This window comes from Tasmannia lanceolata, unplaced genomic scaffold (genome assembly GCF_043159265.1).
Source record: "Tasmannia lanceolata isolate RefF3 unplaced genomic scaffold, GAP_Taslan_0.1 ptg000019l, whole genome shotgun sequence".
In the NCBI taxonomy this organism is placed as follows: domain Eukaryota; kingdom Viridiplantae; phylum Streptophyta; class Magnoliopsida; order Canellales; family Winteraceae; genus Tasmannia; species Tasmannia lanceolata.
In genome coordinates, this window is record NW_027518696.1 from 27,714,718 (window position 1) to 28,003,075 (window position 288,358).

The 288,358-nt window shown below is 39.9% G+C and overlaps 3 protein-coding genes, 2 long non-coding RNA genes and 1 pseudogene across 8 annotated transcripts; 4 read left to right on the plus strand and 2 right to left on the minus strand.

Moving 5' to 3' along the window:
- Positions 1-9,076: 9,076 nt before the first annotated feature.
- Positions 9,077-110,727, plus strand: LOC143852200 (protein LONG AFTER FAR-RED 3-like). Of its 3 annotated transcripts, none has more exons than XR_013236738.1 (16): positions 9,077-9,269; positions 9,403-9,548; positions 10,813-10,914; positions 24,038-24,110; positions 46,902-47,008; positions 47,103-47,238; positions 51,204-51,398; positions 52,054-52,139; positions 63,841-63,948; positions 82,704-82,799; positions 82,888-82,986; positions 83,491-83,565; positions 106,748-106,879; positions 107,012-107,127; positions 107,866-108,046; positions 108,393-108,518. XR_013236738.1 is itself a non-coding variant. In XM_077361579.1 (16 exons), the coding sequence occupies exons 1-15, from the start codon at positions 9,176-9,178 to the stop codon at positions 108,565-108,567; spliced, it is 1,740 nt and encodes a 579-aa protein (XP_077217694.1). In that variant the 5' UTR covers positions 9,078-9,175; the 3' UTR covers positions 108,568-108,593; positions 110,467-110,727. The 3 variants fall into 3 exon arrangements, 2 of the variants coding, with proteins under 2 accessions (XP_077217694.1, XP_077217695.1); XM_077361579.1 differs by lacking the exon at positions 107,866-108,046 and adding an exon at positions 110,467-110,727 and having other exon boundaries at positions 9,078-9,269; positions 108,393-108,593; XM_077361580.1 differs by lacking the exon at positions 107,866-108,046 and adding an exon at positions 110,467-110,727 and having other exon boundaries at positions 9,078-9,269; positions 47,103-47,226; positions 108,393-108,593.
- On the plus strand, positions 76,458-76,549 carry LOC143853647 (U6 spliceosomal RNA; annotated as a pseudogene).
- Positions 110,728-112,684: 1,957 nt separating the features above from the next.
- LOC143853069 (uncharacterized) lies at positions 112,685-118,216 on the plus strand. Its single transcript, XR_013237000.1, has 2 exons — positions 112,685-112,959; positions 117,886-118,216. It is a non-coding gene; the product is annotated as an uncharacterized LOC143853069 (long non-coding RNA).
- Positions 118,217-126,744: 8,528 nt separating this feature from the next.
- On the plus strand, positions 126,745-127,246 carry LOC143853243 (uncharacterized). The gene is made up of 3 exons (XR_013237063.1): positions 126,745-126,888; positions 126,984-127,056; positions 127,130-127,246. It is a non-coding gene; the product is annotated as an uncharacterized LOC143853243 (long non-coding RNA).
- Positions 127,247-247,565: 120,319 nt separating this feature from the next.
- LOC143852642 (phosphatidylinositol 4-phosphate 5-kinase 6-like) lies at positions 247,566-253,755 on the minus strand. Of its 2 annotated transcripts, XR_013236821.1 has the most exons (9): positions 251,723-253,755; positions 249,918-250,085; positions 249,598-249,763; positions 249,397-249,513; positions 249,104-249,297; positions 248,796-248,926; positions 248,431-248,509; positions 247,806-248,324; positions 247,566-247,721 (listed from the first exon to the last, which is right to left on the minus strand). XR_013236821.1 is itself a non-coding variant. In XM_077362140.1 (8 exons), the coding sequence occupies exons 1-8, from the start codon at positions 252,973-252,975 to the stop codon at positions 248,036-248,038; spliced, it is 2,397 nt and encodes a 798-aa protein (XP_077218255.1). In that variant the 5' UTR covers positions 252,976-253,755; the 3' UTR covers positions 247,566-248,035. The 2 variants fall into 2 exon arrangements, 1 of the variants encoding a protein (XP_077218255.1); XM_077362140.1 differs by having other exon boundaries at positions 247,566-248,324.
- Positions 253,756-267,746: 13,991 nt separating this feature from the next.
- LOC143852461 (uncharacterized) lies at positions 267,747-285,333 on the minus strand. The gene is made up of 3 exons (XM_077361845.1): positions 285,277-285,333; positions 284,716-285,220; positions 267,747-267,835 (listed from the first exon to the last, which is right to left on the minus strand). The coding sequence occupies exons 1-3, from the start codon at positions 285,331-285,333 to the stop codon at positions 267,747-267,749; spliced, it is 651 nt and encodes a 216-aa protein (XP_077217960.1).
- Positions 285,334-288,358: the final 3,025 nt, after the last annotated feature.

Sequence of the window (288,358 nt, forward strand, 5' to 3'; positions counted from 1 at the left end):
ATTTCACACAGAAATAGAAAGGAGATGAATCAAAAGAACTTACTGGGGATTCTATTTTTCCTTCAAAACTCGGGTGCGGATGATGAAGTCAACCCAAATGGTTGGAACACAACGAATTTCTGGCATGAAATTGAGCATGATTCCGATGACATGTCTTTGCAATCTCAGCTTCTTCTTCTCTTTGCTAACCCCGAACCAGAGGTTTGCTCTTCTTCCAAAATAGAAAACGGACCTATGGGAGATCAGAAGTGGTGATTGCCAATGGATAAAGATAGTGGGGTTTTTGCCAAATTTGATAGATCTGAAACAAGAAACGGCTGTTAGAGCTCAGATCTGCAACTTTCTATCAAGCTTCAAGATGAGAATTATTCAGATCTGAGATCTATAATATCATCGGAGCACGGTCAGAGGATGATCGGAGAAAAGATTGCCGGAGAAGATGAAAAGAACATAGCAACAGAATGAGATCTATGTAAAATTGGGAGAAGAAAACAACTAAAATAGGGTCGGAATCTAACCGGAAATAGTCGGATTCCGATCGGAAAAGATGAAATAAAAGGAATTGAGATCTGGATTTTCTCTCCTCTCCCTTTTTCTCTCTGCTTCAGCGAGAATGAAATCCTCGTCCTCCCTCTCTTCTCAGATCTTGGAATCTAGCAATGATCGGCCGGCTTGGAGGAGGGAGAGATGGGGATTTGGGATGGAGAGGTGGTGGTGCAGTGCGATCGGAGCTCCGGCACCGTTGCCGGAGGAGAAGAAAACTCTCCCTCTCTGCAATCTCTCTCTCTCTCTCTCTCTCTCTCTCTCTCTCTCTCTCTCTCTGCTATTCTGGAACGAAAATGGATTATCCTCTCTTCTTTTTCTCAGATTTTTTTCAGAAAAATGAGCTCTCCTCCTCTCGTCTCTCTCCCTCTGGAAATTTTCTAGCGAAAATGAGAAACCCCCTCCCATCTGATTTTTCATCGGTGGTTTTTATACTCATACGATGGTTGTTGATAGCGGCACACCTCAAATTGATGGGCGCACAAAATCTGATTGGCGCGCCCGTCAATTTGTCCTATTATTGCTTGGGTTGGCCCGCTGCAGGATAAATCACCCCCCTTTTGGATTCGTACTACGCACACTGCCCTGGCTCGTTCACTGAGCAAATGCGCTCGGATCTCGACGAAATTTTATGGAGACCTATGGGGGACCTTAAGCTATGCTGGGGTTAAATTTGGGGCACCCATTCACTCTTTGGACGGGGTTTTGCACAATCAACATGAACTTGGGTCCGGTCAAAATGGGGTGTCTACATGCTTTCCGTTCTTTCTTTGGTCCGTGGGTTAATGTGAACATGGATGGTCTCTTTCAGGTGTTCCAGACAAAGAAAAGAAGAATGTCATCTGGTGAGGGAAGGAGGAAAAGGTTAGCTAAGGTCGATGCACCGGTAGATCTTCCATCCGTAAAGTCACGATGTTCCCCTAGTAAATTGCAAGATGGGGTAGTGGAGGCGAACCTTGGAGCGCCGGCCCAGGTTGTACTTAACAAAACCCCCTTTGCACACATGTTTACATTTTCTGATACCACTCTTCATAGGAGAGTAATGGCTACTATGCTTTCCCTGTGGGACAAAGAGACTAAGGCCTTTAAAGTAGGGGAGAGATATGTTCCATTCAACGCAGAAGATATTAGCGTAATATTAGGGTTAAGCAGCGTCGGAGAAGAAGTTTCTTTGGAGACCCAGATCGTGCAATATCCACTACATACCCGATTTTTTAGTAAGACTAAACACATAACTAGTGTAGATATATTGAAGTCAATAAAGAGTACGAGAGACCGTGAGCCAGAAATCGCGGCGAAGTTATTAATTTTATATCTGTTCTCATCGTTCCTTTTTCCCGACACAGCCTACGTTGTAAACCACAAATTCGTTAGATATGTGGATGATCTGACTACTATAGGTAACTGTGCATGGGGAAAGGTCGTGCATCAGTACATAATACGCAGCATTGATAGGATCTCCTGCAGTGGAGGATCCAAAAAGGAGGTTTACCTCCCTGACTGCACCTACTGTATGCAGGTAAGAGTGGAAACCATAGAGGTAAAATGCATATCTACTGTTATACCCTCTCCTTCACTTGTTTATTTCTTATTAAAAGGTCTGGCTATACCAGCACCTCACGACCTATACTAGTGCTAACAACAAATATCCCAGATTCATTAGATGGGAAGAAATAAAATTGCAAACCAGCCAATGTAGTGGAGATGGTGAGAGGGCTGCAGGATGACGAAGTATAATAATCAAACACTGTTATTTGTTATCTTATTTTCTTACGCGAGCTACATAATTTTGAGTACTGAGTAATTGTCTCTCTATTAGGTGCGACTAGAGATAGTTCTAGATGATTGTGAGTGCAGACACCTCATTTTGACTGTGCCCTAAACCTCTTTGTGTAAATAGAAAACCCTTCAAATCAAGGAATTAAGGCCCCAAATTTCACCCTGTGATAGGTTAGGGTCCTAGCTAGTTCCCTGTAAAATTTCATCGAAATCGAATGAGATTTGCCTAGTAAGACGAGCCGAATTAGAATTATAGTGCAAAAGGGGAGTGGAATATCCTGTAAGCCAGCCAATTTTTACACTAGAGCAGAAAGGGGGGTGCATTATCCCTGTAATGTCACCCATGAAGATTTTTATTCGAAAATACCCATCATTTAGTTAAAATACAACATATACATGAATATGGGGGTTGCCAAGGTAATTTAAGGGGCGAAAAGTTTCTTTTAGTTAATTTTTCATTAACCTTTTTTTCAAATGGCCACCTTTTTACAACCAAAATCAAAGCAAAATCTTTAAAAAGGGGTTGTCCTATAAACTAATGGGGGACAAAAATTAAGGAAAAACTTTGTAAATAGAACATTTGGACTCTCATTTGAAAAATTAGGGCTTTTAATCTAATTTTAGAGAGAAAGAGAGCTTTCCAGATGAAGAGAGGGCTTTCTAGAGAGAAAGAATGAAATCTAGAGAGAGAAAGAAAGAGATTTAGAGAGAGAAAGAAGGACATCTAGAGAGAGAAAGAAAGAGATTTAGAGAGAGAAAGAAGTTTTTAAGGAGAGATCCAAGAGAAGAGCACAATGTTAGTAGATTTTGAGTTTGATTTTGAGTTTTCTTTGAAAATCTAGCCTAAAATGGGAAATCTAAGTGGAAAATGTTTAAAATTAGTTAGATCTAGCAACCTACGGCTAAAATTAACCAAAATATGTTTAAAAACATGTCTCATATAAAGATTCAAAACAAATTACCTTAGATTTTGAGTTCTAGTTGAATTTCGATGTGAAAATGGCAAAATAAAGTGTTGTTCAGCTTCATTTTTACCATTTTCATCGATTTTTTGTTATAATTTGTAAAATTTTCTCACAAAAAGGTGTAGAGCTCGTTGAGATCTTCGATTTGGCATATAATGGCCTAAAATTGGCAAAAAAACGAAGAAGTTATGCCAATTTTAAGATTTCAGCTGAAAATTAGGGTTAAAATGATGAATTCTTGGATGATTTTTGTGAAAATCTTTAGATCTGATGTGTTAAGCTTTGTAATTCAAAAATTTATGTGTTAATATGTGTGTGATGTGAATATTTAGTGAAATCCATGATAAATCTAGGGTTTTAATGTGAAATTCTCTTTTAAGATGTTGAAAAACTTCAAAACTATATGTTGTCTAGATTTATTTTTTACATTTTTCACTAACATTTGGTTAGAACTGAGTATTGTATTTCACATAAGAGTTGTATAGCTTGTCGAGATCTTCGATTTGGCGTATAATGGCCCAAAATCGGTCAAGAAACGAAGAAGTTATGCCAATTTCAAGATTTCAGCTGAAATTATAGTTAAAATGGTGAATCTATGTGTGTTTTGTGAAAATTCCTTAAAGATCTTCGAAACTGAAACTAACATTGTTAAATCTAAGCCTAATCAACATGTATTATCATATATTTGTGTCAAATTCACATAGATTTTGTGTTTGAATGAAATTTTGATGTGAAATGCCATGAAATTGTGTTGAATTACATTTTATCCAGATTTTATTTTCAATCTTTCACTTAAATATGGTCAGATCTAGCAAAAGTGATACACATGGAAGTTGTATATTTTTTCGAGATCTTCGATTTGGCATCTTATGGGCTTCATAATGATGAAAAATGAAAAAGTTATACTATTTTTAAGATGTCAGCCAAAAGCACTACATTTCCATATTTGAATTTGCCCGAAGATGGTCGTTTGCCGGCCACTTCCGGCAAGATCCAGCCGCAATTATCAACAAAGAAAAGTTTATTTGATCAATTTACTAAAACGTTGTAGTTGAATACTTTTCTTGAAAATGTCTTTTTGATCCTTTGTCTTGCAAAACCAAATCAGAACTTTTGAAAAGCAAAACTGTATAAATGAATTCTGAAATCAGCCCAAAGATGGCCATTGTCCGGCCACTTCCGGCGAGAACCGGTTGAAGTACATAACTAATCAAATGTTCCCTGATGTGTCTCATACAACTTTGATGTGTATCACCTTTACTAGTTTTGTCATTTGGATAGTGTAATTCTAAATACAAATTTTCAGCTTCCATGTAGAATGCTAATGCGTGCTTTTGATGCTTGATTCATGTGGGCGATGAAGGCGATAGCCCAAGCCCATCTTTTAGGGGGGACTTACTTAGTCTCGGTAGTACCCCCTTCTTTCTTCGTCTCTCTATAAAGACTTGCCTCGTCTTTTAGACATTATTTTAGACACCATTAAACCATAGATCCTTCATTGAAGGGGCAATGAAGGAGTCATCCCAAGCCCATCCATTAGGGGACTTACCCAAGTCCTAGTAGCATTCCTCTCTTCTTCTATTTCATTTGGGGGACTTGTGTAGTCCCTGAAAGTATTCTAGTTATCTATCCCTTCTTTCATTGCAATGGCGATGAAGGCGTTGGCCCAAGTCCATCATTTTAGGGGACTTACCAAGTCCTAGTAGCACTCCCATCTTTTATTTAGTAGACTTGTTTAGTCTTTTAGACCTTCTTAGAATTTATCCTCTCATTGCAAGGGCAATGAAAAAGTCATCTAGAGACCCCACTAGGAGACATACTATGTCTCATTAAGGTGATTCTCCTTTGGAGACAAGCCCTGTTGTTTAGAGCTTATCCTTTAGGGAGTTTACTTTGGTCACATTAGAAAGCTACTCATAGGAGGCATGCTTGGCCTCATTTATAGAACCCTCTCTAAGTTGTGCCCCAACTTGCCCCCTACTAGTTGGAGACCAACTTGGTTTGTTAGTTACCTTAGCTCTACTTATTCATTGCACGAGCAATGATAAGGATACTTGGAACCCACCTTTGTGTCTAGGAGACTTGCCCAATCTCGCTAACACCTTTGTTCACTCCCTTTTCATAGAGAGTATTTGACTTATTTGTACCCATTTATAGAGTATCAGTCATATTTTGACTTATTTGCACCCCTTTATAGAGTGATAGTCATATTTTGGATATTTTGCACCCCCTCTTATAGAGTGGTGAGACATGCTTAGCTTATTTGCACCCCCTCCTTATCCTTTAAAGTTGTTGTGAATCCCCTTTATTAGATACTATCTCAGTCATATTATAGCTTTGCTTACTTGGAATATTTTCATTTTTACCTTAGGACACTAGTTTACTCGTTTTGGAATCATTTCACTTTTAGTGAGTTTGTTTGTTTGTTTAAGGGTTTCCCCTTTAGCCCTAGGGTTTGGCCCTAATGTGCTATTTATGTGTTCCCTTTTTAAGGGTTAAAATATTTTAAAATTCAAAAACACTTGAAATCATTTTAAAATCTAAAAACACTTGAAAACTTTAAAATTCAAAAAATATTAGAAATTTAAAACTCAAAAATATTTGAAAACTTTAAAAACATAAAAAACATTGGAATATCTGAAATGTCAAAAAGATTTTAGGAGCGTAGTAGGAGAGTTTGTTTTCCGAACTACGTTGGCTTGATCATCTTCCATTAGGTACAAAGGCAGTTTGGGATTTTTATCCCAAGTCCAGTCAAACTTTTGTAAAAAACATTTCAAACTTTGTAAATAAATCATTTAACCCTTTTAAAAATACCAAAAATCTTCCAAAATATTATTTTCGAAAAGATCTTCCTCTAGAGTTAGGACTATGTCCTAGATAGAGTGTTCTAGAGTTAGGAGTTTTTCTTTGATATGTTGTGTATTTTGTTTGTGTTTGTTTTAGAGTTAAGAGTTTGTCCTAGCTAGGAATGCCTCCGTCCGGTCAGTTGGCGATCCACATCGCCGACTGATATGATGCGTCTAGAATATGATGCTTTAGTCTGCCCACTAGTTTCCTTAGGACACACAGCCTAGCTAAACATAGGATATAGGAACCACCTGCATTAGCTTAGGGCTAAAACTTGCATTTAGTTAGGGCATGTAGGGTATCCTAAAATCCACAATTCACTTGAATTTAAATAAGCGTTAAATAAGCTTTAAAAATCAGTCTGGTCTTTTAGGTTGAGTCTGGTTTGTGGTCTAGATGTCTTAGGCATCACAGTTTGGAATAGGTGCGAAGAACTACGTTGCTCTGATTCTCGTGGAGGAGGGATACGTAGGCGGCTTTGGATGAATACCAGACCATCCAAAGAACTACGTTGCTCTGATTCAGTAAGTTCCCAAGTCTAAGGGCTTACCCATATATCGCCAATGCATATTTCAAATAATTTATCTCATTTAGCGTTCCACTATAAATCTCATTCCCTTGAAGGTCATAAATGTGTACGGTGATCTTTCCATGTTCAAGACAGCGGACAAACGATGCGTATGCCTCCCTACCTATGTCTCAGTAAGTTCTGCACTTGAACGCTTTATCATGCTTATGCGTTGCCCTTTAATTGCCATGGTTTTTAGGAGCTTGTGAAGCATGGTATGGACGATGCGACCATCATCAATTCCTTCCTAAGCAATATGAATGGGGTGACCGCAATAGGGGACGGGAAACATTGGATATTATTAATGGTTAGTATGAATGAAGGAAAATATATAATGTATGATTCACTAGCCAGAGCTCACAATAGGAATCTTGCAAGGGGAATGGTAGGTTTCCTACGTAGTGATATTCCATAGTTCAGTACATTTGGATGGATTTTCTCAATAATCTCTCTCGGCGTGCAGATTAATTTCTTTAGGAGGGTTCTAAAAAGATTTCAACCTGCGACGGATACGTGGGAAGATACCGTTGAAACAAGAAGACCAATGCAAGAAAACGCGTGAGTACTCCTATTGCATCGTTAAGACAGTATACTCTTCATCTATTTCCAGGTGCAGGTTACATAATATCAACTGCTACAATTTGTATTGGTAGGGTTGACTGTGGGGTGTTCGTCATCGAGTTCATAAAAGCCCTATGCCACTATAAACAATTCGAGTTAAAAAAGGTACTAATTCTTAGAAGCATTCAAAGAAATTACTCATTGGCCTAGTACTTATAGTTCTATCTTACGGCAGGAGAATATACATGGCCTACGCGTGGAGAGAACATTCGAGATGATTTGGGAATGCAGCCACATGTAGCTTCTCTTCTTCAGTACTGCAGATTCTGTGGGGATTATAAGATCTACGGAGTAGAGATGTTGATTACAAATGTTTGGAAGGCTGACTGTTAGAAGATGTGTAGAAGTAGATGACTGATTGTCCAAACCTGTTCTTGTATAAATAACTGATTAATCATATCATTCTTCTTTGTTTCGTTCCGTCAAGGCCAAATCCATTTGATATTATGTTCTGGTTACATCACATATTAAGTATCTTTCTCCCATCATAATACAATTTACTGGGTAAACTCCACCAAGTACCAAATTGGTTCTCTAGATAATTTAATGAGTAAAAAAACCAAAACAGATTCATTACCTGGATAAAGGCGGAAAGAAATCAGAAGATAGTGATTAACTGGGTAAATTTCACCCCAGCCGTCGAAACAACTTCTAAGCCGGCCTTTAGTAAGGGTACGCCACCTTATCATACTTGGTCCTCTGACGTTCTTATATTACGCTGGCATTTCTTATATTACGCCGGCGTGTATAGATACGCCGGCCTTAATTTAGGCTGGCTGTTGTACATAATGTGTACGCCAGCGTACATAATGGGTAAGCTGGCGTAAACATCATTTACGCCGGCGTGACTATTAAGTAAGCCGGCGTAACGTCTCTGGAGACCTCATCGAAATGTTTTGCTCATCACTATATAAGGGTTGGGACATAGGGACATAACGGCACAGGAAATTTTAGGCAACGGTTCAACTTGGCAATATTAGTAAAGGACGCCGCCGTTCCATTATATGTCCATGTGTCGTTGATTTGTCTGTCTATGCATATTAGCGACGGCCAAGATCTAAAGGAACCGAAGGGACTCTGGGTTCAAAAGGAGATTTCAAATCCAAACCAAACTAGCTATAAAAAAGGCGCCACCGTTTGAGAAAAGTTTATTGAGGACGTGTCAAGCATCCTTCCGTCTGCACTTATTGCCAACAGCCAGGATCCAAACGAACCCACGCTTCTGTCTGTTTAAATAAGTATTGAGACGAACCAAACGAAACCTCGTGCAGTGCGCCAAACGTAAATGAGGGTGAGATGCATTAAATACAAGGGGTTTCCCTAAGAAGAAACTAATAAAATAATGAAAAAGTGAATGATGAGGACCAATATACGAGGAGTCCGCTTGTTGTCAGAAGGGTACTGGGGCCTTTTTCCCACCCGATTTTGAAGCTTAGCCCTTTTTTAATTCTTGTTTTAAAAGGTGTCCGTCATTCGTATTTTCACTAAAAATCTGCACGCATTCCACACTTTTCTCATAAAATATTGTCCTGGCAACGAAAGGCGAGGCGGCTTCTGGCCCAACCTATCGCCTGAACCACTTGCACGTTTTCCTTAGGGCGATGATTTATTGGCACCCTCTGTAAGATAATTCGCACCGCTGTACGTTAAAGTCTGCCCACAATTCACGTTGCAAGTGGTGCGAATTATCCAAAAGGGGTCCGAATTTATCATCTACCTTTCCTTATTATCTACTATAATATTTAGAATGCGGGGGGAGAGAGAGAGAGAGAGAGAGAGAGGGTTTACTTGTTATTTGGGGAGCTCAAAGCTGCAACTGAAGCGAGTGCTTTCTTGTCTGAAGTGAGTCATGGAGTTCGGGAGGAATTTCTTCATCTTCATCTCAGCTATGGCTGCTGCAATCCTGGCAATCGTATTCCTCCCCGCCTTCAACACAATTCTAAGTATCAAATCTTTTCTTCCTCTACTTTTCTCAGTATTTACACTGGACTATTTTCTTCCTTGACTACTTCTAGAAGGAAAAAAAAAAAAAAAAAACTCAATCAAAACAATATAATGGGCTTCTTGTGATTGCAGGGTCCTCAATGAAATCATCTAGGGTTGCAGATTTGGTGGTGATGAATGCGACCATCTACACGAGCGATCCCTATTTCCCTTTTGCCCAAGCTATGGCTATTCGGGGCGGCAGAATTCTCGGACTTGGCAATTTTTCTTCCCTTCAGGTCCCTCCACATTGCTTTTTTTTTTTTTTTTCGTTGGGATTTTTACCTACAAACCCCTAATCTATAGACTATATGTTGAAGTATAAATAATTAAAAACACCAACTGTAACAGCTTAAGCTTTTAGAGAAATTGGTTGTTTCACATGCTATCAGAGCGATGGGATTTTTACCCAACTAACCCATAATCTATAGAATATATTTTGAAGTGTAAATGATTAAAAAACAAAAACACCAACTGTAATCATTCCACAAAAAAAAAAAAAAAAAAAAAACTGTAACAGCTTAAGCTTTTGGAGAAATTGGTTGTTTCACATGATATCAGAGCGATTGCCTCATGGCAGGTCCTGGATTCAAAAGCCAACAACTCCTTGATATTAAAAATCCACGTGGGGGCCAACCCAAAAGTGGGGCCACAAGTAAGGGGGAGTGTTGAAGTATAAATGATTAACTAACACCAACTCTAACAGCTTAAGCTTATGGAGAAATTGGTTGTCTCACAATATACTTCTATCAGCCATCCACAATCATGATTTAGTTGTGTTTGGTTACACTTTTTTTTGATGATCCAAACCGTTCATCTGTTTGGGCACTACGTAGATAGGTTCTGCCCCAAAAATCATTTCCATAGGATGATCCTAACCCTCCGATCTGTAGAAGATTCCATAAATGGTTTTTGGAAATCTCCATATTCAGATCAGTTCAGATTGGAGGGTTAGGATCATCCAATGGAAATGATTTTTGGGGCACAACTTATTTACGTTGTGCCCAAACAGATGAACGGTTTGGATCATAAAATAAAGTGGGCCGTACCTACTTTTTGAGACATCACGTGTTTTCACAGCCACCCATCATATAAATTCTCATATGAGTGAAGGAGAACATGGAGTTTAACATTGGATATTCATATATGAAAGTGTAAAGACCTTTAAGCTTTGGAAGCTTGAATTGAAGTGAAGACTCGGTGGATTCCATTTCTTCACCTTTTGATATTTTGTGGATAATATTAATGTAATTTTCAGTTAATATTGTGATTCCCATAATCCCCATCTATTTTCCTTTTGGTATTATTATACCCAAACTTGGGGGTTCCATATTGTAATCCATAAAATATCAAAAGGTGTTTTGTAATAATCTTCACTTCAACTTGGGGATTCCATATTTCCTCTGTTTACTTCATAGTCTGACCTTTCATTTTATGTCAATTTAAAATTTCATAACTACTAATATTGTGTTTTGTTCTCATGCATTCCTTATCGCAATGCAGGATTTAATAGGTCACGGGACTCAAGAGCTTAATCTTAATGGGAAGGTGGTTGTTCCAGGATTTATCGACTCCCATGTGCACTTGATTGTTGGAGGCTTGCAGGTTATAGGACTGCTATTTTATATAATATTTTTTCTCAAACATATTACTTTCTACATTATATTTATGTTGTTTAAGTTTATTCTGGTTTTAGGATACTACATTTGTACTTGCATTAGTTAATTTTACAGCCAGGGGTTTTCATTTCGAACTTTTTTTTTGGGTCGTATAGGAGTTTGTCATGTGAGTGCACTACTTTATTGTTTTTTAGATCAATTTTTTTTAAAAATTTATATGCATAATTCTAAAAGTCATATTTGGAAGATTCAATTGCATTCATCATTTTATTGAAATAGGTATGTTCATTTTTTTTTCGGCTGAAGATATTTTATTGAAAAAAGAAGGGAGAGACCGAGATGGTCAGATTACCATAAAGCAGGGATAAAACAAAGAAAAGGAACGATACATCGCAACAAATAGAGCAAAGCCAAAGACCAACAACGGTGAGGGAGAGAGGAGATAAAAAAGAGCTAGATCCTTGCGAGACACCCTGACCCTCCCTAATCGATCAGCATCCCCATTTGCTGATCTCCTGACGTGTCGAAACACAATATTTAGCACCCCTAGTCTGGTCCTGGATCTCATCAAAGAGAGGGCAAACCGCTAAGGGAAGGAATGAGACAGACCCCTGAAGCCAACCGATGACACTAAGAGCATCACCTTCGACCTCCACATTTGAAAGAGAACTAGAGTCAAGGAGTTTGATTCCTTGATGGACAGCTCACACCTCCACTTCAAAAGAATCAGACACACCCATGGGACCTGAGAAAGCCCAGTGAATCGCCCCCTCCGCATCCCCAAGAATACCACCTATCCCTATGTTTGTTTGAAATACAAGGTGACAACCCAAGAGGCGTGGGGCGGGGGGGGGGGGGGGATTGAGTAATTAAAAATTTGGAGCTTAATTAAGTGGATTATTAAAATCAATTTACCAATTAAGCCTTAACAAGTTTAACATTTTATCAATCGATAAATATAATGTAGGATAGGGATTAGATATTACTTTATGCTTATATACTCTAACCCTTGTTCAATGAAACATAAACACAAGTAAAGGGTAGAGATTACCAACCACCAAAGTGCAAAGAGAAGGAGAAGAGAAAGCATCCACAAGGCACAAGTTTTATAGTGGTTCGGTCACAACTTGATCTACTCCACTCTTCCAAGTTTTCCTCCTTGGGATTCTCCACTAAACCAATAAGATTCTTCAACGGGCGAATCTCAAAGCCGTACACCAACTTCTCCTTCAAAGTGATCACACCCTTTTTGCACGAAGCCTTGCGAGGGCACACTCCCTCTTACAATGATTCACCTTTCTTAGTGGGTTGAATCGGAGACCCTCACTGAAGAACAAATGAAAATGTAAATGAAACTCTCTCTTGCCTCTTGATAGGCTGATTACAACTTTGAAAGCTCACAAACTCTCCAAGGAAGATAAAATGTAAAGCCTATGGAGTTCCTCTTGAAAGAATGTACAAATACAAGTTCAAAGAGGTTTAACCTTTCATATAAAAGTTTAGGCTCAAGAAGATAGGATTTAGTCTTGAAAAAAATAATTTTGAAAGGTTTTGATAGTGTATATATAGCCCATAGCCCTTATCGGGCTCTCCATTTGAATTTCAAATTTCATACCGGCGTGGTCGACCGGCTCTATGGCGGTCGACCGGCGAAGGCAATCTGTTTGAATAGAAATTCGGCTCAAAAATACTGTCGCGGTCGACCGGACCTATGGCGGTCGACCTCGAAGCCCAACCTGAATGTTTTTTGGATTTCCAGAAAACATATCCGCGGTCGCCGGGCTTACCCCGGTCGACCGGCCCGATAAATTTCGAGATGCCCTGGAATTCTAGGTAGCATCCCGCGGTCGCCCGGCATATCCCGGTCGACCGGCCCTGAGTAAAATTCCATTTTTAACTTTAAAATCCAAGAGCTTTTGGCTTTGGTCTTTGGGCTTAAGTCCTTGGTTTTCAAACACATTTTTGAGTATGTGTATGGTTTCCAAAGATATCAAAATTTAAGTATGAAAACCATTTTGAAAACCTATTGACAGTGCATTTAAACATAAAATCAAGAGGACTCCAAACTATATTCTAAAGTGAATACCATTGAGTCTTCTTGGAATGTCTTTGCTCTTTGCACTTCCTTGGACTTCTTCAGCTTGAATGAACATCTTGAACTTTGTCTTGGCTCTTGTGACTTGACCTCCAATCTTCAATGCATGTTGAGGTACATGAGGTGTCACCATGGCATGTTCAACTCCAAGCTCCTTCTTGACACTTGCTGGGGAACTTGTGGGATCTTCATGTTGAGCTCCTTGACTTGATCATCTCCAAATGGTGATGACTCCAATGTAGGTGCAAGCTCTTTGTTCCTTGCTTTCTTGATCCATAAGCTATGTGTTGAGTTGAGTTGTGTAATGACGATTATGACATGAAATTCCTGAATATGACACAACACCTCAAGGCATCACATTAGTCCATAAAAGCTAATCAATTTAGTTTGCTAGCACCAAAACAAAAAGGTTAGGTGAATGATTAACCAATGGGAACCCTTGGGCTTACATTCTCCCCCTTTTGATGATGGCAAACAAATTGATTAGGGAGGAAGGAGATATAAAACAAATAGATTAGTATGCATGCTATGATATACATAATAGAGCATAGCTGCCCTCACTATATGCACAAATATAATTAATGACTGTAAAACATATGGTGCATATACAATTGGACTACCTAATCCAATTGGACTACCTAATCAATCCCAAAAAATCTCCCGCTTTTGGCAACAACAAAAGGTAGTGATCTACAAGTGAAAGTGCAAGTGGGGTGTCAAGATGATAGCTTGTTTAAGCTATGTGCCTTGTATATGATATACCAAGCTCTAGTAATGCTTATCAAAGAGAAAACAAAAGTGAAATGCTCGATAAGCCCCTTTTTTAATTTATTTTTATTTTAATCAAATGATTTGCAAGTTAAGCACAAGAATAGGGGCAATAGACCTTGTGAGCACATCACAATGATCTATAGAAGTATAAGATATAGCCATTTGGCTCTCCCCCTATGAATTTGTCATTGGCCCTAGGTGAAACCTATGTTGTAGGGCATGACAGGGTAGAATGATTTGAATACTTCGGCTTCATTTGCAACTTTTTGAAGCAAATAAGTATCTACCTGAGCAAAGATATTCTCAGATCTATAGCCTAACCTTTCAAGTTCACAAGTTGCATTATGTACGGGTTTCCTTGTCATAGGACAGACAAGTCTCTTCCTGAGCATGACATGCTCAGAACTATAAAATAGCTTTTGAGTTTAAGTTGTTTTGCCCTAGATAGTTATACATTTGCAAGTGAAAGCTCCCCCTGACTATGTGCATCTAGTCTAAACGTAAAAGATCCAAGCACATAGGCCCAGTGATTTGAACGTAATCACTTTTAAATCACTCAGTAGATGCTCCATTCACAATTTAATAATCACAACTTGAATGTGAATGGATGATTATTAGACAAAACACAATAATAATAGAGCATAATCTAATAACCACATGGATACAGAAGATTGAGAAACATAGGAGAACATATCTATGGCCAAAAGATCATGTATATATAAAGATAAGATAAGACCCTATATACATGAATAAACGATGGAAGAGACACACCCTCTTCACATCAAAACTTCATGAGAGAGATACACAAATAATGGGTGTGAGGAACAAGAACTCATCACCACTACAATGGTTGAAATCACATAATCTCTGAACATGACAAACAAAATGAACCATAAAGCATAATGCCCCTCTGGGCAAACATTTAAAATCATCCAAACGTATGCCAAACATGGCATATCCATCCACATCTACAAAATGAAAGCCCCTACTGGGCAAAAACGTCCATCAAGCATAAAACCCTTACTGGGCAACATTCATCACAACATAATAATAATATCCAAACGCTCATCTTGGGCAAGAAGAAATGGAGAAGGATATCCTAGCAGCATTATAGTATACCATTTCTGGTGTACCAACTACAGTCCATCTGCTATAAAAAAAAATGGTGAATCCATTACATCTTTGGAGGAGGCTGATCAAGGGGAGAAGTCGAGGAGAATGTGATCTTGATATAGCCTGTAATAGCTCATCATGCTCTCTCTCTCTCTCTCTTGTCAGTGGCTAAGGTATCCATTAGTTGCGAATGATCAGTGGCCCTCTGAATATTAGCCCTAGTAAGCTGTCCTATTTCTGCGCTCATCTGGTCAATCCGTCTAACAAAATGCTCATATGATTTCTGAGGCTCAGTAGTCTGTGCTTGCTCATCTTCAGCCTGCCCCCATGATACTCTACTAGAGCCAACTCTACTGCTACCTCCCCCTGTGGTATCTCTTACTCCCATTTGAATCAAGGTAGAAGAATTGATCACGGGATCAGGCAATGTGAAGTAGGCCTTTATCAAATCTACTCCGTTACAATTTAACAATTTAGTGATGAGCATCCCGTAGGGTAAACCTCATTTTCCCTTCTTAACTGCTTCATCTATGAATCCTAAAATAGTGGTACCGAGTTTCAGTTGAATCTTCTTAATAATGCAGTGAGTTAAGAATGCTTCAAATGGCTTGACTGCATCAAGATTGCCAGCTTGGAGTAAAATTGTGAATCACAACTTTATGGATTATTCTGGCCTGATGATTCATTTGATTAGACATGATATTCAATTTTTTACCTGTAGGGGGGAAAGATCCTAAAGTTTCGTAAACATCCTTCCTTGTGATGTGATGGTTCTCAATGTCATCTTTTCCCCAAAAGAAGATTCTCTTTCCCTTATTAGGGACATCAAAGATATTACAAATTTCCACAACATTCAACACACGCTGTGATCTGCAGTATCTATTCATCACTGCTCCTCCATGTGATATAAAAAGATTTGCATAAAAGAGCTTTACAAGCTTGGGGAAGATCAAGGAGTTAGATTCTAGAAATGTTACCCATCCTTGTACCGCAAAGAGATTGAAGAGATCAAACTCAATAAGGTAAGTAATCTTGACTTTCCTTCCCAAGATGATTGGCCTATCTTTGAGGAGCTCGTACCTTTCTTGTGCTTGTTGATTGAAGAAGTGTTCATTAGGAAATTTCTTTTCTTTTGATTCGGATCTTGGCCTCTTTTCTTTATGTGCAAGCATTTTCCTTCTTGAGGATTCCATTCTAGGGTTAGGGTTTTGTAAGAGGGTTAGAAAACGAGGTGAAAGATGAGGGATTAGGTGAAGGATGATGGAGGATGGAAGAAGAGAATGGAAAGAAAGATAAAATGAAAGATTTGAGGGAGATATGAGGAGAGAATGAGCTATGTAGTGATTTATGAAGAAAAACAAATGAGGGAGATGAAGAAATGAGAAATGAAGGAAGAAGAATGGATCAACCTTTTTAATACCTTTAATCTTCAAGATTCTTGACGGAAAATAGCTTGGGAGCGAAGAAGAGAGAAAACCCTAGGATAGGAAGAAACGACGGAAGTGAAAAAGTGATTTGCGGATATCACGACCCGAATCCGGATTTTTTGATTATTTATATGAAAAATTGCAGAATTCTTTGTGAACCGTCGGGTACTGTCTTATTCAATGTCCATTGCGGAAAATTCCCCACTGCTGCCTCCCGTAGGAGTCTGGGCCGTGTCTCAGTCCCAGTGTGGTTGATCATCCTCTCGCACCAGTCAACGGATTCGTTCGATCAGTTTCTTTTTTTATTTTTATCCAGGTTGCCTTTCGCGGTCGCCCTCCAAGTTCGGTCGACCGCCACACACCTGTTTTCAATTTCTTGATATTTTTAAGGGATTTTGTGGACAAATTGATTTTCTCCTATTTTTTGGCATTTATGGGATTCTAATGAACATGTATACTCGATCCCTAGGCTATGTGAGGACATCTAAAAATTCATTTATATTTTTCTAATATTTAGGCTCGAGAAAATGAATGGACATATGTTTTCAATGAAGTTCTTTGTGGATGTGTGTTTGATGGATTTCGCTAGAAACAAAATATAACACATGCTTGATCTATGTTTAACAAGGTTTGACATGTTAGCTCTTCTAGTTTGTGGATGCTAAGTGCACGTGTGTGTTTTTGCACGTAGATGGATTTTATTAAAAAATTTTCAATAAAGCACAACACATAGTCTAAAGAGGCAATTTCTTGTTTTTTTTATAGATTATAAGTGATATATGATGTGATCATGAAGCTCAATAGGCAAAGATACATTCTATTAAAAACATGACTAATGATATGTATCTATGCTTAATTATGAAATGATATATCATTAAAGCACAAGTGATCTAGATACATTGAATGCAACATTGAAGTAGTATCTAGAGAGAATTCATATGATATAGCAATTAAAGCACAACCCTATATATTCATAATTTCAAACAGTGAATTGAGTGGGGGATTTTGGAACCCAAATCACCTTGGTTCCAACCAAGTTTGTGTGTGGAAGTGAGTCTTTTCTTATCCACACAAACTTGTTTGGTTTCACAAATCTAAGTATGCACCTAGATTTGTGATGCCCTAATCTACCACAGTATGAACATGAATATGTATGCGTAAATGAGGAACAACTAGAACCACAAGAATACACACAAGAATACACACGAGAACATGTATCTTTATCTTTATCTTCTTGTAATCTTTGGTTCTTTTTAGAGAGTTATTTATTCATTAATTCAAACTCATTCATTTGATTCTTAAGATGATTTATTTGATGAGTAGAATTAATTTTTAAATGTTCTTCATTTTCACAAACAAGTTTATTTTTTTCATTTAAATTCTTGTTTGTATTTTCAAGGCTTTCATTTTCTTTTCCAAGAATAATGCACTTTTTAATTAAGTCATCATTTTTGTTTATCAAAATTTTGCTTACATGACTTAATTTTTCACACAAGGACACCATCATTCCACTCGAAGCAATCGCAAACAAAGGCCTCCCTATTAGAAGCCATGCTAAATAATCTCGGGAATCTACATTTAAAGGACACATCCCCTCACCACACATCATGCCAGAACAAAATTCTATCACCCCTATAGACTCTAAATCTAACCTCTGACATGAAAAGAAATGTCATTTTTAAGATATCTCTCCATATCGACAGCCCTTTTTTCGCAAACGAGTCCATGGATTCCCATCTCCCCCTATCGCACCCATACTTGCTACTAATGACCTTAACCCACCACCTATCATGCTCCTCCCCAAATCCCCATAACCATTTGCCCAAAAGCGCATGGTTGAATTCCTTTACTCTCCTGATGCCCAACCGGGCATCTTGATGGGGACACAAACATCTTCCCATTTGACCAAAGCAGTCCCTTTCCTTTCCTTATTCCCATCCCATAAGAATCTCCGCTGAATCTGTTCAATTCGCAGAGAGACACTCACAGGCTAGGAAGCACGGGTACTCTCCCGGGGTTCCCGTACTCGTACCCGACACGTATTGGGTGCGGGTACGTTTGGGTACGCCCTAGGTACGTCCTGGGTACGTACCCCAAATATAGAAATAAAAAAAAACCCAATTTTGGTTGTTGGGTGCGTGTCGGGTGCGTTTAGGGTGCGCACCCATGCGTACCCGACACATCCTGCTTGTCTCATTTGGTGTAAATCCTCATTCTCTGTCCTCTCCTGTACTTAGTATTTACATGTAAACCATTTAAGTAAATGTCCATTTACTTAAATGGTTTACATGTAAATAACGGAATGCCCCCCATTTGGATTTATTAAAAATAGTTTCAAGACCCAAATCTAAAAGGAAAAAAGTCAACTCTCCTGTTCTATTACAAAATTCGAAGAAAAAGGGTCGGGTCAAAATTTTAACTTTCGCAACTTCCAAACGGTGGGGTATTTTTCAAATTTTAAAATTTCATAAAATCTATCATGTCCAAACATTATTAAATCCCAAAAGTCCGGTGTAAAAAATCTCATAATTTGGTCTCTAAAAATTATTCATCCTGTCAGGCACTGATCAACACACTGGCTATAGACTTTTTGTAATGAATGATATATTGATGCGTCATGTTATGAAATATGGAACTTACTCACTTATGAAATGAAGAGTAATATTAGAATTTTCCATTTTGGTGATGTTATTGTTGATTGCTGTCCAATTATTTTTAAATTTTTTTATAAATATATAATAAAATATTAAAATGTATGATTATATTCGGCGTACCGGAACGTACCCGCACCCGGTTTTTTTGGAAAATCACGTACCTACGTACCCTTATCGTGTCGCACCCGCACCCATGCTTCATAGGGGCATTTAAGTAAAGACATGAAGTAAATAGGTATGTTGGACAATACAACCTTCACCAACACAAGCCTACCACCAGGAGATACTAGATTCATTTTCCATGAGCCCAATCTTCTCTCAATCCTCTCAACTATAGGATCCCACAAGTCTTTATTCGGTCTGCTTACCCCCAACGGAAGACCCAAATACGAGGAAGGGAGCGAATCCAACTGACATCCCAGGATCAAAGCTATCTCCTGAGCCCTCTCCTCAGAAATATTCAAGGCAAATATTTTAGACTTGTGGAAATTAGATTTCTGACCCGAAATGAGCTCATAACATCTCAGAATAGCTTTAAGTTCCGCACTTGACCAGACTCCGGCTCACAAAACAATAAAGTATCATCAACAAATTGCAAATGGGAGACCTCCACCTCATCCAGACCGATCCTAAAACCTCTAAAAAGATCAAGACCACCCCCCATCTCCAATGACCTACTAAGGATTTCCGCAACTATGACAAATAAGAAAGGGGATAATGGATCTCCCTGTCTAAGCCCTCGAGAGGACTTAAAGAATCCCTTTGGAGATCCATTTATGAGGATAGAAAACCAAGCAGAGGAAACACAACTCTTCATCCATGAACCAATCGGCTCACTTTATACCTATTAAGACGGGCCTGAAACCTGAGAAGCTAGCCGGTTTGGTATATCGATCAAATAGTTAAGTATCATGGTGTGCCCAAATCCATTGTATCCGATAGGGATATCCGCTTTATAGCTCAGTTTTGAAACAACTTACATTTAGCAAAGGGATCTTCACTTAAGTTCAGTACAACTTTCCATCCTCAGTCAGATGGGCAATCCGAGAGGACGATTCAAATTTTAGAATATGCTCAGGGCTTTTGTAATTGATTTGAAGGGAGCTGGGGATGATCACCTTCCCTTAATTGAATTCTCATATAATAATAGTTATCAGGCCAGTATTCAGATGGCACCTTTTGAGGCTTTATACGGAGGAGATGTAGATCACCTAATATGTTGGGACGATGTCGGTGAACGTAGACTCGTCGGTCCTGATTTGGTTTAGCAAGCGATTGACAAAGTTCAATTGATTAGAGCGTCTTCGCACCGTTCAAAGCCGGTAGAAGTGCTATGCGGATGTGAGACGAAGAGAGTTAGAATTTCAGGTAGGAGACAATGTGCTCTTGAAAGTGTCTCCCACCAAAGGAGTGATGCGATTTGGGATTAGAGGAAAACACAGTCTGAGGTTTGTGGGACCATATGAAATTTAGAAAGGGTGGAAAAAGTGGGTTACCGGCTAGCCTTACCCCTATCCTTATTCGGAGTACTCAATGTGTTTCATGTATCTATGCTACGGAAGTATATACCTGACCCGAATCATGTGATTGAATTGGAACCTTTGAAACTAAGAGAAGATCTGTCATTTGAAGAGCAGCATGTTCATATTGTCGATCGTAAAGAGCAGGTCCTGAGGCGAAGGACTATACCGTATGTGACAGTCCAGTGGCAGAACCACTTAGAACGTTAAGCCACTAAGGAACTAGAGGAGAAAATGAGAACGAAATATCCACTCCTATTTGATGACTCAAGTACACAATATGTTAAATTTTGAGGACGAAATTTTTGTGAGGGTAGGATGTAAATACCCGAAAATACCCCCCTTATCAAAATTTGCCCCCCTTAAGTGGGGCGCTTTTGTCTTTGAGAGATTGGTTTTGATTAGGGCTTCTTATGAGAGCATATAAATACATCTTTTGTGGAGCTAAAACAAACCCTAAACATTTTGTTCAGCCCCAAGAGAAGAGTTTCGTGGAGAAGGATAGAGAGATCGCGTTGTGAGATCAGAAAGCGCGAATCGACGTAAGAACTATGTTCTTAGTTGAAATTGTGTTCTTGGAAATCCTAAAACAAGGATTAGGAGATTTAAAAGATGTGATTGATGGTTGATATGACTTAGAATAAGAAGTCTTTGTCTGATCTTGGATTTCTTGGGGTTTGTGTTCTTTGATCCTCAACGAACCTAAGATCAGATCATTTTGGTCATAGAATTGAATTTTTGAAAGATTTTGACCTAAAAGTGAAAGTTGGGTTACGATAATTCTCTGTAACGATTCGGAGAATGAAATAGGGTTTGACGGATTCCTCGCATCATAAGGAATCCATCGGATCTGACCTCGCGCAATTTAGTGTCCAAACGAAGAAGATATGAATTTATGAAGTTTTGGAGAAATTGGGTAAAATCTGGAATTCTCGCGTTGAAACCCAACCTGCATTTCGGACGGCCGATTAAGGGTGTTTGAGCGCCCGAAGGGCTGTTTGGGCGTAACGTTTAGGAAACCAAAACCCGAGAGTTGGGTTTCTGTTCGGAAATTCTCAAAGAGATCCGAACTGTCTTCCCAAGGGGTTGTTCGGGTGTTCAAAGGTTCGGTTCGGGTGTCTGAACTGATTGGGAATTTCGAATTTGTTTTGGAATTTGCATTTCAGATTTCTGGTTTAGGGGTTACTTCCTAGGACCCTTATGTGATGTTATTACACTGTTCAGATTAAGACATTGAACCGTACGACGAGATTGGAGCGCGAAACATCCGTTACCGAGGCATGTAATAACGTACTACTTTGGGTGTTTCTTAAACCCTACAAATTCTGAACGAGCAATAGAGATCTTAAATCTGTATTGTGCTTGAATCTTTGAGAGGATCTATGGTCTAGCATGCCTAATGTTTACACTTTTTTTTACGATACCGTTACTACTCTGAACTCTTTGAAAATAATTGTTACGAACCTCTGTTTTGTTGTCTGGACCTTCGAGAATATTTGTTATGGACTTTGGATTTGTTATCTCGACACTCTTGTGGAGGCTTGGATTATTTCTGATTCTCGCCGTGGGGTTGTACATTGGACTTGGGGGTAGTACACTGGAACTTCTGGCCCGTCAGTGGGATAAAACGCTGGCCCTGCTGACTTGTATTTGAACTTTGAGGAACTAGTTCCGACACCGTGGACGGTCGGTGTAAGCAATAACGCGTCTTCTGGACCAGGTTGATAATCTTGAAGTGGACCTACACTTATTGACACCTTCAGACTTTGACCTTTGTTTGACTTTGGCTTTGATTACTGTTTTGATACCATTAGCTTTATTTCACATTGTTTATTACTCAGTATTTGTTATGCTACTGAGGCATCCTATGAGTTATTCAGTGTACAGTTTTGATCCCTTTGAATTGATCCTTTTGGAGCCTTGGCATGCTTAGACCTACACTTAAGTAGTGTTTTATTATGTACTGAGCTTTTCAGCTAACGGTGGTTTATAACATTTTCAGATTTTGATCCTTGTGAGGTGAGCGAGGAAGAGGAGGTGTAGATACAAGAGCATTTACTTGGAGATTAGTTAGTTATTTGATTTAGTTTCAATGAGTATTAAGAAATAATGTTTAAGACTACATTTATGTTTAATTTATTATGAGGGGAGAGCTGAGATTTGATTTTACAATATTAGATTCATATTATTGGGGATTTGTTTATTAATGAGTATGGAATTTGTATGTTTGGTTCTGTTATTGCTTTGTTGCCCTGTATGCTTGTGGGATTTATGTTGCAGGTGTATGGTGCTCTCTTGTCCTACGCCAGGGTGGGGTTTGGGGCATGACACCTACCTTAATGTTTGGGTTGTATATTGAATATATTGAATTAATTCCAACAAATGATGTTGGCCTCTTCCTTAATGAACGGTGACACAAGTGGACTTTGGGGGAAGTAAATGGACCGTCAAATGGCATTATGCCTTATTTTTTTATGACATAGGGTAACCCCACCCCAATTTTTAGGGTGGGACTATTCCCTACGGATGCGCGCAATCACCCATAAACCACGCACATCGGGTAAGTCTGGGGGGATTTAAACTCGCTTCAATGGGCAGCATACCCATGACTTTAAGCCAAAGAGCCACACCCGTACGGGTTGTGTTATGCCTTATTGTGCACTCAAGCATGTGATTTGGTGCTTTTGACATGCATTTATAGGATTGGTGCAACGTGATTATTCCACAATTGTAAATGCCGAGGTTTGATGGTTAATTTCTAGCTTGCTTCAAAGGGTTTATGTAGTTAATCGAGAGGCTAGCGAACTAGCGGTATGCATGGCTTTGATCTATAGGGCGGTCCTACTGTTTGATTTCATTGCTGGTTGTTGTAGCTATTCTTGGGTAAATGTACACGATTCTCAGGAGTGTGGGGGATATAATGTTGGACATCCAGGCGTGTCCTCTTTCATGCTGTCCTAGCCCACTTGCGCGTTAATGGGTGTATGGAGCCAGTGGGACATTTGTGGGATGATGCCTCTTTTTTCCTCCATGTGTACTACTTGGCCAACTTGACTTTAGCTATTTGATTTTTTATAGCTCCATGGTTCCTCTTGTGTGTGGCAAGAATATTGAAAATGCATGTAAAATTGTATTTATTGTACAACCTGATCTCTCGTTTCTGGTATCACTTGGTTATGCTTGCCTCATTTTTTCTTTTTCTCAGAAACATAATTTTTTTATACTATTATTTTGTTCCCCGATCAATTTTTGCTGAATTATCTGTAAGATTGTAGTGCCTGATCAATTTATGCTATATTATCTGTAAGATTGTAGCCCAGCTTATTTAATATTTTGTCATATTTTCTCTTTTTCTCACGAACATAATTTTTGTTATACTAGTACTTTGTTGCCTGATCAATTTATGCTAGATTATTTGTAAGATGTAGTCCATCTTATTTAATATTTCTAGACTCATGGAGTCACTTTTTCAGTTTTTCTTTAGATATAGCATGCAATAATTTGGCGTAAATTTGTTACTTAAAATCAGATGGAACGAGTGGACCTTCTAGATGTAAAAAGCCAAGATGAGTTTGTAAGAACGGTCAAAGAGGCAGTGAGAGGTGAACACTCTTTGCATCATGCCCATTTAGTTATTCTAATTTGACAATCTGTTTGCGTGTCACTTAGTGCATGACTCCGTGTAAGTTCATCAACGACCTCAATTTCTATTTCGGTGGTTCTAAGCTTTCAAAGAAGGAATAAGAGTAGTTATAAATAAAAAACAACTTCCTTACTCTCAATTTTTCTCCCAAAAAACAATAACGAGAAAAAGAACTAGAAAGAACAGTAGTTTTTACTTAACATCAGTCCTCTACAAAAGCAAAATTCACCTCAATCGGAACTTAACAATACTACTGGTTTTGTTCTTGGGTTTCTATTAGTAGATTATCTATAATATCCTTTTATATATCTTGTTTAGATTCATTGATATGGCATCTGCATCTGCATCTGGAAAACCTTGCATGATTTTTCTCCATTCGAAACGAGGAATGATAGCTGACGGGGACATCCGGAAGCCAATGGAGCTTGTGGAAACTCCAGGAAAGTTGAAGGGGCATCAAATGCCACTGGCATCAGTAGAGCCCATGCCACAAAGGAAGGACAAGGGAGGATGGAGAGAGGAGAAAATCTACCACTGGAGCATTGGAAGTTGAAGATGAATCCTTGCTGAGGAGCCTCTATGTTGTTGCTACCTTGGGGCAACTGGTGGGGCTCGTGGCCGTCTAGTACCTTTGAATTTCCAAATATCCATAGACTCCTTTATAAGCTTTTTCCCAAAGGAACCAAAAAAGCCTTTTTAGATTCTTCCCAAACAGTAGATTGAATTATGGATTTCAATTAGAAGACTCGTGATTGTGAGTTCCATAATCTATCCCTGCCAAAAATCCATGCCAACTTGAAAATACAGACCTCTACTTTTTCCCCGATGTCTTCGTCTTGGAAGCAATCTTCTCCACTAGAGAAAGCGGTATATATTAAGCAAATCCATTGTGCTACTAGTAGTATTGTTAAGTTCCGACCAAAATCCGAAATTTCGGGTTTCAGTGGAGATCGAAACTGAAATCATAAATAGTCAAAACTGTAATTTTTTTCGACCGAAATTTCAAAATTTCGGCCAAAATTTTAGGGATTTCACACAAAAATCTCGAATTTAGTTAATTATCTAATATTTTCCTGAAATATCGGTAATTTTGGCCGAAATTCTGTATGAGATAAAATATTATTTTATTGGATTTCGTTAGATTTCGTCCGCAATTTCGGCTAAAATTTTGCTTTCGGTGAGTACTGAAACGCATTCCAAAACCGAAATCTGAAACCATGCTACTATCTCATAAGAAAATCAAAGGGAGATTCCCGTAGTAAAACAACTGGCCATTGGAGATGAGGGATTAGCAAAGGTCAGAAGTGGCATTCAACCGAGAAAGATGACGTGGTGAACTGCGTATTCACCATCTTGAAAAAGATGGAAACACCAGTCTTCATTTCAAGAAAAATTGAGAAAGGACGAAAAAATGGTGGTTTAGTTTATTGCTTCATAAGAAGAGGATAGGAGGGGGTGATTGCCGAAGAAGATTGGAGAATTTGGAATTTTGGATCATTATTTTAGAAAAAAAGTACAAAATTTAAAAAGTATTGGTGGGGATCTCAGATATTTGTTGAACTACAGTTTCCCTTCATATGGGTATTTGTAAATAGGGAACATAACTGATGTATTTCAGAGTTTGAACAATGCAATAACTATAACAGTATATTGTTGCAAACAACGCCTCCTATTTTAGGAAACCTAGTATGGATAATTGCTATTAGGGAACATAATTGATGCATTTCGGACTTTGAACTTTGAACTATGCAATAATTACAACAATATATTGTTGAAATAATACCTCGTCCTATTTTAGGAAACAAAATTAATGCACATAGATAAATCATACCCTAAGCATGCGATTTGTGCAATAAAGGCATTTTGTACATCTTTACCACAATGCCCCTATGAAATGATAAATAGATTCATGAGTGTTTGAAATGATGATTGAGGAAGCTAGGGGGACATGGCTAAAGAAGGGAAAAGAAAGGAAATTTCTACTAATGATAAAGATGTTTTACTTGGTGGAGGGGAGGGGATATGAGAGGTAAGGGAGCAAGCAGGTATAGGGACACTGCCATAGAAGGGAAAGTAAACTTTTGCTAATGATAGAGGTTTTTTGACTTGGTTGGGGGAGGGGATTTGTTGACAGGTAAGTTAATAAATAGAGATGCTGCCAAAGAAGATAAAGTAAACTTTTGCTAATGATAGAGGCTGTTTGAATTGGTGGATGGGAGGGGGTCTAGGGGACATGGTGGTAAGTAAGAATGTGCAAAAATTTGAATTCTCCAAAAAGGAAATTAGTGGTGGAGTTGACCCGTGAATAAGGAAGAGAGAATGGGAAGCAATAATTTCCATTGGAGGAGCCAAAGTTTTGTGAAAAGATGACTCCTGACAAAAAGGAAGTTGCTAGTAGTGTAAGCAAGGTTTTAAATTTTGGTTTTGGTTTCGGTCGTCACGGAAATGGAAATGTTTCAGTTTCAGTTGGAAATTTTAGTGGAAATTCTGTAAGATCATGACAACATATGGAGACATACGAAACTGACGAATCTTCTGATAACATTTCATGAAATGCTTGAATAAGCACAAATACACACTTGGAAACCATCACATATGCAAGACAACTATCCATAATGGTTTAATAATCTTGAACGCCTTGTGACATGTCTGTTAATTTAGTACATACTACATTTCACATGCAATTTATATAATATTTATATATAATACATACGCTACATTTCACATGCAATTCATAACAATATAATTATGTAATATGTACTGATATAGTGTACCACTAATGCACTTACTATTTTTTTTTTGAAAATTGACATATCTATTGATAATAACAAATATACAGAAACTTTGGGACCAGTAGTCCCACCACATTACATCATAAAAAACCAAAGCAAAACAGCCCATATATGAACTACCCAACAAAAACAATCCAAGATATAAAAGACACAGATAAGGGAAGACTCGATACGTCAAAGACCAAGGTCTCTCAAGCACAAACACGAGTACGACATTAATCGGGCCCAAATCCGCCATTATATCTTAGGTCTTTCTTCCAAAAGAACCAGAGTGGAAAATTTAGCCATCCAAGACCAAAAACACTATATCCCCTTGGAGTGAAGGACCACGGTCCCTCAAGAACACTTCATAGTGTTCTTATACCATCCTTTTCCAATTAGTAAGAAAGAGCAAAACTTCCAAAAAAACACCAACTAGGACCACCATCTCTGTACTCTAAAAAAAATCATCACAAACTGTGCTTCCGAAGACACTGTCAATGCCTTTGGGCCAGAAAACACTTTTTCTGTTACGACCATTTTTTTTTATATCCCATCAGTGCAAACAATATACTTTGAAAGTATTCTTTTTCTGTACTTGTAACAACCATTTTTTATATATATATAAGTGTTGATAATTACACATTTATTAAGTTAATCTTTTTGATAATTACAACCTAGCCAATTAATTAGTGGGTCGTATGTAAACTCTACTTAATAAAAACACTAATTAAAGCTAGGGTTATATTAGTAAATTACAATCGAGAGAAGATAGCAAGTGATAAAGTTGAAGTTTTACAAACCCAAAACTCAACCTATATGGTTGCCGTACACACTCCCTATTTGGGTGAGTGCTCACGCACAGTGGCCCCACTATCTAGTTTAATAAATTTTAAGCCGTTTCCTATTAGAAAATAATGGACGTGAATACCCTCTTTTGTTATATATATATATAGAAGGACTTCTCTTTATAGAGTTAGGGTTAGTTTAGGTAAAGTAAATTAGAGTTTTACTTAAGTTAGAAATCAAGGGAATAAAGGAAACTATTGCAAAAAGGAAACAAATACAATCGTGGGTTTATAAAACCTACCATGTGGGGGTCTTGACAAACCCACTTCAGGCCTCCCTCGATTGAAACAGAGAGTGCGATAGAGAGAGGGAGAGTTAACAATATATATATATATATATATATATATATATATATATATATATATATAGAGAGAGAGAGAGAGAGAGAGAGAGAGAGAGAGAGAGAGAGAGAGAGAGAGAGAGAGAGAGAGAGAGGAGGAGGAGGAGGAGGAGAAGAAGATCAAGAAGAAAAGAGGATCTAGGGCTTATGAAATGCAAGTGTGACACCCAAGACGGGGGGGGGGGTGAATCAGCTAATTAAAAATTCTTCGCTTAATTAGATGTGGTGTTAAAAATTAATTCACTAATTAAGCAATGATTAATCTAACCCTTGTTACATTGAGCAAGATAATGAAAGTTAGGGTTTAGATATTACTTTATCCTTTATCTTCTCTAACCCTTGTTCAACATGTCGTTCGCCAGCTTATAAAGTCAACTTACTCGGGCTAATAAGGGCTAAGAGGGGCTAGCGCCATAAACTTATTAGGTTAGTACTTGCTGCTTGCCTCAAAACCCTTGAAACGCCATAAACGTAAGGGCTAATAGGGCAGGGCATCGCGCTCCTTACGTGAGAGGGGCCCTCTTAGCCCTTATTAGTACAGTATGCTTCAAAACGTAAGCTTGCGCGCTCCTTACGTGAGAGGGGCCCTCTTAGCCCTTATTAGTATGTCGTGCAAAGGCGTCACTTTACGTCGCCCCCCTAAACGTAGTCAGGCCTATCACGCCCTTCTGAGTCTTGAGTGAAGTTCGCTTGCTGGTTAGGCTTGGTTGACTTGGTCATGTAAACTAACTAATAGGCGGCGTTTATGCCCACTACAAGACTACGACTACAGAGGCATTCTGGTGGGAAGGCCGACGACTACACGGAGAGATCTCTATACCAAGTCATGAGCGATAGCGAAGCCAAGCCGCCGCCTATAGGCGAAGGGACGAAAGCCCGGCGAAGGTTAGACCTGAGAAAGTACGAAAAAAAATACGTTTAGGTTACGAAGTCACTTAGCCGAGCCGAGGCTAAGGTTGTGGAAGAACTTAGTCGAAGAAAGTGAGATGTTGGGTATGAAATAGCTTAGTTGGTTGAAGGTAAGTGAAACTAAGGAACACAAAACATAAATACAACTATGGGTAGAGATTACCAATCACTAATGTGCAAAGGAAAGGAGAAGAAGAAGCAACCACAAGGCACAAGATTTATAGTGGTTCGGTCTATCACAAGACCTACTCCACTCATCCAAGTTTTTCCTCCTTGGGGACTCCACTAAAAGATGAGATTCTTCAATGGCGAATCTCTAAGCCGTACACCACCTTTTTTTTTTTTTTTGAATGGTGAGCCGTACACCACCTTCTCCAATCTCCAAAGGGACAAACCCTTTCTGCATGAAGCCTTGCGAGGGGACACTCCCTCTTACAACGGATTCACCTTTGTTACCGGGCCGAATCGTAGACCCTCAATACAAATGAAGAACTAAAATAAAAACTCTCTCTTTGCCTCTTGATAGGCGGATTACAAACTCTTAAGCTCACAAACACTCCAAGGAATAGATAAATTGTAAAAGCCCTATGGAGTTCCTCTTAATAATTGTAGAATCACAAGTTCAAAGCGTAGAAGAGGATAAAACCTTTGATGTGAAAGTTTAGGCTCAAAAGGATAAGATTTTATCTTGCAAAAGGTTCTTTAGATAGGTTTTGATAGGGTATATATAGTGTATTTGAAAATATGACCGTTTGGGGGCAAATCCGTAATTTATTGTGTTGAAAAAGTCAAGCCGCAGAAGCCCCAACGGCTAGTTTGCCAGACAGTGGTGGTCAACCGGGCTACGGCGGTCGCCCGCCCTTATCGGGCGCACTTTTTTTTATTTTCAAATTTCTTACTGTCGTGGTCGACTGGCCCATGGCGGTCACCCGGCGAGGGCTACCTGTTTGATTAAAAATTTTGCTCAAAAACCTATCCGCGGTCGACCGATCCATGGCGGTCGCCCGCCTAAACCATGCTGGATTGTTTCTGTCGAAACAGAAACATATCCGCGGTCACCCGGCTTACCTCGGTCGACCGGCCCGCTATTGGAAGCCAAGTGCTGGATTTCCAGCCTTGCTTCCGCGGTCGCCCAGGACACCCCCGATCGACCGGCCCTGTTTAAAAATCCATTTTAACATTGAAAATTCAGGGTCTTGGGCCATGGTCTTTGGACTTTAGTCTTAGGTTTTCAAACACATTTTTGGGTGTGTTAATGGTTTCCAAAGATATAAAAAGTTAAGTATGAAAACCATTTCAAAACTTTTTGAAAGTGCATTTAACATAAAATCAAGAGGACTCCAAAATACATTCTAAAAGTGTATACCATTGAGTCTTCTTGGAATGTCTTGGCTTCTTGGCACTTTCTTGGACTCCTTCACTTGTGAGTAAACTTCTTGAACTTGGTTCTCCTCAAATCTTCAATGCATGTTGAAATGTACATGAGGTGTCACCATGTTGGTTCATCTCCAAGCTTCTTCTTGACACTTGCTAGGTAACTTGTGGGATCTTCAATTTGAGCTTTCTTGACTTGAACATCTTCAAAGGATGATGTCTTCACTGTGAGTGCAAGCTCTTGATCATTGTGTGTGTGGATCCGCAAGCATGTGTTGAGATGAGTTGTGTAATGGCGATATGACATATCAAATTCCTATATAGAGCACAACATCTCAAAGCAACACATTAGTCCATAAATCCTAATCAATTTGGGTTTGCTAGCATCAAAACAAGAAGGTAAGGTGAATGTTTGAACCCATGGGAACCCTTGGGCTTACAACTTACCTTTCAAGCAATACTTCAAGTATACCCTCTAATTTCAGATTTTGTATTTTTCTTTTTGACTTGGAACCCTAATTTCAATCCCAAACTCAGTTCTTAAAAGTTACAAACCCCCACATTATACCCTTTTTGAATTTCAGTTGTTCCATGCTAAATCTTCCATTGATTTTCCCCAATGTTTACAAACCCCAATTTTATAGATTTTGCTACAAACCTTTGATTTTATACAACCCAAAGTTCTTTTTCAATTGATTCTAACAGTCACAGTCAATAATGCCCTCGTTCCACCATCAAAGCTGCCATGAAATTTCAACGCAATCTCATGGCCTGAACTCGTGTTTTTGTCCACCTCCAGTTTTGTATAATCTGTAGAAACCCTCAAATTCAGTATATATGCATGAAATCTCCAATTTGTTGAATCTACCCATGTACCATAGCAACACCTAGAAGCCTCAAGTATCTGATCCCAAACCCATGCCCAGACCAGTCGAGCTTCTCTTGTGTTGAAAATTGCAAACACCTTGCAAGACACAAAATAAGAAGCAGGTAAATAAAAGAGATAATATGTTCATTTTTATTTTTCCCTAGGGGACACCCCCTTTGTATATTTATGTCTATTCTTTTACTCAACAAAGGCGGTGGCTTGGAAATAAAAGGGGTGGATATACACTTCCCCAAACAATCAAACAACGGCTACTGATGTTACATTACCTTGGGTTTTTGATAATGGCACTAAAGGGAAATAATATTACTGTTGCTGTGTGTTTTTAAAGAGAAATTGTTATCAGTACAACTAAGTTGATAATTGCACCAAATCATATTGTCTTCTCTGATTTTTGTTGTCAAACTGTTGATTCCAGCACAAACCATGTTTTTAATAACTGCACAAACTCAGTTCGTCTTTTCTTATGTAGTGTGTCAACAACTATCGATGTTAGCTCTCTAATGTTTTTGATAATTACACTTACTCAACTTGCCTGTGTATTTTTTTTTATATCTTGTGGGAGCTGTGATATCCATATGACAGCCCTATAGTTGCTAAAAGACAAAGGGGAGTGTAACGACCCGGCTTCCATTGCCTGAGGTCGCTACCAAAACCGCTGAACTTTTTATTTTGCATAAAAATACTTTTTTTTTTGAACAGATAACGCATAGCGGAAGCGATTAATTAAAACTAAATAAATTCAAACCTTCTCATCATTATTATTCTCGTGAACAACTCACAATAAAAAGAAAATGTCTCCAAATTTGAGACCCAATAACATAATTAAACCCAAAGTCCGAATAACCAAAATAATAAATCATAAATCCAATTAAACCAAAACCACGGAAGTGACCATGATGTCAATCTGCACTCTATGACTCTAGCACCCCAAATGCCCGCATTGGTCTCATCAAATGTCTTCATTAGCAAAAGCTCCCTCCTCTTCACCTACTATTCCTGCAGGATATGAGGGGTTAGAAGCAAGTAAAGGAAACTCTCAGAATAATGAAATTAAGCGACATGTATTTCACCATAATATTTTCTATAACAATGGAACAAAATAAAACATGAATTACAGCAGTCTTATTATCAACTTATAGCTAAAATAATTAATTGTAAAATGCAATGCATGAGTGAAACCTTAAATGAACTCTCCTTTTTCCCCAATGATCATGTGGCAGTTCCCATTGATTTTCTCCTCATGTACTGCGGTGGCTTTCTAGCCTGACCGGTGATCATTGACCATCAAGGACCCTCCGTTCCCTAATGGAACGTGATCCACTTTAGGATTTCGATTGGTTCACCACAAGGGTTCCTCCCAATGCATCGCCTACCAGCTGTCGTACGCCCTCGGACTGGTTGGCTTTTGGCTTTCCGCCCAAGGTTGGATCTAAGAGTTCTCCTTAGTCCTCCCTCCCATTACTCCCAATCCTAAGTATGTTTACAATTATTTTCCAATAAAACATTTTCTTTTACAATCCATATCTAAATTTTCCAATCATTATCCAATTCCAAGCATTAATTAATTGAAATCGGAAAACATGCAGAACAGTCCACTCTTATTACACATGCTAAATTATTCATTTCATTAATATGGAAAATAGAATAATGAAACCATATCAACATTAAAAACATTATAAAGCGAGTAACCAGAACTTGCCTTGACGTCAGAACTTGGAAAATTCGAAGCCGGTTCTAACCAGAATCAGATAAGCACAAATCCTGGGATCATGGAACCGCACACACAATTAAGCTTTTCATTAAATTGCTAAATCTCATCCTAAGTTAGGGTACACTTCCTAATTACACCTAGTTTTCATTACTCCAATATTCTTGATTTATTTGAATAAGTGATTACTTATATGCATGTTTATATAGATACTGTGCTAACTCGTAACACATAAGCACTTGATGTACATAAGGTATTGAAATTTCAGTTGAAAGCGTAGATATATATAAAAAAAGAAAATTATCAATAACATTTCGTTTGACATACTAATGTCGATTTCCAAAAATTTTACAGATTTATTTGACATTGGCAAGGTACAATTCTTGAAAGTAAAATCTTTGGCTCTTATCTAATATGTGTGCTCAAAAGTTTTTCTTAATTTCTTTTGAACATTAATTCATTTGCCATTTATCTGTATATAGTCTTGTTCCGAAAGAGAAAAATTATAACTCAAGGAGATGACGTAATTTAGATAAGATATGGGCTTTGCAAGAAGGTTTTAGAAATCCCATTATTTCATTTTATTTTTGTTACATAAGCCTAGTCAAAGAAAATAAATGATGAGTTCACTGAGCACTTACTTGTAGTCAATGAATCAAAATGAACTTCTCTTCTCCTTGTTCTTTTAATGGCCGAACACCTCTCTCTCTCTCTCTCTCTATTTCAAAGTTTTGATGGGAATAGCAAAGGATGAAATACACGATCCTAAGAGGGAGAGAAAGAGAGGAAGGCTTCCTAATTTATAAATTTGATTTCTCCCCAAGAAATCCCTATTTACATAAGTTTTCTATTTTTATGTACCATCCTTCCAATTTATCCACCAAGAACATTAAAAGGCTACCAAAAGAAGAATCCTTGATTGCAAGATTGAAGGTGGCCCACACAATATTTTAAAGGAGTATGGAAAGGCATAGTACACACGTCTCACTTCTTTCCCTCTTTAAATGATAAATTTAAAGCAAGATTCCAAAATCCCACCTTTTAAAGCAAGTGGTCTTCTCATTTTGTTAACACTGTGCGTTTTTCCTTCTAAGGAGAAACGTACAGTTGCTTTTCACAAAGAGAAAGAAGGCAATTCCCATTCATTTGTGATGCATGGGTATGTACATATACCATATGTATAAAAACAAGGCCCAAAAGTGGCGCCCCAACTAGGGGAGTATTAAATGTAATTTTCACCCAAATGGAAATAGCGTTACAAATTTTGGGAAGGATACCTACTGCTAAAAATATTTTTGATTTCTTGCTACATGGGAATACGTCCCAAAATTGTATGCCAAGAATGCCCCTCACACAAATGTCTAGTGTGATAATCTTGTTTGGGCAATTTTGCCACACCCACTTTAATTAAAACTTGGGGTGGAAATATCAATTTTTGTTTGTTTTACAATACATAATAAGAGGGTGGTTTAGAAAGGCTATGGTTTTCACGTTAAATTGTAGGGCCCCACCAAAATTGAAAATTAAAGGCCTCCATTGACTTTTTATAAAGTGCCAAAATATCCCTTGAAACCCTTTTTATGACACATTAATTTGGTTAATACACTCTGAATCTTAACTTTTTAGGGTGAAATTATCTTAAATAACAACCCAAAATTTCCAGTTGTTATAGGGAGTTAGTGTAGTTAATGAAATCTGGTACTATGAGTATTAGTACTATTATTTGGATAACAGCATCCTTCAAGTTTGATCAAAGCTTATGCACATTTTTGGTAAGGACACCCACTACAAGTTATCAATATAAAACTTAAGACAAATTTAGAAATGATATTATGTTTTAAAAAGAAAATTCTAGCGAGAAGCCCTACAATCGATTGATAGTGACACTCCTTTACATTCTTTCACTTGATGTACACAATACCCTAATATCCATTTGATATGCACACACCCCCTTCAAAATTGTTAACCACAAAATCTTCAACCAAAAACCCATCACACCTTGTTTTTAGATCCTTTTCGTGCCCAAATCCTTGTGATAAAACTTGCAAAATAGAGAAGGAAAGATGGTATAAACTATTAGAAATAAGGAAAGGATTTTCAAAGTAATACATTGACAACATTGGTATATATATTTTGGGGGGCACCTTTCTGTGACTCGTAGAGACCTATTAGCATTGTCCTTACACTAAAAAATCAAGGCAAGTGATAATGACTTTCATATTAATGGTTTCCATGAATGAAATTGTACTTATAATTATATTTTTTTGTGATTCTTGTTGCCTCTTACATATTATATTACATTGTTGAAATTGATAGCCTGCTCGTAATTTAAAGTGTTGAAAATAAATGGAAATTGTTAAAAACTAACCATGCAGGTACAAGAGAGGCAAAAAGCCCCCCATTGTAAAGAGGGAAAGATGTATGTATAAAAAAACATGTTTGCATGTATGGTAATATTAGGAGGGAGGCCCAAAAAGGGAGACCCCCTTGGAGCCAACTTTGGGCATAGTACCAAAAGCCACCCCGACTGAGAGCGTACGACCTCGGCCTGGCGATGCATCCCGGGTAGACCCTTATGGGATAACCCAAAGGAAATCCTACAAAAGAGCACACCCACAAGTGGGTGGAGGGTCCTTGATGGTCGGGAACCAACGGCCAGTATAAAGTATGATGAGATGGAATTTGAATAAGGAAAGTATTGGGAAATGCCATATGGTCCTGGCATAGTTGAGCATATGTGATTGCATCTTTTACTTTTCATGCACATGCATCTTTTCTTCTCTACATATTATTATTTTAGTTGTTTAATATGTTTCTTATTCAGATTTATTTTTCAGTTATTATTGTGCAATGCTTGTAATCATGAGAAAACTATTTAACACGACTCTTGTTTTTGGCGGACTCTTACTATGCGAGCCACTAGATGATTTTGGACAGCTTTTGTTGACCCTGTTTTTCTCTCACAGGGATCGAGGAAAACAAGGGAGGAGCTTTTGCAAACGAACAAACATAGATCAGAGACGTCTTCCGAGAAATCGGCGGCGTAACGACGCTAGTTGGATGATGTAGCTTCGAGTTCTCCGAAAATTCGGCAGAACAACGGTGCTATTCGGACGAAGGGGCTTCGGGTTTGCCGAAATTTAGGCAGAACAACGACGCTATTCAGACGAAAGGGCTTCGGGTTTGCCGGAATTTCTGCAGAACAACGACGCTATTCGGACGAAGTAACTTCGGGTTTGCCGGGATTTCGGCAGAACAATGGCACTATTCGGACGAAGGGGCTTCAGGCTTGCCAGGATTTCGGCAGAACATGGGCGCTATTCGGAGTTTGCCAGAATTTCGGCAGAACAACGACGCTATTCGGACGAAGGGGCTTCTTTTGCCGGAATTTCGGCAGAACAACGATGCTAGTTTGAAAGATGTCGCTTCGAGTCTTCGGAAATTTGGCAGAGTGCCGATGCCCAGTGTGAGCTACTTAAGAATTTCTCTACTTTCTCTCTTCTAAAGCAAAGAAACTAGAGTTTTTTGGACATAACCTTCTTTCAAGAGGGGTTTGAAAAGTAGAAAACTAGGATTTTTATAACTGAAAACCTAATTTAAAACTAGAAAAACTAGAAAGCTCTCTGAGGTAAATTCTCTCTGAATTCAGTAACTTATGAATTCTGATTTACTTCTACCCCCCTATATATAAGAATCCGGGCAAACAATTCGCAGAGTGCGAAAATATTTGCACTCTGCGAAATTGAAAATGTCCAATTTCTTTGCGAAATTGAACCTGACACATGGGTGTTAGTGTCAGGTCAGCAAGATTTTGAAAAATGTTATTTTTTGTCTTTTTGGGGGTTTATGGGGAGTTTCGGCGTGCCGTAACTCCTTCGTTTGGACTTCGAATCGCGCTCGGTCAGATCCGTTGGATTCCTCGTTGTGAGGCGATTCCAACGAGTCTAATATCGCTAGCTTTCGGAACGCAAAGTGTTTTTGGGTAAAAACGTATGTTTTCGACTCAAAGCTAACTTCTTGGTTGAAATGCCGTGTGAAAACGGGCTTTTTGGTTGTGCTGTAAAAGGTGGTTGCCGTGTAAAAATAGGCTTTTGTAGCACCTCTGGGATAAAATCATTTTTGGGAAGTATTTTCCTGTTTCAATAACCTGGAGAGAGAGATTGAGAGAAAGGAATAAGGGTCTGGGACTCGTCTTTAGACTCTTCCTCACGACAACCTATCATTAGTTCCACCTTGACAAAATTGGTTGTCTACAGGCCCACACAATTATGGGTAGGCGTGCGTATGTTCTCTCTTTGGTAGGGAAAAGTGAATTTCTTTTCTGGGCATAAATCTGATTACAGATTTTCCACGAATTTAATTCTTTTTCATGAAAAACAATTTCGGATAAATTTTTTGAAGTCCTTTATAGTTTTACAATAGATTAAATAAGAGCCTTAGATCAAAAGACAACCATAAAACTTGCCTAATAAGACAAATTCCTTCATAAAGCCATATCCTAATAGTAAATGGCCCATAACTTTGTCAAATCATGTCCAAATCGCAAAATCTTGGGTCCGTTGGATATATAATCGAAATACCCATCTAACGGAACCAAAATCAATTCGAACTGACAAGATTTGATGCCCAAAAAGTGAGCTATAAGAAAAGTGACAAAAATATAACATGAGCCATCGATTTTCCCAATTTCCTTAATCGCTTGCGGATCAAAGGATTCGGATGCTCAAGTGGTATGATTAGTTGTCCACTTGAGCTAGATCGACGATTGGAGGAATCCGGTGATTGATCCAACGGTCTGACAGGCTCTAAATCATAAATTTGTACAGATGATTACCGAACACTGAGATCTTTTCGATCAAGATTGTTGATTGGGTGATCTACTGCCTAAATTAATTATCAAAATTAGGCAATGTCGACCCTTAGTGAGGTCAGGCATTACAGGGTTTGTTAATCAATGGCTTCCGTATAGCAGGGAGTTCAAAACGAGTTTTTGAGACATGAATATTTAATATACCATTGATGATTAGGAGATCATTTGGTAGAGACTTCCATCTGGGTATCACTTCAGATATTGGTACACTAACCTCAGGCATGCAAAATATTTCGGTTTCGGTAGAAAATGAAATGAAATACACATTGTTTCGGAAAAGTACCAAACTTCGCCGAAACGTTTCCGAAATGTTTCGTTTCGGTGAAATTTTGGAAATTTCGGTGAAATGTTTCGGTGAAGTAATTTCACCCGAAATTTCGGAAATTTGGTGAAATATTTCTGAAATTTCGGTGAAATGTTTCAGAAATTTCTGTGAAACGTTTCGAAATTTTTTTACAAGATTTTGTCCGAAATTTCATACCGAAACCGAAACTGAGATTTAAAACCTTGACCTCAGGTGATAACATAGGTGTTAGAAGTATCTATATGTGCGTAAGGGAACTTTGGTCCTTATACTCTTTTCACCTTTATATAAATACATAAGTGAGGGGGAGTTATCCCTAACTCACACTTCTCCCATTCTCTTCTCTTCTCTCTTCTCCTCTCTCAACATGGTATTGGAGCACTAGGGTTTTGGTCTCCTAGGGACCACCATTGTTCCCCCTCCCTTCTTATTCTTCTCCCTTAACCTCCACACGACACCATCTCCTCCACGCCATCAGCCCACCATCTCCTCCACACCATCAGACCCTAAACTCTCATCTCGACATACAGACCCTCTACCCTAACCCCAAACCCTACCTTAAGCCACCACCCGCCGGAAACCCTCCCATTCCCCTCGCTTTCTTCATCCCCTCTCCACCACCCGTCGGAAAACCCTCCCTTCCACTCGCCCCCTTCATCCCCTCTCCACCATCCTTTCATCCGACCCCTAAACCCTAACCCAAAACCCCTGCCGACCCTAACCCTACCCCAAAACCTGCTGGAATCCTGACAATTCATAACCCGACAACCCTTCCCTATCCCTCTCGTCCTAAGCCTAACCCTAACATCCTAGCCCTCATCCTAATCTTCTAAATTTTCCAAATCCTAACTCTACTCTTCAAGCCCCTAGTATTCCTCTTCCAAATCCTTTTTAAGACCCGCTAGGGTTTCTTTCTTTAACTCCACTTCCAAGTCATGACCTAAGTCACCCTTGCTCACGTACGCGTTCCTGTTCCACTGCACACCCTATTTCGTCTGTTGTTTCTTATGATCGTCTCACCCTCTTGTTTCGTAGTTTTGTCTCCTCCTTGTCTTCTATTTCTTTGCCCAGGTTTGTCCACGAGGCTCTTGATAACTCTTGATCAGCCAGGTTCTTGAGTTGCTATGGATACTGAGATGGCCGCCCTTCAGGCTAATCATACTTGGGATTTAGTTCCTCTCCCTCATGGTGCTCAGCTTGTTGGCTGCCTTTGGGTATTTTCCATCAAATACTTGCGGGGCACTTTGGAGCGCCTTAAGGAGCGATTGATTGCTAAGAGATATTCCCAAACGTTTGGTGTTGACTACACAGAGACTTTTTCACTAGTTGCCAAAATCTCTTCTGTGTGAGTATTTATCTCTCTTGCTGTCAACTGAGGATGGCCTCTATATCAGTTGGATGTCACGAATGCTTTTCTATATGGAGACTTGACTGAGGAGGTCTATATGGAGCAACCTTCTAGGTATGTTGTTCGGGGGGAGATGTCCTCCATAGTGTGCAGACTTAAAAAATCATTATATAAGCTCAAACAATCTCTTAGAGCATGGTTTGGGAGATTCAGTCATGCTATCATGTGATTTGGCATGAAGCAATGTGCAGTTAACCACTTTGTTTTTAGTCGTCATTCTGATGCTGGGCATGTCCTTTTCATAGTCTATGTGGATGACATTATCATTACAGGGAGTGACATAGCTATCATACAGAGGTTGAGACTTTCCTTCAGAAAGAATTCTCCACAAAAGACTTTGGGCGTCTAAGATATTTCCTAGGGATTGAGGTGGCTTATTATGGTAGTAGTCTCTCCCTCTCACAGACGAAGTATGTGTTGGAGGAGACCAGTTCTTTGGGTGTGAAACCAACTGTTGTTCCCATGGACCCTAATAAAAAGCTGCTTCCAGAAGGGGAGACTTGTTGGATGATTCTGACAGGTATAGACGACTAGTTGGGAAACTTATCTACCTCACTATAACTCGCCCATATATTTCATACGCAGCGGAGGTTGTTAGCTAGTTCATAAGTGCTCCTCGTACCTCCCACTGAGCAACTGTGATTTAGATTCTCCGATACTTGAAAAGCGCTCCAGGAACAGGGCTGCTTTTCAAGAGACATGGGCATACGGAGTTAGAAGGTTTTTGTGATGCAGACTGAGCAATGAGTAAGGACACCAACAGATAGACGATCCATTACCGGATACTGTACCTTTGTTGGAGGTAACTTAGTATCATGGTGAAGCAAGAAATAAGACATAGTGGTAGAAGCCAAATACTGAGCCATGCCACATACTAGTGGTTAGCTTTTTTGGTGTGCTCCCTTCTATCTGAGATAGGATTCTCCTCATCATCCCCAGCTTAGCTGTATTGCGACAATAAGTTTGCTATTCACATTGCCACTAATCCTGTCTTTCATGAGCGCACCAAGCACATAGAGGTGGACTGTTATTTCATTCGCCAACGAATTCAGAAAGGGAGAAATACACACTATTGTCACTCGATCAGCGGATCAGCTAGCTGATGTTTTCACCAAGTCTTTGAGTAGTGCCAAGCTAAATGATATTTGTAACAAGCTAGGAATGTATGATATATACATTCCAGCTTGAGGGGGAGCGTTAGAAGTGTGTGTGCCTAAGGGCATATTAGTCATTGTACTCTTTTCCCCTTTATATAAATACACAAGTGAGGGGGAGTCATTGCCAACTCACTCTCTTTCACTCATTCTCTCCTCTTCTAACTCTCACAATGTTATACACAGACATTCAGCGTTGACTATATAGAGACCTTCTCCCCCATTGCCGAAATCCCCTCGGTTCGGGTGTTGATTTGACTAGCTGTCAATGGGGGTGGCCCTTTATATCAGCTTAATGTCAAAAATGCCTTTCTACATGGAGACCTAACTGAGGAGGTTTATATTGAGCAAACTCCTGGGTATGTTGCTCAGGGAGAGATGCCCTCCTCAGTTTGTAGACTTCACAAATCATTATATGGTCTCAAGCAATCTCCTAGAGCATGGTTTGGGAGATTTAGTGATGCTATTATGAGATGTGGCATGAAACAATGTGCGGTTGATCACTCTGTCTTTATCCATCAGTCTTATGCCGGACATGTTCTTCTCATAGTGTATGTGGATGATATTATCATTATAGGGAGTGATTTACTGGGTATACAGAAGTTGAAGACTTTCTTGCAGAAAGAGTTCTCCACCAAGGATTTGGGTCGCCTGAGATACTTTAGCTTATTATCGCAGGAGTCTTTCCCTTTCACAAAGAAAGTATGTATTGGACTTATTAGATAAGACATGCTGTCTTCGGGTAAAACCTAATGCCGTGCCTATGGACTTGAATGTAAAACTTCATCTAGATGAGGAGAGTCGTTAGATGATCCTAGGAGGTACGGGAGGCATGGTTTTAAATTTCGGCCGAAATCCGAAATTTCGGCTGAAATGTGTCGGTTTCGGTCATGTCCGACACCGAAAGTACATGAATTCGAAATATTACATTGTGTCGCCGAAATTTCAGCAAATTTCGGCCAAAATTTCGTTGAATCAGTAATTTCAACCGAAATGTAAATTTGGAGAGTACTGAAATGCAATCAATGCAGCCAATGAAGCCACAAAAGTCAACAAAATTAAAAAAATAGGCTGTTTTCCGTTAGTGATCTCTGCCCAAAGCGATTTGATATTTAAAATAAGGAAAAAAATGATTTACATCAGTCAATGCATGAAACAAAAGTCAGACAAAATTAAAAAATAGGCTGTTTTTCGTCAGATATCTCTGCCCAAAGCCATTTGATATTTAAAATAATGAAAAAATGATTTACATTATTCAATGCAAGCCACAAAAGTCAAAAAATCAAATACAAAGCTTGTGTTTTGTCAGAATTCTGCCCAAAGCCATGTGGCGTTGATCTTATTATATCTTAACTATAATGATTGTATCCACACCGTTTTAACTGGGATAGCCCCTTTACTTTAAAAGAGTGGTCATATATACATAAAAATGGGCTGTCCCAAGTTAAAAAAAAGGGGCGTACGTTTCTCTTAAAAGACACCTAATTTATTACTGTAACTGGGCCAACCCCCTTGTTTACTTGGGGCAGCCCCCTCTAGTGTATTTATTACTATTGTTTAACACTAGAAGGGGCTGTTCCAAGTAAAAAAAGGGGATGGGAAATGATAACACCACAACCATATGCCCCATTTTTTTACTTGGGAGTTGGGACCAAGGAAGCAGGATTCTTCCCTAGGAGCCTTCGATTCCCGCTCTGGCAACCTTGAGCAGGATTCTTCCCTGGGAGCCTTCGAATCCCGCTTTCGATTCCCGCTCTCGATTCCCGCTCTGGCAAACTTGGTTGGGACAGCCCCCCTCAAGTGTATTTATTACTATTGTTTTACAATAGAGGGGGTTGTCCCAAAAAAAAAAGGGGATGGGAAATGATATAGAAGTTGGTAAGTTATCATGGTATCAGAGCCAAAGGTCTCGAGTTCAAACCTCCCGGATAACAAAAATCCACATGCGATGGTTGGCCCAAAGTGAGACCACATGTGCCACGTGTTTGCCAAGTGGGCCACACGTGCGGGGAGTGTTAAAGTATTAAAGATAAATAACGCCTTTCTCCAACAGCTTAAGCTTTTGGAGAAGTTGGTAAGTTAACCACTGCAAGTGTTTTGTCCTTTCAACTGTTAAAACATGGTTGTGCTGATATGATTTCACTAAATGAAAAAACAAAAATTACCATTAAGTGTTATACCTGCCCTTGTTCTTTAATTGGGACAGCCCCCACTATTGTATTAATGACTTCTTCTACACTATAAGGGGCTGTCCAAGTAGAAAATAGGGGACTGTTTTTTAGGACATGAGCTCATCTCCCAAGATGTTCACATTCTTAAACAATTATGGATGCCATTTGCTTATGTGATGGTTTCTAAGTGTGTATTATGCTTATTTTAGCATTTTCTGAAGTTACATCTTAAAATTCCATCATTTGGATATATTTCCATGTATTTCCATGACTTTATAGGATTTCCACCGAAACCGAAATATTTCCATTTCCTTGAGGTCCGAAATTGAAACCAAAATTTAAAACCTTGACAGGAGGTTGGTTGGCAAACTTATATACCTTCCAGTCACTCGTCCAATTATTTCATTTGCTGTAGGGGTTGTCAATCAGTTTATGACCTCACCACATACCTCTCATTGGGCCGCAGTTCTTCAGATTATCAGGTACTTGAAAGGTGCTCCAGGGAAATGATTACTATTCAAGAAACATGGGCATGAGAAGTTAGAAGGATTTTGTGATGCAGATTGGGTAGGATCTCCAGCAGATAGGAGATTCACCACTGGCTATTGTACCCTTTTTGGGGGTAACTTAGTGTCATGTCGAAGTAAGAAACATGACGCCGTAGCCAAATCGAATGCAGAAGCAGAATATATAGCAATTTCACATACGAGTGGACAGCTTATTTGGTTTCGCTCTCTCCTATCCGAGATTGGTTTCTCTTCCTCATTCCATCTCAGCTATATTGCGACAACAAGACTGCTGTTTACATTGCTACCATTCCTTTCTTTCATGAGAGAACCAAGCACATAGAGGTGGACTGTCATTTTATACGCCAGAGAATCCAAAAGGGCGAGATATGCATTACCTTCAGTTGATATGTGCTAGCTGATTTTTTTACCAAGTCTTTGAGTAAAGCTAAGCTAAGTGCTACTTGTACCAAGCTAGGAATGCATGATGTATACATTCCAGCTTAAGGGGAGTGTTAGTATGTATATGTGCCTAAGGGCACTTTGATCCTTGTACTCTTTTCACCTTTATATAGTTACATAAGTGAGGGGAAGCTATCCCTAACTCACACTTATCCCAGTATCTTCTCTTCTCTCTTCTCGTTTCTCAACAATAGGGAGTTGATATCCGATCTCCTACAACTATAGTAGTTTCGTTGGAGGTGAGTCAGATAGAGCCTCATCCTCACACTAGTGGAGTGCCCGTCATTCATTAAAGAGTTTTGGAATTTAATTATTCTTGGATACATCTTCATTAAGAATAAGCAATGCTTATATAAACATTTACAGATAAGCATAGAAGATAATCCTAATCTATCTTAACAACCTAATCTAGCTTAGATGTCTAATCTAATCTTCTAATGATTTGTCATATCTGATTCGATTTATCCTAACATAACATGCCCCCTCAAACGTATGTGGATTGAAAATCAACGTACGTTTGATTGCAATAAAAATATCTCCAAATAATTATCACACTGTTGAATCTTGATGATCTGTCTGTTGAAGATGTCACTTGAATGTTGCCGATGTTGCTGAAGACAAAGATTTGTGTCTGGTGCCGGATGATTGATGTTGATTGCCAAAGATGATGTCGCTTGAAAAATGAGCTTGAATTGGCTTGATGGAACTCTAGCCTCGATGGGCGAGTTTTAATGGACCGATTTCAGATATCGATCATCAAAGATTGATCAATACTTATCTTCAAAGATTGACTGGTTTTAGATACCCATCTTCGTGGAATTTGACTCTCATGCACGAACTGTAAGGAATTGAGGCCCCTCAACTGAGTAGAGCGACTATTTCAGGCACGCACCTCGAAAGAGGTACATCAACTGAAATAGGCGAAAAAAATAGGAGGGAAAAAAAGGTGAAGAGAAGCAATGACGATTATCGGCAATGATGTTTAGGATTTGGACAATGCGTTTTGTCTTCAAATGGTCCAAATATCAATTTTGGGGTTACACTATTTTCGTAAAGACATAATGGGATGTTTGATAATGCATAAAAGGACGTGTTGTTTTTGGCTAAATATAGATATGGGAATCGGTGTGAAGCCTTTTGTTCAGAAGAGATGGGCGTAGAGATTAAAAAAGAGGGCTGTCATTACCAATAACAAAGGTAAGTATTTTATTTAAATAATCAATGCCCCTGTTTAGAATTTAGAATTGACAACTAGCATTGAGAACCATGAAAGGAAAATATCTCACGGATCTTGTTTGGCGAAGGAAAGGTCTTATGATGAAGAAAAGGGTACCATACGTTTTTGAGTAAAACAAAAAATGGTTTTGCAGATCTCTCTCCCTGACTCAGTCTTCCATCTCTGTTGATGTGGAGCATGATGGAGAGAGACTGATAGTGGCGCGGTAAGTGCAGAAACAAAGAGTTTTTGTTTTTTTTCAATGATCTTACATATGCACTCCTTCTTGCAACTTGGTGGCTGGTGTGGCAGCTATCTAATTCTAAACAGCAATGGCGATGGAGGGAGATTGGCAGGCTACGGACGGATCTCTTTCTTGGGGAAAATGATCCCCTGTTTGCGAATTCTGTGATGGAGAGGCAAGAGGGCAATGAAAATCCAGATGGTGATCCGTTGAGCGGGCGGAGGCTTGATTTGGGCCGGGGAAAAGGGTTTGGATTTACAGATGCAAGAAGATAGTGGACCGGCGGACGGCTAGATTAGCCTTCCGTCAGAGGACGAGCTCAGGGCCGTTGTGATGAAGGCACATCAGGATCAAACTGCTCTGATACCATAAAGAGTTTTGCAATTTGATTATTCTCGGATACATCTTCATTAACAATAAGCAAAGCTTATATAAGCATATACAGATAAGCATAGAAGATAATCCTAATCTATCTTAACAACCTAATCTAGCTTAGATGACTAATCTAATCTTCTAATGATATGTCAAATCTGATCCGATATATCCTAACAACATTCATGATCGGAGTTGACCTCTTGGGGGCGTTATAACATGAACACCTGATGTAGATTCTTGCAGATCTACTTAAGAAATTCCAGCAAGACTCAATAAAAAACTGATTAGAACAGTGAATTCAATGAAATTTTTTGCTCAAAACAGTCCAAAAACAGCAGGATGCAAATGAGAACAGACTGATCTATTTGCAAGAGTCCTTCCGGAGTACTCTTAAAATTGTATTTTTTTGACAAGTTTCCTCTCCTTCGCTGTTACCAATTGGTTAGATGGACTTGAACTTATATGCTTATTATTCAATTTTTGGAAATGATATCAGCACAACCACGTCTTAAATCTAATAATTGCACAAACTCAGCTTTTTTAAGTGCACAAACTCAGCTGCCAAAGGTTATTACAGTTCCGAAAAAGCTTGGACAAGCCAATCAAAAAAATACAGACAAGCTGAGTTTGTGCAATTATTAAAACATGGTTGTGCTGATATCATTTCCCTTAATTTTTCATTTTTTTAATTCTGACATTATTGCTGTGTTTTTTCTGTCATCTCCTTGATTTATTATCATAACATATATTTTTAGTCATTAACAATGTTCAGAATGTTAATTTTCTATTTTATTAATATTTACATCTAAATTTCGGATTGTTCTCCTTTGAAGTATATTAATGGGTCACTATTTTGATATTTTTATGTTTCACCCACCATATCCAATTGCTGTCTCTTCGTTTTAAGTTTGTAATAGATCCTCCAACATGCTTCTCCGTTTTTGTTTGGTACAGTTGAACTTGTTGTAGAAAGCATTCTTGTGGTTGTGAGTTAATTATCTGACTTTGTTTGTGTTTGGTACACTTGAACTTGTTGTAGAATGCATTCTTGCGATTGTGAGTTAATTATCTGACTTTGTCAATGTTTTGATGATTCCTGTAGCAAAATTAGGCATCAAGTTTTGATTTTCCTCCTCTTCATATGCTTTATGGACCCTACTAACTTGTTCCGACATGTTTGCATTTTGTGAAACTACTCAGGTAAAGACAAGGGTTCTTGGGTATTAGGTTTTGGGTGGAACAGTGAACTCTGGGGAGGGGACTTGCCAGCTGCTTCTTGGATTGACGATATTACACCTAACAATCCTGTGAGCAGTCATAACCTGATTGGTGGAAGCTAGCTCCATGAATTTTTAATAGCGATAATGACATCGATTACATTTGGGATATACTAATATGCAGGTTTGGTTCTTAAAAATGGATGGTCATATGGCACTAGCCAACACATTAGCATTAAAGATAGCTGGGGTTACAAATTACACAGAAGATCCAATTGGTGGAACTGTCATGAGAACCACTGGCGGAGGTGAACTTGGAGGTTACATGAGTTTTTGAGTTGTGCATGACATAAAATTTGTTTATATATGAATGCATATCTACCCTGTTTAGTATGTGATATCCATTTTTTACTATGATCAGTTCTTGTGTACTTCACATGCATACAAAATATAATACTGAAAATTTAACTGTCTTCTCCTTTTGCTAACTATGTGAATCTGTAATTTATATAATGCTTACAGAAAATCTGTATCATCGTTTGGTTCTGAATATTTTCTTTATTATAACTTGAAGTCAAAAGAAATTTAAGTTTTCCCTTTGACATCTGACGTTCATAGTGGAAAGTAATGTGGATGTTGATGTTTCTTTTCTACTTGTTTTATGCTGAAGTATTTTGTTCGCAGGTAAAAGTTAAACTGGAAATGGCGATTAAAGAATTTTCTTATCTTGAGAGAATGTAAAAATTTATCAGTTTTTCTTCAAAGAAGAGGTTTCTTTGTTTACTAGGTTAATGTCTTTCCCATTTCCTGCTTCACTACTAATTAGTTATCAAATAGGGGGCATTTTATGTTATTATGTGAAAAATCATACCATTAAAGATGCTTAGTTGTGAGAGGATTGACTCTCATGGTTCTTGCATGGTTTTATAACCTAAGAGAAGCTCTATATTGATCTTTCTCTTCACTTTGAACATTTGATGCAAAGGATTACAACAACAACAAATTTTTTTTGTCGTGCTTAAGGACCCTAGTTAGATCTTTGAAAAAAAGGACCCTAGTTGACCCCCCTTCATGACATTAACTATGTGGATGACTATTTCAACGCAAAATTTGTAATAATTTATAGATCTCATATCCTAATAGTTTGTGGTTCGTTTTTTACTTATTTTTTCTTTCTAGGTGTGTGTGGGTGTGGGTTGTGGGGGCCTGTGGGTAGTTTTAGTTCGAATAATGGGCCGTTAAAGAGATTTCCAACTTCAAAGGGATGAATTCCTAGATCTGTTGATAAATCAGAAGGATGTTCATGACATGTGATGTGGTCGTGGACCCACAGCCCTCAATGGGTACCAGCAGCAAAGCAAGCACAAGAACTTGATGTGATTTAGTCTCAGGCATATCGTAATAACTTGATGTGATTATTCTTAGACATATTTTCCGGAAACTTCTTGGATGAGAAGTTCGCTTCCACGGAAACTTGCTTTGGAATTAAGTTCTTCTCGCTTCCAAATTTAGGGGAAGCACGCTTTCCAAATGCTTCCTATGCGTTTCCTCTTAATTAAGAGTATGCTTCCTATTTAGGTGATTATTTTTTCTCAAAACAATATTTTCTATTTTTTATAATGTTGAAGGCGCATATTTCAAAAAACAGTGCATTTCATTTTTTTTTATCTTATGCTTCAAATTAAAATTATATGGATCTTCCAAAAACCTAACATTAAATTTACATGAATAAAACATGTGAAACTGTAAATTCGTAAAGCTTGTAATTCTAATTAATCAAGAAATCTTCTTTTCTACCTATAATTCATACCTATATTAATCGTTCCTCGTAACATACTTCAATCCTACTCTTTCTACATATTTCTTGTTTACTGCCAATGAGGCTTATGACATGCTTCATGTTGACTTCCAATGACGATTTTCTATACCCCTCGCTTCCCGCTTTTTCTTCCCGCATCGCTTCTCGCACTCACTTCCCATTTTGGCAACTTCGGTTTTAGGTTTAGGAATAGTTCATTGATGGACATGATTTTTTTAACATTTATAGGATTTTGGTTTAATTTTTAGTTGCATTTTTATAGTCTTAGATGTGGGGATGTCCATATCAAGCTATGGCTCACTATCGATTACCCAAAGCAAAAGATGTGGCAACCTTCGAAAGATTTCCAGAAAGGCGAGCTTGAGCCGGTGCATCTCGTCAATCTATCCATTCAAGAGTCCATTTGTGGAAGTCATTGCTTCCTCACCAAAAATCTGATCCCACCTTCCCCAGGACTCCCCTTTCTCTCAAAAGATTCAGACGTGCATTGGAATCACGCCCAAAAAACTCTCCTTTATACCAGCATTGCTTCAGCCATCACCACTCGACCGGATACCAACAGAGCTAGCCGGCTAGCGGTTCACTCCAGACCAACGTGGCAGTGTCCGCCCGACACTCCCCCGTAACCTGTGACTTCTGCTTTTCTCAGGGTGTCCACCCGGCCACACATGGGCGGTCGGACCCTTTTAGGAGAAGTCTATCTCTTGCGACCCTAGACTTTTGCCTTTTCTCTGAGCGTTCCGCCCGGTCACATGACGGGCCTGCCAGACACCCTTTGCTTTAGCAAGTGTGGACCCTCTTCGCTTCCGTCTCCTCTTTTATGGGAAAGAGCTAACCAACTTCGTGAAAAAACATGGAAGAGAGACTACACACGTGTCCAATTCGTCCGGTCCAAATTCTTTCTTTTCATTTAAAGCTCAAGTTTGTACTCCGTCAATAAAAGGAAGAGGAAAAGTGCAACAACAAAAGTGACCAATTTCTAGCGACCGCGCGTTTTCTTCCTCTTCTTGGACGCTATATTCTTGGTCTGCCCGGTTGATGTCACACAGTCCCACTATGGGCATCCTCCACACCCTCCCCAGCCATCCCTGAGCCCGCTGCTCCTTGCTCGTCACGGGACGGAGGTCACCCCTCTAAGATCCGGATCCGCTCCTCTACGTCGTGAATCCGTCCTTAAAGTACCCGCTTCGAAACCAGCCTTTGAGAGGTGCAAAAAAAGAGGGAATTCAGAAAAAAAGGCTAGTCTAAGGAGAACTCGTGAGCGAAAACAAAGTTCAAAAACTCATGTCTATCCGCTTGCCTGAGCAAACTTTGAAATTCCGGCAACCGATTGGAGGAGGGTCTCCCACCTGGGCGCGAGGAACCATTCAAGGAAAAAGAAGGAAACTCAGCAGTCCGTACATAAAAAGTACAAGCAGAATAGGATAAAAGACAATTTGCAAACTCAATCCCCCGTGGGATCTGCTGAACGTCGTCCGCATGAGGGCAAGGAATGTCCATCATTTGAACATTGCAACCCTCCGTCACATGAGGAGTCCACCTTGGTAGCGAGGAAAGGTGGGCAAACGATGAAACTGGTGTCTCTTGAGGATCCTGACCCGGAAAGAAACACAAGTTAGTCTCTGCGGCATTATGCTCCTGGCCACAAACGGAGGATAGGACATGCAGTGCCCGAGTTAGTTTAGTTTGAACTTTGTAGACAATGCGTAAGCAATGTGGAAGGTTATTGGCCTTGTTTATCTGGGTTGTTCCATGAATCTTTTTCATCATGGCTGGCCTTATTGTGTGATTGTATGAAGTGAATGTTTTTGGGTCTGTACCAAACATCTCTAAAACACTAAACCAATCAGCCCTTTTTTATATGTCTTTCTAGTTTCCAAATAGAACCATTGCCTGCAATGTTTCCAACGACGGAAACTGCTGGGTAGGAGTTCTGCTATAATAAATTATTCTCTGAATAAAAAATACCTGCTTTTTCTTCCTCTTTATAGCAAACTGAAGTAGGAATGGGTCACGCATAATGTTATGATGGCATCATCTGGACGTCACGAGTATGGCTCCCTTGTGGCCCATTTTTGGGCAATCTCTCATCTTCTCCCTTTACTTCGTTGGTGCCCTTTGGGACTGATTTTGAGTATAGATTTCACCTTTCTCAGTTTGAATCCACTACTTTTGTTTTATTTGTTTGGATTACTGCAACTACCACATTTTGTCGATATTATTCTCCAATTGTTTTCCTTGGACTTTTACATCCTTCATTTACTGGACATATTTGCTTTGTGCATTGTACATGCTTTATGAATCTTGGTAAGGTCATGGAAACTAGAGAAACATGACCTACTGAACAACTGGTTCTACAATTATTTGCTTTTCCAATGGCATATTACTCATAGTGTTTTTTTTTTTTTGAACGGTACTCATAGTCGTGGAGTATTTTTAACTATTTTAGTTCATTCATGTCTGCAGAACCCACTGGACTTCTGGTTGATTCTGCAATGAAGCTTCTACTCCCTTGGCTTCCTAAGGACTCAATTGATGATAAGAGGGATGCATTAGTAAGAGCAAGCAAGCTTGCACTGATGAATGGCGTGACAACAGTTGTTGATTTTGGGACATATTTCCCTGGTGCACCACCAGAACTGCTTTGGGAAGAATTTTCTGGTTTAATTTTCAACCTTTCTCTCCTCTATTCCTTAGTTTGTTGGATGTATTTGAATGGTGGTTGTTCTGTGTGAAACTACTAATTACTCCAAAAGCTTAAGCTATTGGAGAAGGGCAGTATTTAATCTTTTATACTTTAACACTCCCCCTCACATGTGGCCCACTTGGCAAACACATGGCACATGTGGTCCCACCTTGGGCCGACCATTGCATGTGGATTTTTTTTTGGATAGCGGGGAGGTTTGAACTCGAGGCTCTGATACCATGTTAGAAACTTACCGACTTCTCCAAAAGCTTAAGCTTTTGGAGTAACTGGTTGTTTCACATGGTGTCAGAGCCAAAGGTCCCGAGTTCAAAACCTCCCGGATAGCAAAATTCCACATGCAATGGCCAAACCCAGAAAGAGGGCCCACATGTGCCACGTGTAGGCCAACCCAAGAAAGAGGGGCCACACGTGAGGGGGAGTGTTAAAGTATAAAAGAATAACAACGCCTTTCTCCAACAGCTTAAGCTTTTGGAGAAGTCGGCAAGTTTCTAACATTCTCTAATTAGACAAAATAGATATTCTAAAATTTTACAGAATATATTGGTGCAGTTCATGGATTATGATATTAATCAAGCTTCTCACCCAACTCTTATTTCGTGATATTCACAGATGTTTTCCAATGGGCTGATTCTAATGGGAAAATGCTGATAAGAGTTTGCTTATTTTTTCCGATGCAGACATTGGCTCGTTTAGCTGTATGTATTTTTTTTCTATGACTACCATGTTAGAACTTTCCAGTATCTTAAGTTTATTTTCATTGCAAAGATTCCCGAACTTTTTGAATGAACCTGTCCTTTATGTGATAATATAAAAACCCTACATTAGGGTCAGTAGAAAAGATGAAAAATAGCGGATGTGGTTCGAGACAAAAAGGTTATTAATCATTTCTTTGTACCAAATTATTGAGATTAATTTGGTACCTTAAAACCATTCATTAAGAGACTATTTACATGATGAAAATTCTGCCCCTGAATCTTGCAACACTCAAACCTCCCTCACCTCCCATCCCCTCTCCCATTCTGCAGTGTAAGTGTAAAAACTCCCCAGCTTGAAAAGAATCTTGGAAGTCTTCCTTTGCCAACAAGCTTTATAATGAAATCTACAAGCTGATCTGACTTTTCTTATGGGGCTTATCTCTTTAGATGGAACCCTGTCCGTAATGAAGTGGCAGTCTACCAAATGTGTTTTATCCTTCATCGATATAGTGGATTTGAGGACTATGTGTAGGGTAGTGTCGTTTCACACTGAAACATCACGGGAAGTTTGACTTGATACATCAACTATGTCATAGAGTATTGGTCCATATAATTTTATCATGTGGCAGGAGCCATAGCTCGGTACACAATTTTGCTTTAGACCTCAACACAACGGATCGCTTCTTGTTTTTCTGTGTAACTAAATTCCCACCAACAAATTGCTATAACTAGATGCACATCATTTATCTAGTTTAGAGAGATGCCCCGTCAATATTGTAATCTTCCAAATGATGGTTTCTTGCAAGTAGAATACCTTTAATAGGAGCGGGCATATACCTCACACAATTGTATCTATTGCATCAAGATGAGTGTCTGCAGCTTATGCATAAATTTCTTGATTATACTAACACCCTATGATATGCAGGGACACATGATAATCAAATAAATAAGTTTCCCAACTATCTTTTGATACTTACGAATGCCATCTAGTACCTTTCTATTATCTTCATGAAGATGATTATCCTCCATGGGATTTTCAATAGGTTTTACTTTGCCAAATGGATGTTCCTTGACTCCACTGGATTACCCCATCCAAGGTTTTAAATTTTGGTTTCGGTTTCGATCGCCTGAAAATGAAAACATTTCAGTTTCAATTGGAAATTTCTGTGGAAATCTATGTTGCATGAATTCTAGATTCTTCTGAACCGATGAAGTACCCGTGTCAGACACGTGTTGGATTCCAATACTTTAGGATTCATTGTGACTTTTGTAGGTCTCTTTAATATATTTTTCGTCTAAATACTAAAAGAAAATTAACAATTACCATGTGTTTTGAGTTTTATCTATCCTAATAGTCTTTTTATATGGAAATAAAACATTATATCTACTTAACCTACCAAATTCGCACTAAATAACCGTATTATAATGTAAAAGAATTAAAATTTAACGAAGCCAAGAATCCGTTTTTTTTCCAAGGTTTGCCGTATTTGACACTTGATACCGTTGTTGGATTTTGACACTCGTATCTGTACTCATGCAACATGTGTGGAAATTTTGTAGAATCATGGAAACGCATGGAAACATCCGAGATGATAGAATTTTAAGATGGAACTTTAAGAAATGTTAGTGTAAGCATAATTTCACTCTTAGAGACTATCAGAAGCAACATAGCCATCCATAATTCTTTAACAATAGTGACCACCTAGTGGCCTGTGCTGTCACGGTTGTCTGATAATGCAGTATATACCACATTTCACATGTAATTCATATAAATATTTATACACAATGCATACACTACATTTCACATGCAATTTGTATAAATACAATTATGGAACAGATACTACTATACAATTTGCGCTCTAATAATTGATTCTCCATGCATTTATAATATCTTATATATTATTTCTTAAACCATGAACCACGACTTTTCCTATGATCTAAAAAAGAAACACTTTTCGTATGCCAATAATTTATACTCTTATTTTAGTATTGAATTCAAAATCTAGTGATATAAGACACAAGAGAGTACCTTCTTAGGAAACATTGTTCAAAGTTCATATAAGTGAACAATAATGTTGTTGAAAAGTACATACTATATGTAAGTTCATACTGTATATTGGTACATGGGAAATGTTCTTCAATCTCTTCAATGCAATCCCTTGTGGTGATCATAATACTCACAGCCTCTAGCGTGGCAGTGGCAGTGGCACCAATAGCAAATACAGGTAGCGCAACAACACTAGACTCCCACATTACAGTGATAGTAGGAAGTCGGCGAGTTTTCTTCTTGCGAGACAGACAGATATAAAGTCTTGTGCATCAGAATGGTAGGCAGGACAAGGAGAGTTCAACGAAGGAACTGCCATGTGGCCAGCGGTAAAGGGAGAGTAGGGGATTGGTGATGGACAACACCTATATAATAATTATTACTCTTTAATACCTTATATAAAATGCGACTATGAGCAATATTAAATATTAGAGCGCTGACCATAGTATTCCGTTGAATATACAAAGTCTCCACCTTCTCCGCCACCCTCTCATAGCCGAACCCCCCTTCCCTCTCGTCCCGAAACCCTAACCCCAAGTCCGGCCAAACTTTCATCTGAGGCACAACGGTACGCTGTCTTTTTCCTGCTGAGAAGGAGTCGTTTCCATTGACTGGACGGTATCAGCCCTCCCTCGACACCCCCCCCCCCCAAAAAAAAAAAAAAAAAAGAAAATATTTTCTGCCCAGACTGGAAATTTTTTTCCAGGAACGAGGATAAGCCCCCTACCCCAAGTTTTTCAACCCACATCATTTTTCCTCCTCTTCCTCTCATCCCTCGGTAACACCTAGAACTCTTTTCTCCCTCTTACTATGTGTTAGATCTTCATCTCCTATCCTACTTTGCTTCTTGTTTGTCTTTGCGGCTCCTCTATGTGCCCCATGTCTTCCTTCTTGTCAAGCTTCGTTGATGACCATCATTCTTGGAGCCGCGTCTAGCTTTCTTGGCCTGTCCTAGTTTGCCCACCTATTCAGTTATCTACTGTTATTCGTCTTGATTTGGCTGGTCTGTTTCTTTCTTGCTTGTTGTTATGGAGGAGGTGCTTGACAATCCTTCCACAGGAGTGACAATTCTTCGTTCGACACCTTCTTTGGCGTCTTCTTCGCCATCATCTCTCTCTGTGGATGGATCATTCCCACAGATCACTACTGTTAAGTTGGATGGGGCAAACTACGTTACTTGGAAAGTAGCCGTCGAGAAGTATCTTATTGCCCGTGGGAAAGCTCACGTCATTCGTCGTGATCCTCCTCCTACGACGGATCCCACCTTTGATCGATGGGAACAGGAGGATGCTCTTGTTTGTACCCTTCTGTGGCAGAGTATGGCCCCTCACGTCTCTGGGCCATTGGTGCTTCTGCCTACTGCGAAACGGATCTGAGATCAGGTTACTCTTCTTTACTCTGGCGTGGCAAACATTAGTTGGATCTGCTCTACCTATTCCGAGTGGGTGCGTTTCTGCCGTGGTGATCTCCCTCTTGCCACCCATTACAGCCACTTCGTTGGCCTATGTCAGCAGCTTGATGTTTACATGCCGCTTACCACGGATCTCACAGAGGCTGCCCGTCAGAGGGATCAAATCCGTGTTGTGCAGTACCTTGAGAGTTTGGGTCCAGAGTACATGCATCTTCCTCAGCAGATTATCGGCTCTGGCGATATTCCTTCCCTTACTGCAGTTTACTCCCGCGTCCAGCAGTGCTCTCCTGGTGATCCAGTGATATCTGTTCCTATTGATGGTTCTGCTCTCGCGACCTATGATGGCAGTACTCGTCCGCCTCATGGTGGGGCCTCCTCTGGTCGTGGCCGTGCCGGCCGTGGTGGTGGTCGTTCTGGTGCTGGCCGTGGCCGTTCTTTTTGCACTCACTGTCAGCGCGAGGGACATTATATTGACCATTGCTATACCCTGCATCTCGAGCTTTGTCAGGTACGCTCGGCTCACATGGGTGCTACTACTGCTTCTGCTTCAGATTCCGCTCCCTCTGCTTCTGTTCCTGCACCAGCGGATTCCGCCTATACATTATCCTGTGCCGATTATGAGGAGTTCTAGCGTCTGAGGCTCAGTTCTCGTCTTCCCTCTGCAGGTTTTGCCCAGCCAGGTAGTTCACCCACTACCCTTCTATCTAGCTCAGGATCATGGATCATTGACTCTGGCGCATCCAACCACCTGACTGGTAAATCTTCTCAGCTTCATTCTTTTCGCTCTTTCTCCTCTCCCTCTCAGTCTATCACCCTTGTTGATGGGTCCACTACACCTATCACTGGTGTTGATCATATCTCTCCTCATCCTGCTCTTACCTTATCTTTTGTTTTATGTGTACCAAAATCACCATTTAGTTTACTTTCAGTTAGCCAAATTATTAAACCTCTTCACTGTTCTGTCTCATTTTTCCCCTCTTACTGCTTGTTTCAGGATCTCTCGACTGGGAAGACGATTGGAACGGGTCGTGAGGTAGATGAACTCTATCATCTTGACTGCCGGTCGCCTACTGTCTTACATAGCTCTGTGGATACATTTCAGTGGCATTGTCGCCTGGGGCATCCTTCACTTCAGCGGCTGCAACAGACTTCTCTGGTTCCCAGACCTTTTTCTAGTTTTCAGTGCGAGTCCTGTGAACTCGGGAAACACCGCCGTGTGTCGTTTCCGTCCCGGGTCATTAGTCGAGTGTCTAGTCCATTTGAATTAGTCCATTCTGATGTATGGGGACCCTCTAGGGTTGCGTCTAGTACTGACTTTCGGTATTTTATTGTGTTTATTGATGACTTCTCACGCATGACCTGGTTATATTTACTGAAGAGTAGATTTGACGTGTTCTTTGCTTTTCACACATTTCATTCTGAAATTAAGAATCAATATAATTGCAATATTAAATGTCTTCGTACTGACAATGCTAGAGAATACTTTTCTGATACTACTGGATTTCATTCCTATCTCTCCCAACATGGGATTCTACATTAGTCTTCATGTGCGTACACCTCTCAATAGAATGGTGGTGCTGAGAGGAAACTTCGTTATTTGCTTGAAGTAGGTCGCACTCTTTTTTTTCAGATGAGTGTTCCTAAGGCATACTAGAGTGATGCCCTTCTCACGGCGTGTTTCTTAGTAAATTGCCTTCCTCTGTCTTAGAGGGTGCTTCTCCTTTTGAGATTTTATCTCCTGGTAAGGAACAGTTTCGTCTGACATATCGTGTATTTGGATGCGTTTGTTTTGTTCATAACCTTGGACCTGGCCATGACAAACTCGATCCCCAGTCTGAGCGTTATGTCTTTCTGGGGTATTCCCGTACGCAGAAAGGCTATCGTTGCTATAGCCCTCGTCTGCATCGCTGGTTTGTATCAGCCGATGTTATGTTCTTTGAGTTCGAGGCATTCTTCCAACATGGTGCGGCATCTTTCACCCCTTCTCTCGAGTCCGAGGTCTCGCTTCCCTTACCAGATCTACCTGCTTCTCTTTCGTCATCTCCTGTTTTCGTGCAGCCAGCTTTTGCAAATTCTACTTCTTCTGCCACGTTGGAGAAGCCAGCTCCACCTAAAACTACACAGCAGTATCAGCGGCGCCAAGTTACAGATAAGTCTCATCTACCTCCTGTTGCACAATCATCTTTTGAGCCGATGATCCCTCTCTCCCGCTCTCAGGTATCTTCTCTTCCGCCTTCTTCTGTTGTTTCTGATTCTCCTATTTCATCTCGTACGAGATCCCGTTCCACTGCACATCCTATTTCAAATTTTGTTTCTTATGATAAGCTCACCAGTACCTTCCAGAGCTTTGTTTCCTCCTTGTCTTCTATGTCTTTACCACAGTCAGTGGTTGAGGCTCTTGAACATCCTGGCTGGCGTGATGCTATGCACCTCGAAATGGGCGCTCTTCATAGTAATGATACATGGGATCTGGTTTCCCTACCCTGTAACGACCCGATTTCCATGACCGGATCGCTACAAGCAAACACCTGCCAAAATACCCATAATTTTTTTTTTCTTAAACCATATATGAAAATTAAATAGCCATTGCTATTATTCCATTTCCAAAATGTCTCCATACAATAACTTTAACTTAAAACCAATTTACTCAATTAAGTAAAGTCTCGAACTAGCCAATTTAAAATAAATTCAAAGTGTTGACGAAGGGTATCGTCTTCCTTAATTATTTGCTCCCATCTTCCTACGCTCCTAGACATCCTCGTGCGCAAACGCACCCTCATTAGAATTCTCTAATCCTGGGGAGAAAATCAGGTCAGCAGGATGATAGAAACTGAACCAGTATAAGAATTCAATTTTAAACAACATATCAAGATCCATATATTATAGATAAGACAATTGTAATTTTCCAAAATAATGGTTTACCAAAATCTTCTGCAACTGAATAGAAAAATCATTTAGGGTGAACAAATGTACTAATAACTGAAAGAGAATAATTCAATAACATTAAGAACAATTATAAATCTACCACATTCTTATCGTAACAATTTCATTTAAACCCAGGGCACTCCAGCTCCCACTAGCTTGTTACCCTTGCCGACACGGCCGACTCCGCGTGGACTTATTACGGTAGATCATACCGCCTAGGGACTCTTGGTCTCCGTAGGATTCCGACATCAACTAGGAGTTGTGCGGTTCTCCCAAGTTGTATACCTTTTATTTATGGGGATAACTCAATGGTTTCCCATCACCCTTTCCCATTTCCTCTTTGGATATTTCTTATGTTTCCATACGACTTCCAAGTTATTTCATGTGATAAACAATTAAACTGATAATTCTTTATTAGAAATCAGATTCCATTTTCAACGTATAATACAAGAGACAAATTTCATTTATCATAGAATGGTTTAGAAAACCATAAAAATTTAGATACTTCACCATTCTTATTGCATGAATTGAAAGCCATACGAGCAAAGTTAGCTATCACCTGCCTTAATCTTACAAACGCAGTAGGATGAGATGGCTCCTGTTAGAGAGTAGAGTGTAACGATCCTGAAGTCACATAGTTGAGTGTAGAGAATGGCAGTTTAGACTAGGATCAAGTTGCTAAAAATTTGTACACTAATTAATCTTGATCCTGTCCCGTAGTGGGACTCACGCATACTCTTAATTACACCATATTGCTGCCTTGTTCAAGCAAACCGTCACACTAAAAAACACTAATAGCTGCCTTGTTTAAGGGCATAAAACTCGTATATCAAAACATCATATTGCTGCCCAGTTTTGGGCGTAAAAACACCCATACTGAAACACTATACTGCTGTCCCGTTTTGGGACGGAAAGTACATATGTGAAAACATTAAGTTGCTGTCCCGTTTTGGGACGGAAAATACATACGCGAAAATATTAAATTGCTGTCCCGTTTTGGGACGGAAAACACATACGAGAAAACATTAAGTTGTTGTCCCGTTTTGGGACAGAAAATACATACGCGAAAACATTAAGTTGCTGTGGGACGGAAAATACATAAGCGAAAACATTAAGTTGCTGTCCCGTTTTGGGACGGAAAATACATACGCGAAAACATTAAGTTGCTGTCCCGTTTTGGGACGGAAAACACATACGAGAAAACATTAAGTTGCTGTCCCGTTTTGGGACGGAAAATACATACGCGAAAACATTAAGTTGCTGTCCCGTTTTGGGACGAAAAATACATATGCGAAAAAATTAAGTTGCTGTCCTGTTTTGGGACGGAGAATACATACGCGAAAACATTAAGTTGCTGTCCCGTTTTGGGACGGAAAATACATACGCGAAAATATTAAGTTGTTGTCCCGTTTTGGGATGGAAAATACATACGCGAAGACATTAAGTTGCTGTCCCGTTTTGGGACGGAAAATACATAAGCGAAAACATTAAGTTGTTGTCCTGTTTTGGGACGGAAAATACATACGCGAAGACATTAAGTTGCTGTCCTGTTTTTGGACGGAAAATACATATGGGAAAACATTAAGTTGCTGTCCCGTTTTGAGACGGAAAATACATACGCGAAGACATTAAGTTGCTGTCCCGTTTTGGGACCGAGAACAACATACAAAACAACGCTTAATTTGGTCCATTTTGGGACCAACAATAACACACAAAAGCAGGGTTAAATCTGGTCCGTTTCGGGACCAAGGAAAACTACTCATTACATCATTAAATCTGGTCCATTTTGGGACCAAGAGAAAACACAATAAGACAAGGAAGGTAATAAGGGTACTTACTTGTTTAGTCACGAAAAGTAGAAGAAGTGAATTCTTCTCTTAAGGATCTACAGGACTTCTCTTTCTTCTCCCTTTTTCTTTCTTCTCTTCTTTTCTTCCTATTGTTATTGTGTGCAAGGAGACTAAGGCAAGGACAAATATAGGCAATATATAAAGGAAGCAAGAGTGAGGTGTGGGTTTCTTTTTCTTTTTTTGGCATGATATGGGGAATCACCTATATTCCTTCCTTTTTGTTTAGCAATAAAGGTAAGTTGCCTAATCTTATAACTACAAGATCTTTTCCACAAAGTAATTTGCTACTAATTAGGGGATTTGAATTAAGTGAATCAATCTATCCCACCAAAAGAGTTTAGCAATAAAGGTAAGTTGCCAAATCTTATAACTAGAAGATCTTTTCCACAAAGTAATTTGCTATTAATTAGGGGATTTGAATTAAGTGAATCAATCTATCCCACCAAAAGAGTTTAGCAATAAAGGTAAGTTGCCAAATCTTATAACCACAAGATCTTTTCCATAAAGTAATTTGCTACTAATTAGGGAATTTGAATTTTAAGTGAATCAATATATCCCACCAAAAGAGGTGTTCAAGATCTCCCTCAAAAGTGGAGATCAAATCTCCAACCTATCTTATTTATCTCCTCCTTTCTTTATATTTTACTGGATTTTCATTTAATGAGGGTAGGTTTCCCCTAATATGAGTTACTTTCTTATTTAATATGTTTCAAATGATTTCTTATTCCGCGGAAAACTTAATCCCCAAGCTACCGAAACAAATATAGAATAGATTAACAAGAGCCATTGATCTCTGGACCGATTGATCTGAGTAGACCAAGGATGAATAAGAGATCCTATTTCGGGATCAAGGGTTGGTCTAAATTGGATCGATGATCTCGATCCTCGATATACGATCTAACGGTCTAAAATTCAAAATTTAAGGAATTGAGAGAAAGTGTCAAAAAGTGGTCGTTACATACCCTCTGGTGCCTGTCCTGTTGGTTGTCGGTGGGTTTTCTCCATCAAATACCTCCCTGATGGTACTGTCGAGCGCTTAAAAGCATGGTTAGTCGCGAAAGGATACACTCAGACTTTTGGTGTTGACTACACTGAGACCTTCAGTCTAGTTGCGAAAATTTCCTCTGTACGTGTGCTCCTGTCTCTTGTTGTTAATCATAGCTGGCCCCTTCATCAGCTGGATGTAAAGAATGCCTTCCTCCATGGCGATCTGACTGAGGAGGTGTATATGGAGCAACCACCAGGGTTTGTTGCTCAGGGGGAGACTTCCTCCTACGTGTGTCGCCTACGCAAGTCACTCTATGGCCTCAAACAATCTCCGCGTGCGTGGTTTGGGAGATTCAGTGAGGCAGTCATGCGCTTTGGCATGAAACATTGTGCAGTGGATCACTCAGTCTTCAATTATCACTCTTCAGCTGGGTGTATTTTGTTGATAGTTTATGTGGATGACATAATCATCACAGGGAGCAATTCACAAGGTATACAACGTTTGAAAACCTTCTTGCAAAAGGACTTCTCTACTAAGAATTTGGGTCAGCTCAGGTATTTCTTGGGGATAGAGGTTGCTCATTCTTCTAGAGGCTTGTTCCTATCACAGAGAAAGTATGTCTTGGACTTGCTAAAAGAAACAGGTAATCTTGGAGTTAAACCAGCTTCTGCACCCATGGATCCTAATGTGAAACTCGTTCCAGAAGAAGGAGAGTTGTTGGAGGATCCTGGTAGGTATCGCAGGCTTGTCGGTAAACTTATATATCTCACGGTTACTCGGCCAGATATTTCATATGCTGTTAGAGTTGTCAGTCAGTATATGAGCTCTCCACGTATTTCTCACTGGGCTGCGGTGATACAGATTCTCAAGTATTTGAAAGGGGCTCCAGGGAAGGGATTGATGTTCAAAAGACATGGCTATATGAAAGTTGAAGGCTTCTCTGATGCAGATTGGGCTGGATCCCCAGCAGATAGACGGTCCACCACTAGATATTGTACATTTGTAGGTGGCAATCTTGTTTCATGGAAGAGTAAGAAGCAGGAGGTTATTGCTAAGTCTAGTGTAGAGGCTGAATACAGGGCAATGGCACAGACAAGCACGGAACTTATTTGGCTACGTTCACTTCTCTCTGAAATTGGTTTCATTTCATCTTCTCCTTCGCAGCTTTATTGTGACAACAAAGCTGCAATAGACATTGCCAACAATCCAGTTTTCCATGAGCGCACCAAACATATTGAAGTGGATTGTCATTTTATCCGTCAAAGAATCCAGAAAAGAGAGATTTGTACTGTGTTTACTCAGTCAGGGGACCAATTAGCTGATATGTTTACAAAGTCCTTAAATAAGACAAAATTGAGTGACATATGTAACAAGCTAGGAATGTATGATATCTACATTCCAGCTTGAGGGGGAGTGTTGGAATATGTAACTTGCCTAAGGGCATTTAGGACTTTGTACTTTCCTTTATGTTTTAGTATAAAGATATGAGTCAGGGGGAGATTACCCTAACTCATTAATTTCTCTCTCTAAACTCTCGGTTAACAGTATAGATTATTATGAATGAAATGCATCATATCTCATAACAATTAGATTGGCATTAGACTAGACTTAATCAGATAAGGATTATCTTATAATGACTTTTTTCCATCTTTATCTTGTTTCCATTATCTCTCTTGTTCTCTTATGATTTTCTATTTAGACCTCTCACGACTCACGAGGCATTTTAGTTGAGTGCAGACTTATTATGAATAAACTATTTCTCTACAATTAGTATGGCATATTTTCTATTTAATTGTTAAGCGAGTCTTATACTAATTTCATATTGTAATACAAATCTAGTTAGGTTTTCTAATTTTTTGTTTGTATATGTCCTGTTTGTATTACATGGTATGGGATAAAAATATTCCTATTCATATATCAATTTTAGAAATTTGTTGAGACATATCTTCTCTCCCCATGTCCATATCTGTATTAGTATCTTGGTCCATAGATGGAATAATTTTCAAAAATATAATTAGTCGTCAAGTAGTTTCATACTAATAAATATCTATTTCTATACACAATTTTTTGTTTTGAATGATTTTTTCTATACACAATATTCTCCATTATTTCTCTGTGTTCCATATCACAGGGTAGATAGGATTTAGTGATCATGCTCCAATTGATACTAGAATTCATACTTCGTTCTTTTTGCTTACTGTGTGAACCTGATATTCAATACATAGCTCAGTCTGAATTCAGTGACCATGCTTTGATGGACCTAGGGTTAGTACTTTATAGATGTTTTTACTCCCTCCCTTATGTATGTGATTGTTACGAATACAGTAATCAAAACCTTGTTTCTGAGCTATATGTTTCTCAAAAGAATGCTTCTAATTTTATGGTGGTTTATGTACTTTAAAGTTTTGACATCATTACATAAAGGTTAGATTTTTCCTCGCTTTTCTACTTATTTTCGCTTTGACTCTTGATATTCTTAGGATCTATTCCAAGCGACAGGTCGGGTCTTCAGCCAGTGGATTTATCTTGGTGGTGTTAAAGCTTTTGCTGATGGGTATGTGGCTTCCAACAGTGCACTTTTCTACGAGGTAATATCATGCTTCGAATGATTATGTAATGATTGGCTGTTAAGTCCCGCAGAAACTCATCTATGTTTTCTTATAAATCATTTTCTTTTTTTTTTATAGTCACAAGTGTTGCTTTGTTGGTATACAATACATTAATTTGTGGATAGTTAGCATTTCTAGAGAATTAGCTTCTGTGATTTTCTTCTGGTATTTTGTAGCTATAAACCTAAATGGGTAGAATTTCTAGGAACAACACCGGTATCCCTGATGAGTTTGCGGCCATCACAAAAATTAGGATATATCAATCAAATTATTTTGATAGCATTTAGGATGATCCCTAAATATGAGTATTGGGAAGGAAAATACTCTCGTGCCAATTGTCTTGGTTCCTAGTTTAACTACAATTTAGTAGTGGGCTGTACTTTGTTCAAACAATAGGCAAGGTTTTAAATTTCGGTTTCGCTCTCTACGGAAATGGAAACGTTTCAGTTTCAGTTGGAGATTTCTTTGGAAATCTTGTAAAATTACAGAAACGTATGGAAACATGCATAGGTCAGAATTTTCGATGAAACTTCGGGAAATGCAAGAATAAGCACAAAGAATCAATATGTCACTACGGCATTAATGGGTAAAATTTTACTTAAATTGTTTTTCTTGGGGGTGATGACAGTATATCTGTGGGTGACAAAAAAGTTTTGTATTCATTTGAATCGTATCTTAGGTCCTAGGAATGATTAAAATGACAGAAAGAGGTGGAAGAAGGGGTTTTAGAGTCCTGATGCCTGCACCTTTTTCGAGACATGATAGGACATACTTCGCGTCGCGTAATGTGGCATATCAGGTAATTTGCTCTATACACTTCTGTTAAATGTACTCACGCGAAGGGCAGATTGGTCATTTTGTATATATATATATATATATATAAGTGAATCATGGGAGGGGAGTGTACAACTTTCTCCTCTCTCTCTCTCACGCATATTTCATCTTCTCTACTCTCATCTCCTCTTCCACACTCCACTTCACCATGTAGAAATCTAACATGGTATCAGAGCTAATGGTGGAAGTGATTCTCCCTCGCTCCATAAAGGTACCATATTCATAGCTTTTTTTTTTTTTTCTCCTCCTTTGTTTCTCTTAACCCTAGCCAAACTCCTTTGGGTTTTCCAATACAACCCTTAACCTCACCTTTCTCTCCAATCTTCTTCTTCCAAACTACTCTATACCCTTCCCTAATCCCAACCACCCCTCTCTCTTTCTTCCTAAACCTAGCCACCGAACCCTAAATTTGGGTTTTCATTTAAACCCTAGCTGACCGCTCTCCTCCAATCTTCCACCCTAATCGCACCCTTCTATGTGGCTCTTTCCGTAATGGTGCTAGCCTCCTCGGGTTTGTGATTGGCCTTTCTTATTGTTGGTGGTTGACGGCTGATTTATGACATTCCTCTAGTTAGTTGATTGATGGTGGGTTGATAGTGCTGCTTTCGCGTGTATTGGAGGTTGCTTGCTGTTAGTTGCTCTCGCCATTCTTGTTGTGTTGCCATTGTTGTCATGAATACTGTCAATTCATCTTCGCAGCAAATGGCCTCCCTTAAGATAGATGCGGTCCCTTCCTCCGTTACCGCTTCTACTTCTAGTTATTTCCACGTGGAGGGCCTTTTTTAGGTGACCTCCATAAAGCTTTATAGGCGAAATTAACCTCCTTCGTTGGGGTAAAGTTCATTTTATTAAGAGTGCCTCCCCAGCCACCACATATCCCTCTTATGCGAGATGAGAACAGGGGGATGCTGTGATTCGTTCTTTTCTGTGGAGTTGTATAAAACCCTAGGTGCTAATATGATGTATCTTGATTCCTCTAAGGAGGTTTGGGACCATGAGGTAAATTTGTACTCTGGCACCGATAACATCACACGAATGTGTGATCTTTTTTCTGATTGGCTTGGTTTTCATCGTGGGGAGATGACCACTGCAGATCATTACCGTTCTTATGTGGCTCTTTGTCAGCAGCTTGACCTGCTTATGCCGTTCATAGTAGATCATGTCGCTCTTACCAGACGTCGGGAGGACTTGCGTGTTGTTCGCTATCTTAACTCTTTGGGCCCTGACTATCTTCAGTTACGCTAGCAGATCGTCAGTTCTGGCTCTATTCCATCTCTTGTTGACACGCTATCTTGTGTACAGCGTATGAAGGCTGCTCCGGTCAGTGCACCACATATTGATGGGTCTGCACTTGCTACTTATACGGGTGGAGATCGAGGACGTGTTTTGGGCAGTTTGGCCGTGGTCGTGATGATGGTGGTCGTGGCTGTGGCTATGATTGTGGCGGCTGTGGTCGTGGTCGTGATTCAGGGGCAGGTCGTGGTCGTGGGTCTCGTTATTATGCCCATTGTCGTATGGATGGCCACAATATTGACTATTTCTTTTATCTACATACGGAGCTCCGCCGCCTCCGTACTTCTACTGCTTTGGTAGCTGCTTCTAATGATACCCACCCTCCCCACCTTGCTCCTGCTGCATTGCCTTCCAGTGACTTCATGGTGGTTAGTCGTGCTGACTATGAGAAACTCATGCGTATTCGTGATAAAGGCAAGCAGCCTATGGCCACATTTGCTCAACCAGATAGCTCGTCCTGTTTTCTTTCTAGTTCTACCTCTAGATCATGGCTCATTGATTCAGGGGCATCTCACCACATGAATGGTAATTCTCATATTGTTTCCTCTTTCTAGTCAAATATCTCTAGGATGCCTCTTACTGTTACATTAGCACATGGAACCAAATCCCCTGTCTCTGGGGTTGGTATGGTGACCACCTCTATTGACATTCATTTATCTTCGGGTTCGTATGTTCCTTCATTTCCTATAAATTTTTATTTGTGCATCAATTAATTGAATTTCTAAATTGTTCCGTTTCCTTCTTTCCATCTTATTATATTTTTCAGGATCTGAAGACTGGGACGAGGATTGGTTGGGGCCATGAGATTGGTGGCTTGTACTACCTTGATTCGATCACTGCTGGTGTTGCTCTTCGAACATCTACTAATGCCTACTAGTGGCACTGTCGCTTGGGTCATCCTCTTGCCGAAAAGCTTCGCAAATCACCTTTTTGGACTAGTTCCGTTGAGTTGTCGTCTTGTGAGTTGGGAAAACACTATCGCTTGTCCTTCCCTTTGCGTGGTAGTGGTAGGTTGTCGCGTCCATTTCAGCTCGTTCATTCTGATATTTGGGGCCCCTCTTGTACTATTTCATTATATGGTTTTCATTATTTTGTTATCTTTGTTGATGATTATTCTCGTGCTATATGGTTATTCCTACTAAAAGATAGATCTGAAATGTTTAATGCATTTAAAACTTTTTGCTTTGAAATTGCGAATCAATTTAAATGCTCCATATCTTTCGGTTTCATTGGAAAACGAAACGAAATCCACATTGAGTCGGAAAAGTACTAAACTTCGCCCGAAACATTTTGTTTCGGTGAAATTTCGGAAATTTCGGTAAAACGTTTCGGTGAAGTACAAATTTCACCAGAAACTTCAGAAATTTCGGTGAAACGTTTCGGAAATTTCGGTAAAACATTTCGGTGAAGTACAAAATTTCACCCGAAACTTCAGAAATTTCGGTGAAATGTTTCGGAAATTTCGATGAAATTTTTACAAGATTTCGTCTGAAATTTCGTACCGAAACCGAAACCGAAATTTAAAACCTTGCTCGAGCAGCGGACCAGCTTGCTGATGTGTTCACTAAACCATTAAGGCCTGCCAGACTAAAGGATGCTTGTAACAAGCTAGGAATGTATGATATATACATTCCAGCTTGAGGGGAGTGTTAAATGTACTCACGCCACTTAAGGGCAGATTGGTCATTTTGTATTCTATTAATATATATAAGTGAATCGTGGGAGGGGAGTGCGCAACTTTCTCTTCTCTCTCTTTCACACATATTTCACCTTCTCTCTTCTCTACTCTCTTTGCCTCTTGCACACTCCATTTCACCATGTAGAAATATAACAACTACAATGTTTGAGGCGATACACTAGATCATTGAAATGATGTTCAAATGTATCACACCTTTTTAATATCAATACATATCTAAACATACAATTTGTTGTTCGATGTATCTGAAGCTCCATGGAAGGAAAGAGAACAAAGAGAAGTAAGAGAGAAAGAGAGAGGAGAAAAGTGTGTTCTCCCCCTCACTAAATGTGTTATATATAAGCGTCATTAGGGTTACATGTAAAAAGACAAGAATACCCTTAATCAGGTATGTAATTGCACCGCTTCTTCTAACACTCCCCCTCAAACTGAAGTGTTTATGTCATGTAATCCCAGCTTGGTACACATATCATTCAACTTCTCTCTGCTTAGTGGTTTGGTCAATATATCAGCTACCTGGTCTCCTAATCTAGTGAAAATAGTACATCTTTTCCCTTTATGAATCTTCTCATGAATAAAATGGCAATCCAAGTCTACCATTCAGAAAAAAAAAAATGGCAATCCAAGTCAATTTCCTTCGTCCTCTCATGGAAAACTAGATTTGAAGAAATATGAACAGCCACCTTATTATCTCAATACAGTGAAGTTGGAGACAAGGAAGGTAAGCCAATCTTAGACAGAAAAGACCTCAAGCAAGTCAACTCACCACATGTATGACTGTACGAGCCATAACTCGATACTCTGCTTTAACATTAGATCTAGACACCACATCTGCTTCTTGCTCTTCCACGACACTAAGTTTCCTTCAACAAAAGTGCAATACCCTGTAGTCGACCTTCTATCTGTAAGGGATCCGGCCCTGTCTGCATCAATGAACCCTTGTAAGTTCATGTGATTATGTCTTTTGAAAAATAAGCCTTTACGGAGAGCCCTTTTCAAGTACCGAATTATCTGAAGAATTGCTTCCCAATGAGATGTACATGGAGAGCTCATGAATTGACTCACTACGCCTAATGCAAACGAAATATTCAGACGAGCTACGGTCAAGTAGATCAACTTACCCACTAATCTTCTATACCTGCCTATTTCCTCTAACAAATTCCCTTGATTAGGATAAAGCTTAACATTAGGGTCCATGGGAACGTCATCCGGTTTCACCCTCAAAGAACCTGTCTCTTTTAATATATCCAAGACATGTTTTCTTTGGGATCATGACAGTCCAACATGTGAGTAGGCTACCTCAACTCTGAAGAAGTATTTGAGGCAACCAAGGTCTTTGATATAGAATTCTTTCTGAAGGAAGTCCTTTAGCTTATGTATGCCTTCTCTATTACTCCTAGTGATAACGATATTGTCGTCATAAACTACCAGGAAAATGTATCCACCATCAGAGTACGAGCTGGAAATCAAGTGGTTTACTACACATTGCTTCATGCCCATGACTGCCTCACTGAATTTCCCAAATCAAGCTCTAGGAGTTTAAGCCCATATAGTGCTTTATGTAGATGGCATACATAGAGCTGCTTCTCCCCCTGAGCAACATACTTTGGAGGTTGCTCCATGTAGAGTTCCTCATTGAGGTCAGCATGGAAATACATTTTTAACATCCAATTGATATAGTGGCCAGCCCCCATATTCATAACCAAGGAGATCAACAATTGGACAAACCGGTTTTTTGCAAGCAGAGAAAAGTCTCAGTATTATAGTCACTAAAGGTTTGAGTGTATCTCTTGGCAACTAACCGTGCTTTCAGAAGTTCAACCATCCTGTGTGGCATGTATTTAACTAAAAATACCCAACGACATCAAGCAGGTTAAGCACCAGAATGAAGTGACACCAACTGCCAAGTACCATTGGAGTGCAGTGCAGTCATCTTAGCATTCATCGCGGCATGCCAACCTGGGTGAGCTAAGGCATTTGCAACAGATCTAGACATTGTAATATAAGACAAGGAAGATAAAATGTATGATAAACAGGAGAAATCTGACCATAGAAAACAGAGTCAGATGTCGGATGGGATACAATACATGATCGAGTGCAAGATGCAATGGGAGGGTCAACCTGAGTAGAAGGTAACTGATGGTCTAATAGGGATCTGCCCAACTGGGGATGCAGATGGTCGGGTGGAGGTATCGTATCATAATGAGTCTGCATGACTGCCGAGGGCCACAAGCGTACACGTAGAGGAGAAGAGGAATGATCCATGTGTATAGATGAAAGAGGAAGGAGCAGTCCGGTGTCTTGTAGGGTATCAGCTGCAGAATCAGAGAAGTAAGGAGCAGTCTTTAAGAAACTGACATTCATAGAAACATATATCTTCCTCAAGTGAGTGCTTTAGCACCTATACCCCTTCTGGGTACGAGAGTAACCATGGAACACACTTCTTAGCACGAGAATCTAATTTGTCCAAGCCAAGGGACAAATTATGAACAAAGCAGACACAACCAAATTCTCGTGGGAGAAGTGGAAATGGGTTTCCAAAGGGGTGTAAGATAGAGAATGGGGTCAGATTATAAAAGAGAGAAGACGGAAGGCGATTGACCAAGAAGCAGGTAGTGAGGACAACATCACCTTAGAAAGGCTTTTAGGCACCTTCATTTTGAACATGAGGGTGCGAGCCATGACAAGAAGGTATCTAAGTTTCCACTCGGCTGCACCATTTTGCTGGGAAGTGTAGGTACAAGAGGATTGATGAAGGATATCACGACTCTTCAAAAACGTTTGAATCCCATTACAGGATGAGAAATATTCCCGTGCATTATCAGTGCCCAAACAGCCAAGAGAACAGTGATACTAATTACAGATTTCAGAATAAAATATACAAAGGGCAGAAGTGTTTTTTGAATAATGGTACTGATTACAACCAAGAGAAGTGCGCAAACAACCAAGAGAACAATTGGTACTGATTACAGATTTAAGAATAAAATGTACAAAAAGCAGAAGTGTTTTTTGAACATTCTTTTATTAAAAATAGCAAAGTCAGCCTTGAATTATCATAAAAAAATACAATGAAATACTTAAAGCCAAACAAGGATGTAGTCCAACAAGGACTCCAAACATTTGAATGAACTAATTTAGCGACATGATTAACAATGCAAGAAGGAAATGACACCCGACGATGTTTATCTAATTGACAAGACTCACAGTGAAATTGACTAACTGGACTAGAAACAATGGCAAGATGGTGAAGCTTCTCCACTGAGGGTTCGTCCAGACAACAATGCCTCTGAAAACTGTCAATCAAACTCCACAGTGCTACACCAATGCTACCACGATCAAGATAATATAGGCCATCGACCTCACGACCTGAAACAATCCTCCCAGTTTGCAGATCCTGAAAAACGTAATAAGAAGGTAAAAAGATCACTAAACTATGGAAGATGTTGAGTAAGCTGGCTGATAGAAAGCAATTAAATGGAAACTAACAAAGTACAAAAGATAAAGAAAGACTTGGGTGAGGGGAAGCTACACACATGAAATTGACTAACTGGACTAGAAACAATGGAACAATGGTGAAGCTTCGTCACTGAGGGTTCGCCCAGGCGGCAATGCCAATGAAAACTGTTGTTAACTTACCAACTTCTCCAATAGCTTAAGCTGTTGGAGAAAGGCGTTATTTATCTTTATACTTTAACACCCCCCGCACGTGTGGCCCACTTGGCAAACACGTGGCACATGTGGTCCCACTTTGGGCCGACCATCGCATTTGGATTTTTTGCTATCGGGAGGTTTGAACTCGAGACCTTTGGCTCTGATACCATGTTAACTTACCAACTTCTCCAATAGCTTAAGCTGTTGGAGAAAGGCGTTATTTATCTTTTATACTTTAACAACTGTCAACTGAACTCCTCAATGCTGCACCAATGCTACCATGATCAAGAAAATATAGGCCATTGACCTCAAGTCCTAAACCAATCCTCTTCCCAGTTTGCAGATCTTGAAAACTGCAATAAGAAGGGAAAAAGATTACTAAACAATGAAGATTTTTAGTAAGCTGGCTGATAGAAAGCAAATTAAATGGAAAATGAGGGACACAAATTACAGAAGATAAATAAAGACTTGCATGAGGGGAAGCTACACCAACTCCTATAACCAGAGATGTAGTTCCATAAGCCAAGGTGACCATAGGACCTGAAGATGAATAGGACTGAAAGGACGAAAGCAACTAGTAAGGATTCAACTAGCCAAGAAGCACATCTATTAAGGAAACATGATGGAGTGCTACCTTGCTGAGCGAGAGTAGTAGTGGGTTGCTTGCCTTTGTCTGTAGGATCGCAAAAACGCATCATACTCGACATGAGAGATAAACAAGGAATTATTAGACTCGATTTGGGCAGAAGAGGAAGGGGTGGAACTCTATGCCACAGGAACAGAAGCATGGTTGGCATATTTGGACGGCCACAACTCTGGATGCAGATCGTAACAGAAATCGATCGAGAAACCCTCCAAACCACAATGAGTGCAAAAATGGGATCCACGACCTCTAGAACCATGGCCTGGTATGCTCAAAAGGAGACTCAGCTGAGATCCTAAACCAGCAATCTGTTGTCGAATCGGTAGGAATTCGGTCCTTAAGGCATCAAGTAACTGAACGATTCTCAAGTCCTCCTGACACTTGGCTGGGAATGTAGGATCCGTGGTAAACGGCAAATACATATCGAGCTGCTCGCACAATGCCACGAGCTGGGAGTACAAATTTAAGACCGACTTGTCGCCACTCTTCAAATGCAATGACTCCATGTAAACATTACAAATCAGGGTCATACTGTTGATGACAGAATAAAGAGTCTCAGCCCGTTGCAGATGTCCTTAGAGGACATGAGATACATCATCAGACCAGCCACTGTCGTCTGCATACTATTCCAGAGAAGTTTCCAGATCATTGCATCTTCTTTCCGCCACTTGGCATAGGACTTATCAACAGATGGTGGAGGATCGCACTCGATAAATTCAACCTTCCATCGTGCAACCAAGGAGTTTTCAACAGTCATCCGCCATGGCGGATAGTTGATCCATCCAGTTTAATAGAGGTCATTTGGACATACCTGCGGAGAGATCCATAAACACAAGGTACTAAAAAATCAACACCGCCAAACCAGACCACAGCAACGTCACCACAACGTACAAGTGATCAGAAGAACCACGGACTGAAAGAGGCGGAGACAAACTATGGTGCTAGCAGTAGCGTAGCACATAGCACCCCGAGTTCCATCGGCCGACCCAGCCGTCAACAAACAAAAAACTACCAGAGAGAGATCAACCACACATTGCGAATGGCGGGCTGGTACTAGACGGAGCAGCACACTAGTAGAAACCTACAAGGGAGGGAGGGGCGGCAATTAAAAAACCAAGGGGGGTTGGGAGACAAGCAAAGCAAAACAAAAGGGGGGAGGGGGTGGCAACCAAAAAACCTAAACTGAGTTTTCCGGGGGTTGAGGTGGGGTGGGGCCTAGGAAGATCCCAAAATGGATTTTTGGGTAGGGGGTGCGGCGCTGCCAAGGAAAAACCCAAAATGGGTTTTCAGATTAGGAAGGGGGATGGCCAAGGAAAAAGCCCAAGTGGGTTTTCGGGTGGGGGGCTGATGACGGTATCCGCAGAAGCATTCTTCGTGTTCTTGAGTTCTTGAATGTGTCTTCAAGCGAGGGGATGCGAGAGATCACTTCAAGTGCGTAAATCGGCGATGGATTCACTTTCATTCAACAAGAAAACTAAAGATTTGGGAAAAAAGATCAGTATTCTAATCTACAATTTCCAAATCCTAATGTAGAACAAAGAAGAAAAAGAGAAAAGAAAAACACTCTCTCAAAGTCTCTCCAAAAGAGAATTTCTACATTCTAAAATCAAGCAAAACTAAGCAAATGAGAGAGCAAGATGCTTCATATAGGTAGCCCGTAATACAAGGTAAAAATCCAAAAATACCACTACATATAAGCAATGAAGAAAACATAGAAAATCGACACTAAGCCTTCCGAACGCGAGCAAGCATGGGCTGATGTAAGGTGTCCAGGGGATGCTCATGCATCATACTCCCCTTCTTGAAAGAACTCGGCATCGAGTTCCCCACCAGCCTCATCGTCATAGTAGTCCGCCTGGTTGAACATATAAATAACCCACTTGCGAAGTAGGAGTAGAAGGCCATCGAAGTTCCCCATAAGAAAGACCATAAAAAATAGTCCATCCTGACAAGTACGGCTGAATGGTGAAGTGGTGACATGGATCTATCCAAACATCTATTGAAAATGGTAGAGATACAGTGGTTCGCCATACCAACTAATGAAATGAACATCAAAGATCTCATCTGTAGGCAATACCATCTTAATATGAACAATGTCTGCCAATGTTTCCTCTGTGACTGTAGGATCACCTGCAACATTTGTATTCACTTGTGTTTGATCTACACCAGCAGTAGCTATACTCTCTGGGTCTATACAATAGGCTCATCATCATTTGTATCACACTCGAGAATAACAATCTTCTCTACTGCATTCTGAAACTGACTGCCCATCATCTTCCATCCGATCCTCATCCTTTGGTACGTGCATTGGTTGAATTTGCTTAGGACATTCGTCCATATATTGGTCCAAATCACCATGCCCATAGTTGTTAATAGGTGAGTTAACAAAAGTAGAAATGATGGAGAACACCTGAGCTGGTCGTGGAAGTGGTGGAACAAACCTCGACTACTCATACATCCTAGGTTCGTACTGATACAACTTGTACTTGCGCCTCTCCCTTTCTTGCCACTCTAGCGTATCATCGAATTTTTTATTCATGCGTTGGAATGTAGTTAACAATTCTTCTTGTATCTTCCTCGGCCCTGCATGAATTGTGTAAGCAATTCATTGTAGTCTATGTTGCAGTCCAAAATTATCGAGTGTCTTGATCGGTCCTTCCTCCATGCGCTCTGGGATCAGAAGGGCTGGAAGGGATCATACATGCTAGGTTCATACCGATACCACTTGTATTTGCGCCTCTCCCCTTCTTGCAACTCCATATCATCGAATTTTTTATTCATGCGTTGGAATGTAGTTAACAATTCTTCTTGTATCTTCCTCGGCCCTGCATGAATTGTGTAAGCAATTCATTGTAGTCTATGTTGCAGTCCAAAGTTGTCGAGTGTCTTGATAGGTCCTTCCTCCTTGCACTCCGGGATCAGAAGGGCTACAAGGGACCTGCACTCACAGACAAAGGGTTAAGGCCATCCAGAGTTTAAGAACTCCAGGGGAACCCTTCGACACTCAAGTCAGTTCTGGGGTAAAATATAGAACTAAGCTTCAAATAAGAGCTCTAGCGTACCTTGGATTCAAGTTACCTTTTCCTCTCTCTCTCTCTCTCTCCCCTTCCTCCTCTGGTTGCTAGGTCTGGGTTCCCTTTTATGGATGAAGTCCCCTTGGGTTGTGAATTTGCCGTGTATTCTTGGCGAAGGATGGCATTGGTGCCTTTGGGCGGTGTTGCCGATCTGCTCAGCCTTTTCAGGGTGTCTCTGACCATGGACGAGACCTTTCTGGTGATGGCCATGATTGGCACTGTTGTGCCTATTTCCATGGTTGGCTGGTGGCCTTTGATTGGCTCGCTGGGGAGGTGCGTGGCCTGCTGAGGGTAGCATGACGGGGAAGATTGCAGAGGATTGGAATAGTGCCAAAAAAGGGGCGGCAATTTGAAAATTTCACTATTTTGTGGAAATTGCAATTGCTGTTGCAATTTCTGGATGATCTAGGGGAAATCAACAAATTTGAAAGTGAGCAACCAAGAGTAACCCGAATTTTCAACAAATAGTGGAAATTGTGAGTGAAATTAAAAAATTGTTGAAAAATTGAGGAGAAAATGGCACAAATTAAAGACTTCAAATTCACGTGGTAAAAGGAAATTTCCAGAGCAGTTGACGACTAGAAATGAAGAAAATCAAGACATGATTTCAGTCAAAATAGCAATCTAATGCAGATCACAATTGGAATTACGTAATTTCCAACAATGTAACGCCCCGACCATTCATGTAGATATTGTTCAGTTCTAGGCCGCAGCCTCCCCCGGTTTTGTTTTTCCCGCGGAAAACGCGTCTACATAGGGAATGGGGGTCTACACATATAACCCAGGAACTTTCTCTCTCCGCTTCCGATGTGGGACTATTATAATCCACCCCCCTTATCGTTGGCACATCGTACTAGAGGAGGTACGGCTCTGATACCATATTTGTAACGCCCCGACCATCCATGTAGATATTGTCCGGTTCTAGGCCGCAGCCCTCCCCGGTTTTGTTATTCTCGCAGAAATGCATCTACGTAGGGAATGGGGGTCTACACATATAACCCAGGAACTTTCTCTCTCCGCTTCCGATGTGGGACTATTATAATAGCCCAGTAACTTTTCCTCCCTTTCCGATGTGGGATCTCACAATCCACCCCCCTTGGGGCCTAGCGTCCTCACTGGCACACCGTACTGGATGGGAGGTACGGCTCTGATACTATATTTGTAACGCCCCGACCATCCATGTAGATATTGTCCGGTTCTAGGCCGCAGCCTTCCCCGGTTTTTTTTTTTCCCACAGAAAATGCGTCTACATGGGGAATGGGGGTCTACACATATAACCCAACAACTTTCTCTCTCCGCTTCGACATCTGATAAAATTGGAATGATATAGAGAAGATTAGCCTGGCCCCTGTGCAAGGCTGACATGCTAACGAGGAGATCTAGAATTAAAAGGGGTGTGCAAGGGCGATGATAGAATAATTGGTGTGGCCGTGTGGCCTTCGCGGCTATCCGTCTTATTCTTAGTTTGGTTCTTCTTTTTTTTTTTTTTTTGTCAAATCCTCTTGTTTGATCCTTTAGTAAACTTTTAACTGAGTTTTCAAATTAAAAAAAAAAATTGTTGTCTTTTGTTAACGGTCTGGTTTAGAGTTATCCAAAAATCTGGGTCGTTACAAACAAGAAATGAACAAAATGCACGAGATTTGTCCAAGATCGATGGAATGGAATATGAAGTCCTAATTTTGCTGTGATACCAAATCTGATGTAAAATTTTGGCAGATCTTCTTAGGGCTTTCAATTTTGACTTAGAATCAATCAGGGACAACAAATGAATGAAGAAATCTAACAAAGAAATCAGTCCAAAATTGTTCAAGAACATAATATAATCATGAAAGTGCTGCAATTGACTTGCAAGTGATGCAAATAGCTAGTAAAGATGAGCAAGAACTGAACTGAATTTTTACTTAAATCTTTGATAGAAAACAGGAAGAAGTACTTAGCTTAGCGATGAATTCCTTTTAAGAAGAAAAAGAGATGGAAGGCCTTCAATGTGCAGCAATTCCTCTCCAACTTCCTTTAAAGAACTTTTCATAATCTAGAATTTCTGTCTCCAAGCTATGGTTTACCATCTCTTTCTTCAAAATCATCTAAAATCGTCAAAAGTCCCCAAATGAAATACGCTCTACCTCATTTATAGGTGATTCTCTCACCTATTTATAGTTGATTCTCTCTCTTACATTCAGATGCCCGTCAATTACTCAATTAGTACAAGTATACCACTCCTACAGTACAACCTATAAAAGCATATAAATTGCAAATGATGCCACTTAGGTTTATTACAATTATAAGAAGGGATGACTTCCCAATTTGTCCATTAACCTAGGTCTATACCCCTTCTGTCAAGATGGAGCCAAGCTTGTGGGTAAGCTCCTTTCTGTGGGTGTGGGTGGGTGTTGTGGGGGGGTGGGGGGGGCGCGTAAGAGGGAAGGGGATGTAGACTGGGTCCTAGCCTAAGATGTGTTAATCTTTTATAAATTGTTTTGTTAATTTTCAATAAGATGTGTTAATAGATAGCAACGGAGCTCACTAATGTCCTTATGCTTTCACCCATAAATATTTCTCTCCTCTCTTCCATCACTTTACTTCTCTTTAGCACTATTGATTCCATCAAGAATCGAAACTTGTAAGTGTTGGCCTCTATCATTAGTCACCATTCAAAATAAAATCGTTAGTTTTTTAAACTTGTGAATAAACCTTATATAATGCTTCGTGAATAACTTGAAATCAAATCAATTGGACTTCCACTACCAGGTTACCTATTGTATCATGGTAACATTATATGTTAGAAAATAGTTAGTCATACATCACATTCTTAAAACACGTTATGCATTAAATTTATATTAAATATCTTTTAGGAACATGACATATTATACATACTTTTTCTTTGCCATCTCTTCCCAGTAATCTAAAATGAGAAGAATAAAATCGAAATACTTCAGGTTTTTATTCTAAAAACGACTTTTTCCATTCACAATGATACATCTCACATACTGTATACCACCGATATTGGGACTTCCAATTTTACCTGAGCTAAGTTGCGACATTTTTGTAGTAATCACTAGTTTTAGCCTTTGTGCAATGCACTTTTTGGTATAGCTGCATCTCATTTCAGTCTTATACAGCAATATTTGGTTTTGGTTTCTTTACATGGAATTGTTTTGTTGTTGCTTCCTTACCTATATCTTTAATTTAATGGAAAACATTCCAAGTCATTGGCATGACCAGAAATAAATAAGAAGCAACACAATCTGCGTTCATTTATGATTGGAAACTCAATCTTGGAAATTAAGTGAATATACTAATTCTTTTTCCAAAGAAAGTTTTGTTTTTATTGAAACTAAGATTTTACTGTATACAATCAAGAAATATGTGGAGCTTGTAAACTTTTCCTTGTGGTTTTAAATTTCCCCGAAAGAAAGTTTTGTTTTACTGAAACTAAGATTTTATTGTATACAATCAAGAAATATGTGGAGCTTGTAAACTTTTCCTTATGGTTTTAAATTTCCCCGAAATTTCTCCGAAACAACCGAAATGTCTCGATTTCCATCCCAGCTAACCAAAATCTACATGATTTCCTCTCACGTCATTATTTTCCCAAAATTTTAACTGAAATTCCCGAAATTTGACCGAAATGATTGGAACGACAGAAAAATGGAAAGATATTATTTGCATTTCATTTTATTTTATTTCATTAATGTAGAGAATGATATTTTGTAGGCAATATCATTGAATTGCACAACATAGTAACAGAGTAACCATATCTTACGCATGGGATGTTGTACCGGCGTGTGACCAATAACACCTCGTAACTTTGTGTTATTGACTATGAAGCACGGGTACGGGTACGGGGTGTGGGTACGACACGACACGGGTACGTGATTTTCCAAAAAACCAGGGTGCGGGTACGTTCGGGTGCGCCGAATATAATAATATATTTTAATATTTTATTATATATTTATAAAAATTTTAAAAATAATAATTGGAGGGCAATCAAATAACAATAACGTCACCAAAATGAAAAATTCTAATACTCTTCATTTCATAAGTGATTAAGTTCCATATTTCATAGCTTGAGGCATCAATACATCAGTCATTAGAAAAAAAGTCTGTCGCCAGTGTGTTGACCAGTGCCTGACAAGATGAATAATTTTTAGAGACCAAATTATGAGATTTTTTATATCGGACTTTTGGGATTTAATAATGTTTGGACATGATAGATTTTATGAATTTTTAAAATTTGAAAAATACCCCACCATTTGGAAGTTAAGAAAGTTAAAATTTTGACCCGACTCTTTTCCTTCTGATTTTGTATTAGAACAGGAGAATTGACTTTTTTTCCTTTTAGATTTGGGTCTTGAAACTATTTTTAATAAATCTAAATGGGAGGTATTCCGTTATTTACATGTAAATCTTAAGTAAATGGACATTTACTTAAATGGTTTACATGTAAATACTAAGTACAGGAGAGGACAGAGAAGAAGCACAGGAAGGATTTAAACTAGATAAGAGAAGCAGGAGGTGACAGAGAAGAAGCACATGAAGGATTTAAACCAGATAAGAGAAGCAGGAGGTGTCGGGTACGCGTGGCCTAAACGCACCCAGCAACCAGCGCACCCTAAACGCACCTGACATGCACCCAACAACCAAAATTGGGGTTTTTTTTTCAAAACAATTGGGGTACGTACCCAAGACGTACCCGGGGCGTACCCGAACATACCCGCACCCCATACGTGTCGGGTACGGGTACGGGAGCCCCGGGAGAGTACCCGTGCTTCCTAGGTTATTGACAAAGAATTGGGGTCTGTTAAATTTAGGATTTCACTAAACTTTGATGTATTACAAAGAAGTCAATCAGTGCTTATAAAGAGCACTTACATGATAAACATAGAATCAAATCTAATCAAATCTAGATAACTACGGAAAGATATTATTCCACCTCAATCTAGTTGCCTAATCTATCTAGATTACCCAAACTAACCAACTTGCCTAATCTACCTCCAAGATGATCCAATGGTTAGACTTTTCCCTATCAGATCTGACAAATCTTAACACGCCCCCTCAAACGTATATAGATTGAAAATCAATATACGTTTGCTTACAATAAAAATTCCCAAATTGATTACAATAAAATGTCCGCAACACATTTAGTGGGCATGATGCCAAATCTTCTTGTGTAATGCACACCACGCAGATGAACAAGGTCTTGATTGATGCTTCTTGCCAAATGTACGCCAATGCTGGTTGCCGAAAGGAAGCCACAATGGGCTAGATGTGACTCAAGGCCTCGATGGGCGAGTCTACATAAAACGGGTCACAATGGACCAATGCCGCAATGGGCAAAGAGATGGATTGACTTTTGGGAACGATCCACAAAGAAGTTGAAGACTCTCTCATGCACACACTTCATAGGTCCGAGGCATATTACCTCAATAGGACTGCAGTATCTCAATTGAGTAGAGTATCTACTATTTCAGGCACGCACCCCAAAGGTCCGAGGCATTTACCTCAATGGACCGAAGCACTTCAACTGAAATAGTTTGGAAAAAAAAAGAAGAATAAGAAGATAGAGAAGAAAGGCAACTAACGGCTTAATGACAATGATTATTGGCAAACATCAAAGATCATATGATTTTAAAGGCAAATCGGATAGTGTGTAAAAGAGAGGATACAGACAGAGGGGTGCAATGATCAATATGAGAAGATTGGTTTATTGCAAAAGACATAAGAGGGATGCATGATAAAATGGAAGGGCATTCAAGGCAATGGAAAAGTAGGATAATGTAAGGGGTGACATTATCAATACCTAAGACTGCATTATTTCCTAATAAAGGAAAGTGACTCTTAAAATTAAAAGGAGTGCCATTATCCATAGGTAGAGATGCATTTATGGCAATAGGACTTTTTAGAGTCAAATGCTAAATCATTGCTTTATGCAAACACACAGATACGTGTAGGATGAGGACGCCAAAAAAGAGAGACATAGTTTCTAGGGCTTTGTACTGTTGCACTAACGACGAAAGAATGAGGGTGGATGGAAAAAGAATAATATAAAATTTTCAACCTTTTCTTGCCTTTTTACAAACCCAAGAAAAACATCTTCTTAATGGCATTCTCTTTTGCCATTATTGCAGAACAATTCTCCAAAACTCATTGCCATCTCACCCCAGCTATGGTTGTGACAGGAAGAAAATGAAAAGATCTGAATGCCGACAAAGACGCATTTAAACCATTTTCTTACATTGGTTAGTTAAGCTTCTGACATGCAACTTGGGATTTTTCCATAGCTTGGTTTTTGGTGGAGAAGAAGAAAAATCAGCAGTATGAAACAACATCCATAGCCTAGCCAAAGGGAGAAGGATAGATCCGATGGCCATTGGAGGCGACGATGAAGAAGCTTCGGCAACCAAAGAGAAGGAGAAATGTAAATCCTTCTAAATCCTAACAGTGGCTGGTGGGGAGAAGAGCAAACAGGAAAACGAAGGAGAAATGTAAACCCTTCTAAATCCTAACAGTGGCTTGTGGGGGAGAAGAGCAAGTCGTGCAACAATGGCATTTTTTTTTTTAATTGCAGCGGCTGTGGAGATAGTGATGGAGATTGACGGTGGCCCGGCGGACGGCTATATTGGCCGTCCGCCGGAGAACAAAACTCCGTGCGTTGTGAGATCAAAGATCGGTCGGATCGAATTGCTCTGATACCATGTTAAATTTAGGATTTCACTAAACTTTGATATATTACAAAGAAGTCAATCGGTGCTTATAAAGAGCACTTACATGATAAACATAGAATCAAATCTAATCAAATCTAGATAACTACGGAAAGATATTATTCCACCTCAATCTAGTTGCCTAATCTATCTAGATTACCCAAACTAACCAACTTGCCTAATCTACCTCCAAGATGATCCAATGGTTAGACTTTCCCATATCAGATCTGACAAATCTTAACAGGGTCCATAGAGGGGAGACTGGTGGTTATACTTTCTTATACCACATTACATTGTGCTTCTTTATTGACTTTACAGTTCTAGGCATGCGCGGCAACGCATGTCACTAGGTGTTCGATGTGATTAAGCCATTATGTATGGTTTTGTTGCATATGTGATGGTTTGTACTTATTTTAGCATTTCCCAAAGTTTCATCTTAAAATTTCATCATTTGCATATTTTTTTAAAAGGTTAAAAAAATCCATCATTTGCATATCTTTCCATACATTCTATGGTTTTACAAGGTTTGCACTGAAATTTCTCCCGAAACCGAAATGTTTCTTTTACCGTGTTGACCAAAACCGATACGGAAATCGAAATTCAAAACCTTGGCTATTGTAAAATGGTACTTTACATCAAGAGTGATATTTTACTTTGTGGAGCATACTTTTACCGGTCGATTTCTTCATAACCCAAATTATATGTTTCTATTTTTTATATATTTGTTGTTTCGTTGAATTTGTGAAACATTTTATCTAACATATTTCTCATATCTTGTGCTCAAATATGATATTTTAAACAAATTAGTTGTCTAATAGAAGAGTTGTGATGCGTTTCTCTAGCCTTACATGGATGAACCCCACAATTATGGTTTACAAGTGATCGATCTGGATTGGTTTCACAACATGAGCATGGAATCAGATAAATCAGGAATTCAGGTACTGATTTGTAATAAATCTTGTAACCAGTCATTTTTCCTTAATATCTTTGTAATTAATAGTATAATTATTCTATGGAATCACCCAGGTTGCTGTTCATGCTATGGGAGATAAAGCAAATGATTTAATTCTAAATGCGTATGACTTAGTTGAATCTTCCAACGGAAAAAGAGACAGAAGGTTCAGGGTAAAGACATTTTTCCCAAATGTACTCGTTGTAAATGTTGAGTTTTTATATGGTGTAAGCCCTTATAGTCCCTTATTTTTCAAAAATTACTGTACGGACCACATCATAGGATGATCCAAACTGTCAATAAGATGGAACACAACGGAAGTAGGTTGGTTTTCAAAAATCAATTCCATAGGATGATCCTAGCCCTCCGATCTATAGAGGTTTCCATAACATGCAGTTCTCTATAGATCGAAGGGTTGGGATCATCCTATGGAAATGATTTTTGGGGAACAACCTATTTACGTTGTGTTCAATCTTATTGACGGTTTGGATCATCCTATGATGTGGTCCGTACAGTACTTTTTCAAAAATAAGGGACTATTAGGGCTTTAACCATATAAAATCTCGTAAATGTTAATATAATGTGATGCTAGCTTTACTGAAAACGAAAAGTTATATAACTTATGTTAATGAATATCTCAAACAAAATTTTCCATTAATGGAGTCAACTATTTTCAGATTGAGCACGCTCAGCATTTGGCACCTGGGGCCACAACTTGTTTTGGTCAGCAAGGGGTCATCGCTTCTGTACAGGTTAAATAATTTTGGACCTTTGACTTCTGTGATTAATCACTCTTTGTCCTTTTTTTTAACAGATAATTCATAATCTAATTAGGGAAAACAAAACATGAGGTGCAAAAGCCTTACAACAAGAATCCAAAAAGAAATAAGAAAAATTACGTCAATTACAAATCAGACATAATGCAAAACAACTGCTTCATAAGAGTCTCTTTGTTCTCCATGTTTATTCTTTCTCGAGCATTTTTATTAATATCGCAATCTCATTGTTTTTTAGTATCATTGCCATACAATACTTGTAGTTTTTTAAGTATCATTGTTTTTTTTTATTATCATTGTGTTTTTTCTTCTTGAAAATTTTCTAAAGGATTCATTAGCTGACCCCAACTAGTTTGGGACAAAGGCTTAGTCGAGTTGAGTTGAATATTGTTTTTTTTTTTAATCGCAATATCATTCTATTATGACAAGGATTTAAGAAATTGTAGTTTTCTTTTCCCCAGGGAAGCAAAATCCATACTCTTTTTTTTGAAAGTAAACTTATAAATTAAAAATCCTTACTCAATTGCTAGATTTCCTTATTTGTCCACTGGCCATTGGTTTAGGATCAATTTTTGCCCTTATATTGACTAAACAAATTGTAGTATCTTTAATGGCATTCCAATATAAAATAGAAAGTGAATTACATGTTGCTGTCCAAAAGCATTACCGATTACATCTTCCCTAATAGAAAAGTATCAATAAACTATGGAACTCGTAAAACTCAATCCCCAAATTGAACCCCGAAATATGAAATTAAAAACTACTAAACCTGACACCCCTTCTTGGAGCCACTACTTTGTCCGAAAAGGAGTACACATGTAGAATAAAAGTTAAGAGTGAGAACTCATCCGCAATGGAAACAAAACAACAAAACCATTGGTAAAAATATCGTAAAGTAAATGGATGTTACTGTATAAAATTCATCTTTAAATGAAACAAAGTAATGAAACTAGATTCTAAAATAACAGGAGACGAACTCCATACTGTAGAATGCACAACAACAATATAAATATCTATTTTATTACTACTTAAGGAAAAAGTGATTTTACAATGCCTCTAGGAAAGCCTAACAACGAAATCCAAACACTTTATTCAACTCAATTGTACGAGGAAAAATACAATGCAAACCTGCAAGAGGCACCGCAACATAACATGTCCAGTATTACCATCGTTAGTGATGGCTTCTAGTACTTGTAGCCCTAGCTTGGTGATCTATTGTTATAGGTTTCCATCAATCCAATATGATGCAGCGGCCTTAAGAGCCTTCCTAAGGCTGTGTCGAATAGCTTTGTCTATATCAATCAAAGACACATCTGGTCGCTGGAAGGTAAGAGATAAAATAAGCGAGGAGAATTTGAAAACAAAGAGAATAGAAGTCATGCGGTTCTCTCTTATGCGTGGAAACAACTCTCTTATTTGTACTCATTGTAGAAGAATTACAAAGACCTAGGTGAAAATCTAAAGAAATACATATATGGCATCACCAAAAGATATACACTGAGCTTATCTATACTGTATGTACTCTAATACTGCCCCTCAAGCTGATGAATAAATGTTGAGCACTCCCTACTTGGATAAAAGAGACTGATGTTGGTGCCAAGGAAGAGCTTTAATGAAGCTGGTTCCCTGAACGAATGTAGGGAGTACATATCTCCTTAGACTCCACCTTTTCTCTCATAAAGCGACTGTGGAAGAAACCGAAAAATACCTTCTCAACAGGGATCAACTATGATGTGCAACAAAACACCAAAAGAACGATGTAAATAAACACAATCACACAAGAAACACAAGATTTGCGTGGTTCGGCACTGCCTACATCCACGGGGGAAGATTTTCCACTATTTCGGTCTGGGGTTACGAATCTCTTCTTGGCCAAAGAAATCACAAAAGAAAAAAAACCTGATCCCGTAACCTTGTGGCTTATATATCAACACCACTACATGGAGAAATTTACCGAAATAACCTTTAGTGAAAAAACAAAAAATAAATTTTTTCTTATGGGGCGTTGCCCCCGGCACCCCAGCGAGCTAACCAGGTAGCTCGACCTGTGTGTGTGTCACACACATTAGTCCGTCTGGGCCCTATATAATGCCAGAATACAAGACATCTGCACAATAATCTCCACCTTGGCTTCAATTCTGCAACCACCTGAAGATCATACTCCGCTATGTGCTCTTTGAAACACAGCTCCGTACCTCACGCACATGAGGTGCTCATCCCACTCCATGGGGTGCCTTGCCAATCATCAACAATGCCTGATTTTAGTCAAGTCCAAGCAATGCTTGAACTTGGTTGCTGTTACTGACCTTGTCAACATATCTACTGCATGTCATCTTTATGTATTTTCTTCAAGTTGATGCTTCTATCCGTCACCCATTCTCTTATTTTATGGTGCCTCACATGTATATGCTTCGTCCTGCCATTATATACTTGATTCTTCCCCAAATATATTGCACTTTGACTGTCACAGTGTAACAAGACTTCTTCCTCCTTCTGCCTCATATCACGAACCAATCCGACCATCCAAATGGCCTCCTTACCAGCCTCACATGCTGCCATATATTCTGCCTCTGTCGTAGACAAGGCGATCGTCGACTGAAGAGAAGCCTTCCAAGAGACAGGCCCACCTGCCACTGTGAGCACATATCCTGTGGTGGATCTCCTCTCATCCAAGTCTCCTACATAGTCTGAGTCCACATATTCTGTCAACCCATATTCAATTTTGCCCATGCCATACACTAAGCCAAAATTCGTAGTGCCCCATAAGTACCTGAGAATCCACTTCAATGCATTCCAATGCTCTTTTCCTGGATTCGCCATGTATCTACTTACGCTCACTGCATGAGCCATATCTGGTCTCGTATAGACCATCGCATACATGAGACAACCAATGGCACTAGCATAAGGGATGGGCATAAGTGTACCCAGTTTGAAGTAGCCTGCTAAAGGAGTGCTAACTGATTTTTTCATTTTCCATGTTGAACCACTGCAACACCTGTTCAATGTACTTGGCTTGCGAAAGCCAAAGTACTCCCTTTTTCCTGTCTCATCTAATTTCCATCCCAAGGATCTTCTTAGCAGCACCTAGATCCTACATGTCAAATTCCTAGCTTAACATAAATTTCAACCTATCGGCTTCCTGCCTGGTGTTACCAGCAACTAGCATATCATCAACATACAGTAGCAGATATACGTATGAATTATCATCAATAGCACGATAATAAACACAACAATCATTGCTACCACGTGTGTACCCATTCCTCGTCATGAATGAATCGAACCGCAGGTGCCACTGCCTAGGTGACTGCTTCAAACCGTAGAGAGACTGTTTCAGCAAGCATACATGATCCTCTTTGCCCTTTTCGACAAAGCCCTCTGGATGCTCCATGTAAATTTGTTCCTCCAAGTCACCATGAAGGAACACCGTTTTAACATTCATATGGTCTAGCTCTAGATTACGCCCTACGACCAGACTCAACAACACACGAATTAAGGTGTGTCTTACCACAGGTGAGAATATCTCATTGTAATCCACGCCCTCTTTTTGGGTGTACCCCTTTGCAACTAGAGAGGCCTCGTACCTTTCTCCACCTGCATCAGAAGATGCTTCCTTCCTGTATATTTGCTTGCAGCCAATTGCTTTCTTTCCCTTGGGGAGCTTCATAAGGCCCCAAGTTTGATTTTGATGAAGTGACTCCATCTCATCTGTCATGGCCATAACCTACTTATGGCTTTCCCCGCCACTAATAGCATCATGAAAACACAGAGGTTCTCCACAAGCAGTAATTAATGCAAAGGAAACGAAGTCATCAAACCCATACTTGTATGGCTGCTTTTTATTCCGCTTTGGCTTTGACATTGCTATGTTATGCGGCTCTTCTTACTGCTCATCATGACTACACCTAATGGTTCTGCCCTAGAGGACCGTATCATGTCCTTCCCATTATCAAATACTCCTGAGTCATCTATATCAAACTGTGTTGCATCATGTTTTCATCAACATCTACATCATGTGACTCTTCTGTCGGCCCACCAGTTTTCAGCCTACTATTCTCATCGAAGATCACATCCCGGTTAACCACTATCTTTTTCGTAGTAGGATCCCATAGCTTATTCCTTTCACCCCTTCTCAAATCCGAGAAATACACACCACCTAGACTTAACATCTAGCCTGCTCCTCTGTGCACTCTAAATATGAACATAAGCTGGGCATCCAAATATAGAAAAATCAATTGACTTTTTAGTCCATACCTCTTCTGGAAGTTTGAAGTCAATTGTTGTAGATGGAGATCTGTTTATCACGTAGCATGCCATGTCCACCGCATCTGTCCAAAATATCTTTGATAAGTTTGCATTGAGCCTCATGGCCCTGGCTCTCTCAAGAAGGGTTTTGTTCATCCTTTCAGCCACTCCGTTTTGTTGTGGGGTACCGGATTAGTGAAGTGACGTTTGATTCCTCTGTCTTTGTAGAAGGTTAAGAAATCACTATTCCAACACTACTGAACCACTATTGAAATATAGTGCCATGATTACTCCCCCTATCTACTTATCATAGATATTAGATAATAAAAGTGAAATCTGCATGATAAGAACAATCAAACATAGAGATACAGGATGACAGTGTAAGACACTTTTATGTTTTTGGATGGGCAAAGGTGAAAGGTATATACTACAAACTACTCCTATGGCCCATGAAACTAGTGATGATATGACATTTAGGCTCATCTAATGCTTATCAAAAGATTTGCAAAGAAAAATCAAGCATAGTGCATGATAAGCAAATTTTTTTATATTTGATCTAAAGGATTTACATTTAAAGCACAACTAATGGGGTAATGGACAATGTGAGTACATCACTTTGGTACATATAAACACAAATATGAAACAATTTGGCTCTCCCCCTAAGTATTTGTCATTGGCCTTTGGTAAACCTATAAGGCAAGGCATGACAATACAAAATGGCTAAGGATATGACAGTGGGAGTACAGCCAAGGAAACTTATCATGGAGAATAATGTACTTAGCTTCAAACGCACATCATAAGACTGAGAATTCATAGGAAAAGAGATAATCAACTAGAGTACTATCCTATGAAGGAGAGTTCTAGAGAGTTTTCAAACTCTAGAACATGATACTTATCATTGAAAGAGATGATACCATATGAGTCCATCCTAGATAAGTCTAAAGCCTAAAATGATGTGATATTGAGGCTTAGGCTAAGGGAACTTGTCATAAATGAGAGATAGTCTCAAACTGAAAGCATAAGACAAGACCCGGCTATAACACAAATGGAGCAATGAGGCTCCAAATGAGTGTACTTATCATATGTAATGTAATAACCGTATTAACCAACATATGATAAGACAAAATGGACAGATATTACATATGTAGCTCCCCCTTTGTTAGTGACTGATACAGAGTTTGAATTCAAAGGGCTGTCCAACACAGAGTTACCAAGGGTTTGAGAGGTGAATAATTGAAAAACAACCCTTGGGCTACAACTACAGGTTTGCTAGAGATACTCAAATGATGTCAAGTGAGATGGTGAGACATCCTAGCAACACATGCTCCCCCTAATTATGTGCATAAAATATATATATATATATATATATATATATATAGAGAGAGAGAGAGAGAGAGAGAGAGAGAGAGAGAGAGAGAGAAGAGAAGGTACTCCTTGGAGTAGATAACTTATCTACTCCCTACCTTAAAATAACAGTTGAGGCCACATTATTTGGGTGATCCAAAGCATTCATTTGATGCACCCTCACATAGATAGGGCGTGCCCAAAAAATCAGCTCGATAGGATCATCCTAACCCTATGAACTGTGGAGGCAAAAATGGAAGTGTATAAGCTTGCACAAATCTGTCCATTTTTTGTCTCCACAGTTCATAGGGTTAGGATGATCCTATCGAGCTGATTTTTTGGGCACGCCCTATCTATGTGAGGGCGCATCAAATGAATGCTTTGGATCACCCAAATAATGTGGCCCTAACTGTTATTTTAAGGTAGGGAGTAGATAAGTTATCTACTCCAGGGAGTACCTTCTCTTTTCTCATATATATATATATATATATATATGCAAATAACAATTCAAGGCACATATGACTTATCATGGTTAAGATGTTGGCTAGAAGCCAAAGAGATTAGATGTTTTAATTAAAGTGATGGTACCGTTCCTTCAAAATAAGGCATGAGCACCTATTGAATAGTTTTTAACTTTACAGTTTAACATCTTTACCATATAGATAATATCACACAAGGGGAATATTACGCATATATATAGGGTGCTATAAATAAACAAACAAAAGCATACCAAGGATAGCAAAATCAAATAAGTTTGATAAGGCACACTATCCTAGGACAAGCAACACTATCATAGTGTGAAGGCAACTAGTTCTTTTAAGATTTCCTATAAAGGCACACTACTTTTCAACTTTAGGGAATGTTCATTTTCATTTTCATCTTCATGTTCCCTATTAGCTTATTAGATGTGTTTTGATGGATTAAGTCTAATTAAATAATTGAGTGTGATTATTAAAACACATTTCTTTTCCATTTTACTCTTTTAAAGCCAATTATATACATAATTCAATTTTTAAGCATACTTTTAGTTTTTTAGGTTTAATCTTATGATTTTGAAGATGTCCATAATCAATGAACTCATGAGATACAAGTTTGAGTGTATGATGAAAATGTTTTCAAATAACTCAAACTTATAGTGATGTAGCTTGGGAATCTTTCACTATGTTATAAATAGATCACATATATAGGCATGAAGTGTATGTATCTTTACTTTGGATCACATACCTCTAACTAAGTGGTTTCTGATGACTATTTAATGATTCCACTTTTGTTTTAAGTTCACAAGTCTAGAATGTTTCAAGTTTAATTACTTTATGAACATATCAATGTCATATGGATGATATAAATAGATGACCAAATATCAAATATATTCCATAATGACAATGTATTCCAATGTACACTCTTATGTAGATTTTAACTAGATTCTCAATTTTCTAGTGCACATAGATTTGTTGTGTAGGGATTAGGATAAACAAATTTTATTAGAACTTCACTTGTTTCAATCAAATTTCACTTGTTTGTTTATTTGAGGTTCAACTTAGAGTTCTTTTCAACAAATGATTCTCTCATATGGTTTGCATGTCAAAGATAAATGACAAGTCAAGGTTATGGATATGCTACATATGACTTAGTTCAATCATGATTCCTTCATTAAATAAGTTGCACTTGCAACTTCCCTTATCAAGAATGAGACATGTTCTTAAGGGCCAAGGATTGTTATGAATAATCATGGAAGAAAGAAACCGTGGGCAAATGCAATCATTTTCACTTATGAACTCCTTAAGATTTTAATTAAGGATATGGAGATTCGTTAATGTTAGAATATGTGGGATCCAACGGTTGGATTGGGATAAGATCTCACCGTTGGATCATCTTGCAGGTAGATTGGGTAAGTTAGCTAAATGAGGCACGTGGATATATTAGGCATGTGGATTAGAAGAGGCAACCAAAAGAGATTAGGAAAGTAGATTTGATTAGGATTATTTTCTTCTATACTTATCTTGATCTCCCTTCTATGTTTATCATTTGAGTGTTCTATAAAAACACTCCTTGTGTTTTATGTAAATTATTCAAGAATTAGTGAAATCTTCTCTCCAAAATTTATCATGGTATCAAAGCAATCGATCCCCTTGGCTTGAGCACAACCCTAGTGGCGAAGTACTCCAGAGGACGGCCGCTTTAGCCGTCCGTCCGGTCATAGCTAATCCTTAGATTTTTTTTCTATTGCTGTTTTCATCAATTTGCCCGATCTTCTTTGATCCCTTTGATTTTTTTCCTGTCATTCATGTTTCATTTCATCTTCCACCCCAAAACACTATCAACCCTCTTGCCCTCAACGATTCTTCTTTGAAACCCAAACCCAATAGAGCATGGCCACCAATTCTCTATGTTTATCAATGACTCTCTCTCGCCGATTAATGACGTGATATTGTTGCCGGAAAGTGACAGGCTAAGATTATCAACCAATGTTCTGAACTTGGTGTTGCGCTGGATAGATTTGGCTGCTTCCTGTTTTTTTTGGAGGGCTCGACTCTTGTTTTTCATTTGATGAAAGCAATTTTCATCTTGGAGATGGTATTTCCATGATGTTGGTATGGGCTTAATGATGTTGTTTTTGGTACTTGTGCAATGCCTGAAGCAAGCGGAAAAAAAAAAAAGTTAAGCGGACAAGAGGAGGAAAAGAGTGTTGGAAAATAGCATTCTCCATTTTAATAGCTACACCCTCCTTGGTCTTTGTAGCTTGTCAATCCATGACCTCATATCTTCTTAAATGCATACCCCATATTTGATATTTGCACCCCTCTTTTTATGTCCAAGGGCTTCTTATGATCTCTGTTGTTTGCCATCAATGTCATTAGCCATTGTTTTTGTCGCGCTTCTCAATTTCTTAATTTCTCTCTTCTTTTCCAAATCTTAAGTTCCTTTCTCATTTGATGTATTTCAATTGATGTACCTTATTTAGGTGCGTGCCTGAAATATTATCTCCTTTCAGTTGAGGTGCTTCATTTCTTTTGAAGTGCGTGCCTGAAAGAGAGTTCTCAATACCATGAGGATCTGTAAAACCGACCCATGTTGTCTTGCCCATTGAGGCCTTTTTTTGCCTATTCCGACATTGGTTCATAGTGACCCAATTCTTGCTCATTCCGGCATTGGTCCATAGCGACCCAATTCTTGCCCATTCCGGCTTGGTCCATAGTGACCCAATTCTTGCCCATTCCGGCTTTGGTCCATAGTGACCTATTTCTACTCGCCCATCAAGGCTTGAGTATCATCTAGTCCCATTGAGGATCTATTGGCTTTTAAGCCCTTTTCGTGACACATCAACAAGCGGCATCTTCTTCGGCAACAATCATAAATGATCATTAGCAGCAACATCAGTCTTCATCAAAGGATTTTCGCCATCGACTTTTGAAAGTGTGCATCAAATCGGTTGATTTTGATTACATTTGTAATTTGGGGAATTCTATTGTATTGGGGAACTTTTTTTATTGTTGTCAAACGTATATCGATTTTCAATCCATATACGTTTGAGGGGGCATGTTAGAATATGTGGGATCCAACGGTTGGATTGGGATAAGATCTCACCGTTGGATCATCTTTCACGTAGATTGGGTAAGTTAGATAAATGAGGCACGTGGATATATTAGGCATGTGGATTAGATGAGGCAACCAAAAGAGATTAGGAAAGTAGATTTGATTAGGATTATTTTCTTCTATACTTATCTTGATCTCCCTTCTATGTTTATCATTTGAGTGTTCTATAAAAACACTCCTTGTGTTTTATGTAAATTATTCAAGAATTAGTGAAATCTTCTCTCCAAAATTTATCAGTTAAGTTTTATGTTTTGACCCAACCTTGTTTGTTTGAAGAAGTCTAACGATTAATTTGCAATGATTTTACTTAGACCTAATGTTTGAACTGAATCTTCTTATTTTCTTTTATATTTTCAATTTTCTTTCAATTTCTTCTATGGTTGCTAGAATGGCATGATTAACAACTCTAAAATTGAAAGGCCTAGGAATAACAATATAATGCTTCGGAACCTAGCTTATACTGACTCAAGCTATTCCTATGGATCAAAAGAGGGTACTAAGTGGAAGAACAAGTTTCAAGAAGATACTAAACACTTAGACCAAACTACATGTTCATACCACAATAAGAGTGTGTAATTTATTATACCCAATAAGATGAGTTTATAGATATCAATACAATATATCATGTTATCACTGGTATGAGCACCTGAGTATATATATATATATATATATGAGGAAAATGATTGTGAGCTTGAAGCTCATATAGCTTATATGAGCTTGAGGGCCCAAACACATGTGAGCCCACATTGTTAGGATGATCCAAAACATTCATTTGAAAGGCCCTTACATAGATAGGGTGTGTACAAAAAATCAGCTCCATAGGATCATCCTAACACATCCAAAAGTGGAGGGCAAAATTGACAGACACCGTTTGCCACAAATCTGCCCATTTTTGCCCTTCGCTTTTGGAGTTGTTAGGATGATCCAATGGAGCTGATTTTTGGAACACACCCTATCTATGATGGGGTCTTGTAAATGAATGGTTTGGATCACCACAAAAAATGTGGGACCCATGTGTTTGGGCCCTCAAGCTCATATAAGCTATATGAGCTTCAAGCTCACAATCATTTTCCTCTCTCTCTCTCTCTCTCTCTCTATATATATATATATATATATATATATATATATATATATATATATATATACACACATTTTCAAAACGATGTAATCATTAACCACAAACATCTAGACATATGATATTCAATCATTACAACATGTCTAGAATGGAATTCAAATAATTTATCATTTTAGCACAAATATAAACTGGATATTAACATGGGACATCTAGGGAACCTTTTCCAATAGATATGACAATCAAGTGCACGTGAGATACAAAGTAATAAACTTCAAATACATGTATCTTCTTATTGTTTTTCAAAAGATTTTTCAATACAAGCACCACCCCTAAATCTAACATATTCAACGAATAGTTTGAGTAGGGGACTTTGGAACCCAAATTACTTTGGTTCCAATCAAGTTTGTTTTTGGGAGGGTATCTTTTCTTATCCAAACAAACTTGGAGCTTTTTACAAATCTAAGTCCACCTAGATTTGTAATGTCCATACCTACCATAATAATCACAAGATATGAGAGAATAGGTAGATGAACATGATGAACCACAAGAATGCTCACATGAATGTTTACCTTTTTCTTCTTGTAGCTTGTGGTTATTTAGGGCAAGTTCTTCATTTTTAATCTTCATCTCATTGATTTCTTTGTTTAGAACTTTTAATTCATGAGATGAGTTTATCTCAAGTTCTGTTAATTTCAATTCCTCTATTCCCTTTTCCAATTTCTTATTATTTTCGAATAACTCTTTTTCTTCATCTAATAGATCTTGATAATCTTTTTTGGATTCTAAGAGCTCATTAGAGATAGAGGTAAGAGATTGTTTAAGTTTTTAATTTTTAGAAACTTCAAGTTAAGATTATTTTTCAATTTTTCACACAACTCTAGAAGTTAATTAATGTTTGGAGGGTTGCAATCAACATTACTACTATCATTATTTTTCAAAGCCATCAAATATTTAACATTATAATTTTCTTCAAGCAAGCTCCATAATTCTCTAGCATTTTTACAAGTGGAGACTCTATCAAGCATGTTTGAGGATAATGCACAACATATAATGATCATAGCTTTAGAATTTGAACAAAATAGTCTTTTATTATTTTCATTTGTTCTCTTAGACAATGTAAAACCATTTTCAATTACCCTCAAGAGATCTGCATCTAGACTTTTAAAATAGGACTTCATACGGATCGACCAAGATCCATAATCCGTTCCATCAAAGCATGGAAGCTTAGATGCCATTAGGTTGCCAAAAAATCTTACCTCTTGTAGATTTTTCAATTAAAAATCTTTTTAAGAGCCTAAGCTTTGACAAATGAAATACAAGTAGGCAACCAAAGGAGGGGGGGGGGGGTGAATTGGCTAATTTAAAATTTTTGTCTTAATTAAATGTGATGTTAAAATTAATTTACAAATTAAGCAATTTATATCTAACTCTTGTTCAATTAATCAAGATAATAAAAAAAACTAGGGTTTAAATATTACCAATCACCATGTGCAAGGAGGCAAGCAAGAGAAGAAGAGACACAAAGATTTATAGTGGTTCGGTCTATTAACAAGGCCTACTCCAAAGTTTAGCTCCTTGGGTACTCCACTAAAGATGAGATTCCACAAATGGCCGAATCTCCTAGCCGTACAAACACCTTCTCCAACTTCAAGGGAACAAACCCTCTTCGCTCCGGATTCTCCTTTGTTTCCAGGCCGAATCGTATACTCTCTTACAATCAAGCTTCTCCTTTCTCAAGGGCCGAAGCGAAAAACCCTCTTCACAATCTTGATTCTCCTTTCTTACCGGGCCGAATCGAAGACCCTCTATTACAATGAAGAACTAATCAAAGAAGAACACTCTTAGCCTCTTGATAGGCGGATTACAAAGATGAAAGCTCTCAATCTCTCTAAAAGAATAGCTAAGTAAAAGCCCTATGGAGATCCTCTTGATGAATGTAAATTGCAAAATCAAAGCATTGAAGAGGAAAAACTAAAAACCTTAGATTTGAAAGTTTAAGGCTCAAATAGATTTGAAATGATTTGCCAAAAGGTTGTTTAGTTGATCATGGATAGAGTATAAATAGCCCATACAAAGATATGACCGTTTTGGGGCAAAACAGTAAATAACTGGCTAGAAGGAAACTAGCCGCTTGAGCCCCAACGGATACTTTTCGATATCTGCGCGGTCGACCGAGTTGTCGCGGTCGCCCGCCCTATCGTGCGCTCTCTATTTTATTTTGAAATTTCTTACGGCCGCGGTCGACCGAGCTTATCGCGGTTGCCTGCCAAGAGCAACCTGAACTTTTTATTTTTGTCCAGATCCTTATCCGCAGTTGGCCGGCCCTATGGCGGTCGACCGGCCCGACCATGCTGGATTGTTTCTGGATTTTCAAAAACACATCCGCGGTTGCTCGGGAGACCCTGGTCGACCGGCCCGCTAAATTTCGGCAGGAGCTGGAATTCCAGCCACCTTACCGCGGTCGCTCGGGCTACCCCAGTCGATCGACCCTATTTCAAATTTAAGTTTAATTATAAAAATTTCAGGGACTTGCGCCATGGTCTTTGGGCTTTTGTTTAAGGTTTTCAAACACATTTTGGGGAGTGTGGATGGTTTCCAAAGATATCAAAATTGTTTATGAAAACTATTTTGAAAACCTTTGAAAGTGCAAATACATTTAAAACAAGAGGACTCCAATACAATTTAAAAGTATGTAACCTTGAGTCTTCTTGGAATGTCTTCGATCCTTGGCACTTTCTTAGACATCTTCGACTTGAGAGAGAACTTTTCAACTTTCTTCGGGTCATGTGAGTTCCTCCATTTCTTGAACATCTTCAATGTTGCATGAGAAGGCCACCAATGCTAGTTCATCTCCAAGCTTTTTCTGACACTTGCTATGCATGCTTTTGGGATCTTTGACTTGAGCTCTTGACTTGAACATCTTCCAAGGATGATGTCTCCAATGTATGTGCAAGCTCCTTGGTTCATTGTGTATGTTGATCCACAAGCCATGTATTTAGTTGTATTGTGCTGTCTTTGGTTTGACATGTGAATTTCCTGTCTAAGGCATAACACTACAAAGTAACACATTAGTCCATAAAGACTAATCAATTTCGGTTTACTAGTATCAAAACAAGAAGGTAAAGGTGAATGATTGAACCCATGGGAACCCTTGGGCTTACATGGGGGTAGTGGATAAGCCGTGAGGCAGGGTACCTGGACGAAAATAAGTGAGAAAAAGAAAATGGGGGAAAAATGCCAGATGAGAAAATGGGGAAAAAATGCCCGATGCCCCCCACGCTACGACACTTATTTGTTTCTGCCGATGTCACATTCTTTGAGTCCATCTCCCACTTTACTGCTCCTACTGAGAGTAATCCCACTGTATCTGACCCTCAGGTTCCTCTTCTTGTTCTACCTGATCATATATGTTCACCCTCTGCACCATTGCTACTGCCTTGGGTTTCTCCTCCTCCTCCTTCAACTCCTATACATGTTTATTAGCGGCGACGACAGTCGCACGCCCCCCCACCCTCCTCCCGACGCATCATTTCTCAGCCAGCGATCTTGGCCCCTTCATCTCAGGTACCTCTTGTTCCCTCTCCTGATGTGGCTGTAGACTCCCCCTATTGCTTCACGGGCTCGTTCCCGTTCTACTGCCCATCCTATTTCTCACTTTGTCTCTTATGATCATCTCACTCCTACTTTCTGTGGTTTTGTGTATTCCTTGTCCTCTATTCCCTTACCCAGGTTTGTGCCCGAGGCCCTTGCTCATCCAGGCTGGCGTGCTGCTATGGATCTTGAGATGGCCGCTCTTCAGGCCAATCACACTTGCGACTTAGTTCCCATTCCTCGTGGTGCTCAAACCCTCAGACAGTGGGTTGTCGGTGGGTCTTTACCATCAAATATCTGCCAGATGAGACAGTTGAGCGCCTTAAGGTGTGCCTTGTTGCAAAGGGGTATACACAGACATTTGGGGTTGACTACACCGAGACTTTTTCCCGGTTGCCAATATCCATTCTGTCAGAGTGCTGATATCCCTCGCTATCAACCGAGGATGGCCCGTATTTCAACTTGACATCAAGAATGCCTTTCTCCATGACGACTTGACTGAGGAGGTGTATATGGAGCAACGTCCAGGGTATGTTGCTCAGGGGGAGGTATCCTCCTCAGTGTGCCGACTGCGCAAATCTTTATATGGGCTCAAACAATCTCCTAGAGCATGGTTTGGGAGATTCAGTGCTATTATGCGATTTGGTATGACACAGTGTGCAGTTGACTACTCTGTATTTAGTCAGCTGTGTGGATGACATTATCATTACAGGGAGTGACACAGATGGCATACAGAGGTTAAAGGAATTTCTTCAAAAAGAATTTTCTACCAAAGACCTTGGGCATATGATATACTTTTTGGGAATCGAGGTAGCTTATTCCGATAGCAGTCTCTCCCTCTCACAGAGGAAGTATGTACTAGATCTGTTAGATGAGACTGGTTCTATGGGTAGGAAGCCAGCTGTTGCCATCATGGACCCAAATACAAAGCTACATCCAGACAAGGGAGACTTGTTAGATGACCGTGGAAGATATAGACGACTAGTGGGGAAGCTGATTTGCCTCATCGTTACTCGTCAAGATATTTAATATTCAGTAAGGGTGGTTAGCCAGTTCATGAGTGCACCACGCACCTCCCACTGGGCTACTGTGGTTCAGATTCTTCACTACTTAAAAAGTGCGCCAGGCAGAGTCTTGCTATTCAAGAAGCATGGACATGAGAAGTTGGAAGGATTTTGTGATGCAGACTGAGCAGGGTCACCAACAAACAGGAGATCTACCACTGGATATTGTACCTTTTTTGGAGGTAACTTAGTGGCTTGGAAGAGTAAGAAACAAGACGTGGTAGGCAAGTCGAGTGCAGAGGAAGAATATCATGCCATGTCACAACAGGCGGAGAACTTATTCGGTTGCCCTCTCTTCTATCTGAGATCGGCTTCCCTTCATCATCTCCTGCTCAGATTTATTGTGATAATATAGCTGCTATTCACATTGCCACTTGTGGGACCCGATCCCGTGAGAGGAACGGAGCGACCCGCCTCCCTCTTTTGGTCTCTCATACTCACGCGGTTGGCGTGTGCCATTTATTATTGATTTAATTAATCTTTTCCGTGAACTTGGGATCATTAAAACAATCCGAATTTCACACAAAAGAGAATGACAGAGTCACCACCTAGATGAGAGATCTAGGACCCATAAGTAACTAGAAATCTAGATTCGTTATTTGATTACGAGAATGGAAGGTATGAGGAATTACCACCACATGCACTATTTTTGCCCGATAATCCGGTCTTCAATTTCAAAAGTTAACTCTCTTGAATTTCTTTTAAATGGCTCATTTAACTCTATTAATGTGCGAACTATGTGGCATGCATCATAAAATCTAATTTCAATGTAGTTCCTAAATATATCTTTCGATTCTTTTTATTCAATTTGATCTATGTGACAATTCTCCTAAGGAATCTAAGTTAAGGGAATCTTAGATAATTTATTTGATTTATTTTTGCCATTCACAGTTTATACTCATGCAGGCCAGGAGTTCAAGTCCTAAATGCCTAGCTAAGATACCTAATGCCTAGCATGAGTCCTATGTAGTTGACTGAGCTTGAGAATTGGATGTTGATTGAGATACTTGAAAGCTAATGAAAACTAATCTCTACATGCCTAGAATGTAGGTTCTATATGATCCTAGAACTAATGCAGGGAGTCCTAATAGCCTAAGCTAAGGGTTGGATTTGAGGTACAAGATTGGATGTCCTAGATTTCAGGGTTCCAAGTGAGGGGAATCGGGATAGGGTATCTAGGATAAGAGTTTTTAGGATAAGGGATCTTAGGGTAAGGGTCGGGGTTTGGATTCCGGTTCGGATTCGGGGTTTGGTTTGAGTTGATTCGGTTTAGGTCCGGATTGAACCGGGTGGACTCAAGTTACATTGGTTTAGGTTCGGGTTCAACTCGGGTTGAGTTCGTGTTGAGGTCTGGAATATGCCATCTTAGGTATCTAATTTGAGCTAAGTGCATATCGGGTGCATACCCTATTAGACACGGGGTGCACGTCTTAGGTATTGGGTGCACAAGATTTTGGCACTGGGTGAACATCTTAGGCACTAGACGCTCGTCTTAGGCACTGGGTGCATGAGATTTAGGCATTGGACGCACGTCTTAGGCATGGTTTAAAATTTTGGTTTCGGTAACCATTTCGGACCCCACCAAAAACCGAAATTTCGGTCCGAAATTTGGTAATTTGGTTCGAAATTCCAGACCGAATTTTCGAAATTTCGAACTGATTCCAAAATTTCGGACATAATTACACTTTTTTTTTAATAAATAATTGGCATTTAATCAAAATTTCGGGCGAAAAATGAAATTTCGATAAATTTCTTTTTCGGTCCCCACCGAAATCAATTTCGGATTTCGGTCGAAATTTAAAACCATGGTCTTAGGCACTAGATGTCTACGGTTTAGGCACTAAGTGCCTGCGTCTTAGGCACTGGGTGTGCGGCCTTGGGGTGCGGGTTAGGTGGGTTGAGGCTAGGTGAGGCTAGGGGATTTGGATTAGGCTGAGTAGGCCTGTGTGCTGTGGGCGAGGATTAGAAGGCTAGGTATTTGGGTCCACTAGAGTGTGGTTAAGGGGTTTTGGGGTCTTGGAGGCGCTATAGTGCGGCTAGGCCAAGTGACGCCCTATTGGGTTAGGCTTGATGAATTCGGGTCAACAACCCTATGGTTAACTCTTAAAAAAATATGCATGGGAGGGTATCATACGACCCTATGGGTTTCGTTCAAACAGTATGCACTGAGAATGTAACACATGATTATATGGATTTATCCAAGACATGCACATGATTCCTCTTGTTTTATTCTAGTAGTAAGCATGAGAGTAAAATACATGGTCATATGGGCTCCTTCCTTTTTAAAAAAAAATAACACATGAGATTTATAAAAAACTGGAGTTGGCATGGGGGTGGACACTTGTGAACACTGAAACGACACATGAAATTGGAATCATTAAAACCCAAAAGGAAAATATAAAGCTTTATGAAAACTGAAATTAGCATGGGAGTGCAGATATCAATTTCTTAAGTTGCTTCTCTTGATTAAAAATCTTCTTGCTTTTGAAAGTGATATTACCACCCCCTTTGTTGTTACCCGAGCAACCCCTCCGTGCCATGAAAAAGTGATAATTATAAATCCACTTGAGGGGTGTCCCAAGGGAAAAAGAAAGGCAGATATATCACTTCCTCTTATTTTCTTAATCACTCGTTTTTTAACTGGTATAAATCAGTTTTGAGTATAAAACGAGATGGGTTTGGTAAATTCAAACAAATTAGATTATACAGGTTATACAAATTGAATTTCCTGTTTTCCATGAATTGATTTTGGATTTGTCAAAAATTGGTTTGGCCCAAAAGAGATCTGCAGTATCTCAACTCTAGGATTCAAAGCTGTGTCCTATTTAGATCCTAACTATATTTCTCAATGTATTTTACTTAACATTCCAATTCATGAAACCATGTCTATAAGCACAAAACTGAAATTCAAAGTCACGAACGAAAACAATTTCCAATGCGAAATGATTGAAAAAACAGGAGCTGAGAACTTGCAATATGAAGAGCACTTACCTGGACTAAGTAATCTAACCACCGGAGAGAATATCAACGATAGTTTCAGCCAATAATAAGATAGAAAGGTCCGAGTTCTTCCTTGTGAAGGATGGGGACGAATTTCGAAGAACAGAACTGTTAGAGATGAGGTAGGGTTAGAGAGAAGAGAGGAAGAAGAAGAGGAGTGAAGGATGGAGAGTCTCCACTAGGGAGCTCCTCATGTAAATGATGTATATATAGGCCCAAATAGGGCAACCGTAGTACAATGACTACAATACCCTCTCTCTAACAAGTAATGACTAAACTACCCCTAATACATGTTATTCAACACTCCCCCTCAAGCTGGAGTGTATATACTTGGGAACTCCAGCTTGGTACAAAGGAGATTACAACCACAACTAAAAATAACAAAAAGTACAATAAGCCCATACACACATCCAGCTTGGTATAACACTCCTCAAGCTGGTGTGGTACATACATAATGAAAAGCATAAACAAAAGATAAAGGCCACCATGAACAACATCGAGATCTACAGAGTACGGCCATCAAAAAGAGCAGCTCCCCCTGAGGTAGCACAACGGCGAGAGTAGTCATAACCGGGTCTCCCCCTGAATGAGAACCCGGCAATAAGTCTAGAACCATGAAGGATCGAACTGTGCATCTCGGCAGGGGAATAACAACGATCCATCGATGGGGAAACCAACCAACCATGAAGTATCGAACTGTGCACCTCGCCTGAAGATAAGAAGAAGAGAACCAACCAACGATGGGGAAACCATCGTCTGGTGACAAGGTCGACAGCATGAACATCGTCGCCTGAAGATAAGAAGAAAATGAATGAGAAGATAACCAACCAACGATGGGGACACCATCGTCTGGAGACAAGGTCGACGGCATGAACATCGTTGCCTGAAGATAAGAAGAAAATGAATGAGAAGATAACCAACCAACGATGGGGACACCATCGTCTGGAGACAAGGTCGACGGCATGAACATCGTTGCCTGAAGATAAGAAGAAAATGAATGAGAAGATAACCAACCAACGATGGGGACACCATCGTCTGGAGACAAGGTCGACGGCATGAACATCGTCGCCTGAAAAGGAGTCGACCAACGATGGAGACACCATCGCCCGGAAAAAGAGAGGTCGACGGGAAAAGACCGTCGCTTGTAAGAGAGCCGACCAACGATGGATATGGAAACCATTGTCCGGAAAAGAGAGGATAAGGTATAAAGCCGAGAAGACATCAAGACTGACTAGGGAGAACAATAAACAAGAACATAAAGGAAGCACAACAATGTTCCCCCTCGGGTGAGATCCATGAGCCCGGAGATAACAACAAGACATGAGAAGAAAAGAAAACAACAAGGCAAGAAAGCAACATTCCTTAAAGAAAAGACAACATAAAGATGATACACCACGAAAAGGACAACCCTAAAACAATAAGAAGGAAAAGACAATGACAACAATAATAACACTCTCCCTCAAGAAAAGACAACAAAGAATTACATGAGAACACTCACCCTCAAGTTAAAGGCCAAATGCCTTCAACTTGCAACGAAAAGATGACAAGCAAGGCGCAACACCTCTTTTGGACATTTCACCAAACACTTGGTGTGCGCCTTGAATAATAACATAAAGAACATAGAAAAACACAAACAACACAAATGACATAGAAGACAATGGAAAGAAAGAAATAAGAGATGACAAGAAGACAACCATGAGCCAACAAAAGAAAATAAACAACACCAACAACTACAAAAGAAGACTTCCAAGGCACCATACCTCTGTCGAACATTTCAACGAACACTTGGTGTGCGCCTTGGATAACAGCCCAAAGGAAGAGAAAATAAAGAGGTTTGGAGGGAGTTTGGGTGTATTGGGAGCCATTTGGCTTCCCCAGGATGGTGGTGAGAAAATAGGATCTAAAAAGGGATTTGGGATTGTAAGTTGAGATTGGGATGTTTGAGTGAGGAGCCAAAGAGGCTAAAAAATATAGAAAAGAGAAAAATAAAGGGTTTATGAGGAATTCAAAAGTGAAATAAAGTTAAAGATTGGGAGTTGTAATGGAGATTTGTGATTGGAGGAGTATACATCATTTACATGAGGAGCTCCCTAGTGGAGACTCTCCATCCTTCACTCTTCTTCTTCCTCTCTTCTCTCTAACCCTACCTCATCTCTAACATGGTATCAAAGCCAATGGGCTGATCCTTCAAGAAGGGAAGAAGAAGAGGAGTGAAGGATGGAGAGTCTCCACTAGGGAGCTCCTCATGTAAATGATGTATATATAGGCCCAAATAGGGCAACCATAGTACAATGACTACAATACCCTCTCTCTAACAAGTAATGACTAAACTACCCCTAATACATGTTATTCAACAAGAACGAAGAAGCTATGTTTCTCGGATCCTCAAGAAATTTCTTACTGAAAAGAGGAGGGGAAGGGTGATTTTCTGTGTATCTGAGAAAAGAAGCGTTTGCTCCTTTTTTTTTTTCTCTTTTTTCGAATGATGAATATGGCTCTTATTTATAAAAGCATCCACACAATCCTACCCACATTCGGACTCCTTGGGAGAGCAATGACTTTGCCAACAAAAAGACTTCCTATTGGTTGGAAAAGGATGAAGATGGAGAGTCCTTATCACTCTCAATTTACCTTTGATCATTCATCTAATGGTTGTGAGGAGTGATCAGCTTAACCATGGATAGAAACAAATTATTTAGTGGGGTCCACCTAGGATGGACGAATTTTACAAAATAGGGAGATTCAACATTTTCTCAAAATTGCAAAATTGGGAGAGTTGCCTTCTTAATAAGGATTCCAAAGATTGGATCGAACTTTCTCCTCCCCCACCGAATAAGGAATTGGATTTTTATAGCAAGAAAACCACCCTACTCAAACAACTGTTAAGAGATTATAATAGAAAGAGAACTCTTTTGCAGCCCTTGATATTTGATCCAAGGATCAAAGAGAAAAGTCCCATTCAAACACTAACTTAGTTGGACTGCAAACGAAGGAAATCCAAAGACATTCGTTCCCAAGTAGGTCCCACCAATTTGTGAAAGAGAATTGAACGATTTTTGCTGAAATTCCAAAAGTGATGAGAGAGAGAGAGAGAGAGAGAGAGAGAGAGAGAGAGAGAGAGAGAGAGAGAGATGATCTTAGCCCTTTATTTGATTGCCTTCTTTTTGGATTTTATTATGAACACTTATTTAATTATTCCTTTTGGGGCCACATGGGGTATAAAACAAAGCCAAATGGATGGTTTGGATCTACCAATGGTAGAACCCATAACACTGTGATGAGGTGGCTTTTTTTTCATGAGATCTAAATGGGAGTGGGATTAACATTTTTGAGGGTGAGAAAAAGGATGGTGCAGCACCAAATTCGTGCAAGCCATTGAGGTTGGGAGTAACACTTTAGGGGGATGAAAAAAGAGAGGTGTCATATGGTATTCATCATATAATGAACCAAACCATCCAATTGATGAGCCATAATATAAAGTGGTTGCACCCCTCAAACCATTTCCGAAACTGTCCTATTGGTAGATCTTGGGATAAATGTGTTGTGCTCCTCGAATTATCTTCATAAGCTGATCCTAGCCGTCCATTTGATGGGCCATGGCACCAATGGGTGGCGCACCTAATCATTTCCATAGAATGATCCAAACTGGTCGTTTGGTGGGCCCTAGCGTGATTAGGTTTCTTGTTATAATCTTTTCGATAAGGCAATCCAAACCATTCATTGGATGGACCATAATGCAAATAGACCATGCCCAGCAAATCACCTCCTTGACCGAGAGAATTCTTTTTTATAATTATCACTATTAACTTACAAATGGGTCCCACATTCCTTCCTTTTTTGGATTCTTGTAAATAACCCTCTTCAACACTAGGCGGAAAAAGACAAAACATGGCAGAAATAACCGAAAAGATCGAGAAAATGTAAGAGACGGACACAGAGATGGAAACCACTGAAGAAATCGATGGAAAAACACTAACTTCTTTGTTGATTAAAGCGGAGCAAAATGGGGGTGTCTACACCACCAATCCTGTGTTTCATGAGCGAACCAAGCACATAGAGGTGGATTGTCATTTCATACGCCAAAGGATCCAAAAAGGAGAGATGCACTACTTTCGCTAGATCCGTAGATCAGCTAGCTGATGTATTTACCAAGCCCTTGAGTAAAGCCTAGATAAATGATATTTGTAACAAGCTAGGAATGTATCTACATTCCAGCTTGAGTGGAAGTATTAGTGTATATGTGCCTAAGGGCACTTTGGTCTTTGTACTTTTCACTTTATATAAATACATAAGTGAGGAGGAGCATCTCTCTATCTCACTCTTCTTCCTTATATAAGGCTAATTCTTTTTGCCCATTCATCCCTAGAGCACGTTTTGTACCATGATACTTGAATCTTAGATGAAATACTACATGTTGCAGATTTCTAAAACCTTTTTATGAAATCAACTTATCATAATGGATGATCTTGGGTGTTAACTCACCCGAAATTCCTTGTTTTAGTAAATGATTACCTTCTGGGCTATGTTAGCTCACGGCGATTATGGATTATCATTCTTGCAGACCATAAGGCATTGATAGTTGCTGCAATCATTCATTTTCGCTAGGACCGGAGTGGGAGGACAGGTTTTTAGTGTTTGCTAGTCAGGAGATATTTTACCTTTTGTCTTAGGCAGATCAAAACCTTCTTGGACTTGGGTCCTTGGTGTATTTTAGATTGCCGGGCTATGTTATTGTAGAAACTTGAATTTGAAATTATGAAATGTTATTTTCCTTGTGTTTTTTTTTTCGGATTTGCTGCATTCTATGATGAAACATGAAAAAAATATCGATTCCGCATCATGCCTCGACCTGTGGTGACCACTCGTACGTTGAAGCATGCGTATGAATGCTTCGGGGTTTGGGCTGGGGGCATCACAGTCCGTTTATAAGCTTGTTATTTTCTTCCATATACATGCTTTATGAGCCCCAAGATGGTACAGCCTTCATTTGAAAGGGAGTGTACATTTCTTTTTCGTACACATAAATGAGTTTTCTTGGAATTGGTTTGTTCATCCCACTCTTGGACTCCTTTTTTGTGAATTTGCATTTAAAGTATTATTGTTTTCCATGCTAAGGTATCTGACTTATGTGAATACATTATTTTGTGATTAGTTTAGTGTGTTCTACATGATCGTTTTATTTCATATGATTTTCACGGGAAGATCCATTGTGTTGGCATATTTGTATAAGAAGTTGAGTTTTTGACAGCCAGAGCACCTACTCTATAATGCTGATATTGCTACAAAGAAGCTTGGGGAGGATAGGGCTCAAAGGGGGTCATTTTTATTTCAATCTCTCTTATCCGGCAATGCCCATTTAACATTTGGTTCTGACTGGCCAGTAAGTATTTTATGTTTAATATTAACCAGCTACATTTATGCACATTTCTGACCATTGTAACTTCAATATTTTATGTGGGTGATGCTCATGCTCCTTTGGAAGTTTGTGATAAAAAAAATGTCATTATTTCAGCTGGCACATATTAACCCTTTAAAAGGGATCAACATTGCGATGAAGAGAATACTTCCTGGTTTGGAAGATGCGTGGATACCGTCTGAACGTGTGTTACTGAATGATGCTTTAAATGCGTACGGTTTCTACTTATCCTTTACTTTAACTTTTATCAATGTTGAGTATGTTACTTCCTCATTAGCTTGGTTGAATAGGTAGCATACAATTTTTTAGCCTTCACTATCTTGATCTCTTTGATTTTGTCAAATGATAAGATGAATATCTTTGACGACTTGGTTTAAATAATATAACTAATGTTTTGGCAATGTAATGTTGTGGAAGCCTTTTTCCACAATAGGTGTATTTCGGCTTGTCTTTCTCAGAGGATTTCATGCTGTCCTTATTTGCACCTATAGTAAGCTTCCCTCATGCCTTTAATTAGATATTAGTCCAGATCACTTACGCTTAGACGTAGCGACTCTGGGAGGATTTCCAGTGGCTCTCCTGCTTGCTTCTCCTTCTATATAGCTATACACTGTCTTTAAATGTGGTAGATGTTGAAATGGAGGGGTTTGTATGTAAGATAGATGCTATTATGTATGGGGAGTAAACTAGTAATTTCCTTTATCGTTACTTAATAGACTTGATTGCTCTATGTTGAAGTGGTTGGTGGCCCATCTAAGTTAGAATGGGTTTCCCCTCTCGTCTTAATAAGAAAAGGGTTGTGGGTTGAGGAGAGCAACCCCAAGACATGTTTACCCTTCTCTATCACAAATCTCTCCATCTCTCTCCTCTCCTCTTTTCTCTCTTCCTTCTACTTCCATTTTCTTCTTTTCAAAGATTAAATCTATATTTTCAACTTGTTTTCTGTGCAGGACGTCAAGTATTCCCCATCGTTTAAGGTTCTAATCTGGCCCGATTAAGACTTGGTGTTTTTTCGGCCCTGCCCCAAAAAAATTATAGGTAGTAGTAGTAGAGAACTGAGATTGGACTGGTGTTTGAGGTGTCTACTTATAACCATTGCGGCATATATAGGCTACACGACCTCTGATACTAGTAAGCTATTAAGAGTTACTAATAAGTTCGATTTTATAACTTAGGACAATCCTTTGTTACAGTTCTTAATGAGGCTCATATTCATTGGTCCAATGAAATGCTTCTACTTCCAGTGGTGTTTATGCTCTACAATTTCTCTTATTTTCTCTTGGCTTAAAAAGGTCTTAAATAACACTAAAACTAAATAAAACTCTGTTTAACATTAACGACGGGCCTTATCTTCTTAACTCTTTGATTTCCTGTGGCATCTTGGATGGGCCCCCTTCATTTACCTTTGTGTTTTTGGTAATAAATCTCTTGATTTAGTTTCAGGATCTACTTGTTGACATAGAATCTGGCATGGCAGGTATACTATTTCAGCTGCTTATTCAAGCTTCCTTGACAATGAGTTGGGGTCATTATCTCCGGGAAAGTTTGCAGATTTCGTGGTTTTGTCTGCTGATTCATGGGAGACCTTTGCAGAAGAAGTATCAGCTTCCGTCTTGGAAACATATGTTGGTGGTGTACGTGCATATCCCTAAACGTTAATTCAAGCTTGAAGGGGCAGGTGAGAAACAACTCACTACCATTCCGTTCGCTCTTCGCAAAAGTGTTTTGGGATGCAATGGCCAACTTTGGGCCTGAACCTGTCAAAGTCGACATGTTTTAATGTTCCGATGCCCCCAAGGATAGGGTGTGGCCCAAAAACAGCTCCATTGGATCATCCTTACTCTGCCATTTGTGGAGGGGAAAAATGGGCAGAAACATGGACACATAGTGTCTGTCCATTTCCCCCCCACCTTTGATTGGGTTAGGACAATCCAATGGGGCTGATTTTTGGGCCACACCTTATCCATGGAAGGGCCTTCCGAATGAATGGTTTTGATCCCCCAAAAAAAGTGGCCCCCACACTGTTTTTGCAAGCGTGTGCAGGTCTCTCTCTCTCTCTCTCTCTCTCTCTCTATATATATATATATATATATATATATATATATATATGAGAAAACGGTTCATACACATATGTGTAGAGAGTTCTCTACACACTAGCTTAAAAGACAGTGGGGGCCCACATTGTTTGGGTGATCCAAGCCATCAATTTTAAAGGCCCTCACATAGATAGGGTGTCTACAAAAAATCAGATCCATAGGATCATCCCAACCCTACGATTTGTGGAGGTAAAATGGATGTCTTTAAACCTTCACAAATTAGTCCAATTTTTGCCTCCACAGTTTGAATGGTTAGGATGATCCTATGGATCTGATTTTTTGTGGACACCCTATCTATGTGAGGGCCTTAAAAATGAATGGTTTGGATCACTCAAATAATGTGGCCCCCACTGTATTGTAAGCTAGTGTGTAGATAACTTATCTACACGTGTAGGAACCGTTTTCTCATATATATATATATATATATATATATATATATATATATATATATAGAGAGAGAGAGAGAGAGAGAGAGAGAGAGAGAGAGAGAGAAAAGTGTAGCTACACATACGTGTAGCTAACTTAGCTACACATACGCGTAGCTAACTTAGCTACACCGATGGCATAAAATACAGTGGGCCCCACATTGTTTGGGTGATGTAAACCATTCATTTGATAGGCCCTCACATAGATAGGGTGTGCCCAAAAAATCAGCTCCATAGGATCATCCCAACCCTACGATTTGTGGAGGCAAAAATGGACGTGTAAAAACCTTCACAAATCTGTCCATTTTTACCTCCATAGTTTGAAGGGTTGAGATCATCCAATGGAGCTGATCTTTTGGGGACACCCTATCAATGTGAGGTCCTATCAAATGAATGGTTTGGATCACCCAAATAATGTGGGCCCACTGTATTTAAGCCGTCGGTGTAGCTAAGTTAGCTACACGTATGTGTAGCTTCACTTAACTCATATATATATATATATATATATATATATATATATATATATATATAGAGGAAAGTGTCTCTAGTCTCTCCCCTAGATAAGCTTATCTACTCCTCCCTTTAAAAAAACACAGTGGGCCCATGCTGTTTGGATGATCCAAAGCATTCATTTGATAGGTCCTAACATAGATAGGGTGTGCCCAAAAAATCAGCACCAAAGGGTCATCCTAGAACTTCGTTTTGTGGTGCACATATAAACGTCCACGTTTATATGCGTCCATTTTGGACACGGTGTGCCCAACAAAATGAAGTTCTAGGATGACCCTTTGGTGCTGATTTTTTTGGCACACCCTATCTATGTTAGGACCTATCAAATGAATGCTTTGGATCATCCAAACAGCGTGGGCCCACTGTGTTTTTTTAAAGGGAGGAGTAGATAAGCTTATCTAGGGGAGAGACTAGAAACACTTTCCTCATATATATATATATATATATATATAGTCCATACTTCATAAACTTAGATGCATCATCATACTATGTATATTCATTAGAGACATGTATTTGACAGGATGGTGATCTTTCCCAGAATTACACGGAATAAAATGGTGTGGCAAATGTTTGAAAGATTCGTAAAATGTTTGGGAAAATCTTGTAATAAACTCAAGTTTTTTTCCTATTTAATACATGGGATTGTCTAGTTCATTAATTAATATGAGAGGTGGAATTTTCTCCTGGAAAAGAGGGACTGCAAAATTGTAATAAACTCATGTATAGCCAAGGCATCTATTCTTAGTCCTTTTACATCTGGCCATATATGCCTTTGCAGATTCATTAGGCTGTTGACTAAGGTAGCGATGTTAACAATGTTTACTTGGGCTCCCGAAAAACTGGGGACGAAATAGATAATCCATATCCTACCACGTTTCTACGTTGTTTGGTGGCAAACTGATGTACAAATTGAAGGACATTGGATACCTCATGTTTTTGTATTTGGATTTGGATTTGAGTTTTGGGTACAAAATACATCAGTCATCGTGATGCTCATGTTGTACGAGAGAGAGAGAGAGAGAGAGAGAGAGAGAGAGAGAGAGAGAGAGAGAGAGGCCCTGGCTGCTGCAGCAGGAAGGTCGAGCAGCGAGGGTGAAGGTAATTGCCACAAATATTAATTTCTAGATACGAAGATGATTCCCCCTGCCCCTCCCTCGGATTATGCGCCCTCTTTTTGCCTTCAAATCACTTCAAAAGGGGGGTGCATAATCCTACAGGGGGCGAAAAAGTCATCGCCTTTCCAAATAATGTCTTGCAGGACGGTTTTGAAAATTGGATTTTTTTCCCTGCTGTAGCTGATTTGGAAATCTAAGGATCTGATCCGCAATTGTGATAAATCCAAATCTAAATCTTGTGGGTATCCAAACGTGGCCTAAGAAAATTTGGGAACAATATGAATCTGTAAAACCCAGTTTTTGCTTCTCTGCAATCGATCGGCCTATCTGCTCAATATTGGATTGTCTATTTTTCCCAGAAAATAGAGTAAATTCAAGAACTTTGTATCCCCTAGGGTATGAAAAATGTTTGGCATACCACTCAGGATACGGTAATCTGTAAGCCGAGTTAATGTTGGATCATCCCTACAACTTGATCTTTGTTTAATCCAACATACTCCGGAGAGGTTGGGTTCTCATTTTGTCCAAAGGCAATTGTATCTTGCTGATTTGTCACTATGACACCACCAATTACTCCAAAAGCTTAAGATGTTAGAGTTGGCGGCAATAACTATGATACCATGTGCAATAAATTCAGTTCACTAATTGTGAAACGTGTGTAATTACTCGAATGTATAAAACAAATCATTTGAGTCTTTCGGTTAAAGATTCTAAACAAAACTATTTGTTAGGAACAATAAATATTTTGATTCTCAAATGATGTCAGAGGTTTTGGCGGTAATTGTGGAAATTCCATCCTCACTGCGATTGGCTCACTACGATTGGCATCTTGAAAAAGAAATAGCAAAATCTCATATATGATATATTCATTCAATATTTCTCCTTCTCGAGGGCAAATTTTCACATTTTAATCATGTCACTTCAACCATCATCGGTAGCCTTACATGTTTGACATGTATGTTAGACATGACATTGGTTTGAACCGTTGGGGTCAATGTCAAATTATACTCAGGCGCTCGATTTTGACTTCTCTCCAAGGATTGAAGAAGGGCCAATGTGTTGGCCTCTAGGCAATGATGTTGGCCTGATTAACTTGTAACTGGCGGAATCTTATGCTACTGCTTGACAGAGTGCTAGAACTGGAACCTATTGTTCAGGCATATGGGAATTGCTGGATCGGTTTGGTATTATGTCAGGCAAGAGGTTGAACTCGCATTATAGGTGCTATTATACCTGTAAGTAAACCAAATAATCTGTCCACTTGCTTGGAGAAATTTTCATTAGAAGACTTCAATGGTCTCAGTACAATTGAAATTCAAGGAGGTAATCAATGTATGCCCTAGGATTGGATTTCAGGGGGCTGAGAAGAAGAGATGAACGCCACTTCTTCCTTGGGCTCTTAATGTCATTAGAAACAAGGGACTTCAAATTAATTACCAAAATGAAGGCCTAAATATAGAGGAATTATAGGATTGCAAACAGCAACGTTGGAGTAAAGGGACATTTGATCAATTTAACAACATAAATGTTATATGGGTCCATCCCCATTATGTAGGCCCCACCCTACTCACGTCTCTTAAAACAGAGAGAGGCGTGAGGGGTGAGTTTAACGTATGTGAAACCAAAAAAAAACAGGAGAGAGAGAGAGAGAGAGAGAGAGAAGAAACACATGGCTCTTCTCTTATGCCATCTAGGGTATTGCTTTGGAGCAAAAATCCTAAAGAGGCTTTGTATACCTATTCCTTTGGAGATTGAAGTCTTTGAAGAAGGGAAAGAAAGAAGAGGGAAAAAGAAGCAAAAACCTAGGGTTTTGATGTGGTTCTTGGAAAAGAAGAAGAAGATCTCTCACACTTGGTTATTAGAGGCAGGAAATTATTCTCTTTCAAGGGGTTTATGAGGTAACCCGTATTTCCTTCAAGATTTTTATTGTTTTCCTTCTATTCTTGGTGTATGCCTCAAGCTTTGGAAAAACTTGAGAAGAAAGACTTTGTACTTTTGTTTTCTTAGTGGATTTCTTTTGATCGAAGGGTTTTCCACATTAAAATCGCGTGTTCTTGATTTGTGTGGTGGATTGCTATTTTGTACTTTGTGGTTTCTTGTTCGTGGCTAGTTTCTTGATTCACAGATAGAATTAGGAAATTTATCCACCACGGTGTATCCGTGTTTTCCCCAATAAAGTGGTATCAAAGCCTTGGTTGGTGGTTAATATTTATCTGTGAATCAAAGATGGAGGCAAGTACCTCATCAAGGATGAATAGCTAAAACGGAGGAAATTGGTTAATCTGGAAAGCCAAGATGGAAGATCTACTCTATTCAAGAGACATCTATTTGCCAATTGAAGGGATAGACAAGAAGCCATAATCCGTAACCGCTGATGATTGGAAAAAGTTGGATCGAAAAGCTATTGCTTGTATCTGACAATGGTTGGATGATGTTGTGTTCCACCACATAGCGACAGAGACTAGTGCAAGTTCCTTGTGAAAATAGTTACATGATTTGTATGAGAGAAAGACGGCTGGTAATAAGGCGTTCTTGATCAGAAAACTTGTGAACTTGAAGTTTAGAGAGAATGGGTCAGTTGCAGAGCACCTGAATGAGATGTAAAGTATCATGAATCAGCTTGCGGCTATGAAGATGGTGCTAGATGATAAACTCCAGGCATTGTTATTTCTAAGCTCCTTGCCTGACAGTTGGGAGAACCTTGTCATATCCCTTAGCAACTCGGCGCCGGATGGTATTGTCACCATGAACCAAGTTACAAGCAATTTGTTTAATGAAGAAGTTAAAAGAAAAATCTTCAGATTCCTCCCACTCCCAGGAATTAGTCACTGAAGAACGAGGGAGATCAAATGATAGGACAATTACAGCAGAAGCAAATTAAGAGGATGATCTAAGTCAAGAAGTGAATTGATTTGTTTTCATTGCACGAAGCCTAGATATATGAAGAAGAATTGCAGAAAATACAAAAGTGAGCAAAAGGAAGAAAAAAGTGGCCAAAGAAGTAGAGAAACTCAAGAAACCACTGCAATGGCATTGAGTGAAGTTGTGATCTTCTCGATATGTTGTGAAGGTTGTGTTAGCGCAACTTCTCGAATTGGGTAGTTGACTAAGGAGCCTCCTTCCATGCCACCTCACACAAAGATTTCTTTACCACATACAAGTCGGGCGACTTTGGTTAGGGAAAGATGGGAAATGATGGTGTATCAAAAATTGTTGGCATGGTTGCAAGTTGATACTCAAGGATGTGAGACATGTTCCTGACCTCAGATTGAATCTCATCTCAACGGGAAAGCTTGATGATGAAGGGTAGGTATCACAGTTTGGCAAGGGACTGTGGAAGTTGAGAAAATGCTCTCTTGTTGTGGCAAGAGGCAAGAAGTGTTGCTCCCCCTACAAGACAGAAGGTCAGTTATCTAAGGGCGAGTTAAATGCCCTTGAAGAATCTTAACCAGATTTATAGCATAAGCGACTTGGGCACTTGAGTGAGAAAGGTTTGGAGATTTTGGTGAAGAACAATTCTCTTCCAAAACTCAAAGGTGTGTCCTTAACCCCTTGTGATTATTGTTTAGTTGGAAAACAACACAGGGCTTATTTCTCGCATTCTAATGCTAACAAGAAAACTAACATCCTTGATTTAGTTTATTCTGATGTATGTGGCCCTATGACTGTGAAAACTCTTAGTGGTGCATTGTATTTTATTTTTTACTGACGATGCATCCACGAAAGTTTGGACCTATGCTATAAAGAGCAAAGATGAAATGTTTGAGATCTTTCAAAGATTTCATGTTATGGTTGAGAGGCAAGCGTCCAAGGTTTTGAAATGTCTCCGCTCGGATAATGGTGGAGAGTACACATCAAGAAAGTTCAAGGATTATTGTGTGAAGCATGGCATTAGACATAAGAAGACCATCCCTTATACGCCATAGCACAATGCCGTTGCAGAAAGAATGAACCGCACAATAGTGGAAAGAATTAGAAGCATGCTTTCATCGGCTGGGCTACCTAAGGAGTTTTGGGGTGAAGCCATGTGTCTAGCATGCTACCTGATAAATGATCTCCTTCATCGCCATTAGAAGGAGACTTGCCAGAAAGAATGTGGACAGGCAAAAATGTGTCCTACTCACATTTATGAGTGTTTGGATGCCAGGCATTCATGCATGTTCCTAAGAAAAATCGAAGCAAGCTTAATGACAAGGCAACCCAATGTGTATTTTTGGGTTATGGTGATGATGAATTTTGGGTACATCTTGTGGGATCCCAAGGCCAAGAAATTGCATAGAAGCCATGCTGTGGTTTTTCGCGAAAATAAGATGATTTCTGATTTTGGCAAGGAAGAAACACCAAAAGAGGTTTTAGTTGAGCTGCTAGAAGCTCAAGTCCCCTTACCCACATTTGATGATGATGAGCAACAAGCTGAAAATGATGAAGACCAAGCTTGGGGTAGTGAGGCCCCTCAAAGAGATGATGATGTTCATGAGTATGTGCATGGTGATACTGAGCAGGGGCAGCCGTTCTCTCAAGACAAACCATCTATGTTCAGAAGTTCAGAAAGATAAAGAAATGCCTCAACGAGATATCCATCATCAGAGTATGTGACCCTCACTGAAGGTGAACCAGAAAGCTTTAAAGAAGCTATGACACATAAGCATAAGGAACAATGGTAGAAGGCTATGCAAGAAGAGGTCAATTCCTTGCATAAGAACAAGACCTATGAGTTGGTTGAACTGCCAAAGGATCAAAAAGCTTTGAAGAACAAGTGGGTATTCAAAGTGAAGAATGAAGATGACAAGAAGAATATGAAGTACAAAGCAAGGCTAGTTGTAAAAGAATTTGGGCAGAAAAAAGGTATTGACTTTGATGAGATTTTTCCCCCCTGGTGAAGATGTCTTCTATTCTTACTATCCTAGGTCTAGCGCCTAGACTTAGAGGTTGAACAGCTAGATGTTAAGACAACTTTCTTGCATAGAGACTTAAATGAAGAAATCTACATGGAACAATAATAATGTTTTCATGTAAAGGGCAAAGAGCACATAGTTTGCAGGTTGAAGAAGAGTTTGTATGGGTTGAAGTGAGCTCCAAGACAGTGGTACAAAAAGTTCGATTCATTTATGGTGGGTCATGGGTACAAAAGAATAGCTGCAAATCACTATGTGTACGTTAGAAAGTTTCGATTGTAATTTCATTATTCTCTCGTTATATGTTTATGATATGCTTATTGCTAGTCAAGAGGCTAACATGATTGGCAGGTTAAAGAAAGAGTTGAACTAAGTCTTTGACATGAAAGACTTAGGGCATATAAAGCAGATTTTGGGTATGACAGTGAAGCGTGATAGAATGAATAAGAAGTTATGGCTATCACAAGAGAAGTACATTGAGAAAGTACTTGGAAGGTTCAACATGAAAAATGCCAAGCCCGTTAGTACTCCACTAGCTGGTCACTTCAAGCTGAGTAAGAAGTTGTCTCCAACCAGCAGTTAAGAGAAGAAAGAGATGGATAAGATTCTTTATGCATCAGCCGTAGGGAGCATAATATATGCTATGGTATGTACAAGGCCCGACATAGCATATGCGACCGGTGTTGTTAGCAGATATTTGGCAAATCTAGGAAAGCAACATTGCGAGGCTATAAAGTGGATTTTGAGATATTTAAGAGGCACTTCGAAGTAGTGCTTGTGTTTTGGAAATGCATCACCCAGGGTTGAAGGCTATACATATGTAGATATATGGCAGGAGATATAGATAGGAGGAAGTCTACTTCAGGGTACCTGTTTACTTTTACAGGGGGAGCCATCTCATGGCAATCGATGCTGCAAAAATATGTTGCATTGTCGACTACAGAGGCATAGTACATTGCTGCTACAGAAGCATGTAAGAAGATGCTATGGCTGAAGCGTTTTTTGTAGAGTTGGGTTTGGATCACAAGGAATATGCGGTCAGAATTGACAGTCATAGTGCCATTGATCTGAGCAAGAATGCCTCTTACCACTCCAGGACGAAGCACATTGATGTGTGATACCATTGGATTAGAGATGTTTTGGAAAATGAGTTGATGAAGATCAACAAGATTCACACCAATCGAAATCCGTCAGCCATGATGATGAATACAGTGCCAAAGGAGAAACATGAGTTAGGCAGAGCTTTGGCAAGCATGGGTGCCCTGTGAGCATCCAGTTCAGAGATCCTCCTTCATGGGGCTGGAGGGGGAGATTGTTAAATGGGTCCATCCACATTATGTAGGCCCCACCCTACTCACTTACGTCTCTTAAAATAGAGAGAGGCGTGAGGGGTGGGTTTAACTTATGTGAAATAAAAAAAACAGGGAGAGAGGAGAAAAGTGAGATGAAAAAAGGGCTCTTCACCCATCTAGGGTTTTGCTTTGGAGCAAAAGTCCTAAAGAGGGTTTGTAAGCCTATTCCTTTGGAGATTGAAGTATTTGAAGAAGGGAAAGAAAGAAGAGGGAAAAAGAAGCCAAAACTTATGGTTTTGAAGTGGTTCATGGAGAAGAAGAAGATCTCTCACACGTAGTTCTTTGAGGTGGGAAAACATTCTCTTGCAAGGGGTTTGTGAAGTAACCCATATTTCCTTCAAGATTTTTGTTGTTTCTCTTCTATTTTTGGTGTATGCCTCAAGTTTTGGGAAAACTTGAGAAGAAAGACTTTGTACTTCTCTTTTATTAGTGGATTTCTTTCGGAGTTTGTCCCGTGGTTTTTCCCTTCACATTGAAGGGTTTTCCACGTTAAAATCGCATGTTCTTGATTTGTGTGATGGATTGCTATTTATGTGTTTCGTGGTTTCTTATTCGTGGCTAGTTTCTTGATTCGCAGATAGCAAGGAGAAATTTATCCACCGCCATGTATCCGTGTTCTCCCCAACAATAAAAGCACAAACAAATGCCAGTGCTCACCAAAGTGTACGATTTCATTTCTTTCAGACTTTGTATTCTTTGGTAAAAACTACAAATAAGAAAAGTAAAAGTGAGGAAAAGTTTAATGTAATGTATTACACATTAAGACATTTTTAAAACTACAACTCAGAAATGTAATAGTGAGGTAAAAATAAATATAATGTATAATAAATTACGACATTTCTTGTGTTGGTTATGGGACTTCTTTCTTAGACACAATCATCTCCTTATATAGATGTTTATGGCAACCATCCATAATTGCCCCTGGCCTTTTTGAGGAAACTTGTCATAACTGTCAATTTCCCATTTTGAATTTCAAATTCTAATATGTTGAGAATAACTATCATCCCTATTCTTGGGGAAAGTGTCTGTTGGTAGATAACTGTCATAATTTCAAGGTTGATCTTCATTAATTTCAAAAAATGTGTGTAAACAAGGCCACCACGCACTCTATATGGTCACAACACTCTCCGTCGAGGTTCAGTGTATCCAGAGCATCATTTGTGGAGCATCCTGACTTGAATAAGGTCATTGAACCTAATAGCTACAAATTGGGAAGATGAGTAACAAGTAGCCAAAAGAATCCACTTCAGGGTGGACACCCTCAGAAATCTGTAGTTTTTCTTCAAAGAACTTTTTCTATCCATAACAGATTACATTACAGAGTTTAATACACAAGGAGGCAGTTACTTTAACCACCCTCCACTACTTGGACTCCTAAGACTAACGGACACCATACTTTAAAAGATAAACTACAACAGAACCATGATCAAATACCATTACATTGGATAATAGAAAATAAAAATAAAACAGATCCAAACCCTCCCACATTCTTTATATGCACATGTCTGCACGTATCAATTGCCCATCCTCTCGAAAGCAACCTTGTCCTCAAGGTTGAAAGTCTGGATATCTTTCGTGAATGGACTGCTAAGTCTCCCATGTAGCATCTTCAGGAGCCATGTTAGACCATTGAATGAGCACTTCTTTTACTGCACGGTTATGACATTTCACCATCCTATGATCAAGCACCGCCACTGGTTCAAACTTTATCTCGCCATCTTCCCCAACCAAAGGCAACTGTTGTGTGGGTGTCACATTCTCTCCTAGCTTCTTTTTAAGACAGGACACATGGAAAACTGGGTGGATTTTAGCTTCTGCAGGTAAATTCAGTTTATATGCCACGGGGCCAATTCGTTGAAGTACCTTGAAGGGTCCATAATACCGAGGTGCTAGTTTTGCTGCACTCCTCATGGCCACCGATGTCTGTCTATAAGGTTGTAAGCAAAGATAGACAAATCTCCAATGTTGAACTGCCTATCTGTGCGGTGTTGTATGTCTGCAGCTTCATACGTTGTTGAGCCCAATGAAGATTATGTTTAAGAGTCTTAATTATTTCCTCTCGAGTCTTCAATGTCCTATCCACTGCATCAACTCGAGTGCCCTCAGGTGTGTACAATGGTATGGATGGAGGGGGCTAGCCATAAACAGTCCCATATGGAGGCATCTTCGGTCGCACAAGCATTCATCAACAACATTTTCAAACTTCATGGCATGCCTGCTAGCATTGTAACTGATCGGGATCGGTATCAGTTCCTGAGATAGCACAAAGTTGTGCCACCACCCCATTTTCACCTCTTTGAACCATCTTATCAGTCTGGCTAGTATCAGCCAAACAAATCCACTTCAGGGTGGACACCCTCAGAAATCTGTACTTTTTCTTAAAAGAACTTTTTCTATCCATAACAGACTACATTACAGAGTTTAATACACAAGGAGGCAGTTACTTTAACCACCCTCCACTACTTGGACACCTAAGACTAACTGACACCATACTTTAAAAGATAAACTACAACAGAACCATGACCAAATACCATTACATTGGATAATAGAAAATAAAAATAAAACAGATCCAAACTCGGGAGGGTGTGGCTCTTTGGCGTAAAGTCATGGGTATGCTCCCCACTGACAAGCGTTCGAATCCCCCCTTGTTCAACTGATGTGCGTGGTCTACCGAGTGCCTGCGTGCATCCCTAGGGACTAGTCCCGCCCCACGAAGTGGGGTGGGGGTACCCTATGGCATCAAAAAAAAAAAATAAAACAGATCCAAACCCTCCTACGTTCTTTATATGCACATCTCTGCACGTATCAGACTTCCTGATAGCCAGCCACTTTCCTTCCATAGTAACAATTGTCGTCTTTCCGGTCCAACTTTTCTTCATCAGTTCTAATCTCTTGAGGCTTTTTATTGTCTTCCCGAAGATTGACATCTCCGTTTTTTAATCGCAACCTTATTCTTAGCCTTTATCCGCTCCATCTTTAGATCCATCTCCATGGGAATACAATTATAACTTTTTTCTAGAACAGCTCCCACTTAATAAAATAGAAGGATTTTTGTGTTGGGATGAGAATAGAAGGATTTTTTTTGTTGTTGTTGTGATGGGAGTCTAAGTCTGATTATATAAGTTGTTTGAAGTTAGTATTACTACCTTTGTTTTTTCTTTTTCTTTTTTGGAACATGAGAGATGAGAGGAAGTATACTTAGAAGTCTTTTCAATTAGAGTCTTACAACCTTTTTTTTTTTTGGAACATTAGATATCCTACACCCACGTTATTGCCTTTAAGAAACCTTGGGTATATTAGATACCCTGGGTGTCACAAATTCCACAAGAAGGGGCCATCATGTTTGTAGGATTGACTAGGGACCATCGCAGAATGTTAGATATTTGTGATTTTCAAAATCTTGTATTTTGGTAAAAATATAGTAATTTGGAAAATGTTTTCTAAAAGTATTTTGGAAAAGAAAAACTTTTATTTTGGAAAAAGTTACTTTTTACAAAAGAGTGTAGAAGTGTGGTGGGAAAATAGTCTCACATTGGATGTGGCAAAAGAAGAGTTGGATATATAAAGCTTTACATACCTCTTATTTGCTTTATTGCATTGGGTTTAGCTATGGGTAACACACCATCTGCGCACGCACGCGGTGTGGGTTGTAGGGCACTTTTTGGCGCACTTTGCACTTCAAAAACGCCCATTACCATGATACTTAAAAAACACATTGGCAAACCAAAATCTAGTAATTCCAAAGTCATTTCACACTTTCTTGTATCCCCTACAAGTTATTATTTCATGTTCTTAAGTTTTCTTCAAGTGTACTATTATTCTGCAGAAACAGATACTTGAGTCTCACATACTTACAAAATTCAAGGGTGATTTAGGTTTGGTGCTGTTTAGTGAAGAAAGTCATCAAGCACTTAGTTAGGAACCAGGCTTCACTGTGTCTTGGAGACGAGTTCGTAGTCCCCTTTGCACACTACTGGTAGGGGTGAATATCGTCTTAAGGAAAGCAATTACGTGCGTTGAAGCATCTCTATTCTACAAATCTCGACCACTTTTTCCCAACACCATGTATTTCACGGACCGCTTGTTGCATGCAAGAGCAGCCACCTCGGATGAATTTGGAGAAGGAAAGGTCAATGGTAAGGTGTGAATCATGATAAGTCATAATACCCGGGCTGCTAATGGTAAGCCGTTGTTTTCTTCTCCGTGATTTTAATTTATGCAAATCTATGAGGACTAGAGCTAATGATGTTGGATAAGATTTATAACCTTTTTTTAATCAGATGAAATATAAGAAACTTAATGATATTTGAGCATCTCCAATGGTATCGAACCTTGGATAGGAGAGAATGGAAGAAAATGATCTATGTAGACGAACCCAACTAGTGTCAGGATTAGACTTAGTCAATTTGAGCTGTGTAGATCCTTTCACATTCTTCATAAAATTTTCTAAAGGATTCATTAGCCGACCCCAACTAGTTTGGGACAAAGGCTTAGTTCAGTTGAGTTGTAATTGAATCGAGCCTCACTTTATTCTTTTCATGGATTTTTTTTGCTAGATTCGATTTTGGATCTTCTTTTTAATTTGTGAATTTTCAAAGAGATTGGATGATTGTATATTAGTTATTGAGATGTAATCTTACTATACAAAGTAGAAAAATAATTTTTGAAATAATTTAAAAAGGGAAATGATATTAGCACAACCATGTTATATTTGAACTAACTCATCATGTCTTCTATTATTTAAAGAGCTCTCAGAGGTTACTATAGTTACCAAAAAGATCTCACAAGTCAATTAAATGTGAAAAGATAAGATGGGTTTGTGCAATTATTGAAACATGGTTGTGCTGATATCATTTCCCTTTAAAAATTAAATACATTTTTGTAAAACTCTGCCCATTCTTGATTATTGTTTCCATGTGTCTCATCCCAATTGGGTGTATGTAGGGGCATAATTGTCATTTTCTACAGATAATGGTGAGCCATTACATCATATGTGATCAATTGGTCACAACCATGTCATGGATGGGTTCGATCCCGGTGCATCCAGTGGCTCATGGAAAGTGCTCAAGAGTGCCTATAGATGATCATAGGATACGGTGAGCCCTAAGACTGTATTAATGGTAGGTAGTTCCTCGCAACACCTACCATTAATACTGCCTTGACAAAATTGGGTGTCTACATTGTTCTATCGGACCGATCAATAGCATTCACATCCCTTTGTAGAACATTGACACGGTCAACATGAGCTTGCCCCTCTTTAATCCCATTTACTTCTCTCGCAAGCTCACTTTGCTTCCAATCGTATTCACGATATTGTGACTTAACTGTCTGTAGCTCTCCCTTCATCGCCAAAGTTTCTGCTTCGGCAGCTTTCCTTAGTAACCTCTCATGTAACAACTCTTGACGAAGGCAATACACAATGTCGCCCGCTGGTTCCTGTTGGATGAGACTATCATCAGCTTCATGCGTAATATCGCACCGTTCATGCTCAACGGAATCAAGGGTCATAGGATTTTGAAGGACCGGTATAAGCTTCGATTCATCCGCTTGGCCTTGGTTATCTTCAGGGACTCGTACAGTAGTGGTCTGTCACAATAACAAATGTGTGTTGAATATCTCGATGTACCGAATGATGAAATGTATACAATATCGATGACGATGATACATTACTCGGTCTATGGGATACATAAACGTAACCTCATCCCAATTCGGTGGTAGAACCCTGATGACCTAGACATTGATTGCAAACAACTGCTGAGAGCAAGTAAACATGCAGATTAAATTTAATAAGTACTGTAACCCCTCACCTGGGAGTCATTCAACTGCATATCCTTTACCAATTTAAACATTCGTTTATGCTCGGTCCTCCTGTTGTGTATAACACCTTTCCTTTTAAATATTCGTGGCATCGCTTCAGCGTAATTGCAACGCCATAGATTAGTATGCTCAAACAACCATACCTGAGGTAATGCGAATATTTGGTTTAAGGTTTCCATGTAAGATCTTACAATTGTACTGCTAGATTCGCCAGAATGTAATGGCTTACCTGAAGGACAATCGAGCATCCGGCCAGATGACCTTTGCCAGTTGCACTTTTATTTATAGATTGAAGAAGGTAGTCATAGACAGCATATGCTCATGCAAACTTTAATATGTTTTGAAGATTGTCTATGAAAGGGAAAAACGACGCATCCACCTTGTGGTCTGTCTGATTAAAGAGAAATGTACTGAATAGGAGTAAGAACATGAGTAACAACAGAAGTTTAACAACCAAATTAATACAGTCCTCCTTATTGCTGCCTACTAAACATTTTATTTTGGCACATATTTCGTCTGCTTTTACAGATGGTTTGCTAAACATCCACCCACGCACATTTGCACTGCGGCTCCATCTCATCGGTATTCTTTCGCCACTGATATTTAGGCCTAATACTAATGCAACATCCGATACATCAAACGGAACTAACTGACCATCTAATTTAATCGAATTGCTCTCACAATCCCACAAACCTAGTAGCATTGTCAGTATAGATTATGTAATACAAGGCCTTCGAGATTAAATAAATGTCCGAATGGAGTTCTATACAGCACATCATAGTGAACATCCCTAAGCTCTAATTGTAGAGACTTAAGATGAGACTAAAAATTCCTTGTAGAGCATCTAGTCATCACGCACTTAACTTTTCCTTTTCCCTGCAATATCAAAGTGGTACAAGAAAGTGTGGATTAGTATGGTTTCCATAAGATATATATTCTATATACAAAGAGGCAGCAATCCACCTGTACTCTTTTCCCGGTGGCTACATCGTCTGTCCGATTCCATTTCATAGTTTCACTCGGTTTTACCAGAAAGATGATCCTCAGCTCACCCCATTCGCAAAGAAAGAACAGGGAATGGTATCTTATAGCTTGAAGAACGCAATATTGGCTTCACGAATCCCATGCTTGGCCACTGGATAGCGTAGGATATGGTTTGGAAGATAGAACCCACAAACCTTCAAAGCCCTAAAGTGAGTTCGTGTCTTAAAGGAGGATAGTTTATGCCATCGTCATCACTTAAAACCCTAATGCCAACAATTTCAAATATACAAAACAGGCGCCACCGTTACAATTGGTACGCCATTGTTACAATAAGTACGCCACCGGAATCAGACCATTCGGAAATTTACCACCATAATGAATAAGTACGCCACCGGAAATAAATTCACGCCGCCGGAAGATGTATTTTTTTTATTTTTACTTTATGTACGCCACCAGAAAATTAGGTACGTCGGCATAACTTATGTAACGCCACCGGATGTTGGGAAGTTCAAAATTTTTACTTGAAACGCCACCGGAATCTGTATTTACGTCGCCGGATACATTACGTATGCCACCCAGAACTGTTACTTCTTAAGTTCGTAATTCAATTAACTAGCACCGTTATCAAATAGTCGAACCGTCGAGAGAGGGTTTAGAACCCGACTTTTTAAATATTCAAACCCTAATACTCCGCCGAGCCACGAGAAGCCAGAAATCCTAACACTCCTCCGACCCTGTTGGAGATCTCATTGTAGAGACAGAGAAAACTCCCTCTTTAGGTGCACCTTCATTGCTCTAAGACCTGCTTTCCTTTCATGCTTTCTGTTTTTTGTTTGGTCTGTGGAGCTCCATTGCAGATGATTCGGCCTCTTTTGCATTTCATTTAGAAGAACTCCGTAAGCAGAGGTTAATGTGAACTTGGATATTTGGTTTCAGGTGTTCCGAAGAAAGAAAAGAAGAATGTCATTTGCTCAGGGAAGGAGGGAAAGGTCAGCTGAGGTCGCTGCACCGGTAGATCTTCCCTCCGTAAAGTCACGATGCTCCACCAGTAAATTGCAAGATGTGGTAGAGGAGGCGAACCTTGCCGGCACAAAGGGGTTTTTGTTATGTACAACATCTGCCGGCGCAAAGGGGTTTTTGTTATGTACAACATCTGCCGGCGCTCCAAGATTCCTTTGCACCTGACAACCTCTACTATTATACCCTCTCTCTCATGTGTTTATTTCTTATTAAAAGGTCTGGCTATACGAGCACCTGACAACCTATACCAGTGCTAACAACAAATATCCCAGATTCCTGAGATGGGAAGAAATAAAATCTAAACGCAAACCAGCCAATCTACTGGAGATGGTGAGAGGGCTGCAAGATGATGAGGTATAATAATCAAACACTATTATTCTTTATGTTATTTCGTTCTGCCAGCTACGTACTTTCGAATTCTTAGTAATTGTCTCTCAATTAGGTGCGACTGGAGATCATTCTTGATGATTGTGAGCTCCATCTACTTACAACTCCAGCAGAGCAAGTAAGCATATCATGAAAGATCATATATGTTGTTCATTCTGTCGTCCGCTATTTAAGAAATGAAAATAAGAAAACACTTGCTTGATGGTGCAGCCAGATGCAGACTGCATTCCCGAGGAAAGGGAAGACGGCCAACAGTTGGTTAAGTTGCAGATGGATTCCCGAGGAAAGGGAAGACGACCAACAGTTGGTTGAGTTGGAGATGGAATTGTCGTAAGACGGCCAACATGTGGTTGTGCCGGAGATGGAAATGTCGGAAGACGACCAAGAGGCCGTTGAGTCACAAATGGAATCATCGGAAGAATGGGATGTCAGTACAAGATTTACGATCCAATACAGAACGTCGTGGACGGAGAGGAAACTGACATATGACCTACTCGATCCTCACATTCAGGAGAACGTTATCTGCGATTACTTCAGCAGCGAATCCGAGTATGTAATTTAGAACCATAACACAATTTCTTTACTCTGTTCTATAGTCCATACAATAAACACTGTGATTCTTTCTTCAGTAATACTCTACAAATTACTAGTAGAAGTCACAGCTCAAAGGAAGAGTTGAGGACACTGTATCATCCCCAGGGTCTAGTGCACAGCTCGGTAAGTTTAAGAGTCTAAGGACTTATATATATATATATATATATATATATATATATATCGTCGATGCATATTTCAAATAATTTTTCTCATGTTGTGTTCCACTATAAATCTCATTCCCTTGAAGATGATAAATATGTATGCCGATCTTTCCATATCCATGATAGCGGACAAACTCCCTACCTATGTCCTATGTCTCAGTAAATTCTGAACCTGAACGCTTTAGCATTGCCATAACCTCTGTTTTTATCCCATGCTTATGCGTTGCCCTTTAATTGCTATGGTTTTTAGGAGCTTGTGAATCATGGTAAGGAAGATGCGAGCATCATCGGTTCCTTCCTAAGCGACATGAATGGGGTGGACAGAATCCTGGTCCCAATAGGGGATGAGAAACACAGGATATTATTAATGGTCAGTATGAACGAATGAAAATATATAATGTATGATTCACTGGCCAGAGCTCATTGTAGGAAGCTTGCAAGGGGAATGGTAGGTTTCATGCCTAGTGATATTCCATAGTTCGGTACATTTGGATAGATTTTCTCAATAATTTCTGCATGCAGATTACTTTCTTTAGGAGGGTTCTAAAAAGATTTCAACCAGAAGCGGATACGTTGGAAGATATCATTGAAACAAGAAGACCAACGCAAGAAAACCCGTGAGTACTCGTCCTGTACCGTTAAGACAATATACTCTTCATCTTTTTCCAGGTGCAGGTTACATAATGTCAACTACTAAAATTTCAAATGCTAGGTTCGATTGTGGGGTATTCGTGATCGAGTTGATAAAAGCTCTATGCCAGTACAAACAAATCGACTTCACTAAGGTACTAATTGTTAGAAGCATACAAAGAAATTACTCATTCGTGATCGAATACTTACAGTTGTACCCTATGGCAGGAGGATATACAGTGCCGACGCGTGGAAAGAACATTCGAGATGATTTGGGAATGCAGGCATACGTAGTTTCTCTTCTTCACTACTGCAGTTTTAATGGGGATTATAAGATGTAGGGAGTAGAGATGTTCAATACAAATTTTTGAAAGGCTGACTGTTAGAAGATGTGTAGTACTAGATGACTGATTTTTCAAACTCGTGTATAGATGATTGATTAATCAATACCATTCTTGTTTCTTCTGTTCATGTCAAGGCCCAATCCATTTGATATGAACTTCTGGTTACATCACAATTGAAGTATCTGATACAAAATGTCCACGATTATTCAATGGAAGCTTACTCTCACCACAAGTTTTTCTGGGTAGACTCCACTTCGAACCAAATTGATTCATTGAATAATTTATTGGGTAGAAAAACAAACCAGATTCATTAGTTGGATAAAGGTAGGTAGAAATCAGAAGAAATTGATTAACTAGGTAAATTTTTGGTACGCCAACGTAAGTAATGGTACGCCACCGGAATTTCTGGTACGCTGATGTTAACTTGAGAACGCGGGCATAAATATTGGGTACGCGGCGTAAACGCTCTACACACCTCACCAAAATTATTTGTTCATCAATATGTAAGAGTTGGGATGTTGTCTTTGTATTTAGGGACAAAACGGCACCAGAAATTTAAGGCAAGGTTGAACAAATAGTAGAAATGAAATGAAAGAGTTCAAATGAAAAAAAATGGTGAATACAAAGAGATGGCGGTATCACTAAAAGATGCCACCGTTCCATATCGATGTCCATGTGTCGTGTATCCGACCTTCTATGCATATTGACGACGGCCAAGATTTAAACGAACCCAAGGGACTCTAGGTTCAAAGGGAAATTTTAAATCCAAACCAAACCAGCTGTGAATAAAGGCGCCACCGTTCGAAAAAGGTTTTTTTTATGACATGTCAAGTATCTTTCCATTTGCAGTTATTTTCGACAGCCAGGATCCAAACGAACCCAAGCTTCTGTCGGTTCAAATACACTTTCAGACGAACCAAAAGAAGCCTCGTGCAGTGTGCCAAATGTCAATGGAGGTGAGATGCATTAAATATAGGGGGTTTTCTCTCCAAAGAAAATAGTAAAATATTGAAAAGGTAAATGATGAAGGACCAACATACGAGGACTCCATCTTGGTCTTGATGATGTCAGAAGGGTACTAGGGTCTTTTTCCCACCCGATTTTGAAGAATCATCCGTGTTTCATGCTTGTTTTTAAAAAGTACCCGAAATCCTTCATTTCTCGAAACTTGTACCAACATTCTGTACTTTTCTCTCTATTTCACAGGAGTTTGATATGATGATTCAAGTAGCAGTTTGGTAGGATAAGGTCTGGAGTTTATCTACAATAGCAGTCCTACTTGATAGGAGTAGAATTTGGTAGGATAAGTGTGGAGTCGTATCATTTGATGGTAGTCGGTTAAGGTATGCAAATATTAAACCAAATTGTCATTGAGTTGGATTATGATGAATAAAATCCCCTTTTAAAATTCAAAACTATTGTAGAGGTATTCCCCCCGGATGTGGGAAATTATCTTGTGAATTCTTTTCCTCTTCTTCTACCTAAAGTCTTATCATTTGGCATCAGAGCCATTTGTTTCTTTGGCATGTGTAGTAAGTGATGGCTGATAGAACTAGAGGACAAGAAGCCAAGAAGCTCGAGGCAGAGATTGGCAAATTGAGGGAAAGTTCTTCCAAACAAGAAGCCGATCTCAAGGATATTAAGGAGCTCATCGCAGCAATGGATCTCAAGGCAATTAGGGAGTTGATTGCAGCATAGGATCTCAAATATGACCAGTTAGTTGCATCATTAGCAGGATCACGGCAAGAAACCAACAACTTAGCATAGTCCACGTCACACAAAGCGACATGCTCACAGGGACCTGTACTTACCAAATTTGCTAAGATCGAATTTCCTCGATTCGATGGTGAGGACCCTCTCGGTTGGATCTATCGAGTAGAGCATTTCTTTGACTGCAACTCTGTCACCGAAGAGCAGAAAGTCCCACTTGCATCAATCCACATGGAGAAGAAGGCCTTGCAGTGGTTTCGTTGGTTTGAAAATGCTCAAGAGAGGGTGAGTTGGAAAGAACTAGTCGATGCCCTGTGCACCAAATTCGGTCCAAATGCTCTCGAAGACTTCACTGGATCTTTGACAAAGCTGAGCCAAGAGTCCACAGTGACGGAATATCAGGACCGATTTGAAAAGCTGGCAGCACGCACCATAGGCCTTACCGATGATTTCTTCATCGGCCACTTTATTAGTGGCTTGAAGCAAGAGATTCGCACTGCCGTTCAGATGTTCAAGCCGACAACCATTAGCCAGGCTTTGGGATTGGCAAGGCTCTAGGAGGAAATTGCTGAAGCCTTGGCACGTTGTGGACGATCTAATTTCACCAAGCCAGAGCCGTTCAAGCCAGCTGCGATCGCAAAATCAATGACCAAAACAGACAGAGGCTCATGTACCTCTACATTCAAGAGTTTATCCCAAGCCGAGATGAACGAGCGTAGAGCCAAAGGGCTCTATTTCAACTGCGATGAACAATTTACACCGGGTCACAAATGTAAAAGAAAGTAACTCTTTCTTATCGAAGTTGGTGGATCTGATAGCGAGGGTGACGAGAAGCCAGAGATGGAACAAAAGACCACTGAGGAAAAACCACAAATCTCAATTTATGCTCTCACTGGCACGCTTGCTCCGAGAACTATGCGGGTGAAAGGATATATTAAGCGTAGACCGATTGTAATATTGATCCACTCGGGCAGTACACACAACTTTCTCGATCCTCAGGTGGCCAAACGAACCAGATGTCAAATTCAACAGACTCAACCCTCAAAGGTCATGGTGGGGGATGAACATTGAGTGATTAGCAGTGCAGAATGCAAGGACTTCTGTTGGGTCATGCAAGGTTCAGAATTCTCTACCGATGTTAAACTATTATCGTTGGGTGGATATGATTTTGTGTTGGGAATTCAATGGCTGACAACGCTCGGAGACATCATTTGGAACTTTGGAAAGCTACGAATGGAATTCTGGATCAATGGTAAGCGCTTTGTTTTGAGAGGAGCACAGAATGGAGATATTCATTCGGTGAACTGAGACAAAATGGAGAAGATCTTGAAGAAACAGAAGCAGGGGGCTCTAGCTTAGCTTTGTGCCATGACTGTGGATGATACCACCCCCGTCGAAGACCCAAGACTTGTTGAGCTAATGCATGAGTTTCAGGACATCTTTAAAGAACCCTCAACTCTTCCACCAAAACGATCACATGATTACCAGATTCCACTCGATTAATGTTAGACCCTACCGTTATCCTTACATGCAAAAAAATGAGATTGAGCGGTTAGTTCAGGAGATGTTACAAGCTGGCAGAGTACGACATAGTGCGGGCCCTTTCTCTTCCCCTGTTCCTCTGGTAAGGAAGAAGGACAATTCATCGGGGTTCTGTGTCGACTACCGAGCTTTAAACAGAGCCACTATTAAGGACAAGTTTCCGATCCTGGCAATTGACGAGTTGCTAGATGAGCTTCATGGTGCCAAACTATTTTCTAAATTGGACCTTAGATCTGGGTATCACCAAATCCGTGTACACTCGCCAGACGTTCACAAAACTGCATTTCGTACACATGAGGGGCACTACAAGTTCCTTGTCATGCCATTTGGCTTGACGAATGCTCCCTCTACATTCGAAGGTCTGATGAATGATGTTTTTAAACCATATTTACTGAAATTTTTATTGGTTTTCTTTGATGATATCCTCATGCATAGTCGGAATTGGTTAGACCATGTTCAGCACTTGTGTGTTACTTTTCAATTACTACAACAGCACCGGCTCTTCGTCAAGCGCTCAAAGTGCTTTCAGCCAAACACGGTTGCAATATCTCGGGCACATCATTTCCGTAGATGGGGTTGCTACTGACCCGTCAAAAATTGAGGATATGCTCAACTGGCCAAAATCTCAGACTCTTAAGGCTTTACGAGGATTCTTGGGTCTCACTGGGTACTATAGGAGATTTGTGAAAGATTATGGAAAGATACGTAAACCTCTCACCAATATGCTTAAGGAGGCGTTCTCATGGACTATTAGCTCCAAGGAAGCCTTTATTAAGCATAAGCAGGCTATGAGTTCAGCCCCAGCATTGGCGCTACCGGATTTTACACAGGATTTTACCATTTAAAGTGATGCTTCAGGAGTTGGTATTGGAGCGGCGCTGATGCAACATGGAAAGCCCATCGCCTTTACAAGCAAGGCGTTATCACCGAAGCATTTGGGATTGTCTACCTACGAAAAAGAAATGTTGGCCATCGTTCACGCCGTTCAAAAATGGCGACCATATATCATTGGAAGGCACTTTAAAATCAAAACAGATCATCATAGTCTCAAGTTCTTCTTGGAGCAACGAGTGAGCAATCCCATTCAGCAGCGCTAGTTAACCAAACTAGTTGGGTATGATTATGAAATTTCACACAAGAGTGGAGTGGAGAACAAAGTGGCTGATGCATTATCACGGCTACCTGAGAATACAAGTGAGCTTCATGCCATAACAGTGCCACAAACGGACTAGTTCCAACAAGTTAACGCTGAATGGGAGTCTGACGAGAAGCTCCAGGAGCTTATCCATCAGATACAAGAATGTTAGAGATTTTCAAAATGGTACTGGAAAATTAAATGAATTTTCACAAGTTATTTTTTAAATAGAAAAATAATTTTCAGACAGGGCCGGTCGACCGCGGATTGGTTACTAGAAATGTAAACGATTTCCAAAAAGGTGTGGTCAGTCGACCATGGTAGCCTCAGTCGACCGTGGTTCTTTTGATCGGAAAAAATAAAAAGTCCAGAAGCCTATCGGCGGTCTACCACGGTAGCGCCGGTCGACCGCAGCTGTTTGAAAATCTATCCGTTGGGAGAAAATAGACATGGCTTTTCACTTCCGTTTTCAAACTTCTTTCATGTCTTTTGCTTCCCAACAGTCATGGATGATTTTCAAACACAAGGGACACTTTGTGGATGATCCAAAATGGTTAAATCACAAAGAGTTGCGATCGAACGGCCATTATTCAAACCAATCCAAGAGATGTTTTGAAGGGATGCTTCTCTTAATGAATAGACATCAAATGCTCTATAAAAGGAGCATAAATTTGTCTTTTCAACACACAGAGAAACAATTATTGCTGTACTTTTTCTTTCTCTCTCTAGCATTCTCCTACTCTCTCGATTTTCAAGATATTTTGTTCATAAAACAGTGCACTATAGACTGTTTTCTGCAGAAACAGTTTTAGTGTTTTTCTCTAAGGCTTGAAGTTCTTTAAAGGTGTTTTGGGCTTGATTCCGCTTGTACAAAGCGTCATCAAACATTTGTAGGATCTTCCTATAAGGCTTCATTGTATCTTGGAGGCAATTTACGGATCCCCTTTGCACACAACTGGTGGGGGCAAAATTTGTCTCAAGGAAAGCGATTACGCACCTTGAAGCAATTCTACAGAATTCTATTTTCTCGACATTCCCACCAACAAAGAAGAACCCACAGCAGCAGCCAACTACACTTGGATTGCGGGTGAGTTACGACACAAAGGATGACTCGTTATCGCTAGCACTTCTCCTATGAAGACCTTATTATTATAGGAGGTGCATAGATCGTCCGTGGGTGGCCATGTGGGCTATCACAAGACCTTAAAGCCCCTTGCCCTCTCGGTGTATTGGAAGGGGATTCATTCTGATGTCCGTCGCTTGGTGGCTGAGTATGAAGAATGCCAACGCAATAAAGGGGAGAATATCGCTTCACCAGGGTTGTTGTAGCCTTTACAAGTTCCTACACGGGTCTGGACTGACATCTCTATGGACTTCATTAAAGGATTGCCTGTGTCGTTTGGGAAGAATGTAATATTTGTAGTTGTAGATCGATTCAGCAAATATGCCCACTTCATCGCTTTGAGCCATCCTTACACTGCTGTTGGAGTAGCCCAAGCCTTTTTGGACCATGTTTTCAAGCTACACGGAATGTCGATCTCCATCGTTAGCGATAGAGATCCCATCTTCATGAGTAATTTCTGGCAGGAACTCTTTAGACTCCAAGGTACCAAATTGTAAATGAGCTCAGCCTACCATCCTTAGACGGATGGGCAAACAGAGGTTGTTAATCGATGTTTAGAGACTTATCTAGGCTGCACTACAGGTGATCGGCCAAAAAATTGGGCTCGTTGGCTACCTTTAGCAAAGTGGTGGTATAACACTTCTTTCCACTTGGGTACTCAAACCTCTCCTTATGAAGTGGTTTATGGACAGACACCTCCAGCATTAATGGTGTACACACCAGGTGGAACAACAGTTGAAGCTGTCGACAGTCAGTTACGTGACAGAGATAGCTTCATACGGATTATTCATGAGAATTTGCAAAAGGCCAGCCACCGAATGAAACAACAAGCTGATGAGCATCGTACTGAGCGAGAATTCCAGGAGGGAGACATGGTTTTTCTCCGTCTACAACCTTATCGTCAAGCTACAATAGCGATGAGGAGAAATCAAAAGTTAGCACTACGATCTTATGGTCCATTTAAGGTGTTGTAATGCATTGGACTTGTGGGTTATAAGCTGGAATTACCTCCTACTTCCAAGATTCATCCTATGTTCCACGTCTCTTGCTTGAAGAAGAAGCTCGGACAACAAGTGTTACCTCAAACTCATTTACCAGAAATGAATGATGAAGGGCAGCTGTTGGTAGAACCCATCGCTATATTGGAGTGCCGAATTGTGAAGAAACATAACCGTGCTGTAACACAAGTCCTTGTTCAGTGGTCGAACTTGCCACTGGAGGATGCTACTTGGGAACCATTGCATCATTTGAAAGAGTGGTTTCCACAGTTTGAACCTTGAGGCCAAGGTTTATTCTAAGGGGAGTAGGATGTTACGTGCATTTTATTTACTTTTTGTTAATTGTTACTCTTGGGAGACCTATTTCACAGGAGTTTGTTATGATGATTCAAGTAGCAATTTGGTAGGATAAGGTCCGGAGTTTATCTACTATAGCAATCCTATTTGATAGGAGTAGAATCTGGTAGGATAAGTGTGAAGTCGTATCTGGTGATGGTAGTTGGTTAAGGGATGCAAATATTAAACCAGATTGTCGTTGAGTTGGATTATGATGAATAAAATCCCCTTTTAAAATTCAAAACTGTTGCAGAGGGCTTCCCCTCAGATGTGGGAAATTATTTTATGAATTATTTTCCTCTTCTTCTACCTAAAGTCTTATCACGAAGAGAAGTGAAAACCGTGAAGAGTAACAAGAAAAAGAAAACACAGAGGAAAGAAGAGAAATTGAAACAGAAAGAAAATCAGGGGTTTTTCTTAGTGGTTCTTCTAGGGTTTTTGCATGGAGCTAAAAATTAGAGTCCAATAAACATTAGAGATTAAAGTTTTGTAAAGAGTAAGAAAGAATAGGATAGAAGAATCCAAAAACTAGGATTTTGAGGGGGTTCCTGGAGAAGAAGAACCAGATCTTTCACACTTGGGTTCATCTATTCTTGTTGTATGCCTCAAGATTTGGGAAAACTTGAGAAGAAAGAAATTTATCCTTCTCATCTTTTTACTGGATTTCTCTCCAAGTTTCTCCCGTGTTTTTTCCCTTCACGTTGGAGGGTTTTTCAAGTTAAATCTCGTGTTCTTTATTATGCTTGGTGGATTGCTAATTTCTGCTTGTGGTTTGTTCTTCTTGGCCAGTTTCTTGACTCATAGATAGAAGGGGAAAGTTTTTCCATTGAGTTCCGTTCGTGTTTCCCCAACAGATTTTCCAATTGCACGCAGGGATCAATTAGAAATATGAATTTCAACATTAGGACCCAATTTTTGAATCTCTCGACGATTGCAATCGATCCGTACCAGTGGATTGCTTTGAATTGATGACAAATATCAGGAATTCTCTTCGATGTACATGATTACCTGATTACCGTTGAAACCAAGTAGCTCTCAAGCATCCAGTGTTGAGATGCTAAATTTAATGCATCAGGGCTTGATCATGAATTTATCGTAGCCTTTCATCAAATGTTGACGCTGAGATGGGTCTAGCGAATTATGCCAATTTTATGGAAATGATAAATGTGCCCCTTTTCATTACCTGGGGCACCCAGCCACAATGTATCTATGACTGCGAAATGGCTGATGTACTTCACATTTGAAGGAATGAAGTGACCTGATTGCCACGTACAATGCAGCTGGGTGTCCCAAGTGATGAAAAGAGACGCATTTATCATTTCCCCAACTTTTTTATGAATGAAAAAGTTTTTTTGTTGTTGGTAAGATGGGATTGAACCTCTTACCTCTGAGTGGAAGAACAAAGCATTAACCATTGTGCTAGAGGCTCAATCCCTAAAATGAAGAAATATTGATGTCTTTTTTCTTGCAATTAGTGAATGAAGAAGTATTGATGTCTCCTAGCTTGCAAATCATGAGTTTTTCAATTTTTACTTGCTCCCTGCTGTGATTGAATGAAGATGGATGAGAGGCTCGTGGGATTGATGTGAGAGTGTCTAGATGGCTATATTGGGTAGGTGCGAACTCCAAGCTAGTCCAACTTGTTCGTTCTTTGGTAGCTTGATTGGGGCATTAGGTGCTTGAATTTTATAAATCTGGTGGTCTATAAAGACAACTACATCGGTTTTAACACATTTGATATAGATGTAATTATCATTTGGTGTGAAATTTCTAGAGAAGCAGAGTCCATCGTTATATTTTCTATTAATTGAGTCTTTATCTCAGAAATTGGTTCGATCAGGTGCATTCGGTGGTCAATCAAAGTACTGGAGGTTGTTGTTTGATGATGTTTGGCTACAGTGAGCCGTTGGATGTGAACAAGTTATCAAAATCAGTGTTGCATTGATTGTACTTTCAAGCTTGTGATTAACCATGTGGGCCTATCGAAACCCTTATTGACGCCGAGTGTTCGAATGACCTACTTCTTGATGTCCTTGTCCATTCTTGGTGCTAGAATAGAAGCATTTCTTTTTTTAGGGCAAGTTGGGGTTAGGCGGACTCCTACCCGTATATTAAACAAAGAAAGATGATACAATGCCCAATCCTTAGGATCATGATACCCTTGAGTACAAACTCAAAACAGGCAAGAGAGAAGAAAATACATGAGCTAGATTTGTGCACTTGGTGGGGCTTGGGAGACACGTGATCCTTAGAGCAGGACCCCATACTCAGGCAAAGCCATGTTTACCGATCTTGGAGGTCTATCATCTTCTAGCTATACTTCCTTGTTCTCTTACTTTTCCTCAGTTCGTGGACCTTTGGGGGTTCTATTTTTATCTAATTACGGAGTTCTGTTTTCTTTTGAGGGGGTGCTCTTCTTCGCCAGCTTCCTGTTGACTCATTAACTTCACCCGAATGGAAGACAGCCCACTTGTCGGCGAAGATGGGAAGAAGAGGGAAGTAAGTTTTTCTTCTTTTTTTCCTTCTAACCTTTTGCCATGAGTCTTCTTCAGTGGGATTGCATTCCAGTTGGAAGGATGTTACTTCCATATTCCGGTTTTCTTCTTTAATGTGGGATGCCCCTTTGATGTAGGGGGCGTATAGCGGAGCAGTTTGTGCAGGGAAGAGTTTTGCAAAGGGTTTTGGGGTCGCTTATTTTTAGTAGTTCAGGGGTTGCTAGGGACTAGTTTTGATGGATGTTTGTGGCGTTACAAAGCAGGTGAAGGGCTACTTTCATGGAGGATAAAAACCTGCATTAAACAGATTAGATAAATCAAAGAGGAAGATAAGTTTTTACCGTGAAAAACTTGGACATTATTCTTCTTCTCAAAACATAAACACATAAACCTCAAGCACGTTGTGCAAGAGGGATAAAAAATGAATTTTATTCCATAACTCAAAGCCCGTTAATTGGGTTTACAATATATATATATATATATATATATATATATATATATATATATATATATATATATATAGAGAGAGAGAGAGAGAGAGAGAGAGAGAGAGAGAGAGAGATATATATATGAGAAAACGGTTCCTACACATATGTGTAGAGAGTTCTCTACACACTAGCTTAAAATACAGTGGGGGCCACATTATTTGGGTGATCCAAGCCATTCATTTTTAAGGCCCTCTGATAGATAGGGTGTCCACAAAAAATCAGATCCATAGGATCATCCTAACCATTCGAACTGTGGAGGCAAAAAATGGACTAATTTGTGAAGGTTTAAAGACATCCATTTTACCTCCACAAATCGTAGGGTTGGGATGATCCTATGGATCTGATTTTTTGTAGACACCCTATCTATATGAGGGCCTTAAGCTAGTGTGTAGATAACTTATCTACACATATGTGTAGGAACCGTTTCCTCATATATATATATATATATATACATATATATATATATATATAGAGAGAGAGAGAGAGAGAGAGAAAACGGTTTCTACACACAAGTGTAGATAAGTTATCTACACGCTACATTAAAATACAGTGGGGGCCCACATTGTTTGGGTATCCAAAGCATTCATTTGATGGGCCCTCACATAGATAGGGCGTGCCCAAAAAATCAGCTTCATAGGATCATCCTAACCCATCGAACCGTGTAGGCAAAAAATGGACAGATTTGTGCAGGTTTATACACATCCATTTTACCTCCACAAATCGCAGGGTTGGGATGATCCTATGGAGCTGATTTTTTGTGGACACCCTATCTATGTGAGGGCCAATCAAATGAATGGTTTGGATCACCCAAACAATATGCCCTCCACTGTATTTTAAGCTAGTGTGTAGATAACTTATCTACACTTGTGTGTAGAAACCGTTGTCTCATATATAATTGGTGAATGAGAAAAGTACAAACAAATTTCCTAATGACTCTCAAATTCATCCACTTTGATTTCCTAAAATTTCTCAACAAATTCCCAAATTCTACTTCCCCATGTTGGACTACCAACTCAAAATAACATTCTTCTAAAAGAAATCCTAATAAAACTAAAATTCTAATATTAATTAAAGAACATTTAATAAAACTAAAACTTTTAATGCTATGGGATAAACATGGGCTGCTGTGGACCCCGATCCAAGAGAGGCGGGGGACGAGCCCTGAAAAAATCTCTAGGTCATCCAAATGAAGGAGAGCTCGACCAAAGAACTCTCGAAAGAGTGCCCCTCACAGCATGAGTGGCGATGTAAAGTGAGATACCTCTCGATTCGGGGACTAGCTCGGATTCGGGACGTACCTTAAACAAAGAAAGAGTCGCAATCCAAGGAAGTAGGTCCTGGAACCCATACTATGCTCTGTCGCAACAGATAACCAGAGATACAAAAGGTCTGTGCCTGATGACGAATTGGGAAGGGGTTAGGCACCCCCAATTCGCCCAAGTGCAAGCACCTGGTCTCTTATGCCATTTATTTATTGATTTTGAAGAGTTTTGGGTGAAAATCATGTGAAATGGGAACGAATATCCCTGAGATAACATCTATCTAATCATGCATGTCTCGGAGATGAATAATAACCACACACAAAAAGAAATGAAAGACATGCCACCTAAGAATAGCTAAGTTATGAGTGTCATGCCTAATTGGTGTCTAAGTTTCGATGGGCAAACACATGCATGCTAAAGCTAAAGGTATAGGGTATGTACAGGAAAGTAAGAAAACACAGCAAAACACACGATATGACAAACCCTAGACTCTAATACGATACTTGACTCGGACTAAGATGGCCATCCATCCTAGCTGCTCTACGTATCCCGGCCTCGGGAAGAATCAGAGTCAACATAGTTCGGCGGCCTATTCTAAACTACGATGCCTAACCATCTAGGACCGCTATCCTAAACTCGATCAACTAGACTCGACTAGTTTTTAAAGCTTCTTGTGTGATTGCTTAAGTTCAAGTGAATTGTAATATTTAGGACTCCTTATATGCCCTAACTACTACAAGTTTTTAGCCTTAAACTAATGCAGGTGGTCCCTACATCCTATGTGTGACTAGGCTGTGTGTCCTAAGAAAAATAATGGGCTATCTAAGTGCGTCCTAGTCTAGCCATCGGCTCGACTAAGTGTCTAACCGACCACGACTTGAGGCCTCCTAACTCTAGGGACACTCACACGACAAGACACACAGAGCATCAAATCCAGGACAGACTCCTAACTCTAAGACACCCCAAATGCCTAGGACAAACTCCTAACTCTATGGGAAGAACTTTTTGAAAATGGTTTACAAGGTTATTTCGAAGAATTTTTATATTTTTGGAAGATTTGAAAGGTTTTGAAGTTAGGGAAGTTTTTGAAGTTGTAACTGGACTCAGGATACCAGCTGCAAGCCTGAGCTGCCTACGTACCCCTCAGCTAGGGATCAAGCCATCCGTAGTTCGGAACAGATTTTCCTAACTACTCTATGAAAGGACAAAATCCTAGATTTTATGAAGGGCAGGACGGAATCCTACGACTCTATGAAGGAAGGATAGAATCCTACGACTCTATGAAGGAATGACAGAATCCTAAACTTTAGTAGGTTAGGACATACTTCTAAACTTTATAGGGGTAGGACAGACTCCTAAACGCTATAAGGGTAGGATGGAATCCTATAGCTCTATGAAGGTTGGACAGACTCCTAAACTCTATAAGGGTAGGACAGACTCCCAAACTCTATGAAGGTTGGACAGACTCCTAACTCTATAGAGGATAGACAGACTCCTAACTCTATAAAGAGTAAGACAGACTCCTAAGCTCTATAGGGGTAGGACAGACTCCTAAACTCTATAGCGGATAGGACATACTCCAAAACTCTATAAGGGTAGGACAGACTCCTAAGCTCTATAAGGATAGGACAAACTCCTAAATTCTAAAAGGGGAGGACAGACTCCTAAACTCTAGGAAAGACCCCAAGAAAGGAAGAAATCCCTCAACCTGCGAAAACTCTAGGGCAGGAAGGGAAGAGGTGGGCTCAAGAAGCATTCCGTCATTGCCTCAACCAGACAAGAGGAAGGTGTACGGAAATTGATAGAATTCCTGCGTTCATACATATCTGATACTAAAACAAAGTTCGGGAGAGAATAAAAAGGACAATGACATGGAGTAAAGATTTAAAACAATCTCATGCGGACCAAATGAAAGAAGGATAGTTAGATGAAAAAATTCGGTTCTTGCAATTAAAGATAACAATTATAGACTATATCACTAATTGACATGCTAGAATACCCACATAATTGTTATCATGCTCTAACTATTTCATCAAAACCATTTCTTCACGATCTACCTTATATCAAGTTCTATTAGTGATCTTGAATTCTTTAACAGACCTACGCAATGGACTGATGGCTAGTAGTCTAAAGATTTCATATTAAACTCCCAAATAACCCCACACAAAGATGCAAGGGAGTACATTAGCATGACTTTAAAATTGAATACTTGCACTTTATTTCCAAAAGCCCACAACCCAGACAATGATATACGCAAGGTTTCAAAACTCAACAGATTAAATAGATACACCCAACATGTTACCAAAGCATGTAAATCTAGAGTAAACATCCTTTCCAAGCAAGTAGCCACAGACTTCAGTAGAATTATGCAAATGGCTCGAAGATTAATAATTTCTCATAGGCATTCTAACACCAATCCGATAAAGAGCCTTTTCTTAGTAATAGAATTTAACATGGCAGAATATATTGAACTATGCATTACCCATTTTAATAAAACTGCTCTAGATTCATCATGCTCTCTTTCTTTTTCTGTAGACTTTTCCTTCCTAAAACCATGGTCTTAAAAGTTACACTAACTCATCTTATCTCTTATTGCCGAGATGGCTTCCTAAGATTACGAAAGTTTCAATGAAAATTTTATTAATTTGAACAATATGGAAGAGACAAAGAACCATCCAGCTTATTCAAAACACTTTTATCAAATGGAAACCATCAAGATTATTTTGTATGACCATCAAGGCATAACTGGGTTGATATCAAAACAACGTACGAGAAACATCTTTAATACATCAGAATATGAGTAGTGCTAATTTCATATCCAACATAAAACAAACACATCAGGTACAGTGCCCAATTCATGGTAATACCAATAACAGGTTCAGTGCAGCAACCCATTCATAGTAATGCGAATATTAAATCTGGTATGGGATCAACACACTTAGCAAAATATCCAATTCAAGATAGTTCCAATGCCATATTTTCAACAACCAATTCAATGTAGCGCCAATACCAAATTTGTAATGAAATGAAGGATTACCTGAATTTGGGCAGAAAAATGAAGCAGAGGAACCTCGGATGGCGCAAGCGATGCCCGGAGAAGATGATCGGCACCGGCAAGACTTTTTGAAGAGGGACCCGAACCTCTCTCTTCCTCTCTCTATCTCTGATTTTGCAAAAAAAAGAAATAAAATGGAAGAGGGTTTGATGAAGGTAGCAGAAATGGTGAATAGGAGAAGGTGAGGAAAACAGGGGTAGTGATGGTGATAATGAGGGGATGGGGTCACGCAATGGTGGCTGATGTGAAGGAGGTGAGAGGAATGGGGTTGTGCCGATGGGGATCGGAAGCAATGGTGTGAGATTGAAAGAGGAGATGGAGTGGGTTTGAATGGAATGAAGGTTGGTGTTTAGATTTAGGGTCTTACAGATCAGTAGAAAAGGGGGTTTGAGAGGGAGCTCATTCGTGTAGATGGGAACAGAGATGGTGGTTTTGAGGGTAGTAATGGAGGTAATAGCGATGGTAGATCCGGCCGTCGGAGATCGGGGTTTGGCCGGATTCCGGTAGTTGGGCCGGAGAAAATGTTGATGGCGGGTGGAAGAAGAGAAAAATGATGATGGAGGTTGAAGATGTAGGGATGAGAATTACAGGGGGTTGGTAGTGGTGATGGCCTCGGATTCGCCGGATTTCACGGTTGTGGGCTTGCCGGAGTTGGAGGAAGGAGATGATAAGGATGGGTTTGGGTTTGGAAGAAGATTTATGAGGTTATTGGTGGTGGCTTAGGGAAGAAAATGGGCGGCTGTGGAGGAGGCTTGGCTGGAATCCTGCAAGCTTGCCAGAGAAGGAGATCGGAGCATCCTCTCTCTCTCATGGAAATGAGAGCCCCCCGTTCTGACGAGCTCTTTTTGGAGCTAAATAGCTAGGTCTACTTCAATCTAATCTCCACCCTCCATTTGCCCCATTTCATTTTCTTTTGTTTTTGTTGGGTTATTTTCAGCCATTGATCTATTATCCTTAGCCCTAATTCTATCTTAGAAACCCTAAAAACCTAGAATGTTCTAGCTAATCTAAGCCCTATATCTCACCTTTTTGATCCAACAGGCCATGTTCATTGCTTGTAAAGAAAGCAATACAAGCTTCCAAGAATGCCCTTTTGGAGAAGGGGTTTTTCTCTTTTATCCACATCCTAATTGTTGAACATTTGATGGGAAGTGATGAACTCACCCCCCCCCCATTCATTCCTTGGACAACCCATTTTATAGAAAAAGTAACATATCTGTAACCCCATTTTATCTGGACAGCCCCCTTCTAGTGGGATTATGACTACTCTTTTTGGCAAAGGGGTGGGTTGTCCAAGATAATAAGAGGGACAAATATATCATTTTCTTTCATATTGGTTAGATAACTCATACCCCTTTTCACAAATGATATCAATGTAGCTGTGCCTGAAAATCGCACTAACTTAGCCTGTCTTTTCTTCCATTTGTTGTATGATTTTTTTTTGAAAAATTGCGGGGAAATTTGTACCAGTTAGTGAACACTGTGGGTCAAAAATTTTTTGGGATTTCTTCGCATTTGGGTTCGATTCCTTAGGAACTTATTTAATTAAGGTTAAGGATCCATCTTATGACATTAGGGAATTTGGCTTGGGGACTTGAGATTTGATTTTGGGGGACTCTGAATTTGGCTTCGGGACACGGATTTTGGGATTTATTCAAATTTGGGGGAATTGGGGGTTAGGTCAAAATGGGGTGTCTACAAATGCCCCTCTTTGGCAGAGTGTGGTTATCGCACGAATGCCAAAGCTGACCAGACAGCACATTTTGACTGGCCCAAGGCTTCAAACAAAAGGGATGTAAGGGGATAACGAGATGGATTGACGAGACAGATTCTCGACGGGGATAATGAGACAGACTCTCAATGGAATAGTGAGACGGACTCTCACTGGAATGGGGAGACAGAATCTCAATAGATTGGTGAGACAGACTCTCAAGGATGGTGAGATAGACTCTCAATGGATGGTGAGACAGACTCTCAATGGGACAGCGAGACGAATTCTCAACTGAAAGACGAGACAGACTCTCGATGAAATGGTGAGACTCGATGAAATGGTGAGACAGACTCTCAATGGGATAATGAGATAGACTCTCAACTGAAGGACGAGACAAACTCTCGAAGGGGATGATGAGAAAGACTCTCAAAAGGATAGTGAGACAGACTCTCAACTGAAGGACGAGACAGACTCTCGATGAGATAATGAGACAGACTCTCAAAAGGATAATGAGACAGACTCTCAACGGAAGGACGAGACAGACTCTCAATGGGATAATGAGAGACTCCCAAAAGGATAACGAGACAGACTCTCGAAGGAATAGTGAGACATACTCTCAAAAGGACAGTGAGACAGGTTCTCACAGATTGCACAAAGGAATCATTAAACGGCCTCTAATTAAGCCACTCAGGAATTTAGAGGATTACAAAGCGGAATGATTAGACAATCATCTTAATCAAGCCATTCTAGGATCTGAGAAGACGGCCTCTTAACAGATCAACAAAGCGGAATGATTAGACAATTATCATGATCAAACCACTCCAGGATCTGAGAAGACAACTTCTTGACAGATCAATAACGCGGAATGATTAGACCATCATCATGATCAAGCCATTTCAGGATCTGAGAAGACGGTCTCTTGACAGATCAACAAACCCGAATGATTAGACAATTATCATGATCAAACCACTTTAGGATCTGAGAAGAAGGACTCTTGACAGATCAACAAAGAAAAATGATCAGCCAATCATCATGATCACTCCTAATTTGAAATTTTGACTTGAAAAACGCGTTCAAGCGTCTCAAATCTTGATTTTTAAAGACTGCTATCTCAACTATCATTGCATGCTAGGTATCTTTTATCGTCTGACTTTCATCAGGACATAAAAGATGCCCCTAGTATAATTTCACTTCCAATACAAGAGTCTTAACAAAACTCGAACAGATTCGAGCTTTCTTTCATGAAATTTGGGTTACAAAGCTTTTTGAAAGAGCAAGAGATTGATTCTCGCTGAAAGGTCTACTACTTTTATGCCAATAGCAGGGAATTTAGGCCTCAAAGGCTTTCAAATGCACAAGAGACTGATTATGCCAGAAACACCTTCAATTTTCTGTCAGCTGTTAGAATTTCAGGTTACAATGGTTTTCAAATTTACTACAGACTGATTCTGCTTGATACATCTTCAACCTTCTGCCTGTTGCAGGAATTTCAAATGGGCCTGAGAGCTTGCCGCACTTCTAGACCATGTATAGGTCATTTCATCTTTTGGAGATGCGACTTCGGTTTCTGGTACCTGTTACCTCAGCTTTTGAAAGGATATTGGACCAAACAGGTCATTTGGGATACGCCTGACTTGACTGAGTACATGACTTTGACTTGACATAGACTGACCTTGACAACTGCTTGACAAAGGACTTTTGGTAAGTACACAACCGAGTTACGAGACTGACTTTCAAGAAAGACTGACTCTGCTTCTTAATTTGATAATTATTTTTAGATGGTACAGCTTACCACTCTTATAATTCTTTGAATACCGTGTTTTAAGGTGATTCCGCCTCTTTCCGGTATTTAGTCATGGTTATTATATCCTTTGGATTGCTCAGTTTTAACCCTTAGCTTAGAGGAATATCAAAGGAAGCTTTGCTGTCACTATTCAGACCTTGGAAGTGATGCCGATACAGATATGAAAGTCTCGCTAGCTAATGAAATTTAGTCCTTTACGAGAACTCACTGCCTTGACCAGATTGCGCTTTTGGGTTTTCAATCTGGCGGACCGCTTGCCTTAATTTTTACCTGGACTGCCTGCCCTTGCAGGTTTTCCATCCAGCAGGCTTCGCACCCTGATTTTTGCATAAGCCGCCCTTTCGGGTTTTCAGCTTAGCAGGCGAATGACCCTAACTTTTGCTTAGACCGCCCTTTTGGGTTTTCAGTCTAGCGGGTCTAAGACTCCATTATTTTTTCTTTTTTTGTTTCTCCACAAACTTTTGCCTTTCACACCAGGAGGAATTCTAGGTGGGTCAGGGTTTGAAAGAATTGGATTAAGGTGTTTGAATTGACTGGACCGAATCTAAACCCTTCCAGATAGCCTACGTACCTCCAAAGAGTGAGGATCAGGCCCGCGTAGTTCACCCATTGGGGACTTCGGGTTGAGATTGTTTTGATTTGTGTTTTTTTCTTTTTGAATTTTTTTTCACAGATTTGAAGGATTTGCTTTCTTTTTCTTTTTCTTTTCTTTCTTTCTTTTCAACAACTTTGAAAGATTTGACCGAACCCGACTTTTTCAGGCTGCCTACGTACCCTGTGGAAAGGGATCAGGTCATGGCATAGTTCAAGTCTTGTATCTTTTATGACGCAAGTCATAAAAGATGCCCCTAGTTTTGAGGGTGACAAAGAAATTTTGATTTTATTTATTGGCTCAAAGGATTTGCAAACGGTCTTTGACTTTTTTTTCACGGTTTTTCCAGACAGGACTTCATCGACGATATAAGGACCCGACCAGTTTGGTCTGAACTTCCCTCGGGGGTCATAGACCGGTGCCCTGTAAGATTTTAAAACGAGGTCTCCCTTCTGGAGATCTCTGATCTTCACCTTCTTGTTAAAGACTTTCTCAATTCGACGTTGATATCCTTGGACATGATAAAGAGCTCTGAGCCTCTTCTCATCAATCATCTGTAACTCCTGATACCAGGCCCTTGCCCATTCTGATTCTGGCAAATTAGCCTCCATCATTACCCTTAACGAAGGAATTCTCAGCTCAACTGGCAAGACCGCTTCCATCCCGTACACTAGTGAATATGGCGTTGCTCCTGTAGAGGCTCTGATCGACGTTCTGTAAGCCCACAAAGCATATGGTAGCTTATTTGACCAGTCTTTGTACGTCTCTGTCATCTTGCTGATGATGGCTTTGATGTTCTTGTTTGCGGCTTCGATGGCTTCATTTGTCTGAGGCCTGTATGGTGAGGACTTGTGATGCTTGATCTTGAACTCCTCACATAGGTGTACCACTTCTTTCTTGAAGTGTGATCCATTGTCTGAGATCAGCTCATGCGGTACCCCATATCTGCAAATTATGTTCGTCCGAATGAATTTAGCAACTGAGGCTGAAGTCAGCGATGCAAAGGATGCGGCTTCGATCCACTTAATGAAGTAATTGATGGCTACCAGGATGTACTCATGCCCACTTGAGGATCTCGGAAACACCTCTCCAATAATATCGATTCCCCAGACTGAAAAAGGCCACGGTGAAGTCAGAAAATGCAACTCAGAAGGCGGCACATGAATGAGATTGGCATAAACCTAACATTTATGACACTTCTTCACGAATGCAAAGCAGTCGGCTTTCATGGTTGGCCAATAGTACCCAAGTCTCAGGATTTTTCTCGACAGCATCTTTCCGTTCATGTGAGGTCCATAGACTCCTTCATGCGTCTGCTCTATGAGATTAGCTGCTCGATCTTCATCTACACAAAGGAGCTAGATTCCATCAAATGACCTCCTGAAGAGCTCATTGCCACAGATAATGAAGTTAGCGGTGAACTTTTGGAGAGACCTCCGCTCTTTTCCCTACGCTTCAGGGGGGTGCCCTTGGCCTGAAATGAGATTCTTTATGTCAGTCCACTAGGGCTTTCCATTTGGACATCGGGTTGCTATCTCTATGGCGTTTACATGTGCTGGAGTCCATTGTAACCGCACTGCTAGAGGCTGAACTTCCATTGATGTGGAAATGGCTAACATTGAGACTAGTGTAGCCAAAGCGTTCGCGAAATGATTTCTTGTCCTCGACTAGTAAGTGAATGTAACATTCTTGAATCTTTTGACCAGAGAGTCTAGATACGTGTTATACGGGATCAAATGATCAAGATTGATCTGACAAATGATCAAGATTGAATCCCCTATCTGTCACTAACATTCTTTTATTTTCCATTGACCATTGATCTGACAAATGATCAAGATTGAATCCCCGAAAACATCTATCTCTTGAATATGCAAAGCCAAGGCAGCTTCGAGACCAGCAATGCACGCCTCATATCTGGCCTCATTGTTGGTACACTTGAACTGCAATTTGATGGATACGGGGATGTACTCTTTCTTCAGAGATATCAACACTGCCCCAACCCCTTGACCTCGGTTGTTCACAGCATCATCAAAATACATCAACCATCTGGTGTTTTGGACCTCATCTTCTACAGCCATGATCTCTTCGTCAGGAAAATCTTCGTCAGAACTGCATTCTCATCTACAGGCGCATCTGCCAACTGCTCAGTTATCACACGCCCTTTAACTGATTTCTCGGTCACATAGGTGATGTCGAATTCAGACAATATCAGCAATCATCTGGATGTTCTCCCAGTGAGGGCGGGCTTCTCGAACAAGTACCTGAACGGATCCATCCGTGAGAGTAAGAGAACCTTATTTGATAATAGGTAATGCCTGAGCCTCTGAGTTGCCCAATCCAATGCCAGACAAGTCTTTTCCAAGATAGAATACTTCATTTCGTACTCTAGCATCTTGTTGCTGATGTAGTAGATAGGCTTTTCTTTCTTTGACTCAGGGTCTTGCTGGGCTAACATGCAACCCATAGCTGTGTCAGTGACAAATAGGTATAGCAACAGTGGCTGGTCCGGAATAACTGGTGACAAGACAGGAGGCGAAGCTAGACGCCGCTTGACTTTCTCAAATGCTTCCTGACACTCATCATTCCACTTCTTCAGCACCTTGAAGATGGGTTCACATGTCGTCGTCAACTGATTTATGAACCTCCTTAAGTATTGAACCTTTCCCAGGAAGCCCCAGATCTACTTTTCAGTCCTCGGCGGCTCCATCTCTTGGATTGGTTTGATCTTTTGAGGATCTACCTCGATTCCTCTTTCGCTAACCATGAACCCCAACAACTTCTCTGAAGTGACCCCAAATACACACTTGCTCGGGTTCAAGCAAAGCTTACACTTTCGGATCCTCTCAAAAAACTTCTTCAGGACTACGACATGCTCTGGTCAAGTCTTAGATTTAACAATCATGTCATCGAAGTAAACTTCTACCTCTTTGTGAATCATGTCACGTAATAAGGTGGGAGCTGCCCTCTGATAGGTTGCCCCAGCATTCTTCAGCCCAAACAGCATCACTCTGTAGCAATACGTTTCCCATGGAGTGGTGAACGCAGTTTTTGTCATGTCCTCGGGGGTCATCTTGATCTGATTATATCCAAAAAACCCATCCATAAAGGATAGTAAAGCATGACCAGCTGTATTATCCACCAGGAGATCAATGTTCGGCAGAGGAAAGTCATCTTTGGGACTCGCCTAGTTCAAATCTCTGAAATCCACACACATTCTGACTTTCCCGTCCTTCTTAGGCACCGGTACTATGTTAGCCAGCCATTCTGGATATTCAACCACTTGAATGAAACCCACATTTAATAGGTTTTTGATTTCATCATGGACTTTCAACTCCCACTCTGGTTTTAATCTCTGAAGTTTTTGCTTTTTGGGTTTGGCACCTGGGATTAGGGGAAGATGATGCTGGACGATGTCTTCGCTTAATCCCGCATGTCATCATAGGACCAAGCAAAAACTTCTTTCTATTCCTTAAACAAAGTGATTAATTCGTCACGCTCCTCCGGGGATAACGTTTTGCTAATCCGTATTTCCCGGATTAAGGTTTCATCACCTATGTTGACGGTTTCAATTTCTTCTTTAAGTGGTTTAGCTCGGTGCTGCTCCTCCTGAGTAATCATGTGTTTGATCTCAGGGAGAGTTTCGTCGGCATTCACATAAGAGGGGGAGTCTTGATCATTGTTATTAGTTTTATCAATTTGAGAAGCAGAAATAGAGACAGGAAGATATTGGAATGAGTCTTTTATTTCATTCATAGAATCAAGAATTACATCATTGATCAACTGGCCCACAGCAAGCTCTACATTATGCTTAAAAGAAACGTTTGTATCATCATCTGAAATATTGACACTTGACCCAACTGGACTATTTATAGACTTTGTGATAAATTCTATAACGGACTCATCTTCATAGACTGCATCTAGAATGGAAGACTTGCCATCTACACCAGGAATGTATAAGCTTCCTATGGTACCTGCATCCAAAGAATTGTTAGAAATAACAGACTTTATATCTGACTAGGAAACAGACACATACTTAGAAACATTAGACTCTTTTGGAGGAACATAACCATACTGAAGAACTATTTGATGAATAACCTGAGAGGTCCAGTTATCAAGGGGTACCTCAGCTGGGCTAATTCGACCCTTAGGGTTCAGAATGCGCGCATCTTCTCCGATCATGGTAATGACCGGTGCCTCAACCTCTAAGAGGGAGTCCAGAACCTGAGGGTCTAAGTTCGCAGCCCAGTCGAATTCCTGCTTTTCCATTGCTGCAATCTGCTCATAGAAGTACTCATCTGGCAATTCATCAGTGAAGAAAATTTCCAAACCTGGTAGCTCTTTCCCAGACTCGTCAAACCACGGCTCGGGGAAACCATAGAATAGGCAATCAGCTCCTTCATTCCTGTACTTGCCATTCATCATCAGACTGAACGGTCCCATAGGTAGCTCTAGGCCCTGACGACGCAGCTCTGCCCACTTCAGCATATACTGCTTCCTTTCCCTGATCTCTTTTCTAGTGGGTTCATATCCTAACCCAAACAGATTGTTCGCGACCTTCAGCTCCGGCCACTCAGTTAAACCTTGTAGATTTCTCCCTAGACCAGTTCTAGGAATATACTCATATCGGCGCATTATTCGTGCTACCTGCGCATTTGTGCTGGACAGAAATAAAATTTCTTCGTTTATAGCTTCCTCCATAGTAATGGTCGAAACTTCAAGTGAAAACCCAGTCAGACTGACATCTCTGGTGCTTGAACCGATCTGCTCTTGGGATATCTGTCCAACCTCTGGTTCTGGATCCCCTCTGACTGTGATAACTCTGTTATTCTTGATGAACTTAAGTTTCTGATGGACGGTGGAAGGAACAACTCCGACCCTATGAAGCCAAGGTCGGCTGAGAAGGAGAAAGAAGGAGGTCTTGATATCTAGAACTTGGAATTCTAAGTCAAACATTTCACCTCCAATCTCAATTTTGGTGACCAAAGTTCCAATGACATCCCTTCTGGTTCCATCGTAAGCTAGTATCCCCTGCTCTGACGGGATAAAGTCATCTGGCCCAAACCCCAAGGCGGTAGCGGTGCTCAAAGGATACACATTCAGAGCTGACCCATTGTCAACCAAAACCTCTGGTACTTTCTTCTTATTGCACAATACGGTAATTCGGAGAGATTTTTTATGATTCTTGCCCTCTGGAGTCAGATCTTCATCAGAAAAAGACATGGTCTTAGCTAATCTGGCCATAAATACAAGTCCAACCAGCTCATCAGGGGTTATACCAACGGACACCTGCGTTGCATTCAATTCACGAAGTATAACTTGACGGTGTTTAGGAGATGACATCAGCAGACCCCAGATGGAAACATTAGCCCGTGTCTTCCTAAGTTGCTTCAATAGAATATCTTCATCTTCTTCAGGACTCAACCTCTGATTCTGGTTTTCAATAGCTCTGGCAATCTCAGCAGGATTCTCTGCTCTCAGCTCGGGAGGCTTAAAGACACGTCCACCACGGGTAACATGGCGAACCTCATCACAGGGATCGTTCAATAGCAGCAAGTCCTCATCCTCAAGCCTTAGAACATATGGGAGTTGGTTTTTCTCTTCTTCCTCCTCGTATCTGAAGACATAAGGACATTCGAAAGATTCCCCAACTTCTTTGCTATAGGACAACACGTAAGGCTTCTCGCATTCAACTTCCTCATCATCAGATTCTCATCTCAAGATGTACGGCTCTTCAGAAATAACAGCACATATACGGGAATGATCCAGGACACCTTCGTCAGTAAAAATAGCATAGACATTTGGAGGAGGGATAGCATACGTCGGCAATGGATTTCTGATGACATTAGGAAGAGCTTCCACCGTGATTTCTTCTGCCTCAATCTTATTTTGGATCTTAAGCTTTAGTGCCAAACATCTGTCGGTCAAGTGCCTAACACTCTGGAGATATTCACAGTATTGATCTTTTCTCCAATATTTTGAGAGAGGATTTGGAACTTCCTAAGGTTAGAGCAGAGTGATCTTCTTGTCCCTCAACAGCTTTCTGAGAGCTACGACAGGGAATAGGTTAAAGGAGTGAATTGTTTGGGCTCGTTCCTCTTCGGACGACCTCCTTCGAGACCTTCCTTCTTAATTGGTCGAGCAGAATTTACATTGTTAACTTCCTTCGGCGGCGCCTGTAGACAGCCCATTTTGACCGGACCCTAAAATCCCCAAACTCAAGTAAGAACTTCAAAAATCCAATAAAATTTCCAAATTTCGGGTCCCAAAATATTTCGAAATTAATCTCAAAAATTTCTGAGGGACTGGGCCCAAAATGAGAAGGCTCGGGTTTTGGACATCTTGTTGTGCACATTTGTGGGTACAAATTCCCCAAGAGATTGTTAGTGTTCTCAAGGATACCCCTGCAAAATTTCATGGCAATCGGGCGAGAAATGTAGAATAAGACAGGCGAAGTGTGTGCAATAATCAAAGTTGGGTTGTGATAGGGTATGAATTATCAAAGCTTGGTTGTGTAGATATCACCCTCATTTTTTCATAAAAGGCAAGATATTTTGTTGGGTAAAATGGTGATTTTCCATCTTTAGAGGGGTGATCTTGGAATTCTGGTATTACTTAAGGTGTAAGCATCCCTTGGATCAAATTAGAGGGTTAGGATCATTTGAGGAGAAAAGAAGTTTTAGTCGTAAATCACTGTGCGGGGGGTGTCCAGGAAGTAAAGGGGGGGATTTTTATTTCCCCCTATATGTGTCGAGCTAGGGTTTCTCGAAGAGGGGAGAAGCCTCATCTTTGCAAAAGAGAAAAAAAAGAGAAAAACAGAGGGAGAGAGAGGAGACCAGCCACCTACCATCTCCGGCCATTTCTCCTGCCTCCGGCTAGCCTCTTCCCACCCCCACTTTCTTCTTCTTCCCCTCTTCTCAATACCTTGAAAACCCACACCCAAGCCTTCGTCTTCTCCGGGCACCCCGCCGGAATCCGGCACCCATTCTACCCAAACCCATTTTCAAAAACCCACATCCACACCACCTTCTTCTTCTCCAACCCCCAAACCTCCATTAAACCTTTCATCAACCATCCAGCATCTCTACCCATCTCCACATCAAAACCCATTTCAAAACCCACCATCCCACCGGCAAGCCACCTTCTTCCCTAAGCCACCGCCACCTCTGCAGATTTTCTCCTCCACCCATCTCCGACCAACTCTGGCCACTTCCCAGCCACCCTCATACCTCTCCCACTTCATCTCCCTAAAACCCATTATCTCAAACCCATCTTCGCCCAATCCCACATCAAAACCCTTTCTATTTTGACCGGCCACCTCTGCAAATCCGGCCCGCCAAACCCATTGTAACACCACCGTAACCACCTCCATTTCGGCCACCATTTCCACCTTCTCCTCCATCTTCTCCAGCAAGCCTCTTCCACACCTCTTCATCTTCTCCAAACCCCCATCCACAACCTCCATTAATCAAGCCACTACCACCATTTCAAAAAAAAAAGATCGAGAGAGCAGAGGAGAGAAAAGAAAAAAAAGAAGAAGAAGAAGCTCTGGCCTCCTTCTCCGGCCGTGCCTCCCCCTTTGCCTCCACCAGCCACCATCCACGGCCACCATCACCATCCATTAGCGCCACTATTATCATCTCTACCCATCTCCACCCAAAACCCATTTCGTAACCCACCCCAAAACCCATTTTTCAAGACCAAACCCTCTTCCATCAGCAGCCGGCTCCACCAACCCCGAACGGCCATCCTCTCCGACCACGACCTCTGCATCTCCTCCCTCATCCCCATCAGCCATCGTCACCGCCATTCCCGACCACCTCCACTATTAACAGCCACCACTGCTCGATCATCTCTCCCCTCTCTGCCGTTTCCACTTCTAATCCATTTTTCCTCAATCCAAGCACAAATCCGAGCCTCCATCTCTGTTACATCTCAGATTTGGGACTTCTCTTTTTATTAGAAAAACTGAGGGAGAGAGAGAGAGAGAGAGAGAGAGAGAGAGAGAGAGAGAGAGAGAGAGAGAGGAGGAGCCCCATTTCTGTGAGCAAATGAGGGGTTTCTCATTTGTTTTTATATAGAAAAAAATCAGAAAGGGGAGCTCGAGCTCCACTTTCCGGGCACTCTTCGATCAACCCCATTTCATCCACCGAGGCCCCATCTCCCCCATTCCGTTGACACCCCATCTCCACCATCTGCTCTTCACCCGGGTAACATCTCTAACCCCTCTTATCTTGCTGAAATTCATATGGTTATTTGCCTAGCTTTCTGATTATAGAATTGATTCATGGGCTTTGGATTTTAATTCAATCCTCGAGTGCAAGGTGGCGATCGAATTTTCTGTGACGAATGGATGGTGGAGTTGTATATGTTTAACTGATGTAGGAAATCAGATGATTACTCTGCTCCATGTTGTGGGCACGAGTATCATCTGATTTCACAGGAGACCCCATGACGAGGGTTTGATCGTGTGAATTGCTTGATCTCATTTCCTCTGAATATTTTCAAAGTACCTGTAGTTTTCTCAAAATTGGTGTTTCCATGTATCTATTGATTATCTTCTTTGGAGGTTACTCATCAGTCTTCATTGTTTCTCCTGAAAAATATGAGTTCATTGTCTCGATTTTGGAATGATTTGGTTTCTTTATCGCAGTTTCTTTGTGTGGATTTCTTTAAATACGTTGCAAACTTTGACTGCCCAAGTTGGATGTGTTATATAAAAAAAGGAAAAGAAGAGAAGAGGTGAATAGAAAGAATGACAGGAGAATCTGATGTTGTGTGCATGAGATCTGTTATGCAAGCGTAATATGTCGGGTAGAGAGAGAGTGATACTTTCTAGAATGATTTAAAGGATTTCGTCCAAAGTTTTAGGTGGCTTGACTCATCTATCATAAAATCTGTTCTCTTAAACAGCTTTCTTTTGGATTCCACAGGCAGTGCCCTTAACTTGACCAAGATTACATAGTTATAAAACCTTTGGTCTGTCATGTCCTTTCCCTTTTGTGGATCGTCGTTACATACGGGGCTAGGTGACCATTTCTTTTCAAGGTTATCTTTTCCTATAGTGTTTAGAGTTCCTCCCTTTATCTGGTTTATTCTCTTCACCGTTCCTTAGAACTCTTCGTGTGTTTTAAGATTCCATCGATTTTGGAAGCGCCTTTGCCAGGTTTAGGCTATGGCGGAATGCTTCTTGAGCCAACCCCTTCCCTTCCTGCCTTAGAGTCTTCGCAGGTTAAGGGATTTCCTCCTCTTTAGAGTCAGTCATAGAGAGTTTAGGAGTCTGTCCTACCATCCTAGGGTTTAGGAGTCTGTCCTACCCTTGTAGAGTTTAGGATTCTGTCCTATCCCTTCATAAAGTTTTGGATTCCGTCCTTCCATCTTTCAGAGTCAGTCCTTTAGCATAGGAGTCTGTCCTTGCTTAGAGAGTCAATCTTTCAGGAGTCTGTCTTATCATCATAGGGGTTAGGATTCTGTCAATCCTCTCATCAAGTCATTTGATTTTTTATCCGCTCTTGCAGGGTATAGGATGCTGTCCAACCCTTGCAGAGTCGTGATTTTGTCCAATCCCCCCCGCAAATGATAGGATGCTGTCCAACCTTTCCGGGATATCAGGAGTCTATACTTCTCTTATGATGATAGGAATTTGTCCTCTTGAGTCAAAAACTCTTGAAAATTCAAAAAACACTTCAAAACATCAAAAATCTCAAAAATCTCGAGTCATTAGGAGTAGTCGGGAAAATCTAGTCCGAACTACGGATGGCTTGATCCCTAGCTGAGGGGTGCGTAGGCAGCTCAGGCGTGCAGCTGACATCCTGAGTTCAGTCACAACTTTCACAACTTCAAAAGCTTCCATAAGCTTCAAAACCTTTCAAACCTTCCAAAAATACAAAAATTCTTCGAAAATAACCTTACAAACCATTTTCAAAAAGATCTTCCCATAGAGTTAGGAGTCTGTCCTAGACGTTTGGAGTGTCTTAGAGTTAGGAGTCTGTCCTGATTGCGTTGATATGTTGTGTCTTGTCGTGTGAGTGTCCCTAGAGTTAGGAGGCCTCGAGTCGTGGTCGGTTAGACACTTAGTCGAGCCGATGGCTAGACTAGAATGCGCTTAGATAGCCCATGGTTTTCCTTAGGACACACAGCCTAGTCACACATAGGGTGTAGGGCCCACCGGCATTAGTTAGGGCATATAGGGAGTCCTAAAAATTACCATTCACTTGAACCTAAGTAATGGCGCAAGAAGCTTTAAAAACTAGTCAAGTCTAGTTGATCGAGTCTAGGATAGCGGTCCTAGAGGGTTAGGCATTGTAGTTTAGCATAGGTCGCCGAACTACGTTGACTCTGATTCTTCCCGAGGCCGGGATACGTAGTGCAGCCAGGATGGATGGCCATCTTGGTCCGAGTCAAGTATCGCATTCGAGTCTAGGGTTTGTCATATTGTATGTTTTAATGTGTTTTCTTACTTTCCTGTACCGACCTTATACCTTTAGTTGTAGTGTGCATGTGTTTGCCAATCGGAACTTAGACACCAATTAGGCATGACACTCATAACCTAGCTATTCTTAGGTGGCATGTCTTTCATTTTATTTTGTGTGTGCTTCTTGTTCATCTCCGAGACATGCATGATTAGATAGACGTTATCTCGGGGATATTCGTTCCCATTTCGCATGATTTTCGCCCAAAACTCTTCAAAGTTAATAATAAATGGCATAAGAGACCAGGCGCTTGCACTTGGGCGAATTGGGGGCGCCTAACCCCTTCCCCATTCGTCATCAGGCATGGACCTTTTGTATCTCTGGTTATCTGTTGCGACAGAGCACAGCATGGGATCCATGGCCTACTTCCTTGGATGGCGACTCTTTCTTTGTTTAAGGTGCGTCTCGAATCCGGGCTAGTCCCTGAATCGAGAGGTATCTCACTTTACATCGCCGCTCATGCTGTGAGGGACACTCTTTCGAGAGTTCCTTGGTGGAGCTCTCCTTCACGTGGATGATCTAGAGACCGTCTGGGGGCACGTCCCCCCGCCTCTCTTGGATCGGGGTCCACAGGATGGCGACTCCACTGGGGATTTTTTGAAACATTGCCTAACTCTGTAAAAATGTCATTTCAATTAATTTTGAAGAGATTCGGGTCAAAACCAAGTTAAATGGGAATTTTGTCGTTAGAAATCCAGGGGCACCAAGTAGGTGCTAAATAAAACAAGGAATTCACACACTGCACATCATAAGTTATCATATTGTTTATTTTTTATTTCTTTCATTGTTTTTCCTTATTATTGGCTCCACGGGATAGATACAATACGCGCCCGACTGGGATTTTATAACCCTGATGGCGCTATTGAATCTATTTCCAAGCTATGCGCCGGCGCTGCACCCGTAAACACTCGGTGCACTTGTGTTTACAGCAGCCGATGAGCAATGAAGCATACTATGTATAACACTCGGTGCACTTGAGTTATACATATTAAGTATGGTCCATAAGCATAGTACCCGATAGATTGAGTCCGGAGCCCTACTTTGTTTTATATATTATGTATATACTTACTGACTTAGTGAAATCCAACTAGGAAGTACACGTGTTTATATAAGTATATTGCATTCCTATAAGGGTTGAACATGTGTTGCTTACACATGTAAAGCTTAGAGTTAGGAGCTCTCTCCCATTTGTAGACTAGGGTAGCTCATTTTACATGGCTACAGCACGGTCCTAGTACACTCATCAGTCTGTCGTGAGTCGAGACTTCGTTGACTCCGCTAGATTAGGTTTAGGGCTGGTGCCCCTGGTTAGGATATATGTATATGTGTATATACCTATATATAGTGATTATATATATTAGGGTTCTCCTCTTAGTTAGAGTTCTTTATTTATTTCAATCGGTGGTACCCATTCCTTATTCAGATCTAGATCTAGTCAGTGGCTTTTGATCGCCATTACCTTGGCCATGATTTGTCCTTTGATCTGTTGATTATAGGAGTTGCTCCATTGTCATACATTCTCATCTGCAGTCAGTCATTCATTAGATTATCTTTCTCTTATGACCACGTTTCGTTTATAGATTGTGAGCTTATCTTATTACTGTCAGTTGAGTAGAAGTATTCTTACTGAGAGTCTTATACTACTATTCTTTCCATTTACATACCATTTGGTTGAGCTGTGGGAATCCTTTGTATAGCTGTTATGCTGTTGGATTTTATCCAGAACATTTTTGAGCATGACCACTATTTCTTAGAGTTAGGAAAACCCTGAGTTCACATTACTTTCTTGTCTAGCGTCGTTATGCTGCCGGATTTTGTCCAGAACATTTTGAGCATGACCGCCATTTCTTAGAGCTAGGAAAATCATGAGTTTACCTTACTTTGACTTTCTTGTCTAGCGTCGTTATGCTGCAGGATTTTATCCAGAATACTTTGAGCATGACCGTCGTTTCTTAAAGTTAGTTAGACCATGAGTTTACCTTATCTTACTCTCTTGTCTTGCCGTTATGCTGCTAAATTTTTCACAAAATATTTTTAAGCATGGCTGCTATTCTTTAGAGTCAGTTTACCTTGTTTCGATTCCCATGTATAACCTCGATTAGCTTAAAACCCTTTTCTAGTGAAAACTTCTGGTTTGATCAGTTGTATTTGCATCCCCTTCGGTTTCACTGGGTTAGTGGCCTGTACAGGTCATTCTCGTGGTCACAATTTATTGGCTACCCTTTGGTTATGTATCCATTCTTTGGTTGTATCGTAAATTCAGCTTATGTATATATTACTCAGTAGGATTAGATCCTTAGTTGTCTACTCGTGGTGTCTTAGATCTGGTTGATGGCTTGTCTGCTGTCTTTATGACCATGGTCTATCATTTTTCATCATATTGATCGAATAGTTGTTGGTATCCATCATCAGATTTAGATATGGTCTATGACCTACTTCTGTCATTTTGTGGCCATGGTCTACCTCTCTGATTTGCTGATCATCCTTAATCAGTGATGAAAAATTATGTGTCATCAATTGTATCCTTCCCATGCGATTAATCTTTAAATTTATCCTTGTCATTTATTTATACCAGGTTATCTTCATTTTCTAATAATCTTATCCTATCTCTTTGTTAGGTTTAACCATGTCAAATAATGTATTGAAGGATTGGATTAGTGAGGCCACCAAAGCTCTCCCGCATGAGTATGAAAGGAGCATGGTTGATTGATTTATAAGCACATTCAATCATTTGAGCGTATCCGACGTGAATTGGAAATTTCTCCATGCAGCTGCAAAATTCTGGGATCACACCCTTCATGTTTTTCGATTTGGTCCTTTCGAATTTTGTCCAATCTTTGAAGATTGGTGCGCCTTGTTAGAAATCCCACCTGAAGGACTTTGGATTCGACCCTCAAGCATGGACTCCCATTCCCTCTTCTGTGGACTATTCAAAAATGATATTGTTGATGCTCTACTTTGTTTCAAGGGCACATACGTGGAAGTTTATGATCTCATTAAACTTTTTTCAAAGAACATTGACCCTGCTAACTCCCATTTTCAGACTTGTTAGCGTAATGCCTTAATCTTTGGAGTTCTTGCGCGTCATGTCATTTGGGGAGACTCCCGTGCTGCCCCGTTGGCTCTGCTTGGTGTAGTAGACCAAATTAACAAAGGAAGGAATCATGTTCCTATTATGCTGGCAGAAACCTTTTCTGGACTAGACCGGATTGACCATCAAAATGTTCAAAATAGTTTCTATGGGTGTGCCAAATTGTTATACGTATGGCTTTGTGAAAAACTCACTATCCTCTAGCCAAAAGGCCGCGATAAGTACACCCTGAAAAATTCCCCATCCTGGCAACCAATGGCCAACCAACCGCAATCCATTGATGAGTGGTGTAATTGGTTACAGCACGTGGAGAAGGATCAATTTCACTGGGTGAGTCATTCATGCTTACACGTTATCACTAGCAACTACCCGCATCCATTTGTGTATCTTATGGGTTTAGAAAAGTCAACCTTTTATGCTCCCACTCGTTTGCTTTACCAAATCACGGGAAATCCATGTCCTCCCGGATTTGTAACCCCTCCTCCTTGCGAAAAGCTTACTCCCGATCTCATAAAGTCTATTGTAGCTGCTTGGGGAAACAAGGTTCCCAATAAGAGATTTGCTCTATCATCTAAAGTCCAAAGGAAGGATTACCAGAAGAGCCTGCGGGAAAGAGAGCTCGGCTCATGGAGCATTGAGGACCTTTTGCATACAATTGTCATACGATTGTCATTTGCATACAATTGTCATTTTAATTTCAAATTTTATTATGCTCACTGGGTTTCATTTACTTGTAATTAAAAGTGACATGTTTTATCAATCGTAACTGTTGTTTGACTTGTGATAAATGAAAATGTGTTCTTTCTATTTCTCTCGTCTTGAAGTTGTGTGAAGTATTCCATCTCAATTATCAAATGTGCAATCTAACTTATTAACTTCCATTCAGGAGTCTTAACTCGCCACAATCGCTCTCAAGAAAGTCAATTCAAAATCGGCCTGGTCCCGTCAGTCTTCAGATTCCAGGCTTTGTAGATATTCTTCTTCCTCAGAATCCTTTACTTCTCCTGCACCGCTTCTCCTTGGTCTTCCAGAAATACTTTCACCAATTCAACTTGCATCTGAATCAATGGAAGAGACCGGAAACAACGTTCCTGATACGAATGAGATGATGAAGGCTATTCTTCTTCAGCTGAGTGCCATGAAGGATGATATAGCCCTCTTGAAAAATGACCGTCTTTCTACCTCTAAAGAGCCTGCCCATCGGCAGCCTCCAGTTTTACCTTCCGTCCCTCTTGTTTCTCCCAGGCCAGCTGTATTGCCTGAATTCGAGGACTTTTACGAGGACCAGTACGCGGAAGAGAACTGTCTTCCTAACCTGGGAAATCCTGATAAAGCATAGGAATTGGCTGACCAAATTGAGAAACTGACCCGAGATATGGAAACCATGAGGTGCCAAGGTCTCCAGAAGTTGGATATGTCTGAATTCATGATAGCTCCAGGGGTCGTACTTCCGCCCAAGTTCAAAATGCCAGACTTTGACAAGTACGACGGAATGGGGTGCCCTCGTAGCCATCTCAAGTCTGTCATTCCTCTGTTGCAGCAGCATGGTTTGTCCCCAGAACAGATTGCTCTGGTGTTCCCTAGAACCTTGACTGGGACAGCCAAGAAGTGGTTTCTGCATCTGAAGCCAGAAGAAATCAGGACCCTAACAAGTTTGTCCAGCAATTCTCCATGGAAGAGGGGATTGACGTGACAAAGAGGGACCTAAAATCGCTGAAGCAAGGACCTAATGAGACCTTTACTTCCTTCATTCGGCGATGGAGGAGAAAGGCAGCGCAAATGACCAACAAGTTACCGGATGAAGATCTTATTAAGATTGCTGTCAAGAATCTTTCTCCTTTTTACTTTCCTCATATGTCAATCCAGTACTTCAATGACTTTGATCACCTGATCAAGACCGGGACGAGAATCAAAGACATATTGGCTAAGGGCGGCCTGAGAACTAGGACCTCCACCTCAGATGTCAGAGAGGGAAAAAGGCCTATGGTGCCTCCGAAGGAAGTTAACAATGTGAATACTGCTCGTCCAGTTAGGAGAGAGGGTCCCGAAGGAGGTCGTCTGGAGAGGAATGAGCCCAGACAATTCACTCCTTTATCCTATTCCCTATCTGTAGCTCTCTAAAAGCTATTGAGGGACAAGAAGATCACTCTGCTAGAACCCCGGGAAGCCCCAAATCCTCTCCCGAAATATTGGAGAAAAGATCAGTACTGCAAATATCACCAGAGTGTTGGGCATTTGACTGACAGATGCATGGCACTAAAGCATAAGATCCAGAATAAGATTAAGGCAAAATAAATTGCAGTGGAAGCTCTTCCTAATGTCACCAGGAATCCATTGCCAACACATGCTATGCCTCCTCCAAATGTCTATGCCATTCTTACTGAAGAAGTTGTCCTTGATCATTCTCGTATATGTTTCGTTATTTCTGATGAGCCGTATATCTTGAGATGGGAATCCGGTGATGAGGAAGTTGAATGCGAAAAGCCTTATGTCTTGTCCTCTACGCAGGAAGTTGGGGAATCCTCTGAATGTCCTTATGTCCTCAGATTCGAGGGGGAGGAAGAGAAAAGCGAAGTCCCATATGTCCTTAAGCTTGAGGATGAGGACTTGCTGCTGTTGAACGATCCCTGTGATGAGGTTCGCCATGTTACCTGTGGTGGACGTGTCTTTAAGCCTCCCGAGCTGAGAGTAGAGAATCCCGCTGAGATTGCCAGAGCCGTTGAAAACCAGAATCAGAGGTTGAGTTCTGAAGAAGACGAAGACATTCTGTTGAAACAGCTTAGGAAGACTCAGGCTAATGTTTCCATCTGGGGTCTGCTAATGTCATCTCCTAACCACCGTCAAGTCATACTTCGTGAATTGAACACAGCACAGGTGTCCGTTGATATAACCCCTGATGAGCTGGTTGGACTCGTATCTATGGCCAGAGCAGCTATGATCGTGTCTTTTTCTGATGAAGATCTGACTCCAGAAGGTAAGAATCATACAAAATCTCTCAGAATTATCATCTTGTGCAATAAGAAGAAGGTACCAGAGGTTTTGGTTGACAACGGGTCAGCTCTGAATGTGTGTCCTTTGAGCACCGCTACTGCCTTGGGGTTTGGGCCAAATGACTATATTCCGTCGGAGCAGGGGATACTGGCTTACGATGGGACCAGAAGGGATGTCATTGGAACTTTAGTCACCAAAATTGAGATCGGAGGTGAAATATTCGACGTAGAATTCCAAGTTCTTGATATCAAGACCTCTTTCTTTCTCCTTCTCGGGCGACCTTGGCTTCACAGAGTCGGAGTGGTTCCTTCCACTGTCCATCAGAAGCTCAAGTTCATCAAGAATAACAGAATTATCACAGTTAGAGGGGATCCAGAACCAGAGGTTGGACAGATTTCCCAAGAGCAGATCGGTTCAAGTACCGTAGATGTCAGTCTGATTGGGTTTTCGCTTGAAGTTTCGACCATTACTATGGAAGAAGTTATGAGCGAAGAAATTTTGTTTATGTCCAGTGCAAATGCGCAGGTAGCACGAATAATGCGCAAATATGGGTATATTCCTGGAACTGGTCTAGGGAGAAATCTGCAAGGTTTACCTGAGTGGCCGAAGCTGAAGGTCGTGAACAATCTGTTTGGGTTAGGATATGAACCCACCCGAAAGGAGATCAGGGAAAGGAAGCAGTACATGCTGAAGTGGTCAGAGCTGCGTCGTCGGGGCCTAGAGCTGCCTATGGGACCGTTCAGTCTGTTGATGAATGGTAGTACAGGAAAGAAGGAGCTGATCGCCCGTTCTATGGTTTCCCCGAGCCGTGGTTTGATGAGTCTGGGAAAGAGCTGCCAGGGTTTGAAATTTTCTTCACTGATGAATTGCCAGATGAGTACTTCTATGGGCAGATTACAGCAGTTGAAAAGCAGGAATCCGATTGGGCTGAGAACTTAGAGCCGCAGCTTCTAGACTCCCTCTTCGAGGTTGAGACACCGGTCATTGCCGTGATCGGAGAAGATGCGCGCATCCTGAACCCTAAGGGCCGAATTACCCCAGCTGAGGTACCCCTTGATAACTGGACCTCTCAGGTCATTCCTCATTTAGTTCTTCAGTATGGTCATGGTCCTCCAAAAGAGTCTAAAGTTTCTAAGTATGTGTCTGTTTCCGAGTCGAATATAAAGTCTGTTATTTCTAACAATTCTTTGGATGCGAGTCCTCCGGTATAGATGTTGTCCAAGAAGATGAGTCCGCTATAGAATATACCACAAAGTCTATACATAGTCAAGTTGAGTCAGGTGTCAACATTTCAGTTGATGATACAAACATTTCTTTTAAGCATACTGTAGAGCCTGCTGTGGGCCAATTGATCAACGATGTAATTCTTGATTCTATGAATGAAATAAAGGACTCGTTTCAGTATCTTCCTGTCTCTATTTCTGCTTCTCAAATTGATAAAACTAATAACAATGATCAAAACTCCCCCTCTTATGAGGATTCCGACGAAACTCCCCCTGAGATCAAACACATGATTACTCAGGAGGAGCAGCGTCGAGCTAAACCACTTGAAGAAGAAATTGAAACCGTCAACATAGGTGATGAAACCTTAATGCGGGAAATACGGATTGGCAAAACGTTATCCCCGGAGGAGCGTGAAGAATTAATCACTTTGCTTAAGGATTACAAAGAAGTTTTTGCTTGGTCCTATGATGACATGCCGGGATTAAGCGAAGACATCGTCCAACATCGTCTTCCCCTATTCCCAGGTGCCAAGCCCAAAAAGCAAAAACTTCGAAAATTAAAACTAGAATGGGAATTGAAAGTCCATGATGAAGTCAAAAAGCTATTAGATGTGGGCTTCATTCAAGTGGTTGAACATCCAGAATGGCTGGCTAACATAGTACCGGTGCCCAAGAAGGACGGAAAAGTCAGAATGTGCGTGGATTTCAGAGATTTGAACAAGGCAAGTCCCAAGGATGACTTTCCTTTGCCGAACATTGATCTCCTGGTGGATAATACAGCTGGTCATGCTTTGTTATCTTTTATGGATGGGTTTTCCGGGTATAATCAGATCAAGATGGTCCCTGAGGACATGATAAAAACTGCGTTCACCACTCCATGGGGAACGTATTGCTACAGAGTGATGCTGTTTGGGCTGAAGAATGCAGGGGCAACCTATCAGAGGGCGGCTACCACCTCATTGCATGACATGATTCACAAAGAGGTCAAAGTTTATGTCGATGACATGATTGCTAAATCTAAGACTCGACCAGAGCACGCCTTAGTCCTGAGGAAGTTTTTTGAAAGGATCTGGAAGTATAGGCTTTGCTTGAACCCGAGCAAGTGTGTATTCGGGGTCACTTCAGGGAAGTTGTTGGGGTTCATGGTTAGCGAAAGAGGAATCGAGGTAGACCCTCAAAAGATCAAAGCAATCTAAGAGATGGAGCCGCTGAGGACCGAAAAGCAGATCTGTGGTTTCCTGTGAAAGGTTCAGTACCTAAGAAGGTTCATAAATCAGTTGACAATGACGTGTGAACCCATCTTCAAGCTACTGAAGAAAAATTCTCCGAAGAAGTGGAATGATGAGTGTCAGAAAGCATTTGAGAAAGTCAAGCAGTGTCTAACTTTGCCTCCTGTCTTGTCACCAGTTATTCCGGACCAGCACTATTGCTGTACTTATCTGTCACGGACACAGCTATGGGTTGCATGTTAGCCCAGCAAGACCCTAAGTCGAAGAAAGAAAAGCCTATCTACTACATCAGCAAGAAGATGCTAGAGTACGAAATGAAATATTCTATCTTGGAAAAGTCTTGTCTGGCACTAGTTTGGGCAACTCAGAGGCTTAGGCATTACCTGTTATCGAACAAGGTTCTCTTACTCTCACGGATGGATCCGTTGAAGTACTTGTTCGAGAAGCCCGCCCTCACCGGGAGAACATCCAGATGGTTGCTGCTATTTTCTGAATTCGACATCACCTATGTGACCCAGAAATCAGTTAAAGGGCGTGTGACAGCTGAGTAGTTGGCTGATGCGCCTGTAGATGAGAATGGAGTTCTGACGGTGGATTTTCCTGATGAAGAGATCATGGTTGTAGACGATGAGGTCCAAAGTACCAGATGGTTGATGTATTTCGATGGTGCTGTGAACAACCGAGGTCAAGGGGTTGGGGCAGTGTTGATATCTCCGAAGAAAGAGTACATCCCCGTATCCATCAAATTGCAGTTCAAGTGTACCAACAATGAGGCCGAGTATGAGGCTTGCATTGCTGGTCTCGAAGCAGCCTTGGCTTTGCATATTCAAGATATAGATATTTTCGGGGATTCAATCTTGATCATTTGTCAGATCAATGGTCAATGGAAAACAAAAGAGGATAAATTGATCCCGTATCACACATATCTGGATTCTCTGGTCAAGAGATTCAAGAATGTTACATTCACTCATCTGTCGAGGACAAGAAATCATTTCGCGGACGCTTTGGCTATACTAGCCTCAATGTTAGATATCTCTGCATCAATGGAAGTTCAGCCTCTAGCACTGCGGTTACAATGGGCTCCAGCGCATGTGAACGCTATAGGGATAGCAGCTCGATGCCCAGATGGAAAGCCCTGGTACACTGATATAAAGAATCTAATTTTAGGCCAAGGGCACCCCCCTGAAGCGTCAGGAAAAGAGCGGAGGTCTCTCCAGAAGTTGGCGGCTAACTTCATTATCTGCGGCAATGAGCTCTTCAGGAGGTCATTTGATGGAATCCAGCTTCTTTGTGTAGATGAAGATCGAGCAGCTAACCTCATAGAGCAGACGCATGAAGGAGTCTGTGGGCCTCACATGAATGGAAAGATGCTGTCGAGAAAGATCCTGAGACTTGGGTACTACTGGCCAACCATGGAAGCTGACTGCTTTGCATTCGTGAAGAAGTGTCATAAATGTCAGGTTTATGCCAACCTCATTCATGTGCCGCCTTCTGAGTTACATTCTCTGACTTCGCCGTGGCCGTTTTCAGTCTGGGGAATCGATATTATTGGAAAGTTGTTTCCGAAATCTTCAAGTGGGCATGAGTACATCCTGGTAGCCATCGATTACTTCACTAAGTGGATCGAAGCCGCATCCTTCGCATCGCTGACTTCAGCCTCAGATGCTAAATTCATTCAGACGAATATCGTCTACTGATATGGGGTACCTCATGAGCTGATCTCAGACAATGGATGGCACTTCAAGAAAGAAGTGGTACACCTATATGAGGAGTTCAAGATCAAGCATCACAAGTTCTCACCATACAGGCCTCAGACAAATGGAGCCGTCGAAGCCGCAAACAAGAACATCAAAACCATCATCAGCAAGATGACAGAGACATACAGGGACTGGTCAAATAAGCTACCATATGCTTTGTGGGCTTACAGAACATCGATCAGGGCCTCTACGGGAGCTACGCCATATTCACTAGTGTATGGGATGGAAGCGGTCCTACCAGTTGAGCTGAGAATTCCTTCGTTAAGGGTAATGATGGAAGCTAATTTGCCAGAATCAGAATGGGCAAAGGCCCGGTATCATAAGTTACAGATGATTGATGAGAAGAGGCTCAGAGCTCTGTATCATGTCCAGGGATATCAGCATCGAATTGAGAAAGCCTTTAACAAGAAGGTGAAGATCAGAGATCTCCAGAAGGGAGACCTTGTTTTAAAATCCTATAGGGCACCGGTCTATGATCCCCGAGGGAAGTTCAGACCAAACTGGTCAGGTCCTTACATTGTCGATGAAGTCCTGCCAGGAAAAGCTTTCAGACTCCTTGATCAAAATGGTGAAAAACTAACAGAACCCACAAACCTTGATCAGCTAAAAAAATATTATGCCTAGGACACCAGGATGCCGTCCTTGGTCGATCTGAGCTTCAAATCCAAAAATCCAAATGACAAAAAAAAGGGAAGAGTCAAAGACCGTTTGCAAACCCTTTGAGAAAGAAAGCAAATCCTTCAAATCAGCGGAGGAGAGAAAAAGAGAAAGTCAAATCAAAGCAATCTCAACCCAAAGTCCCCAATGGGCGAACTACGCGGGCTTGATCCTCACTCTTTGGAGGTACGTAGGCTATCTGGAAGGGTTCAGATTCGGTCCAGTCAATGAAAACAACCTAATCCAATTCTTTCAAATCCTAACCCACCTAGAAGTCCTCCTGGTGTGATAAGGCAAAGGTTTGTGGAGAAACAAAAAAAATAAAAACAATAATGGAGTCTTAGACTCGCTAGACTGAAAACCCGAAAGGGCGGTCTGGGCAAAAGTTAGGGTCATTCGCCCTCTAAGCCGAAAACCCGAAAGGGCGGCTTAGGCAAAAATTAGGGTGCAGAGCCTGCTGGATGGAAAACCTGCAAGGGCAGGCAGTCCAGGCAAAAATTAAGGCAAGCGGTACACCAGAATGAAAACCCAAAAGGGCAATCTGGTCATGGCAGTGACTTCTCGTAAAGGACTAAATTTCAGAAGCCAGTGAGACTTTCATACTTGTATCGACATCACTTCCAAGGTCTGAATAGTGCCGGCAAGGCTTCCTTTAATATTCCTCTAAGCTAGGGGTTAAAACCGAGTAATCCAAAGGATATAATAACCAAGACTAAATACCAAAAAGAGGCGGAATCACCTTAAAATACGGTATTCAAAGAATTCCAAGAGTGGTAAGCTGTACCATCTTAAAACAATTATCAAATTAAGAAGCAGATTCAGTCTTTCCTGAAAGTCAGTCTTGTAACTCGGTTGTGTACTCACCAAAAGTCCCTTGTCAAGCAGTTGTCAAGGTCATTCTTTGTCAAGTCAAAGTCATGTACTCAGTCGAGTCAGGTCTGTCCCAAAATGACCTGTCTAGTCCAGTATCCTTTCAAAAGCTGGGGTAATAGGTACCAGAAAATGAAGTCGCATCTCCAGAAGGAGAAATGACCTATACATGGTCTAGAAGCGCGGCAATCTCTCAGGCCCATTTGAAATTCCTGCAGCAGGCAGGAGGATGAAGATGTGTCGAGCAGAATCAGTCTGCTTGGAAGTTGAAAACCAATGTAACCTGAAATTCTGACAGCTGGCAGAAAATTGAAAGTGTTTCAGGCAGAATCAGTCTCTTGTGCATTTGAAAGCCTTTTGAGGCCCGAAACCCCTGCTATTGGCATAAAAGCGCCAAACCCTTCAGCAAGAGTCAGTCTCTTGTACCTTCAAAATCTTTGTAACCCAAATTTCATGAAAGAAAGCTTGAATCCGTTCGAGTTTTGTTAAGACTCCTGAATTGGAAGCGAAATTATACTAGGGGCATCTTTTATGTCCTGATGAAAGTCAGATCATAAAAGATACCTAGCATGCATTGATGGTTGAGATAGCAGTTTTAACGAATCCGGATTGGAGAAGCTTGAACGCATTTTTCAAATCAAAATTTTAATTTAGGAATGATCATGATAACTGTCTAATCATTCCGCTTTTTTGATCTGCCAAGATGCCGTCTTCTCAGATCCTAATTTAGGAATGATCATGATAACTGTCTAATCATTCTGTTTTGTTGATCTGTCTAGATGCCGTCTTCTCAGATCCTAATTTAGGTTTGATCATGATAATTGTCTAATCATCCCGCTTTGTCGATCTGTCAAGATGCTGTCTTCTCAGATCCTAATTTAGGTTTGATCATGATGATTGTCTAATCATTCCGCTTTGTTGGTCTGTCAAGATGCTGTCTTCTCAGATCCTAATTTAGGAATGATCATGATGCTGTCTAATCATTCCGCTTTGTTGATCTGTCAAGATGCTGTCTTCTCAGATCCTAGAGTTGTTTGATCATGATGATTGTCTAATCAATCCGCTTTGTCGATCTGTCATGATGCTGTCTTCTCAGATCCTAATTTAGGAATGATCATAATGCTGTCTAATCATTCCGCTTTGTTGATCTGTCAAGATGCTGTTTTCTCAGATCCTAATTTAGGAATGATCATGATGCTGTCTAATCATTCCGTTTTGTTGATCTGTCAAGATGCTGTCTTCTCAGATCCTAGAGTTGTTTGATCATGATGATTGTCTAATCATTCCGCTCTGTAATCTTCTAAAACCCTGAATGGCTTAATTAGAGGTTGTCTAATCATTCCATTGTGTTTTCAGCGAGAGTCTGTCTCGCTGTCCCATTGAAAGCCCGTCTCACTATCCTTCTGAGAATCCGTCTCGTCAATCCATCTTATCATTCCTTCTCGATGAGAATCTGTCTCGTCGATCCATCTCGTCGCCCCCTTACATCTCTTTTGTTTGAAGCCGTGGGCCAGTCAAAATGTGTTGTCTGTTCGGCTTTGGCTTTCGTGCGACAAGCACACTCTGCCAAAGAGGGGCATCTGTAGACACCCCATTTTGACCGGACCCTAAAATCCCCAAACTCAAGTAAGAACTTCAAAAATCCAATAAAATTCCCAAATTCCGAGTCCCAAAATATTCCGAAATTAATCTCAAAAATTTCTGAGGGACTGGGCCCAAAAGGAGAAGAAGGCTTTGGTTTTGGGCATCTTGTTGTGCACATTTGTGGGTACAAATTCCCCAAGAGATTGTTAGTGTTCTCAGGGATACCCCTGCAAAATTTCATGGCAATCGGGCGAGAAATGTAGAATAAGACAGGCAAAGTGTGTGCAATAATCAAAGTTAGGTTGTGATAGGGTATGAATTATCAAAGCTTGGTTGTGTAGATATCACCCTCCTTTTTTCATAAAAGGCAAGATATTTTGTTGGGTAAAATGGTGATTTGCCATCTTTAGAGGGGTGATCTTGGAATTCTGGTATTACTTAAGGTGTAAGCATCCCTTGGCAACCATTGGATCAAATTAGAGGGTTATGATCATTTGAGGAGAAAAGAAGTTTTTTACCCCATTTTTTACCTGGACCACCCCTTTATAAATTAAAAGAGTAGTCGTAAATCACTGTGGGGGGGGTGTCCAGGAAGTAAAGGGCGGGATTTTTATTTCCCCCTATATGTGTCGAGCTAGGGTTTCTCGAAGAGGGGAGAAGCCTCATCTTTGCAAAAGAGAAAAAAAAGAGAAAAACAGAGGGAGAGAGAGGAGACCAGCCACCTACCATCTCCGGCCATTTCTCCTGCCTCCGGCTAGCCTCTTCCCACCCCCACTTTCTTCTTCTTCCCCTCTTCTCAATACCTTGAAAACCCACACCCAAGCCTTCATCTTCTCCGGGCACCCCGCCGGAATCCGGCACCCATTCTACCCAAACCCATTTTCAAAAACCCACATCCACACCACCTTCTTCTTCTCCAACCCCAAACCTCCATTAAACCTTTCATCAACCATCCAGCATCTCTACCCATCTCCACATCAAAGCCCATTTCAAAACCCACCATCCCACCGGCAAGCCACCTTCTTCCCTAAGCCACTGCCACCTCTGCAGATTTTCTCCTCCACCCATCTCCGACCAACTCCGGCCACTTCCCAGCCACCCTCATACCTCTCCCACTTCATCTCCCTAAAACCCATTATGTCAAACCCATCTTCACCCAATCCCACATCAAAACCCTTTCAATTTTGACCGACCACCTCTGCAAATCCGGCCGGCCAAACCCATTCTAACACCACCGTAACCACCTCCATTTCGGCCACCATTTCCACCTCCTCCTCCATCTTCTCCAGCAAGCTTCTTCCCAACCACACTTCTTCATCTTCTCCAAACCCCCATCCACAACCTCCATTAATCAAGCCACTACCACCATTTCAAAAAAAAATATCGAGAGAGCAGAGGAGAGAAAAGAAAAAAAAGAAGAAGAAGAAGCTCCGGCCTCCTTCTCCGGCCGTGCCTCCCCCTTTGCCTCCACCAGCCACCATCCACGGCCACCATCCCCATCCATTAGCGCCATTGTTATCATCTCTACCCATCTCCACCCAAAACCCATTTCGTAACCCACCCCAAAACCCATTTTTCAAGACCAAACCCTCTTCCATCAGCAGCCGGCTCCACCAACCCCGAACGGCCATGCTCTCCGACCACGACCTCTGCATCTCCTCCCTCATCCCCATCAGCCATCGTCACCGCCATTCCCGACCACCTCCACTATTAACAGCCACCACTGCTCGATCATCTCTCCCCTCTCTGCCGTTTCCACTTCTAATCCATTTTTCCTCAATCCAAGCACAAATCCGAGCCTCCATCTCTGTTACATCTCAGATTTGGGACTGCTCTTTTTATTAGAAAAACAGAGAGACAGAGAGAGAGAGAGAGAGAGAGAGAGAGAGAGAGAGAGAGAGAGAGAGAGAGAGAAGAGAGGAGGAGCCCCATTTCTTTGAGCAAATGAGGGGTTTCTCATTTGTTTTTATATAGAAAAAAGCAGAAAGGGGAGCTCGAGCTCCACTTTCCGGGCTCTCTCCGATCAACCCCATTTCATCCACCGAGGCCCCATCTCCCCCATTCCGTTGACACCCCATCTCCACCATCTGCTCTTCACCCGGGTAACATCTCTAACCCCTCTTATCTTGCTGAAATTCATATGGTTATTTGCCTAGCTTTCTGAATATAGAATTGATTCATGGGCTTTGGATTTTAATTCGATCCTTGAGTGCAAGGTGGCGATCAAATTTTCTGTGACGAATGGATGGTGGAGTTGTATATGTTTAACTGATGTAGGAAATCAGATGATTACGCTGCTCCATGTCGTGGGCACGAGTATCATCTGATTTCACAGGAGACCCCATGACGAGGTTTTGATCGTGTGAATTGCTTGATCTCATTTCCTCTGAATATTTTCAAAGTACCTGTAGTTTTCTCAAAATTGGTGTTTCCATGTATCTATTGATTATCTTCTTTGGAGGTTACTCATCAGTCTTCATTGTTTCTCTTGAAAAATATGAGTTCATTGTCTCGATTTTGGAATGATTTGGTTTCTCTATCGCAGTTTCTTTGTGTGGATTTCTTTAAATACGTTGCAAACTTTGACTGCCCAAGTTGGATGTGTTATAGAAAAAAGGAAAAGAAGAGAAGAGGTGAATACAAAGAATGATAGGAGAATCTGATGTTAGTGTGCATGAGATCTGTAATGCAAGCGTAATATGTCGGGTAGAGAGAGAGTGATACTTTCTAGATTGTTTTAAAGGATTTCGTCCAAAGTTTTAGGTGGCTTGACTCATCTATCATAAAACATGTTCTCTTAAACAGCTTTCTTTTGGGTTCCACAGGCAGTGCCCTTAACTTGACCAAGATTTCATAGTTATAAAACCTTTGGTCTGTCATGTCCTTTCCCTTTTGTGGATCGTCGTTACATACGGGGCTAGGTGACCCTTTCTTTTCAAGGTTATCCTTTCCTATAGTGTTTAGAGTTCCTCCCTTTATCAGGTTTATTCTCTTCACCGTTCCGTAGAACTCTTCGTGTGTTTTAAGATTCCATCGATTTTGGAAGTGCCTTTGCCAGGTTCAGGCTATGACGGAATGCTTCTTGAGCCAACCCCTTCCCTTCTTGCCTTAGAGTCTTCACAGGTTAAGGGATTTCTTCCTCTTTAGAGTCAGTCATAGAGAGTTTAGGAGTCTGTCCTACCATCCTAGGGTTTATGAGTCTGTCCTACCCTTGTAGAGTTTAGGATTCTGTCCTATCCCTTCATAAAGTTTAGGATTCCATCCTTCCATCTTTCAGAGTCAGTCCTTTAGCATAGGAGTCTGTCCTTGCTTAGAGAGTCAATCTTTCAGGAGTCTGTCCTATCATCATAGGGGTTAGGATTCTGTCAATCCTCTCATCAAGTCATGTGATTTTTTATCCGCTCTTGCAGGGTATAGGATGCTGTCCAACCCTTGCAGAGTCGTGATTTTGTCCAATCCCCCCCGCAAAGGATAGGATGCTGTCCAACCTTTCCGGGATATCAGGAGTCTATCCTTCTCTTATGATGATAGGAATTTGTCCTCTTGAGTCAAAAACTCTTGAAAATTCAAAAAACACTTCAAAACATCAAAAATCTCAAAAATCTCGAGTCATTAGGAGTAGTCGGGAAAATCTAGTCCGAACTACGGATGGCTTGATCCCTAGCTGAGGGGTGCGTAGGCAGCTAAGGCGTGCAGCTGACATCCTGAGTTCAGTCACAACTTTCACAACTTCAAAAACTTCCATAAGCTTCAAAACCTTTCAAACCTTCCAAAAATACAAAAATTCTTCGAAAATAACCTTACAAACCATTTTTAAAAAGATCTTTCCATAGAGTTAGGAGTCTGTCCTAGACGTTTGGAGTGTCTTAGAGTTAGGAGTCTGTCCTGATTGCGTTGATATGTTGTGTCCTGTCGTGTGAGTGTCCCTAGAGTTAGGAGGCCTCGAGTCGTGGTCGGTTAGACACTTAGTAGAGCCGATGGCTAGACTAGAATGCGCTTAGATAGCCCATGGTTTTCCTTAGGACACACAGCCTAGTCACACATAGGGTGTAGGGCCCACCGGCATTAGTTAGGGCATATAGGGAGTCCTAAAAATTACCATTCACTTGAACCTAAGTAATGGCGCAAGAAGCTTTAAAAACTAGTCAGGTCTAGTTGATCGAGTCTAGGATAGCGGTCCTAAAGGGTTAGGCATTGTAGTTTAGCATAGGTCGCCGAACTACGTTGACTCTGATTCTTCCCGAGGCCGGGATACGTAGTGCAGCCAGGATGGATGGCCTTCTTGGTCCGAGTCAAGTATCGCATTAGAGTCTAGGGTTTGTCATATTGTATGTTTTGCTGTGTTTTCTTACTTTCATGTACAGACCTTATACCTTTAGTTGTAGTGTGCATGTGTTTGCCCATCGGAACTTAGACACCAATTAGGCATGACACTCATAACCTAGCTATTCTTAGGTGGCATGTCTTTCATTTTCTTTTGTGTGTGCTTCTTATTCATCTCCGAGACATGCATGATTAGATAGACGTTATCTCGGGGATATTCGTTCCCATTTCGCATGATTTTTGCCCAAAACTCTTCAAAGTGAATAATAAATGGCATAAGAGACCAGGTGGTTGCACTTGGGCAAATTGGGGGCGCCTAACCCCTTCCCCATTCGTCATCAGGCACAGACCTTTTGTATCTCTGGTTATTTGTTGCGACAGAGCAAAGCATGGGATCCAGGGCCTACTTCCTTGGATGGCGACTCTTTCTTTGTTTAAGGTGCGTCTCGAATCCGGGCTAGTCCCCGAATCGAGAGGTATCTCACTTTACATCGCCGCTCATGCTGTGAGGGGCACTCTTTCGAGAGTTCCTTGGTGGAGCTCTCCTTCACGTGGATGATCTAGAGACCGTCTGGGGGCACGTCCCCCCGCCTCTCTCGGATCGGGGTCCACAGCGCCATAGGCCTTTTTTGGTCCCTGACATCTGAGGAGTAGGTCTTAGTTCTCAGTCACCCTTAGCCAGTATATCCTCGATTCTCGTCTCAGTCTTGATTAGGTGATCAAAGTCATTGAAGTACTGGATTGACATATGAGGAAAGTAAAAAGGGGAAAGATTCTTGACAACAATTTTGATTAGATCTTCATCAGGCAACTTGTGGGTCATTTGCGCCGCCTTTCTCCTTCATCGCCGAATGAAGGAAGTAAAGGTCTCATTAGAGCCTTGCTTCAGCAATTTTAGATCCCTTTTTGTGACATCAATCCCCTCTTCAATGGAGAATTGCTGGACAAATTTGTTAGCTATGTCTTCAAGGGTCCTGATTTCTTCTGGCTTCAGATGCAAAAGCCACTTCTTAGTTGTCCCAGTTAAAGTTCTAGGCAACACCAGAGCAATCTGCTCTGGGGATAAACTATACTGCTGCATCAGAGGAAGAACTGACTTGAGATGGCTACGAGGGCACCCCATTCCGTCGTATTGGTCAAAGTCTTTCATTTTAAACTTGGGCAAAAGTACGACCCCTGGAACTGTCATAAATTCAGACATATCTAGCTTTTTGGGACCCTGAAATTTCATGTTCTCTATGTCTCGAGTCAATTTCTCAATTTGGTCAGCTAGTCCTTTCGCTTTATCAGGTTTTCCCAGGTTAGGAAGACAGTTCTCTTCTGCATACTGGTCCTCATCAAAATCTTCGAATTCAGGCAATACAGCTCGCCTGGGACAAACCAGAGGGATGGAAGGTATAACTAGAGGCTGCTGATGGGCATGCTCCTTAGAGGCAGGATGACGATCATTTTTCAAGAGGGCTATATCATCCTTCATGGCATTCAGCTGAAGAAGAATGGCTTTCAGCATCTCATTCATGTCGGGACTATTGTTTCCGGATTCTTCCATTGATTCAGGTCTAGGCTGAATTGGTGAAAGTATTTCTGGAAAACCAAGTAGAAGCGGTGCAGGAGAAGTAAAAGACACTGAAGAAGAAGAATGTCTACTCAGCCTGGAATCTGAAGATTGACGGGACCAGGCCGGTTTTGAATTGACTTTCTTGAGAGCGATGGTGTTCAATTAATACTCCTGAATGGAAGTTAATACATTAGATTGAGTGATTGATAATTGAGATAGAATACTTCACACAAATTCAAGACGAGAAAAATAGAAAAGAGCACACTTTCATTGATCACAAATCAAATTGCAGTTACGATTGATAAAACATGTCACTTTTAAGTACAAGTAAATGAAAGCAAGTGAGCATAATGAAAATTGAATAAATTAAAATGACAATTATATGAAAAATGGTCTTCAATGCTCCATGATCCGAGCTCTCTTTCCTACAGGCTCTTCTGGTAACTCCTTCCGTTGGACTTTAAATGATAGACCAAATCTCTTATTTGTAACCTTGTTTCTCCAAGCAGCTACAATACACTTGATGAGACTAGGAGTAAGCTTTTCACAAGGAGGAGGTGTTATAATTCAGGGAGGACATGGATTCCCCGTGATCTGGTAAAGCAGACGTGCGAGTGCATAAAAGGTTGACTTTTCCAAACCCATAAGATACACAAATGGATGCGGGTAGGTGCTAGTGATAACTTGTAAGCATGAATGACTCACCCAGTGAAATTAATCCTTCTCCACGTGCTGCAACCAATTATGCCACGCATCAATGGATTGGGGTTGATTGGCCATTGGTTGCCATGAAAGGTGATCCTTGAGGGTGTACTGAAGGGAGCTCCGTGGCTGAAGGATGGTAAGTTTTTCACAAAGCCACGAGTAAGGCAGTTTGACACACCCATGGAAATTATCCTTAACCTCTCGTTGAGCAATAAGATCTAGCCTAGAGAAGGTTTCTGCTAGCATAATTGGGACAGGATTCCTTCCTTCGTTAATTTGATCGACTATACTCAGTAAGATCACAGGGGCAATACTAGAGTCTTCGCGGATAACATGACGGGCAAGGACACCAAAGATTAAGGCACTACGCCGACAACTTTGAAAAAGGTAATCGGTAGGGTCAGCATTTTTAGCAAAATGCTTAATGAGGTCATCGAATTGCATGCACGTGTCTTTGAAATAGGGCATAGCATCAACAGTTTTATTCTCGAAAAGCTTACAGAAAAGGGAACGAGGAGACTCTACACTCGAAGGTTGGATCCAGAGTCCCTCAGGTGGGAGTTCTAATAAGGCGCACCAATCCTCGAATATTGGACAAATTTCAAAGGGACCAAATCGAAAAACATGAAGAATGGGATCCCAAAGCCTTGCAGCTGCTTGAAGAAATTGCCAATTCGCACCTGATGCGCTCAAATGATTGAACATGCTGATAAATCTGTCGGCCATACTCCACTCTATATGCTCACGCGGGAGAGCTCTAATTGACTCAATTATCCAATCCTTCATCACCTTGTTTGACATGATTGAATCTAACACACAGATAGGATAAGATCATGAGAGAGTGAAGATAACCTTGAATAACTAATTAATAGGGATAAACTTGATCAATCATATGGGAAGGATACAACTGGTGACACTAAATTTCTTTCATCAATGATCAAGGATGATCGGTAGATCACGGCCACAAAATGACAGAAGTAGGTCATAGACCGGACCTCAAATCTGATGATGGACATTAACAACTGTATGATCAAGAAGATCGACAATGATAGATCATGGTCACAGAGACAGCGGACAAGTCATCAACCAGATCTAAGACAGAGTAGGTAAATAGGCAAAATCTAGCCTGATGAGTAATATATATACACAGCATGAATCTATGACACATCAAAAGAACGGGTACATAGTCGAAGGGTAATATACATATATGATATGGATCTATGTACACAACATGAATCTATGACACAACAGAAGAGTGAGCTCACGATTAAAGGGCAATGAATAGACCGTGGCCATGAGAGTGACGAGTATAGACCACTAATTAGGTGACTCTGAAAGAATGTACATATGATTGATTAAACCAGGAATCCCTCACTAGAAAAGAGGGTTCCAATCTAACCAACCGACAAAACAGAATATACACAAGAGATTTGTACAATCTGAAGACAAAACGACTGATTATAGTCACAATAATGGTAAAATAAATACTATCGACTGCATCGAAAGGACGTAAATAGGATGAATTAGACCTGAAATACCTACTGAAAAGGGGTCTTGATCTGAACGACCGACTCGACAAATAGGGTATGTACAAGAAGATGGCAAAATTGTACATCGACTCAGCAAGTAATACATGTACAAAGGAACAACACAACTGTACACTTCAAGAGACAGAACATGGACCATGGTCAGGATAACGACCAAGGAAAAAGACTAACCAATTTGAAGACTGGAGAATGAAACTATATAGCTGATAGTTAGACCAGAAAACTCTACTGACAGACAGACCCTGGTCTAACAGGCTAGCACAAAGAGTGATCAGGATCACAGAGTTTAAACGATATGGACAATAAGCAATCAAGGACTGGACCATGGCCATGAAAGGTGGTGAATAAAAACCATCGGCCAAACCCAAAACTGAAAGAGTGAACAGACTCTAACTGATGATAATAGATCAGAAAACCTCACGGATATAAACCCAAGACACTGAATGATCATATGATAATAGATCACATGGTAGATCAAGATCCAGGTGACAACCAAGCAAGAGTAAGGGTCATCGATCAGGTCTGAAAGAATATCATGACTGAGATAAATATAGAAACCTAATCTATGAGACAGGTACTAATCTAAGAATAGATATAATACATGCACGTACATATATACATACATACCTTAACCAGGGGCACCATCCCTAACCTGATTTAGCGGAGCCAAGAAAGTCTCGACTCATGATTGTTTGTGAGTGTACTATATAGCGCGGCGGGTAATCACGGTGTGACTTACCCTGCTACACTACATGGGTAGGCTGACTTCTATCCTAGGCTCACATATGCTGGTCGCACATGTTCATCCTATATGAGTACATATATATATATATATATATAGTGTCCTAGCAAGGGTTCCCTAATTTTGGTTCTAAATGGGGCAACTCATATATACATAATATAATGAAATGAAAGTAGCACCGAGGCATATCTGCAGGCTACTATGCATATGACCATACCCTTGATGTATAATACCAGCACACCCGGCATTATACAGAGTATGTTCATTGCTCATCGGCTTCTACCAGCACACCCAGTGTCTACGGCTGCAGCTCCGGCGCATAGCTTGGAAATAGATACAACAACACCATCAGGGTAACGACCTCCCATCTGGTATGCGTCTTATCTATTCCCCGGGGCCAATAATGAAAAATAATGAAAGAAATAAAGAATATGATAGTGTATGTTGTGCAGTTTGTGAATCCCTCATTTTATTTACGCACCTATTTGGTGCCCCTAGATTCTAACGATAGAGTTCTTATTTAACTTGGTTTTAGCCCAAATTTGTTCAAAATTAGTAAGAATGGCATTTTTACAGAGTTAGGCAATATTTCAAGAACTCCCCAGCAGAGTCATCAGCCTGTGGACCCCGATCCGAGAGAGGCGGGAGACGAGCCCCCGAAAAAATCTCTCGATCATCCACGTGAAAGATAGCTCAACCAAGGAACTCTTGAAAGAGTGCCCCTCACAGCATGAGTGGCGATGTAAAGTGAGATACCTCTCGATTCGGGGACTAGCTCGGATTCGAGACGTACCTTAAACAAAGAAAGAGTCGTCATCCAAGGAAGTAGGCCCTAGATCTCATACTATGCTCTGTCGCAACAAATAACCAGAGATACAAAAGGTCCGTGCCTGATGACGAATGGGGAAGGGGTTAAGCGCCCCCAATTCGCCCAAGTGCAAGCACCTGGTCTCTTATGCCATTTATTTATTGATTTTGAAGAGTTTTGGACGAAAATCATGTGAAATGGGAACGAATATCCCCGAGATAACGTCTATCTAATCATGCATATCTCGGAGATGAATAATAAGCACACACAAAAAGAAATGAAAGACATGCCATCTAAGAATATCTAGGTTATGAGTGTCATGCCTAATTGGTGTCTAAGTTCCCATGGGCAAACACATGCATGCTAAAGCTAAAGGTATACGGTCTGTACAGGAAAGTAAGAAAACACAGCAAAACACACGACATGACAAACCCTAGACTCTAATGCAATACTTGATCGGACCAAGATGGTCATCCATCCTGGCTGCTCTACGTATCCCGGTCTTAGGAAGAATCAGAGTAAACGTAGTTCGGCGGCCTATTCTAAACTACGATGCCTAACCATCTAGGACCGCTATCCTAGACTGATCAACTAGACTCGACTAGTTTTTAAAGCTTCTTGTGTGATTGCTTAAGTTTAAGTGAATTGTAATTTTTAGGAATCCCTATATGCCCTAACTACTAGTCTTAAACTAATGCAGGTGGTCCCTACATCCTATGTGTGACTAGGCTGTGTGTCCTAAGAAAAATAATCGGCTATCTAAGTGCGTCCTAGTCTAGCCATCGGCTCGACTAAGTGTCTAACCGACCACGACTCGAGGCCTCATAACTCTAGGGATACTCACACGACAAGACACACAGAGCATCAAATCCGGGACAGACTCCTAACTCTAAGACACCCCAAACGCCTAGGACAGACTTCTAACTCTATGGGAAGAACTTTTTGAAAATGGTTTGCAGGGTTATTTCGAAGAATTTTTGTATTTTTGGAAGATTTGAAAGGTTTTGAAATTAGGGAAGGTTTTGAAGTTGTGACTGGACTCAGGATGCCAGCTGCAAGCTTGAGCTACCTACGTACCCCTCAGCTAGGGATCAAGCCATCCGTAGTTCGGAACAGATTTTTCTAACTACCCTATGAAACAAGGACAAAATCTTAGATTTTATGAAGGGCAGGACAGAATCCTATGACTCTATGAAGGAAGGATAGAATCCTAAACTTTAAAAGGTTAGGACAGACTTCTAAACTTTATAGGGGTAGGACAGACTCCTAAACACTATAAGGGTAGGACGGAATCATATAGCTCTATGAAGGTTGGATAGACTCCTAAACTCTATAAGCGTAGGACAGACTCCCAAACTCTATAAAGGTTGTACAGACTCCTAACTCTAAAGAGGATAGACAGACTCCTAACTCTATAAAGAGTAGGACAGACTCCTAAGTTCTATAGGGGTAGGATAGACTCCTAAACTCTATACGGGATAGGACAGACTCCTAAACTCTATAAGGGTAGGACAGACTCCTAAGCTCTATAGGATAGGACAAACTCCTAAATTCTAAAAGGGGAGGACAGACTCCTAAACTCTAGGAAAGACCCCAAGAAAGGAAGAAATCCCTCAACCTGCGAAAACTCTAGGGCAGGAAGGGAAGGATTCCGTCATAGCCTCAACCCGAGAAGAGGAAGGTGTACGAAAATTGATTGAATTCCGTTCACACATATCTGATACTAAAACAAAGTTCAGGAGAGAATAAAAAGGACAATGACATGGAGTAAACATTTAAAACAATCTCATGCGGACCAAATGAAAGAAGGATAGTGAGATGAAAAAATTCAATTCATGCAATTAAAGATAACAATTATAGACTATATCACTAATTGACATGCCAGAATACCCACATAATTGTTATCATGCCCTAACTATTTCATAAAAACCATTTCTTCACGATCTACCTTATATCAAGTTCTAATAGTGTTCTTGAATTATTTAACAGACCTACGCAAAGGACTGATGGCTAGTAGTCTAAAGATTTCATGTTAAAGTCCCAAATACCCCCACACAAAGATGCAAGGGAGTACATTAGCATGACTTTAAAATTGAATACTTGCACTTTATTTCCAAAAGCCCACAACCCAGACAATGATATACGCAAGGTTTCAAAACTCAACAGATTAAATAGATACACCCAACATGTTACCAAAGCATGCAAATGTAGAGTAAACATCCTTTCCAAGCAGGTAGCCACAGACTTTAGTAGAATTATGCAAATGGCTCGAAGATTAATAATTTCTCATAGGCATTCCAACACCCATCCGATAAAGAGACTTTTCTTAGTAATAGAATTTAACAAGGCAGAATATATTGAACTAGGCATTACCCATTTTAATAAAACTGCTCTAGATTCATCATGCTCTCTTTCTATTTCAGTAGACTTTTCCTTCCTAAAACCATGGTTTTAAAAGTTACCCTAACTCATCTTATCTCTTATTGCCGAGATGGCTTCCTAAGATTACGAAAGTTTCAATGAAAATTTTATTAATTTGAACAATATGGAAGAGACAAAGAACCATCCAGCTTATCCAAAACACTTTTATCAAATGGAAACCATCAAGATTATTTTGTATGACCATCAAGGCATAACTGGGTTGATATCAAAACAACGCACCAGAAACATCTTTAATACATCAGAATATGAGTAGTGCTAATATCATATCCAACATAAAACAACCACATCAGGTACAGTGCCCAATGCATGGTAATACCAATAACAGGTTCTGTGCAGCAATCCATTCATAGTAATGCAAATATTAAATCTGGTATGGGATCAACACACTTAGCAAAATATCCAATTCAAGATAGTTCCAATGTCATATTTGCAACAACCAATTCAATGTAGCGCCGATACCAAATTTGTAATGAAATGAAGGATTACTTGAATTTGGGCAGAAAAATGAAGCAGAAGAACCTCGGATGGTGCAAGCGATGCCCTGAGAAGATGATCGGCACCGGCAAGACTTATGGAAGAGGAACTCGAACCTCTCTCTCTTCCTCTCTCTATCTCTGATTTTGCAAAAAAAGAAATAAAATGGAAGAGGGTTTGATGAGGGTTTTAGGTAGCAGAAATGGTGAATAGGAGAAGGTGAGGAAAACAGGGGTAGTGATGGTGATAATGAGGGGATGGGGTCATGCAATGGTGGCTGATGTGAAGGAGGTGAAAGGAATGGGGTTGTGCCAGTGGGGATTGGAAGAAATGGTGTGAGATTGAAAGAGGAGATAGAGTGGGTTTGAATGGAATGAAGGTTGGGGTTTAGATTTAGGGTCTTACGGATCAGTAGAAAAGGGGGTTTGAGAGGGAGCTCATTAGTGTAGATGGGAACAGAGATGGTGGTTTTGAGGGTAGTAATGGAGGTAATGGCGATGGTAGATCCGGCCGTCGGAGATGGGGGTTTGGCCAGATTCTGGTAGTTGGCCGGAGAAAATGGTGATGGAGGGTGGAAAAAGAGAAAAATGATGATGGAGGTTGAAGATGTAGGGATGAGAATTACAAGGGGTTGGTAGTGGTGATGGCCTCGGATTCACCGGATTTAACGGTCGTGGGCTTGCCGGAGTTGGAGGAAGGAGATGATAAGGATGGGTTTGGGTTTGGACGAAGATTTATGAGGTTATTGGTGGTGGCTTAGGGAAGAAAATGGGCGGCTGTGGGGAGGCTTGGCTGGAATCCGGCAAGCTTGCCGGAGAAGGAGACCGGAGCATCCTCTCTCTCTCTCTCTCTCTCTCTTGCGAATGGAAATGAGAGCCCCCCGTTCTCACGAGCTCTTTTTGGAGCTAAATAGCTAGGTCTCCTTCTTCAATCTAATCTCTACCCTCCATTTGCCCCATTTCATTTTCTTTTTTTTGGTTGGGTTATTTTCAGCCATTGATCTATTATCCTTAGCCCTAATTCTATCTTAGAAACCCTAAAAACCTAGAATGTTCTAGCTAATCTAAGCCCTATATCTCACCTTTTTTATCCAACAGCCCATGTTCATTGCTTGTAAAGAAAGCAATACAAGCTTCCAAGAATGCCCTTTTGGAGAAGGGGTTTTTCTCTTTTATCCACATCCTAATTGTTGGCCATTTGATGGGAAGTGATGAACCAACACCCCCAATTCATTCCTTGGACAGCCCATTTTATAGAAAAAGTAACATATTTGTAACCCCATTTTATCTGGACAGCCCCCTTCTAGTGGGATTATGACTACTCTTTTTGGCAAAGGGGTGGGTTGTCCAAGGTAATAAGAGGGACAAATATGTCATTTTCTTTCATCTTGGTTAGATAACTCGTACCCCTTTTCACAAATGATATCAATGTAGCTGTGCCTGATAATCGCACTAACTCAGCCTATCTTTTCTTCCATTTCTTGTACGATTTTTTTCTGAAAAATTGCAGGGACACTTTCGGGGATGTTAACAACCCGCGAGGAAATTCGTACCAATTAGTGAACACTGTGGGTCAATAAAATTTTGGGGTTTCTTCGCATTTGGGTTCGATTCCTTTCGAACTTATTTAATTAAGGTTAAGGCTCCATCTTATGACATTAGGGAATTTGGCTTGGGGACTTGAGATTTGATTCTAGGGGACTCTGAATTTGGCTTCGAGACTCGGTTTTTGGGATTTATTCGAATTTGGGGGAATTGGGGCTCAGGTCAAAATGGGGTGTCTATAGCTGCTGATCTCGACGTTGTCCAAACTCTTGGCGATCTAGGGTGATCGGCCTATGGATACAATGATCGGGCAATATCTCAGGGCTGATCGACGATCCATGTCATCCGACACTTGATTCGATGTATTGGTTGTTGATCTAAGAGGTCTGAATTGTTCGAACATGTCTTTGAAGCTTTCGAACGGCTGGATGCACCTGCATCATACCTGTTAAAGTTGGTGCCCTAAAACCCAGTATATTTCGCATGTTAATCAATAAAAGTTTCTTTTGATGAAAAATTATTGAAATTCCGCTTAGCAACCCAAGAGGGGGTGAATTGAGTTTCTTTTCAAATTTTAAGGATTTTGAAAACTTAGATTGCACTAGTTTTAGATTGAATAGGAAATCAAAAATAGTATTTAAAGCAATAGTAAAAAGCTTACCACAAGAGAAGAAGTGAAGAGACAAAGAAGCTTTGACACAAGGATTTTTATAGTAGTTCGGTCTTAGTTCAAGACCTACTCCACTCTTCTCAAGTTACTCTCCTTGAGGATTCCACTATCTTCTCCAAGGAACTTAAATACGGCGTTCCTTCCGCCTTGTACAAGTCGAGCTTCAAGCTCCAAGGGTCTTCTACGGCGCCCTTCGTGCCAAATACAAAGAAGATGAAAGGTTTTAGCTTGCTTGCCTCTAGATAGGCTAATTTACAAGTAAAGCTCACTCACTCTCGCAAGAACAAGATGAACAAATGAAAGTCCTAAAGTCTCTCAAGAATAATCTTAAGGTAAATGGCACAAGAGAGATATTGAGAGTGAAGATCTTGAGGAGAAGGAGAATGAATGCCTTTTAGTGCTCTTAAAATATTTGTAAACTCCTTGGATGATGTTCCAAGAGTCCCAAGGTTCATATAAATAGAGGGGAGAAAAATACACAATTTTTAAGCTCCCCAACGGTCTTCTCGAACTCCGGGCTCGGAGCTCCGAGTCCCTATTTTTTTTGAACCTGGAACCATTTTCTCGGAGCTCCGAGAATATTCTCGGAGTTCCGAGAAGCTTACGAACAGTAGATTTTTTCTTATATTTTTGCTGTCTTTGTTTGGGCTTTTGGAACTTTAATTTATCAAGTTAAATGGAATGTTATGAGGGTCCAACAATGTTGGGACGCCACTATGAACATTCACAAACCCATTAAGTTCTACTTAGTTTGATTTTAACTCTCCTTTGTGCCATAGACCTAGATTATACATGAAGGACCATTTACATTCTAAATTTACTTGGTCTTCAATCTTGTTGGGACCTTATAGAGGCTTTGACATGTCTTCACTCAGCTCCATTGATGCTTGAGCCAAGCTTGAACTTTTGAGTTGATTACCATTCTTGTTAGGCTAGAGTTCAACCTTGTCTTTGAATACCTTTGAGATGGTGATGCCTTCTTCATGCCTTTGATATCACTTTGAGCTTGAATGATTTGCCATTTGTCATGCACTTTTGAGGATGCTACGCTATCAACACCATAACTTTGCCAATGGAAATCATTAGTGTATAAAACCTTTATTTTATAACAAATTGAGTTTGTTAATCATCAAAACATTTCAATGGGAGTACTTGTTGAACCCTTGGGCTAACAATCTCCCCCTTTTTTATGATGACAAACATAATTTGTTTCAAGGTAGGAGCTCCCCCTTTAGGGATGAATAAAACAATTTGGGCTCCCCCTAAAAGTTTGATTTAATTGAACATTTAAGGCATTACTTTTAATGATGAAAATTTGATTGCAAAATTATAAGCATAGAGCTTTACTCCCCCTTAATATATGCATATTATTATGACTTGGGAGCTCAAATATTCTCCCCCTTTTGTCATCACCAAAAAGGTGGAACAAAAGGAAAGAGGGTAGGTGCAAGCCAATGCAACAAGTGAATTGCTATGCAATAGAGAAAGCAGGCATAAGACAAGGTATGCGAGAAAAAAAAAATAGAACAGAGAAGTACACCGCACAGTAAACCAAAGAGATATATATATATATATATATATATATAGATGATGTGAAATGGTATACATAAAAGTTCATACAACCAGTCAAAGGACATAGCATCCACGACACATCATAACAATGACAGAATTAGATACACCGAATATATCCCAAAAAGATCCAACTGACTATAGAAGCATCTAGCTAAATAGGATCCATACAACCAACGTATAATCCAAAGACGACTGAAGCAAATAGAAACATATAGATAAGCCTAATATAAACAGAATTCTGAGCAACACGGGATCCATCATCAGAGAACGAGAGCTATCTACTGCTCCGGAGGAGGCGGTGGCTGATGAGAAGAACTGCCCGGCGCCTGGCCCCACTGGTCATCGGAGAGGTAGCGATAATAGGCGGCCCACTGGTCATCAACGTGGGTAGTCATGGTCTGGAAGCGAGCAGAAATCTCAGAGTCAACATGGGTAGATAGCCGCTCAAACTGTGAGGCCATGGATCGCTCAATAGCCTCCTGCATGTGAGCTAAATCCTGGCGAGTGCAGAACTGAGATGTATCCTGTGACAGCTGGGGTGCCGGTGCAGCCTGGTCCTCGGCTTCGTAGCTGCCTCCATCGTCAGAATCAATGTCAATCGCTGCTTGATTTAGAGCCATGTGGTTAAAGGTCTGAACATCAAACGGGGCTGGGGCAGTCGGAGTCATGGTCATTTCTCCATCCAAGATGATGCCAAAGTGGCAGAAGACACGTGTGAGAATCATGCCATATAGCAACGAAGAGCGGTAGCGGCCAGGGGTCTGAAACATGATATAAGGCAGACAAAGCTGGCGGCCCTCTAGGATGCTGTAGATAATATAGGCCTCTAAGGGTCTTAGGGCTTCACGCATCCCAGCACGAGGTATGAAGATGTGGTACATGAAGTTATGGAGCATGCGCGCAACCGGAATGAGGTCAACAGATTGTACTGGCATATTAGGGTGGTAGCGCCGTGTTATCCGACCATAGACAGTGTCATGATCAAGATCAACAAGTGAATGTGTCCCATCTTCCGGCCAAAAATAGTGTAAGAGGCCCTCATGGCTAATCCCAAATAGTGTGGCAAAAGTGTGATAGTTGAGTTTGATGACAGTTTTCTTGATCTTAGATTCGATTTTGAAGAAGGAAGGGGAAATGGTGAGATTGGCATAGAAGAGACGCACCAATCGAGGGTAAACGGGTTCGTTGATGTGAAGGATGGGTGTCCAATGAAGAGCATCAAATTTGGCCTTTAAATTAAAATTTTGAAGGACAGGGGGATCAATGTACCTACCGGTGAGGATACCCCGAGTGCCGACGTCGGCCCAGAGTTTCTTGGCCTTATCCCCAGTGAAAAAGGAGTTGGACACAACCTCGGCCGCCACAGCCTTGGCCTTAGCCTTCTTCCGTGAAGGCCCTTTTTCCTGGTGAACGTCTTCAGGAACGTATTCGGGGTCTACAACTTGGGAGGAGGAGCCTCCAATGTTGAGATTTTTGGTTTTAGGAGGCATGGTGAGAGAAAATGTGGGTGGAGAGAAAAGTAATATATATAAAAAAGAAAAATAGCCCTAAAATGGAGGAAAACAAGAGAAATAGAGAAAGGAATAAAGAAAAAACAAAAAATGGGTGAAATCCTAGGGTTTGAATGGAAAAAACTAGGGTTTTAGGAAGAAGAGAGGGATTTGGAAGGGAGAAGAGGGTTTTGGAGGAAGATGTAGGGAGAAAATGAAGAAAAACAAGGAAAATGGAGTTAGGGTTTGAAGAGAAGTGGAAGGAAGAGGGAAAGAAGAGAAGAAAAGTAAGAAAAAACGAACCGGGTCGAGGGTTATAACGCTCCTGGCCCGATTCTCGGAGCTTCGAGAAAAATTCTCGGAGTTCTGAGAACACACGATTTTTTTTCTACTGGCCCGAATCTCGGAGTTCCGAGACATTTTCTCGGAGCTCCGAGGACCACCTGGACGAAATCTCGAAGTTCCGAGAAATGGTCGGAGTTCTGAGAACCTTTCCAGGTGCCCTCTGCCCATATTCTCAGAGTTCCGAGAATTTTTTTTTTTTTTTTTAAATGTAAGGAGGACATAGTTACACACATACACATAGATATATATATATATATATATATATATGTGACATTGCAAGTACAACCCATGATCCAATGCATGAATTACACATATGACTTACCGAAGGTTTAGATGATGGCACATGGCCGAAGTTTTAGATATCTTAATTAAGGGTGATGGTACCGACTCCCCCTTGAAATGAAGTGGGCTATAGGTACCAATTGAGTGAGTTTTAGAGTTAGGGTTGGATCATCTAAAACCATGTAGTCACTATCAAAACAAGAGATATATAGATATATACAAGGAGAATTGTGTCTTCTATTCATGCTTCATGTGCAAACTCTTTGACTTGATCCAAACTCCAAATGTTGAGTCCACTCCTAAGGTCACAAAATCGATCATCATTAAGGGGTTTTGTGAAAATATCCGCCAATTATTCATTGGTGTGGATGTACTTAATTTCAATATCCCCTTTTTGAGAATGATCTCTTAAGAAATGATGCCTTACCTCTATGTGTTTAGTTCTAGAGTGTTGAATTGGATTTTTTGTCAAGTTGATGGCACTTGTATTATCACAATGGATTGGAACATTTCTAAATGCAAGATTGTAGTCCATGAGAGTGTTCTTCATCCATAGGATTTGTGTACAACAAGCGCCGGCCGCAATGTATTCTGCTTCAGTAGTAGACAAGTGTGGACCCCGATCCGAGAGAGAGGCGGGGAACCGGCCCCACGCTAACAGTCTCTATGGATCATCCACGTGAAGGGAGAGCTCTACCAAGGAACTCGTAAAAGAAAATGCCTCTCACAGCATGAGTGGCGATAAAAGGTGAGATACCTCTCGATTCGGGGACTAGCCCAGATTCGAGGCGTACCTTAAACAAAGAAGAGTCGCCATCCAAGGAAGTGGGCCAAGGATCCCATACTATGCTTTGTCGCAACGGATAACCAGAGATATAAAAGAAGGTTCGTGCCTGGTTACGAATTCGGAAGGTCTAAAGAGCACCTCATCCGCCCAAGTGCAAACACCTGGTCTCTTATGCCATTTACTTAATGATTTTGAAGAGTTTTGGGCAAAAGTCATATGAAATGGGAACGAATATCTCCGAGAAGACGTCTATCTAATCATGCATGTTTCGGAGATGAATAATAAGCACACATAAAAGAAATGAAAGAAGTGTCGCCTAATAATAGCTAGGTTATGAGTGTCATACCTAATTGGTGTCTGAGTTGTGGTGTGCAAACACATGCATGCTACAGCTAAAGGTATAGGATCTGTACATGAAAGTAAGAAAACACAGCAAAACATACAACATAAATCAATTCTAAACATAACTGGATAAAATGAATCCTAAAACTCTAATGCATTGACTCGGACCAAGATGGCCGTCCATCCCAGCTGCTCTACGTATCCCGGCCTCGGGAAGAATCGGAGTCAACGTAGTTCGATGACCTATTCTAACTACGATGCCTAACCATCTAGAACCACTATCCTAGACTCAATCCACTAGACTCGACTGATTTCTTAAAGCTTTTTTGTATGATCACTTAAGTTCATGTGATTGTAATTTTTAGGACTCTCTATATGCCCTAACTAATGCAAGTTGATTAGCCTTAAGCTAATGTAGGTGGGCCCTACATCCTATGTGTAACTAGGCTGTGCAACCTAAGGAAAACTATGAGTTGACTATATGCTTCCTAGTCTAGCCATCGGTTCGACTAAGTGTCTAACCGATCAACTTGAGGCCTCCTAACTCTAGGGACACTCACACGACAGGACACACCATATCAATACAAATCAGGACAGACTCCTAACTCTAAAACACCCCAAACAGCTAAGACAGACTCCTAACTCTAGGGGAAGATCTTTTTGAAAAGGTTTTGAAGAATTTTTTTATTTTTGGAAGATTTGAAATGTTTATTTTTAAAGGTTTGGCTGGACTTGTGATATAAATCCCAAGCTGCACTACGTACCCTGTTGAAAGGGATGAAGCCAACGTAGTTCGAAAATGATTTTCCTAACTAATCCTAAATGACTCAGGATTTTTGAGATTTTTGGTTTTTAGATGTTTTTTTGAATTTTCAAGTGTTTTTGAAATATTTTTGTTGTTTTGACACAAGAGGATTGAATCCTATCATCATAAGGGGAAGACAGACTCCTGATATCCCGCAAAGGTTGGACAGCATCCTATGCTTTGCGGGGGAATGAACAGAATAACAACTCTGCAAGGGTTGGACAACATCCTATACCTTGCAGGAGCGGATAGAAAAATGCATGATTTGATGAGAGGTTGGATGGAATCCTAACCCCTATGATGATAGGACTGACTCTCAAGCAAATGACTCTAAGAGAGGTGCTAATGAGACATGGCATGTCTCCTAGGGATGGACTCACTAATGAGACAAAGCTTGTCTCTAAAGGATAGAGCATTCTCTGCATGAGACATAGCCTGTCTCCCTGAAGGTAAGCTTTCCTACGAGACAAAGCATGTCTCTCTAAAAGGGTAAGCTCTGGATAACTCCTTCATTGCCCTTGCAATGAGAGGACAAATTATAAGGGTTTCTAAACACTGAGTAAGTCTAAGAAAATAAGAGGGGAGACAAGGAGGGGTGTCAATGAGACTAAGCAAGTCTCCAAAAAGAGAGGGACTCCAGATATCTCTTTCATTGCCCGTGCAATGAATGGGTTTCTAATATACAAGGGATACACACTTAAAAGACTGGACAAGTCTTTTAAGTAAAGAGGGGAGTGCTACTTGGACTGAGCAAGTCCCCTAATGATGGGCTTGGGCTAGCGCCTTCATCGCCTGGCGCTCTTGACAGAGGGCACACCAGTGCAAGCAAAATGAACCATGCATGGATCACATGGCGAGCTCTTGAGATGATATTTCTTCTACAACGATTGTCGAAAGAGACCGGTATAGACGCTACACATCCACTAAGCAAGTAATAAACTCTCACCAATCAGGAACGATGTACTCGGATCGATTCCATGAAAAAGTGCTGTTGCAGCAGCAAGGTCTATGCCACCTTCAACACAAATGGCATGGCAAATGCCATGGTTTGGTCTACTCAATGTCTTCTTTCAACGTTTCAACGTTATGCCCAAACAAGACACATGGGCAGAAAAATTCCAGCCTAGCAACTGTTTGTATCTTCAGCACAGCCGAAAATCCCAATAGACCAAGATTCATCAGCAGGCGCTCGTAGCTTTCAGGAAGGGGTTGCCCACATTCATTACCTCTGTGAACGTTCAACTGAGGAACCTGAACGGGCTGATTGAGTTCCTCAGGCCTAATATCCTCCGTTGGAGCATCTTGTTCCTTTGTCTTCTACTTCTTCTTTTCTCTTCTTGAAATACAAAATTACTGGCTCTATTTCATTCTTGCTTAACACAGATCTAATAAATAAAACCTGAGCTTTCAAAATGTGCTCCCTAGAATTTCATAAATGAAAAAATTTGATTTGCAATATTTGTCATCATCGAGGAAATTGATTCTTAAACAAATCCACAACATATATGAACAGGGAACATGATCCAACACCAAAGGAGAGCTGATATGGACATTTTTATGGTTCAACAACGAGGGGAAAGGGTGCTATAGACATTACCATGACAACGTTGGAGGGTCTGCTAAGAACATTTTCATGATCCAACACCAAAGGACTGCTATTAGACCAGCAATTAAACAAGGGTTGACATGCCTGGGCAGAAACTAACACCACAATAGCAATGATTTAGATAGTCTTGTGAGAACCAACAGCATTAATACCCAAACTGATCATTCGTTTGTACCATTTTAAAATAATAACTCTAAAGAATTTGGTTTCTGAAATTTTCAATGCAAATCAATTCCACTACATCTCTAAATTCAGTAACATGATGAAGTAATATGCATCAGGAAAGAACACATATATGACTTCAAGCTAAAATGAGTGAAGTGAGTATGTGTGAAGTGATGATATTCTCATTCCATACACAGTGGTAATAATTAAAACGAGTTTATTATCTTAGTCCAAATCTTGTAATACAAAACAGAAACAGGTGATTTGGAATGAAAAAAACACCAAAACATGGCTTGTGACTTTGCAAAGGATACCACAATATAAGCCTGCTGAACATGTAGTTTACTAGTCACATTCCTATGCTTAAATTTACAAAGGGAATATCAATTGATTTTTCCTAAAAGAACTCGGCTCATTTTCTTTCATCTTAGCCATATTCTAAGAAAGAATAACACGACGTGACTTATATAAAACAAAACCACACCTTAGATCATTGTTATTACTTATCTTAGCTTCATGAAATGAAAAATTTATCAGCCAGTGCACTTCAAAAGCAACTAAACAACAAAATTCGTGGATTGCACTGATGCAAGTTAATGCAGTATTTCATAAAATTACTAACGAAATCATTAGCATAGATTAGATTTCAGATTTTCAACTGGCTTCAAATATCAGAGCAATCAAAATCATGAACAAAATTAGAAAAATCATGCTCGAATTATGTCCATAAATCATAATACACTGCAAAAAATCTATAAACTATGAAGAAAAATGAATCATACCTAAAATTTCTTTTTCCTCTGAAATTGATTCCCCGATCTATGTTTCTCTTCTTTATTCTTCTTCAAATTGCACTTGAGAATCTCCAAATCTTGTCTGAGACTGATTTGAGATTTTTGAACCGAGATTTACCATCCAAAATAGCAACATTTGCACAAGAACAATCGGTTCCAAGGTTTACAGAGGAAATGAGAGAACTCAATTTTCTGAGCTTGGATGCAAGTTTTCAAGGCCTGATCTAACTAAATAGGAAGATTTAGGGTTTCTAATTGCAAGAAGAGGCTTTCTTAGGATTTCAAGAGGTATAGTTAAAAAAGAAGAAGAAGAAGAAGAAGATTTGGCCGGGGCTCACCGGAGCTTGCCGGAGAAGATGGAGGGTTGATCGGAAAAGAGAAAATTTAAAAAGCTAGAGTTTGAGTTAGGGTTTCAAAGATAGATTTAAAGTTTAATGCATGACTAGAGATTGAAGAAGGTGGATCTAAAGCTTAAAGTTGTTGATTTAAAGTTTTTACAGGTAGCTAATGGATCGGGCAGATCTAAGGTTTAATAACCTAGAAGAATGAAAAGAATACACAGATCGGTGGTTTAGGGCTTTAGATCGGAGAAGATGAGCTCGCCGGAGATGATTAGCCAGAGAAGAAGACAGGAGGAATCAAAAAATCAAAAGCTAAGGCAAAAGCTAGGATGTACTCACCGGAGAAGATGAGCTTGCCGGAGATGATTAGCCGGAGAAGATTAGAGAGGAGGTTAGGGTTTGGAAAATTGGGGATCTTGAATTTGGATGAGGGAGAGATGGAAAAGGAGGGAGAGATGAGGGAAAATCAAAGAATGCTAATGGACAGATCTCCGGCGAGTTCGTCGTCGTCGGAGGTGTCTGGAAAATAGGGGGAATGAGCTAGGGTTTTGCTGGCTTTTCTTCTCTACTCTCTGTGATTTTTCTCAGTGAAAAAAATGAGCTCTCCTCCTCTATGACCTTGCTCGATCGATATTTAAAGGGGAAAAATAATGACATTAGTACCCCTTCTATTACCTTGGACAGCCCCATCTAGGATAATCCACCCCGCTGTTGTGGTTTACACTACGGACACTCTCCCATCTCGTTCGCTAGGCAAACGCGCTTGGAATTCGATGAAATTTTGCAGGGTCCTTGGTGGGACCTTAAGCTAGCTTGGGGTGAAATTTAGGACTCTAGATCTCTGATTTGATGGGGTTTTGAACAATCATGGAGGGATTTAGGGCACGGTCAAAATGAGGTGTCTACAACAAGGCTACCGAGTTTTGTTTTTTGCTAAACCAAGACACTAGAGACCTCCCTAGAAATTGACAAGTGTCACTTGTGCTTTTTCTATCAATTCTACAACCGGCAAAGTCGGCATCCGAAAATCCTACTAGGTTGAATTCATTCGATCGTTCATACCATAACCCTAAAGAAGGAGTTCCTTTGAGATATTTGAATATCCTCTTAACGGCACTCAAATGAGATTCTTTAGGCCCCGATTGAAACCTAGCACAAATACACATGCTAAACATTATATCCGGCCGACTAGCGGTCAAATATAATAGACTACCTATCATTCTTCTAAACTTCTTCTCATCATCAACCGGTTTGCCAATTTCATCATTTTCTAATTTGCTGGAAGTGCTCATAGGAGTTGGCTTGATTTGTGAGCTATCCATGCCAAATTTCTTAAGGAGTTCCTTAGTATATTTCTCTTGGTTGATGAAAATTCCATTTTTACATTGTTTGATTTGAAGTCCTAGGAAATAGGTAAGCTCTCCCATCATACTCATCTCAAACTCTTTTTGCATGGAGTATGCGAATTCTTCACACATCTTATCATTAGTAGCACCAAATATTGTATCATCTACATAGACTTGAACAATAAGCATATCTTTTTCTTTTCTTTTATTGAACAAGGTTTTGTCAACCGTGCTCATTTGAAAGCCACTTTCTAATAGGAAGGAGCTAAGCCTCTCATACCAAGCTTTAGGAGCTTGCTTTAAACCATACAAGGCTTTGTCCAACCTATATATGTGATTAGGGTATTTGAAATCCTCAAAACCGGGAGGTTGTTCAACATAAACTTCCTCCATAATATACCCATTAGGAATGAACTCTTCACATCCATTTGATACAACTTAAAGTTTTTATGGGATGCAAATGCAAGTAGCATCCTTATGGCTTCCAATCTAGCAACCGGAGCAAAGGTCTCATCATAATCGATACCTTCCTCTTGGTTGTAATCTTGGGCTACCAATCTAACTTTATTCCTTTGAATATCTCCTTGTTCATCGAGTTTGTTTCTAAACACCCATTTAGTCCCAATAGGCAGGTGATCACTAGGCCTAGGAACTAACCTCCATACTTGGTTTCTCTCAAATTGGTTTAGTTCCTCATTCATAGCAATCATCCAAAATTCATCATTTTCAGCTTCTTTTATGGACTTGGGTTCTATTTGGGAGATAAAGGCCATGTTGGCACAAACATTCTTATAGTAGATCGTGTCTTAACTCCTTGTGAGGTTTCACCTATGATTTGAGTAGAAGGGTGACAAGACATGATTCTACTATGTTTGGGAAGACCTTCTACTTCAAGTTCTTCTATAGGTTGACCTTCTAAATCAAGATTTTCTAAGGGTTGAACAATGGACTCTACTTGACTATGAGGCTCTAAAAGATTGACAACGTCATCATCTTCATTAATGACTTTAGGAGGTTCAAATGACTCATCAAATTTGACATGCACGGATTCTTCCACAATTTGAGTTCTTTTGTTATAGACTCTATAAGCTTTACTATGGGTTGAATAGCCTAAGAAGATACCTTCATCGGATTTTAAATCAAACTTGTACAAGGTGTCTTTCATGTTTAATATAAAATATTTACAACCGAAAACTTTAAAATAGCTAACTTTGGGGGGTGTTCCACTCCATAGTTCATAAAGTGTGTTGTTAAGGTGAGGTCTAATGAGCACTCTATTTAAAAGATAGCAAGTTGTATTAACGGCTTCCACCCAAAAGTTTCTTGGAACATTGTGCTCATTTAACATGGTTCTAGCCATTTCAATAAGTGATCTATTTTTTCTTTCAACTACCCCATTTTGTTGGGGAGTTCTTGGAGCCGAGAAATTGTGCTTGATTCCATTTTCATCACAAAAGGTATCAAACTCAATGTTCTCAAACTCAGTTCCATGATCACTTTTAATTTCATTTATGAAAACCCCTCGCTCATTTTGAATTCGCTTGCACAAGTTAACAAATTTCTTGAAGGTTTCATCTTTACTAGTTAAGAACAACACCCAAGTGAACCTAGAGTAGTCATCAATAATCACATATACATATCTACTGCCTCTTCTACTACGAGTCTTCATGGGGCCAAATAGGTCCATGTGAAGAAGTTGTAGTGGACAAGAGGTAGATAATACACTTATGGGTTTAAAAGAGTCTTTCCTTTAGCATGTTTTCCATGAATGCAAGCACTACAAACTTTATCTCTAATGTATTTGAGTTTAGGTAACTCTCTCACAAGATTTTTAGAAGATAATCTTGAAATCAAATCCATATGAGCATGACCAAGTCTCCTATGCCATAACCAAGGGATATCATCCATGGCGGAGAGACATTGGATGTTTTGATTTTCAAGGTCTTCTAATGCTAATGAATACATATTGCCATCTCTATATGCAACAAATTCAACTTCATTATTTTTAGCCTTCAAAATCTTACATCTATCTTTTTCAAAAAGAACTTTGTGACCAAGATCACATAGTTGACTAATGCTTATCAAATTAAATGAAAGACCGTCAACGAGCAAAACATGTTCAACTTTAATGTCCTAAATTTTAATGGTACCTTCACCGATGATTTTGCTTCTTGTATCATCCCCAAAGGTGACATTTCCTTGATGACTCACGGTGACACAGACGAACTTGGTTACGTCTCCCGTCATGTGCCTTGAGCAACCGCTATCCAAGAACCACTTGTCCTTTGAGGGTTTTCCTTTCAAGCACACCTACAAGAATCAAAACTCATGTTGAAGTTTTAGGTACCCACTTTTCTTGGGTCCTTCAAGGTTAGCAACATCATAAAGCTCATCTTTTTTAACCCACATAAATTTAGATGCTTTTGATTTCTTAACATTGCATGCAAACCTTAAGTGTCCTATTCTACCACAATAGTGACAAGTAGGAATAAAAGCACTAGTGTTAGCATGGATGTGGGAGGAATTCATCATAAACTTATTTTTGAATGAGGCTTTTCCTTTAGAAAGGGGTTGGTAACCAAGACCATTTTTTCTAAAGAGACAAGCTTATTTTCAAGAATTTCATCTAATTTGTTTTTGCCACATGAGAATTTTTTAAACGTTAAATCAAGTTCTTTGCATTTCAAAACAAGTTTCTCATTTTCCCCTTTCAAGCTTTTGTTTTCAAAAATTAATTTGTCTACTTCTTCATTCAAAGCTTTGTTTTCCAAAATCAATTTTTCACTTGTATTGGTTTCTAAATCGAATTCCTTTTTCAAGAACCCAAAATCCCTAGTTATATCTTGTAAGGATTTTTTCATTGTTTTATTTTTGGCAAGTTGTAAATCCAAATTTTTATGAAGTTTTTCACAAGCAAATATTAGTTCATCATTAGAGAATTCATGAGATATATCATCAACATCATTTACCTCGGATACGGAGATATCTTGTTGTCGACACCCCCATTTTGCTCCGCTTTAACCAACAAAGGTTTTCGTTAGCATTTTTCATTTGAAGGCCATTTTCCCATTTCTCGAGCTTTTCCCTATGTCCCAAGTCATATTCTTCATAGCATTCCTTTTCCCTCTACCTTCATCACTTTCTATCTCGTTTTCTTATCCCTCTCTTTGGAGTTCATTTTCCATGGAAAATTCAAAGAAGTTGGAATTTCGGAGCCCGCCATATGTTTCTTTTATTATTATTCATAAATTTTCGCCGAGAGGTGGTGCATGTCTTCTTCAAAAATGTTACTTGACAATGGTTGGTGTTTCGGTAATTTAAAGCAGGGCCTGCAATTTGTATTTCAAAAATTGCAGAATTTCAATCAATGGATGTTTGGCCAAATTCAAGAGGGGCCCGCTATTGAAATTTAGAATTTCCATGGATATCCGGCTAGTTTGGGAGCCTCAATGCAATATGGAATTTATAAAACCCAAGTGTCACCATTCGGTAAAATTTTCTTAGGGTCCCTAATCTCACTTTTGGATTTTTCTACCCAACACCCTCTTGCCGTACAACTTATGCTAGCTAGTAGGCCCCATCAAAAGTTGTTCTTATCTAAATACTAGCTATTGAATGAGGAAGAGTCCCTGCTGATTTTAACTTTAATTAGATGTAAGAAGTGTAAATGAGTTGGGTGGTATGACCATGATTCGGTCAATTTGGAAAAACTCCCAAATTCGTTCACCATTTTGTCGGGTCCACTAGACGAGCCAATGGCCCAATTGATTAATATATTACTATGCACGTGGGCTGAAGTGGGCTTGATATCATGATTTGAGGTGGCTAGTGGAAATGATTTTGGAGATATTAATCCATTCGGAATTTCGCCCATCAAATGGACGATTCGGATCTTTCTATGACAATGGCGCCACCTACTTGCTCTTTAGATTATAAATTTGATGGTTGAGATCATTCTAGTGGGGATCTAATTTTGAGGTACAACCTAATTACACTGTGGCCCATTAAAATGGATGGTTTGGATCACTCCAAGATGGGCAACCTTCCCAATTTCGTCTTTCCTATTTTCTTTCCCAACCGATTCTCTTTCTATTTTCCCTTTTTCCCATTATTTGACTGGTCCTGATCATCTCATGAAAATAACATATGGGGTATAACTCATTTAGGTCGTGACCACTTCATTGGATGGTTCAGATCCATTTCCATTCTTTCTTCCACGTTAGTAATTTCTAGTTGTATATGAATTTGTGTGCTTTGCCTTTTCATTCTTAAATTCTAATAATCGGGTGCTCCCATGGATTTAGAAATTTCTCTTTTTACCATTTACATGAATAGCAACTCGCTAGAACATGTGACACTTGGACGTGCTGTTGCTTTTATATTATATACATATAGAAAGTTTCTTTTATCCCTGCAATCTTCTGGATGTGATTTGAAGGACTCTCAAATTGGAAAATCAACATGGTCAACATGGCATGTAGAAGGATATTTTTTTGGGCCAATGGATGAAGTATCTATGGTAGCTAAGATGTTCTGTTCTTAGTATAATTCCAAAAAAGTTGTGCGTATGTATGGAAACTTTCCAAGACAACGAATCTTTTTTTTTACAATAAAAAGAAGACAAGGGGATTGCTCTCGGGCTCTCTCTCTCTCTCTTTCGATGTTCGTTTTCTAACTCTCTCTTCCCCCCTTTCAATTTTCGCCCACTTCTTTTTCTTGTTCAAATTTTCGGCCAAATATTTTCTCTCAGCCTTCCTTCTCTTGTTCTAATTCTCGCCCTTTCTCTTGGTCTTGTTTTCGGTCTAAGAGCCGAATCCTCGGAGTTTGGATCATTTGTGGGCGAGTTTCTCTTCTTGAGAGCTTGGTAAAATTTCTTCAAAAGAAGCCGAGGAACTTCCTCTCTCTCTATTACGAAGAAGCCGTCTTTCCGCGAGTCTTCGCACATAACTTCCGTATGCAACTTCATCAAAGGGGTTTCCTAGAGCGTATAAAAGGCTGCGACAAAGCGTATACCTTGGATTTACGCACCCTAGAGACAAAGAGCGCGATCAACGGTAGGTTCCTCCATTTTTATAATATCAAAGGTAGAAAAGCATGCTTAGGGCCGTTTATTCTTTGTTTTCTTCATGATTTCCATAAAAGTTACCATGAATGATCTAATATGATTTTGGTGGGTCAGTTTATTTGATTATCGATTTTGGTAAAAAAGGAATCATTATATGAGAAAATTGGGTGTTTAACTGATTTGGATGTCTAATGGCTTTTGAATCGTTTTTTACAAAGTGAGTGTTTTAAAATCAATGGTTTTTCATGAAGCTATGTTTTCTGAGTCTTAATGTGGTTAAAATAGCACCACAAATCCAAAAATTCCAGTAGATTTCATTTGTTTCGATAGCTCGAAAATTGGTTTAAATAATACCCGAAAATAGAATCTTGATGGTTCTAAAAATCGTTCATATAACAAAACAATTCAAAACTGATTGAAATTTGGTCCTCAGTAGATTTTTGGTGTTTAAATATCATACAAAAATTTCCAAAAGATTTGGAGTTGATTTATCATTTCTACTGGAATTGTTTTGATTAAATAACTGATTTTCAATAAAGGACATATCATTAAACAAACTTTTTAAAAGTTGAAATTTGGTAAAAAGATGAAATGACCAGGCAGAATCATATTGTAAATTTCTCAGAAATTTTGGGCATATTGTAATATTTTATATTGATTTTTAATTGCCCTGACCAGAATATAAATATATCTGTTAAAAATAGATAATTATCGAAATAATGTCTGAATTGTTTCTCATAATTTTATATTTGTCTGAGAATGGTTTGGTAAAAGTTTGGTTTGATTTGGAATTAATGTACTATATTTGTTAGTGTAATGTCATCAGTCTGACCCGAAAGTGGAAAATCAACTAAAACTCGAATTTCAATCTTTAAAATCATGAAAAATTAAAGAAGATTATATTTTTCACGAACACATCATATCCTAAAATTTCTGGAACAGATAACTTAATTAGCTATAGGCTTCTTTGTAATATCATTAATCTGATCCCATTGTGATAAATTCATTTAAAAATTCAAATTAATTCAAAGCATCTTGAAAATTTTCAGAGAACTCTAAATTTTCATAGTGTAATCAATCAATAAGCCATCTGAAACAGAAATCTTAGGAGTAACAGATTTCCTTTGAAAAATAACATGCTAGGATAGTTTAGCTGCCGAGATCGTAACCATAATCGTATACTAATGACGATTGATCCAGCATAATTGGAGTGCGTAAATTATAGTATGTTATTGGCTCTGAGGTCCACTGTCCACGAAAATCCTGAGAAATATGTCAGGCAATAAGATACTATAACTTACGTGCTAAAATTATACAAAGATTGAGAGCATGATTCCCTTCAATGGTTGCGATTCAAGGCCGAAACTTGCGAACCATAAAGCCTTTGGTATTCCTTAGATGTTTAGGAATAAAAAATCCTTGAAATCGAAAATCATCAACTTCAACAAATTGAACTAACTCACTCTATGTCTTTGGAACCGTTGGATTACGGGTTCCCATCATAGGAACCATTAGAGCCCTATTTAGGAACACTTGTGTCATATTGTATTCTAGGTTTTAGGGCGTCCTAGAGTTAGGGAGTTCAGCCTCATCACGACCGATTGCTATTATTAGCAATTGAGTCATAGACCTAGTTACACTAGTCACCCAATTTTCCTCTAGGACAAACCTAGTTACCTAGGATGTAGGTTAACCTGCAATAGTCTAAGGGACAATTTGCACTTAGATAGGATCATATAGCATCTTAGATGAAGTCCTAGGATAATAAAAGCTTCAACTTAAATTAAAATAATTTCTCTTAAAACTGTTGAAACAGTCAATCCAGTCTAGATCGATGTCTTAGATGAGTTAGGCATAATTAGCTTAGCTTAGGTGCACCGAACTACGTCGACTCTGATCCCAGTGAGGCTTGGGTACGTAGGCAGCTTGGATGCTTGATGGCATACCAATCACGAGTCGACTCCACACATAAGTGGTGGGGTTTTGTACATTAATCCTTAAATTAAAAGTAATTAAATCACTTAGGACTTTCCATGAAATTAGAATTTTAGGAGAACCTTCACTTAGATTAAATTCAAACAAATTAAGAAAATCAAGATACACATTTAGGAATTACATTGAAATTAGATCTTAAGATGCATGTCACATAGTTCGTACATTAATATAGAGTTAAATGAGCCATTTAAAAGAAATTCAAAAGAGTTAACTTTTGGAATTGAAGACCGATTATCGGGCAGGAATGGTGCATGTGGTGGTAACTCCCCATACCTTTCATTCTCGTAACCAGGTAACGAGTCTAGATTTCTGGTCAATTATGGGTCCTAGATCCCTCATCTAGGTGGTGACTCTGTCACTCTCTTTTGCGTGGAATTCGGATTGCCTTGGTGATCCTAAGTTCACGGAAAAGATGAATTAAATCATACCTTGTTAGGCTCGGCGGCTTACCCCTGCCCTTATGGGTACTGGGTTGCACGTTTGTTTGCATCCTATGGCTTGGTTGCTGCCTGCTTGGTTGGGTAATTAAAATCAATAATAAAAAGCACACGCCATTCGCGTGGGTATGAGAGACCAAGAGAGAGTGTGGCGGCTCGCGCCTCACCCCTCTCGCGGGATCAGGTCCCACACTTGTGTCACATTGGCGAGTCCCATGAAGCAAAGGTCATCTTCATCATTTCCGTTGGATTCATTTCCGGATGAAGCACTCCCTTCATCCCAAGCCACAGCACACAAGGCCCTTTTGCCATTTCTTCTATTCTTCTTATCCTTGTCATTATTGTTGATAAGTGGGCAATTTGGCCTTATATGACCAACCTTATTGCACTTATAGCATCTCATTTCCTCTTTGCTTGAAGGCCTATTTCTTCCTTGGCTAGAGTTGCCTCCTCTCTTGAACTTGAGAAATTTCTTGAATCTCTTGGTGAAGAGAGCAAAATCATCTTGTGTGTCTTCTTCACTCTCTTCCTCTTCACTCTCAATTCTTGCTTTAAAAGTAATTCCTTTCCTTTTTGTATCTTCCTTTTGTTTGTTTAAGGTTTCTCTTCCTTGTAAAACCATTTCAAAAGTTATTAAGGAACCTATTAAGTCTTCTAAGCCCATTTTTTATACGTCTTTTACTTCTTCAATGGCGGTGACCTTGGGATCCCAATCTTTAGGTAATGACCTAAGTATTTTGGTAACTAAGTCCCTGCTAGATAATTGTTTACCTAATGATCTCAACCCATTTGTTATGTTTGTGAACCTAGTATGCATTTCGGTAATGGTTTCATTAGGGTCCATCATGAATAGTTCATACTCTCTAAAGAGAAGATTCATCTTGGACTCTTTCACTTGATTTGTTCCTTCATGAGCTATCTCTAACATATCCCAAATCTCCTTAGCGGTTTCAAGAGTAGAAACTCGATTGAACTCCTCGAGAGATAAGGCACAAATCAAGGCGTTCATTGCTTTTGCATTGATAGTGGATTCTTTTCTTTCATTTTCATCCCATAGTTCTATATCAACACTAGGTTCTTTATATCCATTTTGGATACTTCTCCAAACATCAAAATCTAAAGATTTCAAAAACACTTTCATTCTAGCTTTCCAATATGGATAGTTTGAGCCATTGAAGAATGGAGGTCTAGTAGTGGATTGCCCCTCATTGCTATGAGAAAAGATTGCCATTTGGATCTTTCCCTTGTAGGTTTTCAAAGAGAAATCCTATGTAAGAGCTTATGCTCTGATACCAAGTGAAATTCCACTTAGCAACCCAAGAGGGGGTGAATTGGGTTTCTTTTCAAATTTTAAGGATTTTGAAAACTTAGATTGCACTAGTTTTTGATTGAATGGGAAATCAAAAATAGTATTTAAAGCAATAGTAAAAAGCTTACCACAAGAGAAGAAGTGGAGAGACAAAGAAGCTTTGACACAATGATTTTTATAGTGGTTCGGTCTTAGTTTTAGACCTACTCCACTCTTCTCAAATTACTCTCCTTGAGGATTCCACTATCTTCTCCAAGGAACTTAAATACGGCGTTCCTTCCGCCTTGTACAAATCGAGCTTCAAGCTCCAAGGGTCTTCTACGGTGCCCTTCGTGCCAAATACAAAGAAGATGAAAGATTTTAGCTTGCTTGCCTCTAGATAGGCTAATTTACAAGTAAAGGTCACTCACTCTCACAAGAACAAGATGAACAAATGAAAGTCCTAAAGTCTCTCAAGAATAATCTTAAGGTAAATGGCACAAGAGAGAGATTGAGAGTGAAGATCTTGAGGAGAAGGAGAATGAATGCCTTTTAGTGCTCTTAAAATATTTGTAAACTCCCTGGATGATGTTCCAAGAGTCCCAAGGTTCATATAAATAGAGGGGAGAAAAATACACAATTTTTAAGCTCCCCAATGGTCTTCTCGGACTCCGGGCTCGGCGCTCTGAGTCCCTATTTTTTTAAAACCTAGAACCATTCTCGGAGCTCCGAGAATTTTCTCGGAGTTCCGAGAAGCCTACGAACAGCAGATTTTTTCTTATTTTTTTGCTATCTTTGTTTGGGCTTTTGGAACTTTAATTTATCAAGTTAAATGGAATGTCATGAGGGTCCAACAATGTTGGGACACCACTATGAACATTCACAAACCCATTAAGTTCTACTTAGTTTGATTTTAACTCTCCTTTGTGCCATAGACCTAGATTATACATGAAGGACCATTTACATTCTAAATTTACTTGGTCTTCAATCTTGTTGGCACCTTGTAGAGGCTTTGACATGTCTTTACTCAGCTCCATTGATGCTTGAGCCAAGCTTGAACTTTTGGGTTGATTACCATTCTTGTTAGGCTAGAGTTCAACCTTGTCTTTGAATACCTTTGAGATGGTGATGCCTTCTTCATGCCTTTGATATCACTTTAAGCTTGAATGATTTGCCATTTCTCATGCACTCTTGAGGATGCTACGCTATCAACACCATAACTTTGCCAATGGAAATCATTAGTGTATAAAACCTTTATTTTATAACAAATTGAGTTTGTTAATCATCAAAACATTTCAATGGGAGTACTTATTGAACCCTTGGGCTAACAATTATGGGTACTAAAAGTTAAATATGTGTGATATATTACTTATCATTGACACATATTTGTCCTTAGGTAGGAAAGTAGGAAACCCATACTCATGGATTCACAGATCCTATGGAGCAAGGAGATATGGGATTTCAGTTCTTTGTAGACCTTAATAGTTCCTAGTTGGGGTTGAGGTTGGACACCTCCTCCTGTACACAACTAGCATCTATCTTGCCTACATGCGTGAGATGTGAAGTGACTTATCTCAATCACTTGGGTAGTGGACCCTAAGCAAGATAGAATGGGTACGACAATGAGATTCCGTACTGAACAAGATCACATTAGAATAGCATATGGACAGGAGACAGTTGAGCTATTCTACCAGACAGGATCCTTTACATGTCCTTTGACCTGAGGGGTTATATTGATCTGTTGGCGAGTCTTTCATTTTTAGTCTATCTAACTGTGATTCTCTTAAAGTCGCTAGAGGGTAGTACTGGAGTGTTGGACAAACCCGCCGAGGTCAATAGTGATACCTGACATGGAATTCTCCACTTATTTTATAGGATAACATCTACGGTTTTGGTCAGAGCAATAGGCCTAAAAAAATACCTGGCCAGGTGGATTTGATAAAGTGTTTATCAAAAGGATTTCACAAAATAAGTTTTGAAATGATTTTAGCAAATGCATTTGCGGGCCGACACTGCTTGACCGAAACGTATACCATGAGTGAGCCCAGGGAGTAGTTATTGTCCACTCCCCGTAGGACTCAACTCGGTAGATGTGGACTTGGAGAAAGGACTTGCACCTTTGATGTGATTAGGGGTATGATGATTTGACGGTTATCTTCAAGGTTACGTATCGATGGTAGCCACTGACTCAATGTGATTGTAGCATTGATTACGGAGAAAGATCACAGTGGGGCCACCATTGGGTTAAGTAGGATCGACCGTTGAATCCTTGCTACGATCCCACTCACTACTCGATTGACCTATTATGATCTATTGGATAGAGGTCCCGCATTTATTGGTTCGTACACACGAATTATTTTACTGGCATTTGATGCAAAGGGTGTATACATAGTCCTAATGGTGTATACATACCATGGGACGCAATGAGAATACCTATTTAGGTAAATGTTAACTAAAGGATATTTTAGGAATTATAGAAAAATATGGATGGAGCTTTTATCCCATTAGATGGGAGGAAATATGTTTATTTAATTAGAAAATTAAATAAACAATTATAAGTTTAGCTTATAGACTTGTTTTACTAAAACAGTCATAACTTACTCAACTCTTTACCAAAATTAATGTGTAAGTACTCGTTTCGAAGAACATTGAAAGATTTACAACTTTGTAGTTTATGATTTTTCTAATTCAGCCATTTACTTGTCAAAAAATGAAGTCGAAATTTGACCTACAGCATTATAGCGGGAAAGTAGAAAAAGGAGAGTGTTGGAGATATTTTAGGCATTGTTTTTATCCAATAAAGCGTTACATTGGTTGTAAAATCCCGAGCAAAATCGCTACACGTTGCAGAAGAATAAACCTGTAGAAAAAAAAATTGCTCTAACCAAGGATTCCTATGGACTAATTGATTTTAATGTGATTCAATAAACATAAATATAAATACCTTATTTTGCTGATGAGAAGAAAAACGTCTGCGTGATCTACTCTTCGAAAATCCACCAACAATCTAATCAATGCGAAACCGTAAGTTGAACCGATGGATTCCTTTCTTTGCACAAAGGATCTTATAAACAACTCTTTGTTTACTTTATAACTTGATCTAAATCTGATCTAAATCAGATTATAATATGGGAATGTGTATTTAGATCAATGGAGTTTTGTTGGATGTTTGTCTTTGACTTAGAAAAGACAAAACTAGCTAATGGAATTGAAGAAGAAGAAGAGAAAGACTTTGGGATGTCTCTACCAATTTCCAACACATGAAATTATGGAAGAGCTCTTGCAAACTCTATTCATTTATCTTGTACTTATAGAGTTCTCAATTTCCATATACACAACCCAAAGCTTCTACAGAAATCTCACAAAACATGGAAACTAGCCACAATTAGAAGCTCCAATTTGGAAACAAGCTAGTTAGCTTTTTCAAAATAGAAACCAAATAATATGGGAGTGATTTTAGAAATTCTTGGATTTTAGAAATCCCTAAATTGAGTTTTTTTCAAGTAAAAAATGTGGTTGCTTTATTGGATAAAACCAATCCCAAAAATATCTCACACATTTTTTCCTTTTCAACATTCCCGTTATAAGCCTGTAGGTCTTTCATAAATTACAAAGTTGTAAATCTTTCAAAATCCTTCGAAATGAGTACTTACACATTAATCTTTTACCAGAGATGAGTAAGTTATGACTATTTTAGCAAAACAAGTCTATAAGCTAAACTTACAATTATTTATTTAATTCTTTTAATTAAATAAACATATTTTCTCCCATCCAATGAGATAAAAAGCTCCATCCATATTTTTCTATAATTTCCAAATTACCCTTATAGTTTATACTTAACCATTTTGGTATTTTCAATGTACCCATAGTGCATATACACTATATACATTGTATACGTCCTTTCAATGCATCCAATGCCACGAAACTAGTTCGTGTAAGCAACCAAATAAATGCGGGACCTCTATCTAATAGATCATAATAGGTCAATCGAGTAGTGAGTGGGATCGTAGTAGGGATTCAACGGTAGATCCTGCAGAACCCACAAGTGGGCCCCACTGCGATTATTTCTCTGTAGCCAATGCTACAATCGCATTGAGTCAGTAGCCTCCATCGAGACGTAGACGTAACTGAAATTCCAACGGTGGTCCCAAGTACTTACTCTAATGGCAACTAATGAGGAGGTAAAATTAGGTTGCTAACAAGTTTTAATCTTTTGAAAACTCTAACCCAAATTTTGAAGATTAAGAGATCAAGAATGAAAAATAAGCACGCAAGTTAAATCCTAAGTGCAATGCAAATAAAGAGCAAGAGATTAGAGAGATTGCACCCGAGATTTAAAGTGGTTCGGTCCTCCAACGCGAGGCCTACTCCACTCCACCAACCAAACCCGTTGATGGCTTCACTATATGATCTTCTTAACTTCGGCGAAGATCGGTGCCGATTACAATTCCAATTGCTTTAACCATGGTGGCAATCTTCACCACGGAGAGTGGGCTCCGGTTCTCCGAACACTCGCCCAATACAAACGTCTTGAATAAGAAAGAAAGAACAAACAAAAAATCCCTCACAAGGGTACACAATGTTTGTAGAAGATGTACAATTTGAGCCTAATGATCCAAATCCTAATCTTAGAGGATGAGAGGTATAAACAAGCTTGAATCACTCTTAGGATGTTCAAATAGAGTTTTAGAGTGTTAGGATTGATTATTGGGAAGGTGGGAATACCCATATATATATAGAAAAACCAAATATGACCGTTTGAGGGGCATAGTCGTAATTCTGGCAAAGTTCCCAACGGTTATATTTTTCTTCCCGTTATAGTGTTCTCGGAGTTCCGAGAGAATTTTCGGAGTTCCGAGAATTTATCTCGGAGTTCCGGGAATACAAACAGAAGTTGGAAAAAAGCTACTGGACCAAATTTCGGAGCTCCGAGGATTTCTCGGAGTTCCGAGAAGCCTATGTCAAGCAGATTTTCAATCTTTGTTTTTGGGCTTCCAACTTTACAGCAAGTTGGGATTGTTATGAGGGTTCCAAAGTATTGGAACACCACAAGGACAATCACTTAAACATTTTGGGGTGTGTGTTTGTTTACTTAATTTATGCCTCTTAAAATCTAAACTAAGATTGGATCTTATACATTCTAATACAACTTCGATCTTCAATTGTGATTTTTCAAGTCTTCATTCGTCTTGGATCTACGATGTCTTTGGCCTTCATAAGCGGTCCAATGAGAGCTTCTTGGCCTCAATCCAAGCGATCTTGTCTTAGCGTAATTATAATCTACAACTTAGACATTCAAACACATTAGTGATATAAATCACTTGTGTATTGGAATCATCAAAATAAGATGGGAATGCCAAGGTGGGAACCATTGGGCTTACAATCGCCCCCTTTTTTTATGATTACAAGCACAAGAGATTTTTTAATAAAAGCATGCATATATTTCCTTACACTAGATTTCTCTCCCCCTTTGGCATCAATCAAAAAAATTGGGGTAAAAGAAAATCAAAGGGATGGAATTTACAATTTTAAGCTCCCCCTTTTTCATGGAAAAAGACAAACATAAAACTCCCCCTATTTAGAATTTTTATTCAACATAAGAGGGGATATTTAAATAACCATAAAAATATATTCAATTTTAAGCACAAGCCCCTAATCTAAGCACATATGAAGAGAATCATATGGGGGCTTTGGGAACCCAAGATTTCTTGGTTCCACCACAATCCCTAATCTTAGATGCACATTGGAATTGGTAATGACCATTGATTCCACAATAATGGCATCTAACATGAGGGTTTTATAGACTAGTCCTATCATAAAATGCATGATTAAGTCTATGACTAGCCTTCTTCAAGATTATGTTAATAATTTTATCACCATTTAGAAATTCATGGAGACAAAATCTTAATCTTTCATTTTCATTATAAAAATGGGTTATTTGATTTAGAAAATCATTAGTTTTATCTTTATAAGATTTGGAAGAGCTTGCCACATCTTGAAGTTTAACAATTTGGCAAGTTTTCTCATCCAAACAACCCTTAAGGGTTTCAATCTCAAGTTTAAAATTTTCAAGTTGTGCTTTAGATTTAGATATGGAAGAAGATGACTCATTTTTCAAAACATCAAGTTCATTTTCTAATTTTGAAAATGATTTTTTAAGAACTTTATTTTTAGAAATTTGAGAATGCAAGGTTATACACAATTCATCATAAGATATTTTTTCACTATCACTACTTGATGAATAACAAGAAGGGTTAGAATTTACCTCAACTTCATGGGAGAGTGCCATGAGGCAAAGATTATCCTTATCAGCTTCCCCTTCACTTGAACTTTTGCGCGATGTGCTAGAAGCATCCCAAGCGGCTACAAGAGTCTTGTTCTTCCTCCAATCCTTCTTTCCCTTGTACTTTGATGAGGATGACTTGAAAAGTGGACACTCCGGTCTCTTGTGTCCCGTCTTCTTGCAATTGTAACACCTTAATCCTCCTTCTCCTTCATTTTCTTCTTCTTCTTTTTATCCTTTTTGTGTTTCTTTCTCCATAAGCTTTTAAATTTTCTTAACGCTTCTTCCTCATCACTATCCGCTTCACTTGATGATGAGTTCGTCTCAAGTGACCTAAGCAACTTACTCACAAGCTCATCAGTAGGATAAGATTTACCAAGATTAGCTAATTCATTAGAAATTTTAGAAAATCGGGTATACATATCGGAAATACTTCCATTTTGACCCATTCTAAACATTTCATATTTGCTCTTTAACAAGTTTATTTTGGAATCCTTGAATTGTGATGTTCCCTCATGGGTAACGGCAAGTGTATCCCAAATAACCTTGGCGGAATCAAAAAGAGCTACTCTATTAAACTCTTCCGTAGATAAGGCGCAAAACAAAGAGTTTATAGCTTTGTAATTTAAATTTGCATGCCTTTTCTCTACAACATTTCATTCTTCAAATGGTTTGGAAGGCAAAGTGTATCCATTTTCTACAATATGCCAAAGCTCCACATCTATCGAAAGAAGATAGATGCGCATCCTTGTCTTCCAATGTCCATAATTGGACCCATCAAAGAAAGGAGGTCTAGTTGTGGAATGGCCTTCCGGAAGTCCGATTCCATTTATGTTTGCCATTTCACAAATAGAAAGTTGCCAAAGATCTTATGATCTTTCCCTTGTTAAAATTTTTAAAAAAATTTACTAAAGATTTAAGAAAAGAAAATCTTTTAAGAGCCAAGGCTCTGATACCAAGTGAAATTCCAAGGGTGGTCCCGAGTACTTACTCTAATGACAACTAATGAGGAGGTAAAATTTAGGTTGCTAACAAGTTTTAATCTTTTGAAAACTCTAACTTAAATTTTGAAGCTTAAGAGATCAAGAATGAAAAATAAGCACGCAAGTTAAATCCTAAGTGCAATGCAAATAAAGAGCAAGAGATTAGAGAGATTGCACCCGAGATTTAAAGTGGTTCGGTCCTCCAACGCGAGGCCTACTCCACTCCACCAACCAAATCCGTTGATGGCTTCACTATACGATCTTCTTAACTTCGGCGAAGATCGGTGCCGATTACAATTCCAATTGCTTTAACCTTGGTGGCAATCTTCACCACGGAGAGTGGGCTCCAGTTCTCCGAACACTCGCCCAATACAAACGTCTTGAATAAGAAAGAAAGAACAAACAAAAAATCCCTCACAAGGGTACACAGTGTTTGTAGAAGATGTACAATTTGAGCCTAATGATCCAAATCCTAATCTTAGAGGATGAGAGGCATAAACAAGCTTGAATCACTCTTAGGATGTTCAAATAGAGTTTTAGAGTGTTAGGATTGATTATTGGGAAGGTGGGAATACCCATATATATATATATGTAGAAAAACCAAATATGACCATTTGAGGGGCATAGTCGTAATTCTGGCAAAGTTCCCAACAGTTATATTTTTCTTTCCGTTATAGTGTTCTCGGAGTTCCGAGAAATTCCTCGGAGTTCCGAGAATTTATCTCGGAGTTCCAGGAATACAAACAGAAGTTGGAAAAAAGCTACTGGACCAAATCTCGGAGCTCCGAGGATTTCTCGGAGCTCCGAGAATTCTCTCGGAGTTCTGAGAAGCCTATGTCAAGCAGATTTTCAATCTTTGTTTTTGGGCTTCCAACTTTACACCAAGTTGGGATTGTTATGAGGGTTCCAAAGTGTTGGAACACCACAAGGACAATCACTTAAACATTTTGGGGTGGGTTTGTTTACTTAATTTATGCTTCTTAAAATCTAAACTAAGATTGGATCTTATACATTCTAATACAACTTCGATCTTCAATTGTGATTCTTCAAGTCTTCATTCGTCTTGGATCTCCGATGTCTTTGGCCTTCATAAACGGTCCAATGAGAGCTTCTTGGCCTCAATCCAAGCGATCTTGTCTTAGCGCAATTATAATCTACAACTTAGACATTCAAACACATTAGTGATATAAATCACTTGTGTATTGGAATCATCAAAATAAGATGGGAATGCCAAGGTGGGAACCATTGGGCTTAGAGTAACCCTGAAGATAACCGTCAAAATATCATACCTCTAATCACATCAAATGTGCAAGTCCTTTCTCCAAGTCCACATCTACTGAGTTGAGTCATACGGAGGGTGGACATCAACTACCCCATGGGCTCACAAACGGTATATCTTTCAGTCAAGCAGTGTTGGCATGCAAATACATTTGCTGAAAATATTTCAAAACTTATTTTGTGAAATCCTTTTGATAAACATTTTATCAAATCCACCAGGCCAGGTATTTTTCTAGGCCTACTGGTCTGACCAAAACCGTAAATGTTATCCTATGAAATAGGTGGAGAATTCCATGTCGGGTATCACTATTGACCTCGAAGGTTTGTCAAACACTCCAGCACTACCCTCTAGTGACTCCAAGAGAATCACGGTTAGATAGACCAAGCATGAGAGACTCGCCAACAGACCAATATGACCCCTCAGGTCAAAGGATATGTAAAGGGTCCTGTCTGGTAGAATAGCTCAACTATCTCCTGTCCATAAGCTATTCTAATGTTATCCCATTCAGTACGTAATCTCATTGTCATACCCATTCTATCTTGCTTAGGGTCCACTACCCGAGAGATTGAGACAAGTCACTCCACATCTCGTGCATGTTGGAAAGATGGATGCTAGTTGTATACAGAAAGAGGTGTCCAACCTCAACCCCAAATAGGAACTATTAAGGTCTGCAAATAACCAGAATCTCACATCTCCTTGGTCCGTAGGATCTGTGAATCCATGAGCATGGGTTTCCTACTTTGCTACCTAAGGACAAATACGTGTCAATAACAAGTAGCATGTCACCCATATTTAACTTATAGTTACCCATTAATTGTCATGAAGATAAACTTTTATTGATTAACATGAGAAATATACTGGGTTTTAGGGCACCTACTCTAACAGTCTCCCACTTGCCCTCAAAGCCAGTTATGCATATATCTTAGACCCATCCCCTCAACATGCCGGTCAAACACCTTTTGACTAAGGGGTTTGGTAAAAGGCTCCGCCATGTTATCCGATGAGGCAACCTTTGCAATAGCCACATCCCCTCTGTCAATAATCTCCCTTATCACATGATACTTTCGAAGTACATGCTTGGACTTCTAATGAGACCCCGGTTCCTTTGCTTGAGCAATCGCTCCGCTGTTATCACAATACAGCGTATTAGGTCTCTTGACAGAGGGTACGACTCGAAGGTCGTCCAAAAATTCTCGTAGCCATATTACCTCCTTCGTTGCTTCACTTGCAGCGATGTACTCAGCCTCGATCGTGGAATTTGCCGTAGTGTCTTGCTTACAACTTCTCCATGACACTGACCCATTTGCTATGGTGAATACAAAACCAAATGATGATTTCATGTCATCAACGTCAGACTGAAAGTCTGTGTCGGTAAAGCCAGAAACTACCAACTCGCCTGCACCGTAAACTAAATAATAATGTTTTGTTCTACTAAGATACTTGAAAATATGTTTAACTGTTGTCCAATGCTCTAGTCCTTGGTCTGACTGATATTTGCTGACCACACTTACAGAGTGACAGATATCTAGCCTTGTACATAACACAGCATGCATAAGACTTCCCACAGCCGAAGCGCAGGGAATGTTGTTCAGAACTTGCTTATCCTCAGGTGTCTTAGGAGACATATTCTTAGATAATATGATTCCATGACTGAAAGGAAATAATCCCTTCTTAGAATCTACCATGTTTTACCTTGCCAATATCTTATCTATATAAGTTTCTTGTGATAGCCCAATTTAAATATTCTTACGTTCCCTAAACAATTTAAGTCCTAAAATGTATGAAGCTTCTCCCAGATCTTTCATAGAAAACGTGCTTGAAAGCCACAACTTTGTACTTGATAGCATTCCTACATCATTCCCAATGAGTAGAATGTCATCTATATAAAGAACCAAGAATGAAACCACGCTCCCACTGACCTTCTTGTAAACACAAGCCCGTCTACATTTTGACAGAAGCCAAACTCTTTGACTGCTTGATCAAAACAAAGGTTCTAACTACTGGAAGCTTGCTTCAATCCGTAAATGGATCTCTGCAACTTGCACACCTTTTGATTACCCTCTTCAATAGCCTCAAAACCCTCCGTCTGGACCATATAAATATATTCCTGAATGTTTTCATTCAAGAAGGCGGTTTTGACGTCCATCTCCCAGATTTCGTAATCATAATGTGCAGAGATAGCTAGTAAAATCCTAATGGACTTTAGCATGGCTACTGGTGAGAAGGTTTCCTCATAGTCAATACCAGCCTTTTGACTATATCGCTTCGCCACTAGCACATCCTTATAGGTCTCCACCTTTCTATCAAGGTCCTTCTTCCTCTTGAAGATCCATTTGCATCCAATGGGTCTAATACCCTCAGGTGGATCAACGAGAGTCTAGACCTTATTGGAATACATAGAGTCCATTTCAGATTTCACAGCGTCTATCCATTTTTCCACATCGATGTTTAACATCGCCTCTCTGTAGTTAAGGGGATCTGTATCTCTGTATATACTTCACCCAAGTAGACAAGTCTATCGAGTTGTCTGACCTCCCTACTACTACGTCAGAGTGTTGGAATAGGTTTAGTGGGTACTTGCTCAATTTCCTTATATCTCTCTATTGGATTTTCGGGTTGCTCTTCTAAAGCAATCCTATCCTTTTCGCCCGCATCTTGAATGAACTCTTCTTCTAAGAATGCGACATTCCGGTTCACAAAACAGTTTTGCTCACCAGGGTTATAAAACATGTAACCCTTTGTTTCCTTAGAATATCCAATAAAGAGACACCTATTGTAATAACCGGAAAAAAAAAATGGCTCATAGGTGGGTAATCATCGGCCATTACTCATTTTTCTCCCGAGTTAATCAGGGCATGAGGACATCTGGCATAATGGGGCTTACGCAATTTGAACCTGACGCTGAGCGTGGATTGAACGGCTTCCTACTACTAAGCCACCACTCCAAATGTCAACAAAAAAAAGAGTAGATATACTTACATATATTGAATACTTCCAATAGTCACTATTCAAAATTACTATGCATTGACACTATTCACATCACTATTCATATTTACTATTCACAGTAGGATCCACCAAGTACTATTCACCAGTGGGCCCCACCACAAAATGGTTCCACAAAAGCGGGTCCTACCACCAGTGGGTTCCACCACAAGCGGGTCCCACTATCAGCGGGTCCCATCACTGTGGGGCCCACCTCTCAACCACTCTCAACTACTTTAATAAATCACCGACGAAGCCGTTAGATCGTAATAAATCACCGACGAAAAATCATTCGGTTTTAATATTAAAATAATAATCGGCGGAGTTCGTTCGAATAAAATAATAATAAAATAATAGTAGTCATTTACACTATAGAAAAGCCTTCACTATTCAAAAAATTTATACCTGTAATATTCATTTATTTACAAATAAAATATATTAAAGGTATCTATCATAATTTAATAACGATATCTGTTATAATTTAATAATGATATATACTGTTCACTAAAACTTATTCTATAAATAGTCAGTGAGAGAAGAAGAAAAATACAGAGTAAGAGAAAGTCAAATAGAGGTACGAAAGAAAGAAAGAAATAGAGGAAGAGAAAATATAAAGAGTGAGAGTGAAAAGAGAAAAAAGGGCAAAGAGAGAGACGGGGAAGAGAGAAGAAGAGAGAGAGAAAAGGAGAAAATAGGAAGAAAAAGACTTGGGAAAACCACTTTTTCCTGTTCATCACCACCAAAGTAAGTCTTTAATATGCATCCTAATAGATAGTTTAAAGTTATTTGTCATGGGTGTTACTAATATGGGTCGGTTCTACCACCCATGTTAGATTTTGTTTTCAAAATATTGGGATGAAGCATGCATAAGAGGCGATAACTCGCTATAGATTATGCAAGTTTTATCATTATATTCACAGTAGAGGTTTTATTTATAAAATTGACTTAGCCATGTGGATTAATAATACGCCTCACAATGCAAATCTTAAAAATATTTGAAGGTGAACTGCTAGCATAGTAGCTGTGAAGTAAACTTTAATTAACGAAAGGCGAACGGCTGAGCATAGTAGTCAAGAAATAAACTAAATCAAAGAATGGTGAACTGCTGAGCATAGTACCCATAAAATAATTGGACAGAAAGGACACTACCTTGAAACATAAATTGGACAAGAAAGGACACTATCTGGACAACAAGGACACTGTTTTGGGATTATAATATATTAAAAATTAGAATATATTAAATTTTTATAGGTTATTTGTAGTTCAATCCACTCCAAGGTGTAAGCTCGAAAAACCTGTGACCGGAGAATTTTCAAGTAAGGGTTCCCTATCTTTTGATTCTCTCTTTTTACTATATTTGATGTAAGGGTTCCCTATCTTCTGATTCTCTTTTTTTACTATATTTGATGTAAGGGTTCCCTATCTTCTGATTCTTTTTTTGCTATATTTGATGTAAGGGTTCTCTATCTTCTGATTCTCTTTTTGCTATATTTGATGTATGGGTTCTCTATCTTCTGATTCTCTTTTTGCTATATTTGATGTAAGGGTTCCCTATCTTCTGATTCTCTTTTTGCTATATTTGATCTAAGGGTTCCCTATTTTCTGATACTCTTTTTGCTAAACTTGATGGAAGGGTTTTCTTTGCTTTAATTCTATTTTGCTATATTGGGTGTAAGTATTTTCTATTCTTTGATTCTCTTTATACGCAATTGCCATAAGAGTTTCTATCCTTCTGAGATCCACAGGGGATGAGAATCCAAGGGGGATCCTTTCTTTCAGACCCCATTCCTTTCAGATAAATTATTCTATTGATAAAGCTATAATTCTATTTGTATCCTCGAAACTTGTTTCCTTGAGATATGTTTATGTTTAGGGTTTATTTTGTGATGCCCTAATTCTGAATATGGACTAAGTTATGATATGATGACGGGTGAACGCGTTATAGTCCTCCATGTGCACGTGGGTAATGACGACTCTAGAGAGTGTAAATCTATAGGATTATGAGCCGAGGTATGGCTATGAATGGGCTGAGATATGGCTATGAATGAAAGCATTTATGGTTAATGAAGTCCATATATATACATATATATATATATATATATATCTTATCATGTTCTGTAAGTTTTCTCTATATGTTTGGAAAGTATGTTGTACTTATTCTTTCTTTCCATATTTATAATGTGAGATGTCTTATTTGCAAAATATCATTTTCTTGTGAGCTTGAAAATTATACATTACTTGATGTTTATACCCTACTGGGCTATTTGAGCTCACTCTTTTTTGTTGTTTTATTGTTCCAACCCCCAAGTGAAGTAAAGATGAAAGATGAGGAATGCTTGAGTTGAATCCAGAACTGTTCCAAAGGACAAATATGTTTTAAATATGTCTTGAATTAAGATGTAATAAGTTAGACCTAATTTCTGTAAACCCTCTAAACATAGTTGTTGTATTTGAGATCTTGGGAATAATGAAAGTTTTTTAGAAAGATGACGTAATTTAGTATTTCAAATTCTTCTACGCACCGAGTTTGGTATTTCTAAAAATCTGGGTCGTTACATTTGGTATCAAAGCGAAGTTTAGTTGGTTTTGGAGATTAGGATCCAAAAAAATAGGATTACGATTTACTCTATCAAAATGTTTAAATTAGATTACGTTAACTATACCTCTAGTCGTTGGTTATTATAGGACTTATGTGATATTTATGTGAAATTAATGAGTTATAATTTAGATTACTAACGTGATACTATGATATGAAGATGGCGGAGAATCAGGAACAAATTTTTACAATCGAGGCTGAGGCAAGGAGGGGATGAGGCAGGCCATGCAGAGAAAGACAAGCAAGAAATGAACAACCTACAGCCAACGCTAGAAACAACAATGCGGGAAATGACGCCATTGCCACTGCATTGGCACAGCTAGCCCAAGCAATGACAGCAAACATGAACCAACAAAGAGCCCCATCTGCGCCACTTCAAAACGAAGGAGCTATACTGGAACAGTTTATGAGGCAACATCATGTTGCCTTCTCGGGAACTAAAGACCCCTTAGAAGTTGAAAGATGGATTCACTCCATTGAAAAGATCTTCTCTGTGATCGACTGCACCAGCCAAAAACGTCTAAGATTGGCGACGTATAGATTGGACGGTGGCGCGGATCAATGGTGGAATTTAATCTGAAATACAAAATCCGAAGAAAAAATGAACGCAATGTGTTGGAATAAATTCAAAAGATTCTTCCTCGAAAAATACTTCCCACAACCACTAAAACCTCAGGTGAGAGAATTTATTTCATTAAAACAAGAAGAGGGAGAGACAGTCTCTCAATATGATGCAAAATTCACAAGACTGGCTCAATATGCAACCCACCTAGTGATTGACATTCAAAGTAAGGTGGACAAATTCCAATACGGATTAAAGCCTAGTGTTAGGTGGGCATTAGCAGCTTTAAATTTTCAAAGCTACGAAGCCGTGGTGAGATGTGCTTTGAAAGTGGAAATTGAACATTTGGACTTTCAGCAGTCCAAAACACAAGTTGACCGGCGTAAAGAAAAAGAATGAAAGCCAGCCAGGAGGATCTGGAACAAAGAGACCTGATGTCAGGGAAGTAGGAAACCAGCAACACTGCCCAAAATGTGGAAAGAGATATGGAGGTGTCTGTTACGTGGGGACACAAAAATGCTTCCAATGCGGAATGGAGGGACAAATGGCAAAGGACTGTAAGATGGTCCCAAAACAGGAACAAAATCCAACTTTGACTCGGAATAGTCACCCAACCCTCAAGCAGACCCTGAATGCTCGCCCAGACATCAAATGTTTCAATTGTAACGAGATGGGGCACTATTCAAATCAGTGCACCAAGCACATAGGAGTAGGAGGAGGTCGACAACAACAACAGCAAGAGCCAAGGGGACATGCCCGTACTTTTGCTATCACAACTGCTGAAGTGGAGGCAACGAATGATGTGGTGACAGTTACTTTGTCTATAAGTTCAAAGAATGCACACACATTATTTGATTCTGGCTCTACACATTCTTTCGTTTCACCGAAGTTTGACTAGCATTTGAACATACCACTTCAGAAGTTTGACTATGCTCTGTTGATATTTGTGGTAGAAAATTATCGGTAGATCTTATCTCCTTACCTATTTTAGAATTCGATGTTATATTAGGAATGGATTGGTTGACTTTAAACCATGCAAACATAGACTGTTACAGGAAAGAAGTCAGATTTACTATTTGTGGTAGGCTTGTTGCCCTGCTTGGCATCTAGATAGCTTATGCAGTTCCGCTTCCAATGTCCAGGTTTTTCACAATGGAAGCATCCGTCATTGCCCTTGGTTGACTTCTTCCTTTTAAAGTTCTTCTTGTTCTTTACCTGTAAGCCCAATGGTTCCCACCTTGGCAATTCCCATCTTCTTTTGATGATTCCAATACACAAGTGATTTTATATCACTGATGTGTTTGATTGTCTAAGTTGTAGATCTTGATTGTATAAAGACAAGATTGCTTGGATTGAGGCCAAGAAGCTCTCATTGGACCGCATTCGGAAGGCCAAAGACATCGGAGATCTAAGACTCATGAAGACTTGAAGCATCGCAATTGAAGATTGAAGTCGTTTCAGAATCTAAAGATCCAATCCTAGTTTAGGTGTTTAGAGGCATAAATAAAGTAATCTCACACACCCTAAATGTTTAAGAGATTATCCTTGTGGTGTTCCAACACTTTGGAACCCTCATAACAATCCCAACTTGGTGTAGAGTTGGAAGCCCAAAAACAAGAATTGAAACTATGTTGGAGATAGGCTTCTCGGAACTCCGAGAGAATTCTTGGAGCTCCGAGCTCGGAACTCCGAGAGAAATTCTCGGAACTCCGAGAAAAATTCTCGGAACTCCGAGACCACTATAACGGGAAGAAATTATAGCCGTTGGAGATTTTGCCAGATTTACCACTATGCCCCTAAAACGGTCATATTTGGTTTTTCTATATATATATGGGTATTCTAAACTTCCAAATGATCAATCCTAACACTCTAAAAATCTATTGGAATATCCTAAGAGTGAATCAAGCTTGTTTATGCCTCTCATCCTCTAAAATTAGGATTTGGATCATTAGGCTCAAATTTGTACATCTTCTACAAATCTTGTAAACCCTTGTGAGGGATTTTTTGTTCTTTCTTTCTTTATTCTAAAGATTGTATTTAGGCGAGTGTTCGGAGAAACGGAGCCCACTCTCCGTGGTGAGGATTGCCACCAAGGTTAAAGGCAATTGGAATTGTAATCGGCACCGATCTTCGCCGAAGTTAAGAAGATCAAATAGTGAAGCCATCAACGGGTTTGGTTGGTGGAGTGGAGTAGGCCTCGCCTTGGAGGACCGAACCACTTTAAATCTCGGGTGGATTCTCTCTAATCTCTTGCTTTACATTTGAATTGCACTTAGGATTTAACTTGTGTGCTTAATTTTCATCTTTGATCTCTTAATTTTCAAATTTGGGTTAGAGTTTTCAAAAGATTAAAACTTGTTGGTAACCTAAATTTTCCCTCCTCATAAGTTGCCGTAAGAGTAAGTACTCGGGCCTACCCTTGGAATTTCATTACCATTGGCTTGTTCTTCTTAGAGCCTGGGCCTTTTGCTCTTTCTTTATCTTTACCTTTCGGCTTAGGTGCTGAGGGTACATTACCCTCTGTAAGGAAGGCACTTTTCTTATTTAGCATTATATCCGAGGCCACTGCCATTCCAATATGTTGCTGCTGCAGCACATTGGACATGGAGCCAAGGATGTAACACTTTATCATCTCATTGTCCTCAATAGGGGTGGCCAACCGGTTCGGTTCTCGGTCCTTGGTTACTTTTTTTTCGGTTCTTGGTTCCCGGTTCCATGAACCGTAAGAACCGAACCGAACCGTAGTACATAGTAGGACTGAACCGAACATAATCGGTTCGGTCCGGTCCGGTTCTCCGGTTCTAATGGCTAATTACTAATTATTAATTATAATTTATAAAAACTTTTAATTAAAGTTATAATATAAGTTACTTTCTTATTATAAGAATAGTATTAACTATTACTTATTAATATTATAAGTAATTTATATTAATAAGTATATGTATAATAGAAATATATAAATATTATATATATATATATAAAGTTCGGTTCTTCGGTTCCAGAACCGAACCAAGAACATTAGACCCGGAGCCGAACCGAATAAGTTCGGTTCTTCATCAGTGGAACCGAATAGACTTTCTATCGTGGTCCGCTTGAGGCGCATCGGGACCAGGTAGTTTTGGCTCCTCAGTGGTAAGAACCCAATAAATTTTAGCAGCCGTGAGCACTAGCATTAGGTTCCTTTTCTAGTCGAGGTAATTTGGACCAGTTAACTTATTTTCGTCTAAGATCTTAGCTAATGGGTTGAATGAAGCCATGGTTTTTACGCGCAAACGAAAGAGGCATAATTAGCAAAACTATAATTTTTAGTTAATTTCATGACATATCCATCGGATCTAGAATTTTGATCTACGATGGAACTGCCCATTGCACGTCTCATTCACGGAACCCTCAACCTCGTGAATGAAGAGAAATGTATACTTTCTCCAATGGGCATCGAAAACTGATTCAACAACTTTAAATAAGTGGATTCATCTAATCCTATGAGATCCGATTTATGTTCGGCCTCCAAGCATCGCAGTATATATATCATTTGGGCGTCAATACCCTTTGCTTGGTTAAGTTATACCCACCGCCTGGGAAAACTATGTAATCTACAATGGCTTCTACTTTGGCATGTGACCAATATATCATGCGTATTCTCCTTATCCTTGTTGGAATCTAACGGTTTACTCTAGTCATGAAATAAATTCGGCTTCTGCTTTGGCATGTGGCCGTCCTATTTCCTAGACTAGCAAACGGTTAGATGGCTATGGAAGGCCACGAGGTCTTGTTCTTTCGACTTAACCCCGTTTAGCAACTTAATATTTTAAGAGGATTATTTAATGTGGGAGTTACAATCATCATTATGTATGTTTGATTAGGCATCCATTGCATAAAAGAAAAACATACATCGCAAACCAAACCATGCCATCCATCACATGAAAAGCAAACCAACAAACCATGAAAATAAAAACACACCATCCATGAAACCCAATTTATCATCTTGGATCATAGGGATTCTCCCACTAACCTTATTTGAATAAGGGAATTCCTACAACACCATCTTGTCAAATTGAGGGTGAATTATGGGCAACTTTGTGCAACGGCACAAGGGGAACTTCGCTAGCCTCAAAGTGAATTCCCAAAGGAGAGTAATCTGATTTGCCTCACTATATGAAGCACAATAACATCAGCAACATCAGCAAGTTTGTCCCTCTTTGGTTGGATCGAATCCGCCTCCATTTGCCAGTCAATCTGGATTGAGCACCAAGAGAATGCCAGTCACCATGCCGCAATATCCACGATCCATCGATTGAGCACCAAGAGAATGATCTCATCTTCAATTGGTCTTAGACAAACAAATATAAACTACCCTACTGTCCTACACTAGCCTAGGTAATCCATACATCATAATCAATCTCTATGAAAAACCAGTCGTCCACCCAACTGCCTAGAAGAAGTAATTAAAAACTGAAATAATTAAATTAAATTGCGGACTTTAATATTACAAACCATGAAATAAATCATCACATCAGATCATAACATCCATAAAAAAGTCATGCATCTCATGCATGAATTGAGGTCCAAGCTCCTTTTTGCCCATCTTTCACCAATACCCATCAATTCACACAAAACCGGGTTAATTCAATTTTGATTAACACACAATCATTCTGATTTTAATTAGAAACGTCATAAAACCTTTTTATATGGTCTAATAAATCAGCGTACAAAATTTTGCATGAAAACAAGATCGTTTGATTTGTGAAAAACAAAATTGTTCCATACTGGGAACACAATCCGGATAGCATGACCTTTTGAGTAACCTTCAGTGGGATATAGTTAGTCGAATGCTTTCTCAAGGATCTGATCATGCTACATATACCCCAAGACATTATTAGAAATGTCTATGCCTGGGTTATAGGCTTTTCAAATTGTTTGGGGTGGAGAAACAAAATTTCAAATCAATTTTTGGAATTAATTTCCTGAATTCCAGCAACTTTTTTCAAACTTTGAAAAATCATCACCTAAACCGCTGGTCGGATTTCGATGATTCTTGATGCGTTGGATTCATATTCGAGTCTACTTTCCAACCATGTAAGCCAATCAGTCCAAAAATCCACCATACGGTTCAGTTTTGCTATTTTCCAACAAACAGTCTTTTTTATTAAAAACACACAAATACTAGGAACCTCGGATAGCCGGGATAAACGTCCGGACTGACAGAGGATCACCGCATGATCTATCTTTGGTTTGTTAGCCTCCTAATCTATTCCCTAGTCAGCTCTGATAAGACTTGTTAAATTCGTTGTAAAACCCCAAGCAAAATCGCTACACGTTGCGGAAAAATAAACCGTGTAAAACAAAAAATTTGCTCTAACCTAGGATTCATATGGACTAATTAATTTTAATGTGATTTAATAAATATATATAAATACCTTATTTTGCTGATGAGAAAAAAAAACATCTGCGTGATCTACTCCTCGAAAATCCGTCAACGATTTAATCGATGCGAAACAACAAGTTGAACCGATGGATTCTTTTCTTTGCACAAAGGATCTTGTAAACAATTCTTTATTTACTTTATAATCTGACCTAAATCAGATTATAATGTGGGAATGTGTATTTAGATCTATGAAGCTTTGTTGGATGTTTGTCTTTGTCTTAGAAAAGACAAAACTAGTTGATGGAATTGAAGAAGAAGAGAAAGACTTTGGGATGTCTCTACCAATTTTCAACACATGAAATTATGAAAGAGCTCTTGCAAACTCTATTCCTTTGTCTTGTATTTATAGAGTTCTCAATTTCCATATATACAACCCAAAGCTTCTAGACAAATCTTACAAAATATGAAAATAGCCAAAATTAGAAGCTCCAATTTGGAAATAAGCTAGTTGGCTTTTTCAAAATAGAAACTAAACAATGTGGGATTGATTTTAGAAATTCTTAGACTTTTAGAAATCCCTAAATTGAGTTTTTTTCCTAGTAAAAAACGTTGTTGCTTTATTCGATAAAAACAATCACAAAAATATCTCACACATTGTTTCCTTTTTCAACATTCCCGCTATAAGCATGTAGGTCAAATTTCGACCGTATTTTTGGACAAGTAAATACTCGAATTAGAAAACATCATAACCTACAAAGTTGTAGATCTTTCAAAATCCTTCGAAACGAATACTTACACATTAATTTGTGACCAGAGATGAGTAAGTTATGACTGTTTTAGTAAAACCAGTCTATAAGCTAAACTTACAATTATTTATTTAATTATTTTAATTAAATAAACATATTTCCTTCCATCCAATGGGATAAAAAGCTTCATCCATATTTTTCTATAATTTCCAAAATAATCTTATGGTTTATACTTAACCATTTTGGTATTCTCAATGTATCCCAGATTGCATATACACTATATACATTGTATATATCCTTTCAATGCATCCAATACCACGAAACTAGTTCGTATAAGCAACCAAATAAATGCGGGACCTCTATCTAATAGATAATAATAGTTCAATCGAGTAGTGAGTGGGATCGTATCAGGGATTCAACCGTAGTCCTGCAGAACCCACAAGTGGGCCCCACTGCGATTATTTCTCCGTAGCCAATGCTACAATCGCATTGAGTCAGTGGCCTCTATCGAGATGTAACCCTGAAGATAACCGTCAAATCAGCATACTCCTAATCACATCAAATGTGCAAGTCCTTTCTCCAATACCACATCTATTGAGTTGAGTCCTACAGGAGTCAACTATCCCTTGGGCTCACTCACGGTATAACTTTCAATCAAACAAATGCATATGCTGAAAATATTTCAAAACGTATTTTGTGAAATCCTTTTGATAAACATTTTATCAAATCCACCTGGCCAGGTATTTTTCTAGGCCTATTGCTCTGACCAAAACCGTAGATGTTATCCTATGAAATAGGTAGAGAGTTCCATGTCGGATATCGCTATTGACCTCGAAGGTTTGTCCAACACTCCAGTACTTCCCTCTAGTGACTCCAAGAGAATCACGGTTAGATAGACCAAGAATGAGAGACTCGCCAACAGACCAATATGAACACTCAGGTCAAAGGACATATAAAGGGTCATGTCTAGTAAAATAGCTCAACTATCTCCTGTCCACAAGCTATTCTAATATTATCCCGTTCAGTACGCAATCTCATTGTCATACCCATTCTATCTTGCTTAGGGTCCACTACCCGAGTGATTGAGATAAGTCACTCCACATCTCGTGCATGTTGGCAAGATAGATGTTAATTGTATACAAAAAGAGGTGTCCAACCTCAACCCCAACTAGGAACTATTAAGGTCTGCAAAGAACCAGAATCTCATATCTCCTTGCTCCCTAGGATCTATGAATCCATGAGCATGGGTTTCCTACTTTGCTACCTAAGGACAAATATGTGTCAATAACAAATTGCATGTCACACATATTTAACTTATAGTTACCCATTAATTGTCATGAAAAGAAACGTTTTCTACTTGGAAAAACACCCACTTTAGGATTTTCTAAACGTCCAAGAATTTCTAAAAACATTCCCCACATTGTTTGGTTTCTATTTTGAAAAAAGTAAACTAGCTTGTTTCCAAATTGGAAGCTTCCAATTTTGACCAGTTTCCTTATTTTTTGAGAATTCTCAAGAAACTTTAGATTGTATCAAAGGGAATTCAAATATCTATAAATACAAGACAAAGGAACTAAGTTTTCTACAACTCTTTCATAATCCATGTGTTGGAAATTGAAAGAGACACAAAAGAAAATTCGTCCCATTTGTTCTCTCTCTTTATTCATCTACTAATTTTGAGTTTTTGAGCTCAAAGGCATTCATCCAATTAATCTCTATTGTTCTAAACAATAATTCCCATATTATAATCTGATTAAGATCAGATTATAAGGTAAACAAAGAGTTGTTTACAAGATCCTTTGTGCAACAAAAGAAATCCATCGATTCAACTTGCGATTTCCCGTCGATTAGATGGTCGGAGAATTTTTGAGTAGATCAAGCGGACGAGTTCTTCTCTACAACAACTTAAAGGTATTTATATTTATGTTTATTAAATCACAATAAAAATCAATTAGTCCCTAGGAATCCTAGGTTAGAGCAAAATTTTTATTTTATATGATTTATTCTTCCGCAACGTGTAGCGATTTTGCTCGGAGTTTTACAACCTTTCTAACAATACCCCCTTTCTTGAAAAGAAACTCGTCCACGAGTTTAGTTTAAGATGGTGAGTATCAATCCACATGGTTAGTGTACATGTGCTCCTTCTCAGATGGAATATTTTGTGGATGGCTCTAATTGATGGGTTTGACTCAAACAACGAACTCTTCTTATTGATTTCACAGGTAAATGCCATGAAGCGGCTTCTTGTTGATTTCACTCAGAAATACCCAGAAGTAAGGCTTCCTGTTGATTTCTCACGGAAATAGCAAGGAAGTAGCACCGACTTTGGATGACGAAACTGGATCACTAGAGTCGATCACGGGATATTCCACCTGTCGAAGTACTCATCTGTCCACATGTCCCTGCCCAAGATTACAAGAGAGATGGAATCTCTTGTTTCCCTAGGCTCTGATACCAAATGATGTAGGGGCGGATAGCGGAAGCAGACTGTGTAGGGAAGGGTTTTGAGGTACCTTATTTTAGGTAGTTTATGGGCTGTCAGGGACTAGTTTTGGTGCGTGTTTGGGCTGTTAGAAAGCAGGTAAAGGGCTGATTTCATGGAGGATAAAAACCTGCATTAAATATATTAGCTAAATCAAAGAGGAAGTTAAGTTTTTGCCATGAAAAATAGGACCTTCTTTTTCTTCTCAAAACATGAACACATGAACCTCGAGCACCTTGTGCAAGGGGGATAGAAAACAAATTTTATTCCATAACTCAAAGCCCACGAATTGGGTTTGCAATACATGTATTTATAATAGTGGTGGACGTTTTCTACATAGAAAATATCTCCTAATTCTAGTAAAACTGGGAAAGAGAAAATTGTAAACAAATTTCCGAATAATTCTATCAAATTCTTCCACTTTGATTTCCTAAAATTTCTCTAAGTAAACTAAATATTCTCAAATTCTACTTTACCATGTTGGACGCCCAACTCAAAATAACGTTCTTCTGGAAGACTACCTAATAAAACTAAAATCCTAATATTAATAAAAGAGTATCTAATAAAACTAAAACTTTTTATGCTTATGGGATCAACGTGGGCCGTTGATCTCGACACAGTCTCGAACTCTTGGTGATCTAGGATGATTGGCATGTGGGTACGATGACCCGGCAATATCTCAAGGTTGATCGACAATCCATGTCATCTGACACATGATCCGATGGCTTGGTAGTCGATCTAAGGGTCTGAATTGAAGCTTTTGAACGGGTGGATGCACCTACATCGCCCTTCCTCTTGGGTATCTAAAGGCTCATTCCTTGACTTTTGAGGGGCTTTGAAACTTCTACAGGAGCTCCATTTGCTTCGGATTGCCTTCCTTTGATGGTGAATTTTCTCATGGATCCATTTTTGCCTCCTCATTCCCCACCTGTGTTTTGGGCCTTCGTTCTTGCCTTTGGTTCTTCGGGTTGATCGGGTCATTTTAATTCACATCCATCAGTCTAGTGACTGAAGTCAAAACAATTCCTGCAACCCTTAGGCTTCCAATCATACATAACCGGTTGAATGATAGGGCTGGATGGGGTGATTCAGATGGTATCAGGGAGATATTGTTTGGCACTAATCTCTACACAAACCTAAGTGTAGTTCAATCTAGAAGCTTCGGCCGTCTGTGTATCCATGTAAAGTGGCTTCCCAACGAGGCTAACTATCTTGCTGAGATTTTGGTTTGCCCAAAATTTAAGGTAGAGAGGCATGGGAAATGAACCCAAATAGGGATGAACTAGAAGCGTTTCGTGATGAATCTACCCTGATTTCATAGCTTCCTTATCGTGCAAATGAAAGTGGGGCAAGCTACGGGGAGTCTACAGATGCCCTAAAAAAACTGGGAAGTGAACCCAAATAGGGTTGAACTAGAAGTGTTTCGTGATGAATCTACACTGATTTCATAGCTCTCTTATTGTGTAAATGAAAGTGGGGCAAAATATGGGGCGTCTACACATGCCCTATCAGTTTTCACCAGATTTTATACGGTGGGGCCTTATAGTTAAGTATTATCAAATAGTAGCGTACGGCCCACTTAATTGTAAGATCCAATCTGTTCATTTGTTGGGCCACAGAGTAAATAGGTTGTGCCCCAAAACTCATTTCCATTGAACGATTCTATAGAGTTTTTCATATTGTGCAGTTGCTCTAGAGGATTAGGATTAGGATCATCCTATGAAGTTGGCCGTACAATAAATTTTGACAAAAAATGGACTATTAGGCCACACATCATGTAAAATCTCTAGTTTTCACGCTCTGTTCACTTGTTTTCTCGGGAAAGGAAAAGAAAATGTTTCCTGGGAATCTGACGTGGCATTAGGAAAAGAAATTCAGAGAATCTGTGTAGGAAAAGGTTTCCCTGGACTGTTTCTAGGGAAACTGCTTACCCTTCTTTTTGCACTCGTTTCCCAAGGAAACGACATCCGTGTGTTTTTGGTCGGAAATGAAATCCCTAACTCTGTTTGGTTGCCGGGTTTTTTTTGTTCCTAGGAGTTATGTGGGAGAGTAAGTTAAATTTTGGTCCCATCCCATATTTGGTTGCCTTTTAGCACTAGGTTTTTTTTAATCCCACTCTTGTAATGATTACTTGTGGGGTGAATTTTTTAATCCCACTTTTGTAATGATTGCCTTTTCATCCCATCCCAAGATAACCCCAGGAACAAAAATAAACTCAGGAACCAAAAATAAGCTTGAGAAGAATTTTTTTCTACCCAACAGTTCAAGCAACCAAACAAAGGTTTTTTTTTTCCCACCATATCTCCCAGGGTATTTTTTTCTCCCACATAACCAAACATGGGATTTTTATTTTACCAGGATACTTCTAGGACTTTTTTTTTCCCACCTATCTCCCAGGGTATTTTTTCTCCCACATAACTCCCAAGAATAAAAAAAACCCGGCAACCATACGGAGCCGGGGGAATGGGCTTTTCCATGTTATTTTTTGACTTATTGCAGAAATTCCACATGTGTAATTCTATTTTCCCTGGAAAGCAAGTGAACACCAAAATTCTGTCTTGTCAAGGTTTTGTCAAGGAAAAAAGAGGTTGTTTTCCAGGGATTTGCTTCCAGGGAACGCAAGTGAACAGAGCCTTAGTCCCTTAGTCCACGCTCGCTCATTTTGACTGCCTTGTACGTAGTCGACAATAGGAATCGTCCCACAAATCCCGTGTCGGGTCGAGTTACTACCCAAGAAGGTTACTGATATTTGCACGACCATATCTTGATAATAAAGAGAACTCACCTTCCCCTCTTTATTATTTCGAGAGCATTATTACTGATATTCACACTGCCTTGTTTTGATAATAGCCTTTGATAGCTCTCTCAAAGTCGGGATTTGCTCCCCTGTTTGGTTGCCGAGTTTTTTTTGGTTCCTAGGATTTATGTGGGAGAAAAAAAATCCAAGGAGATTGGTGGGAAAAAAAAAAGTCCTAAAGTATCCCGGTAAAATAAAAATCCCATGTTTGGCTGACCGGACTATGGTGGGAAAAAAAAACTTTGTTTGGTTGCTTGAACTGTTGGGAAGAAAAAAAATTCTTCTCAAGCTTATTTTTGGTTCCTGGGATTCTTTTGGGATGGGATGAAAAGGCAATCATTACAAGAGTGGGATTAAAAAAATTCACCACACAAGCAATCATTACAAGAGTGGGATTAAAAAAAATCTAGTGCTAAAAGGCAACCAAACATGGGATGAGACCAAAATTTTACTAAAACTTGCTAGGACAAAATTTTTACTGGCAACCAAACGGAGCTGCGCTTAGATGAATAAAATGAATAAGACAAAGTATGCTAAAAAGTGAGCCAATACGTGTGGCTAGCTGTTCTCTCCTGCAAAAGTGAGCAACATAATGGCTTTCGGTGAAATTGCCTGCAAATCCCCTCTAAATAATAAAAGAGAAGGTGAGTTCCCCTTATTATCAAAACATGGTAGTGCAAAAATATCAGTAGCCCTCCAAGAAATATATCCACCTCAAATGAATTAAATGAATAGGACAAAATCTTAGCAGCCACACCTGCTCTCACATGCAACAGCCCAGCAGCAAAATACCTCCTGTGATGGTCCCTAGAAAATTCCATATAATATTCATGTCGTAAAAGTGATGTCTAGGCCATCCAAGGCTTAGTAAAGTGTAAGACTAGTACGGCTGTTCCCATGTCAATGCCAACGACCAAATGTCAACCCCATTAGTGCTCCTTATGCTTAAGGAGTGTCTCAATTCTATCTAGGAAGATGACAAATTCGCACCCTGTAGGATAATTCACACCCCATTAATGTGAATTCACGTCAAAAAGCGTTAAAGTCTGCCACGTCCCCTCCTTTTTTACCCTTTTTGACGGTCAGTTCACGGTAAAATGGTGCTAATTTTCCTAAGGGGGTGCCAAACGTGCATGTTTTAATGGCAGTGTGTGTGTGTGAGAGAGAGAGATGGGCCGCAAGTATGTCTGGGCATTGGGTTGCATGTGGCCCCGCCATGTCCTAACCTAACCCAGACCATTGGACAAAGTAAAAGAAATTACAACAAACAAATCTCTCTGAACACATTAATTATATTTAATGATCATGACTTTGTTTACCAATCCCCCCTTTCATTTATTTAATATACATGGAACTTTTTGAAGACGGCTCTCTTAATTTGGTGAACCACCACTGGTCTAGTCTGTTCACCCTATTGCCTCTGCTTTCTATCATGGTTGATTCATCTAAAGCCATTGATTAACACATTGTTAAAAAGAACATAATTTTATAACTCTTAAAAAATATTACAAGACAGCTTTTGATGAAGCTGGACGAAGGGTGATCCATCTCATGAGATAAACGGACCCATTATCACTAAAATAGTTCCAGTTGCATTTTGTGCAATACCGGTTTAATTACCAAAATAATATAGAACTTTGATAGGATATTCTTCCTTCAGTGAAATTTAATTACGGCTTCCATTTCTTTCGGCATAAAATAGGCATAAAACAAAATTTAAACCCATTTTTAAGTGCAAAAATGAGCGTAAATTTTTTTTATGCCTATTTTATGTCGAAAGAAATAGAGTCTAAGTGAAATAATTCATTATTTCAGGAAAATCTGATGGGAATAATTGATATGTGTTATGAGTTGTGTATATCTCACTGATCTTGGCACGTTAGTTAAGTCTTTTGCTTTATTTGGTCTTTTCTTTGTTTGGTCCTTTAGCAGTCTAGGTTGTTTCAGTTCATAAGATAGAATGGTTGGATGTAGCTAGAATGCATTGGATGTAGCTAGAATGTAGGAGGAAAGGTTGGAGTGGCTGAAGGAAATAAGAAAGGTAAATGTATCCATGCAATGTAACGAATTATTCAACAAGTAAGTTCTAAGAAGGTTTCCCCCTAGATGAGGGAGTTATTGTTTTGCTGATTTAATCTCTTCTCTCTGAAACACCCTATCAAGTGGTATCAAAGCAGTTCATCCTTGGACTGTGAAGAACGACAAGATGGCGGATGGGACTAGAGCAGAAGAGGCAAAACGCATGGAGGAGTCGATCAAACAAATCCGAGAAAGTAATGAAAAGATGGTAGAGGCGATGAATGAAATGCGACAGATGATGTCTGCCATGAATCTTAAGTATGAGCAACTCGTTGCAAAGGGTTCTTCTTCAGGAGGAAATGAACCAGTGGAGTCTTCCCGATCCTCACGAGATTCATCATCGTCATCGCATGGGTCAGTGCAGACCCAATTTGCTAAGGGTAGAGTCCCCTCGTTTCCAAGGAGAGGACCCTCAGGGTTGGGTCTATCGATGTGAAAAGTTCTTCAACTTCAATCAAACTGAAGAGGGACAAAAAGTATCTTTGGCTTCTATTCATCTTGAGGATAAAGCCTTACAGTGGTTTCGTTGGTTGGAGACTACCAAGGGAGCAATATCATGGGAGGCGTTTGTGCAAGCTTTGTATGTTCGCTTTGGGCCAACGGCCTGCGAGGATTCTATGGGTGAACTAACAAAACTAAGACAAGAAGGTGGTTCGATTAAGCAATATCAAGAGAAGTTTGAAGAATTGGCCAATAGCACCCATGGGCTGCCCGAAGAATTTTTCGTCAATTGTTTTATTAGTGGACTTTAGGACAACATCAAGGCAGGGGTTCGTATGTTTGAGCCAAAAATGATTAATCAGACCATTGGGTTGTCGCGTTTGCAAGAGGAAAGCTTGGATGCAGTATCCCTTTTCTCGTGAGTTGCTGTCATACCGCCTATACAAGGTAACTCGGGTATTAAGCCGGTTAATGCTTCTTCTCTACCGCCTATTCGTCGATTGACGCAAGCTCAGATGGACGAGCGCCGATCGAAGGGCCTTTGTTATAACTGTGATGAGAAATATACCATGGGGCATCGATGTAAGAGACAACAAATATTCTTATTGGAGGCAGAAGAGGAAGATGGCGATCCTCCTGATGATTTGATAGTGTCTGATGAACCGGTTGTAGAAGAGCTTCAGATCTCAGTCTGCGCCCTAGCTGGATCTACATCTTACCGCACTATGAGGATAAGAGGCTATATCAAACGATTACCAGTTGTTATTCTTATTGATTCTGGCAACACCCACAACTTCTTAGACCCAGACGTGGCCAAACGAACAGGGTGTGAGGTGCAAGAGACGAGTCCCTTATTGGTGTCAGTGGCAGATAGAACTAAATTGCACAATACTGCAACTTGTAAAGGATTTTGTTGGGTCATGAAAGGAACTACTTTCCAAACCAATATGCGGTTGTTACCACTTGGTGGATGTGACATGGTGCTAGGGGTGACCCTAGGACCTATTGTCTGGGACTTCCAACAACTTCGGATGGAGTTTTCTGCCAATGGAAAGAGGCACGTGCTTCGTGGTGCAAAGAGTGGGTCGGTGCAACTTATTGATGACGATAATATGGCTCATCTATTGACGAAGCCTCTTCAAGGGGATATTGCACATATTTTTGCCTTACATGGCCATGATGAGGACAGTCCATCGAACCCTCAATTAGCAGGACTTGTTGCAGGCATTTTCTGATGTGTTTGGTGAACCCCATGGATTACCAACTCCAAGGGCTCATGATCATCACATCCCATTCAAGGCGGGCAGCCAACCTATTAGCGTACGTCCATATCACTACCCACATATACAAAAAGAGGAGATAGAGAATGTAATTAAAGAGTTAAGTGCTGCTGGTGTTATTCGCCCTAGCGTTAGCCCCTTCTCTTCGCCGGTTCTTTTGGTGAAGAAAAAAGATAGCTCTTGGCATATGTGTGTGGATTACCGGGCATTAAACAAGGATATGATCAAGGACAAGTTCCCGATCCTCACCATTGATGAGTTGCTTGACGAGCTCCATGGCACCACTTACTTTTCTAAGTTGGACCTCCGTTCCGGCTACCATCAGATCCGGGTACACCCGCCCGATATACCAAAGACGGCCTTTCGAACGCATGATGGACACTACGAGTTTTTGGTAATGACCTTCGGGCTTACAAACGCTCCTTCCAAATTTCAAAGTTTTATGAATGAGGTATTCCGACCCCATCTCCGCAAATTCATTCTTGTTTTTTTTTAATGATATTCTTGTGTATAGCAAGTCTTGGGGTGAGCATTTGCAGCATTTGAGTAGCACACTAGACCTTTGAAATCCCAGGGGTGATGGCAACCCAAGGGGGGTGAATTGGGTTTTAAAACTTTTGCCAAAAATAAGTGCGGAAGCTAAAATAATGGCAAATAAAAACATTAAGCACACAAGAAGTAAAAATCAAAATGCATAACACAAGATAAAGAGCAAGGGTAAAAAGAGTGCACCGAGATTTTTAAGTGGTTCGGTCCCAACCTCAGACCTACTCCACTCCACCAACAAACTCGTTGATGGCTAAGGATTACTTTAATGGCAAGGAATCAACCCAATTACAACTTGGTTCGGCTACTCCTCGCAAGCTCGCCACGAACCGGAGAAAGCTACGCATCTCCAACACTCGCTCTTGGGATGGCTCCGCGTCCCTTCGCACTCGCCGCTTTACAAATACGTAAAAGAAAATAAAAACACAAAACCCACTTCAAGGGTGGATGAAGTTCTCAAGCTTATACAAACAAAACTCTCTTAAAATATGTACAAAGATAAGCTCTAGATCTAATCCCTTTAGATATATCCCAAATGAGGCACAAGGGTGTTAATCACTCTTCGCAAGATTTAAAACATCTTTAGGACTAGGAGAGATCTCTTTTAAAAGGTCTTAGATGAGGTATATATAGCCCATTTGAAAATATGACCGTTTGAGGGTAAAATAGTAAAAAACTGGGTTGAAAAAGTCAACCTGCGAAATCCCCAACGGCTCTATTGCCAGGCTGCAGCGGTCGACCGAGCCACATCGGTCGCCCCCCAACCCCCCCCCCCCCCCCGCGTATCGGGCTAGCCTTTTTTATTTTCAAATTTCTATCGTCGTGATCGACCGACCAATGGCGGTTGTCCAGCGAGGGCTACCTAGACTTTATATTGTTTTTTGTCCAGATCCGACCAAGCTGGATTGTTTCTGGATTTTCAGAAACACATCCGCGGTCGACCGAATCACCCTGGTCGACCGGCCCGCTATTGAAAGCCAAGTCTGGATTTCCATACTTGCTTCCAAGGTCGCCCGGTGAACCCCGGTCGACCGGCCCTGGGTAAAATTCCATTTTTACTTTAAAATAACAGGGGCTTTTGGGCCATGGTCTTTGGGCTTTAATCCTAAGTTTTCAAATACATTTTTCTAAGCTTTCAAATAGATTTTCAAGTTTATTTTAAAACATCGTTGAGTGCCTTTGTCATCTCTAAAACAAGGTTGAGGAGTACAACCTAAAAAGACTTGATCTTCACTTGATCTTCAAGTCTTCATTGTCTTCATGGATCATCACTTGGCTTAACAAGGTCTTTATGGAATGCTCCAAGCCTTCATCTTCCTTTCGCTTCAAATGATCTTCTCCATTTGGTTCATGCCACGATCCATGCAATGTCCTTGACTTTTGTGTTTGATTGCTTGAATCTCTAATACATGTACTTAAATATCAAACACATTAGTAATACAACACAAATCAACTTGTGTTTAGAATCATCAAAACATAAAAGGTAATGCCAAGGTGGGAACCATTGGACTTACATTCTTCCCATTTTTTATGATGGCAACACACAAGGTGATTGCCACATTTAAGCACAAAATTCCTAAAATGTCTCTCCCTTTGTCATCAACCAAAAAGATGGGGAGAGAGTTTTTAACATATTGTGGACCCCGTTCAGAGGGAGAGTTGTGCTGAGGAACGAGTCCCCTGCAATCCTCAGAGATCTCCACATTGAAGGAGAGCTCTTCCAAGGAACTCTCAAAATGGTGCCACCCTCACAGCATAGCACGAGTGACAATACAAAATGAATGAGATACCTCTTGATCCGGAGCCAGGGCTCGAAACCAAGACGTACCTAAAATAACTCAGAGTCGCCATCCATGGATAGGCCATGGAACCCCAAAAACAAATCCTCTGTGCAATGGATAACCAGAAATATATATGGGCTCGTGCCTAATTACGAATGGAGAAGGTCCGAAGAGCACCTCCAATTCGTCCGAGTGCAAGCACTAGGTCTCTTATGCCATTTATTATTAACTTTGAAGAGTTTTGGGCAAAAATCATATGAAATGGGAACAAATATCCCCGAGTGGACATCTACCTAAACATGCATGACTCGGGGATGGAAGAATAAGCACACACAAAATAAATGAAAGAAAAGTCGCCTAATCATAGCTAGGTTATGAGTGATATGCCTAACTGGTGTCTAAGTTCCGGTGGACATACACATGCGTGCTACAGCTAAAGGTATAAGGTCTATACAAGAAAGTAAGAAAACACAACAAAACATACAACACAACTCGACATCACATACAATACAACAAGACAAAATCCTAAACTCTAAACGTACTCCTCGACTCTTGGATGGTCTGATCTTCATCCAGCCGCCTACGTATCCCCGCCTCCACGAGAATTAGTGTCACGTAGTTCTTCGCACATATTCTAAGCTATGATGCCTAAGACATCTAGACCTCTATCCTATACTCGACCTAAAAGACCGGACTAATTATTTAAGCTTCTAGTGCGATTACTTAAATTTCAGTGGATTGTGAATTTTAAGACACCCTATATGCCCTAACTAATGCAGGTTAGCCCTAAGTTAATGCAGGTGGTTCCTATAACCTATGTGTAACTAGGCTGTGTGTCCTAAGAAAAATAATGTGATCACTAACGATCCTAGACCTAGTCATCAGTCGGCGATGTGAATCGCCAACTGACCGGACGGAGGCGTAACAAACTACTAACTCCAATATAAACACAAACAGAACACACAATACATCAAAGACAAACTCCTACCTCTAAAACTCTCTATCTAGGACAAACTCCTAACTCTAAAGAAAGATCTTTTTGAAAACAAAGTTTAAAAGTTGTTTGAATGATTTTTGAAAGATTTACAAAGTCTATTTACAAAATTTGGCTGGACTTGGGATAAAGATCCCAAGCTGCACTGCGTACCTCGTGGAAGAGGATCAAGCCAACGTAGTTCGAAATCAAACTTTCCTGACCATTACTAAAACACGCAACACTCCAAATATTTTTTTATAGCTTTTTCGAATTTCCAATTGTTTTTGTTATTTTGATTTTCAAATATTTTTTTAAGTTTTTAAATGTTATCACCCTTTTGGTCAAAGGCCAAAGGGAACAAACACAACACTAAACTAAGGCAAAGCCCCAAAGCTAAAGGAGAAATCCCGAACAAGTAAACTAGTGTCAAAGACACAGGGATAAACCACAAACAAGAGAGCTAAAGTCCCAGGTAAAATGAAAAAGAATAGAATCCCAAACTGGTCAAACTCTAACAAGACTAAGTCAGTCACGACGGATGAACTTCTAAACCAAGTAACACTAAAGAAGGGATGCAAGTGAGTCAGAGTATGACTAACACTACAGTATGACTAACAACTCTATAAGAGGGGGTACAAATAAATCAAAATATGACTCACACTCTAAAGGAATAGGAAATAAACGCGGGTGCTAGTGAGACTGTGTAGTCTCCTGGACACAAAGGTGGGCTCCAAGTATCCCTATCATCGCTCTGTAATGATAAGCAAGGTCAAGGCACCTAAAAATACTAAGTTAGTCTTCTACTTATGAGGGTGTTCCATAAATGAGGCTAGGCAAGCCTCCTAAAAGGGTGAACTCTATAAATTAGACAAAGCCCGTCTCCTATGTGCTTTTTAGGTGTTTTTGTGTATCCCTTTTGATTGAAGGGGGGTTTGGTTCAGGAGGTTTCCGTCCGTCATAGCCTTAACTCGAGGAAATGTTGTCAACATAAACACATTTGCAAGTTTGTACAAACTAACCTTGTCTTTTCTTACAGCTTCAAAAGATGGTTCTCACAAGTCGATTAAGCAAAGGGGAAGATAGGATGGTTTGTGCAACTATAGACATGAATATCAATGTTAACCCCAAAGAAAGAGATTATTTTGGAAGGAAGAGAGGATCATAAAGCTCAAAAGATATCTTAAACAGAATCTACCACTGCGCCATTCAATGACACACGCATTTGGTCAGAACATACAGATGATTGATGCAAAGGGCCAAACTCTTGTCATAATGCTACTCAAACACCCAACTTGGAATAGGAAATCACATTGAAACAAGGATTGGAATGGGATCAAAGAAAAAGAGTTAATAAACTGAGATCATTTGACCAACATAGCATGATTGGGCTGATGTTATTATTTGAATAATTGCCCCCAGCTAAGCTCATTCTCTTTGTCCATGAATTATTTGGGTTACTCATTAGGACCCAGTTCAAGCATCGATTATCTAGATTAAAAGAGAATGAAGCTACAAGAGAGGGTAATAGAATCAGTTATATAAAAAGCCACTACCAAAAGCAAAAAATGGAACGACACTTGAGGCCTTCGTCATGGTCATTAAATCTTACCCATAGCAACGACATTCTAAACCCAAAAGCTAGTATTAAAGCATTTCCTTGACGGCAGGAATGTGAAACCAAATAGAACATAAACTCAAGGAAGCTTTGTATCTTCCAACCTCATGGAAGGTTGAGCCACTAATGAACCAAAATCATTTAAAACCAGCTTGCATGTCCAGTAGAAAAATCGTGAGTTGCCATATGGGAATGCGATCGCAACTTCAAAACTGGGTAAATTGACACAAGCTTGCAAACACAGAAATGAGGAAAGGGATGTATACAGCTCCAATTCCAAATGACTTACTTTGTATACAACCATCTCACAGGGCCATAATTACAAAGTCAAGGAAGAAAAACGAAAGAGAAACGATTGAGCATAATTTCAAAACTTGACAAATTAAATGACCAACATGAAAAATTAAACAAAACAAGAACTATGTTGAGGCAAGGAACCACACAACACTAATAACTATTGACATCCATGAAATAATCAATTGGTAAGAACAGAGGACTGGGTCATTTGATGAAAAATACACAACTAAGAAAGACAATTATCAATCGCTTAGAATGAATAAAAGTGAGATGTGTTACCTGATTGCATGGATCAAGAGCTGGGCGGGGGTCGCTTCTACACCTCCTGAGATCTGCGAAAACAACACGACATTTTGCCCAAAATCTGGGGCGCATGCAAATGGAGGTGGAGGCGAAGAACTGTGGTAGTGATGGGGGAAGAAAAGAGTGTTGGTGGTTGATCTGGGTGAGGTGATGGTGCTCAGAGATGCAAGGGTAGTGGAATTGAGGGCCGGTGGGAATAGATCTGGTGGTCGGAGCTCCAAACTCCCTCTTCTTCAAATCAGCCCAGATGGGATCTCCTCTCTCTCTCTCTCTCTCTCATTCTCTCTATTCTTTGCTTTTCTTGCTCTAAAAATCGAAATCCCCTTCTCTGTTTTCAACCAAAATGGGATTTCCTCTCTTTGCTTCTCCCTGCAACTTTAAATAGAAGAATCAAATGGGTTTGAGGTGGATCTTGGCTGATAGGAGGTTGAAAATGATGGTGGTTGAGGATGAGATGGCCGGATGGGGCGAGGAGATTTGGTCGGAGAAGGTGGTCGGTGGAAAATGGAGGGTTGAGATGGGTTTCTTAGCTGGAAAACAGGATAATGTTTAGGGTTCTTGGGGTTAAAGCAATGGAGTTGGGTAGAGAAGATGAGATGGTGGTTGATGGTGGTAGAGGATAAAGAAGAGGGTGGAGGTAGCAGTGGATTTGGGGGTTTTGAGAAGTGGGTTTGGGGTTATTAGAAAGAAATGAAGATGGAGATGGTGGTTTAGGTCTATGGCTTGAATGGTGGGCAAAATGAAGAGGGTTTAGGGTTGCTATGAAGGGGAAAAATAAAAATGAAAATGGGTTTTGTGATGGGAATAAAGGGAATGGACAGATCTAGCGGTGGAGATGTCAAAATTGTGTGGGTTTGAAGGTAATGGTGGATGAGGAAGATGGTGGGGTCGTCGGATTCTGGCGAGGTGTAATCGGAATTAATGGAGGTGGCTGAGGGTGGAAAAAGAGTAGAAGAAGGGTGGAAGAGGAAGAGGGTTTGGGAGATGAGAGTGAAGATGGTGGATAAGGTGGTGGAGCTAAGCGGCGGCGATGGGGAGGCCGCGGATCGGGGGTGGAGCTCGAGCTCCCCTCTGCAAATACTCTCCCCCTTCTCTCTCTTGTGGCTACCCTAAGAAGTAGAAAAAAGCTTCTCTCTCTTTCTCAGTTTTTATAGCTGAAATGCTTTCTTGGATATGATTTAACCCATTCATTGCAAAGCCCATTTACCTTCCCTAATCTCCACCCTTGATCTCTTCCATTCTGTTAGATTAAATGATGCCTATTTATGCAAGCCCTAGGGGAGAATCTTCCTCTCATCTCATCCTGACCATACACTTGTTCTCATTAATCCTATGATTTAGAGTAACTTCCCCTTCAAGGAAATAATCACAATAAATTCCTAAACTGCCCTCTCAAATAACTCGATCTCCCCTTTATGAAAGCCTTTTTATTTTTTTTTCAGATAGCCCACTTCTCATGTATTTGAGGATTACTTTACTACCCTACTGGGGGTGGCTCGGGTTTATTTCGCACTTCGAGACTCAATTCTTGGAATCGGGAACTCGAAACTTGAATTTGGGAAGCTCTGAATTGGATTTCAAGACTCGGATTTCGGGATCTTATTCGAATAAGAGGGTTCGGGGTTCGGTCAAAATGGGGTGTCTACACATATAAGGGTATAAGATATGCAAATATAACTCTCCCTTTGTCAAGGCATAAAACAAGTTAAAACTCCCCCTTTTTTAAATAACAAAGTGCAAAACAAAGAGGGTTTAGAGATACAAATGGGGTTTTGAAAGATAAGCACATTTTCAAGCTCCCCCTAAATCAAATCTCTTCCTATTTGAAAGACAAATGGAATATATGAGGGGATTATCAAAATACATTGCTAAGGTAAAGATACATCAATTTAAACAAGAACCTTGGGCACATACTATCAAAATCATAAAGATATTCAAGTTAAAGCACAAGCCCCTAATCTAGTGCAAAAGCATAGAAAACTAGGTTGGGGCCTTTGGAACCCAAACCAACTTGGTTCCAATAGGTTTAGATTTACCTAAAATATTCTTTTCCACCCAAATCACTTTAGTTTTAGGTAAAGTTCTAAATACATTCATTTTTAAAATGTCCTAATCTACCATAAAAATTGCATTTAGCGCAACATGTAGAAGGACATACAAACTCACAAGAAGATTTATGATTTTCAAGTGTTTTCTTCTCTTCTTGCAAGTCATGGTTTTCAAAAACCAATTTTTCATTTTCTTCCTTAAATGAATTGCATCTTTCAATCAAATCAAAATTAGCACTTATCAAGTTTTAATTCATTTCATTCAAAGCATCATTTTTTAGCGAAAAATTGTCAATTTTCATTTTTAAAGAATCAATTTCTTTTTGCATGTTGGAAATTGAAATGTTGAAATACTTTTCAATATCAAAAGACTTTGAATGCACATTAGGATTTACAACACAATCATGAGATGCATTAGAATTTACAAATGCAAAATGACAATCATGAGATTTATAGATATTTTCAAGTTTAGTCCAAACTTCATTAGCATTTTTACATTTTGAAACTTTCTCAAATACGTAAGGAACCACAATTGGCAATTAAAGCTTTAGCATTTAAATGAAGCCTTTTGGAATCAATTTTCCCCCTTTTCTTTTTAGAAAAGAGATGAGTCATTTTCAAGCAAATCCAAAATCTCATAATCTAATGATTCTAAAAAGAAACTCATACGAATTTTTCATTAATCAAAATTATTTTCATCAAAAATAGGTGGATCTAAAATCGATTGACCAAGATGAAAATCCATGGGATGCAAAAAAAAAAAATTCTCTTTTGAATTTTTAAAAATTCAAAAATTCCCAAATAAGAGCCTTGAGCTACGATTCCAAGTGAAATCCCAAGGGTGATGGCAACCCAAGAGAGGGGTGAATTGGGTTTCAAAACTTTTGCCAAAAATAAGTGTGGAAGCTAAAAACAATGGCAAATAAAAACAATAAGCACACAAGAAGTAAAAATCAAAATGCACAACACAAGATAAAGAGCAAGGGTAAAGAAAGTGCAACGAGATTTTTAAGTGGTTCGGTCCCAACCTCAGACCTACTCCACTCCACCAACAAACCCGTTAATGGCTTCACTAAGGATTTCTTTAATGGTGAGGAATCAACCCAATTACAACTTGGTTCGGCTACGCCTCGCAAGACTCGCCACGAACCGGAGAAAGCTACGCGTCTCCAACACTCGCTCTTGGGATGGCTCCGCATCCCTTCGCACTCACCGCTTTACAAATATGTAAAAGAAAGTGAAAATACAAAACCCTCTTCAAGGGTGGATGAAGCTCTCAAGCTTATATAAACAAAACTCTCTTAAAAGATGTACAAAGATAAGCTTTAGATCTAATCCCTTTAGAGATATCCCAAATGAGGCACAAGGGTGTTAATCACTCTTCACAAGATTTAAAACATCTTTAGGAATGGGAGAGATCTCTTTTAAAAGGTCTTAGATAAGGTATATATAGCCCATTTGAAAATATGACCGTTTGAGGGTAAAACAGTAAAAAACTAGGTTGAAAAAGTCAACCTGCGAAAGCCCCAACGGCTCTATTGCCAGGCTGCGGTAGTCAACCGAGCCACAGCGGCCGCCCGCCCCTATTGGGCTAGCCTTTTTTATTTTCAAATTTCTATCGTCGCAGTCGACCGGCCAATGGCGGTCGTCCGGCGAGGGCTACCTGGACTTTATATTTTTTTTGTCTAGATACCTCTTCGCGGTCGCCCGGCCATAGGCGGTCGACCGGCCCGACCAAACTGGATTGTTTCTAGATTTCCAGAAACACTCTGCGGTCGACTGAATCACCCCGGTAGACCGGCCCGCTAGTGAAAGCTAAGTTCCAGACTTGCTTCCGCGGTCGCCCAGTGAACCCCGGTCGACTAGCCCTGGGTAAAATTCTATTTTTACTTTAAAATAACAGGGGCTTTTGGGCCATGGTCTTTGGGCTTTAATCCTAAGTTTTCAAATACATTTTTCTAAGCTTTCAAATATATTTTCAAGTTCATTTTAAAACATTGTTAAGTGCCTTTGTCATCTCTAAAATAAGGTTGAGGAGTACAACCTAAAAAGGCTTGATCTTCAAGTCTTCATTGTCATCATGGATCATCTCTTGGCTTCACAAGGTCTTTATGGAATGCTCCAAGCCTTCATCTTCCTTTGGTTTCAAATGATCTTCTCCATTTGGTTCATTCCACGATCCATGCAATGTCCTTAACTTTTGTACTTGATTGCTTGAATCTCTAATACATGCACTTAAACATCAAACACATTAGTAATACAACACAAATCAACTTGTGTTTGGAATCATCAAAACATAGAAGGTAATGCCAAAGTGGGAACAATTGGGCTTACAACCTTCTGCGCACCCATCAACTCTATTCTAAACGATCTAAGTGCTGGTTTGGACAAAGGCAAGTTGAATATTTGGGCCACTTGATTTCTGCACAAGGCGTGGCAGCCGACCCCTCTAAAGTTGCCAACATGTTGCAATGGCCGAAACCACGAACCATAACCAATCTTCGCAGATTTCTTGGGTTGACGAGTTACTATCGCCGTTTTGTGAAAGACTATGGAAAGATTAGCCTACCCCTCACACAAATGTTGAGAAAAGACAATTTCAATTGGACATCGGAAGCCGAAGAGTCCTTCGAAGCCTTGAAAAGGGCTATGACTACAACTCCAGTGCCCGCACTACCAGATTTCTCGAAGGGGTTCGTCATTGAGTGCAATGCTTCGGGGGGGAGGGGGGGGGATTGGGGACTGTACTAATGCAGGAAGGACGTCTGATTGCCTTCGTAAGCAAACCCCTATCTGAGAAGCATCTAGGCCTATCAACATATGAAAAAGAAATGCTTGCAATTGTTTTTGTTGTGGAGAAATGGAGGCCATACCTGCTCAGTCATCACTTTCAGATTCTCACCGATCATGCAAGTCTCAAGTATTTACTCGATCAAAGAATCACGACAGCGGCGCAATACAAGTGGCTCACTAAACTTGTTGGCTATGACTATGAAATCGTATACAAAAGTGGGACTAAAAATTGAGTGGCTGATGCTCTTTTTCGACTTCATGCGTCGGATGCTACCCTCATGGTAATAACGTCTCCTATTCCTGAGTGGTTGGATGAAGCTAAACATTCTTGGGAGGCAGATCCAAACATGCAGGAAGTGATTCATAAATTGCAAATTGATTTGGAATCGCTACCACCATACACCTTACAGAATGGGAATCTTCTTTATAAAGGGCGGTTGGTAGTGGGCCACAACCCGTCACTACGGAATCAATTGATAGCGGAGGTGCATAGCAGCCCCATTGGGGCCACTCAGGAGTTCACAAAACAATGCACCGTATAAGGCGTTTGTTCTATTGGAAGGGGTTAAGGAAGGATGTGCGGCAATTTATTGCAGAGTGCAATACGTGCCAACGCAATAAGACTGAAACTGTTGCTTATCCAGGTTTAATACAACCCCTCCCTATTCCGACTAGACTTTGGGATGATATCTCCATTGACTTTGTTGAAGGATTGCCGATGTCATATGGAAAAGATGTGATTTTTGTTGTTTTTTATCGGCTTTCGAAGTCTGCACATTTTATTCCGTTATCACACCCTTATACGGCTAAAGGCGTTGCACAAGTTTTCATTGATAACATTTATAAACTACATGGGATGCCTTCATCGATTGTTAGCGATCACGACGCAGTGTTTACAAGCCGCTTTTGGACAGAATTATTTCATTTGCAAGGAACCCAATTGAAGATGAGTTCCACATACCATCCGCAAACCGATGGGCAAACGGAAATTGTTAACAAGTGCCTCGAGAACTACCTCCGATGCATGACTCGAGATCGACCCAAACAGTGGACTAAATGGCTTTCTCTTGCCGAGTGGTGGTACAACACTAATTTTCACACTGCCACAAAAACAACGCCGTATGAGGCATTATATGGTCAGCCACCTCCTACGCATGCTGCTTATAGCCCCAGTGACTCTTGTGTAGCCAGTTTGGATCAACAACTAAAGGAGCGTGAATCTCTTATACGACTGTCGCGAGAGAATTTGCATCAGGCTCAACTACGTTTGAAGCAGAATGCAGATTTGCACTGTAGCGAACGGAATTTTGAGGAAGGTGATTGGGTTTACTTGAGCTTGCAACCATACAAGCAATCCACAGTGGCTCTTCGACACAATTTCAAACTATCTTCCAAGTACTTTGGTCCCTATCGAGTATTACAGAAAATTGGCAGGGTTGCTTACAAGCTTGAGCTTCCCCCCTCTTGCCAAATTCATCATGTTTTTCAGATCTCTCTCTTGAAGAAGAAGCTTGGACAGCATGTGGTACCCCAAACCGAGCTTCCCATGATTGATGATGAGGGGCGAATTCAATTGGAACCAGTTGCCATTCTAGATCAGCGTTGTCAACCGAAACAATCAAGCTGTGACACAAGTTCTTGTGCCATGGTCTAACTCTTTTGCAGAAGATGTTACTTGGGAAGATTGGCAAGCTTTCTCGGTGTGATATCCCAATTTCCGACCTTGAGGACAAGGTCAATTTCATGGGGGCAGGAATGTTATGAGTTGCATATATCTCACGGATCCTTGGCACGTTAGTTAAGTCTTTTGCTTTATTTTGTCTTTTCTTTGTTTGGTCCTTAGCAGTCTAGGTTGTTTGAGTTGATAAGATAGAATGGTTGGATGTAGCTAGAATGTATTGGATGTAGCTTGAATGTAGGAGGAAAGGTAGGAGTGGCTAAAGGAAATAAGAAAGGGAAATGTATCCGTGCAATGTAACGAATTATGCAACAAGTAAGTTCTAAGAAGGTTTCCCCCTAGATGAGGGAGTTATTGTTTTGCTGATTTAATCTCTCCTCTCTGAAACACCCTATCAATATGACCACATGCAAATTAATAAAACGACAATAAAGATGCAGAATATGAGATATGGGGTTTTGTCAAAAATATCAATGTTCACCGGGTGAGTATCGATTCGCACTATGAAAAAATAAATGATGATTACAAAAGGGATTAACCCAATCTTGTATGCCACTAACGGTGAAAATTTTTCTTCTCAAATCCTTTCTATCTCCACCCACGACTAATAAAAAACTCATTTCTGTAATTACCCATATTAGTTGTATGTAGTTGTCTTGTGTTCTTTTCCACTTTTCTACAGTTGGTCTTGCATAGGTTTTTCCCCAACTTGAAATTTACCTCCCTAGAAACTAGGAAAGCTTACAACCTACCTATTTGTCCTCTGCGAGTCTAACTAGGTTGATACAAATTAGCAAAGACAAACACCTCTCTCAATTAGCAAAGACAAACCTCTCTCTCTCTCTCTCTCTCTCTCTCTCTCTCTCTCTCTCTCTCTCTCTCTCTCTCTCTCATGGGTCAATTGCATTAGTGGAAAAAAGACATTAAAACCCAATAATCTCTATTTAGGCTTGATGCGGATAGAAATCCAACCCCCTCGGATCATGACACGTGGCGCAAGATCGAGAAGTGTCCAAGCTAACTTCCCAAGCATGTTGCGAGCAGGGGGTGGCAGGAAGATCTCGCCATGCCCTGACAGACCGCCACTAATAAAAATAAGCTCCGCCGTATCTCGAAGATCTCACTAGAGAGATACACGGCCCCACACCGCCATCACATCACACCCAGAGCAATGGAACCTCCTACAAAAAGGAACCCTCCTCTCCATTTAGAGGGATCGACTCCCCACGGGACCAACTCATCGCATTCGAGGAAACACATAACCTTCCTTGTGTCAAGCTCTCATTCTGATTGATCTCAGTACTGACTTGAGCGTTGGAGAGTTCACCTGGATTTCTGACTCCGGGTGGTCCCTAACCTGTTGTCTATGGCTGTAGGTCACGAATAGTACCAACAGTAGGCGGGATCGACACCGTCATATCTATTCGATCGCTTGGACATATTTGAGCATAATCGAGGCTTATTTTCCATCTACCTGAAGAATTTTCATTGGCATCTCCATCGGTATGGTATCACCCATACCGCAAACTACCATTGGTCTTCTCAAGCACCGAACATCAACCATTGAATCAACCTCATTCAAACTCCACTTGACTTGATCAACACAGCCATACACATCTTGAAAAATCTATTCTCAAATCCTTCATATCTAGACAAGAGAAAGAAAAAAAGGTTTCCTTTAATTGTTTGTGTTGTATTTTCATGTGTTATTTTCCTCCTCCCGTGTAAGGAATGATAAAGAGGTCGTCGCCAAAATTAAATGCATGTGAGTGATATGGATTCAATGGGGAACCTTTGTGACTAGATTTTTATAAGGGTGCCCTTCACTTTATCATTCTTTTGGTCTCTCTATATATATATGGACTGATAATGATGCGGCCATGGTTTGATTAATGTTCCGACCAGATGTCAAAGAAGAAACTCTATATTTTAATGATGACAGTATTACTTTTTCATGTTATACTAAAAGGCAGCTACAATTCCCAAAAAATCTATCAACACCCAATCGGAAAAGTGACCATAGAGGAGTTCCATTGTCAAAGCAAAGGAGTGCAGATATCATTTCCATATATACATACACACTACGATTACACTCTGTCGGGTCCTTTTTCAATTGTAAATGAGGTGCAGCAGCTCGGGTTCAACCGGAATTTGGGTTGGGTCAGGTTAAGCTTTTCGCAAATCAGGTTGGGAAAAATCAACCTAAATTGAAAATCGGGTTGGGTCGGGTTGGGGTGTCGGGCAACCCGACTCGACCCAACCGAATTGGAAATTTCAAATTCCCATTTAGTAGTGATGTTAATTCCAGCATATACATATGATCCTAGTTCATATTAATATTACTATATTCCATCTAACATGTATGTGTTTTTCCTTTTCAACATAAAAATAGTCTCCACAGTCCACAATGGACAGTTTGGATAATCCTATGGTGCGGGCCATACGTTACTTTAATAAAGTGAGGAGTGTGAACATCAAAATATAGTAGTGCGGATAACATTTCCCTCTGTTAATTGTTAGTCCCTGTTTGTTTTGGATTTTGAGAACCGATTGTGAGTCAAAAACTGATTATGGGGACTCACTATTGGTTCTCAAAATCCAAAACAACCCGGCTTGAGTTGAGGTGGTCAACTGTTGTTGGGTCGGGTTGAGGAAATTGCAAATCGGGTTGGCTCGGGTTGAACCAGCCGGGTTGGAAATCGGGTTGGGTTGGAAAAATGGGTTCCTCGGGTTGGGTCAGGGGAGTTGCACCCCTACCTAGCAGCAACATTTGAACTGAGAATAGACAGGTAACAACACAAGATTTGGTCAAATTCCAATTTCTCTGTACATTTTTATTCTAATCCTTGCCAAAATCCCAGAGATTCTTCTTCATCTTCTGAGAAAAGAATTGATACAAAAAGAGTAAATTCTGATACAGGTTTACCCTCGCGAAATTCATTTACAACTCGAATGGGCTTGCGTGATTCCTGGTAATATATATAATTATAGTAAGTAGAAATATCAATTGCTAAACTGAAAGGAAATGGAGAGAGCGACGAGACTTGCTTAACTATTTGGCATGCAATTCCGGTAGCCATGACCGATCCTCCGGAGACTATGTTGTTGGCTTCACTGGCAACCTTTCACCAAGTAGAACATCCACAACAGAATGTCATTTCCATAACTCTACACAGATCACGCCCAGAGGGAGCGAAGTTTTGGCCCAAAAGCCACAGGTAGCAGGAGGTTCTGCAAATTATGTTTGGTCTGAAAGCAAAGGCGGTGTATTTTGGCCGAGTCTTCAAACGTCTTCAGTGAAAACTCTGAATATGAAATCACGGAAGCGTTTCGAATATTGTCTCGGGTCGACTGCTGATATTGAGGTTGGGTCGTATTGGAATGATTTGTATGCATGCTCAAGCTTCTTGCTAATATCATAATCTTGAAGAATGTCGATGATACCAAAGAACAAGACCACATCGTAGAACTCCCCTGTTGGTTCACCAATCAGTTGAGAATCAGCATCACTTCTTCTCACAGTCTGTTCGACCCTAGCCGGCATGTTCACACCCAGCCTGATACTTGCCCACCTGCATTACTCACATTTAGCAGAATGAAGAGAGGAGAACCAAAAAGAATTAAGTAGAGGGGACCCCAAAAGGATTGCGAATGTTTTGATTTATAATTGAATTATACCTGGTGGGATCAAGAAGAAGCTGATCTATGTCCACTCTTGAAAGCCGTGGGCCTGCTTCGTTTCCTTGATCGGCATTACCTGCAACAAGGGAAGAACATTGCTAGGCTGGTGAGCTAAGAACTGTGAAACTACCAATTACTCCAAAAGCTTAAGCTGTTGGAGAAGGCATTATTTAATCCTTTATACTTTAACAGGAACGAAGTTAGTTGTTCACCATTCCAAATTAACGATTAGGCTCTGTTTCTTTCTACGTAAAATTTGTTTTTTGTTGTAAAAATGAACATAAAACAAATTTTACTTCCATTTTTACGTTAAAAGAAATGGAGCATTAGGAAAATTGATGTTGAAAAGGATGAGAAATTACTCTTTGGAGTCAGAACTCCAGGGGTTAGCGGATCACTGGAGAATGAAGTTTCTCTGAAATGAAGGCCCACCAAAAGACTGTAATCCATAATTCTCTCCTGTTCAAGAAAATCACAGTCCCGATCTACTTGCCTGCATAAAAGAATATTTTACATATGATCCAACCCTCAGTCTTCTAAAGAAACATAAAAGATACAGATCGTAAAATCAAGATAGGTTGACATGCAAATTGGTGATCCAACTGGGTAGTGATGGAAAAAGAAAAAATCTGACTACTGAGAAGAGATATAGGTAAGAGGGATGGATTACCTGAGAAGCTCTTGGAACCAAGATTTCTGCAAACGAAATATAAAATTAAGATCGAGATCCTTGAGAGTTGTGTTTTCATCAATCTCTGCCTCGGGCTTATCTGTCGTGCGGCCATGGGAAGATCCTTTCAAGTCAAAGCGCCTGTGAATAGTGTACTCAGAGCAGAAAAGATTCCCCATTATGACAAAGCGAACCTAGTTCATCAAACAAATTGTTGTAACATCAGAGAGAATTACTCAAAACCCTGAAAAACAGGTGGACTGAATAGCATGGTTTAATACCCTCATTCTCACCTTTTTTTGAGTAGCCCCAGTTAATTTTACACAATGCAAGCCAAAGAATTTGGTGACTAAAGTATTCTCGAAAGCCCGAACATGATTATAATAAGCTGGAAGCATCCTCAAAAGAACCTTTGCCATGACACGGAATGAATCAGACCCATATCAGAAGAAAACAGCCCTGACGAAGTCAATAAATGAATAATGAGAACTCACTTTTACTTCGGACTTCTTCATTGTCTTTATCATATACCGGTCATCATTCGTCAAGTAAAAGAAGCTTCCACTTTTGCCCGGAGACGAAAGCTCCCTGAGGGCATCATTTCCACATATAGAAATCATATAATCAGCTGCATCAATCTTGAACAGCTTGCGGAGTGTCCTAAAAATAGAAGATTATAATCAATTAATGCGAATGAAAAAGCAGACAACTGTTCAATGGAAGGAATTAATATAGTCCAAAAGAAAGAAAAAGCTTAGGAACAGAGAAAACAAAACATAATTACTAGTTCTGCAGATATATCTCAAGGGCTGACCTGAACACCAACGGGCAATAATCCTTCCATTTGAATTCACAAGACTGGTGTGGTGGAGTGTGTTTTGTCCCTTCAGGAGGGAATTTTGTCCATACCTTCTCTTTGGGATCAAAGGCTGATGCTTTCAGATCAAGGGATGTAGCGGGAGCAGGCCTCCCTACAGAATGCCTGTAGCATCGCATCAAGTGTTAATTGCAAGTAACAAAAGGCAATGATGAATAGGCATAGAAAACTAGAACAGCAGAAGTGTTAAATAAGGTTTATAAGGAGAAAATCATCATCATAATCCATTTTAACGCAATACTTCTCTTAGATTTCTGTTCTTGAGGATGGCTCCAATACTCTACCAACAAACTGATTACTCAGGATGGGTACTGAAACCAATTTTCTTATGTGAGTAGATGAGCTTCTTGGCTCGAAATATCCCTGGTTTGCTGATATTCAAGCTAGGAAAATTAGAAAATTTGAGATGAATGAATCTCATTTGAACTATGACAACATGACTAGACTCATGCAAGCCCACTTCTCATCTATGAGCGAGAAACTGAAAACAAAAATGTCAACTGGCTTCCCTATCTGATAATATGAATAGAAGTGGGTAGCCTGAAAAATAAACCCCCCGAAAAATAAAATGGGGGGTTAGAGGATGGAAGTATCAACTAGTACAAATACATGCCAATGAGAATATATTTTTCCAGAGAGACTCGGAAAGGAGTACTCTGCCACTTCTCGCAAAACAAGAACCTGAATTGAAATTTGAGGAATTCCCACTAGAGAAGCCTACTCGCAGGAACAATGAGAAAGAATTCAATATTAGGCTATAAAAGAAAGCAAATTAACAATTTCTTGGTTTCTTCTATACTTACTTCAGATGGCAGTTAACTAGACTGATAAATGGAATAATATACACAGAAGATTGGTGTCTCGCAAGATTTAGTGATTTATGGTTTAACACATGTTTGCAGGTTTGCTCTACGCATCACATTAACTTAGTTAATGGTGCCCAGATTGTTAAACTTTGCTCATCTTACAAAGGAATACTTTCTGCTTTCATTCTTGATTCTAGTACAACTAGCTTCCAATTTCAGACGGAAAAGGAGAGATAGAAGAGTAAACGAATCAAAACTCATGCATTTTACTATACTCCATGTCATCGATCAGACAACAAGGGCCGATAACCCACACAGAATCAAAAGACCATCAGATTGATCATTGGTAATGTGGAATAATCCCATCAAATCTTCATTATTAGTAGGCACAGGTCAAACAGTTTTATATGCACATCAGCTTGAAATTCAAGTTCCAAAGCAACAAGAGATTAGAGTCTCTCGATTATCCAACATCCGTCCCCGGCCCCAGCCCGCCCCTTTGCCAGCCCTAAACATGAACCAGTGACAATGGCAAATAGAGTAAATCAAAATTATAAGCTTCGAATTTAGGTTACAGTCATTATTTTTTGGTAGGTAACTTGGGATTGAACCTCCGATCTCTAGGTTGAATAACAAAGCCTTGACCATTGAGCTAGAGGCTCAATCCAAGTTACAGTTAGTCATCAACGTTTTCAATCTAAAATCCTCCTGGAATTTCAAACAAGAACAAGGTAGATAGTCACAAACACGGTGACCAGGACGATGAAATGCATCTAACTGTGCACAACTATGAATCGAAACCATAACCAGAATCAGAAGAGGGGAATAAAATTAAAAACTGAAGTCAACAAAACAGAAATAGAATTGAGCCCAAACAATTTTAGAATAAAAAAAAAGAAATAATAACTGCACGAGCATCACCAGAGCAAACGGTACCTGATTCCCAGCTGCAAATTGAGCATGAGCTCATAATTCTTATGCCCTTTAGAGATGGTCTCCCCTTGTTTTTTCATCTCCCTCGGAACTCCTCTAATCTGCAAATTCCGAATCGCCCTTGAATCATCATCAAGACGTATAGACGCCAATCCATCCCCACTCTCTCTCCCTCCAACTACTGAACTCCCATCAACAATATCACAAGTAATATCCCCATCAGCCTCCCAAATACAAATCTTATCAAAACTGCCACCCCCATTATTCTTCCTCGTCACCGCGTCCACAGAGCTCCTCCACCATGGCCTGCTACTACAATCCGCAACCTTCGTGGACCGCCAAACCGCCTGCTTCTGCAAGAAATCGGCCTCGATCCCAGACCAATTAAGCGTCTTTTGCGAAGGAAGAATTGAAACCTTCTCACCAGGACAAATCTTACAATCACTAAGATCAACAGAAAAAACCTCCTGTGGATCCCAATCAAAATTCCCAACCGGCGAAGCCCCACCTGAGGGATAATAAGTCCCATTCTGATCTTTTGGATCCTTACTCCAAATACCCACATAAAAACTACCATCAACCCACAAAAACCTACCTTCCCCTTTAGGCAAACCCTCCTCCCAAGACCCAACATACCTATTCCCATTACTCCATAACAAAGAACCCTTCCCTGATATAACCCCATTTTTCCACTGCCCTTCATACTCATTCCCATTCTTCCAAACATATTTCCCATGACCCTCTTGAGCCCCACATCTCCACTCCCCTTCATAATAATCCCCATTAGCATAACTCTTTTTCCCCTTCCCATGTTTCAAATTCATAACCCAAAAACCCCTATATGTATCCCCACTCGAACCAGTATAAGTCCCAAAACCATCCATATAACCATCCTTAAACTCACCTTCATAAGTAGCCCCTGAGGGCCATGAGAATTTTCCTCTGCCCATTGTTTTACCACGGCACCATTCACCTTCGTACATACATCCATCTGTCCAGAGGTATTTTCCGGTACCGTGAGGGAGATTTCCCGACCACTGTCCGGTGTAAAAATCACCATTGGTAAGTAATTTCTCTGCATCATAAACTGATTCTCCTTCTAAATCTTCCTCTTCATCAACATGTGCTACCGCAGACATTGCCTTTGCCGCGGTTGTAAAACTCCCCAAAAGCCCTCTTCTCTTTATGGCTGCTTCTTGTGTTTTCTGTATCACCGTTGTATCCCACCCCTTCGCGCGTTCTCCTTCTCTGTACATTTCTGGCTCTCCTCTCTCTCTCTCTCTCTCTCTCTCTCTCTCTCTCTCTCTCTCTATAGTTCTCTAAATTTGTGTCTCTACAGTTTTTCTCTATAATCTATCTTTCCTTTTGCTCTTCCACTTCCTCTTTTTCCCACAAACAGAAACAAACCCATCTCTCAATCTAGGCCGGGTTTTTTTTTTTGTCTTTTCTGGATTATTTTGGTTCAGAACTATAGAATTTTTTTTCTGAAAGTGAAAAATAAAAGGAAAAGCAAAAAAACAAAGGTGGGGATGGTATATGCGGTGTGGAATGGAACCAAGGACTGGCTTTTCCTTTCCCAACAATCAAACCAACGAACCAACAAAACCAAACAAAGAGGGGACAAAAACGTTTTTGTTTGTCCTTTTTTTTTTTTTCCTTTTTCTTTAGTTTTTTCTTCTTCTTCTTTTTTCCCGTCCACCTCGTTCAAGCTCCGCTTCCTTCTCCTACAGACACTAACAGCCCTAACATTTGTCAATACGAGCGGGTTTTTGTTGGATTTCTATTTCTGGGGAATGAGAATAAGAGAGAGAGAGAGAGAGAGAGAGAGAGGAAAAGAGAAGAAGAAAGCAAGATGACTATATGTGAATCTGAAATTTGAATGGCGTTGATATCTCTGTTTTTTTTTTTACTTAATTGCTAAATTAAATGAATGGAATTCTTCCTCGTCATTGTTTCCGCCACTTTCTCTGATCGTGCCGCCCTGCTCTCTTGCCTTCACGCCCTTGAATTTAGGGGTGAGAGGAAGGAGATTAAGGGGGTGCTGTTGTTTCTGTGTCTTTTGACCTCGTCGCTCTCTTTAAAAGCAATAGAAAATAAGGAAGACGATAAATTCGCACCCCCTGTAAGATGATTCGCACCGCTGTCACGTGGATTGACGTCAAAAAGCGTAAAAAAGCGTCAGACTTTAACGCTTTTTTACGTCAATTCACTTGCCAAGGATGCGAATCATCTTACAGGGGTGCGAATCTATCATCAACTGAAAATAATCGAAAGTAATGCTTGGAAAGGTTGGGGTGGAAGTATCATTTCTTAGCCAATATATTATCTTAATATTTCTGTATCTTGAGGGGAGAGAGAGAGAGATGCTTAACAATAATTAGATTTTGGAACTTATTATGACAGGATCTGAGTGAATTTTAAGCAATTAGAGAATTAAAGCATGCAAGATCCAAACAATAAATGGTAAAGATCGATAAATAGCGGGACCCAATGCACCTTAGTGAGCACACATTTAGTATTTACACTAAAAGAGGCTGTCCGGGGGAAGAAAAAGGGGCAAATATATCATTTCCATTTTGTATAATGACAATTTTCAAAAAGAAAATACCACTGTTGGTCTTTTAGTTCCATAGGTTTGTGACCTCAATGCGTGCCCACTACGGCATAGTGGTTCCTACTTTGGGTTATCTGAACCGGTCATTTTATGGGAGTTATTTTAAACTAAATGTAATGAAGAAGTTGATATATACACTCCCCTATTTTTATCTGGGAGAAGAAAAAAATAGAACCAAAACATTTCTTGATTTTGCCTGATTCAACAAATGAAATATGCTTGTGCCGTTTTTTTACGGAAATGATATCAACACAACCATGTTTTAATAGTTGCACAAACCCAGCTCGTCATTTCTAGGGAATGTATCCAAATGCAACCTAGGTTTCTCAGGAAGTTACAAATAGCCAATCTCAAAAGTTTGAAACAAAGAGAAGAGTGCGAATATCAAATCAAGGAAGTGCGGCACTTCTATTTTAAGATTACAACACGGTGGAGATATCATATGGCTCGTCAATCTTAGATCATTCTATTAACACCCAAACTGATGGGACCCACCTGTACTTTATAAATTGACGGTTGGATTTAGTTATTGGGATCACTCGAAGTTTGTTGTATTTAGATCAACTGTGGGACCCACATCATATGTGGCCCGTATCATCGAAAAAATAATAATACTAGACCTTTTGTCTTACTGATTTCTTTATTAATTTTTGAGAAACATTGGGCAGATATGCCATTTTGTCATCGTGTAAATTTGAGGTCTGCGAATGTACGGTCGCTAAAAACAGGGTTCTGATAGCGAAATAGAACACCCACAACTTCCAATATAATCGCTACACCATGTACAAACGTTTGGACTGGGGCCACCTCCACCTTCTATGTCTGCTCCGTGTTCCCCGTTTGGACTGCATGAAACTTGCAGATGACTTAGAGAGATATCATCATAAATTGAATGTCCTTTCAAATAAAACTAGAGGGTCGTTCGTGACTTCATGTTACCTGTTTTTTAGTGAGACCAAATAGTAAAAGAGCAGAAAATTTTGTAAAAGCTTTTTACTTTTCAAACTTTTCTGGGAAATTCATGCAATCCAAACAGGTTCTAATGGTGGGATCTAAGTTAAAGAAAATTATAAAGTATTAAATTCCAAGCCAGTTTGGAATTTTCCTTGAAAACAAGGTTAATTTTCGTTTTTTTGAAAAAACTTTCCGTAAAATGAGCTCTCTCTCTCTCTCTCTCTCTCTCTCTCTCTCTCTCTCTCTCTCTCTCTCTCTCTCTCTCTCTCTCTCTCTCTCTCTCTCTCTCTCTCTCTCTCTCGCTGTGTGTGTTTGTAAGAATTTGCAACCAATCACATCTCCTACATCAGTTCCCTACCAATGAGATTTAAGTCTCAATCAATCATAAATTTACCTTATCACCAAATATGATTTATCCTATTACATAATATTAATTATTCAATTATTTAGTGTTGCGGTCAAAATCCACAACACTATGTGGCAGTCAAAGAAGAATTGATCTGGAGAGGACGGGATTGGACAATAATTGATCTGAGGTACTATGAGGACCGGTTTGGTGCAGAGTTATGTCCTGCAGAAGGTAACATCCAGTCAGACGACCAACCTGGAGTGGATCCTTCGGATAGGCCTTCCGATACTTAAGTCAGTAACTGTACAAGATGCGGAAAGCAAAGCTGTGAATAGTAAATTTCGGGATTCAGACCCTTACCTTTGACATTTTGAAGGCTGTTTATAGTGGGAGCCTAGGTATTAGATTACCTTTCTACCCTTAGATAGGTGTCAATCTGTACTTGGGCAGAATTTCCTTCAAGGCCTTCTTTTGGGGGTATGATTACTTGATTACCCCTTATTAGGTGGTATAATTACTAAGCCGCCTTTTTACCACATGTCGGGCCTTTATTGGATGGTTGTTTTTGTACCCCATCAATTGCCCCAATTCCTTCGGTCATTTTGGTGACCTGGTGTAGACACCCCATTTTGACCGAACCATAAACCTGTCAGTTCTAATAAAAATCTTCCAAATAAATGATCTAGGACCCCAAATTTCTCCCTAGGGTAGGTTAAGGCCTCAGTGAGGTCCCTGCAAAATTTTGTCAAAATCCGCTAAGATTGGCTCAATAAGACAAGTGTAGTTAGAAGCATAGTGTAAATAGGGGAGTATATTAGCCATTAATCTATGTAGCTTTTACACTAGAGTAGAAAATGGGGTGATTTAGGTAATTACGCTAAGAAAACTTAGCTTAGGATGTAAGCTACCTTTAAAGGGAGGTGAATTATCCTACTTTGATTTGACCCAGTTTCTTCCTAAGACCACCCTTATTTCGGTTAAACCAAGTGTAAAATACATAGGAGGAGGTGTCTAAGGGTAACTGAAGGGGACAAGGTTATGTTAATTTTTCACTTAAATTTTTTCCTCTATACCACAATTTTGCAACCAAAATCAAAACAAAAATTTTTAAAAGGGGTTGTTCTATAAATTAATGGGGGATAAAAATTAAGGAAAAACACTATAAATAGCGTATTTGGGCTCTCATTTGAAAAAAATTAGGGTTCTTAATCTAATTTTAGAAAGAGGGAGAGAGAGCTTTCTAGAGAGAGAAAATTCTAGAAAGAGAGAATTCTAGAGTGAGAAAGAGTTTTAAAGAGAGAAAGAAGGAGATCTAAAGAGAGAAAGAAGGAGATTTAGAGAGAGAAATGAGGAGAAGAAGCTTTCAATGAGAGATCCAAGAGAAGAGCACAAGGTTAGTAGATTTTGAGTTTTCTTTGAAAATCTAGCCTAAAATAAAAAATCTAAGTGGATATTGCTTAAAAATAGTTAGATCTAGCAACCTAGGGGGTAAATTTACTAAAATATGTTTAAAAACATATCTTATATGAAGATCTATAGCAATTTACCTCAAATTTTGAGTTCTAGTTGAATTTCGATGTGAAAATAGCAAAACTAGGTGCTGTCCAGCCTCGTTTTTTCCATTTTCATCAATTTTTGGTTGAAATTTATAAAAAATTTCCTTTTAGAGATGTAGAACTTCTTGAGATCTTCGATTTGGCGTATAATGACCCAAAATCGGCTAAGAAACGAAAAAGTTATTACCGTTTTAAGATTTTGGCTCAAAAATTGGTGCAAAATGGTGAACCTATGTGTGTTATTTTGAAAATCCATGTAAGATTTGAAATCTGATGATAAAATTGGTAGATATAGGTTCAAATAACATGTTTCATCATAAATTTGAATGAAATTCCTATAGATTTAATGTTTGGATGTCTTTTAATGTGAAATATTATGAAAAAAGCTTGAAAAATGGTGAATCTATGCATTTTTGTGAGAATTCCTTAAAGATCTTCAAAAGTGAAACTAACATGGTTAGATCTAAGCCTAATCAGCATATATTATCATATATTTGTGTGAAATTCCCATAGATCTTGTGTTTGAATGAAGTTTTAATGTGAAATGTCATGAAATTCTGTTGAATTACATGTTGTCCAAATTTTATTTTCAAATTTTCACTAAAATCCGATTAGATCTAGCAAAAGTGATACACACATAAATTGTAGATCTTTCTGAGATCTTCGATTTGTCATCTTACAGATCTTGTAACAATGAAAAATGATAAAGTTATCCTACTTTTAAGGTGTCAGCCAAAAAGACTATATTTCCATATTTGGACTTGATAGGGAATAGGGGTGATGTAAGAAATTTTGCACAAGGGGGGCAAAAATTATAGTAATTTTTTATCTATCTTAAAATTAAGATAGAAAAAATTTCTATCTAAAATTTTGCACAAGGGGGCAAAAATTATAGTAAATTTTGCACAAAGAAGGGAGATAAAAATGGTAACATTAAAATTTTAAACTTATTTTCTATCTTAGGGATGATTGGAAAGGGGGGCATATTTTTTAAAAAGGGGTAAGTATAAAAAAATATTAAAAAATAAAGGTATATTTTTTTTTTCCAAAAAATAAGGGGGGCAATTGTCCCCCTTTCCTTACAAGTGGCATCGCCCCTGTAGGGAATGGCCATTTTCCGACCACTTCCGGCAAGATCCAGCCGAAATTGTCACGGCGAAAAGTTTATTTGATCAATTTTCTAAAACTTTGTAGTGGAACACTTTTCTTGAAAATTTTGTTTTAATCCTCTGATTTGCAAAACCAAATCAGAACTTTTGAAAAGTAAAACTGCAGAATTGAAATCTGAAATTTGCCCGGAGATGGTCATTTTTCGGCCACTTCCGATGAGAACCAGCAAAAGTGCATAACTAAGCAAATGTTTCCTAATGTGTCTTCTACGACTTTGATGTGTATCACGTTTGCTAGTTTTGCCATTTGAATAGTGTGATTTTCAATACAAAATTTTAGCTTCCATGTAGAATGCAAATACATGCTTTTGATGCTTGATTCATGCTTAGCCTAGTTTATTATAGGTGAGATGAAATGCTTTGAATGTTTTGAGTTTAGTTTATGATATTATACATGTTATAGACTTTCACCCATGCTTAAGTTAATTGTTTTGAGTCTTGCTATGTTTGGATGCCTTGAATTCTATGCTTTGTGTAATGCTTTGTGGTGCAAAAATGTTAAATGCATGCAAGAGGAAATCAAAACTGAAATAAAAGATGTGGAAATGATTAACTAAAAGATGTTAGAAGGCAAGCTCAGTTACATTAGAAAGTTACTCATAGGAGGCATGCTTGGCCTTATTTATAGAACCCTCTCTAAGTTGTACCCCAACTTGAACCCCCTACTAGTTAAAAACCAACTTGGTCGGTTAGTTGCCCTCCCCCTATTTATCATTGCAGGGGCGATGAAGGCGCCCAAGCCCATCCTTAGAGGGACTCACCATGTCATGGTACTACCCTCTTTCTTCTTCTTTCCTCCTCTTTAGATAGAGAGTTGCTTAGACCTTTAGACATTAGTAGCCATTTCATTGCAAGAGCGATGGGGACGTTAGTTCAAGCCCATCATTTAGAAGGTACTTACCAAGTCACGGTGGTACCCTATTTCTTTTTCTTTATATAGAGTCTTCTTAGCCTTTTAGGTACCCTTGAACCCTTATCCATTCATTGCAAGGGCAATGAAAGAGTTATCTAGAGCCCTCTTTTAGGAGACAAGCTATGTTTCATGTAGAAAAAGTCATACCCTTTGGAGACAGGCTTTGTCTCATTAGTGAGTCATCCATAGGAGACTACCTAAGTCTCATTGCTAGCACACCCCTATTAGTGCAAGACCAACTTAGTCTTTTAGATAACCCTATTTATCATTGCAATGTCAATGATAAGGATACTTGGAGCCCACCTCTGTGTCTAGGAGACTTGCCTAGTCTCATTAGCACCCTATTTTATCTCATCTTGTTTTAGGAGACTTGCTTTAGTTTAGTTAGTACTCCCCTTAGAGCTTATAGGTCAGGAGCCAGCCTATAGACTACGAGTTTATCCTATAGATAGGAGTCTGTCACCTAGTTAGGAGTCAGTCTTTCAGGAATCAGTCCTATCGTCATAAGGAGTTAGGATTCTGTCCTACTTTTTATAAAGTCATAGGATTCTGTCCAACCCCTTCAAAGTATAGGATTATGTCCAACCTAAGAGTCTGTCCTACCCTTATAGATGATAGGGGTCTATCCTACCTTATCATAGTATAGGAGTCTGTCCATTAGTTTAGGAATCTGTCATCTTGAGTCAAAAACAACAAAAGCACTTAAAAGAAACGAAAATTCAAGAACATAGAAAACCAAAAATAAAAAACATATAAAAGTCAAGAGTCATTAGGAGAGTAGTTAGGAAAGTCTCTTCCGAACTATGTTGGCTTGATCCCCTTCCACGGGGTACGTAGGCAGCTTGAGGTGAAGACCTCAAGCTGAGGTCTTCACCTCAGGTCCAGTCACCATTATTGTAAATATTTCTCACCATTTTGTAAATAAATAAACCAAAATTATTAATAAATTCAAAACTCTAAAAAAGTGAAAAACTCTTAAAAAATCAAAATGTTTTTTGAAAAAGCTCTTCCCCTTAGATTCTAGGATGGTGTGAGAGGGAGTTTAGATTGTCTAAAGTCTTGTTTGATCTTGTTTGTTGTGTCTTGTCATGTGAGTGTCCCTAGTGTTAGGAGGCCTTGAGTCATGGTCGGTTAGACACTTAGTCGAGCCGATGGCTAGATTAGGATACACTTAGTTAGCCTATTTTCTATGGTCTCAGCCTAGTTGCACATATGATGTAGGGCCCACCTGCATTAGACTAGGTTGATTTGCATTAGTTTAGGACCATATAGGCATGTCTAAAATACTTAAACAACTTAAACATGAGTCGAGTCGTGTCGTGTTGAGTCTACTATGGTTTAGGCACATTTAGGCATCGTAGCTTAGAATAGGCCACGGAACTACGTTGACTCTGATTCTTCCCGAGGTTGGGATACGTAGAGCAGCTGGGATGGCCATCCTGGTCCGAGTCAAACTTCACATTAGAGTCTAGGGTTTGTCGTGTTGTATCGTATGTAGTGTCGAGTCGTGTTGTGTGTTTTGTTGTGTTTTCTTACTTTCCTGTACAGACCTTATACCTTTAGCTGTAGCATGCATGTGTTTGCCCACCAGAACTTAGACATCAATTAGGCATGACACTCATAACCTAGCTACGTTTAAGTGACACTTCTTTCATTTATTTTTTGTGTGCTTATTATTCCATCCCCGGGACATGCATACTTAGGTAGATATTTTTCTCGGGAATATTTATTCCCATTTCACATAAGTTTTGCCCAAAACTCTTCAAAGTTAATAAATAAATGGCATAAGAGACCGAGTTCGCTCGGGCGGATGGGGTGCTCTTCGAACATTCCTCATTCGTAATCATGCACGGACCCATATATATTTCTGGTTATCCATTGCACAGAGGATTTATTTTTTGGGTTCCATGGCCTATCTATGCATGGCGACTCTGAGTTATTTTAGGTACATCTTGGTTTCAAGGCTTCTGTCTCCGAATCAAGAGGTATCTCTTATATCGCCATAGGGCGCTTTATTTCTAGAGTTCCTTGGTAGAGCTCTCCTTCATGTGGAGATCCAAAGGACCGAAGGGAACTTGTTCCCTCGCCGCCTCCTCAGGATTGGGGTCCACACCGGGGAAGCTAAAAGGTTATATAAGGGGTGTAAGTTCTCTATTTGATGGTGATCGCTTGGTTAGGTAATGACGAGTTCAGTTCATAGGATGATCTGAGGGATCGTACGAATTGGGACCTGCTGAGTTCGACTTTGAGTGAGGTGATCTTCATATGATTCGAGGATCTAGATGCGCTGGACGTCCTGAAGGAGTGGTTGAACAAATTTGGAAGTTGTTATACAGCTCGGTCCGGGTGAACTATAGGTGTGTATGCACTGATTTCAAAACCAGTATCCAGCTCGGCCTAGACGGCCTGGAAACTTGGACGAATTGATCTCAAAGTCACTGTTTAGTTCGGCCTAGACAACATGGAGACTCGAATGAACTAATCTCAAAGTCATTGTTCAGTTAGGCTTAGACGACCTGGAGGTTCGGACGAACTGATTTCAAAGTCATTGTTCAGTTCGGCCTAGACGACCTGGAGGTTCGAACGAACTGATTTCAAAGTCACTATACAGTTCGGCCTTATCAGAATGGCTCTAGGTGATCTGACCTTTCGTTGATCTTTCAGCTGGAGACGACCTGATGTTTCTCGTTTAGTGGATCGGGCCATATTCGGAACAGCTTCAGACGATCTAATTTTTGTCATTTAGTGGATCACGTCATATCCAGAACTGCTTCAGACGATCTGATTTTTGTCGTTTAGTAGATTGCGTGACGATCTGATTTTTGTCGTTTAGTGGATTACGTCATATCCAGAACGACTTCAGACAATCTGATTTTTATCGTTTAGTGGATTGCGCCATATCCCGAACGGCTTCAGAAAATCTAATTTTTAACGTTTAGTGAATTGCGTCATATCTAGAATGGCTTCAGACGATCTGATTTTCGTCGTTTAGTGGATTGCATCATATCCAAAACGGCTTTAGACGATCTGATTTTTGCCGTTTAGTGGATTGCGTCACATCTAGAACGGCTTCAGACGATCCGATTTTTGACGAACTACTATACTTATTAGTTTTTCGTCTCCTTTTTTAAAGGGTCACTTCGCTTCGTGTTTCGTGCCCTATCATTAATTCCCGTCAGGTTATGATGCTTGTCACGATCTAAGCCGTGAATTCGAAGGGTTGCCTGACAGGTTCGGCTATAAGAGAAGCAGTGAACCCTCATTTTTTCCATTCTTCCTCTGTCTTTCCCATTTCACTCTGCTCGTTCAGTTCGTCTTTGCTTGCCACTGTTGAGCTCGGGGTCTTACCTCTTAGATCGGTAATCCTCTTAAGTCTATCTTTTCGCATTACACTTTCTTCTTTTTAATGTCTGGTAGTTCTAGTTTCAGTTCGGATTCTAGTTCCAGTTCGTTGTCAAGAGGGACTACCTCCTCGAGCAGTTTCGGAACCGTTTCATCCGAGAGGACAAAGTTCGAATTGAATAGAAGGCAAGGCCAGACTATGGCCAAGCGGAGCGGGGAAGAGGTCGTCGACCTTGGAGAAGAGAGTGGCGACCATTATGTGGAAATTATCGAGGGTGGTGAGATTTTGGACTTAAACACCACTCCAATTCGAGTGGACAGTCCGGATGTGGCAGAGATGAGAGGTGAGGCTAGTGATGAGGAGGAGGAGGATGACGATCAGGGTACTTCTAGTTCCTTCATGGGAGGTAGGGTGGCTGAGGTTGTTGCTATAGACCGCATGAATGCCGACCCCAAATACGATATAACAGCCGTTAGGGAGTCTAATATCCTCGACGCATCTAGGCTTAATGATATCCGGGTCATATATTGTATTCCTGATTGATTTAATTTGAGAGCAGCCATTGAGGGAGATTGGACGAATAATGAGAGCACGGACGTCTGTACATATGAGGAGGCCTTGAAGGCCAATTATAAGTTCCCTGTTAACTCCTTTATCGCTGAGGTATTGCGGTTCTATGGTTTGGCCCCAGCTCAAGTAGTACCGAACTCCTGGAGAACGCTGGTCGGCTTCATATATTTAGCACAGTACAGGTTGAAGAGGAACTTGTCCATAACTTTGTTCCATAGATGTGCACATCTGAAGAAGCACCGTGCAGGCGATTGGATATACATTGGCCAACAACTTAAGGAAAAGATGATCACCGGAATACCGACCTCAATTCATGGGCGGAAGAAGAGGTTCTTTTATTTTAGCCTTGTTGACCCTGAGGAGAGATGGCCGGTTCCCTTGAAGTGGTCGTCGCTTAATACAAGGGCGATGAGCCACAAGCCCACACTGGAAGGGGAGGTTATGGTGACCTTTACAGAAATCTGTGAAAAGATTCATCGCGAGGGCTTGATCCATTGCTCGAAATTCTCAAAGGAGGAGATTTTAGTTGAGATCGGCGTTAGTGCCGCTACCCGAGCGCGTAGGTGTCTTAGGCTGTTCGGACCAAAAAGTGTAGTTTTACTTCTATTTGCACCATGTGTCTTATTTATTTTTTGGCTCAACAGTGTTAAAAGTGTTAATCCGGTCTCTAATACTTACAAATTTTCTTTGGTTCCATAAATGCAGAAGTAGTCTGCTTTGGAGAGGGTGCGGCAGGCGGTCCAAGGAAAGGGCCAGGGCCAAAAAAGGAAGGCCCCTGAATCGACTCTTCCTCCCACGCAGGACAGAGGAAAGGTCATCCATCCAGATAAGGCCGGCAACTCCCCCAAGGTCATGAAGGGACTCTATGCAGAAACTCACGGTGGCCGTTTCGGAGCCACTGGCTAGGTAACCGGCCAAAGTGTTATGCCTCCCCTTCCTCTGGGCGTCGACCATGATTTTCGTCCAAACTGGGGGGCTGCAAGAATGACACCGGATTCGGGGAGCCCCATGTGGCTCGTGAGATAATTATGAAGAGTCGGTTAAAGGGTAACAGGCTTCGGGTTGCCGACGAGCCACCTGAGACGGCCGAGGAGGCTTCTTTCTCTATGTTGTACCAGGTACCCTTCTTCCAAACTCATCTTGTGTTTATCCTTAGATTTTGATCGTCCTTTTTCTTTTTGTAACCATTCGACGTGCTTAGTTTGTTCTCGCAGCTCGCCACTTCTTCCGCTTGATCACTATCACTATTAGTATTAGTGCTAGTATGAGTATTGATATTCTGATCGTTATCAGTATAAATTACCACGCGTTTCACTTTTCTTGAATGAATACCAGGATCCTCTGTCGATTCTTCCTCATTCTTCGCCTCTTGTTCTTCCAAGAAGCACCAGACCCAATCTTTTTTCCTCCTTTTCATTCGGGAAAGACAAGAAAATTTTGTAGTTCCTATGATGCACTTGGAGCTTATCGGCAGAAAATAATCAATTTAGATAGTCCTTCGTGGCTCCGGTGGCGACTAGATCAACGTGTCATTGCCCCAAGAGAAGTTCCCTTCGAAGTTCAATATGAGTCTTTGGGTACCTATCATGAGATTTATGGGCACTATCTACTATTAAGAAGTGCGCTTCTTCCTCGGAGAAAGACAATCAAAGAATTCCCGATCATTGTCCTTGCAGATCGGATCATCCGTATAGGATACAAAAGGAAACTCTATATATTTTATATTCGATTCTTTCGTTTCCTTGGGTCATTGGTCATCCGCCAGGAGTTTCGGGCCACATAGTTCCAACAACAACAAAAGCTGCAAAAAAGAATTCGACATAGATCGAAGATATTTCATCGAATCGTCTGATGAAGGAATTCGACTCGTGCACTAATCTATTTTTAACATCTAATTAGATCGGGTAATCATTTGAATTAAGAACAAAAGGAGCGGATAACTGCTGAAAGCATCTAAGTAGTAAGCCTACCCCAAGATGAGTGTTCTCCTATTCCGACTTCCCTAGAGCCTCGATGGGAACTCCCAATTCTCTGGCAAATACTGCCCTTTTTATCATTTCTTCGCATGTACCCGCAGTAGCATTCAAGTAATGTCCTTTTCTATCAATCTCTAATTCCGATCTTCCTCCCCAATGCGATATTATGCTACTACGTTTACAGAGGCAATAATGGTAAATGCCCCCGAACAATTGGGAAATATTCAAGTACTTAAAAGAGCCAGTTATATCAGAGTTATTATGCTGAAGCTAAGTCAGCTGATATGTTGGAGAAGTCCATGAGTTTTTCGAAGACGGTGACAAGTTTAAACACCCAGATCAGAAGCTTGGAGAAGGACAAGACTAGCCTAAACAAGATTATTCAGGATAGGGACGAGGAGATTGATCCTCTGAAACAGCAGTTGGCCGCTCAGGAGAGGATGGCGAAGGTCACCGGTGCTTACGATAAGCTGAAGGATAAAGTTCAATCTAAGGTGGACGAAGCTGTCTAAGCTAAGGAGGATGAGCTCGTTGCTATACCTGCAGATTTCTTTAGGATGGGGTTTGATGACTGCAAGGCGAAAGTCAAGAAGAAGCATCTAGACCTCCCTTTAGAAGATGTGACAGCGTCTGACCCTATAGACGAGGAGGAGGGTGATCGGAATTCACCTCCTCCTCAGATTGATGATCCTTCAGTTCGGGAAGACGATCAGGAGGCCGTTCATGCGGCTTCTTAGGCTACTGTCATGTTTCTGCTCTGCCCTCGAACCGTCTATTCTGTTTTTGCGATGTATTTTATTTCTCTGTATTTCGGCCCTTAGGCTCAGTTTATTTATACCGCCCCTAAGGGGCCTTTTGGAATGAAAGTTTTCAAAATTCTTCTAAGTGTTTGAGTTCGTCTCTCTTTGCTTTGTTTATGTGAGTTGGTTTTGAACTGAAAGACTTGGAATTTCATCTAAGTCTTTAGTTCATTTTGGATGTGAAGTTTCAAGAGGCTGGTCCGCAGGGTAGGGATTTTGGAGTCCTCGCTTGTCCAGATTGCTCTTGTGCCCACTTTACCCGAGCTTAAGAGCTTGGGTTTTTTGAACTTTCAACGAACCAGTTCGGTTTTCGTTCTTATCCGAGGTCGTGCTCGGAGGGTTGTGAACATAACCGAAGTGGTTGATTTTTTATCTAACCCGAGTTTAATTACATAGGTTCTTTGAACTTTTAACGAACCAGTCCGGTTTTCGTTCTCCTCCAAGGTCGTGCTCGGAGGGTTGTGAACATAACCAAAGTGGTTGATTTTTTATTTTACTTGAGCTTAATGACTTGGGTTTTTTGAACTTTTAACGAACCCATCTGGTTTTCGTTCTTACAACCTCAGAGGGTTGTGAACATAACCGAAGTGGTTGATTTTTTATTTTACCCAACCTCAATGACTTGGATTTTTTGAACTTTTAACTTACCAGTTCGGTTAGGACAGAACATATCAGCTTTATTAATGTGTAAGAGGGAGATAGTATTTGAAAATGTTGTCGCAAGCGATTCATTGATTCTTCCAAGACGGTATACAAGAGTGCTTAAGTAATAAGACTTCCTCTGACTTCTTGTCGAATAAAAATATTTCGTGCTACTGATGGAAATTCTTTAGATTCTTTGAGTTCCATGCGTGTGGGAGTAGGTTGCCATCCAAGGTTTCTAGCCTGTAACTCCCTGGCCTAATGATCTGGGCGACCTGATATGGCCCATCCCAAGTCAGAGAGAGTTTGTCAATCTTTCGCGGTCTTGACACAGCCGCACGCTTTAGGACCAGATTCCTGACGCGGTGCTCCCTCGATGTAGCTTGGAGTTGTGATATTTTGACGCTCTTTGTTGGCACCCTGCAATTCTGAGGCGGGCGTCCTCCCTAGTATCTTCGAGCAGGTCGAGATCAGATCTTAGACCCTTGTTGTTGCGGATCTCGTTGAAGTTTTCAACTCGTAGGGAAGGAGTCCCGATTTCTACCGGGATCACGGCCTCTGTTCCGAAAGTAACGTTGAAGGGGGATTCCCCCGTAGAGGTTCGGGGCATGGTACGGTACGCCCTTAAGACTTTGTAGAGTTCATTGGCCCTCTCGTTCATCCAGCCTCTTCTTGATCCCTTGTAGGATGATTATGTTTGTAACTTCTGTTTGCCCACTAGTTTGGGGGTGTGCTACCGATGTGAACCACTCCTCGATTCTTAGGTCTTGGCAGAACTTTCTAAATTTGGCGTTGTCGAACTGTCTCCCATTATCTGTGATCAGGATCTTCGGAATCCCAAATCGGCATATAACTGACTTCCTAAAGAAATTTTGGATGTTCTGTTCTGTGATCTTTGCGAGCGGTTCTACTTCTACCCACTTCGTGAAGTAGTCGATGGTTACTACAATGAACTTCGTCCACTGAAGGCTGGTGGGAAAGGTCCAAGGATGTCTATTAGCCAAATTGTGAAGGGTCGGAGACTTACGATAGGCGTAAGAGCTACTGCCGGTCGGTGACTGACTGGGGTAAATTTCTGGCATTTTTGACATTTTCTGACAAGGTCCATAGTGTTTTTCTTTAAAGTCGGCCAGAAGAGTCATCAGAGGAGGATCTTTTGAGCGAGGGCCTTTCCTCCTAGATGTTTGCCCAAAATGCCTTCATGCACCTCCTGGAGGGCATATGCTGCATCTGTGGGATGGAAACATTTCAAACATGGCCATGTATAAGATCTTTTGTAGAGGTTTTCTCCATCAAAGGAGAACCGCGACGCTCTCTGTACGACCTTTCTGGCTTCCTTGCGGTCTTCGGGGAGTTCTCCTAACCGAAGGTATCTTATGATCTCATCCATCCAGCTGGGCTCTTGGTCTATCTACATTACATTTGTATCCGGTACATCAATGGTGGCCTTTGTTAGGAATTCAACATAAATATTTCCCAGATTCATTGTACCCGGACGTAGCCAGTCGAGACAGCGCACGACTTTCATGTTTTCGGCCCTTGGAATTCGAGTGATGTCAAATGTTATGAACTTCTGGGAGAGTTGTAACACCTTTGATAGGTACTAGGTCATCCTCGGCTCTCGGGCCTCATAATCTCCCCTGATCTTGTTTACAACTAACTGCGAGTCGCTATAGTCTTTCAGGTTTCTAGCGCAGATCTATGCAGCCAACGTCATTCCAGCAATGAGTGCCTCGTATCCTGCTTCGTTATTAGAAGCGTGGAAGACGAATCAGACCGCATATTCGAGGACGAATCCTTCTGGTCCTGTAAGGATTAGGCCAGCTCCACGCCCCCAAGCCATACACATACACACACAATCAATACACAAGGCTTAGGGGTGCGACAACACCGTACACCTACAAAGCAAGCTTCACAAGCATACAAGGCTAGCAAAGCAAATATCAAAACCACCTGAAATAATCCAAATAATTTAAATAACCAAATTTGAATGTCTTGCATCCGTCCAATAATCAAATATCAATTCTTTTTCCAAATCTCTCATCTAACTCAAAATCCCACAAAATTAAAGTATGAAATCAAATAACATAATCTCAATAGTCCTAAACAATACTCACTGTATAAATAATATAAAATACTAGAAGATAACGATAGCCAAATATTAGGGTCACTTCTGAGCCTCCTTGCCGGTTCCATGAGGATAAACCACAGTCAGCTGAAAAGCTCAGTACATAAAAATGCACTACAAAAGTGGGATCATTGCATGCTACAAAAGGAAGGTTCACAGCTACATAGAGAGGGTATAAGCCACAAGTAAAGCGATTATCACAAGTTCAATTAGGAGAGAGAGCAAAGGTTCATAAGGGCACAAGTCTAGTATCACATTGAAGGTCACAATATTCAAAAGGCCACTGAAGGTAATTAATATGGTTACGATACCACCCTGAGATCATCGGCTTAGTCCAAAAAGCAAGTTATTATCACCCTGATTGCTAACGGGTCCATAAAACGAGTTATTGCTTACACCGACCGCCCACGGTATCAGAACTAGTTCCTATGTTCACATACTTGTCGACGGGGCCAACGTTTGTCCCCCATTGGTGGGATCACAGTTCACATATAGGCTAATGCCTATGCCCCACTGGCGGGGTCTTTTCTGAGTTTACATAACCTAAGCCTCTCAATAGGTGCTCAAAGTTCACACAGTTCGAAAGAAGGCGTTCAAAGTTCAAGGCAGGTGTTTCAACTTGATTCCAAAATAGTTTCACAATAAAGATAAATCAATATTCTAAGGGTTCATATATTTGAGAAAACAAAAGGGGTGAGCATGCAAGATCCAAATAAAGATTTAAAGTTTATCAATAGCTTCACAATTCAGAAAGTTTGGGGTTCACAATTGTGGGACATGATCCCGCGAGAGGGGCGTGGGGCGCGAGCTGCCGCGCGCTCTCCCTTGGTCTCTCGTACCCACGCGATTGGCGTGTGCATTTTAATATGTTGATTTGAATTCGTCTTTCCTGTGAACTTGGGATCACTAAGGCAATCCGAATTCCACACGAAAGAGATTGACAGAGTCGCCACCTAGATGTGGGATCTAGGACCCATAATTAACCAGAAATCTAGACTCGCTACCTGGTTACGAGAATGGAAGGTATGGGGAGTTATCCACCACATGCACCATTCTTGCCCGATAATCGGTCTTCGATTCCAAAAGCTAACCCTTTTAAATTTATTTTAAATGGCTCATTCAACTCTATGTTATTGTGCGAACTAAGTGACATGCATCCTATGATCTAATTTCAATGTGAATCCTAAATGTGTATCTTGATTTCTTAATTTGTCTGGATTCAATCTAGGTGAAAGTTCTCCTAAAATTCTAATTTCATGAAAAATCCTAAGTGATTTGATTAAGCATTTACAAGAAAATTAATATACAAAACACCACAATTTGTTGTGGTGCCGACTCGCGGGTGGTATGCCGTCAGACATCCAAGCTGCCTACGTACCCAAGCCTCACTGGGATCAGAGTCGACGTAGTTCGGTGCACCTAAGCTAAGCTACTTATGCCTAACTCAACTAGGACACCGACTTAAACGGATTTGACTGTTTCAACAGTTTTAAAAGTAGTTATTTAATTCAAGTTGAGGATTTTATTATCTTAGGATTTCATCTAAGATGCTGTATGATTCTTATCTAAATGCAAGTTGTTCCTTAGACTAATGCAGGTTTGCCTACATCCTAGTTTACTAGGCTTGTCTTAAGGAAAGATTGGGTGACTAGTGTAACTAGACCTATGGTACGGTTGCTATTCATAGCAAGCGTCCGTGATGAGGCTGGACTCCTAACTCTAGGACTCCCTAAAACCTAGGACACGGCACGACACCAGTGTTCCTAAATTGGGCTCTAATGGTTCTTAGATTGGAAACCATAATCCAATGGTTCCGAAAGACACAAGATAAATCGATTTAAGTTCTCGAGGTTAATGAGTTTCAGATTTCGAAGATTTTCAGTTTCTAGATATTGAAGGATTACCAATGGTTCTAGGGTTCACCAATTTCGGCCTTGAATGGCATCCAAAGGAGGGAATCGTGCGCTCTTTCCTTGTGCAATTTAATACTTAGGTTATAGCATCTTATTGCCTGGCAGAATCTCGGGATTTCCGTGGACAATAACCTCGGAGCCAACAACATGCTATAACTTAAATATTCAAATTGTCAAAGATCAAGTTGCAATTGGGATACGATTATGGATGCACTGGCCATTTTTCCAGGAAAATCTAAAGATCCTAAAATTTCTGTTTCAATGGATTAAGGAGTGAACATGTGACAGAATTTTAAAGTTCTTTAGGAATTTTTATATGATTTTCAATTAATTTCGAATTTTCCATGGATTTTATCAATTTTAAGCATATGAGCGGTTTTACAAGTGAAATTGTTGCAAATAAATTCGAAATGATTTGAAATTTCTACAGCAGCAAGATGAAAATGTATGTAGCTTACAGGATGAGTTTTGCATATTTTTACATTAAATTCACATTTAATCTTGATTAAACCATTAAATGTCCAGATTGCACAATTAACACATAAACTAGTAGAAATATAACTCTAAATTCTATGAAATTTCTACAGAAATACTATATGAATCAAAATAGCATGCAGTGAGATTTTCATGAATTTTAGAAATTATTTACTACCAATTTCGGATTTTACAATTTCCAGACCAGATTATAAATTAACACTACATCCCATATTAAAACAGATCCAAATCACACGAAAATTTTACAGTAACAAGTAATATGGAAGATAAGACTACTGTAAAAATTTTATGAATTTTAATGATGATCTGATGTTAGTAAAAATTCTCCTAAAATCTGATAAGTTTCAAAGAAAATATTAAATAATATACCAAATAAACTCCAAATATCTTTACAAATTCATGGTAAAATGAATCAGTAACATATTATTTTCTCACGAAATTTCATTAATTTTAGAATCTGTTTGGTATATAATTTAATTTTTCTTCGTCAAAAGATGTTTTTTGAAGAGTTTTCCATTTTTAAAACACAATTTGCGGAAAAAATCAGAAAAATTCGGAAAAATACAGAAATATTTTGAGAACAATGCACCTACCTGTGGTGAAGATCTCCGCCCAATCCAAAAAATATAAAAAATCCTGCCGCCGCCGATCCGCTCCGCCGTCTTTCGCTTTCTCTGGAGTGTTTAGAGGGAGTGATTGAGGGAGTGAAGAGATAATGGAAGAAGAATATTAGGGAGAGGGATGGAAGAATATATTGAGGAAAGGGATTGGAGGGAGTGATTAGAAGAGATAATGGAAGAGAAAGAGATAATGGAAGATAAATTTCTTTTTTTTTTCCTCCCCATTATGGATGGGAAGGGAGATATATATAGGGAGAGAAAGAGAGAGAGAGAGATATGTTGGTGGAGAGCTCATCATGTTGTCCCTCTTAGTGGAGAATCCATCATTATTGTTCTTAGTGGAGGGCCCATCATGTTTCTTAGTGGAGAGTCCATCATTATTGCTCTTAGTGGAGGGCCCATCATGTTTCTTAGTGGAGAGTCCATCATTATTGCTCTTAGTGGAGGGCCCATCATGTTTCTTAGTGGAGAGCTACCATCATTGCTCTTCATAAGAGGCCTCACAAGAGGCCCCACTGAGGCCCCACAACGCGGGCCCCACAATGTGGGCCCTCGGTTGATTCGATTTTAAACAAATGTTCAATGCGGGCCCACCAAACGAGTCCAAATTTAATCAAAATGCATCATGCGGCCCCACCAAATGGGTCCAACTTTCTCGATCCAAATTTAATCGAAGCACCCAATGCGGGCCCACCAAACGGGTCCCAATTCTCTCTGGTTTAGATTTTTCTGAATAATCCTTCTCAACATTTAGCGGGAAAATACGAAACACGACGGAAACGACCAAAAATATTTAGAAATGTAACAAACGGATGCGGGAAAGAAAGACATTGGAAAACCGACGGAAAACAAACCCTAATTTCTTTATCGATTAAGGTAGAGCAAAATGGGGTGTCTACAGATGCCCCTCTTTGGTAGAGATGACGTAGTCATCGAATACCAAAGTCAAAATGACAGAGCCATTTTGCATAGCTTTAATCGACAAAAGACTCTACACAAACGGAACTTAGACGCAAACATTTACTACCTAACGCAAGGCCCTAAATGAAATCCTAGAATTAGAACATAATAAGAAATCCTGATGCGGTGCCGTTCACAAACGGGCAACGAGAGAATGAGATACCACTTTCGAATGGATTCCGAACAGAAAGAACAAAGATCGTTCTCAAGCGGTTTTTTTTTTTTTTTTAAAAAAAAAAAAAAAAAAAAAAAAAAAAAAAAAAAAAAAAAAGAAGAAAATGAGACATCTTTCACAAGCGGGCTCAAGGAGGATAAGAGACCATTCACAAATGGATTCAGAAAATGAGGTACCGTTCACAAACGGGCTCAAGGAGAAGACGAGACCATTCACAAATGGACTCGAAAATGAGGTACCGTTTACAAACGGGCTTAAAGAGAACACATGACCATTCACAAATGGACTCGAGAAACGAGGCACCGTTCACAAACGGGCTCAAGGAGAACATGAGACCATTCACAAATGGACTCAGAAAATGAGGTACCATTCACAAACGGGCTCAAGGAGAATAAAAGACCATTCACAAATGGGCTCAGAAAATGAGGTACCGTTCACCAACGGGCTCAAGGAGAAGACGAGACCATTCACAAATGGATTCGAGAAACGAGGCACCGTTCACAAACGGGCTCAAGGAAAACATGAGACCATTCACAAATAGACTCAGAAAATGAGGTACCGTTCACAAACGGGCTCAAGGAGAATAAAAAGACCATTCACAAATGGGCTCAGAAAATGAGGTACCGTTCACCAACGGGCTCAAGGAGAAGACGAGACCATTCACAAATGGATTCGAGAAACGAGGCACCGTTCACAAACGGGCTCAAGGAAAACATGAGACCATTCACAAATGGGCTCAGAAAATGAGGTACCGTTCACCAACGGGCTCAAGGAGAAGACGAGACCATTCACAAATGGATTCGAGAAACGAGGCACCGTTCACAAACGGGCTCAAGGAAAACATGAGACCATTCACAAATAGACTCAGAAAATGAGGTATCGTTCACAAACGGGCTTAAGGAGAAGACGAGACCATTCACAAATGGACTCGAGAAACGAGGCACCGTTCACAAACGGGCTCAAGGAAAACATGAGACCATTCACAAATAGACTCAGAAAATGAGGTACCGTTCACAAACGGGCTTAAGGAGAAGACGAGACCATTCACAAATGGACTCGAAAATGAGGTACCGTTTACAAACGGGCTTAAGGAGAAGACGAGACCATTCACAAATGGACTCGAGAAACGAGGCACCGTTCACAAACGGGCTCTAGGAGAACATGAGACCATTCATAAATGGACTCGAGAAATGAGGCACCGTTCACAAATGGGCTCAAAGAAACAAGATAGCTTCAACCACGAAGAATTTAGAGATTTTTCATAAACTTAAATTTGACGTAGGATTGGATTTGATGAATTTTTGATTTTTCAGAAATAAGGCAGCGTCCACAAACGGGCTCAAGGAGGACATGAGACCATTCACAAATAGACTCAGAAAATGAAGTACCGTTCACAAACGGGCTTAAGGAGAAGACGGGACCATTTACAAATGGACTCGAGAAATGAGGCACCGTTCACAAACGGGCTCAAAGAAACAAGATAGCTTTGATTGATGAACTCAACAACGAAGAATTTAGAGTTTTTTCATGAACTTGAATTTGACATAGGATTGGATTTGATGAATTTTTAGTTTTTCAGAAATAAGGCAGCGTCCACAAACGGGCTCAAGGAGGATATGAGACCGTAAATGGACTCAGAAAAATGAGACACCGTTCACAAACGGGTTCAAGGAGAAGACGAGACCATTTACAAATGGACTCGAGAAACGAGGCACCGTTCACAAACGGGCTCTAGGAGAACATGAGACCATTCATAAATGGACTCGAGAAATGAGGCACCGTTCACAAACGGGCTCAAAGAAACAAGATAGCTTCAACCACGAAGAATTTAGAGATTTTTCATAAACTTGAATTTGACGTAGGATTGGATTTGATGAATTTTTGATTTTTCAGAAATAAGGCAGCGTCCACAAACGGGCTCAAGGAGGACATGAGACCGTAAATGGACTCAGAAAAATGAGACACCGTTCACAAACGGGTTCAAGGAGAAGACGAGACCATTTACAAATGGACTCGAGAAAAGCGGCACCGTTCACAAACAGGCTCAAAGAAACAAGATAGCTTTGATTGATGAATTCAATAACGAAGAATTTAGAGATTTTTCATGAACTTGAATTTGACATAGGATTGGATTTGATGAATTTTTGATTTTTTTGAACTTAATGAAATCGAGGATGTTATAGATCGTGCCTGACAAAGATATCGGAAACTAGGACTTTGACGAATGATGAAACGGCAAACCGAAGAACCATTACTAACAAGAATGGATTAGAAACACTTTTATTAAACTTCAACAAGATTTTTCTCAAAGAGACTGCTGGTCTTGTCTTTGGGGATTTGGATGACTGAAACCTTGAACAAGACACTTGAAATTGGTAATCTAGAACAACGGCTCTCTTGGATATAATCATGGAAAAGTGGGACTTGCCTCTTGATAGGTGTTTAGATAAACATTTCTTGACCAGGAAAGTATTTAACTAACTGGAAGGAAATTCTGAATTTTAACGGTTCATCTTTCTGAGAAATTGGCTCGACCATCATTGCATCTGAGGCTCTTCCAAGCTTAAGATGCCTTCCTGGGGTATGATCTTTTTACGGAAGCTGGGCTTTCTGATGTTTCTACTTCTGAATTCTTCTGGGTTGATCATCTTTGAAATATAGCTGTTTGACTAGATTCTCGAACTTTTTCAGGTACAATCGCAGGGAGCTGACGAGGCCGGGCCTCCTTCACCGAGACAGTTGCATCATTTGGACATATGGATGACGATTGACTCTTTTTAAATAGAAAACTTAGATAAAAGGCACTACTCAAAGGATTGAGGAGCTCTAAAGGAGTGAACATAGAATAACAACGATTGATTAACTACACTGACAGACACAGTAATGCTTCTGACTTAGTTAACGTTTTATTTGGTAAGTCTATCCTTTCAAGGAATATTTTTTTCAATTGGTAAACACTGGACTTTTTCCTTAAAACAGTAATGCCTCAATGATTTAATTACAACTCCTAGGATTGCTTAGCTCCAATGCCCCCAGTTTTGAGGACGTCACTTGAATTTGTTTGAACTTCAATTGATCTTCAGTCCTGATACCGGCTGTAACCTTCTTATAAATTTGCTTGAACTTCAGTTGATCTTCAGTCTTGATACTGGCTGTAGCCTTCTTATAATGATTCTCTTACCGTGACCAAGTCACCTCTTCAGGGTTTTTAACTTGGCGGACCGTGGTAGCCTTAACTTTTGCCTGAACCGTCTTTCTAGGTTTTCGATTCAGCAGGCTATCCCCTTAACTTTTGCCTAAGCCGCCCTTTCGGGTTTTCAACTTAACAGGGGAATGATCTTAAATTTTGCCTAAACCGCCCTTTCAGGTTTTCAGTCTAGCAGATCTTCAAACTCCATTTTTTTTTATTCATCATCATTTTTTTTTTTTGTTTCGGGACCTAGATCATTAGTTCTGAACACCGGAAGGACTTTATAGGTAGGATAGGGCTTTTCAAAGAATGGCTTAAGGTTCAACAAAGATTTCGACCGAACCTGTGAATAGGTTACCTACATATCCCAAGGTAGGAATCAGGTTGTGTATAGTTCAGGGCGAATGCCCCTAGTTTGAAGATAAATTGTTCGAAAGTTTATTGATTTTTCTTTTTTTTTTCTTCTTTCTGGAATAATTGACTTCTCTTCTTTAGGAACTTGTCCCCTTTTTTTTTTTCTGAAAGGATTGAATTTCTTTTTTTTTTTTGGATTGATTGAATTGCTTTTCTTTTTTGAATTGACCGAACTCAGTTTAACCGAGCTGCCTACGTACCCCAGTGTAGGGATCAGGTCTCGCATAGTTCGGGGCGAATGCCCCTAGTTTGATGGGTTTTCAAGAAAATTTCATTTAGGCTCGAAGGGTTTGCAAACCAGTATTCTTTTGACGTTGGGTTCTGATTTTGGGATTTATTCGGCCAAAGGAGGCCTTCCGATGTTCAGATTGGGAGTCGATCTAGTTTACTAGAGTCCCTCTGGTACTGATTATTTATTTTTTTATTTTCTTTTTCTTTTTTTTACGGAGTTTGACGGCATTTCCAGGTAAGAGATAATAAATCTTCTTCTTTCAAGATTCTAATACGTGCCTTCGACTTTCATAGAGCGAAACTTGTTCTTCGACATCCTCCATCTATGGATTTGTAACTCTTGATATCTGATGATCACTTTTCAATGCTTGCTCTTGAACTTCTTATCTCGAATTTGATGGCTTCATGTTATGAATTTGAGAACCAAGGTCATTGATTGGAAATATGAAAGTTGTTTCCACTCCATGCCCCTTGCATAGCATATGATATTCACTTCATTCTTTCTTGAACCTTCTATCTGGGTCTTTCTCTTGGCATTAATGGTAACACTTACCGGACCATCTTTTTATCCTCAAAATGGGTTTACCAATTCTTCACACTTTTCAGAGGGTAATGTATTTTCAATCGGCATTTACTGGATCAAGGTTTCAGTGCCAGTGTTTACCACTTTAATTTCATCTTTGAAAGGCTGAGATTGGCGCTCCTCCTCTTGTTCAAGTAATTGTTGTGACTCAAGTGGAGTTTTGCCAATTTTGTCCTCATTTGAGGAGGGAGTCTTACTTTAAGATCAGAAGCATACTTAAGAAACAGACACAAGTGAACTATTGAAACTTGAAATTTTATTTAAAGGAAAGGCTATTACATCTGACGACCTATCCTGAACATGCTCAGGATTCACAACTCTGAATAAAGAGAAAAGCAAACGATAACTTGCCTGGACTAGGCATTAACCTTGAACTGTAAAACCGGACTCAACAATTGTACTGACCATGGTGACTGACTCAACATAAAATAGTAAATGACTAAAACTTTAACTGCTGCAACTGTCTAGCTTTGGAGGCTCGGCGAAAGCTGGCTCATAAATGGTACTTTCAACTTCTGATTCTTTTCATTGCAACCGGACCTGTGCCCCTTTGAGCCTTCAGTTATTTAAGCATTGCGAACGGCTGGCGGCAGTACTGCATGATTCGGTAATGGGTTATTGGTAGCAACGGGACTTGGCTCAAACACAAGGCTTTTATTGTCGAGCAACCTCTGGATTCTGAATTTTAGGGCAATGCAATTATCAGTGAGATGGCCAGAATTTCTATGGTATTCGCAGTGTTGATCTGTTCGCCAATTTGCTGGTAAAGGATTAGGAAGAGCCCTAATGTCGGGCAGGATTATGCGACCTGAGGCTAGACACTCCTTCAGTATCACAGATGGTGGAAGAGGGAGAGGGGTAAATTCTGTCCGGGCCTGTGGCCGAGGTGCGACAGCAGGTTGGGTATAATCCATCACCATGGGGTTCTGAGGTTTTGAAGGCTGAGGCTTGGAGCTGGAAAGGTTATTAATTTCAGCTGATGGAGGCTTCCTGAATTCTTTGGTATTCGGGTTACTTCGGTTGAACACACCTTGAGCCATAGCCTCCTCTATTTGGGTGCCTGCCACGATAAAGTGTTTGAAGTCCGGATAATACTGCAACGACATGTGATACTGGAGCTGGGGGGAAATATTTTTCATGATTATTTGGACCTGCTCTTCCTCAGAAGGGCGCTCCATCATCTGAGCTGCTATTCTCCTCCATCTTTTCACAAAGGTCAGAAAGGATTCCCTCAAGTCTTGCTTTGTCCTTTCCAAATCCTTTCTGGTGATTTCTGTCCCGTCATCATATTTGAATTGCCTGATGAACTGCTCGCCGATATCCTTCCATGTCCTGTAACGAGTCTTGTCCAAGACCATGAACCACCTCCTGGCAACCTTGGTTAGGGAAACCGGGAACAATTGAGCCATTTGCTCAGAAGATAAGCCTTGAGGTTGACACATGATGGTGAACATTTGCAAATGTGTGATTGGACAACCCACACCATCATATTTATCAAAGTCCGGCATTTGAAAATTGGCTGGGAGACGGATTTCTGGGAACAGTGTGAGGTCACTTGGATTGAAACCACCCTGGTCCTGAAACTGAATGTCCTGAACCTTCCTGGTAAGACTTTCTAATTTCTCCATAACTACTTTATCAACCATGGACTGAGAAGGCCTGCTGCGATCTTCGCTGTACTGCTCTTTTTCAAAATCTTCTTCAGTTTTGTCAGGGATAGGAATGAACACTGGCTGGGCAGGTGCGGCTGAAGTAACTGTATGGTGCATGGACCCTTTATCTTTGGACAACGATGGCCCCAACTTTTCAGAAAGCTGGGCCTTGATAACTTGGTTCTCTTCTTTGAGTTCTTGAAGCTGCCGGAGAATCAAGGTGAGAGTATCGGTAATAGCAGCGGGTGGAAGACTACTGTTCTGGTTTTCTGCCATTGGGGAGGATGAGGATGGGAAAGAAGGAGATGCTGGGGTCCTCAGAGAAGGTGGCGGGGAGACAGATTTCCTCTGCAATCGAGAAGAGATCCGAACCCAAGGAATAGTAGGGTTAGCTATGGTGTTTAGTGCCCTGTCATGGAAATAATGAACACGAGGTATATGAGCTTGGCATTCATGGAGTGTTTCTTCTCAATGACTGAAAAATATTACACATTTAAGCAAGTAATTGGGACAATAGAATGAATCCAAATGATGAGGGGAATGCCCTTAGTTCAAGGATTATGAGAGTAAACTCTGAAGGATTTAGCAGAAATATTCTTGAAAAAGGTAGCCCCTAGAGGAGGAAGAGATCAAGGGTACAGGCAAGATTGGATCATCAAGATTGCACGATCAAATGATTGAGACACAATTTTCGCCAATGAAGACACAATCGAATCCCACAAGAGACGAATGATAGACACATGATCAAAATGTGAGATTGCATAGGATTACTTTCAACGGGTAGATCAAGAATAACTAATCCTATGTGATCTTTGGAAATGATGGGATTTATATCCTAACCCCAAAGGAAAAGTTTTTAGTCTTCGCACATTTTAACAGTGTTACCTGAAGGCATCAACCCTAATCCTAATCTAGCGGAGTGGAGAGAGGATCTCGACTCATGACTTTGTTTGTGTACCTAGGACCGATCGTAGCCATTGGAAGATGGACTACGGCCTAATCTAGACACAAATGGGTAAGATATCCTAAACTAGGCTCACACATGTGGTGCACATGTGTTCGTATACTGCATGCATGTGTGGGTTAATCTAGGGGTAAGGCCAAGAGTCCCCTTAGCGCGAATCCATGTTCGATATACTGTACCAGTGTCCGGCGTATCAGTACGTGAACAAGAGATCCGTTTACGCACCATAAAGGTACTAGGCTAAGGGTGGAATGCTTCTCTAGCACAGAGGCACCAGGTGATGAAATCCCAGTCAACCATGCTAGATAACACTCCGGGTTCCTAAAATAGGACGTGTGTGCATGTGAAATGCAAGGGTTTAGATGCAAGTGATGTAAGTGTGTGCAATAAGTTCGCGCAATCTATGATGCCTTCAGGTTTTGTTAAATTAAGTTCGAGTAAAATGTGATGAGAAAATAAAACGAGACAAACTAATCTAACAAGTATAGAGTTTTTATGAGCCAGTTAAATTAAATTCAAATGAATTATCTTTTGAAATTTTAATGAAGTTAGGTGGTCCCCAGCAGAGTCGCCAGACTGTGGGACATGATCCCGCGAGAGGGGCGTGGGGCGCGAGCCGCCGCGCGCTCTCCCTTGGTCTCTCGTACCCACGCGATTGGCGTGTGCATTTTAATATGTTGATTTGAATTCGTCTTTCCTGTGAACTTGGGATCACTAAGGCAATCCGAATTCCACACGAAAGAGATTGACAGAGTCGCCACCTAGATGTGGGATCTAGGACCCATAATTAACCAGAAATCTAGACTCGCTACCTGGTTACGAGAATGGAAGGTATGGGGAGTTATCCACCACATGCACCATTCTTGCCCGATAATCGGTCTTCGATTCCAAAAGCTAACCCTTTTAAATTTATTTTAAATGGCTCATTCAACTCTATGTTATTGTGCGAACTAAGTGACATGCATCCTATGATCTAATTTCAATGTGAATCCTAAATGTGTATCTTGATTTCTTAATTTGTCTGGATTCAATCTAGGTGAAAGTTCTCCTAAAATTCTAATTTCATGAAAAATCCTAAGTGATTTGATTAAGCATTTACAAGAAAATTAATATACAAAACACCACAATTTGTTGTGGTGCCGACTCGCGGGTGGTATGCCGTCAGACATCCAAGCTGCCTACGTACCCAAGCCTCACTGGGATCAGAGTCGACGTAGTTCGGTGCACCTAAGCTAAGCTACTTATGCCTAACTCAACTAGGACACCGACTTAAACGGATTTGACTGTTTCAACAGTTTTAAAAGTAGTTATTTAATTCAAGTTGAGGATTTTATTATCTTAGGATTTCATCTAAGATGCTGTATGATTCTTATCTAAATGCAAGTTGTTCCTTAGACTAATGCAGGTTTGCCTACATCCTAGTTTACTAGGCTTGTCTTAAGGAAAGATTGGGTGACTAGTGTAACTAGACCTATGGTACGGTTGCTATTCATAGCAAGCGTCCGTGATGAGGCTGGACTCCTAACTCTAGGACTCCCTAAAACCTAGGACACGGCACGACACCAGTGTTCCTAAATTGGGCTCTAATGGTTCTTAGATTGGAAACCATAATCCAATGGTTCCGAAAGACACAAGATAAATCGATTTAAGTTCTCGAGGTTAATGAGTTTCAGATTTCGAAGATTTTCAGTTTCTAGATATTGAAGGATTACCAATGGTTCTAGGGTTCACCAATTTCGGCCTTGAATGGCATCCAAAGGAGGGAATCGTGCGCTCTTTCCTTGTGCAATTTAATACTTAGGTTATAGCATCTTATTGCCTGGCAGAATCTCGGGATTTCCGTGGACAATAACCTCGGAGCCAACAACATGCTATAACTTAAATATTCAAATTGTCAAAGATCAAGTTGCAATTGGGATACGATTATGGATGCACTGGCCATTTTTCCAGGAAAATCTAAAGATCCTAAAATTTCTGTTTCAATGGATTAAGGAGTGAACATGTGACAGAATTTTAAAGTTCTTTAGGAATTTTTATATGATTTTCAATTAATTTCGAATTTTCCATGGATTTTATCAATTTTAAGCATATGAGCGGTTTTACAAGTGAAATTGTTGCAAATAAATTCGAAATGATTTGAAATTTCTACAGCAGCAAGATGAAAATGTATGTAGCTTACAGGATGAGTTTTGCATATTTTTACATTAAATTCACATTTAATCTTGATTAAACCATTAAATGTCCAGATTGCACAATTAACACATAAACTAGTAGAAATATAACTCTAAATTCTATGAAATTTCTACAGAAATACTATATGAATCAAAATAGCATGCAGTGAGATTTTCATGAATTTTAGAAATTATTTACTACCAATTTCGGATTTTACAATTTCCAGACCAGATTATAAATTAACACTACATCCCATATTAAAACAGATCCAAATCACACGAAAATTTTACAGTAACAAGTAATATGGAAGATAAGACTACTGTAAAAATTTTATGAATTTTAATGATGATCTGATGTTAGTAAAAATTCTCCTAAAATCTGATAAGTTTCAAAGAAAATATTAAATAATATACCAAATAAACTCCAAATATCTTTACAAATTCATGGTAAAATGAATCAGTAACATATTATTTTCTCACGAAATTTCATTAATTTTAGAATCTGTTTGGTATATAATTTAATTTTTCTTCGTCAAAAGATGTTTTTTGAAGAGTTTTCCATTTTTAAAACACAATTTGCGGAAAAAATCAGAAAAATTCGGAAAAATACAGAAATATTTTGAGAACAATGCACCTACCTGTGGTGAAGATCTCCGCCCAATCCAAAAAATATAAAAAATCCTGCCGCCGCCGATCCGCTCCGCCGTCTTTCGCTTTCTCTGGAGTGTTTAGAGGGAGTGATTGAGGGAGTGAAGAGATAATGGAAGAAGAATATTAGGGAGAGGGATGGAAGAATATATTGAGGAAAGGGATTGGAGGGAGTGATTAGAAGAGATAATGGAAGAGAAAGAGATAATGGAAGATAAATTTCTTTTTTTTTTCCTCCCCATTATGGATGGGAAGGGAGATATATATAGGGAGAGAAAGAGAGAGAGAGAGATATGTTGGTGGAGAGCTCATCATGTTGTCCCTCTTAGTGGAGAATCCATCATTATTGTTCTTAGTGGAGGGCCCATCATGTTTCTTAGTGGAGAGTCCATCATTATTGCTCTTAGTGGAGGGCCCATCATGTTTCTTAGTGGAGAGTCCATCATTATTGCTCTTAGTGGAGGGCCCATCATGTTTCTTAGTGGAGAGCTACCATCATTGCTCTTCATAAGAGGCCTCACAAGAGGCCCCACTGAGGCCCCACAACGCGGGCCCCACAATGTGGGCCCTCGGTTGATTCGATTTTAAACAAATGTTCAATGCGGGCCCACCAAACGAGTCCAAATTTAATCAAAATGCATCATGCGGCCCCACCAAATGGGTCCAACTTTCTCGATCCAAATTTAATCGAAGCACCCAATGCGGGCCCACCAAACGGGTCCCAATTCTCTCTGGTTTAGATTTTTCTGAATAATCCTTCTCAACATTTAGCGGGAAAATACGAAACACGACGGAAACGACCAAAAATATTTAGAAATGTAACAAACGGATGCGGGAAAGAAAGACATTGGAAAACCGACGGAAAACAAACCCTAATTTCTTTATCGATTAAGGTAGAGCAAAATGGGGTGTCTACAACAATCAACAATGTCATAGTATTCGAAAGGTAAATCGCAGCACTAAGGTAGTACGAAATTACGTACCTCAATACCGAATCACTTTCTTTATCCCTTTCCTTATAGGTCAAATACCTATTTCAAATAGTTCATTCACATCACATAAGGGCCTAATAGCTAAGGCAAAACACACAAGATGAATTGGGAATTCCCAAAATAATTTACAATTTTTAGGTCATTGGCAGTCGACTGGGCTCCACCAGTCGACTGGCCGAAGGCTACTGTGCCTATATAAAAATCCCTCTTAGGCGCTCCAGTCGACTGGTTCAGTCTTCTGCCCCTTAACTACTGTTTCGATGTAAAACACAGTTTTTGGGTGCGCCAGTCGACTGTTCGAGTCAGTCGATTGCCCTCGAAAAACCGGTTTTACCTGATTTCACATAACTTTTGTGCATCATATCTTTTTCATCCGGACTCTGAATTGTGCGAGGTCGGATCCGATGGATTCGTATTGACGAAAGGAATCTAATAGGTCCAATTTTGGAAATCCGAATCACTATGATTAATTATTATAAAATAAATCTAATTTCCATGCTGAAACCTTCAATATCGAGATTTCTATGAACAAAATCAGTTGATCTAGAGTTCTTTGGGAATTCAACATGAAACAGATCCCAACGAATCCAAGATCTATCACGGAGTTCGCCATAGATCAAAATCAAAGCTCTAATCACATCAAATCCTTAGTTTAGGGCTCTTATTATTCATTTTATCAATAAGGATCACAAATCTTACCTCGGTTTGCGATCTCTCTTCCTGAATCGCGTTCTTCCTCTCTTTCTCGTCGAAGATCTTCTCTTAGGGCTGCAAAGACGGCTTAGGGTTTCTTAATATCTCTTAAGGTAATATTTATAAGCTTTTCTAAAAAGCCCTAATTATAAACCAAGTCAAATGACAAAAAATGCCCCTCAATAATAGAGGGGAAGAATTTCGGAAGGAGGGGCATTTCAGGTACTTACATTCTACCATCCTTACAAAATTTTCGTCCTCGAAATTTACTTAATACGCACCTGAGCCATCGAATAGGAACATATATTTATCTCTCATCTTTTCTTCCAATTCCCAGGTGGCCTCACACTCTGAGTGATTTTGCCATTGGACTTTTACGTATGGTATAGTCCAACGCCTGAGAACTTGGTCTTTATGATCCACAATACGAATTGGTTGCTCTTCGAATGACATGTCTTCTCTCAATTCCAATGGTGCTATATCAATCACATGGCTAGGATCTGGAATGTACTTTCGTAGCATCGATATATGAAACACATTATGAACTCCTGATAACGATGGTGGCAAAGCAAGTCTATAAGCCAGTTTTCCAATCTTTTCGTGTATCTCATAAGGTCCCACAAATCTTGGGCTCAACTTTCCTCTAACTCCAAATCGCATCACTCCTTTTGTGGGTGACACTTTCAAAAGTACATTATCATCAACTTCAAATTTTATCTCTCTTCGTCTATTGTCTGCATAACTTTTCTGACGACTTTGCGCTGCACGAAGGCGCTCACGAACTATCTGGACGATGTCCACAACTTGCTGAATTAACTCGGTATTCAATAGCTTCTTCTCACCCACATCGTCCCAACAAGGCCTACACTTTCTTCCATACAAGGCCTCGAAGGTGCCATCTTAATACTTGCTTGATAACTATTGTTATAAGAGAATTCCACTAAAGGGAGATGATTATCCCAAGAGCCTTTAAAATCCATCACACATGCCCGGAGCATGTCTTCCAATATCTAAATTATCCTTTCAGATTGTCCATCCGTCTGAGGGTGGAATGCAGTACTGAACTCAAGCAAAGTTCCCATTGCTGAATGCACACTGTTCCAAAATCTCGATACAAATCGGGTGTCTCTGTTAGACACGATGGTCTTGAGCACTCCATGATATTTCATGATTTGATCGACATACAACTTAGCTAGCCCTTCAGAAGCTAAGTCTGTTCTAATGGGTATGAAGTGAGCTGACTTAGTCAATCGATCAACTATCACCCACACGGTATCGTTGCCTAAGGGAGTACGAGGTAATGCTGTCACAAAGTCCATTGTAATCTCCTCCCACTTCCATTCAGGAATAGGAAGCGGTTGCAATGTTCCTGCAAGTCTCTGATGCTCGGCCTTTATCACTTGGCAAGTTAGACATTGCGATACATATTGGGCTATTTCTCTCTTCATGTTGTTCCACCAAAAATTCCCCTTCAAATCTTTATACATCTATGTGCTTCCAGAGTGCACCGAATAACTAGTGCTGTGAGCCTCTTTCATAATTTCTCTTTTTAATTCCGCATTATCAGGAACACAAAGACGATTGCCAAATCTCAAAGTACAATCCTGATGAACGTGAAATTCTGATTCCTTTCTCTCGTCCAACCTTCTTCGAATCTTGCACAACTCATCATCAGATTCTTGAGCGATTCTTATCTTTCTTGTAATGTAGGTTGAAGTTGTAGTGCTGCAATCTGAGCTCCAACACTTGGCACGTAAATTTCAATTTCTTCTCTCCGCAGATCCTCCAAAATATTCTTTTGAGATGTAATCAAAGACGCCAAATTAACTGACAATTTCTGACTAAGTGCATCAGCTACCACATTGGCTTTACGAGGGTGATAGCTTATAGTCAAGTCGTAGTCCTTCAAAAGTTTCAACCAACGTCTTTGTCTCATTGTGGGATCTGGTCCCGTGAGAGGGGCGTGACCTGCCTCTTCTTTGGTCTCTCATACCCACGCGAATGACGTGTGCTTTTTGATTCTTGATATAAATAATCTTTCCCGTGACTTTGGGATCATAAAAGAAATCCGAATTTCATGCAAAAGAGAATGACCAGAGTCGCCACCTATGTAAAGGACCTAGGACCCATAAGTGACACTACAATAATCTGCGATCTCAGAAATCTAGATTCGTTACCTGATTACGACAATAGAAGGTATGGCAGATTACTACCATTGCCCCATTCTTGCCCGATAATACGGTCTTCAATTCCAATGAATAAGTCATTTAAATTTCTTTAAAAGATTCATTTAAACTCTCTTAATGTGCAAACTATGGGACATGTATCCTAGATGATCTAATTTCAATGTGATTCTTAGATATGTTATTTGATTTTCTTGATTTGTTGATATTCAATCTATGTGAAAGTCCTTCTGAAATTCTAAATTAGGGGAAATCCTAAGTGATTTAAACACTTTAATTTAGGGTTCGAAAATGATAAAGAAATAAAATAAAACCTTAAAATCCTACTAAAATGTGTGTAGAGTCGACTCGTGCTTGGTATGCCTTCCAATCATCCAAATTGCCTACGTACCCAAGCCTCACTGGGATCAGAGTCGACGTAGTTCGGTGGCCTAAACTAAGCTACATGCCTAATTCATATAGGACACCGATCTAGACTAGACAGACTATTTCAACGGTTTTAGAGAAATTATTTAATTCAAGTTGATTATATTTTATTATCCTAGGACTCCATCTAAGATGCTATATGATCCTATCTAAGTGCAAGACGCTCCATAAACTAGTGCAGGTGGGCCCTACATCCTAGGTTAACTAGGCTTGTCCTATAGGGAAAATGGGTTAATTAGTGAAACCTAATCTATGGCTTAGTTGCTAATAACAGCAATTGGCCGTGATGACGCTGACTGGACTCCTAACTCTAGGACTGCCTAAGACCTAGAACATGACGTGACGTAAGTGTTCCTAAAGGGGCTCTAAGGACTCCTACGAGGTGTGACAGTGATCCAAAGGTTCTGAGATTGATTTGAACTTGGGTTTCTCAACCCAAATTATTAAGTTAATGATTTTTCGTCTTTTAGGTTTCCTAACACCTAGAATTTAGAAAAGATCTAAGGCTCTAAGGGTTGGCTATTTCCATGCTTGGGTTGGATTCATGGATGGGAATCGTGCTTTCTACCATTACACTATTCGGCAAATAAATTATGATATACTGTTGCCTGGCATTTTCTCAGGATTTTCGTGGACAAAGACGTCGGAGCCAACAATATATTTAAATTTAGATGCTAAAAAGTTCAGGGTCGATCGCAATGAAGAAGCGATTATGAACACAACCCTCACATTTAAGATGACTTAGAATATTAAGTTATGAAATAAATTAATGATTTTTTAAGTTTCTATTTTAGCAACTTAAGGATTACATGTATTTTGAAAAATTGTAATGTTCTGGAATTTTTCAAGATTTTACGAATTTATGTGATTTTTACAATTTTAAGCAATTTCATGCGGTTCTAAATAAACTGATAGTAAAAATCATCCAAATCGTTCCAAATTAACACTAGAATTTGTTCATAGTAATAACAAATCACAGTAGAAATTTCACACATTATTTCTGGATTTTACTATTTTAACAGATTAATTTACCTTCTCGCTGAATCAAGTAAAAATCAATAAAAAAAATATCAAAACATGCACAACAATTCCAAAAAATTCATAATATTAGTTTTCTTAGCGAATTCACTTTATTACAAAAGTTCAGCTTCCGAAGAGTTCATTTGGTAACAACTCCTTTCTACATGTAGAAAATATTGAGTTTTCATCAAAAATCCAAAAAAATAACAAATAAACATGAAATCCATTCAAACTTTCCCTATGATTTTTGAAAACTAAAAACCTATTGAGAAATTTTTTTTGTTAAATTTTAAAT

Coding starts and splice junctions, on each gene's coding strand:
- LOC143852200 (XM_077361579.1), top strand. CDS start 9,176: ATGGAGTTCGGGAGGAATTTCTTCATCTTCATCTCAGCTATGGCTGCT. Junction 106,880..107,011: donor CATTTGGTTCTGACTGGCCA/GTAAGTATTTTA, acceptor TCATTATTTCAG/CTGGCACATATTAACCCTTT. Junction 107,128..108,392: donor CTGAATGATGCTTTAAATGC/GTACGGTTTCTA, acceptor CTGGCATGGCAG/GTATACTATTTCAGCTGCTT.
- LOC143852642 (XM_077362140.1), bottom strand. CDS start 252,975: ATGTACAGAGAAGGAGAACGCGCGAAGGGGTGGGATACAACGGTGATA. Junction 249,514..249,597: donor TGAAGAAGTCCGAAGTAAAA/GTGAGTTCTCAT, acceptor GTCATGGCAAAG/GTTCTTTTGAGGATGCTTCC. Junction 248,325..248,430: donor CTTCTTCTTGATCCCACCAG/GTATAATTCAAT, acceptor TGAGTAATGCAG/GTGGGCAAGTATCAGGCTGG.
- LOC143852461 (XM_077361845.1), bottom strand. CDS start 285,333: ATGGCACCTTCGAGGCCTTGTATGGAAGAAAGTGTAGGCCTTGTTGGG. Junction 285,221..285,276: donor GCCTTGTTGGGACGATGTGG/GTGAGAAGAAGC, acceptor GACATCGTCCAG/ATAGTTCGTGAGCGCCTTCG. Junction 267,836..284,715: donor GTTCCTATTCGATGGCTCAG/GTGCGTATTAAG, acceptor TCCATCCCACAG/ATGCAGCATATGCCCTCCAG.